Below are 262,945 nucleotides of genomic sequence, written 5' to 3' on the forward strand. Positions count from 1 at the left end.
TAGTAAGAAAAAAAGAGAGTCATAAGGAATTGATAGCGTATACGCTAAACTTTATAAGTTTATACATGTTTAATTAGTAAGTGATTTGCTTATATGCATGTTAATATATTGAAGATTTTTATTCTACATATGTATCACCTAAAAAACATTAGTCAGCATAACAAACCATTGACAATGATACAATGTTAACTAGCTCTATATCTTTTTATTTCTATCCCAAAAAATTATCTTTTTATTTCTATCCCAAAAAAATTAGATATCATTTATGATAAGTTGAGAAAATTTAAATTATTTTTTCAATTAAATTTTAGTACACCTGGTGAGCTAAGGAGTTAAATTTTTTCTTATTTTATTTTATTTGATAAAGGGCCCACTGTATTATTATATAGTTAAATTATTAAATGATTTATGAGGAAGAGATGGAAATTCGTGTAAAAGTGTGTAACTGTAACCCCCTGAGGCCCGGAAGAGAAGGGAGTTGAGACAAAGAGAGGGGCGGAGGGAGCAATATCTGGTTCTGGTTAGAAACGAAACTCTCTCGTGCTCTCAAGTCTCAAGTCTCATCATAGGGAATTGGGATTATCAAATCTCAATCCCCGGACCGGACAGATTCATGGTTTTATACCTCCTGAGATCTTTTGTCCCTCTCTCTATCTCTCTCTCTTGCTTCCTACGTCTCTTCACTGATTAGGATTTTGTATGCTTCTGAGAGTTCTGTGCTCTCTCTCATTCTTTCTCCCTCTTCGCTGACACTCACTTCTGAGTTCTCTCTTCTTCTGCTTTCTGACTCAATTCCATTTATTCTCAACTTAACTGTTGACGTTTTCTTGCGGTAGATAGTTTTTTTCTTCTACTTTGTTGCAGCAGAAATCCGGAATCCGTAGATTCGCACAGACAGCGATTGATTCCCATGTTAGGATTTTAACCGATTCTTTTGATCATTGAAGTATTTGCAAGCGATGGGGCAGTGCTACGGTAAGAACATTTCGGTGGTCGTCAAAGATGACCCCACCGTCGGCGACGGCGATCGTCCTCAGACGCCATCCACTTCAACTCCCGGTGATGGAGCCTCCCGTGTGCGCTCACTGAAAAACACACCAGCTCAGTCCTTGAACAGCCCTTGGCGCAGCCCCTGGCGCACCCCTTGGCGCCGCACTTCTGGTACTAGTCCTCTACCAACAGGAGCCTCTCCGTCGCCGGCGAGGTCCACTCCCCGTGGAGTCGTGCGCCGCCCGTTCCCTCCTCCGTCGCCGGCGAAGCACATCAAAGCTTCGTTATTCAAACGATTTGGTCCGCCAAAGCCCAAGGAAGGTCCGATCCCTGAGCATGGCACGGAGGTTGAGCGGGTGCTTGATAAGAACTTCGGATATTCTAAGAATTTCACTGCCAAATACGAATTGGGGAAGGAGATTGGCCGCGGGCACTTCGGTCATACGTGCTCCGCCAAAGGCAAGAAAGGAGAGCTTAAAGGCCAACTTGTTGCGGTCAAGATCATCTCCAAGGCTAAGGTGCAGTGTTATGCTTTTTCTTCTTTTGTATGCTTCTGACCTGCTGCAACTGATACATATTCGTCACGACTTCGTTATAACCTTCACTATAACGTAAGATGGCGATTTTCATGGCAATGCTTCATGGCTTTACCATTCGGTGTCCTGAAATAGTAAAATGACTAAAGTAGTCAGCTTTCTCGTCTTCCAAGCCTGTCTTCCTTTAAATTTTGGACTAGCAGGTGCTTGTATCCCCTAAGGTTTAAAACACTTCGCTAGGTGATTATCCCTTTCTTCTGTATTGAAGTTACAGAGCACTTGCTTCTGGGATTGTCTTTCCACTCATTGAAGACAAATGCAATTCAATTATTTTCATCTCATTGTCGGTGATCTTGGCAACTAATCTTTTCTTTTTTCATTGTTCGGGCATTGTTCATGCTATATTTGGAATGATGAGGACAATTGTTTCAGGTGGGAAATTCTCCATATATGTATTCTGTCACACTCTCATTCAAAAACGAGCTTCAAATTAGACTGAAAGAAATTGCTAGGTGTATGAGGAATATTATTAAGTTAATGGGTAGAAACAAGGGAACTGAGACTGTATTCAGTGACCATGGTGGGCGCATGTTTAGAGTGGAGACTTCTTTTGAACAATTAATGGAATGTGCTGATGATCCAGTGTGGCCTCAAACATAGCTAATTGGAAAGCAATAATCCAGGTAGCCGACCCCATTTAGTTGGAACGAGGCTTCTTGTTGTTGTTGCTGATGATGTTCGAACTGATAGTTTTTGCTTGAGGTTCAGTAGCATTCTGTTGGCTGCAGTTGGTTACATATTTGCCTAAGCTCAAAAGGTGGTCATGAATTTTCTGCATGATACTTAGGAAGTTAGGATAGCATTCCCTCGTTGGAAATTGTTGACTGGAGGTGGGACTATGGGAGGTAAACAAAGAAATTTCAAATATAGCTAGAAATTACTGGGTTCACAAAGTAGCAACATAATTGATAGGGAAAATGAGAGATAATTATCAACCTTGGGAACACTGAAACTCCTAATTGTCATGTCATTGCAGAAGAATATTTTTAATATTAATCTTGAGCCAATGAAAGCCAGGGAGAAACAGTATTGCTGTTTTAAGGATAGAGCCAGGTTTTAGAGCAAAGCAGATACCTGATTTTAAATAATTATGAGCAACCTGGAACTCCAGCCAAATGAACGCTACCGGTAGTAGTTTGCATCTCTAAAATATGTTGAGAATTTGAAGGACAGAATTCAGGCACTGGGAGAATCCTTCTAAGGTTTGGATTTTGAAATCCTGAAAAACTGGGAAATTTTATAATAATAAAGATATAAAAGAAAAATAGTAAAGACATGGTCCAGATTCAATGTGTGATCTGTGTGGCTGCCATCAGTGCCGTACCCAACCTTGAATCAACTAGTGTGGAGTACTGAATCACCACAGCAGGGAGCATGCTGATTCCTGAATCACTGCAGAACAAAGCAAAAAGAGAATTCATTCAATAAATCATGTATCATGTAGCCAGAAAAGTGAAAAAAAGAGTTCGCCTTGGTGAGACAGTGAGGTTGCTCACTTGCTTCATCGTGTCCAAGTGGTCGCCGGTTCAAGTATGGGAACAACCTTTTTGTAAAAGTAATGGTAAAGCTGTATATGTTATGACCCTCCTAGACCTCACAGGAGTGGGAGCCTTGTGCATTAAGGACACCCCTTTTATATTTCTGAAAAACGAAATGTTTGATGTGTGTACCAGAGATGGAAGAGGTTTAATAGGATGAAAACTAGAAATACTTTACTAACGAAGCATGGGCATCTTGGCATGATTGGGAGGTTGATTGATCTTCTTTCTCAAAAGAGAGATATTGTAGGAATTTTGGATACCTCCTCATTATCAGGTACTATAAAATAGATTGCTCATAGAGGTTAAATAGGATAAAAACTAGATACATTACTAATGAAGCATGGTCGTCTTGGCATGATCAGGAGGTTGCTTGATCTTCTTTCTCAAAAGAGAGGTATGAATTTTGGATACCTTTTTCATTATCAAGTACTATAACCGACTCGTCAACTCCCTACCATGTTTAGTTGCAACTTTTTCCATTCTCTACATGCACGATAACCTACTTTATAATGACTCAACAACACGTATCTTTGTGCTAATATTTAAGTACTACCAAATACATATGGCGTGGTCAGGTGCATGTAACAAATTCCTTAGACCTTAAAAAGAGGCCTTATCCTCAAGGTTAAGTTAGTAGTTGTTTCCCACTTGTTGCCTTGCTGTTGCATTGTGATCTTGCAACTTTTGCTTTCTCAATTCAGCCTGGTTAATCTACTCATGTTTATGATGCATGCATGGCCATGTCTTTCTTCATTGGGTTTTGGGCTGATGCCTTCCCGACTTCTATTGACTGTGCGTTTATTATATGTGGTGAACTTTGCTGATTCAATATTTAGATATTAAAAGTTTGGCGTTGATACCAGATGATATTTACAAGGGTGGCAAAGTGTTGAGAATAAAGGGGGAAAATTAGGAGGAGATAGGAGGGAATCAGAAAGAAAGATGCCGATTGGCATTATTGACGAAGCCATGGTGTTTTTGTTTATTAGGAGGTAGGCCACCCTTTCTTAAAATAGGATCTGGAGAAATGCATTAAGAATTTTCAAGTTTATATCATTGATGGAGTATGAAATCTATAAAGAGTGACAATGAGGTTATTATAACTATGTGCAACTCCCACCTTTAAATAACGAATCACATCTTCACATAAGTCACCACTATCAGATAACTTCTTAGCTTACTCATTAATTCCTTAAGTTGCGCCATACTTACATTGGTAGCTCCTCTACATGTCATGTGACTCCTTTTATCACCTGAATGGCATACATTCAAGGTAGTGGATACCCATGCATGTAACAACTCCTCCTTAAATTGTGGTATTGTTCATGAAGTGCTGGATCCTGATGTCATTTTTTAAAAGATCTTTTCAACTGACTTCGGCAGAGAAAGACCTTGCCAATGGGTAAGAATCTGCTTGTGCCGCTTACTTTGTATGGTTGGTACGTATTTTTGAATGTGTTCGTGAGTGCATTTCTTCTTGTTGAGATGATAGATGAGACATAAGATTGACGTGGGTATTGGATGGTAGGGCCTTAACTGGTGTTCTGTTGTAAATAATAGGTACAAGGGTGGGAAGTGGTAAAATAGGAAAAAAGAGTCTATAAAGGTAGTAGGAAACAGGTTAAACAGGATTAGGATAGATGTGGTGGCATAATTGGTAGGTCACCTAGTCCTCTCTCTCACAAGAGATAATATATATGAGTATCCCGATACATTCTTCATTGTTGATTTCTATTGAATAAGTCGGTTAAAGAGGCAATTATTACATAACTGACACCTCAGCTTCCCACTATGTTTGGTCACAACTTCCATTCACTGCATACAATACTACATGGATGGTATCTTACTCTGTGATTTCTCAACAGAAATATCTTTGTGCCAATATCTATCACTTAATGAGTTGCAAGTTTTACGTAACAAAGTTTATGCACACTAAAATACTTCATCAGCCTGCCTGTACAGGGCTTCTGGGCTGATTTAACTACTTGACAGAATACACCGAACTAGATAAGGAAACTTCTCTCGGTTGATGGCTACTAGTCTGGCTTAAATACTTGAGAAAATAAACATTAGAGCGAGAGATTTCTGTCTGATTTTTTAATGCTTGCGACCAGTGCAGGGGCCAATGATAGTGCTATCATCATATCTGTGATTTTTTATTTCATGAGGGGCGGGGTGGTACTTTTGTGCTTGTGTTTAGGTGCAGGAGCCACATGATCAGGTAGTGTTCTTTTCGCTAAACGTAAATTGATACCGGAACTTCTTACAATTGATGGCTGCTTTGGAGGAGTATCTAAATGACCAACCACTTGCATAAAAGACCCAACTGAAAAAAGGAAGCCTCTTCCCTTGTGTGAACCAAGATGGAGTTCCTCTCACTGACTACACTGACTAGGACACTGAATCTGAATCAGGTTTGGAATTAAATATTACTTTGCCGGCCTGTCTAAACAGCTATGTGGAATTTAATAAGGGTAATTAAACTTCTAAAACAATTTGGTTCGGGGATGATCCTTTTTCTGATTTCCGAAATTCTGGAAATGCAAGTCAGGAAAAAGTCTACGACAGCTTGGCATGACTTGATCGATTGACTGTTGTTGAACCAGAGTCGAATCAAACTGGAAAACAGGAAAAAAAAACTGGGTAGCTCTGGGAAATTTGAGTCTTTTGGCACTCGTTTATTGTGATCTGCTAGAGAATTTGTGGGACTAAAAAAAATCGAGCTCTTAGGGCATGGATCTTCCTCTCTCTTTGACAATGCATTTGTCTCCCCCAACTCCTTCTGCCTATAAGAATGAGCTGCAAGCATTTGGTTATTAAGTTATATCCCTCCATGAGAAGATCAAATTAGCAGCAATATAATAATTAGTACTACAGAAGAGGTGCTAGCTGTGTAGAACTGTTTCATTTGGCATCATTTCCTTTTCCTCATAAAGGGGGTTGGGGTGTTGGATTTGTCTTAACTTGTACCATTTCCAGCTAATTGCTTGATGATCTGTATCTTGATCTTTTTGTGTGTGAGGCAAGGGTTGCCCCTTATTCCCTTTGTTTATATGGAAGCTGTGACAAAATTGATGTTTACTTGAGTTTTTTTGGCTCCATTTGCTAACTGAATGAGTTTTATTTCACCCTTTGCAGATGACAACAGCAATATCAATTGAAGATGTTCGTCGAGAAGTCAAAATTTTAAAAGCTTTATCTGGACACCCGAATTTGGTAAAATTTTATGATGCGTGCGAGGATGCCTATAATGTCTACATTGTCATGGAGTATGTCTTTACCATTGTTTCTTTTTCTCATTCAGATCAAAGGGGGGCCTTTCATGATATATTTTTTTTTGAGGGAGGGGGGGGGGGGGTTGGCAGATATTCTTATTCCTATGGGTTCTATTTTTCGGCAGTTTAGTTTCATAAATGCTAAATGAACCTCAACAAACTCTTTATCATGATTACTTTGGGGTTGAAACAAATTCCACACCCACAATCACATATTTCACTACCTCATAAGCATACAAATATATACACACTATTTAAGTCCTGTTCTTTTCTCCCATCTTCTATTTCTTTTGGTGAATTTATAACTTATAAAGATGAACTCTGTTGGGACTCGACATTTTACTCCAACTCTAATGTCTGATCCATAAAATTTCTCTTTAGGATTCTACATCAAATAGAAACAATTGGTCCCCTTATGTTTTCAAATCCTCCTATATATGCATTTGCACAATTGAAATTTATTGGAACTTGATTTTTGTCATAGTCTTATGTAATCTGGATGCTCCTCTGAATTTTACTGCATCCATAAAGTGATGATTGATTGAATAATATATCCTACCCAGGATGTAACTAATAATGTTTTTTTGTTTAGTCAAACTTGTTTTCAGTCTCTGATTGGATCCACAGATTCAAAATTTGGTATTATGATGATCTTGTGATATCTTTCTGAATTTTTTTCCTTTCCTTTTTGCAAATCAGATTGTGTCAAGGTGGAGAACTGTTGGACAGAATTTTATCAAGGTAGGGGGAAGTTGCTTGTTTATCTTTATGACAACTGGTGAAGGTGTCAATTCTGTTCTGTTGTTGAAGCAGCAGTTCTTGTATCAAATATTTCTGTTAAAGAACTTTTTGGTAGTGTGTAATGTGTCAGTCATTTGTTTCAGAGGTGGAAGATACACAGAGGAAGATGCCAAAGCTATTGTTGTCCAAATTTTAAGTGTAGTTGCTTATTGTCATCTTCAAGGTGTTGTACACCGTGATTTGAAACCAGAGGTTCGTGTCGATAGCACATTCTGATTATGAGGGCAATTATATTTGTAAGAGCACTTTATTATTACCTTGTAGAATGGGATGTCCCCATGCTGGTTCACCTTGCTCCAACCTTCTACTGACTTTTCTTGTGCTTGCTATGGAACAGAATTTTCTTTTTACTACTCGAGATGAAGATGCTCAAATGAAGCTTATAGATTTCGGTCTTTCCGACTTTGTCAGACCAGGTAATGTAGGAATCTGCTATGATTTACATTTACTGAAGTTCATTGATGAACACTTCTTCAGTGTAGGGGCCTTGAAATGAGAAGTTGAAATGATTATGCATCAAAGCTCTTAGAGGAAGGGTGCTTTTATTACTACTTTATTATTATTATTATTATTATTATTTTTGCACTGGGGGGGGGGGTGGGTGTTATTTTACCCTTTTTCCACGAAAGGAGAAAGTTAAAATAGGTATTATGAAGAATTAGAATGTAGAAAGATTTTGGTTGCTTAGTTTTTAACGGTGGCAGACATTTTGAGCAGGTCTTAGATGCTTCATGGGTTTTGTTGCACTTCTGTTTCATATAGCTGTAAGCATGGAGAGTTGGTTTAATTTATTCAATATTGGTGGTTCTTTTTCATGGTTTGGTTGCACTGCTATTTCATATAGCCATAGGCAAGGAGTGTTGGTTTAACTTTGGTTCTCAGTTCCTCCATGTCAGCAGAGCCTGATTCAACCACATCAGTTAGCTTAATATGAGCCATAGCTCTGTACTTGGCATGATTTGATACATGGGCTGTGGTTGAACTACATCACAGGAGATTGTCTCCTATTCTCCAAGTAACAAGATTCCCAACAGCAAGGGCACAATAATCGGTTGTTGAAATCCTACACCTTCCAGTATCGGAGTATCCAAGAAGATCAACCTCCTATATTGGTCCTATACATGAGTCCTTTCCCTGAGCACCTTCATGATACTGCAAAATCTGACAAACTGCTTCCCAGTGTCATTTGGGCGTTTCCATAAATTAACTCGACTGTTATAGACAGATATGGCTTGAGTCACAGTTAGATAGGTGTTTACCAACCACCTTTCTGTACTTATGCTTATATATAAGTGCTAGTCATCAATAACCCAAACTTCTGGTTTGATTCAGTAGGTATATCAATAGGTGTGGATTCTGACATCCCAGATCAAGCACTTACTACTTTTAAGAGAGATAACCCTTTGCTTTTACTACTACTTACATTTTTATGCAGAAAGTACCTCGTGGTGCCCAGATTTTTCACCTGTAAACATTGTAGATAGGACCTTAGCCTCATCATATACTAGTGTTACTACTCGAAATAATATCATCCACGTATACATCCAACACTACCATCTTGGACACATGGCAGCAAACAAATACTGAATAATCTGAGTAATACTGGGTAAACCCATAGCAAGTAAAATTTGTGCTGAATTTATCGAAGTAGATTCGAGGAGATTGCTTTAGACAGTGAGTTCCTTTATGAAATTTGCATACTTTAGTTTCCTAGCACTATTAACGTACCTTTGAGGTTGCTTCATATACTTTCTTAAGTGAGTCCATAGAGAAAGGAATTTTTATTTTTGCTGATATAATGCTCAGTCGAGATTAACAACAGAAATAATTACTCGAACAAGTTTAGCAGAGTTGAGGAGATGGAGTCGTGGTAATTGATCCCATAAAATTGAGAAATCCTTTTGCCAGTGTTATTGAACAGATCACCATTTTTAGTCCATGGAAGAAGGAAAATCAAGCAACACCATTAAATATCCATCAGGGGAACAAAACCCACTCCTGTGGCAAGAAATCCTTAACCTGAATCTATTGTGTGATAAGGATTAGTTGTTGAAATCAAATCTTGGAGGATATGGAGCAACTGCACAATGTAGGCAGTCAACATCGGCAACATAAAAAACCCTAAACAGGACAGCATTAATTGTTGTAGACCACAAGAAGAAGGCATAAAAAAGAACTCTAGGATGAAGAGAAGAATGCAAGATGTATTTTTAGACCTTCTCTGGTATCATGACCATCAGAGAAGAACGAGAGCCAACCTTAAACAAGAACCAGTAGCACTGAGAGAGAGAGAGCAACTAGAGAATGGGGGAAAATAACTATAGATAGAGAAAATGGAATGAGGCTACTGTGTTAGCAATCCTCTCTGTCTACATATGGGCAATGTAAGGAATAGACTATATCAATTCAATCTGGTAGAAAGAATTGACCCGCATATGGGAAGAATTACACATGGGTATGTAAAGTAACTGACTGATCAGTTCGAATCTGGCAGAAAGAATGGTTGACATATAGAAAGAGATGCTGATATCTAATTGAATTGGTATGAACACGTTCAGAGTTCAGTCAAAGTCAATAATTGGAATTATCTGCAGATATTTGAGCATCTGATGACTTAGGGCTTGAAAGTGGTGAAAACATGTGCTGCTTGTGTATTTTACTTCAATTGTGGTCAGGACCATGTGACTTGGTGAGTAGGGGAAAGAAAGACCATGTGACTTGGTGAGTAGGATAAAGAAAGACCACATGACTTGGTGCCCATGTCTTATTCATTTTTATTTTAAGATTGTGATTGAATCCTTTCTAGGGTATTTTGATTTACCTCTAGGATGGCTATAGGCATTTAGTAGTCTTGTGCAGTTTCATATGAAAACTGATTTTGAGCTATTATATTGCAGCTGGTAAGCCCAATCTTTTGAATGAGATGCTTTGATATTACCAGTAACAAACTTATATCTAAAAACCAGAAGCTAATATGGCTAAAAATTTCTTAGACTGGATTGTTTCTCTGTGATAAAACCAATTCCTGTTGGCTCTGTTTTAAAACTCTTGAGTGATTGCTGATGCAGCCAGATCAAATGGCAAGGATTCAAAATAAACTAAAAAGTACAGGATAACAAGCGTCATAGAAGACCACTTAACTCAAGGGTTTGGGGGGCCACTTTGTGGGTCTATTGAGGACTCAACCAAGTGCAAGATATTTCTCACCACTAGAGGACCTCAAAACTCACAATGGGGCTAACCAATGCACACCCACAAGCTCCAATGACATAGGTCACAGGTCTATGGGTAGCCACAAGAACAGGGCCCAAAACCAGCCCAGCGCAGTTGTGGGAGCATATTATAAGGAACGAGCAGGAACTTGTCCAGGGTCATCCCCCCTGTATCCAGTATCAGAGTGGATTTACTTCTAGTAACTGATCAGTTAATTAACAAGATGTTTAATGTTATATCAGCTAGTTATTTCTAGCACATTATGAGATATCTATCGGTGTTAAAGGAGGAGATAATGACCGGGTTTGATGGGCCACATGACCGGCTAGAAAAGATTAACCCAAAGTCAATATTAATGTGCATGGAAGTGCTTTCTTTTCAAGTCGAAAGAGTTGTTAAGCTGATCTGGATGATGAGAAATTTTAGGATTCAGTAATACCTAGCATGAGATTTTATTAGACTAGGAAGTTTCTGTTCTGTAGGGTCATTTTATGTAAGCCCTAATGGTAAGTTCTATTTCGTAGGATTCTTTATCTGTTAGTATTAGATTTGTATTAGGATTTTATTTCATTTCTATAAGACTTCAATGTAATATGCGTGAAGTTTATAAACAAAGCAAAAGAAGGTTCGAAAACAGCCAAGTTTGAAGGAAAAAAAAAATTAAAATAAAAAACACTGAGCTTGTGAAAGCCATTAATAGTTATGAGAAATAAGTAAGGTGAAAGGCCATGGGAGGAAGACCTGTGAAAGGTCGAGAAACTCAATCTCATCCTATGCTTATCTTGTATTCCTTTCCCCCTCTATTTCAATCAGTTTCATTACCTGACCTGTTACAAGGTCTTCAATTGTTGCCTAGTATTTGGAATATCAAAGCAGCATTAAATTTTCAATAAGATTCCTCCTGGGATATGTCCCTAATGTTCTAGCTCTACATTTTGAATGTATAGCTGGAGATGTCTTGGAAAGCGTGCATTAGATGCTCATCATCATGACTCATGGAATCTCATTTTTCACTTTATTATTACTCATTTTGATTTTTGTATTCCTATTTAGGTGAATGATTGAAATAGCTCTTATATATTGCGGGAGGTTGGGTTTTATTTCTTGGTTCTTTGTGTTTCTCTGTGTGTGTGTTGGGGGGAGGGTTTGGAACCTTGTTGTCTATTAAAGTTGCTTTTTGTTAAAAACCTTTAGCTTTGTTTTGTGCAGATGAAAGACTTAATGATATTGTTGGTAGTGCATACTATGTTGCGCCTGAAGTCCTTCATAGATCATACTGTATGGAAGCAGATATTTGGAGTATTGGGGTCATAACATTTATCTTGTTATGTGGAAGTAGACCTTTCTGGGCACGTACAGAGTCTGGGATTTTCCGTGCTGTTTCAAAAGGTGATCCAAATTATGACGATCCACCTTGGCCTTCGGTATCACCTGAAGCCAAAAATTTTGTTAAAAGGCTTCTGAGCAAGGACCACAGGAAAAGAATGACTGCAGCACAAGCTCTCAGTAAGTTGCCAATTCCATCATCTTTTGCATTTTTGGTGGACAATTGCATCAATTTGACCAGATGGTGTAAGTTTGATGTGGGAGATTTTAGTATTTCTGGTTCAATCTCATCTATTTGTGATGTTAGCTATTGATGAATACCAACAAATGTTTATACTTTGGCAGCTCACCCTTGGCTGCAAAGTCACGCATGTTCTGTTCCTCTAGATATATTGACCTACAAGTTAGTCAAATCATACCTTCGTGCAACTCCTCTCAGACGGGCAGCATTAAAGGTAGTCTGCTGTTTCTTGTGGTTTGTGATTATATAGCTCTGTTTTATTTAGTTTAATGTCTTTTATATCTTTATATTTCCTAATTATGAGACACTACTCCTCCCCTTCCCCCTCCTCCCTGGTTTCAAGTATTGCAGTTGATTGCAGCTCAGCTGAGTTATCTTGGCTGGATTAGGATTGGCATTGTCCAAGCAGAAATTGGATCCTGAAATTTAACCTTCCCTTGCTCCTCACCGAAAAAAAAAGTTAATAATAATAAAATAAAAGTAAAATAAGAAGTGGCAGTTTGTGGATGAATGTTGTACCATTCCTTCCCTTAACTTTTTTGAGAGCAGGCAATTCCATTATCAGTCTCAATTGGCAATATATGTACTGTATCCTATAAAAATTCTATTACCATTCTCAACTGGTGATATGTCTACTGTATCCCATATCACAATGCATGAACTTTCTCATGACCTCATCCTCCTTAGAAAGAAGTTTAGCTCTGATTTTTTCTTGAGGCATGGTAGTGAGAGATGAAGATGTACAATTATGGGAATAATGGTCTTTCTTGCCATCAGATCCATACTTAGATGATTTCTTTATTGGATGCAAAGGCAGCTTGAAGCCTACGTCTTGAAAGAAATGGAATCCCTTGGGAGTGAGCTTAAATTTAATCCTGTTGGCCACTTGAATTATGCTGGCAGAATTTAAGGGAACCACAGTTCATGTATGGGTTTAGATTGTTGAGTCTTGCAAAAGTTAAAGAGTATTCTATGACTTGTTTGTCTATTATTGTTATGATTATGCTCTAGGCCCCTTCAATCAAAATATGATTTTTAGTAGATAAATGTTCTGCGGTCGGCCATAATTTCTCTTGCCTATTTCTTTGTGTATTGATGATGTCAGTATGAAGTGTCTGGGGTTAGCCGACTAGAATTAAGTTTTTTTTTGGTGGGTGGGTAAGACCGACCAGAATTATGTGAATCATGCATTTATTCACAGCATGGAAACACTTGTCCTTTTCTACTGTGTTTAATTTTTATTTTTAATTTTTAATTTTAATTTTTATATTTTGGTTATTCTGTATAGCATTTGTACTGAAAATTTGCCTTATCAATGTCCTTAGTTGGAAGTTGCATGTTACTCTTTTCCCATGCAGTGTTAACATTTTCTTGGATAAATGTCTTGCTGTCAACCTGTCATCTTCATCTGCTCCAAAGTGCCAAATTGTCATTTGTTTCTGCTCTAGACCTCACTACTCTTCTTATTAGTACTTTTCTTTCTAAGTGTAATTTTCTAATGGCTGCAGGCTCTGTCAAAGGCACTGACTGACGATGAGCTTGTGTACCTTAAGGCTCAGTATAGGCTGTTGGAATCACATAAAGATGGTCGTGTGTCTCTTGCAAACTTCAATATGGTCTGTCGTTTTCTTTCTATTTCTTTTTTTGGTTTTACTTCACTCTCCATGTAAAATTTAGTGATTCATTTCCTATGAATTTAAGTGTCATTTTGGGTTGCTTTTACTGCTTAATGCCGTGGCAGTGCGAAGTATGTTTTCTGGAATCTTATTTGTAGTGCATTTTTCTTTCTACCATTGTGCTGTGCAGGCTCTCATGAGAAATGCAACTGATGCCATGAAGGAGTCAAGGGTTCTTGACATTTTAAACAGTGTAAGACCTCTTGATACTTTTCGGTCCATTTTTAATGTGCATTTTATATTAGGTGGAATTAGAAGAATTTGTTGATTCAAACCTGTGGATCGAGGACGACTCAACGACTGGGATGAATACAGATGATTTTTTTTTGGTGCTGTTAGTACAGGCCTAGTAGTTCACCTCCTTTGAACATGGCCTATCTGAATTTCAGAACACACATTGACTGCTCATGTGATCTGCCAAATTCACATGAATACTGCATGTAAATAGTGAGTTTGGGTTTATGTTCATCAATTAATCACATTCATGTCAAGTTTTATGCCGTGCCTGCTTGATGGATGAATACTGTTCAGGCTGAGGGTGTCACTCTCAATTGACTCATTAAAATTTTCTAATAACTAAATATTAAAGAATGCTTGTTCCAATTTGCTTGAAAAAGCATGGGGTATGTAGCTTGTTAAAGTATTTCTTTCATTATCACCATTTCATTCATAGCACAACCTGAGCATGACCTCTTTATTGGGTCAACCAGGCATGTGGAGTTCCCTAACTGGGTCATTTTATCATGTTTCAACAAGTTCATTAAATGTGATAGGTTCATGTTGTGGGAGTACTTGCTTATATGTACTCTTGAGTCTTGAGACAAACGAAGCTGTGGTTGTCAGAAAGGGCACTTGCCACCCATAAATTTACTTTAGCAATCTAGAGAGTCATGGCAAGAGCTTAATTCTATTAATACTGTCAAAAAATAAAGATTTTTTTTGGGGAGTTTGACCTTGTTTAAATTGAAAATTATCATCAATGATTCCACAAATCATCATGAATCCAGTTTACTTTCACGCTAAAGTTTCGTTATCTAACCAACTGATATGACACAAAGTTTGAACTTCCAAGTGGATCCATCCATTTGTGTAGTGTTTGTCCATTGGAGGTTTGTGTTTTATCCTTTCCGAGTTGTTTGTCTTGTTTATCCCAAATGCTTATACAAAGTTCAATTGCTGAATTGTTCGTGTGTTCATATTTGACTGTTTAATATCTTCTATCTTGATATATTATAATTATGAAAGAATTCATATGTTTGCATGGTCTGCATTAAATACAGTGTGGGCGACCCGCATTAAATACAATGAGGTGGGCATCTAAAATTATCAAAAGTTAACGAGTTATGGACGTGCAAACTTACAACAGTTAATGAATTATGGGCGTGCAAACTTATAGGAGTTGCTTTATGGTGGCATCACAACTAATATGCTTATTTTTATTTCCTCAGATGGAACAATTTTCTCACGGAAAAATGGACTTTGAAGAGTTCTGCGCGGCAGCAATCAGTACATTTCAACTGGAGGCTCTTGAAAACTGGGAGCAGATTGCAAACAGGGCTTATGAATATTTTGAACAGGAAGGGAATAGAGTTATAACAGTGGCTGAATTGTCACAGGTATGTGTATCTATGGCCTCAAGCAAATAAATTATTGGGAAAAGAACGTTGCTTGGTTGTGGCTTGTGCTCCGTGACCTGGGCTGTTGAAATGACCACCCTGCCGCCATGTTGGATAATTGGGGTTGCATTTAGGAGCCACGTAATCAAACAGTGTTCTCTTCCGGATGAATTTCAGCCGCAGTAAAAAATTGTAAACCTTCCATGCAGGAAATGGGTCTTGGCAGCCAAGCAGATGTGATCCTTCTCCACTGGATCAGAGCCTCAGATATGAAGCTCAGTTTTCTCGGGTACACCAAATATTTGCATGGTGTGACAGCACGCATCTCAAATTCAAGACATAAGTAATTTGTGTAGCTTTGGGGGCGTATAATTGTTTCAAAGGTGATTTGCATGGAAAGGCTTATGGAAATTTCCCCCCTCCCCCTTCTTTTATGGGCTAGAAATGTGTGTATAAATGAAATTTATTGTAAAATTCAGAAGAGAGGTTCTTTAGGCAATTCAAAATTGGTTGGTCATGCGGCTGTAGCTGTTCTGCGTGGTGTGGTTCCTCTCTATGGTGATGACTGATGAGATGCGCCCTAAATGGGAATTCTATCCATGACCGGATGGGCGAGCTTACCATTGATCGAATCCGGTGGAGCGGATTTGAATGCCCAATTCATGAGCCTTTACAAAAATAAGATGAAACCACTCAGGTTCAAAGGAGAGGAGACCTTCTTGAAGTCAAGTTCAGCAGAGACTGTGGTGTTTTTGTTTCCCCGCAGAGACACTGGCCATAAGCCTGGGAGACCGAAATCATTGCTTTTAGATGGGCTTTCGACCTGCGTGGGCAGCGGAGTATGACGAGTAATTTTCTGGGTGGATGGCTGGCTTTACAGTTTACAGTAAGTGAAGGAAAACCTGGCTTGGTCCCTGTTAAATTTTCTTGTCTTTTGGGATTCCACTTGACCCAAAGAAATGGCGAAAAGTTTTCCTTTGGGAATAATGAAGGGCTGCTTCATAAGACGGTCATCTCCTTGCCGCCGCAAGTAAAGTTGATCGATTAATTGCAGGACAAATTTAGAAGAAATGAGGACTTGCTGGATTTGCAGGAAGAAAAAAAGAAAGGTTTGGCCAAAGCAGATATGTTCTAGTGTGAAACCAACACTTCTTAGTAAAGAGGTTGTAGCTTCTATATTTACTAAGGTATATTAATATTCTATTCTAGACTTAATAGATTCCTTTTGAAAAAAGAAAAAAGAAAGAAGAAGAAGAAAATGGCTATTTTATCATAGTGCAATATGTTAGACATGACAATCTCTCGTTATTCATTGGGTGCTTCTTTGAAGATTTCCTCCAAGGAGAAACCGAACCGAACCCATATTAAGGGCATACATCCTTCAACTACATTCTACCCAAAAAGAAAAAAAAAAAGGATCCACTACCTTATACTTTTAAGTCAAGAAAACACTTCAGTTAGAACCCCGTTAAACCCTTTTCTGGAAGCAAAAAGCCAAAAACCATACTTTTTCCTCAGTAATCCAACAAAAAGTAAACAGAAAGAGGTTGGTCAGCTACACAACTTGCAATTTGCAGTTAACTTTATTGACTCCCACCTCTCACCCCCACCACCAACCCAATAAGTGATACATAATGAAATTCCATGGTCTGTCTCGGCATCATGCTTAGGAAGGTGTCACGACAAGATTTGAAAATGTTTAGATACGAATTCTAGGATTCTCTCTCTCTATTCTATTGTTCTTCTTTTTTTATTTTCTACTTTTTAAAAAAAGCTTTAGGATCCTCTCTGAAATTTGAAGAGATACAATTACTCAACTTTAGCGAGTGAAGAAATGAGAAGAGAAGCTTAGTAATCAATCTGTTTTTGGGTACCTAAAACTTAGCAGCGGTGGAGGGAGCTGGAGCATTTGTAAACTAATAGAAATATTAAAGCAGATAGCTTCTCAAATTAAATCGAGAGATCTAGAGTCGATTCAACTATATTATATTATAAATTTTTTATAGAAACGAAAACTAATAGTTTCTCTTTGGTAGTTGGAAAGAAAATAGATTTGGTGTGGGCAGACTTTTTTAAATAGGCCAGTTTTCCGGTATAATTTTGTAGGGCACAGCTTGATCAATTTCCCCCCCATTTTTTTTTTTTTTTTTAAAAAAGGGGGGTCAAGCCCAAAACAAACAAATCAAACTAGAGCAAAAATCTTGGGACAAACCCCCCAAGGAGGGCCGCTTTTTCCTTGGGGGGGGGATTAAAAAAAAACAAACCCTCCCTCCCACCAGCCCCCCCCTCACAACAAAACAAAAGTTTTGGTTTTTTGGGCGCCTCCTCACAATATTTTAAAACGGCGCCGGGAGCAAGATGGGTGTTTTTATCAACCAACCCCCCCCCCCCCCCCCCCTCTCGGTTTCCTTTTTTTCTTTTGGTCCCCCCGGCCTCCGGGTTTTGCGGGTTTTTTGTGGGGCCTGCCCCCCCCCCCCTCCCCCTTCCTCTCTTCTTTTCCTCCCCTCCTTCCCCCCCTCCCCCTCCCTCCCTCCCCCCCCGTGCCTTCACCCCCTAATTTAAATTTAAATTAAATTTAAAAACAACCCACCAATAAATTTATTTTACCATTATTCTTTAATGAGGAAAAATAAATAGAAAAACATGGAAATAAATAAAAGAAACCTAAAAAATGTCTAAGCATGTGTAACAGCAATCCGTGTAACCCCATGCTTCAAACTGTTCGCTGAAACTCTGAATCCAATATTTATTACACACAAGACTACGGGGACTCCAGAGTGTAATTCGTGACTCTCAACTCAAGACGATGATGAGATCAAATTAAGACATGATTTAAAGTTTAAACATTTAACACGTCACAATACGCTATGAATGGGTAAAGCCATGCTGACACGTTTAAGCCCAGAATATCATTGGAGCTTTCCATTAAAAGGGACCAGAGGGCTCCGGGCCCAGGCCCACTAACTATAATATGTCAAACCCTGTAACATCACATCAGCACAATAGTTTTAAATGGTTGGTGGGCCCTCTCCCCTCGTTCCTTGGGGGCCCATAGCTTCGATTCCCTCTCACCTCCATTTACCTACCCAATATACGAAGACATGCAACTTGTCAACGGCCGGCCTCTCTCACTGCTCTGCTCTCTCTTCCTCCCAACCTCAATCATCACCACCCAGCGCACCATTTCATTTCGTGACGTCGTTTTCTCATCGGCGCACATAGCAAACCAAGCTCTCTTCTTTTCTTTTTCTTGGATGGAAATATTCTCTTTGGCCCCTTTTTTTGTTTTTCATTTTGATGAGAAACACAACTCGATCGCAACCAGAACAGTTATGGCGTGCTAAATTACATACAGAAATAAAGAAAATAACAAACTTAATGGAGAAGAAAGTAATACGTTTGTCTTCAACTGAAACAAAATATTATCGCCAAACTATTTTTCATTGTAAGGGGTGAAATCAACAACGATCAACCCTAGTGCAGGAGCATAAAAAACAGAGGATAAGGAAACCCAGAAGACAGAAAGAACCCAGTTAACCTTAATTCCCAATTTACATGAAGACCCAGATGAGTTCATGGATGAATCGGCACCTTCAAGCCCTGAAACACCCGACGACATGAAGAGGGAGATAATGATAGTGATTGTGATGATGGTGGTGTTGCTGAAGTGACTTCTGCTCTCTATCGATGATACCCAGCACGTACCTAAATTCCTCGACTTGGCAAGGGATGGTGATGGTGCCCTTCTGGTCGAATCCATATTCATCCTCGGCTTCCTTGAGCAATTGAATGAACAAAGGATGGTTGATGGAGGTGACAGGAATCACGAACCTCTCCTGCTCTTCTCCTCGACCCACCATGACCGCAAGGTACCCCTTTGGGATGGCCTTCTGATCCTTCTTCCCATGGTGATGGGATAACTGCATCTGAAAGTTCAACTAGGTGGTTCTCTCTCTCTCCGATTCGATCAAGATTTCAACGGAAAGCAAAAAAGACAAAAGAAAAACCTACTTCCTTTCTGGGGGTTTTCTTTCGTTGGATGTGTCTCTTGGATCATTTGATATTACAAGAAGTGAATAAGCATGGAGAAAGGCCATGGTTCAGAAACAGACAGAGATAGATAGGCTGACGAGGTTAAGACAGGAGAATTCCCGTTTGTCATAGTCTGTAAGCCTCAAAGATCAAACTATTTAAGCAAGAAAGGAAGAGAGAAACAGATATGAAAGGAGTTGCTGGCCGCAGAGCTCTATATATATATGCACACTTCCTTTTATCTTACCGTGGACCAAATAATTAGAATACCGCCTTAGGGAATTTCCTTGTAGGAGAGGAGAGGAGAGGAGAGGAGAGGAGAGGTTTAAAATTCATGGAAATAGGTGATGCAAATGGATACTAGAAATTTCAAGTCAAACAAAGAAGACGCAGTAGTACTTTAGTTTACATTTATTTTTTAAAAATTAATTAATTTTCATTCTTGTTTTCGGATTGTTTTTTATTTTTGTGTATGTTTGACATCTTTTCTTTTTTAAGATAAAAATAAAATTCAAAATTCATTAAGAAAAGGTCGACTCAGTAACGTTTTCCAATAGGGAGGTTAGGGTTCGGTCATTCTTAATGATGTATGTAATAGTTCTCCTTCCGTTTTCTGTTTGGTTACATGAATCCAGAGATTTGAAATCTCTGGATTCATGAATCTAAGAATTATACCGGTTTGGTTGTAAAAACTCAGATTCGAGAGACACCCCTCCTAACGGAATGAGAATTATGGGTAAGGGGTGAAACCGGAGATTTCAAAAAAGCGACATTCACATTTACAAAATCACGCGACAAATAATTTTTAGGATGCAACGATTCATCCACAACCAAACACCTAATTTTATAAATATAACTCATAGATTTGAAATCTATAGATTTCAAATCTTAGATATTGAACCGATCAGTACCACGGCCCTTAATAAATTAATATAAATTAAACGAGCTAAATGTTTGTTCTTATAATTCATCTTAAATTTTTGGAACCGGTAACTTTGTATTAGGGTGCAGACTATTATATATACTTCCAACGAACGTCTAACTTATGACATCTACTTTATTTGTGTGTGGATGTGCTCAGTGAGCACGTGGAAAACGTATACTTGTCAATTATATTTTGTGGCTTAATGTCCATGTAATACATTTGACTACGTCCACATAAGACATTGCATAACTTCCATTATTCCATGTTTGCTACTCAAGTAATCATTATTATTCTCAGTATATAAAACATCTTACTTCATGTTTTATAATCACCACAAAAACACAGACACAAATAGACAATATCAAGTGGATGTGTAATAAATACAAGTATAATTCTGATAGAACTCCTAAACTGATATGTGTATGATAACCCAAATGTGTACCAAGCGTATATACACACTATAGGTGATGCATGCTGCCTTTGTTATTGTCATCTTCCTTGAGATTAGAGGATGCATGAACACACTCATCTAAGGAGGAGGAGGAGGACAAAATTGCCGTGTCTAGGTTCAGGTTTGGATGGAATTTGATGTATAAACGGAACTCAAAGGAAGTTTCTAGAATTATCTAACTTATATTAGGAAAATAAAAATGAATATTATGTAAGTTGTTTACGGCATCATAGTAAATATAATGTATAAAAATGACTACAACAGAGTGAGTGGCTTTTGGAACAAAAGAAAGAAAAGCTACGACAGTGCACCCCATAGCCTAGTAGATGAACTGAACTTATCTGAACTACTCTTCTTCTTCTTCTTTTTTTCATTAAATATGTATGATAACAATGTTAATTTCTATAAACAAATGTTGAAGATACCAGTATAAGGAGGCAAAGTGTCTAATAAATTTATTTATTTTTGGTAAACATTAACCCCTCTCTTTTCTTCCATGGTACTAGATAGTTGGATATGATTTAGATAAGGGAAAAATATTACTTTGAACTGATATGAAGATTATTATAAGATGATATAATAACCTATAAAATAAGTAAATTGAAAAATAATAAAAATTATTAAAATTACCCAAAGCAGGGACCGGATGACGAAAGTTTAATTAAGGCTCACAATGCCGGCTTGCTCTTTGTCTTTATTCCTAAAGTCAGATTCAATCCCTTCCCCTTCCCCTACATTACAAGAAGAAATATTAAAATCTGTTAAAGAACCCATATTCTATCATTCTATGTCGACACTGCTGGGCCCACCTGTTTAATACCATCAGCAGCCAGCCAGGCAGGCAGGCATGCTTCAGGAAACGGTTTCCGATTTGGACTTAAAGGTGAGCCTCTAATTTGTTCAACTACTCCATTTTATTTTCTATACAAACCAGAAAATCTGTACAACGAAAATTCAGAGAAAATAGAAAATCCAGAGAGGAGTAAATGACCTCATGTTCATAATTAACACATGCCAAAATTAAAAGTAACTTGGCTTTTTTTCTGATACTGACTTTGATGCATTTTTCTTTTTTGGTCGAAGACTTGGATGCATTTGGATATAGAATATTTAAAAAAAACGAAAAAAGATTTAAAATAAAATTCATTTTTTGGATTCGTCCAAGTTTCTTGGATTTTTCCTTGAATCAAAGCAATTTGTTAGGGTCTATTTGGTTACATGAATCCAGAGATTTCAAATCTCGCATCTGAATTCATGAATACGAGATTTATACCTGTTTGATTGTGAAAATCCATGAATTCATGAAATTTAAAGATTTATCTTTTTACATTAAAAACGTGAATCTGTGGATTTATGGGCATTGGGGTGAATCTAGAGATTTCACTTTTCTACTATTCAGGTTAACCAAACAGCTAATTTTATGAATCAAAACTCCATAGGTTTGAAATCTCTTGACTCAAGCAACCAAACAGGCCCTTAAACAATTAACTGGGCTAAGCTGAAACTGTCCCTAAAAAATGTGGTCCGTTGTAGCCCACTTAACACAAAAGGGAATGGGCTCCGGGATATAAGTTTTAATCACATCAAGGGCTATCTATGAATGGGCTGATATGGGCTTTATCCCATTGCCTACTTCATCAGATACTCTGGGATGTAAGATTTAATACCAAAAAGGGCTCTTTGAACGGGCTGATATAGGCCCTGGCCCATATCCTACTTCATCATATATTCATATATCATACAAATATATAAGAGATGAGACCATCAATAATTCTACTCTCACAACAAAACCCTAGAGGTTGGCTAACTTGATAAAACCCACACCTGCCAATGATGGATTAGTAAATCGGTTAAAGATCCAACCTCCCTAGATAAATGATTCCTAAATATTTAAGACTCGAAATGTCATACCATTTCTTTTTTTACATATATTTCTTTAGTTGAAATTGAAATCTATTAAGAAAATGCTTATGACAAATTCCGTGAATTGAAAAAACAAAAAGGTTACAATGAAAGAGATGAAGTCAACCATCACGCCTGGCTTAACTTGAGAATTGAGATATCTCATTCTATGAGAGAAAAAATCAACCACTTTATTTTCAGTTCTCGAAATATACCTAAAAAGAAGATGAATCATTTGTATAATAAATATTATATAAAAAGAAAAGAAATAACAAAAATAAAGAGAGAATTCTAATGGTTAGTGAAAGTTGAAATTAAAATTGACTAGGAAAAAAAATTACAGATGGAAATTACAGATAGAAAATCTCTATCTTTCTCAACGGAGGACAATTTCTTTTAATGGACTTGTTGAAATGTTTAATCAAGTAGGGCCGGCCCAAATCCCGAAGGCCTGCCTATCTGGGTAGGATAAGAGGAAAAAGACCTCCGGAATCCTGCTAGAATTACCATAACACCCTCTGGAATCTGGGTTTGTGACATTCGAGTCCTCCTCGCCCTTTTCCGGCTTGGAAACCTTCCAATTTCATTTCATGCTGTCCTTGCTGGCGTTTAAAAAGTTACGACACCTGTACCTGTACCTGTACCTGTACCTGTTAGTCGGACACTATCGTTTTTTCGGCCACGTCAGCACCGGGAGTGGAATGGTCAGGGTCGTGGTCGTTGCGTCTGGCCCAGCCGGACGCCTCAACAGACGCGACCGCGAGCGCGTCAATGATGGGCCTGATGACAAGGATTCCAAGCCCCACCACGGCGCACGATAGCACGCAGAGGAACAGAAGAAGTGCGAGCCCCTGGGAAACTGTTTCATCTGGATTCCAAAGCACAGAGATTCCAAGGTACACAATCTGGACGGGCAGCGTGAGTAGAACCGCCAGCGCAAGCGCGTAGATCCGAACCCGAAGGCCCTTGTTGATGACGCAGGAGATAACCCTCCAACACGACAGCAGGAAGGTAAGCGCGTACACGATACCGAACGCGCCGAAGGAGATGGAACTAAACAAAGGGTAGGTGCAAAGGGCGACGCTGCCGCCGGCACCGTCGGAGACGAGGACGAAGCTGCGGCTGAAGGTTTCGGGTAGATTGGTGTGGTTGGAGGTGGTTGGGAAGAAGACGAAGAGGACCTGAAAGAAGAGTATGGGAATGCAGCAGGCGGAGACGATAGAAAATGCGGTGGCGAAGGTGTCGGTGGGGTTTCTCTTCCTGACGGAGATGTTGACGAGGAAGAGGAGGGTGGCATAGAATCCAGGCTCAAAGAGACCCAAGGAGAGGACGACGTAGATCTTGCAGAGCTCGGCTTGTTGCGTCACGGTGAGTGGAGGGAAAAAATGAACAAAGGTCGGATAGTGGCGGAGGAAGAGGAGAGGGAGGCGTAGGATCTCGGTGAGGGCCCAAAGCGTGATGAAGGAGACGAGGAGGGTGCGAATAGCCCAGAGAGAACTGAAGTCCCTGAGGTGGTTGGAGTTTCGGGTCTTGAGACGAAAGTAGAAGACGAAGACGAGGGAGAAGACGGAGAAGAGTAGGAAAGCAAAGATGAGAGCGAGGGTGGTGAGATCAAAGACAGGGTTGAATCTCGATAATGATGGCGGGACCATGGCCCGTCCTGATTGAAGTTGTGGACCTTCTGGTGGCGGTGAAGAAGAAGAAGAAGAAGAAGGTGGAAGTCCGACCACGATGTTGTTTTTCTATTTCTGTACCTGGAAAAAGGAGGGGACAACGATGACGACGACGAAGACAACGAGAAAGAAGACGAAGAAGAGAATGAAGATAATGATGATGATGATGATGATGATGAAATATAAATGGCTATGTCATGATTCATCAATCGTTGTTGCTGATACGTAGAGGTATGAAGTCGCATTGGAAAGGGCAGAAGAAGAAGAAGAAGATGGAGGAGGAGGAGGAGGAGGAGGAGGAGGAGGAAGGCAGAAAGAGGTATCGCCCCCTTTCCCAAGTTTCCCGACCGACGGGGTGGTTGGAAGGTGGGGTGGGAAAGGGGCAGGGCAGGGCAGGGCAGAAGGACGCACAGAGACTGCGGGGGGGGAGGGAGGCACAAGAGAGTAGCTTTGTTTGTTTGTTTGGCGTATGAACCCATCAATTTTTTATCCTATTTCCTCGCTTTTGGACGGTCTTCCCTTCTTCCATGCTACTATAATTTTGGACCCCCTCCTCCTCTCTCTCTCTCTCTTTGACTTTTTGACTTTCATTCTTCCTTCCATTTTTCTCCCAGCTATGGATTACCAACGGAAAGAGGAGAAAGGAGGAGTTCTTCAAAAGAATAATCCACCCCCTAATCAGGATTATGCTAATATACCAATGGCTTAGACATGGATTAAGGGTATTATCAGAAAAAGAAACACAAAATTGAGGATAAGGCTATGAAAAAAAAAACCCTAAAAAAACAGTGAAGTCACTTTTGATTAAAATCAAAGATAAGTTCAAGATACTATGTTTAAATGTGAAGGTTGTTACCATTATGTTAGAAGCACCTTCATCTAGCATGGTGGAATGAGCTTTATTATGCAGAACTATGAAAGGAATCTAGTTTTAGTGGCATCTCTGCTCCCATTGAGTGTTGTTCTCCTCTTCAAGGTGAAGCCTTGGCTACTTTATGCACTGGGACAAAATTTCTATCACATCTCAGTCATATTTGATAATAGGGAACAAATTTCCCTCATTTTGGAAAAAAGGGCTTAGATGCCCATGAGGTAGCCCTAATTGTCGAGGACATACTACGACTAAAAACTTAATTATTTTCATGTAATTTTGTCTACCTTTTCAGGGAGGAGAATGCAATTGTTGACTCGGGAGACTAGACTGGCAAGGAGGGCCGTGTATTTTATTGGCCCTCTGCCATACACAACTGCACATAGATGCCAAATAATTGGTTGAAGAAACAAAAAGATTACAAGACTATTTTGAACTTTTTAAATTTCAAATCAAACTTTAAATATCAGCCTATTATTTAGCATCTTTGTGTAGTGAATTTTTTTCCCTATGTATTCATGTTTGTTAATTGCTTTATTGCAATATGCATGGGAATTAAATCTATCCGAAACCCTATGGTTATGGACATACAGGATTAACTTCAGCAGAAAAGCCTACGAGATGGCAAACTTTCATGGCAACACTATCATGAACAAGGGACCAGACGCTAGGCCTGGTGTGAGTGCAGCGCCCAAATTGCAGGTGTTGCAGCTTTCTTATATTACGTACGAGAAAACTAAGAAAGAAAATGGGAAGAGCATTTCTTCAATTTATCTCCGCGATCCAGACTATAAACAGTGGGACGCACGTTGATTCTTTAATTTATTCTGATAACGTGGATCGTGCTTTAAATTTATTTGCAGATAATTGATCCTATCTATATATATATATACACACACACACACACGTTTGTGTGATACAATGAGTGAGAGGTGGTAGTCGCCGGCAGGAAAATGGGTGGTGGTTTTCGGAAGTGGTGAGATTTTTGGTGAGGTTTTGTAAAATAAAACAAACTTAGATTTCCCTTTACTCGTGGGCAAAATGATAATTTAAAGTCAAAGTTTACAGAAAACTAACATCAGATTTTTTATAAATTTTCAAGTTTTAAATTGGATAAGCTGAAATATTTTACCACTTTAAGTGGACAAATAAAAGTTTGGACTCAACTTAAATGAGCAAAATGAGAAAACTCTTTATTTTCTTTAAATCAACTTAATCTTACCCTTCGTTCATAACATATTACATGACAAAATCCACAAGGACAAGTCACACTTAGAGGATTAATTCGTCTAGTTTTAATACTAGTCAAACACCAAGGAACAAATTTTCACTGAATTTCGGCCATTTCGGTGAACACCGAATTGAATCAATAAATGATATGTGAGATTGTTCGGCAATATATATAAAAAAGATCTCGATTTTTTGTGATATTTCGTAGATTTCTCTCTATTTTTAGGCAATTTATTTGCGATTCTATAGCAGATTCTTTAAGGTCAGTGGACAATCTTACCAATTTTGTTTCAATGATTCAAGACTCAAATGGAATGTGCCAAATGTGGTTATGGAGGAGAATCTACATAGAATAATTTTTCAAAATAATTCAAATTAGGTAAACATTTTATAGCAAAATCTTCAAGATTAATGAACGTGTTAAATGTGATTAGGGAAGAGTATATATATATGAGAAAATTTATGTAAATAATTTAAATTATGAATGGATTCTGTAATAGAATCGTTAAGGTTAATGGGTCATCTTTCCAATTATGTCCGAATGATTTAGGCCTCAGAAGATAATATTGTTAAATGTAATTAAGAAACAATATTTATATGGAAAAATTTATAGGAAATAATTAAAATTTAATTAAGAGAGACACTAACTTTTAGCCCAAAATGACTAAAAATCCCCAAAAAATTTGGGGGGCTAAATATGCCGAATATTGGACAAATATTTGGGCGAGATTTCGCCATTTCCTAGCGAACCGGCAACGAGGAGTGAAATATCCCAGCACCTTGAGTAACACCAGGATTTTGCGTGTGATAAATACACAAGCGATTAAGTGCATGAAAACCTTGTCGAGGATAATTGCATTATCCAAATCCTTGCTTCTGACATTGGCCATTCCCTAACCGTATACGTACGAATTCATGGTTTGAAAGGGAGATATCATGGAAGAATTAATAGAATATATAAAACCTTAATCCCGTCTTCCTTTGGTTTGCATTAGCCATTAGCCATTAGCCATTAGCCATTAGCCAGAGATCAATGACAAGAGGAAGGATGCCATATATGATTGTTTTGTTAAATTCAGAGAATCGACGTTTACTGATCACTTCTCAGCTGGCAAGGATCTACAAGTTTATCTCTTCAGTTCATCTCTACCTCCTATATGGCTGGCTATATTCATAGTAATTGAGTTTGGGTAAATTAACTAGTACGTTTTCAATAAACTCCAACCACGTTTTAATACAATTGAAGAAGTGAACGTATGTGTAGCCCATCTTTTATTCTAACTTTGTTTTTATTTAGTAGATCTTCTTTTATTTTAATTATTTTTCTTAAAAATAAAATTAAATATTTTTGAAGATGCATTTTATTTATAAAAAAATAATAATAATAATAAAAGAAAGACTGTCATATTTTTCAAGTCTGATTTCTCATTGACATTGCCCAGTCCACTGTGTTTTGCTCTTCCATTGCAGTAGGAATGATTGTTTTCTAGATAAACATTAGCAAGTCAAAATGTATTTAGAAGATATAAAAGGTGTGATTATTCTATGTTATTTAGGGGTTAAATTGATCTCCAAGTCTGAATCTATTCTAATTTATCTTGATATTTTGAATTTTTTCTGTTAGAATGATTTGATGATTTTAACACTAAAACCGGCTGTGAATATTTTCTGTTAGAATGAGTTAATGATGATTAACACTAAAACCGGTTATGAATTTAAGAAGTACTAATAGTACATCATGAAAATCCAAGACACTATATAAATAATTTATGATAGAAGAAGTAAGTTACTTTACCGACAAGCGGTTATGAATTGATAATGAGCGCAAGTTGTGAGGTTTGCATGAGTGTATTATGAATATGTATAGAATTTAAGATTTTTCATAATCATTTTGGGTTTCATTCTTTTTGGGCCCGGTTTATAAACAACTCGAACGACTTGAATGAGGATTCCATGAATATATATATATATATAATCATTTTGGGTTTCTATTTTCTATTATTTATATTATATTTTAAAAGAAATAAAAAAATCCAATTAACACTAGTTAAAAAAGAAATCAATAAAGCTATCTTTAAAAGTTGGGTACAACATTAAATGCATGCTTAATGTATGCAAACACTTCGTTTTTTTAAAAGTATACGTTCGAATATGCATATTAGTATGACAATTAATACGTGTATCGTATATACTAACTATGCATATATCATATATACTTATGTAACTTATCCAAGAACAGAATAAATAAATACCTACCTGGTCATTAGATTGCCAAGGTAAAGGTCAGACTCAGAGCTGCCTTTAGATGTAAATGATATTACTCTTAGGAAATGCTAGAAAAGTTACACAGCTAAAAATATTATTATACCAAGAATATAAAATATAAAGATAAATATAACAATACTTCCAGTATTAATCTTCACAAACTGCAGTATCATGACGATGCCTTCCTGAAAGCAATTTACTTCGCTAAAGATAATGAACCTGCACTTCAATCTTTAGTCTTTCATAAATCAAATAGTGTGGAAAAGTTGCAGGAGTTGTTTAACCTTGATGGGATCTTACAATAATTTGGAACTGGGTGAGTTTACCAAAGCTTGCTTTTAACATTGGTGGTCTAGACTCTAGAGACTGCTAAACAAAAACAAATACAGAGAGATCCACTAGGAGGAATTTAGACTGGTCCCCCACCCCCACCCCCCACCCCCCACCACAACCATCAATAAAAGACACAATACTATTAGGACAGAAATGTTTTCCATCAATAGCCACAACTGTAGCTTGTTAACTGGAAGGGATTTGAAAGGAAAAGAAAAGAAACCATCCTTATTGCGTGGTCAAAGATGAGCGAATGAACTAAGAATCCTGTCATTCCAGCTCTTAGAATACTTCAAAAACGAAATAGGATAGGATGGAAGAGTTGCTGCACCTAAGCTTAGACCTTAGGGTTCAGATGGCTATTAAAGACATACAGGTAGATGACAGTGCTGCATCCTCAGATGTCCTCCGGCCATCACCATAGCCACGGCAGAACCACGCTTTTAACTTTCAAAAACCACTTTAATTTCCATGGAAGACTTCCTCACCTTTCCATCCCTCCCCCAAAATCTCCAGACTCTACACAAATCACAGGAGAGCCTCCAGGGTCTATCACCCCAAAAGCATCATTTGTTCGTGGAAAAGAGTAGTGGCCTTCAACTAAGAAAACATCAAATCAGACCAAATGAGTCCTAAACCAACTAAACCCACCAAACCAAGCAAGTGTTCCACTTTTTGTGTTCAAAGTTCAAAGTAAAGAAAACGTCCCAATTTTCTCAAAAGGCAGAAACAGTTTCTTTCTCCTATGCGACTGTACCACCCAATCCTAATAGGCTGGAGTCGACCTAGCAGCGATCAGCCCAAACTGTTCCAGTTTTGGTTCTAAAGTCCCTCCTGCAAAAGATCTGAAAATTATCGAAATGAAAACCCACATGATTCATAGATACATTCAATAATGAACTCCAAACTCCAATGATTCCAATTAGCACAGATGCCCACCTTACAAGACAATTTAAAGTTGCATGCAAGTGTATATGTGACATCTTTTAAACGAGTAATTATAACTAAGACAAAACAAAAAAGAAAAATCATGCAGTTGAGGAGGACTAGATAAGTCAAAACTTAACTTACTTTTGTTTCCTAGATTCCAAACCGATTTGAAATTTGAATTCTTGCTTTTGCTGGCACATCGTTTTGCAAAATGCATGTAAAGATCAGATCTCATTTATTAAGTAATAGGGGAAACAGATAGAGAGGAATCATCCATGGTATTTTCGCTGACGTTCTGTGCCCTGTGAAAAGACCATATACATAGTCTGGGGGTTTCACTATTCTGCTATGGAGTAATTGAAGGTCTTGGTTTTGCACCCGCGCCATTCCAATCCCACGAGTTGTCTTCATCTCTTGATTTGATTCCTTTCTGAACTGTCCCTGCCTCTGACTAAAAAGATGAAAGCTTGGATAGAAACATCAATATAGAAAGAAATAAACTTAACCGTTTTACTTTTACCTAATTCATCAATATTGCATCTTGTCATGGTGTAAGAACCAGAAACCCACCCAAGCTTCGGCTCAGTTCTTCAGCCAAATGCATTTTTTTAATATATGCACTAAAACAAAACAAGGTAGCAAGTAGCAACAGAAGCAGAAGGGGAAAGGAAGGAAGTCAATCCAAGTTCCAGAATCATAAAAACTTACGGTTTGAACGTGTAATGATCCTTCTAAAGATTATTCTATATATCCCCTTTCTTTCGCTATACAGAAACAACAAACTTTCAACATTTGCTTTACAAAAGCTTCACACAAATAAAGACAGATTACCATTGAATGAAAAAGCGAAGAGAAAGAGCTTTGAAATGAAAAGATCCCTAAAAAGAAAGAGAAAAGAAAAGGATGAAGAAAAGTCTTTGACCGGTGATCGGAGAAATAGAGATACCTGAAAAACCCATTATTCCATCGACTCTCTATCTGTAATCTATCCATGCATGTATGTAATAACCATTTCTTTGGAATCATGAGGATGCCTGATTGCAGTCTTGATATGAAAAGAAAAAGTTCACTGCAGATGAAGCAGAAAGTTGAGAAATAAAAAAGTGGTAAAAAGTTAAATAAGAAAATGGAAAGTAGACAGAGAGATATCACAGTTCTAGTTCCGTAAAAGAAAAAAAAAATTAAGAAACATCATGATAAAAGCATCAGATCAGGTGCAGCAAGGATAACGATAATCAAAATCATTTTTCAGGCGAGAAGAAAATAAAAAACGAAAGAAAACATAGACACAGAAAGGGGAAACATAGATCTATACCATGAAAACCTAAAACTGGGAGAGAGGATGTGTTTGAAAAAGAAAAATAAAAGAAGAAATCCGAAGTTACAAGGATGGATCTGAAAATAGCAGAAACAGGCAGATCGGATGGTCGAAGCCATGATGAAAATCCAGTTTCCCAATGATAGATAGATGAACCAGAAAAGGGCTGGGTGTTCTGTGACTGACAAAAATAAAAATAGAAAAGGGAGTAATGATGAAAACCTTTCTCGAACCAGTCAGAAACCCAGAAAACAAGAGTAGAGTAGCAGTCAATAAACTCATCATTACACCAATCTGCTCATCGTTATTATTAACTAACTCAAATTTGTCTATAAATACAGGAAACCACGACGGATAAATAAGCGCTCAAAATTCGACGAGAGGGCGTCAGAAGCTGAGAGTAACAAAGAACAAACCTTGGAAAACCAGATCCAAGCCATGATCAAGAAACCTGATGGAAGCAGTAATTGAGGGGAATGAAGCCTGGTCCGACGACACTTGCACAGAATATCAATTTTATAAATAAGATATACAGAGATCTATCCATCATCGATCTCAACCAATCTACTGTGATGGTGGCCTCGAGCCAGACAACATTCCCCTCAAACAGAAAGCTTCCCTTCCCTCTCCCTCTCTCTCACTCTCACTCTCTCTTTGAGTCTACCTATCTATCTATCTATCTATCTTGTGGATTGCTGCAACTTTCTCTCACCCTCTTCCCTATGAGTATAGGAAGAGATGAAGAGAAGGGGGGGAGGGTTTGAGAGAAGCAAATGTGTGTATGCGTTTGAGGACGATGAAGAGGTGGATTGTGTGTGTGGTGTTATAAGAGGGTGGAATGAGGAAGAGACCTAAAGAGAAAAAGATAGCAAGAAAGGGTTGGGTGAGGAAAGACGGGGTAAAAAGACAAAAAAGGACAGCATTTCCCCGTCCCTACCCACCTTACCATACCACCTGTTAGCAATTGGAGAGAAGTGGTTTCCAGAAATGACCACCCCCCATGCACTGACGCATCGTGTCCTCCTACAACCTCAATTCAAACCCATAATCCACCGTCAATTTTGTGATATTGAGATCAAATCCTGCATGGACCGCTGGGATTTCGTAGTTTGAAGGTCAACAATTTGATTGCAGTTTTTGGGACCATACGATTTTTGACCCCAAAAAAAGAAAGGCCGTACGATCTGATGACATCGGAAATCAAATGTTAATGTGACGAATCACAGAAAACATAACCCGTGAAAAACCTGGTCAGAAAGTAGTTGAGTTATTGAGCGGCCCCCGATAAGTAAGATTATAAAACAAAACAAGAAAGTTTAGCATTAATTAATTAATTAATCATCTTCGTCTTTATATCGCTAAATAATAATAATATATTTATTCTCTTATTTATTCTACTTTTTACTTACTTTGTTTGGCCTTTATTTGATTTTCCTTCTCTCTTTTAGTCTTACCCTCTCCAAAAGCCCTGAACCTCGCAGGTGGTGAGACCGTGAGAGAGAGGAGAGGAGAGGAGAGGATGGCAGAAGACTCTCGTTTTCAGCGCTGGTTTTTACGCCCGTCGAAGGTTTCGAGACGACGACCTACAGGCTACAGGGCTACAGAGCTACAAAGTTGGTTTAGGGCCGTCTTTCTCTCTCTCAGTTTTCTTCTTGCGGCCGTCGTACTTCCGGTGTTGATGGTTAGACACAAGGACAACAATGGCCCTGGAATCCTGGGTTCCATTTGCTCACATAAATATCCTTCACCGGTCATTGGTGGACCCACACCAACCCAATCACTTTTTTGCCCTGGTTGGACCGTTCAGATTCACCGGTAGAGTAAATTGTAACCGCACTTTAAAATGAAAGCCCTAAAACACTGATACTTCACTTTACATTTGAAAAATATAGACATTTTCATGACAAACATTAGTAGATTCACGGTTTTTGTAATTCCTTTCCCTACAATTCCCTTTTAGGATTGTGCCATGTGACAAGTAATTCAAACAATTCTTGAATTTTATTTATAATATAAATTACTATTTATTTTCTTTTAATTCTAAAAATTTTCTTTTTAAAATATAAAGTGAAAAAACAAATCCAACGTATATACCTTAGCGATGAAACATAAGTTCTCATGATTTCACTTGGACCTTCTTTTAAGGGGTGGGGTTTTAAAGTCATAAGCTGGGTTGGGTTGTTCTCAGAGGAAAGGCAAGGCAAAATCTCCCGTCAGATGTGCTGCCATCGTATCTAAATGTGAAGGAAACTCTATGAAATAGTTAGATTGGGGTCTGTCTCCCTGTTGGTTCTAAAAAAGGCAGGGAGGAAGGTGATCTATCAGATGCAGCAGTAAGTGTGAGAGTGACAAAAGGAGAAGACGATACATGCTGCACTTCTCAAAGAGATTTTTAAAATAAAAAAATAAAATAAAATCTCCCCAATAAAGAGACCTCGAAAATGGCGAAGGAAGAAAACACGTAAAATAACATTAACAATGTTGATCTCTCTCTCTCTCAGATCAGTGGATCACCTGCATGGAACTCTGCAGCCATTCTTCCTTTCCCTTCCCGGCCCAGATTAAATATCGAAATGCTTGACTTAGTCCAGATGAAAAGAAGTCAGATTTTCTTTCTTAATCCAAAGGGGTTTGTTTGTATACGTGCCCGGATTCCACGACAATGACTTACCTACTATCAACCCAGCCCCAGCTGGGTGTTTCCTCTCTTTGTCTTTGTGTTTGTGTTTGTCTTTCTTTCTTTCCTTTCTCTCTACACGCATTGCCACGCAGGACCGTCAGTCATTCTGATTTCTTTCTGTCCTCCATAAATAACCTCTATCAAGCACAGCAAAAGGTAAGGGGAGTGGTTGAAAAGTGAGAAAAAGATGAGAAGAAAAGACCTTCCTTCTGGTTCCTGACTAGCCTTTTCTTTTGCCCTGGTCATGTATTAATGAATTAATGAATTAGGTTAATAGTCTATGGAGTTAAGTCTTCTTGGAGACTCTTCTCTGCGTCATTTTGACCATAAACACTCCTAAGCAAAAAACCTAAATGATTGCTACCCTAGAGGATCAACTACTCTTAGAAACAACAACTGAAAGTTATCAAATCAAATGCCTCCCTCTACTCTCTAGATATATATATGTATGTACACATAGGTTATTAGGTTTTAACAAAAGTAAATGTGCATAGCTTCTTTAGGTCAGAAGATCCAGAACTACCTAAACCTAAAGAAACATGAACATTATTGATGGGTTTCACCTTTTAGTTCCAGACTTCTATCTCTAGACCGATAGATATATCTGTGTGTTCGCCTTTTGGACTTCCAGTGTGAACATAGGGGAACAACTACTTTTGGAAAAGAGGGTAGAAATTTCTTCTGGGTGCTCGGAAAACCATGTACATACAAGTCTTAAGGTAATTTTGTCTTTGAATATTTTTGGAGAGACCAACTGGATGCAAGGTCAAGGTCTCCTCATTTTCGCGAGGAAAGGTAAAGTTTGATTGATTATGCTTAATTTCTCCTTAGTGGTCAGTGTGGCCGGAAGACTGAAACGAATAAGTAAGATTAATTGCTTTGATGAAACTTTCCAACGTCACCATTTTCTCAGCAGATTTAACACTTTCTTCCCCTCTTTTCCAGATTCCCTCAAAGCCTCCAAAAGCCGTTCTAAAGCCATTTTCTTTTTCTCATCTAACGCCATCTCCGCTAACTAATATCATGCTGTCGACCGAAAGAACTCACTTGTGGGGCGGATTTTTTACCACAGGCTTTTCTTATTCTGGGGCCTCCACATCAATCTCACTGGTCCTGACTGAGCCCAAATTTTCCTCAATGAGCCTGGAACAGAAATGGGTTTAACTTAAGCCCACTATACAGGTTCAATGTGGAGACGATTTGGGCCTTTAACACAAGCAAAGCCCAAAGTATTTGGATTTTGCAAAGAGTTTTAACAATGGATCCTAAAATGACTCAATATTTTTCCAAGTATTCTCAGGGCCCCATACAGGAGTCCGGATGTGCTCCCCCAACGATTGATGACCACAAATTACAGGGGGATCCTAAAGGTTTAAGGTGATGGGGTTTTTTTTTTTTTTTTTGAATGTTTTGCTAATTTTTACTTGTGGGCCCCACATAATTTGTGGTTGTAACGTCGTCGTGGGAGCACAGAGTGCTCCCCTTAAGGGGAGATGATTCAGTTACAAAATCAATATTGAATTGGCCGATACCGGTTTCTATAACAGAATCGATATGGCCTGTCCAATACTTAACAAAGGGTTTAATCAATTGACAATGTGATATTAATTTCCAATACACATGTATTTAACATTTTAATCCAATTGTCTCTAAATTATTATTATTATTTTTTGGAACTAAGAAGTATGGGTCTTATTAGTCGACCAACCCTCCTGCATTGGCGTCTTCATGCTCTCCATACTTTTATTTGAAATGAGAATAAGCAAAGAGCAAAGCTAAAACCTTGGTGTCTCTCTGGAAACTAAAATCTTGTTGTCTAATGTTGACCCAGAAATCCTAAAGGTTCCATTATCCGGAAAGACAATTGGAGAGTTAACGTTTATCCACCTCTAGAAGCCCACTTGTTACGCAAACTAGCGTTTGATTAACGTAATGAAATGCTCATCTTGTGATCTGAACCGTGCAGAATTCGCTCACTCGTCAGCCCAATTCCCATTTGAAGACTTCAAAGATGGGGGGTTCCGTTCCCCTCAAGCAAGACCTATCTACAGAAAGGGAATTGTATAAATTTCATCGAAAGGGATTCCTCCTCGCTCATCAATTTCTTTCTTCTTTTTCAAATTTTCCTTTTTAACTTTTCTGAGGAATCCTAAGGAGGATAAGGTTAACAAATGGGTTACAATTTACAAATTAATTGGTAAGAATTTTTTCAGGCAAAAGTGGGGCTCAGACTCTCTCTCATCGTAGGTACCTTGTATACATGTTGTTTTACTTTCTAGACACGCATATACTGATATACACCAGCTAGCCTAGGATAGACGAGTTTCAAAGGATGGAGATTATACTGATACGAAATGGGCTTAAGGCAAAACACTGTGCTGTGGTCTGTGGAGATACATAAATTTGATTCATCTTCTCAGTTCTCAGACATATTGCTCCGTCTCTTATTGATGGTGTTTTACTTTCACGAATCCCTAGTTAAGCCGCATATATGGTGACAAAACTTTATACACCAGCTAGCCTGGGATCGACAATTTTCAAGGAGGGAGATGATACTGACACGAAATCACCTTCACCTTCACCTTCACCTTCACCTTCACCTTCACCTTCACCTTCACATTAACAACAAAACAAAATACCACCAACCCCTGTGATTTGGATTTTTTATTCGTGTTACGAAAACATTCATATAACGATCGTCTCCTTGGTCGTGCTCGTGCACCAGTGACGAGTGAGTCGGGCACGGACAATAATAATAAATGATCTATCGATGATGGGCTCCAGCCTCCAGGGCTCCTTTGATCCATCATCATGTGCCTGGCACCGGCACCGGCCATCTACATGTACATTGAACACGCCAATCAAAACCAAACACTTCACCATCTAGGGAAAGTGACAGCGCCTCCACACTTTCAAACTTTGAAAGCAGACGTCCCCACACTCGCTACGTTAAACCATGTACGCACTGACACGTTAATGGAACCAAATCCCTATGCCCTATCAATCGAAAAGGATTGATGTTGGGCACAAGAATTTAATCAGAGACAGATGGCCAACCTCTACTCGTGGCATTTCTGTATATATGAGTCTGACCTCACCCCTAGGCCCTAGGGCCCCCCTGCAGCACCACCTTTGTCGCGCAACAACCCCACTACTGTAATGGGATTGGAATCTCTTCTCTTCTCTCTTCGTTGTTCGCACCTATTAGACCATAGCTCGACTTTACCTATAAACAAAAACCCCATGAAACAAAATCGAGATCCTCTCCTCTCCTCCTCCTCTACTCTACTCGCCTCTTCTCTCCTTCCTCCTCTCTTCTTCTCGTCTTTAGGGAATCCTAGCTATATATATACATCGTAGGAGGTTCATTGAAAGCCCCACTTCCCACCAATCCTCACCCAAAGTAACATCACCCTCTTGCCAAATTAGAGCCAGCCAGCCAGCCAACCAACCACATGAGAGGCTCTAGATTCAGTGCAGGAGCTAGGCAATACTGAGAAGATATATATATATGTAACTAGTTGAAACATTAATTAAGATGTTGGGGGAAGGGAACTACTCTACACCACCAGGCCCAGGAGTTCAGCCTGGAAAGTTTGATCAGTCGTCCCAGAACACCACCACCACCACAACGGACCCTGAGCTGATCATCATGATGACTGAAAGGAGGAAGAAGAGAAAGGAAAACAACAAGAGGCGTTTCAGTGACCAGCAGATCAAATCCTTGGAAACCATTTTCGAAACGGAGTCCAAGCTTCAACCCCCGAAGAAGCTACAGCTGGCAGAAGAACTAGGATTACATCCGCGCCAGGTGGCTATTTGGTTCCAGAACAGAAGAGCTCGGTGGAAGTCAAAGCAGCTTGAGCACGACTACAGCATACTGCGAGCCAATTATCACGCTTTAGACTCACGGTTCCAGTCTCTAAAGAAAGAAAAGCAATCCTTAGTTGCGCAGGTAAAGGATCCTATTTCTACTACTTCTTCTTCTTCTTCTTCTTCTTCTTCTACTGATTGTTCCTCATCTGATAATTACAATTTATCTGGGCGTCCCCAGTTGCAGAAACTAAACGAACTTGTTCAGAAGCAACACGCGGAGAGCAGCTCGAGCAGGCTTGATTTGGCTGGAAACAGTGTGGAAGGAGACTCTGGTAATGGGGAGCACAGTTGTGAATTAGCGGAAGCAGACCATAGCATACACCTGGAAGAAGCAGATCGTGGAATGCAATCCAGCCCCAGTGAGGAGAACAGACGAATTCATGGGTGCTTCAGGCAACAAGAACCTGACCTCAACATGGTCGAACCCCCACACGAGGCGTTTACATCACCTGAGAATTGGTGTAGTTTTGATTCTAGAAATCCTCTGTGTCAGTCATCTACCGATTCACAATGGTGGGACTTCTGGACTTGAAACTGAATTAAACTCAATTTCATGGATCAACCACTGTTTGCTACTGCGATCACATGCGTGCTTATCGGTCTAGTCTAGCTTCCGGACCTTTTCTGGTGTGTCCAAAACATACATACTTAGAGATTTCCATCCGAAGCGGAAACCGTCACGGCCACTTACTGACAGCCACGACGGAAACAAATTATGAGGTCGAAGAACCCACCACAGAAGAGAGGGAAGGGAAGGTAACCTGGGAGATACAGGAAACGTACGCCTGGCACCAAAATAAATTTCAAGCATTCAGATTAATTGACATCGATCTACATTAGTTTTGATATGTATGCGTCTCAGAACACATTGCACATCGAACAACACCGCACTTGAAACTAGTCTTTGAAACTAGTCTCATCGGTCTAGCTTGCCACTCTTAAAAAATGAAATGACTGGTTTCATGGGTTTGACATACATGAAGTTGCACATTGTGATTCTTACAATTAATTATACGATGAATAAAAGACAAATGGAAAATACAAAGGCATGGATAAATCCAAATCATAAAATGATTGACACGCACTGAAACTCCTGTATCGAACGCTCACCTTCCACCCAGAATACTACCAACGGTTACAAAATAAGAAAGGCGCTAAGATAATACGTTTTCCATTGCTGACGCTTCTCAATGCTCTACAGAATTAATCTACATTTCGTTCAATCTTGCCTGGGAAGGCCACTGGAAACCAAACAAATGGTCTGTCTTCCGGGGAAATCACAGGGAACCTTACAAAAGACTAATACTGATTATATTGGTTCATAACTTGGACTCTACAATAACACCTTGACAGGAATTTGATGTTTCACCAACTGCTACAGAAGTTTAACATAACCTTGAACTACAACAAAAAGGTAAAATTAAAACGACCTTGGAAGTTGGAACCCATTGCAACACTCAAATTCAACGCGGAAAAAGAATCCACGAATATGCAAATTCTTACCAATCAGTGGTAAGAATCTCCTACCAAAAAATAAGTAAGAATCAGCAAATGGTATAACCTCTTTTGGAAAAATAATCCACGAGTAAGCAAATTCTTACCAATCAGTGGTAAGAATCTCCTACCAAAAATAAAATAAAAAAGTAATGGTATAGCCTCTTTTGGATACAATTTTGATTGAGATTCAGCAATTTGTATCTGAATCTAGGAATACCATAGGACCCTACGAGCACAACCACACAATCCAATTGCTAACTAACCTAATGACAAGTCAATTATGGCATGAAATACAATGCAAGCTTGTCATTTGAATTAAAGATTTGCTAGAACAGCTAGTCAGTACAGTCAAAGCACCAAACTGCCATCACAAAGTTCACACATCATCATTGTTTGAGGGTTATGGTAAAATTCCCTCCCCAAATATCATCCTTTAAAATAAACACAAAAAAATCCGGCTGCCAAAAATTCCACCATCCCTACTAAAACGATCACCATTACATCTACTTGATCTTCTTCTTTGGCCTCAACTGCAATTAAAATAATAATAATTAAAAGAGAATTAACTATTAATCATCAAATCACTGAAATACAAAAAGGAACAAGTATACGGTACACCATGAAAAGTACCTGGTTGCTATGCCCACATTTCTTTTTCCTGCAGTTAACAGCCCGGGGATGCAAGCGTGCATAACATCTAGCATAAGATATACAACATTGAATAAATCAAGTTATTAGTAACAGATGATAATAAATGCTTGACATAGTTGTCACTCTGTTCCCCACCCCTTCCCAACACCATGGATTAACCATGAAGTGTGCAGTTCAGTGGTTCATTAGCGACAGAAAAAATAATGCACCCAGATCTTTGATCAGGAGCATGGTTTAACTGTATGCATCAGCACTCAGCAACGGCAGATCTCGTCATTTCACATCCAAACCAAGGATCTGCCAGAACGTAGAGAATGCAAATCCAGATGGCATTCCAACCTTGGAGACTAACACATAAAGACTTGATATCATTTGATTTCTTCCTAAGAAATAATGCATAATGCCAGTGAAATAAATCTATGCATTGGCCTTGCTTGATTGTCCCCCTTCACTAAATTTCAGATTACATCATTCATTGTGCATATGATGGCAATACAACCATCTCAGGTTTTCAAATTGTATGCAAAGTGAGGACAGAAAGGCAGACAACAAAATTACATCCAGATCTTTAAGGAACCAGAGAAGAGAATAAGGAGAAAGAGTACAATCTGATAGATAGGCATGATGTCATTGCAAGAAATTTGCGAGGAATGGAGAGATTCCTTGGGGATAAGATCAGTTCAACTTCTATCATATAACCAATGGATACTGCTAAATTGATATAAATTTCACTTGGAATAATTCAAATGCCAGAATTCTCCAGTACTGAACCAGAGTGAGACTAAACCAAAATATTCCAAAACAGGAGTAATAGAATGAATTTCTGGTCAAGTATGAGCCTCAAGAAAATGGTCATGTCTTAAAGAGACCAGAACAAGAAACTAGCAAATGAAATCTGAGGTTGAACTAAACAGAATTGAGGGAATGACAGAACTAAAAAGCAATTAAAAATGCGAAAAATTAACAGGGGTAACGAGTTTTTCCCATTTCTAATCAACACCAGGAATTATTTGAAAGGCACAGAATTGCAACTTCTAGCCAATAACACAACCTTCAATCCATAGACCACGACTTTTACTTAATATCACCAAACTTAAGTGCAAATATCACATCATTATCACAGAAGACAGATTGGAAACAGGAAATTAAGATTCTTAGATACCCTTAAAAATTGTCCAGCAAAAATAGAAGCATTCCGCATAAATACTCAAAATGCCAAGAAATGCAAGTGGATAGAATACAATATATATAAAAAAATAACACTTTTGACTAAAGCCCAAATTTCCCGAATCAAGCACACTGGTAAATAAACATCCGAGCTATCTAGTGCTTAGGAACAATAATATTGGCAAAGCTTGTTTTCATTGAAATTTTATTACTGTCTCTTCTTCTTTTTAAATCCAAAAGTTGTTTCCATTTCTTCTATGATGAAGTGATTTGCCCTAAGCAGGTCATCTATTTCACGTGCCTTTGGATAGTCAGGAATCAGAGCCTTTCAGTGAACAGAGGGTCGAGAAAATTTCCATCAACATTAATTAATTGGCCTTCTAAACCAAAGCTAAAGTATTAATGAAGTCCTATTTGCATGATTTTAAATCGTTTGAGTTTGAATCACTACGTGAAATGCTAATAAGATGACCAGACACCGATTTGACTATTCGCAGAACAACAATTCATTAGGTGGGTGGAAGGAGTAAGGATTAACTTACTTGCGGCAAATCATCTTCTCCTGGTTATATTTTCTGGCCAATGCCATCAGGGATGGCTCAATAATCCCACCACGAAGCCTCAGAACAAGGTGCAGTGTTGATTCTAGGAAGATTCAGGTTAATCCAAATCAATGACGGAGAAAAACATAAAGAGAACACCGAATGAATATATAAAAATCATTTATGGAGATCAACTAATCTTAAATCTATGCAAACCTTTCTGAATATTGTAGTCGGCGAGAGTGCGGCCATCTTCGAGCTGCTTTCCAGCGAATATCAGTCTCTGTTGGTCAGGAGGAATCCCTACGAAAATTTGAATTCAGAACAATTAGGTGCTAAAAGCAGAATTTGATCAAATACATAGACATCGCTACAAAAATAAATTGACCATGAACAACACAACGGCGCTTGGTGATCACCTTCCTTGTCCTGGATCTTTGCTTTCACATTGTCAATAGTGTCGCTGGATTCGACCTCGAGGGTTATTGTCTTCCCTGTTAGAGTCTTAACGAAGATCTGCATTTTGTCTCTTCGCTCTACCTCAAACCGCCACTCTACTCTGATTAGTGCTCCGTCAAGAGCGCCAAAGTATGAGAATCCTCTTATAGGAGATAATCGGTAAGACTAGGGTTTTCATTTTCAGATTTACCCATGGCTAATGGCTCATGGAGGACCACCTTAAAATTGAGATCGGATTCCGATCCTGCGGGTATTGCTCTCTCGGCTGGGCATTTTCAGTAAGGAAAACCTAAACACATAATATACCATTTTCATGGCCGATCAAGGACATTTTTCTCATCAAACGGCATCGAGGAACTTAACAAATACCGGTCGGTTTTTTTTTTTTTTTTTTTGGGGGAGGGGAGGCGCCAAATCGATTATGTTTGTCTTAAAAAAAAAAAATTCCAACTACTTTATACTTTTTATTTTCTTTTAATAAAAATCTTATTACCGGGGCAAAAGGAACTCGAGACATTCCAATTACAAAGATCAAGAAACCTGACCTGAGTTAGCCGGAAAAAAATATCCATGCACTGAAAAGAGGTTAAAGTGTCTTATTTTCCATAGTTAGGACTTCTGGTCTACGCTGCAGGTCGACTAGGTCCATCAACTTCAATAAAAAAAACTCAATCGACTAGAGCCTTAAGATATCATAATGTAAAAACATGACGATCGGTCGGGAGTGCTCAAGTCCAACAATAAGAGAAGCTCCGGAAGATCAATGCTCGGAACCCTAGAGATGTAGTTGGAAGGGCTGCGAAGCATCCTATTTAAGCGGGATATTCAATATGAAATCAATGTAGTCAATGCATCCACTAACATCTTAGCTTGAGTCTCTTGCCTACTTTAACATGTCATGCTGAAGATAGAATTAGAGCTAAAACGAGAAACCTAACAAGTCATGCTGAAGATAGAATTAGAGCTAAAACATGTCATGCTACTTTAACATGTCATGCGGAAGATAGAATTAGAGCTAAAACGAAAAACCTAACAAGCATACATTGACAGTTTATTCTATATAAACCATATCCCATTCTTAATAAAAAATATACTGAATAAAAAAAAAATCTACCTATTGCATATGATACAAGCTTATTCCTTCGGCTTTCCAACATTTTAATTATGTCCCTTTTATGACCCACGACAAGGAGAGTGTTGCATATTAACTCGATCATTGAAGGCACTATCCAACCAATATGGTCAGCTCACTCTCATTAGTTGTCATGGTGTTTAGATGCTGAATCTAATTCTTGTAGGTTCAACCTCGTTTTACCTGAAGAGGTCATATTTGGATGCACCAGAATCTGATACAATACCGATTAAGCATTGTCCCAAAAAAATTACCGATTAAGTATATTACCCTCAAAAAATTAAAAATGTGATTATTTGAAAAATAAAAATGTTCCTCAATTGTTAATGTCATAAGCAAAATTCTGTAATTTTGCCCCAGAAAACGGAGGGGGAAAGAAGGCAAACCCAAAACATTGAATTCATACAGAACATAGTATTTGTTTATCGCTCGTCAAATTCCATCAGTTTTTCAACAAAAAAAATAATAATAATAATAAATAAAATAAAATTCCATCAGTTTGAAAGGGTTCTGAATATCGGCTTTAAAGGCTAATTTCGTAACAATTTATACTTTATATTTTATATTCCATTATTTTCCTCACTCAGGTTTGCAGAATGAGAAATTATTACATTTTGTTTTGTGTGGAGCAAAAGAAACTAGCGACGTTATGTCTTATGCTTCATCCCTTGCCAGGACGATGACCCACAAATGAAGATAGTCCCAGGCAGATGGTTCAATTGACCCTAACGAAGACTGCCTGAAAATTATATATGACTAATTACATCTAGAAGTAGCATATTCCATTTTTCTTACCCAAAAAAAAAACATATTCCATTTTTGGGATGCAAATGAATCAGGCTTGTTGGGTTTTGGTGTTGGGAGTGCTGGACATATGGGGAAAGTAAAAGTTGGAGAGAAGCAGCAGGGCCTTGCCTAATGTGGTAAATTGGTCTGATTATGAATCTCTGGAAGTATAAGAAAAACAGTTATGCTGTATATTTCAGTCAACATTACCAGATGAATCACATAAAAAGTATACTTAATTACATGTCACAATAATAAGATGACTGAATTAGTAGATCATCCACATAAAAAAGAATCTACATCTGTACATGCATAAATATTTCCTTGAACATACACTGGCAAATGAGGAAAGACTACAATACCATTAGAATAAGCGGGTCATCTGATTCTTGTTTGTGATTGATTTCCTCAAAGTCCTACATATTTCAGTTCTGTAAACCATCGCCACAGTAAAGTCGTTTCTGAAGTTTTTATTTTACATTTGTTCTTTTTTTTTTTTTTTGCCCCCCCCCCCCCTCCCAAGGGGAGCAGTCAATTACTTTTCCTGCGATGGATAACAATTCATTAGCACTACATGAATTTGTGAAGGCACAGGAACAACCAAGACATGGAACAATTTATGGAATGTACGATGGATTTACATGGATACCAACCTCAAAGATTAGAATTGAATGCAGTGGCTGAATCAATCTTTCTTCTTAAGCGTAACTGCATCATGTCTTCAATTATCATCTCAGTGACTGCTTCAAGTATCTCAGAGCGGACCGTAACATAGCTCTAGCTTTCCTATCTGGAGTACAGCCAGTTAAAATCATTTCTTCATAAACTGATGGAACCTGAAAATAAAATCCAATTGTTAGCCTCCCTTAGTATTGCTGATTGAGTTTTAAGTTTAAACATTTAAGAACACATCATCTATGATTCAATCCCAGAATCCAAGTATTGATTTACAATATCAGACATGAGCATGTACAACATTACTAGAATTTTTGACAGCTGATTAGTAGAAACAACGACCAATTAATATGGCTAATGTTTTAAACAAACTTCATAAGAAGTTCAAAATATCCACACAACCCCAAACCCCAAAAAGAGAAAAAACAATACCCATCTGGGTACCAACTTGCTTTCATTGTGGTCGGGCTATTTGTCAAATTAATTAAATATTTGCGATATCCATATCATTGCCTGTGCAGTCTTTATTAAGCATGACTTACAAAAACTCTGTTATGCACTTTCCCTGGCTATACAGAATACACTAAATCCAAATATTTTTTAAAAATAGCACCTTAAAGTTTTTCTTTTTTAAAATTTTTATGTTCTTATTTTAAGGTTGTGTGGTTTTCTTGCCCTTTTCCAAGTGGGATTATACCTCCAGCATTTTTTACTATATCTGCTCTTTTCCTTATTATTATTTTTTGTAGAAAAAGAATATGATTGTTTGGGGGTGGGGGGTTGTAACTTGTTTTTCTAAAAAATTAAGTTAGAACAGCTCTTTGGAGATTAGGCCACAGCTTCATGTTTGCTGCTTATGGTTGCAAGCTGCTGTTATAATATTTTTGTTTTCTAGCTTTTCTTTTTTCTAACCTCTAAACTTGCTTGCTCTCTGAATTCATAGAAAATGCAGGTCAAATCATGATATGTCATTCAGTATCTTGAATTGGAAAGTTATGGAGCTCAATTGACGATTTTGCTCTGTTTATTGTCCTACTTGAACTACTATAATTGATTTACAGCTACTGAATCCTTACATTGAGTTCTTGGTATACCATAGGGTTGTTATTGATTCTTTTTTGGATGAATGAATGATATATTAAAAGAAAACCACAAGCAAGGAGTTTTTAATAGGTTCAGGAGAACTTGAATTTTTACTATCAATCTAGAATATTTTCAGCAACTATTATTGGTATATAATGGCTTCTTGCTACCTGATTTCTTTAGTATATCACTAAACTGACTTCTCTTGCATTTTGAACGACTATACGAGTTGGTAAATCAGGAAAGACTAGAAACATGTATCACCCAAGTCCCATGACTTATTTGGACTTGGCGACATTTGTTTCAAGTCTCTCTTCAGACGTAATTCCATTTGATCAGTTACTCTAATTTTCTCCTCCAATCCCTTGCAAATCTTTGACCTTCTCAGCAATACTGATCCATCAGCTTTTCCTTCAACAAGAAACATATTTCTCTCTTTCTGTTCAATTTATTTCTATTTATGTAACCCTTATCCTCTTGTTTTCCCCCATTTAATCACTAACCTGCAGGATCACGATCTAGATTGTAAAACCTATCAAGCATCCCTTCCATTCGTATCTGAAGATATGATTTAGATGGGAAAACCTGAGTTTTAGATTTCACCCCCAAAATATCATCTTTTAATGTAAAACAAGCAAGGTAAGAGTTTCTACCTTTTCAAACTTCTCAACCCGGATTAGAGCTTTCATAAGGGTGGTATATGTGACTACGTCTGGCTTCAAGTCCTACATCCATAAGAAGGTAGCCGAGGTTTAGTTACATGTAGTCAATGACAAATGTGCATAAAAAAAAGTAATTAAGAAAATGATAGTTACCAAAAATCAATCACCCACTTACATTTTCCTTCATGTACTGCAATATGGAAAAAGCTTCAGCATCCCTTCTGTCTTCGCCAAATGCATTAATTAATGAATTGAGGACCAAAACACTGGGCTTGAGGCCATCTGCTCTCATTACCCTGAATGTATTTACTGCTTGGTCAGACAAACCCTGAAACACAGTCAAGGAACATCAACTTTCATACTTCTGAACTTCATTCTCTTTTTGGCAATGACAAGTAACAGAGCAAGAGTGTCCTAAACGTGGACCAAGAAAATTATCAGCTAAGTGTAACTTTGCATGATTAACTGCTGACTACTGGAACTTAAGGTGATTTGCCTGGGCTCCCTGTGTGCTTGAAGAGCCTTACACCTGGGATATCGGTACATAAGAAGCTCTATGCACGGCAAGTTGCTTTCAAATTTCACATTTTAAGTCTCTTCACCAAAGTTTCTTGCATAGCTATTGTAGGACCCTATTTCCAATTGCATTGAAACAAAAACCAAACCCAAACCTTAAAAATCCTAATTGAGTTGGAGCGTTACATTTACACATCAGATGTCTAATGACTCCCTTGGAGCAAAGCACCTAAAAGGACATTTATTTCTTTTATTCTCACTACAGAAACAATGATTTGATAACTCTATTATAACCCACCCACACACCCCAACCCCCCCTCCTCCCCCCCCCCCCCAAAAAAAAAAATAATAATAAATAAATATAGTTTGATATCTACTACTAAACTGCTTGGTGAACTCTCTCAAAGCATTGGTTCACCTTGTGATGACATGAGCAGTTCAAGTGCACCCACTTTGTGGCTACTGTCAGTAATCTACTCTAGTAAACCTTATTTGACCATTCTAACCATCAAATCAGAAAGTAATATATTTGGCAAATACTCTATTCACTTCTAAAATTAATCAAAGTTTTTGCTTTTGAAATTAAACATTTTCTACTGTAAAGATCATGATATCATTGCAAATTATAGATCCACCTTTCCTTCCAACAAATTCATTCTCCTACTCTCTATTGCCTTAGCCAATCCTAAAATCAGAATGTCCCAATTTGTCTTTGAATCTTTTATAAGATCTTTATTGAGGAATGCACTAGCTATAGAAAATAACCCTCTCCCTAAAGAGAAAGTAAGATTGGTATTATTCAATCACCTCTCCTCCTCTTAAAATTATCGTTTCATTTCAAGCTGATTTCTTTCTTCTCTTCTTTGTTTCCCCTGCTTTTCACACTGTACACATTCTATATTTCACTCTGCCTATCATATTGAAACTAATACTAAGTCAAGATTTGTCAACCAAAATGCAGCCACAATGCTTTCCAAAACTGGGGACAAAAGGATTCTGTAGCAACAGACAATTATACAACAACTCAGCTTTATCCCAGCTACATGGATCTATGCCTTCCAGTCAGCTCTGTTCAGGGTAATACTGGATACAAGGCCTAAGCCATGCATGTTGCATGTCTTTTCTAAACGAAACAAAATTACATTGGGCTTAAATCAAGGATGTGTTAATTGGCACGAATTAGATAAAGATGGGGTGACCATCTTGCAACTATACTGTATAGGATGTTCTTATTAAAGTTTCAAATATAAATAAGAGTAAGAAACGTACCCTTTGCGCATACGCATTGACCAAAGCATTGTACATTGTCGAGGATGGTTTCAACCCTGTGGACTTCAAGACCTCCAAGCACTCAACGGCCTCTGTAAACCTCCCAGACTTCCCATAAATGTCAACTAGCGTGGTATATGTGACAACATTAGGTAATAAACCTTGGCTTTGCATCTTTCCCAGCAAATCCTTGACCTCCTCCCACTTCTCCCGCTCCCCAAGAGAATTGATCATGATATTGTACGTCGTGGTACAAGGCGGGCATCCACTCTCCTGCATCTCTGCAAAGAGCTCATCAGCTCTGTCGTGGCGACCTGACTTGCGGTGGCAATCGATCAGTGTGTTCCAAGTAACAGTGTCAGGCTGAATTCCGTCTTCTTTCATCCGATCGAATGCAGCCATGGCATGCTCGAGACAGTTATACTTTCCAAAGGTGTCGATCATGACATTGTAAAAATGTCTATCTGGGCGGACGCCAGAATTCCTCATCTCCTTGAGAACCGAAAACGATTTCTGCCACTCTCCTCTGTCTCGATAACTCGCCAATATCCTACTGAACACATAAGAATTGGGCTGCACGTTGCTGGCTTCCATTTCTTTCAGGACAATTCTCGCGCTCTCCCATCGGCCAGCATTCGCATAAGCATCAATAAGAAGACTGTAGGTGTGTTCATCTGGCGATACCTCACTGCTCTCCATATCAGACACGATGGATTCGGCGTCTCTCAAGGAACCTGTCTTCACATATCCTTTAAGAAGAGCATTGTAAGCTCGAGTTCTAGGCTTCAAGCCCCCTTCTTTCATCTCTTCGAAGATGGCTTCAGCTTCCACGGTACGACCCAAATTCCCCAGAGCAGAGATTAACGCAACAAGAGTAGCAGTCTTGGGGCTCAAACCTTGGGCTTGAACGACGGCCAAGAAGAACATCGCACGGTCGGGATCCCCAGCCCTCGCAAATGCCATGATAAGGTCATTCAGTAACTGGCTATCAAGTTCGATCTTGTCGGACTCCATCTCCTGGTACAATTTCTGCAACAGTGGCGATTCCATCTTATTGGTACGGGTGAGGGATTGGATGATGAGACTGTAATTGACAAAATCGGTCTGGTAACCGTCGCGGCGCATCCGAGCCATTAAATGGAGAGCCTTATCGAGATCATTGTTGCGAGCACAGGCACCAATTAGAGCGTTGTAGGTTAAAGGGGTCAGTGTCTGCTGTTGAGAGAGTAAGAACGCCTCATATAGCTTGTCGGAGCGGCCAAGGGCGTGGATGAGAATGGAGTAGAGTAATTCGTAAGAGAAGCATAGATTGTGCTTTCGAAGCCAAGAAACGAGGGCGTAGGCTGTGTCGAGAGTGGAGGAAGAAGAACACAAGGATCTGAGAAGAGAACGCCAGAGTGGAGCAGGAACCGCTCGATACGACTCGGCAAGCCGGAGCTCGGTGGGGTCGAGGGAAGTGGGAGAGTAATAAGTATCCGAGATAGATTCGTTGTTCTCAGTTGTGGACTTAGAAGAGAGGAAGCTAAGGAGAGGAGTGAAATCGTAGCGTCGATTTTCGAGGGAAGTGAGGTCTTGGGAGGAGGAGGTTAATGTAGAAATATCGCCGGCGGTGGCAGGAGTGGGGAAGTTGAGGTTGACAGTGGTGTTAAGGGGCGGAGAGAGGGGGAAGCGATGACGGCGGAGAACTGGAGATGAAAGGTGAACGGACGAGAAACAACGAGACACTGGAGTTGGGGGCAGAAGGAGCATGTTCATGTTCCTCTGCTACTTTTCCCGCAAAAACTCACAGAGAAGCTACCAAAGCAGACGCAGACGAAGAAGATCAACCGATTTATTCTCAGTGGATTCTGGATAATCTTACCAAAGCAAGGGGGTGGTGGTGGTCTGGACTCTGGTGGATTCGAAAATCGGTGGATGTGAAACGAATCCAGAGCCGGAACCGGTCAGGGTCGGTTCCTAGTTTTATCGTTTTGGTCCGGAAGGTTCCCCCGGTTCAGCTTCCAACCGGATTATAGTGACGATTTATTGCGTTTCCTCACCTTCCTTTATGAAGATTGAAAAAAATGATGACAAATCCAACACTGGAAGCCCATTACAAATCCAGCCCATTATTATGGACGCTAAAAGAATTATCTTCGGTCGCGTGATAACTATTCACCTATCAAAAACTCATTCACGTTCTTTGGGTTGGGGGTGAATTAAAGGTATCTGTTAACATATTACAAAAACTACAATTCGCGTTCTATGAGGATCTATTTGGTTACATGCATCTACAAATTTGAAATGAAATGAGATTTTAAATCTACGGATTCATGGTATAAAAAAAAAATAATGTTTGATTAGCCTAAAATCTATTGAAATTCTTAGAGTTCCATGAATTCACAAATTTTATCCATTTTATACTTTGGGTGGTGTTGGTGGAATCCATGAATTTCATCCAATACTCAAGAATGACCTAAATTCATGTTTTTTAGACAAAAAAGATGAAACTATAAATGTTTTACAATCAAACAAGTGTAAATCTCCAATTTATGAATCTAAGAATTTGAAACCCGTGAATTTAAATAACCAATTGTCAAAATGGTCCAAAAGTCACTCTCCATTCTGAAGGTAAGTTTTGATGATTCAAATTTACTCTGATATTTATTTTTTTATCCATAAAAGTTAGTGTCACAGATATATGTATCAACCGGTATCTCATGCACAAATGTGACATCCAACAAAGAGGACCTTACGGTTACAGAACTTCTAACAACTACACATTTGCCCAGATAATTCTAAAGAGAATCGAAAGCTGAGACTAATTAGCACGAGAAAATTACATAAAGGAAAACCTCAACTCTGCAATTTTTTATTTTTATTTTTTCTTTTGTAGAACTTCAATCCTACCATTTACTCTCTTAGCTAGGCTAGGCTAGGAAATTAAAAAGTAAAGGGCTTAATTATGACACGTGGTCGCTAAATGCGTGCTATGAAAACCTTCTTTAGACACCATTTTATGAAAAGCTTGTATGTGGTCCAAAGTCCTCACAAATGATATTTCACACACTCCTAACCGACTGTGTTGCATTGGTTAAATATTTACATGAATATCATGTTTCATATTTTTTCATTCACCCCCATCGTCAACATCCCCCTCCCCCAACCAAAACCCAAACCTTAAATAAATAAATAAAAATTCCATGCCACTAGATTAATTAATGGGCTTTTGATGGTGAATAAGACAGATAGTCAAGCTAGACTTTGAAAACCAAGTGGCAATAACCAATTAGTGTTGATAATGGGAATTGAATGAATAACCTAACTAGAACAACAAGTGCTTATCTTATTATATAGATGCATGAACTAGAGAATTTTGAGAAACCTTAAAAACATGTAAACAAATATATGATTCGATAACAGGGAATCTATCTCATGCACTCAAGAGAGCAGAGCTTGGGGGGGGGGGTGTTGTAGGTAGATTCATGATCATTTATCAGGATTTTGATTTGCTGCAAGCCTGCAACGATCGATGATGTGCTTTACAAGTGTGATGTTAATAGTGGAGTGGAGTCGTGTTTAATTCCATTATTAATTAATGAAGTTTAAATAGGTAGGTAGCTAGGTAGCTAGCTTCTGAGTTGGCTTACTTGGTTTGGTTTTCTATAGGACCAATAAAGCACACTGAAAAGGTATTAATGTTGCAAAGTAGCAAGTGATGATCAAACTGATGAGGAGGCCGGATAATGCATGTGAAAGTCTGAGTGAGGGAACCACTGCTTTTTTCCCTTTCCTTTCCTTTCCGACGAGGCTTATAAATAAATAATTCATGATTAGAGAGCAATTGAGTCAATAATTAATTGAAGAAGAACCGATTCGATTCGTCTCAAATCAAATATATAGATTAAGCAATATATATATATATATATATAGTGCTCCTTTTAAGGACGCATGCATCCTCTTTCTTGGCCTCGATCGATCCTAGCTAGCATAATTCATAATTCATAATTCATAATTGTGTGTTGTGTGGTTAGTGTTAGCTTTAACCAATAATGTGCATTCTAATTAGAATTAGAATAGAATTAATTACATCCTCCTCATCTCTTTCGTTTTCTATTGCAGAGCGCAGCGCCGCCTTCATGCATGCATGCATGCGTGCATGCAGTCAGTCAGTAGATGATGATGCATGATGACGTCAAAACACATATAGGTAGCTTGGTCAGATTTAAGTTCACTTAATTAGGTCATCATATAATAAAATGACAGCCACTTGGAATCTTAATATGAGTGGTTATAAATCATGGTGGGTATATAATCACATGGCATAAAATCCATTTTAATAATTTCACCTTCAAATCAAAAGTAAGAAGCGCACTAGCTACCACCAGCATATAAATAAAAAATAAAAAATAAAAAATAAAAAATAAAAAATAAAAAAGAGCAACCATAACTAGCACCAACACCAACAAGAGGTATATATCAATTATCAACTGCGAATGTTGTCGACCTTGAAAATCTCTTCTTTCCTGTTACAATATTCTCACACTATTTTGCTTCGTATTTCGAATGTCCCTTTGTACGTAAATTATAGTTGAACTTAACCTCGGTTGAAATTTTGAAATATGAAACTATATTATATATGTTGAAAACCAAACATAGTAAACAGTATCAGGCATCTATACATGTCTCTTTCCACTCAATTTTATAGTCACTTTTGTGTGCCAACGTATCTAGCTAACATCGCCTGGGTTGTTTCAAATTTATTGTAGACTAGGTGAGACTATTCTAACATGCTGCTTTTCTAATATCGTAGTGTCTATTTTCTTCTTCCCTAATGTAGTACATGTAAGAAGCTTCAATGGTTGCATGATTCTTCTCACAACATGTTTGAATAACAAGAAGCTTTTGGTTACCAAAGGATAGGAAACTTTTCAACCTCTCGACCATCGCCCAATTTAATTTATAGTTTGAATTGGGTAACCGTTGGATTACTTAAATGCCACATGGCACAATCTTAGAAAATAATTATAGAGAATTGTAGTAAAAAGAATTATAGAAGATGTGAATCCTGAATCCCTAGTCTCCTCAAATTTTGGGAAATTAAAAATAATAATCCTAAATTATTTTTTCTTCTTCTTTACTTTAGAAAAGATTTATATATATATATATATTAAGAATGAAAATATTACGTAATATATCATCAAGCAAAATTAAACTCACAAGATCTTCATTAAGATCTATTGGTCTAACCAACCAAACAACATTTTAATGGTATCCTAATTACATTACTTTTAATTATTATTATTATTATTAAACTTTGACAATAATCTATCCATATCTCCTGTGGATTTGTTTTTTTAATTTTTTTAATTTTTGAAAGGACAGCTAGGCATATCTTTCAATGGCAAGATTATGGGTATAGTCCAATATCTGATGTGTTGATGGATAATGTGACAGTAGTGTGACACAAGTTATTGATGAGCTAGGCCACCAACCTGGGGAAGCTTCTTAATGGTAGATTCTCCTTCTTTATTTTATATAATAATTATCATTATTAATTTAAGGTCCAATACTCGATCAATACAGGAGAGCAAAGACTATACATATACATATACAGAGAGAAAGAGAGAGAGAATTTATTTTATATTATTAATAATGTGTATATATATATATATATATTTGACTCACTCAAGTCAGGTCTAAAGGTAGGTAGGTCGATCGATCACAATATACAGATCGACCCTCACACGCCTTACCAGCATAGCATAGCATGCATTTGTGCCAATTAATTTGGTGCTCCTACCTAGCTAGCTACCTAGCTCTCCCCATAAGGAGACCAACTGGGGGCATGAAAAAAGGTGGTTTATTTGATTCTCTTACTGTCTCCGTCTTCTCATAATTTATATTACAAGCCAAGGCAAGCCAATGTAACCCTAGCCCCAGATTTGATTTTGCTTTTCAGATTTATAATTATTATTCTCATTTTAATAATAATCACCAAAGATTCAAACCCATGGCCGATGTTTAAGGTTTCTTAATTCCCCCCCCTTAAACAGTCTAAAACAAATAAGAAAGAATATATCTATCTTCTCCATAAAAACCTGGAAGAAAAGAAGTACTCTTAGGTCATGGGACCATTAATTATAAGGTTCTCACACTTAGATTCTTACCTCATTGCTCTATATATATTTGATTGCATCAATACTAAACTAAAAATCTAACTTGAGGAAGAAGTCAATAATCTTGGGGAAAAAAAAAAAAAAAAAAAAACTCATGAGGGATTCTAAATATATGCCACATAACAACTTCAATGGAATTTATAATTTTTTAATTGATCCATCTCGATTTCTTTTGTTCATAGATAAAGTTTTATTTAAATCTTAATATGTCAGGTAACAAAGATATTTGAAAATCTAAGGGCATGAGAATGCACATCAATCATGGTCTTTGTTTTCTATAAGAATACATGTTGTCATAATGACGGATCAACTGATACATAATCAATATTATGATACTAATATAGAACAATGTCCAAGGTAATTAATAACTACTCCAATACAACGTCTTTATATAATCAAAATCTTTGATGCTAATACACTGGATTTGATTGAATAAGATTTTTTTGACGCTATTAAAAAAAAATTAGATAATTTGATGCTTGCTTCATTCTAAGACATTCTTTCAATTACCACTATATTTGACAAATGAAAGCATCTTCTAAGGGAGTCTTTTGCCTTGTAGACAAAAACAAGTAACTATTATCTATTTTATCTTAACAAGAAAACATGTTTAATACATTAGTAAGAACCTCAAGCATGAAACATGGTTCTTTTGTTCATCCATCACAGTGATTTACACAAATTTAGCTTTGTTCACTAAGACTTTTGTTTGTGCGATGGTTTTCTATTTCACCAATTAGGGTACCTACTCACCATGTATTTACTGGACACGATCAAGATCAAATCATCAAAATTCTATTGATTTAATGTTATTCGATTACTGAGATTGCCATTCAATTTAGTTTTACGGGAGATAAGTCTGATAATTCCTCCCAAAATTATGATATATGCATAAAAGGGTCAAGTTTTCTTTACATATGAAAAGAAAGAAACCCTGGGGCGATGGGCTCATTTGGAGCATGTTAATTATGACTACTAATATATGGTCTGTATAAAAAAAGATGAAAAAAATCATTTAAAAAAAAAAAAGACAAACCAAACAGAACTAAGGGACCAAAAGATCCAGCTTTAAAATGTCTTCTAGTTCTGCTGGGGGGTTATGAAAAATGGTCAGGATTTCTCCTCCAGGAAGATAACTCTTGTTAACCAATCTATAGCTTTGTTGTTGCTCTTTCCTGTGTGGAAAAACCGGACATGTCCTCTTGAAACAAACATCTTCTAGATCTCATCTATTAGCTTCCCATGCATTCCATCTTCTCAATCTGAACAAGCCACGCTCCTAAATTAAGAGTAAAGGTCAATCCTTCCTTCATGAATGGCAACTAGTTCTACTTCAAGAGACTCACAAAGGCGTGATCTGTTTGCCCAAAATGAAAAATCTTTACAATCTACTAAAGAAAAAGAAAACAAATCCTCCTTAAAAGTGTAAAACAATGAAGGTAATTTGCCCATAAGATAATCATTAAATAAATACTTTATCTTTTCTAATTATAAATAAGTGTGATAATCATACATGTTTTAATTTTAAAAGGAAAAGATGTAACTAAAAATAATATAAAAATCCATTATCTCCCCTACTCAAAAAAAAAAAATCCACTAATAAATAATACAACAATATTAATGAGAGACTTAAAAAAAAATGGCATGGAAGGAAAAACAATGTACAAAAAAATAGATTTCCATAGTTTTGCTGTATATGATCTTAGATTTTATTATTTTTACCTTCCATCATATTATTGGAGATCCTCTTCACTTAGCCTTTCCTTCTCTATTCATTATTTCATAGTTACATAAGTGGGGATGAGACTTATATTGCCTAATTTTGCATTGGCAGACCTTGTAAATGTGGGTCACTACCTCATATGGGTATGGAATGACAAATACAAGGGCAAGCTAGGTGGAGATAGATCTGGATTGCCTTTCTATATTGATAATTGAGGGTGTAAAATTTGAATAAAAAAAAATCACCGAAAAAGAATTTTAATAAAATAAAGGTATGATGAGCATCACATCAGCCATGTTATATGACCAAAGCAATGGGGCATGAAATTTGACCGGCACGTGGCGGTCAAGGAAGCAAATCATATGGCATGTCGATATTCGCCGTACACAAACGTAACACGGTATCGGACTGATTGATACTGTCCTTTTGTGCCTCAACCAGCCAACTTGGATCCGAAACTGGAAAACCGGTGCTGGAAGCTTGCAAATGCAAATGCATGTTCTGAATTCTGATCACTAATGGCCAATCATCTCATCTCAACCATTCCTCATTCCCCATTCTCCCCGACAGCTTCGTTTCCCCACTTCAACTGCCACGTGTCATCTTAAATTCCATCGTTTACCCTTCGATACCGTTATACACGTTTTGCGGCGCCCTACACCGTTAACGGTTATTTCTTATTTTTCCCTCCCGCAAATTTTTGGTTCCTCTCATCACTCCATTTACCGAAATCCCCTTCCGCGTATCTCTCTCACACACACCAACCCCTCTCTCTCTCTCTCTCTCTGTGTTGCTCAACCCCTATATATACGTAGCCCCAGAGACACCTCTCAATCCAAAAGAAACGAACTCTTCTTCTCTTCGCAAGAGTTGTTCCGATTTGAAACCATGAAAACAGAGACAGATGGTCTGTGGTTTTTCGCGCTTGCTGCTGAATGCAGAGCGTTTTCGCCTACTAGCTTCTTCTCATCTCTTTGCTTCTTGTTTTTAGTTTGGGTAGGGATGGTTTTCCTGTTCTGGGTTGTCCCAGGAGGCCCTGCTTGGGGAAGGTATTGGTGGAAAGCGGCAACTAAACCACTAAAGCCTATACCAGGTCCACGGGGTCTCCCTATATTGGGAAGCATGAACCTTATGGCCAACCTCGGTCACCGACGGCTAGCTGCCGCTGCAGAACGCTTCGGAGCGAAGCGGCTCATGGCTTTCAGTCTGGGCGAAACGCGTGTTATAGTGACTTGTAGCCCAGATGTAGCCAAGGAAATCCTCAACAGCTCAGTCTTTGCAGACCGTCCAGTGAAAGAATCTGCTTACAGCCTGATGTTCAACCGAGCAATTGGGTTCGCTCCTTACGGAGTTTATTGGAGAACTCTTCGCAGAATCGCGGCTACCCATCTCTTCTCCCCCAGACAAATCCACAGCTCCGCGGCCCAAAGATCCCAAATTGCTGCTCAGATGGTTTCTATATTTGGATGTTGTAAGGGAGAAATCCGTGTCCGAGACAGTCTGAAACGGGCTTCCCTGAGCAACATCATGTGCTCTGTTTTTGGAAGCAAATACAACGAAAGTAAGGAACTGAAAGAGCTGGTGGAAGAAGGGTACGAACTGCTAGGGATCCTCAACTGGTCCGACCACCTCCCTTGGCTTTCCTGGTTCGACCCTCAGAATATCCGGCTCAGATGCTCTAAACTCGTCCCCAAAGTAAACCAGTTCGTGAGCCGCATCCTCGCTGAGCATAGCAGAGCTCAAACGCAAACTCATACAGTAGGCGACAACACGAAAGAAGCCGCCATGGACTTCGTCGACGTTTTGCTCTCCCTCGAAGGACCTGATAAATTATCGGAAACCGACATGATCGCCGTTCTCTGGGTAAGCGGCAGCCTATGCAAACAAGCTTCGGAATTATTATTATTATTATTATTATTATTATTATTATTATTATTATTATTAAAATTAAGGTCTTTCTAAATCAATCTTGTTGTTCAATTCACAGGAAATGGTGTTCAGAGGAACCGATACGGTAGCGGTTTTGGTTGAGTGGATACTAGCAAGGATGGTACTCCACCCGGAAATCCAATTACAAGTCCAAGACGAGTTGGACAGAGTGGTGGGTAAATCACGAGCGGTGACGGAAGAAGACATTCAGGCAATGGTGTATCTACCGGCGGTCGTAAAGGAAGTTCTCAGGCTACACCCGCCGGGCCCGCTGCTATCATGGTCCCGGTTAGCCATCACAGACACCACCATCGATGGTCGACACGTGCCAGCAGGGACGACAGCGATGGTGAATATGTGGGCCATCACTCGAGATCCACAAGTGTGGCAGGACCCACTGGAGTTCAAGCCCGAAAGGTTCTTCGCCAAGGAAGCCCAATCGGAACTGTCCGTATTAGGATCAGATCTGAGGCTTGCTCCTTTTGGTGCGGGCAGGCGGGTCTGCCCTGGCAAAGCTCTTGGGTTGACCACGGTCAGCCTCTGGGTGGCGACGCTACTGCACGAGTTCGAATGGGTGGAATCGGACGGAAACCCGGTTGAGATGTCGGAGGTGCTGAGGCTATCCTGTGAAATGGCCCATCCTCTTACTGTGAAACTCCGGCGCCGTCGCCGGCTGTGAGGCGTCAAGTGTCGTCGATCGTGTTTCTTAATTTACTCTTCAACTTCAAACATGTAAATAAGTTGTGTGCAGTCGTTGATTCCTTCTGATTCCGATCCGACCAGATCCGGTCTGCGTCTTTCCCGGTTTCGGTTTGTACAAAAAGTTTCTCCAGGCTTCCAGGCTTAGTTGGTTGGTTGGTTGGTTGGTTCTTGATTGCTTTCGAGTTCTGATCTTCCTATAACCACTTAATTACGTACGTACAGTTGTGTAAGTATATATATATATATATATATGATGAATCCGTGAAAGGCTATATATATATGCAGAAATTATATATTTGTGTATAACTTTTGTGAGCTTTGGCCATGTTTCAAGCACTCCTACAGTGGGCTTAATTAGTATTGGCTATCAAATAATAACACAATTAATTTGCTTAATTTGATTCCCATTCCGTTTTGCTTCAACAGATTGCTTTAATTCTTGAAGATCCAACTCATGCAAAAAAAAAAATTCCCTAATCAAATAAAACTTCAAAACAAGTATAGTGTTTAATGTTATGGAATTGATCTGGGTAACAATAACATACTAATTAGCTGATTAAGTACAATAACAAGCTTTTCTTATATCAAACATTTAATTTTTTTTTAAACAAAGGCATCCTTTTATATATTAATAATAACTGTTGATTCTTAAAATATCATTTGCATGTTATCTCCAAAAGTTCGGTCCACGATCAATCTTGGCTTTTGAACTTGTGTAAGTAAGAAGTCGATGTTTGTTTCAACTCAGTTTCTCAATAAACTTGCTTTTTATCAAAAGAAAAAACTACAAGAAGTTTGACATTAGAAAATGTCTAATTTATTTCAAGGTTTTCACCAACACTCTTCCGATGTATATATTAACTACTCAGTTTCTCAATAAACTTACTTTTTATCAAAAGAAAAAACTATAAGAGGTTCGACATTAGAAAATGTTTAATTTATTCCATCTTATTTCAAGGTTTTTACATGACACTCTTCCAATGTATATAGTTGCAAGCATACAATGAAGTAGAACCTCTATCAAAATATATATAATTATAACACTTCTTTTGTAAGAATAATTGCATGAAGACGTGTATAAATAATTAAAATCATTACTTACAAATCATAATAAGTAATTAATTGTAAAATGAGTACAAAAATGCAGATAATTAAATTAAAATCTATTAAAAGTTAAAACTTCTTCAATACATATATATATTTCTTAATAAATTTCTTAGACCAATAATACAAGTATTTGATATGCAAGCTTCATTAAGTTCTATATAAGGTATTAGTTCTACTTGTGAGATTTTATAAGCATAAAGATAGCTTAGAACATGGAGGAGGGTAGGGGGCATGGTTCATGTATGCAACTTCAATGATCACTTTTTTTTCCGTTGAAACTCCAATAATCACGTTGGAGAACTTAAAAAAAAATGTCATTAATTCATAAGTTTAAATGGTTGAGTTAGGCAACAGTCAAAAAGACTTCGTTGGATGTGGACCAGATATGGTCCACACCAATCTTAGATTTACATAAACTAGTTTAGAACTTGAAGGAGGGTAGGGGCACGGTTCACCTATGCAACTTCAATGATCACATTTTTTTTCTTCTTCCCGAAACTTCAATAATCACTTCGAAAAACTTTTAAAAGAAATATTTAATTAATTGATAAGTTTAAATGGTCGAGTTAGGCAACAGTCAAGAAGACTTACATTGGATGTGGACCATGTGGTCTGGGTATGGTCCACACTAATGCTAGATTTATATCAAATGTACGGTTTACCTATTACAAATACTAAATATCATCTCAAGCACACACAAACAAGTTAAAAGAATAAAAAAAAAAAAAAAAAACACACCCAATTGTCATATAATTGATGCGTACAAAGTATAAATTTTCAAATTCAACAATGGATCAGTTCTCAGCTACTTTATATTATTATTATTATTATTATTATTATTATTATTATTATTATTATTATTATTATTTTAATATGGGGTTAATGGTGGTGTATGAGCCATCAGGGGTAACAGCCTAGGGTGATAAGATTGAAGAGATGAAGCAGTTACATAAACCCTTATACATTTTATTACACTTCCAACTAATATCATGATAAAGAAACATTTCCTAATGCTTTTTAAATTCAATTGAAATATCATCAAATTTTAATAATATGAACACATCTTTTTACTTAAAAGAAAATGAACACATCTTGGTTTATTTTCTTATTTGATCACCTCATATTCAATTGTTTATATTATTAACATGACTATCCTAAGACTTGAAATGTGGAAGACTAAACTTTTGAAATGGCCGCCCTAACTTTCCAAAGCTTGAAAAGCACCGCAAAACCATCATCAGCAGCTGCATCACTATATATAGAATGCTTACTATATTTTTACATCATCTACATCCACCACTCTTCCTTAAAGAAAAAAAATGTAAATATCTGAGATTTTCTTTTGATATTCATTCTTGATTGATAATTTGTTTCAAGATAATAAAAAAAAATTCATTTTTCCAGCTAAATTGCCGTCCAAATAGTAAACATCTACATCCAAAAGGACCAGTTTTGGTTCATTTATATAATAAAAGTAGAATGCATTGTAAGAAGACAAATCAAGGATACTTAGTTAATTGAACTATATATAAATGTCAATATATTGGGGAAAATTATTTATATAGCTCCTTTCTAAGCCGTTAGATTTAAATTCCTTTGGTTCCTATAAGCGACTATATCTATCCATGTCAATCATCACTAGTTAAAAAGAAACCTCCTTTGACAGATCAATTAGGCAGTGATGAGTCACCAATCAACTAAGAAAAGACAAAATAAAATTCTAAGTAAATTAATTAATTATTTAATACAATAAAACATTAATATTCATAGTATTAGATCTTTATTTTCATAGAAAGAGGGAGTGCCAAAGGCCCAAAGCATGCGTGTTAGCCAATGCAGAACTTTTCTAATGATGAAACCAACACCTCTTAGTGAAGAAGTCGTGTGTTCGACTCTTGTGGAGGCATATTAATATCCCCATCCCCGACTTAATAAAGCTCCATTGTACCAAAATAAAAATAAAAAATAAAAAAATTGCGTTACTAATTTGTGTCACCATAATTTATTTAGCTTTTTTATTATTATTATTAATTTCTTTAGCTCTTGTTTATTGTTATTTCCCATTTTCAATGTGGTCCACAATACTGCATTATATGAAATATTGATGTGACGATTAATTGCAATTATTTTTGTCATTATTTAATTCATTAAATGAGTCCCGTGTTCAATTGTAGAAATTAATTTTAATTAGATTGATTGTTAATCTTGGCTAACCGCAGTTGTCTCAATTGAGGTACACCTTTAGTATTGTAGGGTTGATCTTCAACACAGTTTTTACAAAAAAAAAATAAAAATTTTGAGATTTACTCTATGCAGAATTTTAAATATGAGAGAAGAAACTCACGGTTTATCAATCAATTCACTAAATCTGGGTTCTCATCAGTTTAACAAGTAACAAATATTTTAGGATTGGAAAAAAAAAATTTTAATTTTCTTTTGGTAAGGTAAGAATTAGGGTTGGTAATTTAATCTTGACAAGTTTTACTTTTTTATAAAATGAGAGAAATGAGGATACATAAAAATTTTTAGTTTTTTTTTTAATTCCTCCATGTTTGGGGATATAAGGATATTATTTTTGTAACGGGTCAAGTTGGGTTGTGTCACTAAAACCAATCTTATCTTAGGGATTTAGACCTTAATCAAGTACTATCCAACCCTAGCAGGGCTTAAGAACCCCCACTCTTAATCCAAATCCTATCTTATAAAGATTGGTGGCTCCAATAAGATTTGATTATCTTGATCGACCTTCTACCTATAGAGTGTTTATCTTTGTCAAAAGAGTTAATCCTTTGATGTGACTAATGAGGTATTTGGCTAAATAGTTGTCTAACCTTAATTTACATATAATTTTAATTTAACTAAATTAACAAAAGGTCGATAAGACTAGCTTGGATTGGTCCGAGGACTAACCTTATCCTACTTGATCCTAGCATGATTAATTATTTTGTAATCTAAATCCATTCTTTGAGTTGACAAGTCAAGCCAAAACTTAAGTCAAACTCCAAGTGGGTTTCGATCAATTGATTGGGCAAATAGAGTTTCTTGACACCCCAACGGATATAGAGATTTGATTAGATCATCGCTAGTCATCCAATTGTGAAAGAACTTTGTGATATTAATTGGGTGTTTTTGGTGATCACTAATTCTAAATGGTTATTTTTTCTCCAAATATGAAGTTCATTTGGACCAGCTTATGAACATGTTATGGCTACATTTTTAAAATATTATATATATAAATATTTGAAAGATTTTGAAAGATTTAGTTTGTCCCCTTATTTCCTACAAATGATGGCAATGATCGGTAGAGAGGTGATTGATTATTTGAAAGAAATAAGAAATAAATGCTTAAAACCTTAATACTATTATTTTAAAAATAATATATATATTTTGTCCTTTACGAAAAGGTGGTTGCTACAAAAGAAGCATATATTTTGTCTCTTTCCACAAAATTGTTAGAAATAAAGTTGAACATAATAAATTATACATAAGTATAGTTGGAGAAGCTAACTTAATTCTATTTTTTTGCCAAAAAAAATTCTAATACTACATTAATTAGCTATTAAGACGTAATCTATGACCTAACATAATTCTTCATCTAAGTATATTGAAGGAAAATTTATAATAATATAAAGCTTTTTTTTTTTTTTGTTTTTAATTTATTTAATGAAATGCAAAATAATTTAGAATTTATTGTCGACATTATATCTGTTGATGAGATCAAGGAGTACGTGGCTTGATCTTTTCCATTTGAATCATCAACGTTGATGATTACCCTTACTTAAAAGGCTAATTTTTAGCCGCAATAGTAACCCCTCAATGAAAGAAAAGGCATGATGATGATGACACTAACAATAATATCATTGAATGTATTTTATAACATTTAATTTATTCGTACTTGCTTCATTCATGGTTGCATATATCATTCATCATTCATCATTCATCATTCAGTAGCCCTAAATGTTATTAACCTTAATTTCAGGTAGGTTATTGGGTATAAGAAGAATGCAGAGAAAATGGAGTGTAAATAAGAGAGAGAAAGAAGATAATTGGAATTGTCAATCAAGAGAGGGTGGTTGTTATCCATTCATTGCCAAGCTCCATTAGGACCCAGCCCAGCCCAGCCCAGCCCAGCCCAGCCCAGCCCGTGTACATACCTTACCTTCATCATCGATTATATCCAGATTTCTTTCAACCAAGTAGATCTTTTCTAGTCCTATTCACTAGATCATGTGTATGACCATTTTAATGCGACAGCAGCCAGGTCTACATCGATCGTTTGCACCCATTGAAATCTCAATAAAATTAATTAATCTCTCTCGATCGTCTGTCTCTCATCTTAGCTACTAGTAGCTAGTTTAATTCTTCTATCAAAATTGACATTCAACCCGCTTGCTTAATTAATTGAATATTATACGGTATCCTAACACAGGATTAATTAATTTAATTAAACTAATTATCCTCAGATAGATCAAATTCTGCTGAGCTCTCCCATGTCTCTTTCTCACTGTGCAATTAAGCCTCAATCACGTTCATAATTAAGCTCCAATTGGGGGATATGTCATCGGATATTCTCTTCAAATTCGCCAACTCTCACCATCACCAGCTCCAAAACAAAAGAAAACAAAAGAAAAGATTAACAACAAACAACATCTTAATTTTCAGTCCCCTAAGTATAATTAAGATAGGGATTAAGTAAATATAAACCCAATCATCTCTGAGTTAAAGGACTTATTAGTTGTACGATCGATCATCAAAACAGGAGCACGCTAACTAACTAGTACATGATTTCAATCATTGAAAACAAAGGAATATCCACCTTAATCCTTAATTCCTTAGATTTTCTTCTTTTCTTTATATCCCGCACGTGTCAAATGTATGTGTCCCTTCTCACTAAGTATCTACCTGCACCATATCGTCCATACAAATTATTTTTCTTTTATTTTCTCCCTTTCCTCCCCAGGTATTCGTACGGAACCTTACAGTTAAAATACTATAAAAATAACAAAATTATAATACCACACACACTGGCGTTGGACACGGTGTGGTTGAGTGTGTAACATAAACTATATATGACTTCTCCTCATGTCATGTGAGGTCGCTATTTCTTAAGACAATCTAAGATACCACCAACGAATAATCACTTTGAAAATTCTGTTTAATGATGTGTTCTTTCTTCCAATCTACCACAGCTCTCATTGTGCTCTAATTGTCTCTAATTGTCTAATGGTGTTGGACACCAATTAGTGAGTTTCATGGCTTATTTATATAGTACAGGAATTCTATATGGGATTTCAAAAAATGCACCACTGAGAGATGTGCACTTCAAAGGATTCGTCCTATACCCAATCCCGCCAAAAAATAAAAAAAGAAACTAACTGTAGTTACACAATCCTGATTTAGTTAGGGATCCGACTAAGGAAGGCAAGAAAGTAATGAACAATAAAAATTCGAATAGTGATAGTTCTATTTAGCATACCTTTCTCTTGTATTCTCATACCTTTTTATAGCTTTTAAATGTATGAGTTTGAGTGGGACTTAAACCTTAGTCAGGTTGCAGTATGAATCTTAGTCATTGAGTCCTACTCAAATATGAGTAGTTGAGTTTTGACTAAATACCATTTCTTTATTTAAGAATATTATTTAGATTCACTTTGCTACTCAGCCTCTATACTTATTCGACCGACCTTGACTTGGTCAGTTTAATTTGATCCGAGCTGGTCAGACTAGACTCAAACCGAACTAGTTCAAGTTTATTTATTCTTTCCTCATCACTAGCATAGATAAAATGACAAGGTTTCTACCCGAGTCATCACAAACTGTACAAAGTAAAAACGAGTTTATCTAGTAGATGCAAAACAGTTCACATAAACAATAGTCGACAGAAACTTAAGCATCCATGAAGAAAGAAATTAAGTTCCCTAAACAAAAGTTCCAAATATTAACTGAGAAACACCATTATATAAGAGAGCTAGTTGTATGATGCATGTTTCTAACAGAAACTCTTGGTATTGAATAGCCCACCATCTTGGGTCCTAGCTAGAGCCTTCTCGAATTGGCTCCATCGCTGTTCCACACTCCCACTGTACCCGATGGACATCCTCACTAAGCCCGGGGAGATTCCGGCAAGCTTCTGCTCCTCGGCGGTCATCTCACTGCTAGTGCTGCTTCCAGAGCATGACATGAGGGTTTCATAATAACCCAGGCTCACTGCCATGAACCCAAACTGGGTGCAGTTCTGTAAGTGATGCATCAAGCGGTTGGCTCGCTCCTCAGTCTCCATGTCAACACATAGAATACCCCCATGACCATAATCCTTGTTGGCCATCGACTTCAAAAGTTCGTGTTGTGGGTGTTCTTCGAGGCCCGGATAGATGACCTTGAGGCCCAAATTTTTCATTCTTGTTGCATAAACAAGTGTTCTGTGACAGTGTTCCTTCATTCTCAAGCCCAAGTGAGGAATCCTCTCCGAGAGCTCAAATGCCACCTTGGGATTCATGGTTGGGCCCAGGAGCATGAGAGTTCCTTGATGCAGGTCCATCATGGAGTTAATTAGGCTCGCAGGCCCACAAACCGCACCTATCATTTTATATAACATATGTGATCAGTAAAGCCACACCATTCCACACAAAACACCAGCCCAGCCCATCAGCCCATCTGCCCGACTCAGGGTTACTACTGCCTAGGACCCATGGAAATTTAAATCTAAAAAGAAAAATAAAAATGAAAGGAAATTTCCAAGGGCATCAGTGTAATAACATCATCCAACTCCACTTTCAGTCATAAGTGTCCCCACGTATTTTTTTTTCTCCACAAAAAGTTGTATATTCTTAGATGGTTATTGACTTTAACGAAAGAATGGGTAATGCGACGAGAGTACTTTGTCATAATTGATTGGATGCAGCATTAGTCTCCACATGATGACATCGAACATTTTTTACCAAAAAAAACGCAGACATGAACCTGAACAGAGTGAGAAGGGTTGCCCTATATTTGGGGGGAAGAAGCACTGTATTGGCATATTATCCCCATGTTTTGGATGGATCATCATTGTGTCCATGATTGGTGGAATCTTTCAACCACTTCCTAATTGTGCAAGAGGTGTATTTTCATTATGGCATAAATATGGTTAAACAGTTTTGTAATAAATCATACCATTAAATATATGGAATTAAATTTGAAATAAATCTGAATTGTTAGATTTCTAAAATTGTTCACCTAAACAATTTATATGGTCGTTCAGCCACCCCATTTCCTTTTATTTTCTATAATAAATATATGAAACAGTTATTTTGCCTTATCGTACATGTCATTTTTGCCCAAATTTAGGTCTAAGGACCAAAATATCACTTGACAGTCATTGGCACCCATCTGCCCAAATTTTTGAAAAAAACAGTTGATGCCGTATCGTAAAAATAACATATATAATGTATGTGTACATATATTTGTTAAAATATGCTTAGCTGGCATAACAGTGTTATGCCAATATGGCACGTACGTGGCATATTTTTCAAGAGCTGGCACGCACTTGAGCGCTGCCCGACGCGACATGGTGAGACGCGACGCTTTTAGGACGCTTTCTCATCTCTTATCTCATATCACAGATGGCTCAGATTATATTCTGAGTAGTAGGGTCCACTCCTCTTAGGGTTTCTTATGTAACGGCTCTTACCAGAACCCCCATGCCACTTGTATGGAGGAAGATCTCCATTGAAAATTTTGACGATCCCGCTGAACAAGTGTCCGAAGCGAAACTCGTTGTAAGCCACAACTTACAACAACTTAAAAAAGAAAAAGACTACCGAGATAAAAGAGAGTTGTCCGGACTATCCATGGGTGAGATGAGATAGACATGGATCCGATTCCAGACTATTCCCTTCTTCCCTATTGGATAAAAGCCGCAACGGTTTTTCCCGTTGTCGCCGCGTTAACCGGAGGAAGCACAAAAAGGTGACATAAGCATGGATCGGATGAATGAAAAAAAAAAAAAAAAAAAAGAGTACGCATACATACATACAGACAGACATACATACCTGCAATTACATCGGCCCCACCGCTGATGTACTTGGAGATGCTATGGACCACGACATCAGCACCAAGACGAGCAGGAGAAAGGACCATGGGTGTAAATGTGTTATCCACCACTACCGTTACCCCCTTATCGTGCGCTATCCTACTCAGCTCCGGTATGTTACTGACCGTCAGAGTAGGGTTAGAGACAGCTTCCACGTAAAGTACCGTCGTCTTCCCCTCCACGATCGCGTCCTTCACCATGTCCAGATCCGTCACGTCCACGAATGTGGTGGTAATGTTGCAAGCCCTCGGCAAGAAGTGAGTCAGCAGTGCATGGGTCCCCCCGTACAGCTGTTGAGATGCCACAACGTTTCCGCCGCTGCTGCACAGCTGCATCAGGACCGACGAAATCGCCGACATGCCACTTGCGGTACAATACGCAGCCTCGGTTCCTTCCATGGCGGCCATCTGACGGCCGAGATTAAGAACCGTCGGGTTGAAATGACGACTGTAGATGAAAAAATCACGATCCGGTCCAAGCTCTCCGGAGAACATACGCCGCATCGTCTCAGGCTCCATTACCGTGAATGTCGCCGACGCCTCGATCGACATGTTAACGCCGCCGTGCTCGCCGAACTCGTGCCTCGCCATCGCCAGAGCCTCCACCGGATCGTCGTTCCACACCTTTCCCGCTGGAGCTTTCTTCGCAACGATGAAATCATCACCGCCATCCAAGTGATCGTCGCCTCCTCCGTTTCGCTTCATACCAGATAAAAGAAGATTGAGAGCTTGCGTTTCGGCCATTTTTTGTTGCCGTTTGGCAGAAGAGAGCGAAAGAAGCGAAGAAGCTGTGAATAAGGATAAGGGTAGAGAGAAGACACGGCGGTAACTGCCCTTCTTCAGCCTGCGCCAATATGGCTTTATATAGCGTGGCCGCTCTGTAATCCATCCAGGGAACGGAAGGGAGTTGTTGGTATAGTGAACCTAGTCACGTATTGGTCCAGATGGTTAAAATTTTAAAACCACACTCGGTTACGGCTTACCTTTTTTTGGTAAAGGTTACGGCTTTACCTACCTATTCTACGTTTTACCCTGAAAAAAAGGGAAGGTTCACGATTATAGAAAGGACGATCAAAAAACCGTAATTTTCGTGATATACGATTATATTTTATTTTATTTTATTTTGTAGGATTCACACGAGCTGATTCCCCTCGGCCCGGTCTGGTACTCTGGTGTGGATTAGTTCAAATGAATCTTTCTTTCAGCTGTCCCGATGAACCCCATAAAAAAAAAAAAAAAAAAAATGTTGAGGGCGTGGGAGTAGGGTAGGTAGGGACATAGATAGGTCAGCATTGGCGGGGCCAGCCAATCAGACGGATGCTTTTAACGAGTTGCCAGCAAAGTAAATGCATCCGTAGAAACACGCGTAACACATGAAATTAGAATCTGATCAGTGACATGTCAAATCATAAACCAGGTGGTGTGTGCATGTGCGCAACGTGCTGATAAGTCGTGTACTGTCACATCCAACGGCTGAGATGCAGACTTGCACCGAAGACAAAAACACGCGGCGACGAACTGCATGCATCAGGACCCAGAATGATAGGAAACCGGTCTCCGGTCTCCGGTCTCCGGTCTCCGGTCTCCGGTCTCCGGTCTCCGGTCCGGTTTGAATGGAGTGGAGCCATGGATTTTACAGAACGCAGCCCAAGTGTAATACTGTAGAAGCGGGTTGTAATATGTTTTGAACGTGTGGCTCACAATGGATGGGTTGGAGAATCATCAACGAATATTCTTTATTATCCAATGGTGTTCCAATATCGGCCTCCAGTCCAGTGTTGAATATTCCAATTTGTGATGGAAATGATACATACGCATGCATGTGTTGTGTTCGTTCCTAAATAAATAAATAAATAAATAAAGAGGGATTGAGAAGATATTCGTTGTCGCCTGTTTGGCGGATAAGGGATTGGATAGATCCGCGTCGTTATCCATTTAGACTCCAGGGCGCATGAGGGTTTTCGGATATGATAGGGCGGGCGGGTTTAGGTGGGTGAAATAGATATCTAGCTGATATCTAGCTCGTGTTCAATCAAGTGCATTGACACGAGCCAAATCACTGCTACCGGAAAAAAGAAAAAAAAAAAAAAAAAGAAAGGGGGAGGCTGCTTCTGCCATTATGGAAAGTAGAAGAAATATAAATTGCTCTGTTTCTTCTTCTTGGCTTTTGGGAAAGAATGTGGACCACTGCCACCAGCGGGGCCACTTATATTATCTTCCTGTTTTTCTTCAGTGTGTGAATCTTTTCATGTTGGGAAAGGGAAAGCTATTCCACTATCGAACTACTTTTATCGTTTTAGTACTGAAAACATCTTTTACTCTGTATGCGCTGAGAACTGCTTTACATACTTTTTTTAGCAAGGTGGGGGACTGATATGCCAGGAAGCGAGCGAAAGCTGGTCTACATCTATATTAAGTTATTAGCGATCGACGTAGAGAGAGAGAGATAGAGGATACTATTACTGCCCAGATCAGATCAGATCAGATCTCAGATCAGATCTTTCACATACCCATATGTTGGGAGGACAGTTCCATAGTTCCATCACTATCATTACTGCCTAACTAACTAAAACGAAATAGTCATCTTCAACTCTGAGATTTCACAAATCTGGTGTCGACGAAAATTGAGCAACCACCACCACCTATACAAGCTAGCCGTGCCCATGAGTATACCTGATTGTGGGATCGATCCAGTCCCCTCCACACATGATTCCACGATTGCATGATTTACATGAATACACGACCCTTTATGTGAAAGTGTCGAAAACACTTTTGGAGTTGTCCTCCGCTTTATCCAGTATTTTGTGTGTGTGGGTCTTGCCTGCTGCTGCTGCTGCTGAAATGTTCATGGATATATGCAGAGAGGCACTCACTCACGGTGACACTGTGGAACCTACCACCACCACCACCGCCCAGTACTCCACTAGTACTGCAGCACTGGCAGTGGTCCGTCCTCCTCCGTCTGCTAAGCTTTCTTCGTTTTAATAAACAACTTTCGATCACTTTAATGATTGATGCCCATGGGCCACCGCCACGGCCACACTATTATTAATTATTGACTTCTTTTTCGGAGCCAGAGTAATCAATCGATCGCAAAGTGCAGGAACTCGGTGAAAGCCAGAATAATCCCCCAAGACATTGGAAAAAGGACAAATAATCTATGATATGTTAATGGCTTGATTGGGGCTTTTTTTTTTTTTTTTCTTTCTTTCTATCTTTTTCAGGTCTATTCTGTTTGGCATGCTCCAATCAAGCCATTCACAAAAGAGCCCCTTGCTCAGTTGCACTTTAAAATTAATCTCAAAGTAGATATATTGGTTGAACATTAAAATACTATCCCTTACAGTGGAATCTGCATCTAAATGAAGTTTGGGCAATGGCACCATCTCTTTGTCATTATTCTCATCCCCCAAATTCCTTGGCGATTCTACTTTGTTTAACTCCACTTGTTATTTTGTCAAAAGTTACCATCTGCCCAGATGAAGATGCCTCTAATTTTGTTTCCTCCTTGACTAAAGAGGCATCTAATTAAGAATAGAAGGGGCAGACAGACCTTGACGTTTTGTTGTTGTCTAAAACAAAATGCTTAATGGAGTGGAGCTCAAATGCTTTGCTGCTAAGTGGGCCAAATAATCCGCCAATGCACATTTCTCTATAACGTGTAAAATTTTCCATTTAATTGAGTTTAAGAATGGTTTGTAGAGCATTCCATCTTTGCAATACAGATAATGGAATAAACAGATTTACAAACAAGAGCAGAGTAACTTTATTTACGAGACCTCTTGGCTGGCTCCGATCCACGAAATAATCTCTCACAAGATCTCCGCAGAGCCAAAATACAGGCAAGTAAATTTTCAGATGTCCCATAAAATCATCAATATCATGATCTTATACTAGGCTAGACGCTTCACCCATCATCGAACACTTGCATTCAAGACCCCAGGCCAAATACAGGCAAGTAAATCAGTGTCCCATAAAATCATCAATTCATGCTTTACTAGGCTGTAAAAGGCAGGGGGTGGAAGGTTTGCCCATCAATCGAACACTTTGCATTTCATACACATCAATACAACTTCAAGATAAAAGTGTTGTTACTCAGCTACTTACACTTTAAGCTCGTGCAAGCCATCAAGAGACTGTCGACGTTGTGCACCATCCAATTGCCTAATGGGTGCTTCAGTTTCACAAGAATCACGATTTACTCTCTCAAGTTGATCTAGAAATTCCATCACCAGACGATCAGTCCAAGGAGCCCCAGTTGGAGCTCCTTCCCCTGCTACCCACCCAAGATGGCCACCTTTTGGGGTAACAATCAACAAACAATTTGCATTTTCCTGGAAAACAGACAAGTTTGGTTCGTTTCAGCAGCAATGTATATATTTTTTTTATCAAGAAACAAGCATCTCTGCACGCTGAAGGGTCAGAATTGCAACCAATGGTATATGCAATAGGATTCCAAAAGACACGAACTATTGTTGCAGAAAGCTTTATGAACAGAATTCAATAATTAGAACATGGATTTTCCTAATAGTAACACCCTTTAGCTGTCAAATATTTGTAACTAATATTTTGCCCTTTTAGCATAAACATTTTTTTGTTTGCAATGAGGGTTTATCTTGTCTTTTCACATGAGAACCTCAAAAATATGTGCAAAAAAATGACAAATTTTGATTGTAACATAATGACAAGTCATTTTCATATTTATTTATGAAAATTCTTTCCCCCTTCAACTTAAAAAAACTACAGCAAGAAGATGAGGGACAACAAAAATATGTTTATCACCGCCGCCATAAAAAAGGGCATGGCGTTCGGTTCTAACACTGGTTTTGGTAAACCTTAGTGACAGATTCTAATGGAGCCTTACTTTGTAATTTCAAATCACCCACACTCAAAGACTGATTTATTAACATTGCTAGTAGCGCTGCCAGCAATACTAATGGCAGCATCAATATGACTTGAAGACTCGAAGACTCTGGCAACTGCAGTTAAGTGACGCATAGATATTTTCTTTTTCATCAACAACACAGTAAAAATAAAAATACAGGATGTTTTGTTGTAAAGACATCTATGAAGGTGTTATTTCCACATCCCATCAGAATGGATCATGTGAACTCTATTCGGAGATGTTTCCAGTGGTTCATAGGATTTTGTGCTTCAGTGCATAACAGATGAGTTTCTCAACCTGTCAGAGTGCTTCTGGAAACTTCAGGAAGGGTGTTGGATGTCTACATAATTTGGAAACTAGTACACAGTGATGGAAATTAGTAATCCAATGGTTAGTTTTATGAAAGTTGTTCAAGAGCACAATTTTGAAAATCCCAATTTAGATTCTCCAATAATTTATGGCGAAACAATATACACTTATGAAAGAGGTTAATTCATTCAATTTAACCACTTTTGAGCAGATAATAAAGCAGCAATAACAGAACTTCTCCTATAGGCCATTGTGCTAGTTTTTGAACTGTCAAGAAAAGGATCAGATTGTTAAAGTGGTTAAATTCAACAAGTTTCAACTGCTTTTTGGTCTACATGGAGGTCCACAACTTCAGTAGTAGGAACTGAAGTTAGAAATAGCAAGGATATGTACCATCTGTAAGGTAAATATTTTGATTCACAGGAAAATTCAGAAAATAAAGTGAAAAACAAGCACAAAGAAGAAGATAGGGTAGTCTTTCTTCTGGCTAGGATCTCACACCAATAACCCCACCTTATTTGGCCTCCCACCAATGACATCTCATCTTACTCTCTTGCAGAGCAAATCACAAACCTATGTTTCTTTTTCTGAATCTTGTCAATCAAAGTCATGTCCAAGTAGCCTCTTCCAAACTTAAATAGAAACCCGAAAACTGACTAAAACACTAAAAAGGAAAGGCCTGCTAAAATGTGAAAGCAATAGACTCAAAACAGGATTCGAACTAGAACAATAAAGTAAATCCTGTTTCCTACTTTCTATCCATACTTTACACGCATTAAGATGTGTATTACAAAAATAAAACCCACTGGATCGAAGGCCAAACATCCACAAAACCCAACCGTATGCATATTTCCAATAAAATAAGCCCTTTAGGAGACTTAGCTGCATCATTCAAAGACTTAAGACATGTTTAACAGTACTAACTGTTTCAAACAAAATTACTTTTCATACAATTGGAGTTAGTAAATTCCTGGTTTGGTTCAGCTGGATTTCATCATCTCATACCCCTAAAACAGGGACACAAAGACAACTATGAATTTCTATGATATAGATTGTAGGCTTTTAGTATGTTGTTTACATGTAATTTGTTCTCTAGTCAACAAAGTTAAATATTCATGCAAACTCCACTCCAAGCAACTAACCTTCACTCCCAACTCAAACCAAATTTGTATACTCAATTATAAATTCCTTTTATTTTCTTTTTGTTTTTCTGTAAAAAAATTTATGGTAAACAGTGCAACTTGACACTAAACTCTTGAAGCACTACCCTATTGGTTGGGGGACAAATTTTGACCAACGAAATGAGTGCAATATCCCATCACATGGAACCTCTCCAGTCCTCCCACATGGCTACATGAAAATTATCAAATTTCACCTGTATGATTTTCTAGGATAACTCTTAAGGCTAGGATTTACCAGTCAAAGCCAAGTGCTATCCATGATCAACAGTGCTGCACCTATTTCTTTTATAGTTCTATGTTTTGAAACTACTACGTTGTACTGGTCAAAGCTAAAAATATACATCAATTGTCAGCTCAAAATCCTATTATTATTGATCTAAAACTACATGTTCCCTGATAATCCTAGCCATGCCATTACGCACAGGCTTTCATTTTGGTCTAACCAGATGCCCATGCAAATATATATACCTCGTTGCTAAATGATATCATTGAGTAAAGGGAAAAAGGATGTAAATGCAATAAACAAATTAAATAAAAAGAATGATGCCCAAATTTTGAAGACCAAGTTATTCTTCACATGCTTGTCTAACTTGGTTGTCAACACCTCAGTAACAGTAATATAATGAAGTAAACCACCACAAAAGAAAGAGAAAATGGGTTGGAATAGCATGAAGAAAAGCTTCTAACATCAAATTACAGCAGCCGTAAATATCTATATGGCTTTGTGAACAATATACCTTGATCTCTTGACGAGGAATTCCCCGAGATGGTGCGATTGGATCATTAGCAGCCTGCAGATCAGGGGAACAAATATTGGCACTCATTTATCCAAAATAAAATTGTAAGAGGAAATGCATGGCAAAAGTCTAGCTTCATATTTGGACTTGACAAGCATACTTAGCATTTCTTCCAGCAAAGTTGGGAAGTATTTTGGTGAAATGGATTTGCAAACAATCAGTAGTATGAAAAAGGTCACAAGGAAAAAGAAATTATTCAATAAGGCCATTGACAAATAATCTCGATGATTCTTCTTCCTTTACAATCCCAAAGCTTGGATCTTGGCCAGGTTGCACAAAACCTTTGGGCAGCCCATTTATGTATGAAGAAGCCTTGGATGGTGGATTTGCATAATGCCTTCTGTAGCTAAACCAAGGTAGTTAGGCTAAGGAGCACCATGTTGCTTATCACACAAGACAGGACACTAGACTGTAATCCAACAACATTAATAGGATCCATATGCAGCAAGAATATTCACGAAAGATTTCACCTTCAAATAAATGCTGGCACATCTCATATTTTCAAATCTATTTACAGGTTCAGGAATTACCAGGCTTGAGTTAGATATAAGTGATACACAATGATTGATCGTTACCTGAATGCATAACAGAGGTTTCTGCACATTTTTAATGGTGTCTGAACTGCTGGAATTGGAATAGTAGTCATCCGCTGACTTGAAACCAAATGAGACTGCAAAAAGCTATAAAGGTAACATTAGCTATAGGCAACCCATTGGACACATATTTACTTCTCCATGTCATGCATACATACCTCGTGTTAATCCTTCATCAAACTCCCTGATAGATTTAGCACCAGCAGCCAATGGAATGTTATAGTCACCTCCAATATCTTCAAAAAGGAGAGCATGTCTGCACAGAGATTGATCCACATATTAAATTTAAAAATGTTTGGGGTAGATGATAGGAGATATATATGAAGTGAAGCTATGAGGAATTATATCATCAAATATTACTTCTTGAAAATTTTGCGAAGAGCTCTAGAAAGAGCTTTATCATAAATAATATTGAAGCCTTTGCGGAAATCCTCATCAGCAATGACCAAATTGAATGGATTACATAAGGAGACTGCCCCAGAGAGTGGGCAGTTATCAGATTCCTGCGAGAAGAGAAAACAATATTTACAACCATAAGGAGCTATAGTTGGTCTGTCAAAGAATATGCTACAAACGGAACAATTGAAGTCAAGGGAACTCTTGTTGATCAAACATAACAATTAAAACAGAGGTCCAACCTAATAAATATTCCCTATAAAAATAACACTTCAACAGAGCCCAGTCCCAGCTAAATGTAGTTCAATAAGAATTTGTATTTTATTTAAAAATAACCAAACATTTGCACAAGAAAATGAATAGCCAAGAGCTGACAGGGGGTAGAGGGAGACAACTGAGAAATTCACCTTAATTCTATAGTCAACACAAAATATGAAAATCTAAAACGGTGGGGGCCTAGACAAAGACATAAGTCGAAGGAGATCTTACCAGACCCATGTATCTAACAAGAATATTGGCTCCAAGAGACCAGCCAGCAGCATATAAATTGGCCATAGGGTAACGACCTGCAACATGTTTAACCACTCCACGGAGATCTTCAATAAATGAAGCAGAATAGAACTGCATCAGTAAATGGGTCATAATGGGAGTCAATAGATGGGCATATCAATAGAATGCATTAGTTTCAGAGCCATCTAATAGTTATCGAAATACTGCATCAATTTTTATAATTGAACTTTAATGGTCAAGTGACTCAAGTTTGCTAGGTTTGGTGGATTTTATTTAGACCACTTGATACTCGATATGTTAGTTTAGTGGTCTACTTTGAGATGTCCATTGAATGCCAGGTGAAGAGCCTTCAAATGAAAGAGCAGAATCTTCAACAAGAATGAGTCTTCCAAGTAAGTGGAAGTGACTGGTGGTTGAACCCTTAAAGCAAGGTGAAGGTTTCAAAGAGACATTCTGTTTGCAGGTGAATTCAAAGAGACACTTTAGACAAGATAAAGTAAAGAAGCACAGACATAGACAACAACAGAGAAGCTAAAACATGATTGATCGGTTATGGATGGACTTGAGCTTGAGCTCCCAGCCTCCCACTAAATGTAAGTTAAGTACTATAATTTGTCGATCCAAAAACAAAAACTAAGGATAACGAAAATCTTAACTTCTAAGAGAACATACCTGTGGCGTGGTAACAGGGCTATTTCCGCAGCCGCGGCTATTAAACACTACAACGCGCCACCCATTACTTCTTGCTCGAACAAGCACATGGCGAACGTAGGTATCACCGCTGCCCCCCGTTAAACCTGGCTGCAAGTACAAATGTCAGGCACCAAAAGGGGAGAAAATTCAAAACTAGTAAACAATATTTAAACCACAATTATGACTTCCCCATCAAGCATTAGTTGACGCTAAGTGTACCTAAATATTGCCGCAAATTCCTCAAGAAAAAGAAATGAGTACTAGCAGTGGGCATGAATAATACGAACCAGTAGAATTAGAACGGGAGATTCCGCGGGAAGGTGACGATCGTCCCCAGAGACCCAATCGAGAGCGACAACACCTCCGTCCTCCATTCTCAAACACTCCCTCCGGAATCTGACATTGGGGAGGGAACGGAAGAAGGCGGCGAAAATAGTCTCAAGATGACAATTCCAGCCGATCAGTGGGAATGGGTCGTAACGACGCTGCAGCGTCGTCTTGAGCTCCGATGCCCATGAATCGCCGGCACCGCCGACTATTTCGAGTGATGATGAAGCTTTACATGGACGAACAACTGCCATGGTTCTCCTCCACCTCCTTCTCGTGGTAATGCTATGGAAAGCGTGCTGAAGAAGAATGACCTCCCCTTCCGGGCCTCCGAAATTCTCCGCTGCAACTCTTATCCGGTGACGAGAAACGCTCGGACCGTGGAGCATGCCCGTCAAGGCTCTCGTCATTTTTTTAATTTTTTTTTAAATTCTCAAACTCTCACCAGCTACATCTTACGGCGTTTTCTTATCTCATTTCCTCACAAGTCACAACTCACAACCAAGTGTTTTTTGATCGGGGTCGAATCGGTCGTACTGCTCTGATCAAAACCGATGCAATAAATTATAAAAAAATCGGTTCTGCTACCCAAAACCCACTAAAGGCTTCAATATTGTAACATGAAAATGTTCTTATTCAAAACAAACAAACAAAAAAAAGTGTTACATGAAATTCCATTACGGAGAAAGTCTCAGGGCTACCCTTGAGTTAGTTTTTAAAATAAGTGTCACATAAAATTCTTTGTAGGATAACATTGAAAATGGATAAATAAAAACTAAATGACATCAACGGTTTGTTAGTAATAGGGAGTTTGACTGATAAATAGAATAATGAATAATTAAAAACGATGACATTCATTTGAAGGGATAAATCAAGTTGTGGTGCCGAAAATTTCTGAGGAAAATAAACTTAAAACAGACCATTTGTGAATCATGGATCATACCAAAAATTCCAAGAAAATAAGTGGGTAAGAGACCATTGATCATGGATCATCCCCTTATATAAAGAAATCAATCACATGAAATCAACCTTATACAACGTAGTACTTTTATTCTTGATAATTTCATTTTTCTATCGAAGTAACACAAATGGTCTCTCCCATATTGAATATATACTGATTAATGAATATAGAGATCGGTGTCCTCGTCCCTGATTCCTTCCAAGAAGACCGGAGGAAATTTTTGCTTGCTTGCTTGCTTTGTTTATTATGCTGCATGTTGTTGGGTCTGGATCTGAAGATACTGGTGCTTTTCTTCTGGGGTCATGAAGGCGGAGATAGGGAATGACTTACCAATCCCCATGGGTGTCTTGAAGTGTATCTTGTGGTTGCCGTTGGGCAGTTGTTCTCCTTCTTCTCCTCCTTGTTCTTGTTCTGTTTGGATGATGCACATCTCAGTAATGGGGACCCAAAGCAACATCTGCTTGCTCTTAATCCCAGTCATCTTCTTCATCTTCCCTTTCTCCACATACGCAGTCACCTCCGTGCCGTAGCTCACGCGAGTGTTGGCTTCGACGAAGAAATGCTCGTAGGGAGCCTTGGATTTCATCCACACGAACCCAGTTTCTCTCACCCTTCCACATTCTTCCAGGTCTTGCAGAGGAAGAACCCCTTTGGGGAACCCCAACTCTACTAGAAGCTCGATTGAGTGTTGGTGACAAGCTTCAGCACCCTTAGTGATTTCAGCCCCCGCTAGCTCGTCTTGATGGTCCCTGCTTCCTTGTCTTCCACTAGCCATGATCAGATATGATCGATGATACTGAAATTGTCGCGCGCTAGGGGGGGAGCCCTGGATCGAATTTGATGGGCTGGAATTAATGAATCTTCAGATGTTAATTAACATGAACGACGATATATATATATAGTGAAAGAAGGAGAATCGTATTGCCTGCGAATGGTCATCCGTAGTTGCGGTCGTTCAACTAACCATGTTGCTAGCCAGCATTGATTGAGGAGCCTGTCTCGGAGGTTCCTTACAAGAATTTTAAAACATTGCAACAGCAAGACATCACTAGATCTAAGAAATGTATATCCTCCTACATTGGCACGGTTTTTGCCCCCACGGCAACTCTTTTTGATGGCGTGAAGAAATCATTCTATATATACGGATTTTCATTTCATAGGGTATATATAGATACCCTATGAAATGAAAATTTATTTCTAGTACTGACGTTTTTCTGTACAATCTCATAATGATTTCTTATCTTTTATTATTATATATAAAAAATAATATAGATAATCCAACATATTTCCAAATACTCAGTAAGGAGTCTTCCTGATACAAGATAGATTCGAATCTCCTCTTTTTCCTGATTTTTATATTGTGCAGTTAGTTGACTCTTTGGCCTAGCCATGAGATTATTATTGAGTATTGGTTTATGTAGATTATACTAGGCATTCAGTGGGGCTACACTGACGGGTCTAGTGCTTACGCCTGTAGTTCACAAGGCTAATGTTTGCATAGGTCGAACTTGAAAATCCGAGAATATTACAAAGTAGAGGATGCAAGTTTACCATCCTCTCTCTTTATACCAAAATAAAATAACATAAAATAAGAAATTGATGTGTTTAAAGCGACTTACATATTATATAAGAAAGAGTGCGTACAAAATAAGACCAACATCTCATTTTGTCATACAAGGTGTGAAAAGTGATGACAAATATTGGCATAATAGGAGTCCTTTTCCCTTGGATTTATTGTTGCATGTTGCATGCAATGGAACCAGGTCAGATTAATTGAGCTTATTGTATTATTTATTCGTTTGGCAAGCCTAGGAATATTCTATCTATAATACTTGCTCCATGGGCCTGCATTCCAAATTTGAAATTGCATATTAAAGTAGTCAAGAACAATGCCCTAATTAGGTATCCTGAGTATCTCCATTTTTTTTTAAATAAGTTTCATCATATGAACAAAGGGAAAGGATTCTCTAAGATGCCAGTGTTGGTAGCCGGATCTACATTTCATACTAAAATAAGTTGTAGAAATCATAATATGTGCATCTATGATTTATTTCGTTTGCTTGAACACCTTACCAACAAGACTATTGATTAAGGATTTTAATGAAAAGATATTCATACATACGTAATCTACTTAATTTACTATATCATTGACAGATAAGTAAACAATAATAGTGAAAATATCATACCATACTCTTCTAGCTAGGGGACAAAGAATGTACATATAACTTCCAATTATTCCAAAAAAAAGACCGTATAAATTTTATTTATGTACAAACATACATGCATGCATGATGCAACTATATACATTACAAGCATAATTCTACTTACTAATACAATGGTGACAGCCTCAAGATAATAATTTCTTAACTCAAATTTAGTTTCGGATCCGGTTTGACCAGTCGATTCCAAATTCGATTCTTCGAACCACGAGTTCTGGATAATGGTTTGGTGATGATTTTGTCATCATTCAATGGGAGAGGAATCTCGTAATCTGCAATTATCCATTCCATTTACATAATTGTGGTTGGTGATTGGAAAGGAAAAGCTCGAGTGGATTTCACTCATTTGGTGGCCAAAGCAAAGACCAGAGGCAGAGACTTAGAGAGTAGATATGAGAGAGAATCTCTCTATTAATTTTCTTGTTTATCTTGAGTTTGGATCGTCTTTCTTGAAAGGACTCTGTGTTTTCCTGACGGCCATTAGATCATAAATTATACAGGGGCCCACACCACAGGATTAGGTGTTACTTTTTTTAAAAAATATTTTAAGATTCTTTATTTGTAGACCCTAAGTAATTTATGGTTGTAAAACAATCAAGGAACACTCTTGAGGGAGATGATCCACAGTCCTTTACCTTTGTCTTTATTCCCATCTTTTTCTTTCCCTCCTCTCTTCCACACAAGACAAGACCGGCACGGCACGGCACGGCACGGCACACATGTTGGAGACAAGCCAAGGAAAGGAGGTAATTGCGGACATCCATAACCCTAATTAATTTGATTTTATGATTAATGTCTCCAATCATATCATCTTTTTTCCCTCTCTCCGCTTTTCAATTATTATTATTATTATTGTCCACTTTGCTTTATTTTTACTCTTGGCTTAGCTCGGAGGCCAGAGAAACCAGTTCCAATTTCAACCGGTAGTGATTCTTCTGGGCATGATCGAAATCAATTCTCGTCGATTTGGAACTTAATGGATTTGATGCTTGGCTTCAAATTTAAAACTCCTTGGTGTTGATCAGCTGATTCGGTGACTTACTTTATAGATAAACTATATAATTAGGGCAGGTTTTGGAAGATTCTCATCAAACTTTTTCACCCATTCTGAGTTCTGACCAATTCCTTTCTAACGAGATCTAGATAATCTTCTGAGTAAATAAAAAACGAGATCTGGATCATGATTCTCACGTCCAAATGCAAAGAATACTCAATAATAATGCTCTGGTTTAGCTTCACCCATATGCTTCATGTGACCCCCTTCAACAACTTAAAAGCATGTGGCCCGGACACAAAAAGTGGGAGGGACTGGCGCTTTGTCCCTGTTCCCCTCCATACTACCAAGGTTAATTGCAATTCCTTATTCTATTTGACATATATAATCCATTGTTTTCGTTTCTTTTTTTCCAGACAATCCATTATTATCAACAATGTAATATAAAATGACATGTAGCTTCGAAGCTTTTGGTGTACTGGTCAAATACATAATATTGGTATCATAAATGTCATCACGTTAAGGGTTTGAATCCCAGAATATAAGGAATTTGACCTAGAGTGAGAGCCGTCGAGGACGATGGCTGCAGAAGCATGGTAGTATGTTATGTGTTTTAATGGGGCCCAATTTAGTATATAAACACTAGATTGAGTCAAATTAGTATAAAATATGTTGAAGGACTCCAAAACTAGAGTGATTTGTGTCTTTTATCTTTATTATTTAATCGTTTCTTCTTCTAAGTGCACATTAGTCCAATGAAATAATTGTCATTATGAGTGTAATAAGGACAGGCTATAATGGGTTTATTCAAACTTCTTCCCTTTTTTTTCAGCAGTTTCTTCAAGCTCAACCCTGGTCTTAAATGTTCATAATTAAGTTCATTCTCACGCCAACTCTAATTAAGGGCCTAAGATCCTTATTCCCGATTTTAGACCCTAATGGATCAAGCCAAGCCTAATCTCATCCTACTTGTCTTAGATCAAGCCGATGTGGGATAGGTTGTCTTTGTTCTTCATCGGTCATGTTTCTAACTCTAATCTTGATTGGCATTATCCTTATCCTAACCTTGGTTGGCCCTATACAGGGCATGGCCTCGATTTCCTTTTCCATTTGGTCAGTTCAATTCATCTTAAAGTTCCAGCTTTCATCCTTGTCAATATGTCTAGCACTTGTAAAGGAAAAGTAAGTTGGTGAGAGTGACATTCTTATTGGCTTTTCCAAATGCTACTTTGACTGCTGCAGGGAACAATAATTAAAGTGGTCACAGACTCACAGCTTTCTTATTAGCCTTGGAAGAAACTCATATCTGTAATGCAACTTTACTTCATATCAAAGCATACACTTGGGTCACTCATCAGTCACTGTTCGTTTTGTTTACTCCTTTTTGTTTTCTCTATTTGGGAAGTGCCCTGAGCTAAGGAGCGATGGAAATACAAGGAAAGGAGGAGGATTTACCTAGTGGCTAGTGCATCCGATTCAAACTCGGAGATTAGTAGATTATATTACAAAAACAAGCTGCCTGTTAGGTTTTTCTATTAAAAATTTATACTAAGTTTCAAAATTAGTTTTTTGCATTTTTTTTATTTAATTTTTTGTTAGTGTGTGGGACCCATGAGGTAAAGGTGGTAATGAGGCATCATGATTAAATGAGGCCCTTCATGATCTTAGTTATTAGGCTCTTCATGACATTGGTCATGGGTCTTAATGGTCTTGATCATGGTGGTGTGGTGGGGTTACTTGAAGGGTGGAATTTACTTCAATTCTAACTCTTGACCATAAATTCTCATTTCAACTTCATGACCATTCATGGCCATTACCATGAGCGGGGTTGAGGTTATTGAATGGATTAAATCAAATTCATTGCCTTAAGAATCCTAAGGGATGTAAGGTGAGACTTGGGCCTATATAAACCCAACCCTTCCTTGCATATTGGGTGCAATTGAGACACTCCTCACTCTCACATTATTTGTGTTACAAAGTTAATTTCTTTATTTGAATTTGTCTAAGCGTTGTGCTCTAGCTTTTGGCTTCTTGAAAGAGACTAGAAGAACTACCTTATCTTCTAGTTGGATGTTGCTTTATCTTGGAGGTGGTGGTGCGAAGAACCCTTGGTAGTAGGGTGCATCAATTAACTTAAAGATAGCACTTAAGGTGTGACTCAATCTCATCGATCGGTAGTTCGTTCGGTTGCGACTACATGCTCTTCGGATTTGCTAAAGATCTTCATCTCTCAATTGTATTGCAATTTCATTTTTGTATGTTTAAAGAATTTGTAATACAATTACCTCAACACTGCCACTCGGTCTAAACCAGAGTGAAAACCACAGTGATGTCTCAGAATGCTCTGGCAATCAGAATGCATTATCACTATGTTTTGACAATAAGAATTCAGCCCTACATTTAAGAAAAGGAACAATTATGGTGTTGCATCAGAGCTTTAGATTTAAATTTAGACATTACATTAACTATGCTCAAAAAGTTATGTGATGTTGGGTTGTCAAGAAATTGAAATAAAAATGTTAATTATTATAAATAAAAAAAACAAACTATAATCAAAACAATATCCGGTTTATACTTCTCTTTATTTATTTAATTTAAAGAAAAAAATACAATTTTTTTCTTCTCTTGGCAACCAAACATAACTTTAAGATAATATAGCTTGCCTTTTTTCTCCACATCCTTTGGGACCTAGTACCATTTCTTCCTTGAAAAGGATGAGTGGTCCAAAGAGACCGAACCAGCAAAAGTAAGATATTTCATGAGGTGAAATTACTATATGGACCAACACCATTGGGATAAGATGTATAGTTTGTTTTCTTACTTTTTAAACCCCACCCCTCTCTCAGAATTTTTATAAGAATAAAGATACAAGATGTTGCTTTTAGAATTGATTGAGATCCCTTTAGATAGGCTTTGACCAAGTCAGTGAGAATGCAAGCCTGATGATAATTTAGATTTACAATCTCACTTCACTTCATTCAATACTCTTCAACATCTTTTATGTCATCTAACATTCACCCTTAAAAAATCTCAATAAATTTTGATTACTAGCAAGTGCAAGAATATATGTATCTCATAAGAGAAAGTTATCTAGACTGAGACAAAGAATGACAAAATTTGTCACATTAAGAATGTTAGTTCAGAAATAGAGAGTTGGAGATCAAGGTAAAGTTGCTATGGAAATCGTAGAAAAAAATTGAAAAGAACACAAAGAGAATGATCGAAAGCAAACTAGTTTCAAGAACTAAAAGACCTAGTAAGCAGGAAATCAAGTCTTGGTTAGTCTCAATAGATATTCTACTTAAAATGTTATAATATAATACAAAACTATTTATGGATTACGTGAAATATAATCGCACTGGGAATGGGTTGAATCTCAACATCAGTGTTCACTATTATGGGAAGAAGCTCTGTACTGATGCATGAATCCAATTAAAATTTTAGGATAAATTAAAAAACAAAGAATAATATAATTTTAGTCAAAACTGTACATCAGTTTTGTTTTTTCTTTCCCTCTCTCATCATGTGGATTCATATATATATAAATAAAATAGACAAATAAAGGTGGAATATATTTCAATAATCGATACCAGATTTTTCTGTTTGGAAAAAAAAAAAAAAAAAAAAAACCAATACCAGATGGAGCGTGACTCCTCTCATACGCTGCAACAGATGGACCACTCTAATCCAGTTTTTCTGGAAAAAAAAAGAAAAAAGAAAAAACAAAGAAAACTTAATACAGTCAATGGTTCAGACATCTAGATAATCCACACCGTTAGATCCGTTTACAAAGATTTTCTATGAAGCTGTGAAAAATCAATTCCATTTACTGTTTTTTTGCCACATGATCTTCCAGACTTGATGCCCTTGAATTTAATTTTAAAGTTTATAATAATAAACTATCAAATTTTTTTCTACCTGTAGTTGATGTATTTAACTTTTGCTCTTCTGAAAACAGAATAGCGGTGGTGAGATCCATGGCTTCCGTGGATCGATAACGATGCAATGAACCGTATTATTAGATGACATGATCATCAAAAGGCATTTGTTTTCCTTTAGATTAAGATTTCTATCTTCAAATTTAATGGAAGTAATTGACCATCTAATCAATTGGGAGGATTAGGAATCGAGATGAATGATGGGGGCCCTCCCAGAAAGAAAAATTCGAGGTTGGTAGTTGCAGATTCATCTCAGAATCAAAGGGTTACCCACAAAGAGAAGCCACGCTCGAAAAGTGAAAATGTTTCAAGCAGAGAGAGTGTAGAATCCAGACCCACGCAAAAGGGTGTGGTGGGCTCGTCAAGTCTTCAGTTAAGTCAGTCTTCTTCTATTCATTCACCAAATCTTCTCTCTATCTATCTGGGTCTGCATCACAAAGAGAAAAAGTAAAGAGAAGGGAAAAAGAAGAGCAGAGATGAGGAAGACATGATTCACCAAGGCTAAGAGAGAGAGAGAGAGAAAGAGAGAAGGGGGGATTATTTATTTTATTTGTTATTAATATTGTAATAATGATGACGAAGGATTCCGATTGGTGATGTTGTTGGTGGTGGGAGTAGCTTGGAGATGTAGAGAGAAAGAGAGAGAGAGAAACAGAGAGAGTAAAGAAGTTGGGGGTTTCAGTTGGTGATGGTGGTGGAGGTATCATCGAAATCGCGCGTGGTGAAGAGAGTGACAGTTATAGTTGTGGTGCTATCCATGATATTGTGGAACTCAGGTGGTAATGGTCGAGGTGGATTGGCCTCAGTCGTCGAAGGTGGGAACATCATCAGCAGAGGAAGCGGCGGAAGCAGAGCAGGAGCCATCGTTACTGGTGGTGGTGGAGGAGGCTTTTGGAGGTTGGCGGCGACTTCGAATGTTGAATTAGCGATCGCAGTGACGGCCTTGGCTGGCCTCGCCTTGGCCACCACCATCGTCTACTCCCGTAGGTAATTCAGAAGAAAATTACATCACATCTTCAGCGAGACGATAACAACAACAACAGCAACAGCGAAACCCTAGAGAATTAGGAAGAGGAAATTATACGTAGAAATCACCCCCCAAGAAAAACTTCTAAGGGGAAATTTAAAAAGGAGAGGGAAAAAGATAAAGAAAAAAAGGATAACCTAAATGAGAGCCCTTCGCCGCACCCACACTTCGTCGTCATCGTCGGCCAACTCGAACATCACCTCCTCCTCCTCCTCCTCACCGTCAACGCCGTCTTCGTCGTCTTCGTCGTGGGTTCACTTACGCTCGGTTCTTTTCGTCGTTACTTCTTCCTCACCAGTTCCTTCCGATCGGTGAGTGCTTTTCTATTGTTTGATGTTTCTTTACTGTATCCTTAATCTTCACTTTTTCCTGGCATCTATTTCAGATCAGATCCCCAACTGCTCCAGATGTTTTCCCTTTCCTTCTCCATTGTCATCCTTTAATTACTGACTTTTCCTCCCCTCGATTTTCTAGCAGTTGGGTTCAGTTGGGTTCATTTTTTTCTTTTTTTCTTTTTTCGCTTGATTTGTTCTCGCCGGCTAGGATTTGCTTGTTTTGAACTGGGGTATGCAGTATGTTGACTTTAGAATACGAAAAATGAATAGATCAATGTATTGATGGATAAGGATTTATCTTAGTCGAATTTTATTTCTCTTCAAACCCTCTCTCCTCTCACTGGTTTTTGGCAACTTTAGAGTGTTAAGGCGTGCAAAGATCCTTTCTTTTCCGCACAGATATCTTATATAGAGCTATAGATTCTTGAGGTATTGGTGAAATTGATCACATATCAGGACACTAAGTATCTTCTATCTAATCCCAACCCCCAACACCCTAAAAAGAAAAAAGTTCCGAGTGCTATGGAGTTCTGAACTAATGGATCCTTGATTGTACGGCAGAATGGATTAGAAAGTGGGGGGGGGGGGGGCGTGTGGTGAGGAGATCTTGACAGAGGATTGCTGTAGTGAGAAATTTATTCCATCATTTTATTGATCCTCGGCCGGTTGTGGAATAGATGGTACAGAAGCCACATGGTTATGATAAAATCACCCCATATATATTGATGCTATAACTTGAAGGCCATTGAGCTTCTTTTCTTTTTTGGATTTAGCTTCTGCATAATTTTCTTTTGAAGTAATTGATGAAAGAGGGTTGGAGAAGGATATTTTTGTCTGGGATTTTGTTGCTGTTGGTAGAATCCTAATTGCATGCCTATTTAGTTCTACATCATGGCAATTTGCTTTTGTAGTTAATTGAATGCTTATGAATGTTAACCCTAGACCCTTCTTAGCTGTTAAACATTGTTGGCAACAAAATCTTCATCATGGATCTCAAACTAAAACTTAGAGATGCCTTAATACTTTGTCTGAGAAGGGAAATAGATTATACATGACAACAGAAGAATGAAGGTTCTTTTATACAATAGCCTGGGCCAGCCAACAATCTAGGATAGGTAATCGAATGGATGGAAATGCTCATCCTGAATTATGGGATGTTGCTACTGGTATTGGGTTAAAGGAACTATGACGAATAAATGTTAGAAATATGTCTCACTCCTGAAAGTGGGAATTCCATGCACCGACACGAGTGCTTGCATGTAGTGATGTACTAGGTATTCAAGCCTTTAGACATCTTGTTACTTTTGCGGTGCACTACCTCTTAAGCATGCCTATGCAAGTAGTGCATATGAAAATTATGAAGCCGTTATGATTGGCGGAGGACAATCTTCACATCATTTGATCACGTTAGTAGAGAAATATTAATACTGAATTCCTGTGATTTTGCCATTCTACTTCTCAATTTTTCGTCCTAGGTGTGATCCTTCTCCTCTGTGCATTGTCATGAAATTAAATGCTTACTGCTAGAATCTCTCCTTTGAGAATAAGAAAATTGATGAAGGGTTATGAGTTCTACGAGGAGAAGGGGCAAAAGATTTGACCTTTACATATCTACAAATAAGTGCTCATATTCTTTAATTTCCAAATGTAGTTCGAATATTGACCCTAAAAGATGTAGTTTGAATTTTCCGTTTGATCTCAGATAATATGTTTATCTGATCTTGATGGTTTCAAGTTGTCCACTTGGGGATATATATTGTGGCAAATTTGGAATAGTGCAGTCGTGAGAGATTCTTGCCTTCATTATTCTTTTCATGGAGATGGTATTTGATCTATTCTGGATATATAAATCAAGTGCTTTGGTTTCAGAGGGATGTTACCAATTCAATTTTTTTTCAAAAAGATACTTGAATTTTTGGGTTTGACCTTAATTTATTTATTTATATACTATAATTTATAATATTCATTGTTTGTTGTTGGTTTCATTTACCGACTATTCCAGTTACATATTGGATTTCCATGGTGGGAAGAACTAAATTTGTTGCTTTCTTCACCTCCTCATTGTCAGGGGTAGTCTTAAATCACCATGGTCCCGTAGGAGAAGAAAACATGCCCTTTCACCTCGATTTTGGAAAAGCCTTTTTACACCAGATGGGAGACTGCGTAATGGTGGAGTGAAGTTTTTAAAAAAAGTCCGCAGTGGAGTAAGTTATTCATCTTATGTTTTCTTGCAATTATTAGATTTTTCATACCTTTCTTTGTATCTCAGATATATTTGGTACTTTTGTTGAACTTATTCCTCATATTTCTAATGCAGGGTGTTCATCCAAGCATTAGGGCAGAGGTTTGGCCATTTCTTTTAGGAGTGTAAGTATCGTATTTTTTTTTTAGTTATTTCTTTCCACCCTTTTATGGGATATATCACCATGTTTCAAATATTTGAAAATTGCCAGCTGCTTTGCCAAATACATAAATGATAGGTTGTCCTCTCGGTTGTGGTCCTTTGTGAACCTAAGCCCATTCCCATGGTTTTGTGCTTCGGAAGAACTTAAGGTTTAATTGCGATATTAATGGAGGAGCATTTTTTCTTTTCTTTTTTTGTGTGCTTCTTTGGGAGGTAATATGGTGGTACTGTTGTCTGTTGGTGTGCTGTTGTGGGATCCTTTCCCTTAGTGTAGTTTATAATTTTGTATCTGTCCAGTTCTGACTCTCCATTTCTAGCCATTTCTCAATGGATGTATGACACATGTTCGAACAAGAATCTAATGGCTGTAATTAAGTACAATATAAAATCATTTTAGCCCTAGATTCTTTCGTTCTTCTACCGTCTTCTTCACTTCTCCTCTGCAAATAGAAAAATCCCACTGGGAACGGTCACCGAAAACATCTTTGCAGTTACTGAAGATCCCAACCCATGGTTGATCAAAAACCCTCGAGGAGATGGCTGATCAATCCTTCTATATATTTAGATTTTTGTTAGTTAAGGTTTACCTAAAACTTTATTTTTATATTTGGACTCAGATGGAGATCACGACTTGGTTGTGGAAATTCAGTATCACTGTGATTATTATCCAACCCATTCAGAAGAAAGACCTAAAAAGCTAATAGGACATCTAATCATTCCCATCTATTCTAATTTTTTCCCACTCCTTGGTTGGTTCATTTCCCTTTTGTGTGGGGGAGATTCCTGGTTTCATTTATTTTCTTAGCTTTGATTGGAAGAATAAAATTTATCTTCTGATTAGATTGAATGGTTGCAACATGAGAAGTGGCTCTCACAGAAGAGGGACGAACTGATTTCTCTTTTCGTTGCGCAAGTTACAAGGGTGAAAGAAATAAAAGAACAAATAAAATGAATCGAAGGAAAACATGGGTATGGACATTGAAGCAGGGGCATGAAGCAAGGAGAAGGAAGAGAAGGAAGAGAGTTGATTAGGGATGGGGGTGGTTAAATAAGAAGTTGCAACAGAAGGAGATTAGAGATGATCGTGGCGACAGGGGAGGGGAGGATGGGGCGTTGAAGCAGGGGCATGAGGCGAGGAAGGAACGGAAAGGTTGAGGTTTGCAGGAATGGTGAGCAGAGGCAATGAAAGAAGTAAACAGGAGGAAGTAAGGATCTGGTAAAAATGTTTTTAATATTATTTCTTTCTTTTTTCAGCCATAGGATTTATGTTTAGTCATGTGTCGTTCATCCCTAGAGAAATGGATGGAAGTGGACGTAGTTAGAATTGGACACGATCCTAAGGCTTCTTTAAATACTGATGACCCAATTCTATTAAAGTACCCGCTTTTTGTTCTCCTTAGTAATATTCATTTGATGTGTTGAATAACTTCTTCATCTTTATTTTATCTTCCTATCATTCATTTTAACCAGATCTCTTGAACTATATACTGGATGCATATATTATGTAATATGATCTCTTCTTTTTTTTTGTTTGGAGGGGATACCTAATATGATCTTGGTCTTTGGTTTTTGTAGTACTGTCATATGCCTTAATTTGACCTGGATCCTGGTCTTTTGCATTTCTTATAATATCATTTTAAATTTATCCAGATTTCTGGTCTTTTGCCATGATTTCTCACCAATGGATCTCTACCCTATTAAGTGAGATGTACTGGAATGAATTAGGAAGTATTGGATCAGTTTTCAAGTAGGCCCATACTAATCACCTTAAGAGTTCTATTATTGCATAGAGTTATCAGATAGATAGGGAAACTTTTTCCCCAGCTAATCATCCCTTCTCCTCTCATTTCTTACCTTTGTCTGTTATGGCGTACAAGTGTTTGGATCTACAATATGGTATCATAACACCAATTTATGGGTGGTACTGTTCCTCTCTTCTTCTTTCAGATGCTTCTGGATTAACATCTAATTTTCCTCTCTGTTGAACCAGAAGTTGAGATCTCTTCTTTTGTTACTTTCTTGTGGTGTGCTGGTTGTGCTTGTGGGTGGTCCTTGTGATGTGTCTATTTGTGGTGGTACATGTGATTGAAGATTCAGCTGTTAAAATGTTGTGATTGGTCTCTAAGAGTAGTCACCATAATTGAGTAACGATGAGTTGATTGTGGCGGGTTTCTGTAATGCAGTTTTAGTTCTAGACCTTGATTGATATCTGTACTTCATGTTGAGTGCAAGCTGATTTCTGCATTTTCTTCTTCTTGTCAGATTTGTAGGATAGCTAGTAATTGTGAGGAAAAATTTTATGGGGATGCCAGTACAGTCCAAATTGGATGCTTCAAACTTTTTACTATGGGAACAAGTTGCATATTGGTTCAAGGAGGGAAAGTTTGTATTTTGAAGTGAGAAACACTTTATCAGCCCCTACTTAGGGACCTAATTCTTTTCTTTTCTTTTTTCCAGATGGAACTTTTAACTGCTGCTATAAGAGATTTTCAACTGTTACTGCCCACCCATGGTGGTGGAGGGAGTTGGAGGAGGAGAAAAAGGAGGGAAGGGAGGATGAGGGAGAGAATGGTGCCTAATGGCACAAATGTGAAATAGTGGGGTTATATAATTGAAAATACACTGAAACAGTAGAGTTCTATAATTGTATAAATACTAAGGAACCAGATCAGTGAGGTTATTTTTTCTCTTTTAATTGATCGCCTAGCTTCATTCTTCTTTTTTTCTTCTGTTCTGCCCATTCAGTGTTCAGATCTGCTGTGCTGTGAAACAGAAGTCTTAAATTCCAGTGGCTGCATGAACTTTGAAATTCCAATACCAAGACTGTTTTTTCTTTGTTTGTTTGCTTGTTGTTCGTTTCCTTCTTAATTTTTAGTAGTCATTGGTGATCTTGTAATACAACTAGATGGATGGATGGCATAATCTTAGGGGTTGGAATAGTAGGACGACCTTTTTCGTTTATTAAGTTGGGATTCTAGTTTTACCACATGAAAATAAAAAGTGGGGTTTGTAGTTGGAGTAGGAGATTTTTAAGTCTTTTAATGGTCGATTATGCAGATAATATGATTACTAGTTGGTTTACAGTTGTTAAAAGTCTGCTGTTTACTTGTTTCTGTCTAATAGTTCTAGATAGTCTAGGTTTCTTTCTTTCTTTCTTTCCCCAGCATATTCTTAGGGGTTGGAATAGTAGGACGACCTTTTTTGTTTATTAAATTGGGATTCTAGTTTTACCACATGAAAATAAAAAGTGGGGTTTGTAGTTAGAGTAGGAGATTTTTAAGTCTTTTAATGGTCGATTATGCAGATAATATGGTTACTAGTTGGTTTACAGTTGTTAAAAGTCTGCTGTTTACTTGTTTCTGTCTAATTGTTCTAGATAGTCTAGGTTTCTTTCTTTCTTTCTCTCCCCCCCCCCCCTCCATTTTTGAGTCTGTTCTAGAATCCTTATTATGAGTTTTACTCTTTCTATGTTTATATGGTCCTATGATGAGTCCATAGATTCACTTTCTCTGTTTCTTCTCTTATGAAGAGCTTTATCTTCTTTTTCTCTCTTGTTTTTGTTACTGTTCTGTTAGTCTCCATATTGTTACAACAGTATTTCTAGTCATGTTCGGGATCTTGTGTACTTTTCCTATATATATCATCAACATGGCCAGCCATTTAGATACGTGAGTTATAGTGATAGTTCTTTCAGTTTCATTTGATTCAAAAGCCTTACTGTTCTGTGCACCTGTGCCCTACTCTTTTTCTGGCCACATTGGTTGTCTAAATGGGATGTCTATTTCTGCTGATTCTCTTACTTCTAGAATCACTGCATGCTGGTTCCTTACCCCTAGTTAGTTAAACTCTTGGAGTTTAGACCCAAATTTCCACTTTGTTGTAATTTACTAACTGAAATGCAGAACTTGTCTGGATCTTACTGCAGGAACGGTTTCAGACCGTTCCCTTTTTTGCTTCTTGTTCCTCCAACTTATTATTTGCTGCATGTGAGAGGTTTCATGTTATAGTTTCAATCCTCAGAATTTCAGGATTGAAAGACTTAAAAAGAAGAGATCTCTCATATAAGACCAGGCTGTTTTTCTGACATGTGTAGCAGATCGGGTAGTTGAAGACCAAGTCTCCTTCCTTGCCTTCCATATTTTCAGCCTATTATCTCGGGTTGCCCATTGTACCTCCCTCTTGCCTTCACCCATCTCTCTATCCTTCTGTTTGGTTTCATTCCGGGTGTATCCCTAGCCTTTGGTTTTAATTGTTTTTGTATCCCTTCTCCTATTTACAACCAGGGTTTTAAGAACTTATTATTCATAGCTTTGCCATTCCTTTTATGCAATTGAGATAAATTACAGAATCTACCACTACCGTTGCGCATTACTTACCCTTGGGTAGACCAAACAAGGTTGTTGATGGATCTGATTGGGTAGTTCGAATATCAACCATCCAAAGTCAAAGCCAAGCATTATATATATATGTTGATAACTGCCCTTTTCTCAATGTAGATGGGTGGTTTATGAATTGGTGCAGTGATATTGAGAAGTCATGAAACATAGTTTTGTTGGGCCGATGTTCTTTTTCAGTTTTGTGTTCACGGGTTTTAAACAGATATGATTTTGATTTTGGGTTCTATTTTGCCTTTTTTCCATATTCTTTTGAATCATGGAGCTCAGATTTGTTCTTTGAATTCCTCATTTGTTTTGAATGTTACAGTTGAAGTCAAAATTACAAAAATATACTTTGATCTTTGTTCATTCTTCTGATATCCTTGTGTGGCTCTCCATGTTCCTGATGATTCTTCTTGCCTGTGTTGGATCTGTCAGCACCCTGTCCTGTTCTCTAAGCTACCACAATGAATCGGTGCATGTTATTTTGTTGTCTTACTTCTGAATAAATCTTTCATCTCTTGGACAAGGCCATAATTGATTAAAAACTGGAAGAAACTTATGTTACTATACCTGTTGCATGATCAGCTTAGGTATGTAGGGTGGGGGAGTCGATCTTACTGTTTATAGTATATTTTAAATATTGTTTGCAGCTGTTCATATGAATTTTGTTTGCTAGTGCGATATTGTTGGCAGGTACAGAGATTGAAATTTAATCTTCTGCTTCATTTTCTTCTCCTGTAATGATTTTTCCTTGCTGTGGATCCATTCATCCGACGCATCCATATTTTTCTCTTGTATTTTCATTTATGTCTGTTTCCTGTTATTTGCATGTTTTTCTCTATTGCCTGTTAAAAGTATATTCTTTTGCATTGTTTTGACAGAAATCCTCAATGCATAGGCAAGAGTTGTGCCTAAATTTGTGTGTTCTGATTTTCTGTGTTTCTGTTTACAGCTATGACTTGAACAGTTCCAAGGAAGAAAGAGATTCCATAAAAGCTGAAAGAAGGTAACATTTCGTTTTGTTAGGCCTTCATTTAGGGTAGATATTTGTCAGCAAACTTGCTAAACACTTGTTGTCTGCATAAATTATATGGGGTTGAGAAGTTGTTTTCTCCTGGTAAATTTTCTACCCCATGTTGTATGTTTCATGCGTTGTATTTGTGACCCAGAAAGGAGTATGAGAACCTGCGGAGACGGTGCAGGCGACTGCGGAAGCTTTGTGATGGTGAGAACTCTAAGTCAAAAGAAACTGAGGGAACCAGCAGCAATGGGGACGGTAGGAGTATGGTCCAGGACCTGGACTCTCCTGGTTCAGAAGATGTGGTCAGTGCTAGGGATTCCCTTTCCTCTGAGGAAGGAAGTCAAGAGGATGAGGACTTGGACCAGCCTGTTCGTGATGGAGTCCTTAAAGTCTCTGGCTCATTGGTGGAAGGAGATGCCTGTAAAAGTGAAGTTACACAAGTAGATGCCTCTGTTAACACAGAGTCATCCGACTCAGACTCCTCTGTTGAGGAATCAGAAAGCATGCCGAACTGTGAAGAGATTGATCCTGACAATCCCTCTGATCCTTCTCCTTCCAGGGCATGTTCGTCAAAAACCTATACAGCTGAAGATTTTGCCACATGGCAAAGGATCATCCGCCTGGATGCAGTGCGGGCAAATGAAGACTGGGTTGTGTATTCTCCATCCCAGGCTGCAGTATCAGAAGGGAAGGCACGACGTTCAGCTGAAGCTGTTGGACTGAAGGATTATGAACACCTGGAGCCCTGCAGAATTTTCCATGCAGCCCGCTTGGTTGCTATCCTTGAAGCCTATGCAATGTATGATTCAGAGATTGGGTATTGCCAGGGAATGAGTGATCTACTTTCTCCAATAATTGCAGTCATTGAAGAGGATCATGAGGCCTTTTGGTGCTTTGTGGGGTTCATGAGAAAAGCTCGCCATAATTTCAGGCTTGATGAGGTAGGAATCAGGAGGCAGCTAAGTACTGTATCTAGGATCATCAAGTGCAAAGACTCCCATCTCTACAGGCACCTGGAGAAGCTTCAGGCCGAGGACTGCTTCTTTGTGTACAGGATGGTGGTGGTTCTCTTTAGGCGGGAGCTAACTTTCGAGCAAACTTTATGCCTGTGGGAGGTGATGTGGGCAGATCAAGCAGCAATAAGGGCTGGGATTGCCTATTCTGCATGGGGAAGGATAAGGCAGCGTGCCCCACCGACTGATGATCTGCTGCTATATGCCATTGCAGCCTGTGTACTTCAGAGGAGGAAGCTGATTATAGAGAAGTATAGCAGCATGGATGAGATCTTAAGGGAGTGCAATAGTATGGCCGGGCAACTGGATGTGTGGAAGCTTTTGGATGATGCCCATGATTTGGTGGTCACCCTTCATGAAAAAATATGAGGGATACTTCTGAAACTCCTCGATTTCTTCGCTTCCTCCCATTTGCTAACCCTTTTTTAAACATTTTTCTTTTGCCCTTTCCCCTTTTGGTTGCTGGTAGCCGAAAATATCTTAATGTGGAATTGGGAAAAACCTACATGAGGTGTGCCATTTTCATGAAGACAGGGGAGGTGGGTGAAGACGGAGATCCAAGGAGAAGCTCCACCCCCAAACTACGACCCTTTTGCTCCTTTCTCGGTTTATCATCTAACAAGCTCCCAATCCATCAGCCTAGTGCAAGAGACAGGAGTTAAAAAAATAATAATAAAAAAATGTGAGAATATGATATTTTTCTTCTGTTTTTTCAGTGAACAGCATAAGTCAAAAATAGTAAATGGTAGTTTAGGATTTAGATTCACTCTTTCTAAGTGACGTTACAACAGATGGTACAGTTTCTACCAGAAAAGATGGTAACAAAGTATAGTTTGGACTGGTGATTCTTAATTTTTTTTCATTGCTGGCTATGGCATTTCCACGATTGGAGGAGTGAATGGCTTGTCAAATTTCTGCTATTTTTTATCTTAGCCATCCAAAGTCCAATCTTTATTAGGAAAGCGAAACAAGGAAAATGCTATACTAGCAATTATTTCCTTCACGAAAAAAAGAATATAGAGTGCCCACTGGAGTAAATTAGGCCTCCACAAACTGAGGCATTTCATTCGTACTAGAACTTTACAGAAAATCACACATCCATGACGGCCAATCGTGCAAAATTTTCTGCATACGCTGGTCGTCTCACTCATCAGGGCAACGACTGTATTAAACCAAACAGAAAGCAGTTTCAGTTTCTCTTCACTGAGTACAAGATCTAGTCATGTAGAAGAAACCAATGAGTTTTTTCTGCGAGACTAAAGGAAGCAAGAATGATTCGGTTAGTCTCTCTTTGTGTAGTATCGGACGGCAAAAGCTAAGCCCAAGATCAGCAGAGGTACCAGGAACTGTAATATCTTGATCACAAATTCTGGTGTTTTATCACGATTGTAATAAGCTGCTTCCTGAGGTGGAAGATATCCAGATTTCTTAGGAACAGTTGATGAGTCTATCTCACCGATAATATATTGTTCCATCATCTCTCTGGCAGTGTCACTGTGGCCAACATCTTCGAAATCATTTGTAGCATCCTTCCCTGCAAGTATACGGGAATCCATGAGCACGTTTCAATATATCATTGAGAATTTGAGATGCTCATCAGCAGAGTAGCATTAAGATTGTAATCCTTACCTGTGGAAGATAGCAGGACCTCACTGCCTCCAGGATGATCATCCATAAATGAAGTAACATCATACACCTGCAATGATACGTCATTAAGAAATTTTCATTTCTACAAGAAAATGCAGGAGAAAAGAAAGCACAGGTTAAGACATCGGCAAATGTTCTCCCATGCGGTGGGGAGCCCGTTTTCATTAAGAAAAAAAATGGTAAGGCCATGCAACTCTCCACTTAAGGGATCCAAACTTTTCACAGTATCAGTTATCATTTACAAACTCTCTCAGTCTATGAGCAACTCCTAAAGCTGTAAAAAGACAAGTTCATAAAAGAAAGAAAAAAAGCGCAACCAACCAACAACAAACAACGACATCTCAACCTTATCCCCACTCAGTGAATTAACTAAACAAAGCCAATACTTGTTCCCAGTCTTGCATAAGGTCTCACCAGTAAATGAGGATCAGCCACAGAAATCATCTTATGCTTACACCTGGCTGTTTTAACTCATCGAATCTGAATCAACATCATTCTTCCGTACAAGTACATACAAAGGGATTCCACTGTACACAGCCAACCACCTCAAGTGACTTTCTATTATCAATAAACTAAGTGCAGCATATTGGACTTTATGCTCTTCAGTGACACAGCTAATGTACCACAACATGTAATGCACATACTATATAATACACTGATACACACAGTAAATATGCCATCTAGGACCCAATGTATGAAAATGTACCGGAACAAGGTTGGCTTAAAAATAGTGCATCTACAACCTCGACCTAAAAGAAAACTGACAGGCCAATCAGCCTGCACCAATAAATTGAAAACTCAAACAGCACATAAAAGTATGATGGCTGACGGCTGGGCTTGTACTAGCTTACTCCCATTACGCCTTTACTCAACGACAATGCACTAGTTGTTTGACAGATGATGCTCCTCTGGTTATTCTGGAAAAAAGAAACCATCTTACCAATGGTTCTGAAAACCATACCAAGTGTTGAACTTCCAAGGGCTATGGTATGACAATCTGATATAGGTTGCCTCTCCAAATTTGAGAAAGGGCCACAATAGATTTTTCACTAGTGTCATGGAACTGATTGGTTTTGACATGCTCCTAGGAGATTCAATCCAACTAACACTGCAGTTACATTCCAGTCGACTCTAATTCCCAAAACCAAGGATAGCTAAAACATGCAGGAAAAGAATTTCTAAGTATGTCTTGACTCAAGGAACAACACAATCCAAGAAACCACTGTTTCTGATAAATGATAACAGAAGCCAAATGCTCTAGAGAAAAAACCTTCAAGCAATTATGCAGCTACAGATCCTATATCTTTGGTGAGGAAGGGTGGAGGATGAATGGTGAATACAATGCCAATATTCACAGTAGTACAAGGCAGTCGGAGAAGCTTTATAGAGCATTAGCTTGATCATCAAATTAGGGAACTATGAAAGTAACTACATAGATGCAGTTTTAAGGAGGTCTAAACAATGAAGAGTGTCACAAGAATCTAAGGCAGAAAGAAAAGCACTGTAAATGCCTCAGAGTTCAATGGTTGAAATTTCTTGAATGCATGAATACCTTGCAAGTGATAAATTTCTTCATCCTAAGGATGAACAGCTTTGGACTCAAACAGTGGAGGGAAGAATCTTAGAAGTCAAACCACACAATCTGTCACACAGGATGTGCATACCTTCACATAAGAAGCAGCATGCTGGCACCAAGTTCAAAGGGAGCTTTTCGGGCAGGAAGACTTAAACATAAAAAATATTCCAGTGTTATTTATCCAAATTTGAAAATTTCTTGCTCTTATTATTAGTTAATATAATTGCCCCTCTGATAGAGTTCTCAGTTGTGTAAGCATGGTTGAATTTTAGCTTATTTCCAAGTGTCATATTCTCCATCCAGAAGCCATCCACCAAAATTGCAAATGTGATCCTAAAATACTTGGAAATCAACCACATAAATCTCTTCCCCCATTTGGTTCTATAACAATCAAAATTTGCAGTTAATTACAAATACACAAGGGCCAGGTTAAACAATATCTTGAACAATGTCTATAGTTGAAAAGTAAAAACCATCACAGCTTCAGCAGATTAAGTCTAATGGGCCTACCATGAAGGCAGTCCAATCAGAGCTCAAAACATCATTGGCAAAGAGTTTTTATTCAACTTTTGAGGCTGGCAACAGGACTACACGAGTCTTATTCTTCCACTTGACTACCCATAATTCCATATCTAGGGTATGGCATGATCTAGAATATGAGAGAAAGAAATAAAGAAAAGGACTTCTGTTGGATTTAGCTGAGCCTGTACTTATATAATCGGAAAAACTTTACCAAGTAATTTTTTAAGATAAGTGATCACCAATAAATTTCAAAGTTCGGCCACTGAAAAATGACATAATACAGATAAACCGAAGATTGAAAAAGGCTGATGCATTTGACGATTGGTTTACAAAAATAAAAAAATAAAAAAAGGAGAAGAAAAAGAAAAGGGAGGCATTTGCTTCAGACAATACAGAAAATACTGTAGGCTCTAACAACATGATGAAAATAGAAGTACTGACTGATGCTACGACTCTGTATGTGCAACTGCGCGGATGCTAGAGAGAAAGAAGAGTGCAACATTATGCATTATTGGTAATAACCTACTCTAATTTCCAATACTTTGGAAAACAAAAATATCAAAAATCAAATGGAGTTTTCATGTAGAGAAAAGTAACAAAATCACATACTAGCATACTGATCACCATTAGTGAGATGAAATTGAACATTTTTTAACTACTTGGTATACCTGATTTTATAGTGTAGAAGATATTTATTTATAATTGAGATCATCTATCACATAATAAATTGTGAGAATAAGACCCTAGCCAATTAAAAAGCAAATACAGTGCGCTATTGATAATATATACACGAAAAGATAATTTGAATGATACGGAAGAATGATATGAGCAAGAAAGGAAATTGGAAGCTGGAGCCTCACTGCTGATATTCTTTATCTGAAAAGCCAGAGGAAAACGAATCAAAACATACGAACCTTTCCAGAGATTATAAGCCAGCAATCCTTTATTTGACTGTGCTGGGCGACTTCCTCAAACAAATAAGCTTTACGATCTGAAGCCATGCTCGCTGTCGTTTCACACAAACATCAAAAAGACCCGAAATTTTAAGAGCAGATGAGAACCATCGATATCTTAATGCAGATTAACAACAGGAAAAAAGAAAAGAAAAGGGACGATGATAGAAAAACGAATTTGGGGTGGAAACATCCACTCTCGATCAAAAGTTGCAGGGTAAAAGGAAACAGTTTTAATGTTGAATCTGAGAACTTACCGCTTTCACCAACCCTTTCTTCACCTCTTGAGATTCTAAATATTTCGAAGTCAAGCAGAAGCATCACCAAAATCTACCTATAAATACGGCGGACACGAGGAGGAATCTGTTGAGCCAACTCTGGGCGAAGATCTCGTGGATCTCTCTGACTCCGACTTGCGTGGTATTCGTTTCTAGATCTCTCCCGTCCAGAAGTTGGCGATTTCCCGCAATTCCGTGTGGGCTTCGTTAGCCCACTATTATCAGAAGAAGCCCAATTCATCAGGTTTGGGCTTGGTCCAAAACATCTGCCTTTCACTGTAGGTCAGGCCCGCCCCAGTGTAACAATCCAAGTGGCCTATAATGGCCTTTCACGACATTCCCAATGCTCCAACTTTGGTTTGTTAATTTAGCTATAATAACATCTAAACATGCGACATTTTTTTTAATGAATTCTTCTTCTTTCATCATAAATAAAAAAATATATGTTATATTCCCATGCAACATCCTTTTCTACAATGTAGAGAGTACCTTATTGGCTTTTGCGTAACTTGAGAATCTCTCGAGATAAAGATTGTGTGAGAAAGAGAGTGACGGCCCTCGGCAGCATATTTTAGTTTAGGCCCAGCCGCGCCCAACCCATGTCAAAGCCTTCCAATGTTAAAATGGGCCTAGACTTAAAATGACAAATGTGATTAGGATTCTTGGGTCAGCATCGTTAGACCCTAATCTTCTCTCTACGAGTTCAATACTACCCTCCGTCTGGCGTCAGGACCTTACTTGGATGGTGAATTGACGTGGTGGTGACTCTAATACCCACAGTTGGATTTGGATGTACACCATGTGAATTTTATTTAATCTTAACCACTCAAAATATGGTTCGATTTATTTTAAATAAAAACTAGTTTTATTTCATTGAGGTTGTCTAAATTTGCACATGGTATTTTGAGCTGCTGAGTTCTAATGAAATTCACGTGATATACATCTAACGGTAAGCACCACAAACACCACCACATCAGACACACTGAAGCACGATCCTTTGTGAAGCACTTATCTCTTCTTGTGGGTGGATCTTACTAGGCTAGTGCCATTGAGGTGGTGGTGCCTTTAGTGTTTAAATCTCAGCCGCTGAAGACACCATATGTAACACACGCACAAAAAAAAGGGATTTTTACCAAACTATGCTTTGAGATACTGCGATTTAATGAAGGCTAGGAGCAGAACCGGACTAGAGAAGGCAAAATTCACAAGATGTGCCACTGACGCCCTGAATGGTGCATCACATCCTGTGGGTGCAACAGACTTGAGAAGGCCAAGATTCACCATATAGTGACGAACCAAATAATCGCTCATGAAGAACTAAATTTAAGAACCGAGTGCCAGACAAATTTACAAACATGACATAAATCAAGTTCAGGAACTGGTAATTGTTTACATCGTGAGACATCCTGTAGCCATCATACTGCTCGGGGAGAATGTCTGCTGTCTATTTATCTTATACTAGTGGTAGATAAGTCTGGTTTGGGTAGAGAACTGTTGTTCCAGAAGAAGAGGAAGATGAACCAGTTATCAGCAAACAAGCTTGATAAAACTCAAGGCCATTTTGTGAACTCAAACACTTTAAAGACGATATCAATTCCTGTTGGGATTTGCCAGATGAAGAGTAGAACATTCAAACCATTCAACGCAATATGGAGATTCCTTGCTGTCTCGCTTCCCTTCTGCATTTGAGGAACAAGAGCAGCTGCAAGTGCCCATAACACTGTGATTCCTGTACCAGAGCAGCCATGCAAACAATAGCAATGAGAATTTCGTCTGTGTCATCCCCTTCTAAAGAGAACTTGAATGAAATTGGAAAGCTCATCAAACAGAAGTGGCACCTTGTCTGTGTTATGTATTTATTCTTGGAATTCACACATTTTATGTCGAGATCAAACATGTATTCAGAGCCACAACAAGAAAGTGGCTTGTATGAACTCTTTTTAATGGATTTTAAAGATTCATTATGGAATTGCATTGGCTAGCCTGTTCTGCATATTAGCCTAGACAAGCGTAAGCAATTCTATATTCTGAGAATGCATTTCCAGCATTGCATTATTTGCATAGCAAACACATAGCAATAAGCTTTTCATATTATAAAATGAGTTTTCAATTCCAAGTTATGCAAGAGCAAATAACTATGGAATGGATGCATTGAGGTCCTTTCACTGTTTTTTTTTTATGGTTTCAGCCCCGGGTTATTTCACTCTTTAGGCCATCAGATTAAGGGGATTATTGATCTGACCATAGCCCCTTCAATGCACAAGACATTCAATTTTTCATACCAGTATCCATGTATGATGATCATTCTCGTATAATTAACATTTTACATGGTGAACTTGAATTGTTTGAGTTTTTAGTCATTACCTGCTCCTGCAAATAAATGGGGTCCTGGAAATAGCTTCCCTGTTCGAAACCAGGTATTGATGCATCCACCGACTGCTTCGAATACACCAAACCCCAGAAGTAGAGAACCTGCATTGAAGTGTCGATCCCTGTAGGAACCCTTCAACAACTCCTTCCTCTCCTGAATTTCGAAAAATTGTCATTAATCAACCTTAGTTATGCAGTTTCATGAATGTGTGATTACTGTAATCATGTAAAGCATCTTAAATTAACTAAACTAAACGCTGTATGTCCTTCGTTACAACACCTCGGTGAGTTCTTTGATTTTCGTCTCCACAGGCGAAGATGAAACCGACGCCATAGCTTCAGCCGATGAACCAGCCCCATCCGGTACGGTAACCGGCGGGGCAGGCTTAACCTGCTTTTTGAGCTCATTTATCTCATCCTGGATTGTCCTAACGCGACGCCATTGCCAACCAAGATACCCAGCCCACAGCGTGTACAAGAACAATCCTGCCATTACTACCGGGTGTATAAGCGCAAAGGTTCGACCCTCCAATATACCAAATTCCCCACCAACTGCAAGCGCATCCTGCTTGGTAGATGGATTAAACAAATAAAATAAGAAAAAACGAAAAAAGAAATCAGAATCATCAACAACTGAATTGCAGAATGTGGGATTGAGCAAAGCTCTCTAAAGTAGAGTTGCCTTTGAATCTGCCATGAAGGGCAATGCGAAAGCTGTGAGTGGCAGAGAAGTTGATTTCAGGCGGTGGACGAAATGTGAGAACTGCTGTTCGAAACATTCTGGTTTCTGCTGTGATTGTCCCCGTACATGCGATTCCGGAAGACGGGAGAGACATGGGAGTCTAAGCTGAGTTTGAATTATCGATTTGCGAGATAGACAAGGGAGGTTTAGAAGCCCCAGCGTGGTCGCCATGTTCGTTCTCTCTCGTAATGTCAGTGGAACACTCGAACAAAGAGGAATAACGAAGAGAAGAAGATAAGAAATCCAAAAAATCTCTCTCTAATTGATGTGGTTCCCTTTGCGTTTGCTTAGCTGGACAACTGCGGGCCCTATTCTTTGGAAACCTAGAAAGATAGACGATTCACAAAAGTCACGATTCCACCAGAAAATTCAGAATTTTAGAACTCGGAAATGAGTTTTTCACACTTCTCTGGTTCACCAACAAACATACTACGGTCAACCATAATTTATTCTACCAAAAAAAAAAAAAGTCAACCATAATTTATAAAATTGGTTTGCTTTTACTAGTCTTTTACCTTCCACGAAAAATAATCTCATGTATTAATTCATTTTCCAAGCCCAGAATGCCGCTGCTTCAAGCAAGTGCTTTAGTTGTCTGTTTGACACCAGGGAAACAGAGGAATGATTCAAATCAGATATCAGCTAGAATTTATTTTCATTGTGATCACAACGATACTGCAGATTAAGAAGCTTTAGAAAGAAAACCAAACTGGACTCCTAATTTCTCGTATACAGTAATACAAATGCACTCCCACTGTGTCCTAGATGTCAAAGCGTGACTGAAACCTATAATTTGATCTTCAACTTCTATCTCCACTCCTTTTATATACATTCTCACATAAAAACACAAATATAGCTACTAAATTAATGTGTTGTGCATACTCTTGAAGACAGCTGAAAATTCTGCTATTGTTGCAACATACCGCAACACCATCTCTCAGGACTTCATAAACCAACCTTTGCCTTCATGAACATGCCCAGAAAACTACTTGGAGAGTCAATATTTAAGTGGCCAAGTATGACTTGGCAAGAAACCTTCCTTCCTGCCCTATCTTAAAATTTTTACCACCAATTCCACTCTACTTAATTTATTTCATATCAGATATCTTGTGTCGTCAATAGTTCTTTAATCTTGTTATTGTTCCTCTATCTATTTATCTTCATTCACCTTCTCTTCTTTGAGTGGGGTTATGTCTCATACCTATGCAGAAACAAATTGCATGCAGATAGGAGGAGTAACCTTAAGCAATGCTAGGACGGATGAGGGCAGAAGCCACATCCCATCCCCACAGATTAAACCAGAAGCAACTGCAGGAACCATTAGAGCAGCCTTCCTGCTGTCAATCTTGTTCCAAATGAATACGACCAAGCTCCCGACGCACATATCAATGGCAAAGTAGGCACCAACGAGGAAGGGCACTGCCATGGCCATTGGTAGAGGAACCCATTTTCCGATGTACGGTGGGGAAAGATCCCTCAGCAAGTTAGCCCCAACCGCAAACGCGAAAAAGCCATAACAGAGCTGTAAGCAATGGTGAGGCAAAGCAGAAAAACCCTGGACACCGAGAATTGCCATATTTCGGTAGATTATAGCATACGGAGCCTTGAACTCACCATTTGGGTTGCCCACATCAAAGGCCTTGTAGAAGAGAAAGAAAGTTAGAGGAGCTACCACACAGCCCATGGCTGTTCCAATAGCCTGACTCAGAAGCATCGAGCGAGGGGATGTAAGAGTGAGATGACTAGTTTTGAAATCATGCATCAGATCAGAGGAAATGGAGACAATTGATTTGATTAGGCCACATCCAATAAGCCCAGCAACTACACCATTGTCTTTCCCAGCCAAGGCTGCAAGCACAAAAAGAGCTACTTTCCCATAGTTGTAAGCCATGTTCATATCAGTGAGACCAGCACCATAAGCATTGCAGAATCCCAAAGATGGAGCAAGAATATAGGCTACCACCACAAAGTACCACTTCATCTCAGGGAACATTAGTGGAATCACTATGATTGAAATGATGGAGAAGGCAGCATATCCTGTGCCTGCGAGCCACAATGGAATGCGCTCTCTCGTGAACAATTCATTTCTTTGAGAATCATCAAAGGTCTGATTATTGTGATCTGCATCAAATACATGTTTTTTAGTTACAGACATTGTAAATGATGCCTTGGGAATTTTAGGTGTAAATGTGAATTGAAACATCTAGGTCTATACAGTACTGTCCATACCTGTTTTAAGTTTCCTATTGTTCAATCCAGTAAAGATACTTCTGGTGGTGAAAAAGAAAATCTTGAGAAAATTGTAGAGCCCATCCCCTAGGATGAGAGCAATGGAAATGAAGACCTGGCCCAAACTTGAGCAATCAGAAGACAATTATTTCATTATTAAACCAACAATGACCATTAAATTAGAAGATGTAGATATTCTCACATTAGGAAAGAGCTCCAATTAACTGACCTTGTAACCATTCAAGCTCTTCATGCTGCTCTCTGGTATATTTCCAGGGAACCAATCTCCTTTAAGCCCACTTATCAGTGGCCACATAATTCCCCATGAGATGAGAGCACCTAGAAGCAAAGACAAGTTCACCAGATGGGAACAGATCATCCCTGCTCCAATGTAGGTCATGCTGAAATCAAAGAAGAACCTGCAAAAATGACAACAAACAAAACTGAACAACAATGTAAAGATAAAGCTCCCTAAAATCCAATGAGGTAGAAACTAAAGGATGACCAACGTTTGTTTCCAAGCTTTCAACCCAAAAGTAGGGAACTGTGAGAATCCACAGAGCTGTCCTCCAGAATAGAACCACTGGAAGAAACTCCAGACAAAGCTGATTGAAAAGAACTTTGCGAACCCATGAACCTGCTTCCTGTGCAAAGGAAGAACTATTCCTTAAACACCAAATGTGTATAGGAATTCAACTTTTAGAGAAGAGAAAAGCAGGAAAGTACTTTGCCATCTCATCTCCCTGAGGAGTATGGAACCCATTAATGAGAACAGCAGTAGCTGTGCCACTTGGATAAGTCAACTTGTAATCTATTATCATGATCTGTAAAAGTAAACATAAGTTTATTGGTCATCAATCAGTCAGCAGACTCAGCACTCACTGATCCTATGCAAACCTGATTGTAGAGAGCAAAATTAACAAGTATAGTTAAGCAAAGAAAACATCAGTTTTGTTGAAAGAACACAGAAGTAGGACTGGGAATTTATGCTTAATTATCTCCGAACATTCAAAAATAGTTGGTAAGGCTGCATAACAGCTCATAATAATCGAGAAAGGAGAGAAAGGGAAACAGGAAGCAGAGTAGAGAAAGATCTAACCTTTCTAAGTGGAACCAAAGCCAAGAGTCCCACAAAGCTTGTTACGAATAGAAAACCAGTCATCCAACCAATCCCCGGTTCCTTGTAGCTTCCCGGAGTATTTCCTTGTGTATCAACGCCAGCTTGTTCATATGTCTTCTTGTTCAAACCCAACAAGTACGACCCAAATCCACCTGAGCGCATTACAATCCAAAGTAGAATCGGAGAATAGATTAAAAAAACCGTGTTCAATCATGCCCGAAGAAAATTTCAGTAAAACGGAAATCAAGATAAATAATTTAATGTCTCCAACCTCCTACAGCAATGCTGTAACACGCTACGGCGCATGTTTGGATGACGGTGTTCTCCTGCCTTGTGAAAGGCGTGGAGACAATTCCAGTTTTCTGAAGCAGTTTCGTCCAGGTACGGATGAATATAAAGGCAAGAAGAGCAGCAGAGACATTGAGGTTAGGGACAAGGCCAGTCGTTAAGTTAAGCTTCATTACCATCACACTATAGAGGATACCGATAAAAAAGCTTGCTACAAGTCCGCGTAATGTAATCTGCTTATTCCATGGCGGAAGTCTCGTTTGAGTTAACTCCTCCACCTCGAGCACCTGCAGATCTTCAAAACCCTCTCTCTCCATCTCTTTTTTTCTCTCTTGAGTCGTCAATGTTGAGGTTAAAAATTCAAAACTGAATTATCCGCCTTGATCTACGACCCTGTTTCTTCATTTATCAGAGAACAACATCGAAACCTCCGTCATTGTTCTGACTTTTGTTTTTGGGTTGCATTGGAAAGAGGAAAACGAAACAGGTGTCTCAAACGAATAATGGAGATATATGAGGCTGAATCAGTTAATTACTCACCTGATTCTTCTTCTATGTCGTCGTCCCCTGCTAGTTTCGTGGCTTTCAACAGGGCAATCACCGTAACGAAGCAAGCCCGATCGAAATCTTCGGAAGGATATCGAATCTCCTGGTAAATGGCTCCTTCGTCTCTCATCGATCAGTTCTCAGCACCAACCAACAACTCCGATTTGCTCAATCACTTCACCACACGAAAATCTTTGTGTTTTTGAACGGTTTTTATATCGAGATTCGAAAGAGCAAACACCCATAATAAACAGGTACAAAATTGGAGTGGAAGAAGAACAACAATACTTTTGACTTTTGGAATGTACTGTCAGAACGTACAATTAAAGTGTAGTACACAAATGGCGCTGCTATCATAATTATAGTTGGCTTGGAAAGATTATTATTGTTCATTGAACCGCTGGATCTTGGAGGTCGGCGATGAAATCGAACAGAACCATCCATCAATGCTTTGCTTTTACGGGTAATCTGAATATATAATCTGAGATGGAGATGCTATGCTAGTACAAGGTCGGAACGAGTACAAATCCTCTCCACTTAGCGCCACTAATTATCAGTTTATCACTGATGGGACTCCAGGGAAGACTTCCGTCACCAATTCTCCCCTCTTCTCTATTTTTGTTTCCTCTAATATTTTACCTCATCTGTTAATAGTTTCTTATACTCCTTATGGATAATGCTTTCTTGACGCTCCTTCCAGAAATTTTTCAAGAGAATGGTTTGATCGGTGTCAGGAAATCTTATTTGTGTCAATGACGGAGAAAATTTCCTCTTTGGCGTCTCCGTTAGAAAGAGTTAAAAAGGACATTTCCGTTGCAAAGGAACGAAAGAAGGACGTCTCCTCTGATAAACGAACACGTGACAACTTCTCAGTATCCCTAAGGGGCGGGGCCATGGCCCCGGATTTTTAATTGTTTGTAAATTTTTATATTAATTTTTTTAGGTTTTACTTCCTAGAATTTAAATATTTGACCTTATAACAAATTTTAAAGATAAAATAATAGGTATAAATATTATCCATAATTAAAATCTAATTCATCAATCCTTATTTATTCTCCCCTCTCTTCTCTTTTATATATTTTTATTTATTTATTTTCGTATTTCTATAAACTGGGTTTGAATAAAAATAAAAATATAACTTATTAGATATTCAAAATATAATTTCTAAAACTAACTCTTTAATTCTTATTATTCTTCTATTTCTTTAGTCCCTGTTTATTCTCTTCTCTCTCCTCTTTTCTTCTTATTTATTCTCTTCAATTTATTTCTTCTTATTTATTCTTCTTATTCTCAAAATGTTATTTTTAATTATAAGCTAACTCCTCAATCCCTATTTATTCTCGCCATCTTTCATAATCTCTATCCTCTTTTCTTCCTATTTATTCTTCTCCACAGTTACTTTTTATATTTCTTAATTTATTTATTGTTTCTCTTTTTATTTTTTTCATTTTATTTTATTCTTTATTTTATTTTATATTCTTTGTTTTTTTAGTTTTTTTCTGTAATTTTTGTTATTTGATTTTATACTATAAATAAAATGCCTACAGTTAGTAAATTAACTAATTACCATTGATTTGCATCTCTTACATAACAAATTTTTTGATTTGCATTAGACTTTCTAGGGTTGAAGTCATGTGTATTTTTTTTTTACTCATGCTTTAATTTACTTATATCTTGTTGGAAAAAAAATCATTATCAATAATTTATATATTTTTGTCAAATATGTGTGGCCCCACAAAATGTATGTAGGTCTATTATTTAATATAATCAAATAATTCATAGGTGGGACCTCCAATTGGTTTTATAAGCACCCACACAATATGTATGGCGAAAAATTATTGGTGCTTCTTTAATATAGATTTTCATTCTTCGATGTCATATTGAATCTTAAGTCCGCCCCTGGTTCTCTACATGTTTGTGTTGGTTTTGTGCCTGGAGCAAGTCATGGAAATAAACAACAAATTCTTTGGTTACTTATCTAACTTTCGAATAAATGACCCCTTACTTTTTATATATGATGCCTGATCTGGTGATTCAATTGATACCACCGATTGATTTATTGCACATTAAATGCCTATACTTTTCCTATAATAAGTATTAAAGAGATGTTTCTCTCATGTACGTGACTTCATAAATGCATAGCTAATTAAAAAAGAAAAAAATTGTTTCAATTTTGAGAGCAAAAAGGAAGTCTCGGTTAGTCTGGATTGTTACATAAGATAGGCTTACATCAATGATGAGAGACAAAGAGACGTTGTGGTTACACATTTGAAAAAAAGAGTAATTGAGAGTTTGGATTTCTTCAAATTTGGATATCCTGGCTTTATGTTTGTGAATCTTTTTGAGTTAAAAATGTTGTCATTTTTGTTAGAGCCATTCTATACTAAGAAAAAGTAAAATCAGATATTAAAATGAGGTATATCATTGATTAGAAAAGTATACACTCTAGATTAATTATCAAATTTCACCGTGCAAATCAATCAATATTATAAGTATTGATGTGCATCTTGCTACTATATTATATTATATATATATATATATATTATTTTGTCATAGTATATATTTTAAATTGAAATAATGATAAAAGTGAAAGGTTCAAATATAGTTTAGAATCTAAAATTTATGAAGGAGAACTCACTAGTAAGACATATTTGGGTTTTTATTCATAATAATAATAAAAAAAAAACATAATTATATTTTAGCATTTTTCTTCTTTTGGTTTGAAGCTCTAATTCATTTTATTATTCAAAAGATTGGTTTGAAGTTATAATTCATTTTATTAGTTATTACTCAAAAGAAAAAGATTGCAATCTTCTACCCTTAGAAATAGTAAGGTTAGACGTATAAATGGGTGGCTACACCCACCAACCACTGAAAAGCCTAAAGCAGGATCAATCCAATACAAGATTTGAAAAACTTGAACAAAAGAAGAGACATTATCTAAAATCCTCGATGTCCCCGTAGACTCGGAACCAAATTTTGTTGTTATTATTATTATATTAGTATTAGTATTATTATTTGTTGAAAAAATATTTGACAGGGAACACCCGCGAATTACTAAAAAACCGCCAAACGGCCCCCCAAAAGGGAAGAGCGAAGGAATATGTAATGTCCACTGCCTCATTAAAATAAGAAACAAAGCGAACACCAATAAAACCAGATTAAATGCAAACCCTAACCATATTAATAAAAAAAGGCCACCACAAACATAGAATAAAGAAAGGCAAAAAAGAGGCCACCCCCAGCACGGGGAAGGAAACCACAATTTGGGGGAAAAAACGAACACCTCCCGGGGAGGACAACCGCACAACCCACCAGCGAAACCACAAAACGCCGGAAGGAAACAAGAGGTGAAGCAAATTGAGTAATATCTTCCCCCCGGTTTTAATTTTATTCAATTATACTTATTTGGGTTTTTAAAAAAACAGTTAGAATTTCTCACAATAATTAAGGACGAACTGCAAGGGCAATAAGAAGAGATAAGTAAAAGGGTATTTGGGTTTTCAAAAATGGAGGCCCTCACGAACAACGGCTACGTGGGGGCATTAGTAATTATGCAAGTTAAAGGTTGGTTAGTAATTTTTCAAAATCGGGTCTTAGTATAATCAGTCAGGGGCAATAGTAATTATCCCTTGACAATATCATTATTTTTTGAAAACTAAACAACTCATGAGGCATGAACGGCACCCAATCGGAAGAAAGCGTTGAGAAAGAATAGCTAGAAAAAAGGTGGGGCCAGTCGACCGATGCGATGCGCTACACGTTCGGCACTGCAACGTACAACGGTACAAGCTTCCTCCCGCCAAGCCCATACTCAGCATTGCCCTCGAAGAGACGATGGCGAGAGCGATGGCCCATTCATGATTCCATTATTTTGCGCGCGCGCTTTCTCGTTCTCTCGCTCTCTCAACAAGTTGAATATTTTTTATGGCGGTCAACGTAAGGCTAAGTCATTGAAATACAGAAGCTACGGACACCGAGATCTCCGCAGCGGCGAAATGGTAATTCGGCACAATATAAACGGAAACCAAAATTCTCACACACGAAAGCTAAAACCAGTCCTATCACGGGTTGGTTTCTTCTTCCTTTGCATCAGAAGATGTGCAGTGATCGGAAGGTATTCTCCGTCAATGTTAACGATTACCGGCTTCTCGAGGAGATCGGCAATGGTGGCAGCGCTACCGTTTACAAGGCGATCTATATCCCTACCAACGAACTCGTCGCCGTCAAGCGTTTAGATCTCGATCGCTGCAACAGCAATCTTGTTCGTTTCTCGACTTCTCTAATTCCATGTCTTCTCTTTTTAATCTAAGTCAGTAGTTACCCGATTTATAACATCTCACCTTCCATGTTTATTGCTGAGAATTTTGGGAGGAGCTAGGAAGTTCATTGTGCTGTTGATTTCTGATTTAATGTTGAAACTGGTATTTGAATGGTACTTGTGGCTCATTGCTGGAGTTGGATAATACGCTTAAATCTTCCATTTAGGGTGCTTTATGGTTATAGTTTGTTATCGTCTGAAGTAAGAAGGAGGACTTAAGGATTCGGGACAGCAGGGCTGATTAAACTGATGGTTTTATTCTAAAATATTCAGTCCTTTTTCTCCAATCTTCAATTGAATGTGCTCTGCCGTCGTTGGGCAGGGCAAGTCGCGGAGCATTTAGTGGCTGAGTAGATTTCACTCTGAGCTCTGAAGTCTTTGAGGACTAGGTTGTTTTAAACAACCATAACCCATAACAATAAGAAATTACATTCACAAAGAACTAAGAGTCAATGCAGCCATTTCATATTCGTGTCTAAGAAATTACATTCACAAAGAACTAAGAGTCAATGCAGCCATTTCATATTCGTGTCTAAGAAATTACATTCACAAATAAGTAAGAGTCAATGCAGCCATTTCATATTGGTGTCTCATCTGTGCTTATATAATTTGCACATTTTTTTGAATTGACATACACTAATCTGACTCTCACTCCTTGCGACCAACCAATGCCATGTAATGTAGTTATAGACTAGAAGGGATGCAACTGCAAGCCAGTATCCAGGATCTGCTACAAGCTGGAAAATTTGGTTAAGTCAGGATAGGGTTATAGCTTAAGACTACGGTTAGGATTTGATAGTAGGGTTATGCCAAATGAGCGTTGGGGAATCTAATAATGAATGTTTTATAATGCTTTGATGGTGGGATATTGCTGGAATCTAAGTAACAACAGATTAGGTTTGATTTTCGAGTTCTGGGAAAGAAGAAGATGAACAAATCTAGGTTTCTAATGGTCAGAATGGGTTGCATCCTGGATCGAGTTTTTCTTGGACTGTGTGGGTGATCCAATACAAATTGGTGTATTTTGATGGTTAGATTATTCCTATAAGGTGTTAGGGTTTGTGATGGTTTCTAGAGATGGAGGAAAAGCCAGGTTTTATTGTTCAAAAGTTCAGAGGAAGAAGAACTCAACTTACTGCTTTTGAAGACTTCTTGAACAACAGCTTGAATGTTTGAAGTTGGTCTTTGGAGGAAGAAAAGAGAAGAAATTAGGTTTGGGATGTCATACATACAATACCAACAGCACTACAAATCCTGGAAAAGAAATTTCTATTATTTACTCAAATCATTTATAATTGAAGGTGGACATGTTAAAATCCTTAGACCTCTCTAAATTTCTTAGACTCCTAATAACTCCAAAAGACTCAATAAATCAAATAAATTCGAACATAATTCTATCTAGCTATTAATTAAATAATCTAACTAAAAACTTAATAACACTACTAATGCCTTGCAGTGACATTACCACACTTTATGGGTTAATATGTTAGGTTATTACATCAGTAAGACAATACAACAACTACAAGCCTTTTCCCAACTAAATGGGGACACCAATAAGACAATGAACCCAAAATTAGAAGTTAAATCCTAATGGGCCAAATAAAAGTCTTTTCATGAAAAATTGCAATTTGACCATCTCAATTGCATCACTTGATCACCATCTCTCTGTGGAAAATGCTTGTTTACTCCTTTGTATTTACTGCATGCTTAGCGTTTGCTCCCGCAGTGTTTCCCATTTCATATTAAGATTAGAAATATCTGGTCACTTGTTGGTTGAATGAAGTACAGATTCCTTCTAGATTTCCAATTGTATAATAACAGATGCTTCTAGTAGGCTTTTGTTAACCATTTGGATCTACAAATGTCCCAAAGTTGATGCTGTGTGCAACTGAAGCATCTCTTGCTAGTACGAGGGATTTTATTGTTATCTGTGTCCCTTATCATGTGTTACTATTTTATGGGGAGGTTATCTGACATGCTGTTACATATTTATTTTTATCACTGTTTAATCCAAAATACACCTTTGCAATCAGTAAACTTTAGCTTATAAAGTAAATTTAGCGAACAGGTTTGAGTGGGAGAAGCTTAAAAAATCTCTATGTTTTAGTGATCAGTGACAAGAATAGAAATTTCGCAACATCATTTTTCTGTGCATGATCTTTGGAAAATGCCCTGGTCTTATTGATCAATGATAGGAATAGAAATTTCACCATCATCATGGATTTTTTGCGTGCTGGAGTTATTATAGCTGAAGGAAAATCACCCATGGTTATGGTGGCAGTAGACAATTTATATATTCACTTCCAATGGCCAACTTATAGATGTACTCTACAAGAGGTTGTTTTTCATAGACTATAGAATGGATGAAGCATTTTTGTTTAGAATGGTTGCTCCTCTTGATAAGTGCAATGTTGAAATTTTCTTTGCAGAGAAGGTGTCACTAACCCTGAAGGCATTAGGAAATTGGATTATTGATTTTCATCATATTTATTGGGAATTTCTAGTAGCTTGGGAGTACTGGTCCTCTTGGAGTAATAACAATGGTTTATCAAGTTATCTAACAAGATTAATATCACAAGAAAAATGCCAGATGATTGGAGGAGAAGCATTTATTTATTATTTACAAAAATAAGGGTGGTGATATACAGAGTTGCAATAAGTACTGAAGCATAAAATTATTCATATGATGGAAGTCCAGAAGAAGGTTATTAGAGTCCATTTTAGATTCATACCTTGAAGAATCAATTTGGTTTTATGCTAGGTAGATCCATGACTAAAGCTATCAACCTACTTAGGAGCCTCATGGAAAGATGCAGAGCTAGCAAGAAGGATCTACATATGACGTTTTTATTGACTTGAAGATTACCTATGATTGAGTCACAGAGATTTAATCTGGCATGCTCTTGCAAAGAGAGGGCTTTGAGCATTTACATGGGCGGCAAGAAATTTCCAATTATTGTTGAGTTACATAAGGATTAGCACTATTGATATCCAATATGAGGTTCCGTGCTATATGCTCTTCAATATTGATATCATCTTGGTGGATAAGAGTAACTCATAGACTAGCACTAAGTTTGAGATATGGAGATTGACCTTGGAAATGAGTGTCTTTTAGATTAGGAGATCAAAGACAATGTATATAACTTTATTCACACCATGCTTAATAATTGTGAGATGGTGAAAATCAAGGGGAGAGAGATACTTGCTTGGTGAATATTTCAGATATTTTTTGATTTATTGTAGACAAAGAAGGTGAATAAATGGTGTTATTTCAAAAAGAATTAAAGAGGGATGCATGAAATGGAGATGTGCGATAAAAGTTCTGTGACCGACACATTGCTTCAAAGCTTAAAGAAAAGTTGTGGACTGTTGTTTGACTTGCTAAGATTGATGGGGAGGAATGCTGAATGGTTAAGAAGTGTCATATGGTGAAGTTATGTGTTGCACATCTAGGGATTTTAAGATGGATATGTGGCAAACAAGCAAGGACAAATTGAGGAACAGATTTATTGGCGCTGATGTGAGAGTTGCCCCGATCAGTGACAAGTTCTAAGAGTGCCATCTGGGCTGGTTGGCCAAGTGCAACAGAGAGCTGTGGAGCGCTAGTAAGGAGTTATTTAGTGAATTATGTGCAGGTCTTAAGGATAGTATGAGTTTGGTGCCTGACATGAGATAGAGCCTATTGGAGGTCAAGGGTTTACATTGTTGACATTATGTAGCTGAGATTTTCCTGATTCCTGGGCTATCTTCTTTCCTGACACTTATATTTTTGTTTTTCATTTCTCATTTTTCTTAGTTCTTTCTTGTTCCCGTTACTTTCATTTTCCCCTGTGTCAATTTTTGGTACAACAAAGGATCCATGTAGCGAACCCCATACGGTTGGAATATGTCTGATATGATGTTGTATTGGAACGATTATCATCCCTATCACCTATATTATTCGTTTCATCACCATTACAGGTATTTAATTTAGATCCAGATAATATTATCTACTAGAATTGGTCTTGACATGAGAGTCTCGCTACACCAAATGCCTTGATTGCATAGGAGGACGTAACACAATATTTGAACATGTGATGTAATAAGAAGTAGATTACCGGTATTGAAACTCAACCAAAACATGATTCAAAATTATAAACTGTGAAGACATGTCAAATAATCCAAAAGAAAGGTGACAGTCGGACCATTGAGTGCTACCCACAAAAAAGGGGTGGTTCATTGGACCATAACAGAGACATTAATGAGTCCACTTGATTGTTGAGCAAGGAGCAGAAATTTTGGTATATAACTTATATCATGAACTGGATTTCACTGATGAGATGTCAGCAGGTCTTTTTTAAGTGATATGAGTAGCTTGAGTGGTTATGGCCATTTCTTGATTAGTCTTATACTCTGATTTACACTCTTTCTTTTGGTGACTTCTAACTTTATATTAAGGATGCTGTTTCTTTGACTTTATAGGATGACATAAGAAAGGAGGCGCAGACTATGTGTTTAATAGATCATCCAAATATAATAAAGGCATACTGTTCATTTGTTGTTGAACAATATCTTTGGGTGGTTATGGCATTCATGGCAGAGGGTTCTTGCCTGCACCTTATGAAGGTAGCATACCCAGATGGATTTGAAGAATCTGTAATTGGTACTGTCCTCAAAGAAACACTCAAGGCTTTGGGGTACCTCCATCGACATGGACATATCCACCGTGACATCAAGGTTAGCTAAAATTGAAGGGATGCATATTTGTTATCTGAATGTGTTTAGAGGATGATATATCTAAAAAATATGATAAGGCTGTATAGTTTTGTAACGATTTTCTTTGCAGGCTGGAAATATCCTTCTTGACAGTAATGGTATGGTTAAACTTGGTGATTTTGGAGTTTCAGCTTGCATGTTTGACCACGGTGACAGACAACGTTTGAGAAATACTTTTGTTGGGACACCATGCTGGTGAGGCCTTTTCCCCTCCAAAGAGTATTTACTTTCTAATAAATCCTTTTTTTTTTTAATACTGTTCCAGGACTTCGTCTTCTTGTCTAAATTTTTTTGGATTCTAACTTATCATTTATTCTGCAGGATGGCTCCAGAGGTTTTGCAGCCTGGAAGTGGTGGGTATGATTTCAAGTGAGTACTCTTTCCTGTTTGCATAGCCATATGATAACATTGGATATTTAGTTGTGGCTTTAGCCTTGGTTTCCTACACTGGGGGGAAAAATGTGCCTCGGAAGTGGATGCCCGAAGCTCTTGACATCTTTTTAAACATTTTGATACTTTCTCTAGAATCAGAAGTCTTATAGAGTCTTTTTTGAATCTTCTATTTTGGTTACACTTTTACAAAACATTTTAAAAGTCTTTTGAAAACCTACCATTTTGGTTGCATTTTCTTAAAAGCCAGAAATTCAAATATGTCCAGAGGTTCTTAATTAGGGTTTCCTTGATTTTTTTTGGGTAAAATTGGGTTATTTGACAACCAAAATGACCAACTGAAATATGTCTAGAAATGATCCAAAATATTTTTGTTTTGATCCGGGTGGAAAGCCAAGCCCAAATTCTGAACCTTTCTTGATCTTGATTCCTGCAACTTGTTCACTCCTATCTCATCAAATTTAAATACTTCGTGAGCACCATAAACTTTGGCCTGATATTCTAGGATTAACTGGATTTTGGTATGATGCTTGTCACATCTTGACATAGCATTTGGTTATGTAATTCTTGGGGACATAGTTTTGTTGATAACATCATTTTTAGAATGATGATCTATATAATATCGTGAAAACTGTCTGGTTACCTTGAATCTGTTAGGTGATTATTCCTGAATTGTTAACCTTTAATGTATATGATTAAAAAATATAGTTTAAAAAAATGAGTGCATCTTGAGCAGTCAAGTAGGAGTGTCCTTATAATTTACCAATTACCTCTGAATCTTGCTATTTATATGAAGAGCAAGAACTTAATTCTGTTGTCATCAGGAAAGAATCACTTTGCAAGAAAACACTACAAAAAAGAATCACAAATGTTCACTCAGGAGTCACTTTCTTTGGCAACCAAATGGTTTTTAAATTCAAGAATTGTAGTTCTCGAGAATTACCTAACCAAACAGTCTAAAGCTTCTAAAAACAGGAGAAGGAACTCTATTTGATGACATTTTAATTATAATTTGTGGTTGAACATCAGTTTTGTAGATGAACAAGATTTTTTGTACCACAACCTGAGGCTTCAAAATTATGTTATTATTATTATTTTTTTTGGGGTGTGGGGGTGTGGGAATGAGGAGGCCTAGTTAACTTTTGTGTTTTCTACTTTCAGAGCTGACATTTGGTCATTTGGAATAACTGCACTGGAGTTAGCTCATGGTCATGCTCCCTTTTCAAAATACCCTCCAATGAAGGTATTTACCAAATTATGAAATTGTTCCTTCCTATCTGATAGGGGTGGGCCTTGGCGCAATGGTCAGTGGGCCATAGTTGTAGCCTGAGGTCAAGGTACCAAAACAACCTGTCAGCAAAATTTGTTGGGGGTAAGGTTGCACAGGAAAAATGTCCCCTAGACTCTGCTTGTGCAAAAGCATTTAGCACCGGGTTCGCCCTTTTTTGTTTTTCTTATCTGATCCATGCAAGATTTAATATATACTATTGTACTTCTCTCTCTCTCTCTCTCTCTCTCTGTTATCCTCTAGGTTCTCTTGATGACCATCCAGAATGCTCCTCCTGGGCTTGATTATGATCGTGACAAAAAATTTTCCAAGGTAAAGTGATCATTTTGGCTGGTTGAAGATCAGTTGGTGACTATGCCCATGTCCTAGATAAATATTTTAATTCATGCTTCAATTCAGATTCTATTTATGGTAATATGACATCTTTTAGGATTTTGAACATCAAAACTTGGACATTTACTGGTGTGTACCTCCCCCAAGCTATTGAACATTGTCCTAATTAAATGATCTCCTATTATGATCAGTCCTTCAAAGAAATGGTTTCCATGTGCTTGGTGAAAGATCAGACAAAGAGGCCAACAGCAGAAAAGTTATTAAAACACCCTTTTTTCAAAAATGCAAAGCCTCCGGAGCATTCTATTAAAAGTCTATTGATTGGCTTGCCACCATTTGCTGAACGTGTAAAAACCCTCAATGTAAGGCATGCTGCTTGATGCGTTGAAGAGATCTTTCTATATTTTTTTTTGGAAATTTTGTCTGAGAAATTCATGACCTTGCAGCTGAAGGATGCCGCACAATTAGCTCTTAAGAAAATGCCTTCATCTGAACAAGAAGCACTATCACAGGTCAAAAAGCATTCTGTAATGTCATGCAATTGTTTTTGAATTTATATTCCCTTATTTTAATGGAATTTTTCCCAGTTTGATTATCACTTAGTTTTCCCGAATGCAGTTCTTGGAAACTGTTCTGGACTTTGACATGTTAATTAGAAACTGAAGCACCGGAAAAAGACTGATTGTGCAACAATGTTGCAGTGACTGTTATTTATGTTGTTAACTTTATTTTTAATATTGCTATGTGGCAGATTATTACTAATTTTTTTATATAAGAAAGACTTGTATCCAAGCAACAAGGTCAATATATTCATGAAATTGGTTTAGAGGGGTAATTACTGTCATAACCATTCTCCGAAATAGCATTTTAAAACTCTTTTGATGCTTGGAAGGTTCTTTATGCACTGTGAAGCCCCTATCCCAGATATACTGATTGTGTCTCATCTTGCTGATTGTTCTGCCCATCTTTCAACTTATTGAATCTCATTTCTAACATTTAAAATGTCTGGAAAGTACTCACTAATGTTAACTTTGCTATTTACTTCAGATATTGTTAGAACCATCCTGGTAGCCTTGTTTATGCACGAGGAATTTCTTTGTAGGGTTAAAGATTTTTACTTCTTTTCATAGTAACAATAATTCATGCCAAAAGGCAAGAGAGATGAGAGTACAACAGGTGGATTTTAACGTGAACTGCCAAAAAAGAAGTCTTTTTTTTAACCCGTGATCACATGGTCATAATGGAGCAGCCTTACTGTTAAACCAAGACCTCACCCTCTAATGAACTGCCAGGGAAAAAAGTACTATAACTGGAAGTTTTCCTTGGTCTTTTTGACCACCTTAGAAATTTTTGGGTTCCCTTGTCTTGGTTCAGAATCTTGTAGGATTTACTCTTGTTTCCGCCATAATTTTTGTTACTTCTTGCTTCATCTACCAGTTTAGGAATTATTCCATTGCATTATTAACCAATTGTTTAATGCCTTTTCTTTTAGGAGTGGGGAGAGGTATTCTGTGTGTTCTTGTATGTCCATTTGGTTCTGTGCACTCTTAGTATTTAGTAGTTTTCTCCCTAAGAAATATAATACTGTTCCCACCCAAGAAAAGAGGGAGGGGATTGCTTATTACTAAAAGTACGTAATGATTACAGATAATAGTTGTATAATTCTCAGGGTTTTAATTGTATATATTGTATCATACTATACAACAACAACAACAAGAAGCCTTTTCCCAACTAAGGCTGGTTATAATTGTATACATTGTATCATACTATGTTGCCTGATAATGAAAAGATCATTAATGGGCAGTACATATTTGCCCCCCCTTTATTTTTGTGAGGTGCCTGAGCTGCCTGGTTTTATTCTTTTATTCTTTACGTAACATTGTCATAAGCTTGCAATTTTATTTTTTTTTGGGGGGGGGGGAGATGGGGTTAAGATGCCTGGTCTTATTCTTTTGCTGTTCTATGTTTTCCTTTTACCAGAGTGAGTACAAACGAGGTGTTAGTGCATGGAAATTTGATATTGAAGATTTGAAAGCCCAAGCATCACTGGTATATTGCATTTATTTTTGTGTCAAGAGCTATTACATTCTTTTTTAATGCAGAACTGATCTTCAACCAGGGAAGAACCAGTGGGAGATCAATTGCAACATGATTGCATATAGGGACGAACAAATATTGACAACAGAATTTGATTACACTTTTTTTTTTAAACAAAAATCTCGGAAAAGACCAAAGAAATAAAAAATGAAGGGAAGAAAGGTGGAAAAATGTCATAAAACCTGGCCTGACTGCCTCGGCTTCACTGCTGAATAACCACAGTAACATGCATCTTACAAAGATAACTCAATAACTGATTAAACCAAAACTGATGGAACTTGGAACTGACTCCAAATCTGTTGTATTTATCATTACATTAGCAGTAAGTTTTGGCTACTATCTTACAGAATAGTTACTCTGGATAAAAACGAAACAACTTTCTAGGAAGAGTCCAATTGCTAAAACACAAAAAAGAAAGAAACAGAAAATAATAATTACGAAGTGTATATTGACTGAGAAGTGACAACTAAGACCGAATATGAAAAAATGGAAACTAAAGTTTTAGCAGATGTAGATCTAACTGAATATTCTAGATCTTCTTGATGATCTCATCTCCACATAAATCACGTGGGGCCCATGGACACCTTCATTCAATATTCTAGATTATCCTCCTCGCAAATCTTCTAAAAAAACAAACAATATAGGGGGTACCCAGTGCACATAACCATTGGTGCTCAAATTAAACCTAACTTAAATATAAGTTTAGTTGGACGCAATAAATCAAACCAAACAACCCAAACCAAATCCAAAACAACTGGCCATCTTCTCTTCTTTCTGGGACTCTTAGGGAAAATCACTAAAATGCCCTCCTATATTGGAGAAATTGCTGTCACTCCTGTGCTTTACTGAATTACTTAAATAGGTCCTCCAGTTTGCGAGTTGTTTCTGTTTCACCTCTGCCATTAACAAACACTCCGTTTGTTAATGGCTGACATGGCATGGAGGCTTTTTCATAGTAACCCTGGCCATTTAAAAAGACCCTTTTACCCTTCTTCTTTCTCTTGGTTATTTTTCTTCTTACCATTGCAACTCACTGCCTGCAATTCTGCCTCTATCCTACTGCTTTTTCTGAGCCAATGATCGGCTCCTTAGATTCCTTCTTCGAGATGGTCTACTTCTGACCAGACAGTATTTATGTTCTGGTGGTCAAAGCTGAAGATGAGGCTGGAATGAAGAAGACCTGCATTTTCTGGAGGTCTTTCGACTCCTGCTCTTGGGGTCAATGAGATGAATGTGCTTCCATTGGGAGAGATGTGTGAGTCATGGTTTTGGATGAATGTATAAAGGAGAAAAATGATATAGATTTTGCAGGTGGACTGAAAGTTAAATATGCAGCTTTAAGAGAAAGAGTGAGTGTGCCAAGAGACACCCCAGTTCCCACCGTTTGCTTTTGTCCAAAGTCAGGATTCAAGAGACAGCTGTCTTTACAGTTTGGTTGTCAATTCAATAGAATCCAAGGAGAGTGAATGATCTGTGAAGCAATAATTCCACAACTCAATGATTCCTTGAGAAAAGGTTTAATATAACCATGGGATTCTGGAAGAGTGTGGGGATGGGTTCTCTAAAGAAGACATGAGAGGCTTCCTTTTGTTGGAGTTTTGTGAGAGAGTCTGCCAACCTGACCATACATGTTTCAAGAAACTCGGGGTGGATGAACCCACTAGCGGTGTGGGTTCCACTAGACCTAAGGGCACACAGACTCACAGAGGCTCCATGGGCAAATGCTTGTGAAAGTGAGGTCTGTTGGGAGCTTGGGTTTGCTCTCACTATCCCTAAGTTGGTTAGGCAATAATGGGGTTACCTGTGAGCTTAATTTGAGTGTGGGTTCTCATACAACTTATTTACAGGTAAGAGAAAAGTCATGTAAACTGAAAGTGTAGTCACTTTAATGTTCAGGAGAACAGTATAAAAATTGATAGAACAAGCATAGGATTGACTAGTATGTCATGATAGACCTTTAGAGTTAAACTGATGTGTAAGTGAACAGCTATGAGCTTCCTCATGTCTGTCAATTAAATTGTAGAAGTGAATAGTGGAGATTTAAGGAGATTTTTGTAATGAAATACTGATCTGCCACAGTTAGGAATCAATTGGAAGACAGCAGGTGAAGCCATTGTTGACTACTAATCTATTGAGCAGCAGGTTCATCCTGTGGGTGATAAATAAGCTGCAAACCGACCTAGAAAAGACTTACTTGGCCCTGGTGCAAGCTGAGAAGATTTCAAAGATCCATAAGGCAATCAGTTTATTTCTGCTCCTCAATCTCTGGTTTTTCCAGAGTGTGAAGATGAAGCAGCTTTTGCATTTTTTTTGTCACTGGGAGGACAATTAATTTAGTCAAAACCTTGGGGTTTAAATTGTAGTGGTGGTGCTGATTGTGGAGGTGGCAGTGGCAGCAGCAGCGGCAGTCGTGGCGATGCTGACGGTGGAGACAAAGGCAACGGCTACGCAATGGTGATGGAAATGGCAATCGCAGTAAGTGGTGGTGGAAGAAAGACGATGCTTTAGGTTGAAGATGAAGAAATGGGTGTTTGCAATTTTAGTGTTGATAATTTAGTTAAAAGAATAAGACAGTCTTTGCAAAACTAAGCTAACTGAAACTGAAGACTAACAGTATTAGACTGCAGATGTGTTAGTAATTCAGTAAAGTGCAGGGGTGTAACAGTAATTTGCGAAAGTAAAAAGGGGGTGTTAATAATTTATACTTATCATTAATAACCTTTTGTGTTTTTAATTTGGAAAACAATCTGAATTGTCTGACACTAATGGAATTGATATACTGATGTCTCCATTAATTTGGAATGAAGGAAGAAGATGATGAAAGCATGAGATCATGTGTCAATAACAAGGTTAGCCAAATTCATTAACCTCCTCACATCTTTGAACTTTGAAGTGCTATTACTATATATTTGATTTTTTTTTGTCTGTGACTTTATGGCACATAAATATGTTCTAATATTGACAGGATGCATCTACCTTCAATTTTAATATGGGAAAATCAATTTCTATGACTGATATTGATGACCGGTATTTCCCTTTGACTTGAATTGCTCAACTTCTCCAAATGTAGATGCTTAGTATTTTTTTTGAAGTGTCTACTTTGCGTATTTCACATTCAAAGTTAACTGCCTGCATATCTAATTCCTTACTCCATATGCTACATTTTATGACTGAGTCATAGCACTGGGGGTTCCCCCGTGTTTGATGTGCATTGTCAGTCACATATTTTAGTTTCTGGTGTACTTTTCCTCTTTTTTTTTTTTTTTTTTTTTGGGGGGGGGGGGGGGAAGGGTTGGGGTGTGTGTGGGAAGTGTTAAAGTTATTATATGCAGTTAATTGGCTGATTCACTGAAATATGACACTTTTGCCTTGTGGATAGGAAACTCATCCATTTGGATGCCTGACTGAATTGATGCAGTGTGGTTTAGTGTAGTGGGTGAAATCACCAAAACCATAGTTTCCAAAGTGTTTGTTAGGCGGATACCTTGGGTGACTTGCTCACTTTATTGGTGTCACCTTGATTTTTGCCCCTCTCCAATACTTTTGATCTCATAAGCACCTTGACAATTATGATTAAAAGGAGCCAAGCAAACCAGCAATTATTTGGATAGGGAAAAGGAATGCCATGCGCTTTGGCATGCGTCTGCACCCTAAGACAGCCGTACGAAATAACTGTTCATTCTGCACATGACTGTATCTGGGTGCAGATGCATGCTGAAGTGCAATACCTTTTACCGTTCATTTTCCCATAAACGCAAGATAATTATTGAAGATTCTGAAAATCCAAAATGCATGGGGGAGAAAAATAAGAAGAAATTCTCTATAACGCTAATAACAATTAGCAAATTAATCCATGTTTTTAGCATTTAGAATGCTTATATAAGACAGACCCTAATAAGACCTTGGTTTGACCTTTTTTTCTAATATTACCATTAGGTTAATAAGATCCCCACTAAAAAAAGTATAATACTAAAATAAAGTTATCAATGCTCTGAAACTAGCTAAGCATTCAAAACTAAAACCCTCATCATGGACTGACATCTCTTGAATAAACTTGTCTTGACTTTCAAAATAAAACTCAGGAGGGTAAAATCCTAACCTCTTTGGATATGTAATTCACTAATGTTCCAAATTACACCAAAATTGCACAAAAGCAAAAGGTGTAGATAATCAATGGTGACCCTTAAGAAAATCAGTACTGCTCTCTACTGCCCTTAGACTTCCTGCTATCAGTCTGTATTCCTTTGGACTTTAATTTTCAATCAACTTTGCAAAAGTATTTTGAAGATTTTCTCCTACTACTGGACTCCTAGATTTATGAGAATTTTCTGATTTCTGCCCCACGTCAGATTTTAATAAACTTCTATCCCTCTGCTTGAAACCACTGAAAGAATATAAGTGTTTTGATGTAATCTTGTTCATATCAGATACCAAATTGGATATCAATTGCACAAGAATCCATGTTCCTGTAATGATTTATAGATAATTTGTGATTCATTTAGTGATTCAAATGGAATAAGCTACCTTTCTTATTCACTTGGTACCAGTAAATAGGCACGTTGTAAAATAGTTATTGTGGTGCATGGTGGAGATGTTTGAAACAACACAATGCTTTATGATGAAGTTTAGAACTGTGTACTAGTGTGAACTATAATAGTGGTGGTCACTTTTTTGCCAACCATTTTACGAGGTGGCCCATGACCAATGGTTCTACATGTTTAGAAAATTTGCTAGAAGTATTGTCAGTTCTGGTGGAGCATTGCAAATGAACTATTTCAGTGATTCCAACCATATTTACTGAATTAATGTGAAAACTACATTAATTTTTAGTCCGTACATATCTCTCTTTTTCTCCCCATGGTGCTGTGCATATCAGTCTCCCCTCCCTCCCCCCCCCCTCAATTATTCACCAATCAAGGCTGTGAATACAAAATGCCAATTTAGGAAATTATTTTTGCTATGTGATTATTTAAATGTGTTAAATAGCCTAGAATTGGGTTTCCATGAAGTTTAAGTTTTCAATGGCTAAAACCAACTGACATCACCCATTGCAACATGGTAGAACAATACCATATTTCGTTAAAATCCCCAATTTTTTTGTATTTTGGCCTATCTCTGTAGGACCAATATACCAAAACAAAAACAAAAATTTGAGTCTTGTTGCCATATGGCATGGAAGAGGAAGAGAAGATGAAGAAGAAGAGAAGAGAAGAATATTTCCCACAGTTTGAGTTGTGATCTGTGAATGCTCTACTCAAATCAAAGTGGAGAGGGATATTTATGTAGTGACAATTACAACTTAGTCCACTGACATTTTGTACTCCTTTAATACCTAAAACACTAATAGTAAGACACGCAAATTGAGATTAACCTTAACATAACTGAAGGTACACCATTTACTCAAGTCTTAAACATAGTCTTATACATACTTATTGTAGAATTTTTGGTTCCAAGGTTGATCAGCAACTTGGTATTAAGTTAAGTACCACTTTTGTCTCATCTAGAATAGTATCATCACCAGATAATGTATAATACCCAAGAACCTCATCTTGAATGTCTCTGGTTAAACCATCTGCATTAAGTGTAAATGAATATGGGATTAAAGCTGATCCTTAATGTAAATCAATTGACATTGGGATCACTACCTTGATACCCCTCTAATTCTCACCCTAGTCACCACATTATTATACATTTCTTTAATTATGTCCACATATATTCTTGACAGACTCCTTTAATACTTGCCAAATTAACTCTCTTTGTCTATACTATGTGTTAAGAAAACAGAGCAAAAACTCAAGCACACAAGACAAGGAATTTACGTGGTTCACCTGAAGGCTACGGCCACAGCCTAGCAGATTTGGCGTTTCACTACGAGAAAAAAGAAGAAAATATTATTGCCTAGCCAATTTTTTTCTACCCACTCACTACATCTCTCAACCCAAATTAAGAGACTATTAATAGTTATAAGAAAAATGGACAATGACATATTTACCCTTGTACCCAAAAGGAATGCCCAAAAATAAATACAAGAATTTCCATATTCTCCAAGACCCATTGTAACAACTTCCTTGTGTGCACTGTCTATACATAGAATCCAAATTCAACACGAGCTTTCCAATTGTGTCCAGTCCTTCAAAACGGGTCTAGGTTCATTTCATCACATGCATTTTTAACCTTGGCAATACTAGACTTTCCAAAATTATACTTTCTTTAATTCGTTGAGATACCTCAATGCTTCCATTTTTTTACGAGCAATTCAAATTTGAACCAATTTTTACATGTGACAAAAAATTAGTCTTCACCACAACAATCTCCCACTTGAAGACAAATTTTAACTCTTACCTCAAAGATCAACACCGTTTAGGCAATCAAACTGACCATCAATGAAGATTGATCAATGTTGAGCAAAAGCTCAACTTCTCCCTATTAACCACTTTTGTTAACATATCTGCAGGGTTCTTGCTACCCTCAATTTTATCAAGTTTCAATAGGCCATCCTCAATAACTGACCGTATGAAATGATATATTAGCTGAGTATGTTTTGTCCTTGAATGAAATGCTGAGTTTTTTGCAAGATGAATTGCACTCTGGCTGTCACTCCAGAATTTACTCTTCTCTTGCCCTCTTTTCAACTCTTCTATAAACCTCTGAAGCCAAATCATCTCTTTACTTTCCTCAGTGACTACTATATGTTTTGCCTTTATGGTTGGAAGTGCAAACCACCTTCTGTAGGTTTGAAAGCCAACTAACTGCAGTTCCTTCTTCCACTGTCTCTGTCACTTGAAATGATCTGAATCAACATAAACAGTAATGAGAAGTACCTCTAAGAAATCTCAAGATCCATTGGATAGCTCTCCAATGTTCCTTTCTTGGGTTGTGCATAAATCTGCTGACAACTCCCATTGCATGTGTTATGTTCGGTCTTGTACTTACCATTGCATACATCAAACTTCCAACTGCTGAGGCACCTTTGCTATAAACTTTTTTTCATCATTTGTTGAAGGACATTGATCCTTTGAAAGCTTGAAGTGACTTGCCAATGGAGTAGAAACTGGTTTTGCTTTGTCCATGTTGAACCTTTTCAAGACCTTCTTCACATAATTTTCTTGAGAAAGCCTTACCTTTTTTTCCTTTCTGTCCCTTCTTATTTACATGCCAAAAATCTGCTTTGCTTCTCCCAAATCCTTCATATCAAAGGCTTTGGAAAGACTCTTCTTGAGATTATTATTTCTCTCCATGCTTGATCCTGTAATAAGCATATCATCTACATATAATGCAAGCATTATGAAATCTCCATTTCCAAAATTTTGAAAATAAACATAGTGGTTAGATTGACATCTAACAAATTTTGTTCCTTGCATGAATTTATTAAATTTTAAATACCACTGCCTTGGAGCTTGTTTGAGACCATACAATTTTCAGTTTGCACATCAAATTTTCTTTTCCCTTCAGTTCAAAACCTTCAGGTTGATGCATGTAGATCTCTTCATCCAAATCACCATGGAGGAATGTTGTCTTAACATCCAATTGCTCAAGATGTAGATCTTTTGCCGCTACTATGCTCAAAACGAATTGAAGTCATTTTAACAACAGGAGAAAAAGAATTTGATAGTCAATAGACTCAATGCCTTTCTTTTGTGCAAATCCCTTCACCACAAGTAAGGCCTTATGCCTTTTTGTCCCTCCAGCTTCATTCTTTATTCTGTAAACCCATTTGTTATACATAGCCTTTTTCTCCGCTGGTAACTTTATAAAATCTCAGGTTTTATTTTGCTTCAGTGAGCTCATCTCATCTTTCATGCTTGCTCCCACTTCATTCTGGATCTATCTTGCAAAGCCTCATGAAAACATTCTGGCTCACCAGCATTAATATATAAAACATAGTTTAAAGATGGGGAATATTCATTTGGGGATCTGATTGTTTCTCCTAGATCTCCAAGTGTAATCCCCCTTGCAACTTCTTCAAGTTCAAAAAACTCAATTTTCATCATCCTTCTTATGTTGTTGCTTATCCTTATACATGCAATTCTCATTAAAAACATCTCTGCTTCTAATGATTTTATTTTTCTCAAAATCCCATTAGAGATGAGCAAATTGATCCTCAGTTCCCCACCATATCCAAGAAATGCACACTTCAACAGATTTTGGATCTAATTTCTTCCTATTTTCTTTGTCAACATGAGTGTAAGCAATACAACCAAAAGTTCTCAGAAAAGAATAATTTACCTCCTTCCCTGTCCAGGCCTCTTCTGGAATCCCTGCATCCAAAACACTTGATGGACTCCAATTTAACAAGAAAACTGCAGTATTAACTGCTGCTGCCCAGAAATGAAGTGGTAACCCAGCGTGAATCCTCATGCTCCTTGCATGCTCCAGGATTGTTTTGTTCATCCTTTTTGCTGCCCCATTTTCTTGAGATGTCCTTGGTGGTGTTTCTATTCTTCTGATTCCGTTCAAGACACAATATTCGTTAAAGCCTCCATCTCTATATTCTCTACCATTATCAGTTTTGAGACATTTCACCTTGTTTCCTATCTCAGATTCTACAAGTGCTTTCCTCTTCATAAAAATATCAAAAGCTTTAGATTTTTCTCTAATTGCAAAAACCCATGTTTTTCTAGTAGCATCATCAATAAATGAAACAAAATAAGATTTTCCACCAAAGGATTTTATCTGAGCTGCTCCCTATACGTCTGAGTGAATAAGCTCTAATTTTTTTATTTTTCTTTCTCTTCCTCCTTTGTGAAAACTCACCCTTTTTTGTTTCCCATACAACCAATTTTCACAGAACTCAAAATCAACTGCCTTTAGATTAGGTAGTAAGTTCCTTGAGTGTAATTTCTTCATTCCTATTTCACTTAAATGTCCAAGTTTGTTGTGCCAGAGGGTGGTGTTCCCTTCTGCAGATACTACTGAAACAACATCATTAGTACTAGTAAACATATAAAAAGTACCAACCAAATTTCCCTTGGCCATGACTATAGATCCCTTTGTAATTTTCCATTGGCCATTTCCAAAATTTATGAAGTAACAACCTTCTTTGTCCAATTTACTTGTGGAAATTATATTCTTTTTCAAATCAGGGACATGGCGTGTATCCTTTAATTAAAAAAAACCACCATCAGACAATTTTAATAAAATTGTTTCCTTCCCTACACTCTTGCATTCTTTCCATTTCCAACAGTAACATAATCACCATGTTCATAATCATTAAAATAATTTCTATATAAAATGTAGTGAAAGGAAGCACCAAAAAATAAACCAAACATCAGATTTAATATCTACAGATGCAGATAGACATAAATCATTGTATAACTCATCATCTGTAGTCACCATATTCACATCTTCCTTATCTACTTGCTTCCCTTTTTTCTTCTTTCTTTCTCCCACTCCAACAGTCCTCTCCGGTGATTTTGCCGTCAGATTTTTCCTTTCCTCTAAACTGCGATTTGCCTCTCGACTTTGACTTCCTTCCAGTTGAACTTTTGCCCTTTTCTTGTTGTCTCCCCCTTGTTTCAGTTGATAATACAATTCCAAATGAAGTTTCAGAATTCTTTCTTCACATCTCATCGTTGAGTATACAACTGACAACATCTTTAGAGATCAACTTTCCTGTGATTGTGTTACTAACAGCCATAACCAAATTATTCCAAATTTTAGGCAGAGAACACAAAAATAATAGGGCTCTAAGTTCATCATCAAAAGTCACATCTACAGATTGCGATTGACTAGAAACCATATGAAATTCATTTAGATGATCAGCAATAGATCCAGAATTAGACATGATCATATTATATAGTTTTTTCATAAGAAAAACTTTATTTGAGGCAGAGGGCTTTTCGTATAACTTAGCTAGTTGTTCCACCACTCCTGCCGTTGTGGTCTCTTTTGAGAGTGTTGAAGGCAACTTGCAACATAAGCAACAACCACATCGTAGCCAACGCCTTTCGATCAAGAATCTTCCATTCATCTTCCTTCATATTATCTGGTTTTTTTCCAGGTAACGGGAGATAGAGTTCCTTTTGGTACAGAAGATTCTCCATCTACAATTCCCACCACGTAAAATTCTGTCAATTGAACTTCTTGATTTTGTCTTTCCGTTTTCTGCCATTGCTCCCACTCATTCTAAAATCTCTTTTTAGATTTACTCTCCAAACCAAAGCTCTAATGCCAAACTGTTAAGAAAACAGAGCAAAATCACAAGCGCACAAGACAAGGAATTTACATGGTTCACCCGAAGGCTATGTCCATGGCAGAGTAGATTTGGTGTTTCACTACGAGGAAAAAGAAGAAAATATTACAGCTTAGCCAATTTTTCTCTACCCACATACTACATCTCTCAACCCAAATTAAGAGACTATAAATAGTTACAAGAAAAATGGACAATGACAAGTTTAACCTTGTACGCAAAAGGAATGCCCAAAAATAAATACAAGAATTTCCATATTCTCCAGGACCCATTGTAACAACTTCCTTGTGTGCACTGTCTATACATGGAATCCAAAGTTAACACAAGCTTTCCAATTGTGTCCAGGCCTTCAAAATGAGTCTAGGTTCATTTCATCACATGCATTTTTAACCTTGGCAATAATAGACTTTCCAAATTTTATATTGCCAAAATTAGACTTTCTTTAATTTGTTGAGATTCTTCTACGCTTCCATTTTTTTATGAGCAATTCAAATTTGAACCAATTTTCACATGTGATGAAAAATTAGTCTTCACCACAACACCATGCTTCTTAATTCAAAAATTAGTACACTCTTATTATGGCAATGCTACTTGGTGTAGAAATTCTTCCTTTTCATATTGGTTATCAAATGATGCATAGGTTCACGCCTGAATCAACTTGATGCACTGTTTGTGTTTGTTTTTCACAGAAATATTTAATGTTGATGTACTTGAATGATTGTCTGCTTGTATATAAACTAGCATCGGGCATTTAACTAGTCAATCCTCAAAAATCAATTGGGATCTCATTGGCAAAAGGTTTTGTTACTCTGTCCATTACATGCTTTGATATTGAGATGTATCTTATGTCATTTGCTCAATATTGTTATTAGGCTTGAGAAGGAGAATCAATCAGCACATGCAAAAAGCAAACATGATATAAGGAAGGCTCCTAGTTTCAGTGGTCCATTGATGCTACCAAGTCGAGCTTCTGCAAATAGCTTCTCAGCTCCCATAAGATCTTCGGTTGGTATGTGAATGTGTATGGTTTTACATTGAAGGATGAACTTTGTCTACTTCCATCATTATGACCTTTTGGTTACTGTTACACAGAGCGCATACTAATCCTGCTTTAACTACAAGGAAGTTTCAGGCTAAGGGATCCTTATGGTACTTAGCTTTTTATTCTTTTTTCTTTCTTGTACAGGATTGAGAGATTCTGTGGATGAGAAGTCAAAGGCCAATGTGGTACAAATAAAAGGCCGATTCTCAGTAACATCTGAAACTGTGGACCTTGAGAAGGTACTTTTCCTCTCTAATGACAGCTTTCTCCATATTATGTTTTGGGCCACTAAGTTGATATACCTATGTAGGATATTCCATTAGGTTCAGTTTCACGAAGATGTACACAGGTTAGTAATCAAACTTTTTTTCTGATATTTTTTTTCCGCACAAAGTTTCTTTTATTATGTTATTGTTTCTCATGTTGATTTGTTTGGTCCAGGAATCACTTTTAAGGAAGTCTGCTAGTGTTGGCGACTGGCAAGTTGATTCTAAACATATGGTTAGTATGTCTCCTCGCTCTATATCTGTGTTTATGTATTGGTTTGTTGTTAAATAACCAATGTTTGTTAAAATAAGCAAAGCAACTGGTAAAAACTTGATTGAGAAACTGTTTATGCATATTATATGTGGAGGGAGTAGCAGATGATTGGATGTAAAAGAGGCAACTGCAAGAGGTATACAGATCAGTATTGGAGCTCAGTTATCTATAAAGATACCAATTAGAATTCTCCTACGGAAAATGCCAATTCTGGCAGTGTAGTATGCTTGCTTGATAAACACAAAAGTTGGGAAAAGAAATTTTTTTTTTGCTTAATAGGCAAATTCTTTGGTAATAAAATTTCTTCTCTTTTCTCATTAAAAAGGGTAAGATTCTATTAAAAGATATAGGTACCAGGCGGTGGGATAAAAAGGATATCCTATAAAAATTAGCTTATACAATGTTGTTCTAGTCAATGGTCAACCATGGACGCCCAGAGTATGCAGATTCATCACCGAAGCAGACTTCTTTTGTTAGAAATAAATCTAGCGTCGGGACATTTATTGGCTTTTGATTCCATGGGTTCACTTTTTAATAGGCCACTCTTATTGGCCAAAATAAGCTTCTACACAAAAGTTTGTTTTAGGACCTATTTTGTTGGATTTGTTGAACCAACGGTTCAATTGGTTCAACTAAAGTTACATGTGAATAGCAGTCTAGCACATGACTTATTACTAGATTGTAATTAGGACTTTATTTGAGTAGATTTTAGTTTTCTAGTCAATTTAAGTTATGTTACTATTCTTCCACTACTGATTGTATTTCTTTCCATCTCAGAAGAAAAGTATTTTCATTATTTATCTTATCCCAATTTCTTAGAATCCTCGCTTTTTGTATTTAAACTGAAATTTCCACTTATATTTCACCTTTCTCAGCCTAGCAATCAACTACCTAAGGAAGTAAGCAATAGAGCTGTAACTGCATCAATTCTCAAGCCTCAACTCCATAACCTTTTTCAGCAGACCACGTTCCAACAAGTAAACATTCATTTGATTCTCCTTAAGAGAGTTTGTCACACTTGATCTCCTATGATCTCTTGAACATTTTAGTGCTGCTTATCAGGCTCTGATTGTGAATTTGTTGAATGAATTGGAACAAACTGAGGCAGTGGATGGTGAGTAAAACCTGTAATTTTTATGTGGTACATTAATTAATCATCCTAAATACAAGTTTGATTGAAGTATTTCAATTATGCTTCAGCTGTTCAAACTGAAAAGTTATCAATGGGACCTTGCAACTTGGAGATTGATGCGGGTGTAAGTATGAACTGGACTCTATCTTTGGAATTTTAACTTAAACAATAAAATGTGCATATATGCAGGAGTATACATGCCACTGTCAGTGAGAAAATTGGGGTTCCTTAGTAGAAGGTTTGTGAGTTATCTTCCATTAGTAAAAGTGGCAGCAAATGAACGAGTCAGAAAATGATGGATAAAGACGCTTGGTGAAATAAATGTAACCCAAACATAATCCAAATAAATGCCAGCCTATGGGTCCATTTCCTAGACAAAGGATTGTACCATCTTTTCTCCATTTTCGGTTTTGTCACTTCTCATCTCTTTTCTCTGTCCCATCATCCTTCTTCTTTATAGCCATTACCCTTTTTCAAGGCAAATGTGGCCGAAATAATGCTGGAGCTTTATCTGTATGACAATGATTAACAATCTATTTAGCTAGAATAATGAAGAGGTTTAATACTCTTCTTTTGGTAAGCTAGGTTGATGATAACAATATTTTAGGCCGGAGGCCATGTGTAATAGATTCCTTGACAGTATGTGACACTTTAGAGAAACCAAGGAGGGTAGACAGCCTCAGATGCTATCCTTGGGACCCTCCAACTTCCTCTAATTTGGTGGACTCCCTATGCAAGAACCATTTTTGAAAATCTTTTTGTTTTTCCTATGACAAATACTGCTGTTATCAGCCTGTTTTATCCTCTTTAATATTTTTCCTGTTACTTTAAAGCAACAGCTAATCACTTGTTTACTCAGTTTTCTTGTTCTTATGGGAAGAATTGTATGCCATATGTTTGCCTATTCTATTAGGTCTCAATAGCAGCTTTATGTGAAATGTCATTTTCCAATCCTCTCTATAAGCTCTGAAGCATGATGGAACTGTTCAATTCCACTTTTTTTTTTTTTTTGATTTTGAATATTAATTCTGTATTATAGTTAACTTCATGAATGTCTCATTGAAGGGCAAGTTAAGTGCAAATGGTCTATATTTTTTTCAATTGACAGGTTGAAGCAGCTGTGTCTGCAAGGGAACAATTATTGCTTATGAAAATCTCAGAGCTTGAAGCCAGGTAGGTCATATTGTGAATCAAGTAAACAAGTTGAACCCCACATCTGCACATTCTCTCTTTCTGTGGGACTTCGCTTTTGCTTGGCCAAATGCGCCAAGAATCTGAAACAAAACATGTATTTGATTCTGACATCCTTTTATGAAAGAAAAAGGAATCTCTATTTCCTTGTTATACTTACTTTCCTTTTCCTTTGTTGTAGCACAACCAATCTAACTAATGAACTAGCTGAAGCAAGGTCGAAAAATCTGCTGGTAAGAAGCCAAGGAAGGTTCACTCTGAGCTCTTCTGTATTGAAAGCTAACACTTTTTGTGGTAGAAACAGAGTTTTCCAGATAAAGTGTGTTTTAAGTTAAACTAATTTCATGAGTACCTATTTTTGTATTTTGGTTCGGTCATAAACAAATGACTTTTGGTAAAAAGACAAAAAAATAACATCACTGAGGGAGGGGCCAACCACTGACTTCCGCAGATTTAGGTATTGCTGGACTTTGTACCCATTGTTCTGTGCTGGCTCATCGGTCATAACTCATGAACGACCTGAAATAGAGACAGAGAGATGATGTTTTCTATTGGAATTAGAACGAGGAACTTTGGGAGTGTTATTTGATGGTTGTGTCCTATTAAAGCTTAAGGTGAATTTTTATTGATTTAAGGCCAACGCTGCTCTTCGTTGCTCAATGTCAGGATCTTCCCCCCCTTTTATTTGGGGGGGAGTGGCTTAGATAATCCATGCATGATATTGAGTGTGGCTCATACTTGGGCTGGTTCAATGTATTACGTTTGAAGTTTCCTGCCAATCTTTTCATTGGCAATGTGAATTAGATTATTCTCAATTCAGGTTGCTGCAAACGTTTTATTCCTGTTCCCAGCTCAATGTAGTTGTTTTCCTGCTTGTTGGCCTTATTAAATGGTGTGACCTACCTTTCAACGTGCTTTAGCGTGGATACTATTAGGGTTGCAAACTTTCATAAGTTCAGAGGACCTAATTTTGGTTTTGCTTCATGGATTGATTTGCGTATACTTTCAGTTGCAACAGCAGCTACATGCTGCATGTAGCCGGGAAGAAGAGAGGATCGCAGAGGAAGGGACAACTTAAAAGCGGAAAAATAAGATTTGTAAAAAGAGGAAGTTTCATGCGTTCAGGTAACATAATACATTACTGCCAAACTATTTCTGACAGAAATACTTCATTCTATTGACTTGTGGCTGTTGTTCATCAGCAGCACCAGTTTCAAGCAGTAGAGGCTGTGACGGTTGTTTCAAGCAGCAGAGGCTGAGAAGGTTGTTTCAGGATCATGCTTTGTCAACAATAAAAATAAGGTCTTCCAGTATTTCCGCACTGCGTTTTTGGTTCATCCTGATAGAGTTTAAGTGCCCGTGTGTGATTGATTTTATAGGTGAGATTGTTTTTCAAGAAGTTGGTTGATGAGAGAGTGTAGTGCTGTGGCCTTGGTGGTAATGGTTCTGTGATTATAATATTTCAACATAGGAGACATAACTAGTATATATCTGTAACATAATGGCTGCTTGTGCTATTTTAAGGTAAAGCCCATTGTTGGATTCATTTTGTTATTTTTTTTTGGAGAATCATATTATAAACGAGAAATTCATTCAATACCTTTAGAGAGTTTTACTGGTGTTGTTATCAATAATTCATATTGTGAATTTTATTTAATGCACATTTAAAATGATGGGCGTTATTGATTTTTATTTTGGAAATTAATTTTTGGGCAGTGGTAGCTTTAGGGAGTGGGGACTCTTACATATACCATCCAAGTCATAATTTTTTTGAAATATTAGCCATTACAAACTGAGCAACTCTTTTGATGGTTTACTGATTGCTTTCTACTTACCAGTCCTACGATATCTGCGTTTGCAATAAGTGATTTACCACATAAGCGACGTAGGAGGCAGCTCCCCAGGAATCTGATATCAATGCAGATCCTCCTCATCTGGGCATCCGGCCCTGCCCGATCCTGGAACCAACCCTGGTATCACAAGTAGGAAAATTAATTTTATACTTTAGAGAAATGGACGGTTAAGATCGAACGATTGCGCAACAAGCACCGAAGTCGAACTCCACAACCACAAGTAGGGCATCGAGCTACCGAACGTACTGCAATTCCGGATGCAGGGTAGCTGGACTCATCTGCTACGGGCGTTGAACCCGACCCAACAAGTCTCGATTCTCGAAGAATCGGCTGCTTCATTTTTAGCCCTCCCATATCCGAATACGACAAAACCCGTGCGTTAACTTCCACCTGAAAAATACAAAGCATGCTAACGGCAAAAAGAATGGTCACGGCCTGGGCCTCCTTCCAACGCTTGTCGAGACTTTCCTCTTGTCTCTCAAGCTCGCTCTGCTCTACGGTGCCAGCGAAAGGGTCCAATATGTGAGAATCGCTTGAGTTTTAGTGAGTTATGATACTTCACAGCGTCGCCTCTCCTCCTGTGCAGCTGACAGTAAAGCCCTATCTCCTTCGAACTCCTTACTTCCTGCCTCCATTCTCCAATGTCAGAACGTTATATTTGAAGAAAACGAAGAACCTGGTAATTTCATCTGCTCTCTCTCAAGTTCTTTTCGGCTTATCAACGCTAAGAAGCCTTATCTGTTTCGCAGCGAAGGATCAGGGATTTGAAATGCAGATCAGAATTTTCTCAAGATGCCCCTTTTGCGGCTGCAATCGGAGCTTGTGTTCTTAATTCGCTGATTTTCCCAGTCTCTACCGTCCCGCAAGATGATGAGAGCTCTGTTGTTAATGCTACTGACGCGCGGTTCGCCGTGATGGGGATCATTAGCTTCATACCCTACTTTAATTGGCTGGTTAGATGCTAGTACTCCACTTTAACTCTTTCTCCGTGTGAAATTTGTCATTAATCTTTTACGTGATTGTTGACCACCACATTCTCAACCTAATTACGATATTCGCGACAGAGTTGGGTTTTCGCTTGGCTTGACACTGGTCGACGGCGTTATTTGGTTTACTCCATCGTATACTTGCTCCCTTATTTCAGGTTGAACTTTTACTTCTTGTATGTTTTTGGTGTTTGAAATCATTTCTGCTCCATTTTTTTTATCATCTATCTGCAAATACTATAAATCTGAAACTAAAGTATCCGTAAAAATATTATAGACAGTATCTTTAATAACAACAATTTGGATAGTGCAGTATCCATGAAACTTCCAACTGAACCCTGATTAAGCACTTCTAAACGTGTTAGAACCGTTGGGTTGCACAAACCAACACAAGAAAATGCTAGCTTGGTATGTCGTGATGCCATCAGTAAGAGGCCATTAGTGAGACGCAAGTCTGAGAGTGGGGTTTATCTTCAATTTCTTGTATTTATTTTGTAGTACTGAAATTTCCTGCAAATCTTAAAGCAGTTAAAACTATTTACTGTTGCTGACTTCCCGTTGGACTCCTTATCCTGTGATTGGTCTGCATTTAAGTGTCAAGTACAACTGTACTAGTATTACAAGTAGTCAAATACAAGATTATATTAAAGCACATCTACATCCAGCTCTATATCAATTCTATATGGAGTTTTTGGAAAGGTTCATACCTCTGGGGTGAAGAGTGTACCTTTAAGTTTGAATCTTGCTCAAATGCTACAATTGATCATTATAGATGCACTTCACTTTCTTCCCTATCACTTCGTTCCACCAAGAAAATGTTAGTGATTTGGCCCAAATTACCAGTTCTTGGATTTTTTGAAGTTTTCACCCTTCTTAGCCAGCTGAAACCACTGAAAAGTGACGAATGGGTTGAATCTAGACCCATTTCAACGCAAAAGACTGATTTTACACACGGTTTGTGCTAAAACCAACTTAAAACTAAAATTTCAGTCGAGACCCTACATTCCTACTGAATAGCACCCTCAAATACATTGCAAAATCTTGCTGGTTTCGACCAAGATGTCAAACTATGACTTTAAGTGGCAATCAATTAGACCATGTTCTAGTCCTGGTCCAATTGATTACCCTTGGTTTGCAAAGCTTCCTCTTTTGTACTTTTGAACTGCGTCAGCTTTCATGCTTTTGAGATGTTTCAAAATGTTGCTAACCAAAGATAGAAAGCTAGCTTTTGGCACTGCTGTATTCCCAGCCTAAGCCCTACTTATGCTTTTCAATGATAAAGGAGCTGTGCCTATTTCTCTAGACTACCATAGGACACAGCGGTTTGTTTGCCATCTGGCATGCTTCATCTTAAATAGAGGGAAACATCCCTCAGATTTTCTCAAACCAGATCCTGTTGAAGCATTGGCCCTGGTTTGTGACATATTTCACCTTCAAATAATGAGGTCAAAGCTACATTTAACTTTCCCCCTGGTTCAGAAATTTTCTCTGGTTCTATCTGGATGGACCAATCTACATCACCTTGCAAAAAGGTTTCTTTGAGTCTCTCAAATAAAACCTTCATATGATCTTGGGTGTAATTTAAGCACTATAGGTTGTAGTGTAACTGGTACTGAATTTGGAGAAAGGTGATTGACTTTCAAACCTTTGGAAGACCCAACTATAAATGCATAAAAACATGTAGATGTTAAATGGAAGAGACTAGCTGGTAGTAGCATGTCCTTCTATACCCTATGAAATTTTTTTAAGTCTTCTCTCTTCTTTTATGTCATTTTTAAAAAACTAAGTAGTGTCCATTTACATTGTACTTTTTTAAGTTTCTCCAAGATTTTATTGGATAGATGATATTTAATGGATTCTTTCATATAGAAACTGCCTCATCGTAACAAAAAGTTATGAAAGGTAAATCTCTTCCATGGTTTGAGAGAGGGGGGATGGGGGCTGAAATCATTTCACAGTATCGTGCTGGAAGTTTCATTTTTCTTTTCAAAATTCTGAAATTCCTAATTTTATGTTCTGTGCATCTGAGTCCTTGAATTTATAATACATCTGTAACTCATGAAACGTTATGTTTGCTGTTCCCTAGAGTTTTCCTGATTCATACCTTATAGCTAGTGTATTTTATTTGGGAAATTTATCTGGTTTCTGCTTACATTATTTTATCTCAATAGAACGAACTTGTCACTTTCCCCTGAAGAGAGCTGGCTGCCGGTTGCTAGCATCGTCTTCTGCATTATTCACATTCAGGTATTTGAGATATTCATTCCCCCCCACCCCCCAACCAAAAATAAATAAATAAATATTGATTTGAATGGGTCTACCATGCCTTGACCAAGAAGCTCTGTTACAAGTGCTGGTCTAGCTATGTTATCTTCCATAGAATGTTCTTTACATTCCCTCTTTGTGTACACAATAAACTGGTAATGATAACTACTTGTCAACCAGAAAAGTTCAGCATAAATTATGTTCCACTCTGTAAAGAGCCACTTTGACAATGGCCTCTGTAATATCTGATTGCTGATGACTTTGCAAACATTAGATTTACAACCCCTCTCCACCCGTTGACAGCTTGAGGCAAGCATCAGTAATGGAGACCTCCAGGGCTTTCAACAATTTGGTGCAGCTCTAATGTCTCTCTCATCAATGACCGGGAAAAAAGATGTTTTTCCGGAGGGTCATGGAGGATCTCCAGAAAAGGTATTGCACTGCCTTGAACCCTATTTTACCTTTTGTTGGGTGCGACTAATAAAAAAATTTGTTTATTCAGGAAGCGGAAAAAGGAAAAATCCATCTACCCTCTGCTGGAGAAGAATCAAGAGAAGAATATCGGGGACAGAGAGTTCACAGAAAGCCACCAGATGAACAAGACCAGAAAGAAAATGGTGACTCGAACGATAGAGATTCATGGTCCTAAGGGCTGGAATTTAACTTACAAATTTCCTTTTCTGACAGATGGCGTAGAGGTTTAAGTTTCTGTTATGGGAGTTTTGAGAATGATTATAATGGTTGAACTAGGTCGATGTGAAATTTATGGCATACTAAGGTTCCCAATAGCAGGATCATTAAGTGAGAGAGTTTAATCCCCTTTTCAACAAAGGGGAGCCAGAATTGATGATGTGGTGGAGAGGAGAAATTCTCTTATAAATGAAAGTTAGATTATCATTTCCTAGGGATGTTGTGGATGTTATAGACACCATAACTTTAACTTCTGATTTAGACAGTTGGCAGTCTCTGATCTCTCCTGATGAATCTTTTTCAACTAAACTAGCTCTTAAGGAAGGATAGGAAATAACTAAGAGTAGAATTAATTGTTTGCAACCTCAGTTCTCTGCTTGTGGATTTTCTTTTGGAAATTGAATGTTCATCTAAAATTTAAGATGTGTTTTTCTGGCGTGCAATTAATGCATGTATCTCAGTCGAGGGGACTCTCTCGAAGAACACCAGTTCAACCTAATTGTGCTCTTTGTGATAGATTGGCATTTTTTTTTGTTGATTACGAATTGACAAAATATGCATCTTGGACTGCTGGATATCCATTCATAGAACAAACAATGGGTTTAGAATGCATTCTGAAACTTGTGCTTATTTATTTGCATTATTTTTTAGGCCCAAAATTTTCATGGAAGTTTAACTACCTTTAAGACAACGGAAGATGCCTACCCAAATTTTAGAAGGCAAAAGAAATTTTAATGGCAAGTCTGTTGAGATGGCACCAGCCCAAGGCAGATCTTGTTAGGCTATTTTTTTTGGAAGCAGTGAGTTTTCTTGTCAGGCTGGTGCATTTGATAGCCACGTGAATTTCATTAAATATTAGAGGCCTGTGGTGCCTCAAAATCACTAGCCAGTATGTTTTTCTCCCAAGGTTTTCTTCATGGTTTGAATATTCTGGTGTCCTAGGCATTGAGGAATCACATCAATCCATCCTAAATTTGATGGTTAAACTCTACTATGAAAAAGAGTTTGCAACTTAAGAGAGTATGTATAGATTATATCAAGTTAAGTAATTTTTCTCGATTCAAATCTAACCTATTTGTTCAACCAAAAAACAATAGATTTGATGGAGTCTATGTGACGTAACAAGAATCCGGATCCTCACCCCGTCTGGTAGCATCCTTCTAACAACATCCTTCTAAGATTCCACTTCCTGAGATTTGGGTACTTTTGTCTTTACATGATAATATTAATAAATAATTATCTTTCTAAGAAAAAAATAAAAAATACAGAAAGAAAAAAAAAAACAAAATTGCCCTAGGGCTCCAGGAGTTAAAAGACGTGAGTGGGCCCAAGACTACAAATATACAGCAAAAGCAAAAGCAAAAGCAAGGGCAATTACCGAAACTTTCAAAACACGAGAGCAAAAAATATAACCCGCTTGCTTAATCGGGTAGGGAAGTGGAAGAGGAAGGAAAGAGAGGGGACGAGAGGAAAACAGAGAGATATCGTTTCTTCGTTGTCAGTTTAATCGTTATTATTCCTGTCATCTCCTGTGACTCAAATCTGGGTGGCTTATCTGAAGAGCACTATTCGGTGTGTTCAATTGTTAATTTTTTGCAAGAACTTGAAGAAGCTTAAAGCTGTAAAAGGGGCGGAGACATGAGACGGAAAGAGACGACTTTCTTACAAGAAATGGTCTTGTATGCTGCAAGCGCCGCTCTGAGCTGCTTGGTTTTATTCGTTGGACTTCGACAACTCGACCCAAATCGCGCCGCCACCAAAAAGGCTCTTGAACAGAAGAAAGAAATTGCCAAACGATTAGGTCGCCCTCTCGTTCAGACCAATCCTTACGAGGTAATGGTATCTCATGATTTTCGAATTTAAACTCGGTTACAATTACTTCTTATTAGCTGTAACAAATTTACGTCTTTTAGTACTGTCCTTCTTGGTACTTGTTTCCTCGTTTTGTTAACATTCTTCAGAATTGGGAATAAGTAACTTGCTACTTCTGTTTTAAAATTAGAAATGAAAGAGTAAAAGATTGTCGAAGAGAATTGTATGTGAGACAGCGTGTGTATTACATGAAATTATGAAAAATAATACTACAAAAAACACAACACAAAATTTACACCGTTTTGCTTTGCCTACATCCACATATGTAATGGAATTTCTTCACTACAAGAATGGAAATACACAACTTGTAAGGTGCTCGGGTTTAGAACCAATCCCAACTCTATATCCAAAACAGGATATCTGTGTACACCCTCTCTCAATTCATACTCTCAACCCATTACAATCTTAACCCACTACTCCAACTCTGAACAGTTCGCTCAACACTCAGAATACCCTCACTTCCTTAGATGATCTTACACCTCTTGTGTTGAGTTACAAGCACCCCCCCCCCCACACACCCTGTTTATAGATGGGGAAGGGATGGTGGTTGAGAGATAGAGAAACATCTCTCACGTTTTTTGTTCTTCCCATTTTCTTTTATTTTTTACACCTGATCGGCAACCCATGAATTACGTGTGAAAAATCACATGCAATTCAATTTGCATGGTTTGTCAAGGAAATGGGGTTGCTGATAACTCTCCCCTCTTTAATGACGAGAACCCACAATCTCTCCCTTTGACTCATAAGGAGGGACAGTCATGCCTACCATCATTTTGTAGTAGTCATGTTTGACCAGTTCCTCCTTATGAGTCGAAGGGGGAGTTTGTAGGGTTCTCTTCATTACAGAGAAGGGTTGTCGGCAACTTCATTTCTTTGATAGATCCATGCAACTTGAATTGTATTAGATTTTTCACATGCAATTCATGGGCTATTGACCAAGTGTAAGAAATAAAAAAAACATAAAAAAGGGTGGCAAGAAAAAAAGGTGAAAGAGATTTTTCTCAATCTCTCAAACAAGGAAGAAATTTCGACCTTGACCCAAAAGGCCGAAATTTCGATCGATCAAACTGGACACTTTTTCTGAAAATGAGAACTTCAATTTCGGGCCTCATATGGACTCAAAATGATTTGGATTCTTGTATACTACCTATTTCAAGCATAATAAACACAATGGAACTAGTATTTTGTAAAAAACAAAACTATTGAAAATTTATCATTCAAGTATACTAACAAATGACTGGTTCCGACAAGTGCAAACTGTATTGCATACATGCATAGAATCAACAACATACATGAATTGTTTGGTAGAATGGTTACATATACAACAAGTCAACAAAATAAAATGACCGACTAGATCAAGTGATGGTGTCTCAAATATATAAAGCTAAAGCCTATATATCATATATACATAAAATAAAAATACATAATTTTAGAAAATAATTATTAAAATGAAAAAATGGTAGCAAATAAAAAATAGATAAGTTTAACAAAACACAATTATAGATCATAGTCTTAGGCTAAACATATATTAATTTCAAGGCAATACAAGATCATTTAAGGCATGAACAAAACAAAAATAAAAAAAAGGGGAAGTTTGGAACTGTTGGGTGTGGCTCATGCTTCACATTCTATTGTTGCTGGAGTTTCCTTTGTAGCTATTGTGGCTTAGGAGGTGTTTGGAGGCAAAAAATGAGCTAAAGTGGTTTTTGAAGGCAAAGGAGTAGTGAAAATTAGGTGAAAATGGGATAGAAATCAACAAAAACTAAGGAAAAACAAGTTGGAATGCTGATATGTCGAAATTTTGGTCGAAATGGTCGAAATTTCGGTTGAAATGGTTGAAATTTGATACTTTTCCGAAATAATTGAAATTTCGTTTCGTTTTTTAAAAATGCAGACATTTCGACCGAAATTTCTTCTATGCTCTCAAATACCCCCTCCTCTATCTGTAAATAGGTTGGGAGGGGGGATGTTTGCTTCTAATAACACTAACATGTGAGAGAGAGAGAATACCTAGAGAGAGGTGATCTCACGAAGAAAAATGTATTGTGAATAGTGCCTATGTGAGACTCATCTATGTATTAAGGAAAATAATACCATAAAAGATATAGACACAAAATTTTCGTGATTCAACTTTGCCGACATCTACGAGGGTAATGAAACTTCTCACTATGAGAATGGAAATAAATAACTTGTATAGTGCTCGGATTTAGAACCAAGTACAACCTTGTATCCAAAACAGAATACCCATGTTCAACCTCTCTCAACCTGTGAAGAGATTACAATCTTAACCCACTACTCCAACTCTGAACAATTCATTCCGCATTTAGAATACCCTCACTTCTCTAGATGATCTTACACCTCTTGTGTTTTGTTTCAAGCAAACACCCCTCCAACCCTATTTATAGATGGGGATGGAGTGGTGGTTAAGAGATAGAGAAAAATCTCATTAAGCCTATGGATGTAGGCAACGCCGAACCACATAAATTGTTGTGTTTGTGTTCTTTGTTGTAATTACTTTTCCGTAATTTTGTATAATGCACACGTGGGTTCCACATAGACACTATTCACATACCACAACTCAGGAGTACATTCTTGTACTTTTCTTCATCGATCTTACGCAGGTGAGAAAGGTGAACCGGGTATTGGTATTTTTTTCTCAACAAAATAATGACTTAATCACTGGTTCCATGACTTTCTGTGCCTGCAAAATTTTCCCTTGTTTGATGATTTCATGTGTCTGACCCTCATCAATTGGTAGAATTTCATGTGAAATTACGTAACAGTTTGCTTTTGCAAATCTAGTTTAAGGCCTGGCTCAGTGCCTAGGCGTTTAGGCTTGGGTCAGGAGTTGCTGAATTTGCTTCTGTTTCAGTAACCTGGACGGGGCTTCTGTGTGAATAATGATTTTATGAATGTGGTTTTGCCTTGGCTGTGAGAGCCAATACGTAGACTTCCCATTTCCCTGGTTAATGTTTCCTTGAGGAAGTTGTTCACTTCTCTTTTGTTGCGCTGATTAAGAGGGTTGTGTACAATATTATAATTGTGGTTGGAAAACTTGTTTGGATATATGCTTTCATAATTTGCTATTCATGTTATTAACTATCCTTAGGTGATTGCTTGGTAAGAAAATAGAATAAAAAGTGGGGCCTATTTATGAACAACCACTAAAAATTGAGGCAACAATCTAGTATCACATTACTTTTGCAGATTCCTAGGCCAAAGGGGTGGTCTGTGTGAATATATTTGGTTGATGGGGACCCTATGCTGACCCAAATATAATAAACACAAAAGGTTGCATTCCATGTTTTAGCCCAAAATTATCAAAGCCCAATCTACCAGTGAAGAAATTGATGCAAAACAACTTAGTATGTGATCACAAGTTCATACAAAAGTCCTAAAAGTGTTTTCTAGGTAAGTTTTACTTATGTTAGGAAATTAAGAATTAGGAGGTCTTACTTACTGGATATTTTTGGTTCTTTGTATATTATAAGACCCCCTAATTGATAATTATTGGAGAAGTTTTTCGTAAGAACTGAGAGTTATGGATCTACCCTACTTTGTTCTTGGTTATGCATTGCTGCTTGGTCTGAAGACATTCCTTTATTACGAAGATAGTTCGGATGGGGATTATGGACCAACCAATCTGACATTTGATAGGAAATCTGGAATATTTGTTGGTTAGATGAATCACTCTATTCTCCTTTACAAATCAAAATTCTAAGTAGAAGACTGAAATTATCTGAAGATGGGGAACTTTATTGCACTTTGGATAGTTGGGTGTTGGGTGAATAGATTTGGGTTGGTCGCCTAGGTAGGCTATTTTAGTTAAGTCTGTCTGGGATATATATGCATTTTCTTTTTTAATTAATTAACCTTAAGGTATGGACTATCTGATGAACATAAAGTATGGATTCAAACTAGACTTCTTATGAGTGCTTGTTACCTGAAATGTAAACTTATTGTGCTTTGAGATGGTTTATGGATATCATATATGATCTTGATCATGTGATAGATTTGTGTCAAAGCTTACATGGGGAAATGCAAATTGTGAATATGTCATTGCTTAGCCAATATTGAGTTTAAATCCTAGTTGAGGCTTCTTAATTTGATTTGTGTAATATGAGGTGTGCTGTGTTACAGTGTTAGTGGATCAAGTAATTGTTTTCACTTGCAAATATGGCAAAATATCGCATTCCATATTATTTATAGAATGGATATTCCATTCCACATAAAGACCATGTTGAAACTTGTCCTTTCTGTTATATTTTTTAGTTGAAATATTTCAAGAATATACTTTATGATGGTCTGCAATAGTGAAGAAAGTTGTCTTGTTGAAGAAGAGTACTGAGTACCAATATTTTGAAAAAGAGAAAATACTCTTGCTTATTAAAATAAGTGAAAATATCATACTATGGATGGTTTCTCTGTGTTCTTTTTGACCCTGTCTTCTTTATATGTTGGTGATCTCACAGGATGTAATAGCCTGTGATGTTATAAACCCCGACCATATTGATGTGGAGTTTGATTCTATTGGAGGCTTGGAAAATGTCAAGCAAGCATTATTTGAATTGGTTATCCTTCCATTATTGAGACCTGAATTGTTCGCACATGGGAAGCTTCTCAGTCCACAGAAAGGTGTATTGCTCTATGGCCCTCCAGGAACTGGAAAGACAATGCTCGCCAAGGCCATTGCGAAGGAGTCGGGCGCTGTCTTTATTAATGTTAGGATAGCTAATTTAATGAGCAAATGGTTTGGTGATGCACAAAAACTTGGTTAGTTTCTGTTTTCTCACTGTTTATGGATATTGTTTCCATTTACTTTGTGTTATATCTGTAACTGGGCTATATATTATAAGGGATGCAATATCTATAACCTGATAGTGTATGAAAAGAGGGGTTACAGAATGTTATGTTACCACGCATTGTTAAATGGTCAGTTGCTAGATTATCTTTAACTTTAGATTTATTGTGGTAATGCCTTAACCAGTTGATCCTTAAAGCTCAGACGAACAATAACATGATATGTATTTGGTTAAGAAATTTTGGGTTATATTAATAAGCTCCTTAGCCAATGGAATCAATAATGGCTGGGTAAACAGGGGTGTTTTGTATGTTGATCTTTACCCTTTTAAGTAGTCCCTATTAGGTTTGTTTGCGTTTCATGCCTCCCTCCCCCAACCCCTCCTCATTCTATAAACAGCAATATTTTGCTTCAACTACCTTAAGCCATATCTTTTGAATTCTCTATCCTTTTGGCGCACACAATTTGCCCAATATCACTTCTTGTCACTGGTGCATCCATTGGTCTTCATTTACTTGGCCAAGCCATCTCAGTTGACTCTCCTGCATCTTGTTACCTATTCTCGTTTTATGCAATTGGCACTTACAATAAATATATACATATACATATATACATATACATATCCTTTCAATTGCATATATATAGATGTCTTTTTTTTTTTTTTTTTTTTTGGGGGGGGGGGGGGCGAGGATGAATGGAAATGGAAATAGAAGCCTAGTTAATGCTGTTCAACGATGAGAGGAGGAAGCATTCAACCAAATTTATATTCCAGCTATATCACTTTCTTAAAAGAACATCACTAGCTTTTCTACGTCTATAGTAATTTCATTTTAATTGATAGTGATGTTTAAAGGATCACTTTCATGCACAGCATATAGTTTAAGTGTGATTTTCTCCCAGCCGTAATTTTACTAAATTCTTGCAGTGGCGGCTGTGTTTAGCTTGGCATATAAGCTCCAGCCTGCTATCATATTCATCGATGAGGTTGACAGCTTTTTGGGGCAGCGGCGTAATTCAGATCATGAAGCATTGACAAACATGAAAACCGAGTTCATGGCATTATGGGATGGTTTTACCACCGACCGTGAGTAGGCTTGCTTTCAACTCAACAGTTACCGATTCTTTCTTTTCTTTTAGTACTACTACATTGATTGCTGCTGGAAATTGAACTGTTGCATTTCTTCATATATTTGTGTTACTCTGAGATGGTACTGTTTGGGAATCTGCAATACCTGAAGCTCCAAATTTGTTGAGACATTGTCAATGGTTTATTGTGTACGCTTGCTGCACTGTAATGGAACTTGTCCCAGGGTGAATCAGATGTGAATTCAAACTGTTTAAATGGATCTTAGAACATCTATATTTAATTGTAGTGCATTAAACTCTTTTCAAAGGTTCTTTTGTTCTTGGATTGAATTTGGATACCTTGATTGTTTACTATATTCATACTATCTCAATCAATTACCAGTATAAACAATTCCTTTACTGACCTTTGGGTCGATGAGCTAATACAAAATAGACCTAAATAAACAAGTCATTTTCATGTTGGACTGGCTGAAGCTGAGACTGAGTGGCCTAACTTTTTATTGTGCTTCTTTTTCTGTTTTATCATTCTTGTGTCTTGCCTTGATATGAAACCTGATCACAAATACACAATTTTATTTATTTATTTATTTATTATTATTTTTTGGTGTGTGTGTGTGTGTGTTTGTGTTTTTTTTTTTTTTTTTTTTTTTTTTTTGTGTGTGGGGGGGGGGGGGGGGGGGGGGTTGGCAGAGTTCGTTATATATGTCTTGCCTGGTTGGTATTTAGGATTTCTTTAAAGCTTTAGCGTTAGATTCAGACATCTGTCATACTTTTGTACAAGTGAAACATGACATTTTACCACCAAGGGTGTGTATGAAATTTAAAGACCTTCTAATCTTCTATGTGGCAAAAAATATGGACACTTAGTGTCACTCACAAGATGGAGCTAAGGAAATTGAGATTGGGTTGCAGAGGAACCAATGTGTATGAAATTTAAAGACCTTCTAATCTTCTATGTGGCAAAAAATATGGACACTTGAGTCACTCACAAGATGGAGCTAAGGAAATAGAGATTGGGTTGCAGAGGAACCAACCTTGTGCTTGTCAAATTAAATGTAGCATCTTTCTGTAGGACCTATAAGCGCCTCTGCTAGCTCTGCCCACTGTTTGTTGGAAGTGGTGCATGTTTAAACATTGGACATTTAAATTCTTAAAAATAGACAATATCAAAATTAACAGCTTTGGTTTCCTTTTCCTATGGGGAAACTGAACTCTGAAGGGCCTGCAGCTGTGCTTACAATTACTGTTAAGCTTCTTGTGTAATTCCTTTATTTCTGCTGGAGCCATTTTTTCATCCAAAGTCATCATTATTATTTTTTGTGTTTTGACCAAGTAATTTGGATAAATTTATAGAGTTGATCACAATTAACTCTAATAAATCTCTAGCTTCACTCAAAATCTATTCATTTTCCTGCCTTTAAAAAAAGAAAAGAAAAGAACAGTAACCTGTGTTTTTATGGCTGAGATAGTTAATTTGAGAATTTTGGCAATTTATTTATTCTGCTATTGAAACAGAGAATGCTCAGGTGATGGTTCTGGCTGCAACCAATCGCCCTTCAGAACTTGACGAGGCAATACTCCGTCGCTTTCCTCAATCCTTTGAGATAGGGCTACCTGATTGCTGTGAGCGAGCAAAGATAATGAAGGTGATTTTGAAGGGAGAAAATGTGGAAGATGGCATTGATTTTGACCGGATAGCCAGCCTGTGTGATGGATACACTGGCTCTGATCTTCTTGAACTTTGCAAGCAAGCAGCTTACTTCCCTGTTAGGGATCTATTACATGATGAGAAGGAAGGCAAACCCTCTCATGTAAGTAACTCTCTCATGGTTTTTCCTATTTATTTTTGGGTACGTATATTTTTCAACCATACCTAGACAAAGGATGCTCCTTTTCCAATTTATTTCTTTAATGGGTAGAAAGTCTTGGGACGAAGTCTCATAGAGACCATGGTGGTTTTTGTGTGTGTGTGTGTGTGTGTGTGTGTCTCTCTCTCTCTCTCTCTCTATATATATATATATATATATAGAGAGAGATATATAGAGCAAGAGAGAGAGAGAGATGCTTTCAGGTATACCTGGATTACTAATTTGTGTTTTTGCAAGCTGAGGTTCTGTGGAATGCAAAGTATCTAGATTCAGAAGGGAAGAATTTTTGTAGACATCTAAAGGTCGAGGGAGTGTTCTCTTTACTGAAACAATTATTTTGACCAAGAGTTCTGTTTTTGCTGCTTGCTCCAGACGCCGAGGCCATTGTCGCAATCCGACCTGTTACAAGTTCTGGCTACGACAAGAAAGGCAGGGGTTGCTGCAAGCGAATACAATGGTTTAAGATCAACGCGAGAGCAGGATGATTTCCAGGTCCAGATTGCAATCAGCGAGCTTTCTAAGCTTGTGGCATCACAATTTACCAATTTTCAGACAGATGCAAGAGATCCTTAATATATATTCATCTGCAATCTGAAGATGGGACATTGTGACGGCCAAGTATTTTTCAAGAAATTGACGTTTTGATATTTTATTCTCAGGAAACTTGAAGTAGCCTGCTTGCACCATCAACCCTTGCAGGCACTCAACATCCTTGTTTGATGTGGACTAATTTCTCTTGGTGAGGCTGTGCTGGTTTTGAAGCATTGCCTCTTTGTTGGATTTGGTGCTCTACAAATTTCTTTCTTCTTTTGAGATTGTCCGAGCTCTAAGAAAATTGATAGATGTTGCTTCATAATTTTTGAGTTCCTGTGTATCATACTGTTCTAAGAAAAGTCCAGCAATGATTATGGCATGCTTGCTTCTTGTTCCTTTCCTATCACGCCCATGACCATAAAAAACATATCACTTTAGATTTGTCATATAACATTCTTACCCTAAAAAAAAAAAAAAAAAAACCTCACATGAATCTAGTAGTGTCAGGAAGGTCTAGAATATTGTTGAAATGTATATAAAAAAAATGTATTCAGTAGAAAACATTGAAAACTTAAAATCAGTAGCTTACCCACGACAGGTTATATGATGGAGTGGAACATTTAAATAATGCAATTGTCTTAATAAGATGACATAGCAAATCGCCTATTAGAAATTGATGGGCATGATGAAAGGAGATATTACAATACTGTCTGTGGTCAAGTATTCTTCGATAACAATGATGGCATCTTTTTAAAATTCTAATAATAAGGTAATCCAAATGTGTTCTCATCTAACCCTTCTACATCATTGTCGACATAAACTATCAACCCTCAAAATCAAGTTAAAATTCTCAGAAGCTTCCAATCAGTTAATGGTCGGAAGTTTTCCCTCAATATGGCCATGTGATTGAACCATTGGGTGGAAGAATGGGCCCAGTGAGGTAGGGGGGCCTTCCATTCTTCGAGTTCAGGATTCCATTAATAGAATCCAGAATCCCAGCTCTTTTGGCTTCCAGATGTTAACCTTTTTGATTAATTGAAGCTTTAGGGACATCATTGTTAGTATCAATGAAGAGTTAAGAGCAGCTGAACCACTACATTTCCATTTGATGTTACTAGAAACTCGGTGCTTTCACCAATGGTTATAATGAACTCGGTTTAGTAGCAGAACGTATGTCTCTCGATCACCTCCCTCAATGAAATGACATATTTACCTTTTCAATTTGTTGCACACTCACACCCTTTACTGGAAAGGGAGTGGAGCATCCTATATTGGTTATAATTGATAAGTTGTTACAGAGCAATGAAGGCTGTGGCATGGCATGTCTGTCTGGTCATACCCATACGCATGCATTGCGAGACAACAGGGCAAGGAAGGGAAAAGGAAAGAAAAAAAGCAGATCAGCAATGGTCCCTCCCGGCCAAGACCTGAACTCAACTTTGAATTTCTGAAAAATGATGAACCAACTGTCCACAGCATATAAATTAGAATAATGGAGTTCATCCGCTTCATAAAGAAAGTTAGAAAGCTGCTGTGCCCTGCTGTGCCCATTATTGCCTCTTGTATATTTGACTAAAAGCATGGGCGCCGCTGCAGTTCTCTTCCCCAGCCTCCAGCCATGGCAAGTCTAATCCTATAATTAATATCTCTGCAAGCATTCAAAACAGTGTCAGCTGATTGTGCTCTGGGTTAGAATAAGAATATTTTGTTTTCCAGGTTCCTTTCACAAATCACAACTCCCTTATTAAACAAAAAGATCAAATCCGGATTCCATGTTAAAATGATCACCCAACAGCTCTCTGTTTTTGTTAGACAACTCTCTGTGTCTCGAGTCCTTTTTATGAATGGAGTTTTTCAGTTTGGCAAGAAAAAAAAATCACCATACGATCGCATCTATTTTCAAATAACCCATGTGATATTATATGATATTATCTGAGGCATTTTTGTGTGATGATTATTATCAATATAATTCATAAATCATGAATCAAACTGAAGACCATGGATACTTTTTTGTGGTGGACTAGTCACTAGCATATTCAAAAGGGAATAAGTTGAATTGATCCTCTGGATCTTTAGAGCCTTTTGTTCTGAAATTAATCTGAATCAGAAGAAGAGCAGCATGACGCAGACACATAATTATTACTTTGTCTTGTTTCATCCATTTATGTCAAACTGCAAATTGATCAAGACCATGTATTTAGTTATATCTTTTGAACTTTGACATTTCATTTACAATTGTATGGTGATGATGCATGTGTCAGTCAATGCTTTTAAGTTTCTGTATTATACTGGTCAGTACCTACGAATGTCACCATTGATTTATTTTAGCATCAATAAATGGACTTTGAATCTATGTTTTTATATATAATGACTTCTAGAATGATATTCTTTGGAGACCAAGTTCCAGTTTGAAACAAAACTTTTTTTGAATGAAAATTAAATAGAAAGTTGATAAGGGTTGAATGGAAGCCAAATTAAAGTTCAAGAAGTATAGCCTTGATCCTTTGACTCTGTAATAATACCTAATGCTAGAATGGAAGAAGTGGAGAAATATATGTTTCATATATAGAAGGAAGGTATGTTGTATGCATACATGGCTCATGCTTTTTTTCTTTTTTGGGTGAATTTTTTTTTGAGCTGTCTAGTGAGGGAGTGGTGGGGGACGGTGGGACTGAGATAGTGAGATGAAATTAGGACAGAAAGAGGATAAAAATACCACAGAATCAGAATATTATAGACCTTCTCTTATGCTGACCACATCAAAAAAAGAAAATGGAAAACCAGACGACAAAGTCAAAATTATGAATAGATAGATTGACAAGACAGGCAATAACCCTCACAAGCATTTTTCTCCATAGCTGGTTAGCTATGTGTTCGAAGTGTTCTAGCACAGTACCTTGTTTCTGTCCTGCGCATTAAACCATCGTGCAAGACAAGTCAAATCATCGTATCGAAATCTTGATCGAGATCAAAACTTTGATCAAAATTTTAGATATAACGATCCAAATCTACTTGATGATCAAATACGCATGAGTGAAGTAATTTTCTTCTCCCACAAGCCACACAATCAAAAACTATTGTAAACTCCCTTTGATGGGTTATAAAGGGACTCATTCCCAGTCATATCACTTTAGATTTTAAATTAGTACAGTGGTTCCCACTACCATAGAACACACGGGTTCTACACGGTTCATCAAAAGTTTATCCTAAAGGCTATTCAACGAAAAGATTACTTTCCATTAAATCCTAAGTAGCTTACTGGTAAGATTTTCTCATAAAAAGGTAATTATAATAAATGATAGCAATAGCTTATCTTCTTCTCTCTCAAAAATGGAAGGAAATTTTGAAAAGGTTGGCAAAGGTTGGGTCAATGTCACCCACTAATATGACTTATCTTTGAAGTTTGATGAGAATTCAAATTGAAGCTGGAACAATTAGGTGGCCAGTTGTCACCACCTTGCTTATATTCCAATCAAACAATCAAACCTTGCTGCTTGATTGGTCAATCAGAAACTAACCTCTTTTCACATAAATACCTCTCTCTCTCTTTCATATGCTTCAGAGGATAATTGGGTTTATGGGGGTTTCTGAATTGCTTGTGTAGTTGCACATCTTTGTCATTTGGGGAGTGAAATCAAAAGGTTAATTTAGTTTTTTTAAGCATTCAAAGTCTTTCCATCCTAAAGGTGATATGTTAAAGCGGTTAAAGGCCCAACTTTCCTAGGAGAGATCTTGGATTCGCACCCACTCGGTAGCATTAATATACTAAATCGTGGTGCGTGCAAGCTGGCCCAGATGAACCTCAGTTCCAAAAAAAAAAAAGTCTTTCCATCCCTCTCTTTTCTCTTTCTATATTAAGAATAAATGTTGACATAGAAAAGTGGGAGGGAAAAACAAATACTGCAGTCTTCGTACTCGAAAGAATGCATTATTAATGTATTAAGTACAATTTCCCCACCAACCATGATAGTTAGCATTAATTAAAAAAAAAAAGCTTTTGCTTTTTCTAAATGCATATAAAAAAATAGTTGCAGAGTTTAGCTACTTCTTTTTGTAATGGTGCTCATTTTGTTTAGTCTTTAAACACAGATCACAACAATCTCTTAATAATACATGTGGATGATTAATAAATGGGACAAATCTTCGGAAATATTATCAAAAGTATATGTTAAACAATGCAGTTACATACCATATCCTTCAACTTGTTGTCAGGAAATACCATTTAGCCTCTCAGCCTTCCCCATCTGCTTCAGCCCGTCATCAGGCAGGCATTATATTCTAATTCTCCAGGGATTGACACCATTTCTCATGCTAACTACCAGTTGGCAAAGAGGAAATCTCTCCTTTCTCTCTCTCTCTCTCTAAGATTTATACATGCTGGAGGAGCTTTTTCACTTTCAGAACTGCTTTGTGGCTTCAGCTTCCAAAGAACTCAAACTTATGCATCATTCCACCTTATAAAATGCAAAAGGAGAAGAAAAATCATTTTGTTTTATCAAAAGAGTTCTGCTGGCATCATAACATTCTTAATGGAGGACCATTATGCTCTAATGCCAACACATTTTGGGTGTTTAATTGCAATTATTATATAAAGAAAAGTTTGAAAACTATATATTTTTAGACAGTTGATTAGGTGTCATAATTCTAATAATACTAGAAAAACTATGAAAAAGAGCTTTGTAGTTGAAAAAATATATAATCATCATATGACTTTGTTGTGTTTTTGGAAGATTTTTTTTTTAACCCTATGACTTTTTCATTAAAAAAAAAAATTTGTGACAACTCAAGAAGTTGAATTTTTTAACCATTAAAATGTGCTCTCCTCACGTTTTTTTATTATATAATAATTCACCTTTGAATATTGATAAAATGAATTAGAGGTAAGATCTTAAAGAGTCACCCATGGCTCTACTATTATTATATAATAAAAAAAGCGTGAAGAAAACACATACCTCCGAAAAAGCTTTAATCATGCATAATAATTGTCAAGCCAAATTTTGGATCGTTCGATTTGAAATTTCTGTCGAGATTTTGATCTATTGGTCAGAAATATGTCGGTTGACGATCATGCACACTTACTGAACCCCAAGGGTCCCACGTACCTCTCCCTATGAAAAGGATCATGAGTTAAATTATTAAAACATAATGATAAAATGTAAACAATTTTATCACATTTTTTAAGCAGAAAATTAAGGTAGTTATGTATGATCATCATCGCAAAAAGTTTATTGCATATATTTAATTTCCTTGTGTTTTTATCTAATTTAATTTAGGGTAATTTTCATCCGGACCCCTTGAGGTTTGGTCCAGGTCACTTTTAGTCCAATTTAAGTTTCATTTTGCATATGGCTCCCCTGTGGTTTCAAGAAATGATTAAATAAGGACAAACTTAACAGAACCGTTAGTTTAGTAATTTTTGTGACGAAAATACCCTTTTTTTTCTTTTCGATTTATTTGTTTTAATTTTTTTTTTCTTTTAAAGAGTTTTCTTTCTTTTATTCAATCTACAAAAACAAGAACAATTAAAAAAAAAACTTTGTCAAATAACTCCCTCCCAAAAACGAAACTTCTCAACGAAAGTGAATATGCAGGTTGAAGCTTCTAAGCCTCATTGTTAGAAGTTAGAACATCTCAAAATGAAGGTGAAACGCCAACAATCTACTTCATTTAGCTTTTAATTTTTGGGAGGCTTCCTGTAAATGGAAAGCTGGAATGTGAAAGAAGAGAGACTAGGTTACTGCCCAGGACATTATAGGTACCAGTAAAGCTTTTCATTTAGCTAAAGTCAGTTTCAGTTTTAAACGAAAAACAGAGAAGCAGAGTATAAGAAAGAACTCAAAGAAGAGAGACTCGGTTACTATCAAAAACCCAGAAAGAAACAAAGAGTACGGAAGATGGAAATTGATGGATTGATACACCAACCCATTACCCATCTACATTGCACGAAAAAAATCTCTTTAAAACTGCAAATTCATCTCCATTAAGCTTCCAGTGAAGTAATCTTTGTCTTCCAGTTGAATCCCGCAAAACTAGGTTTTCGCCCATACCCACCACCTCCTTCAACGCTTCTTGAGGAGGAGTTAGCTTCCGGGACGAATGTGAAATCTACGATAACGCTCCTCCTCCTCTTCCTCCTTCGAGGAAGAATCATTTCAATCCTTGACATTAATATAAAAAAGAAAATAAAAAGAGAAGGTCCGAGCCTGAAAACGCCCATTCAGAAAACGAGCCAAGCATATAGATTTTCACACTGTTTAGCTTGATTATAAAAACAAGAAATTCCCATATGGATTCAACTCCTGACCCATCAACCTCACCAACCACAAACTTATAGTCGCCTGCGTTGGCTTACTACTGGGACCAGTGCCTGCTTGATTTCCAACATTGTTTACCAACTTTTGGATGGTTTTTACAATCCTTGACTGAATGATCCAGAAGAAAACCCCCTAAAACCCCATCCACCCTGGGTAATTGTTTCCGTTAGAGATCTAATACTCCTTGATTCGTTAAACCCTTCCTGATTCGCTTGATAAGAGATTCTCGGCGAGGAGGACGAAGGTGGAGATATTCTTCTAAATAATATGTGATTTTGAAATTGTTCCTTTCTATTAGACTGCTCTTCTCTTCGTTCATGCTCCTCTCTTATCCAGCTCGTCTTTGTTCCTCTCTCGTAGGTCTAGCGCGACTCTCGGCATCTCATGAGTGGATTTGCCTAGACCTTGTATTCGTTAGACGAAGATAGGGTTTTAAGTTCAACCAAATCTACTTCCAAAGTTTTTTTTTAATTGTTTTTATTTTTGTAGATTGAATAAAAGAAATAAATTTCTTTAAAATAAAAAAATTAAACAAATAAAAAAAATTATTCCACAAAATTACTAAACAATGTAAGTTTGTCCTTATTTAGTCATTTTTGAAACCAAAGGAGCATATGCAAAAGAAAACTAAACTGACATGACCAAACTTGAGGGGGTCCAGATGAAAATTACCCTTTAATTTACTTTCCTTTGATGTTTCCTTCGTCCATTTTACCTGGTCTGGTCAGCTTACGCTGGTCCTGACTCCTGAGTCTCCTGACCCAATAGAATACAATTCTGGCGCTCCATGGTTTTCTTCGTAGTCCTTTTACCTTTTATCTCTGAGTTCTCCGCCATTGACCAATTAAACTCGCCTCCAAGCTAGAGTTGTCTCCCGAACGAAGTACGAACGCCATTAAAATGGATTCGAGCGTTCCTTCGTGGAGGTTTATTCTTACTTTTTCGTCGAATTGACCAATTTCGTAGAGTTTTTGTTAGTTAACAAGAATTCTGAATTCTGGGGCTCCTCGCATCGAGTTTATGTGTTGTCTCACTATGCAATAAAGCTTCTCCTTCTCCTTCTCCGACGACGATTCTGATTTCTGAAGACAGCAATTCAGAATCTGTTATTGGAATGATGCTGCTTACCAATCCAATTTCCCTTCTTTTCTTGGCAACTGGTTTGTTTGTGGTCCTTCGAGTATTCTTAAGGGGCACGACTCTCTTGTTTCTACTGAAGAAATGGTGGAGATCGATTGACGATCAGTTTCATGTGTATCAGTTTTACAAAGTTCCAGAATACAACCAGAGTTTTCAAGAGAACCAGCTGTACAGAAAAGTTTCAACCTACCTCAGCTCTCTGGCTTCGATTGAAGACTCAGATTTCGCAAACCTCTTCGCCGGCAAGAAATCCAACGACATCGTCTTACACATCTCGATCCTAACCAGACAGTCCATGACACATTCCTTGGTGCGAGAGTGTCTTGGAAAAATGAAACGAGAGATTATGGAACAGACATTTATAGGACGTTCGTCTTGAAGATCAAGAAGAGAGACAAGCGTCGAATCCTCCGTCCTTACCTTCAACACATCCATTCCGTCACCGACGAGATCGAATTGAGGAAGAAAGATGTCAAGCTCTATACCAACGCCGAAACAGAGTATCGGTATGCCGGCGGCCGCTGGAAATCCGTCCCGTTCACGCATCCAGCCACGCTTGACACCGTCGCCATGGATTCCGACCTCAAGAACAAGGCAAAGTCTGATCTTGAGTCGTTTCTCAAATCTAAGCAATACTACCATCGACTGGGTCGGGTTTGGAAGAGGAGCTACCTGCTGTATGGTCCGTCAGGCACCGGGAAATCAACCTTCGTAGCTGCCATGGCCAAGTTCCTCTGTTATGATGTGTACGACGTTGATCTTTCCAAAGTCTCAGACGATTCGGATCTGAAAATGCTCTTATTACAAACTACAAGCAGATCGGTTATCGTCATCGAGGATCTCGATCGTTTCCTCGACGATAAATCAACGAATGTTAGCTTGTCTGGGGTTCTCAACTTCATGGATGGGATATTCTCCTGTTGTGGAGAAGAGAGAGTAATGGTGTTCACAATGACCAGTAAAGAGCACATCGATCCCACTATATTGAGACCTGGAAGAATCGATGTCCACTTACACTTCCCTCTCTGCGATTTCTCTGCTTTCAAAACTCTGGCCAACAGTTACTTGGGGCTTAAAGATCACAAGCTCTTCCCTCAAGTGGAGGAGATTTTCCAGGGTGGAGCGACTCTGAGTCAGGCGGAGATCGGAGAGATAATGATCGTCAACAGGAGTTCGCCCAGTCGAGCACTGAAGTCTGTGATCAACGCGCTCCAAACGACCGGTGATGGAAGGAGAGGTCCGGGGAAGCACGGGCGGCGATTGAGCGAGAGTATCTCAGGAAGCGGGCGATTGGGTGACGAGTCAAGAGATTCAGTTTCCGGTAGCGGCGGCGGTGATGTTATTTGCAGAGAGAGCGTTCACACTGTGAGAGAGTTCAGAAAACTCTACGGTCTATTTAGGATGAGAAGCAGCAAAAGATCGATGCCCTTCGACCTGACTTCGGTGGACAAGGACAAGAAGAATGAAGGGTTAACCACTTGACGGCATCGCCTGCTTGGACATCTCCGATGAGCCGGTACGGGCACGAACTCCTTAGAAGATATTGCTTGAAAACTGGGGGAATCCCTTTTTCCCCTCTCAATGGAGAATTTACAGTATTTTTTTAATGCGTTTAACTCTTTAATTTTGCTTTAAGATGATGATGATAAAATAGTTTAATACCGGCCTTTGTCATTTTGTAAATAGCCATTCTTATTTGGAGAAAAATTTAGCATTATATGATACGAAGTTTCAACAAAGACAAATTACCATTGTTGATTGTAGAGGGAAGCAGTGAGAGAGAGTTGGTGGAGCATTGCTCAAAATTGACGCAAATGTTTAAGATTTTCAATGGATATTCTTTTCCAAATTGGAGTGAAGGAGCTCTTGGGATCCCTTCTCCGGGATCTCCTTACAATTTGTAGGGGAACAGGTTGTTCGTCCACTGTGATTCTGGGTAGTGGGATGCTGTCATCCAACTCATATATTCTTTCTAAATGATTCCAGAGAAGAAAAAAAAATGAAGTATTGGTATTGGTTTCTTTCTTTCAGTCTGTTGATTGAATAAGTGCACATGATAGTTGTTGAACCCGATGATTCTGATCATCTCTGAATCATTAAATGGTTAGAACGTTTTTCATGGTCTGCCAGTGATTTTCACGAACAGCTAAGGGCTTCTCTGTGTTTGTTTGTCCACCAGCCTGTGCTGGAATAGTGTTGATCATGGAATATGCCAACCCCAAATCGTCAAACCGCCTCTCAAGAAGTAAGGCTGGACATTTTCAGCTGCATCGTCTACTGTGTATATTGTTTTTCAAGGGCCTACCAGTGTGTATTGTTAATTAATTAGTGTGTTGAGCAGAAACTGTTACATCTACTCCTTCAGAAAGAAAATGATTTTGCTGCTCTCAAGGAAACTTCGAGTATTCTCAGGGCTTGTGTTTTTCTCCACAGGCATCCCTGTCAGTACTGCTCTCAAGAGAGTTTGAATTCCCAATTGGTAAAATCAAGTTCAAATAAACTCTTGGCTGCTTCATGATCCATCATCAGTAAGTTCTCCATGAAGTAGTTCGAAATCGAGATTCTCAGGTGTAATTCCACACTCTTTTATTACCCTATAGTTTAGCATGTCACATGTCTTGGATTGTTGGATGAACTAAATTACTGCTTTATGCGTAGGATCCAGTTGCAATCCACCTGGACCATTCTGAACATCATCAGAAGAGTTTTGATGAAGTTTTGGGAGAAGGCTTTGCTATCAAGCTCAGTATTGCACAAAGATTTGGGCAAGTAAGCCATCCCAACCCTAGTCATATTGGGTAAAATTTTAAAAAACTTACTTTTTGTTCCTGTTGTGTTTCTGTTTTACTTGATTGCTGGAAGTGCATAATCCAAAACCAACCCAATCTAACTGAGTATTCAATGCAATAACTTTCATTAGATACGTTGGTGTTGGGCTCTCCAGTTCAATTAATCATCGAAAACCCAATTCTAATTGTGCTTTAATTTTGATATCAAGGTGCCTATATTCATTTTATATGGGTAGAACTTCTAAGTCACCAGGTAAGTATAACGGCTAGTAGTGCAGTGAGTATAATGCATCTAGCCGTGAGATGATTGAATCACAATCTTTAAAAAGCTCTTTAGATATGGAAGTAAAACAAAGTGCACTTTGCAGATCTGCTATTCCACTGGAAACAGAAATTGTCTCGTAAATTAGTATCTGAAAATTCTTTGGGGATACTATATAAGTACATATTAGTTATCTAAAATACTACAGTATTTGATGAATAACCATCCCAGAAATAGGTTTGTGTGAAAATCAAACATAAAAGTCAAAATGAGAGGATGTAAATCATCTTGACTGTTGGCCTCAAATAAGATTTTGGGATGGACTGTTTCCCCTGATAAGTTTGGAACTGTAAGTTTGGAGTTCTAATCTAATGACTCACACCGTATTGAGCGGCTGGGTTTCAGGAACTGGCCCCAAAAGACATATGTTCTCCCCCCCCCCCAAAATAAAATGAAAATAAAATAAAAATAATAATATATTATTATTATTATCATCAATACTGCTTACAGAAGCAGCTTCAGCAATTTCTGGATATGGAAAATAAAAAAGTTCTTGAGTGTACCTGCTTTGCTTTCAGGACTATGATTAACTTTAGGTTTCCATTATTAGGATACCGTGTTGTCTTCATTTCTAAACACCCAAAACTCTTCCATCCTGTCCACCGAAGGCTAACTGTACTTTTGGCCATACAGTAAGAGACTTCCATTGTGGTTTCATTCCTCTGGAAATCATAATATTCAGATAAATGCCCAAAAATACTTAGACTGAGAAGAATATATTTCTACTAACTTCCTTTATGGTTATTTTCTAAATAATTATGTTCTACACAACAGTGAGGAGACAATTCCTGTTGCTAGCTCAAACTAGGACTATACACGCACACCAGTTCCAACAAACATTCACAAAGATGGAAAAGAACCTGTAACCAAAAAACTTGTTTGATGATGAATGGTTGATCATAAACAAGAAAGGGAATTCTTGAGAAAAAAAAAATCTGTATGCATATACCAGATGTGGATTCCTAAGAGTAAAACTAGTATAGAAATAACGTATCTGCAGCTTACTTTCTATAAACTAATGGTGTTCTTCTGTACTAGCAAAGATGCCAGAAAGGCAAATGCAGCATGCCTAGCAATATCCCAGGCTGGGCAATCCTTTATGAGTCTGGTCTGCACATTGATGGCTCTAGGTGGATGAACTGAACTACATGTTAAGAGGAATCATTGGTCAATAGGTAATTCAACGTAGAAGAAGAAAAGCTTAATATCCTTAACTGTTTATTGAAATATCAATTGGTAGTGACATTAGAAAAAGCATTCTGTAAGATGTATCATTTTTCTGTAACCTGATCAAAAGTCTCTCAAACACATAACCTATAATGTTGACTGCATGGATTTTCCAAAGATCTATGAGAAGTCAAGTATTAGGTCTAATTTGACTGTAGCACGGAGGACTGGAGTTACCTTTAAATTCATCCTCAGGTTGTCAAGGATAACAAAAAAAATGTTGTTACCATTCTGAAGGTGCAAGGCTTCTATGACATCCATGCAGCACATCTGTGGCTGTGTAGCTTATCAATATGAATTATGAAGCGTAACATGTCCTGTAAATACCAACAATTATCCTACTTAGAGAAGAGTAATATTTATTACTTCTCACTGGTTTGTCTCTGGAGAAATTTCTGAGGAATTAAGAAGATGGTGTCTGTTATAGAAGTGATACTGGAACGAGCCGCCCAGATTTTTCTCATGCACTTGATGGAATTTTGTTGATGAATTACAGTACTTCAACTAAAAGATATGAAACATTGGTTCTGACTATAGCAACGTGAGAGTATTAATTTTGGAGCTTTGAGATCATCTAGAGTTGGGGATGGCATATCGTTGAATCTAAATCTGGAATTTGTTTTGGTATATGATGACCATTTTCTGGATAACATTATAGTTCAGGCTGCCATGTTGCCCTTCCTTGTGGTCAAACTTAGTGCCTATCTAGAGATACAGTCATCTTGTCATACCAGAAATTCTTTTACCAGTTCGAGTATCAATCTTTATGTGACAGTAATCTTACTTGTTCTAGTTGTGAAGCATATGCCTGATATCCAAAATAAGAGTAATCATAAATTGCAATGGAGTTCACTATCCTTTTTCCTGAGTAGCTATATATGTTTGATTTTCAACTCTTCATCTGCAACCACAAACTAGATAAGTTGTGTTTTGTTTTTTCCTTCACTTTTTCTTCTTTTCTTCAAAGGGAAATATAAAGATCAGAGGTTCTCAGTGATTGAAAAGATCAGCGGAGCAACCTTGCAGGTTTGAAATTCCAACTGAATCAAGGACCAAAATCTTTCTCTAGGAAGGTGGCAGTTCTCTGTTTTGTCAAGTTCGAAGGCGGACCAAAGACACAATCTTTTTCATTTTTGGTCAAAACCAAAGAAACAATCTCATGCTGGAAAAAGAAAGAACCAAATTTAGGGGTTAAAAGGATTGAGAATTAGGTGTGAAGAAGAGGGAGAGGAGTTTCCAGGAATGTAGATTCAGGGAAGTCGGTGGGACATTTCCAGGCTTACTATGTTTGTAGAAACAAAACTGAATTGGTTAATTGATCTAGATTTCGAATCAGCATTATTGCCTCCTTAGCCTGACCCAACAGTCAGTATTTTGTATTTTGTTCTTTTACACTCTTCACCGTTTTAGGGAAGAAAACTCGATGGTCCACTTGTCTCTCAGAGTCTTCTTTAATTGGAACTGGCCTAAAAGGGATGCATTATGTAATATCCGTTTTTTCCTAAATGTTTTGGGGTTTCTTTTTAGAAGTGTAGCTGGTCCCACGTAGACTAAAAATTTGCTAACCTAAGTCAGTTTAGCCAAACCTTAGATTTTTACAGTAAAATGTTCCCTTTTTTTTTTAGTGACCAAGGACCCGTTTGATAAATCATTGAAAAGTAGTTTTTGGTATTTCTTGTTTTGAAAAGCAGAAAAATTGACTGAGAACCATTTGATAAAACCGTGTTTTGTTTCGTATGATAACATTATTGATAACATTATTTGTGCAACATAAGTTGAAATTTATGAAAATCTTGACTTCTTGAAACACTTTTAGGGCTACATCTATCTTTTTCTCGAAGCGTATGAGTTGGGTTGGGTTTAAGTGAGATAGTTATTTTGTCGTAGCACAGTTAGGTACGAATTAGAGGTTTAAGTGAGATAGTTTTAAAATGAGTATTTATGAAATTTGATACTTTAAACGTAAAAAATGACAAATTTCATAAATTTTATACTACCAAAAACATTATTATGGTGTTCCTCAGTATTTTTTATAACCTCAAACCAGAAACACTTGCTAAGTTAAAGGTCCTAATACTCCCGAGCATTGTATCACATCAGTCAATGTATTTTAGTGCATTTCAATGGAGATACGATGTCGAAATGTCTCTCCATGAAATTCCTAGATCGAGAGTGTCCAATACTGGATACAGACGATCGCATTAAAATCACCTCTGATCGTATCATAGGATATTTTAAACCTCGATCCCAATAGTATTAATCTCAGTCGATACCAATCCAATCGATTCTGTTAACAGATTTGCCAATGATTTTGATTTGCCCTTTCTTCTTCTTTTTCCATATTTTCCCCCTCTATTTTGCTTTAATTCTAGTGGTATTACATTACATGTAATTGCCCCCAGAAACTAGGATCTACCCTCGGTAACATCGAATAGCTAATCCTACGGAACCGTTGATTTAGGATTAAGGACCGATTAAAACTGATTATTTGTTATTTAGTAGCTAGAAAAAACATAAAATGGCCTAATCAAGGAGTTTCTGACCAAGTGGTCCAAGTCCTAATTGGCAATTCGAACACTTGCTTCCATGCGCGGCTGCGCCAGAGAGAACGGGGACAGCAGAGTGCTGATATCAGCGAGAGCTTATTTCTTTGGTTTTGGAGTGACAGAGAGAGACTGCTAAATCAAGCATGGCAATCGGCTCCTGCAAATTTTCTACTCTCTTTGCTCCCCATGGAGCCTTCCCTACTTCTCGAACTTTGGATCCTGCGAAAACCCTAACAAAGCTCCTCTCATTCAACGGAAGAGCTTTCCCCGCAGCTGCAATACCACGTTCTCAACTGTTCCTTCATTCGTCACCATCAATCCCACTCCAACCTACAAACCCTAAATCGAACCTTAAACTGCTCGGTCGCAGGCCATTTGCCACAACCTCCGATCTCTCCTCCACAGGAATTCTCAGCACTGCACCCAAAACTCTCAAATCCCGACTCGCCGATGGCGATACCCTCTATGGTCTATTCCTTCTCAGCTTCTCCCCAACCATCGCCGAGATAGCGGGGTTTGCAGGGTACGACTTCGTGGTGGTGGACATGGAGCACGGCCCCGGTGGAATCTCCGATGCTCTCCCTTGCCTCCACGCTCTGGCTTCCACAGGCACTCCGGCGATCCTCCGGCTGCCAGAATCGTCGGCAATGTGGGCCAAGAAGGCCCTGGATCTGGGACCCCAAGGAATCATGTTCCCCATGATCGAGGGAGCAAAATCGGCGAAGAAAGCGGTTTCGTACTGTCGATTTCCGCCGGCTGGGGAAAGAGGATCGGCGCACACGGTTGTGAGAGCGTCCAAGTACGGCATCGATCCGAGCTATCTGAGCAACTACGAAGAGGAGCTTCTAATAATGTGCCAGGTAGAATCGGAGGGAGGCGTGAAGAATATCGAGGAAATCGCTGCCGTGGACGGAGTGGATTGTATCCAAATGGGTCCATTGGATCTGAGTGCGAGCTTAGGGTACCTGTGGGATCCAGGGAACAAGAAAGTGAGGGAAGTGATGGGTAAGGTGGAGAAGGCGGTGTTGGGACTGGGGTCGCGGGCGGCAAAGAAAGAGAAAGGAGGAGGTGCGTTCTTGGCCGGGTTCGCTATGCCGCATGATAGCCCCGACGATATGAGGCGGCGTGGGTATCACATGATATCAGGTGCGGTGGATGTGGGGATTTTCCGGAGCGCCGCCGTGGAGGATGTCAGTAGATTTAGGCTGGGTTCCATGAAGGGCTCTGATAACGACGATGATGGTGATGGCCGGCAGAAGAAGGTGGATGGTGATGGTAAGGAGTACTGGAGTGAGTGAGTGAGTGAGTAAGTAAGTAATTTAAATCCCAGTATCAAAATGGATAGATTGTGTGTGTTTTTGGTTAACCATTTGGCACTTTTTCTTCAGCTTTATAAAATGCTTTCTTTCATGGCTCTGTGATTCATTCTCATTCCATTCATTTGGTCGATTTAAGGAGTTGTTTCATCAGGGGAGGACCAGAAACAGGAACAGAGAGCGCGCGCGAGGCGAAATAGAAATCGTCTGTAGAAACTTTCTTGAAATTTCTACTAGTATTAGTTTCAATTTTTCGAACAATTAGGGTGCAAAAATCATACCTAACATCCTCAAGAGTGAGCTGGAAACGCAGAAGCTCTGATTTGTTTTTATCATGCACTGTAGCCTCTATTATATGCATATTAGTTGGGAATTAGACCTCTTTCATTTGCATCTGGTTACAATTGGATTCCTTAATCCTCATGCTAATATCTCCCAAACAAAAATTAGTTGGCTAGCATCATTTAAGATAATTTTTTCTGTTTCTCTTGAATTACGTCCAAATTAGTATGGATGGATCTACCCTTGACGCTCAGTGTTATCCCATGTGGCTGGCTCATCATCCAGATTTGTATGTTATCTTTGAAGCCAGTTGTTTGTTGATGTTTGAAATCTTTCACAAGTTTACAGTGAACAGTCGAGATGATGAATGGTTGCTATCACTGCTAACTGGTTCTCACGGGTTCTTCAGTTCTCGAGGTCTCGTTTCAGCATATTTCCTCTTTTTTGCCCCCAAAACCCAAAGAGAAAAGGACTTAAAAATGACATAGGGACCATAGAATGAATGATGCTATACACTCCAATATTCTTATTTCTTCCTTGCTTTATGTCAACATTTCCTCTCTTACACCATAGCTTGAAGGTATTTGGGAAGTGCTGTTACTTGGTGGTTTCTCTCACGATTCCTGGTTTTCACCGCCTCATCGTATCTTTTTCTTATTAAATTTTCTTTTTTTTTAAAATAAAATTTACTGTTTAAATGATTGGATTTAGGCAAATCTTTATCTTAAAAATAAACCCTATGAGAAGTTGGTGGTCTTGGATTAAAAAGACTTCATTTCGATTTTTTTTTTTTAATACTTAAAAAGTAGTTTTTAAGTTGTTAATAAAAAAACATTTTTAATTTAAAATTAAGAAGAATAAGACAAGGAATAATTATATTAGAGTTGGTTTGGGAGTGCTGCGTCCAAAATCTGCTTAGTCCTTAGATTACTAGACAATGACTTGCAAAACAATCGTCAGATGTGGCCCAACTATGGGGTCGGGAGTCCACTTTCGATGGCTAAGTTAATTAATGAACTGATCACAAAGGCTCTGGCTAATTGCAGAGCTAAAGTATGAATACGATTATTGGGAATACGATTCAGTTACCTTCTCCATACGTAGGTTTTGATTTATATAGAGTTTACCTTCTAATTCCGTCCGTTGAATCGGTTCGAGCCTTCTTCTGGTGGCCGTCAGATCTTGACGGTTAGACCGTTAGTGGGGCGATGGATAACTTCCCTTGATCACACGATTTGGACACTAAAGGTGTGGTGGTTATCCAAGTTGGCACGATCGATTTGCTCTTTTGAGTGCTGATAACCGTCTCTTTGACAAGTTATCCATCCCGATAATCTCGGACCGGCGCTTACCTGTTGATTGTGTTAGGTTTCTTCCTTAGCACGCTATCTTCAAACCCAGTTTATATGAACTTAGGTCGGTTGGTTCGTCCTCGACTGGGGTTGAGGGTTGAACCAAGGACGGACCCGGTTCAACGATATTTTTCCCGTATCAGGGAGTAATTTGATAAACGTTATGAAAAAAGTCAATTAAGATGGCACAGTCATGTCAATGAGAACTTTAAATGTATTTATATGGAGAAGTGATTTAATCTAAATTGAACGAATTGAAAGAAGTAAAGAACTAAGGCAGATTTAATATAGTCATAGAAAAAATGGTGAGATAGGTTATTTAGATTTTATTAAAATAAGAAAGCAAGCAAGAAAAAAAAAAAAAAAAAAAAACCGCATCGCATATGTTATATTCCGATTCCAATTTTCTTATATATGAAAAATGCCTTTGAACCAAAAAAAAAATGTTATTTTTGCTATATTTTGACAATGGCTTGTGGTCATCATCATGGTAAAAACATCAATATATACCAACTTAAATGAAGTTTGTTATTTTTTCACTAAGGTCTCCCTCTTCATGTGACTTCCATCAATGGTTGGACAAAAAACATAATCTGTCCTTCCTCACATCGTCTTTGTAATAATCATGTTCTTTTAACTTCTTCAACTAAAATCATAGCACTTTTTTTAATGGGTTGTTCTTACATTTCTCTTTAATGTGAATATATCCCCTAAAACAACCATGTCGTCGATTTTGTTAATTTGTTATTGATTTGACAACTTCAAACTTACTCAAGCAAATTTCATTATTTTCTTCATCCTTAGTTGTTCTACACTTCCATCGTAGCTGCAACAAATGGCTTCTTAATATGATATTCTTTTAATTGTCAGATATTTTACTTTATACATTAATATATAATAGTACAATAATCTTATCGAAATTTTCTCATGAACTTTTAAGTATTTTAGTCATCCAACATCTTCCCACTAGGAAGACAGAGCATGCATCGGATTCATCCTGAGGAACTCAAGTGGAACTTGTATCTGGGCGGCATCAATTGCTTGTTCGAGTTCTAGTATCTTCACAGGGGAAGCGGTGGCTCTAAGGGAGGCGATGCTCTGGGTGAAGGAGAAAGCTATTTCTTCGATCTTCTTTGAATGTGACTCATAAGTTCTGGTGCATGGTATCATGGATCATAGTCTCCCCTGCCAAACGGAAGCTATGTGTGTGGTAGAGGATATTCGAGCTTTTCTTTCTTTAGAAACAAATTGGGTAGTAAATCACATTTCTAGATGGGCCAACACTGTGGCTGACAATCTAGCTAGGAAGACCCAGTCCATGGCAAGTAGGACTGTGTGGGCTAATTCCACTCCTTGGCTTATTGAAGCTTGTAATCAAGATGTTTTGGGCTTTTATTGCCCCTCTTTCAATTAAATCGGTGTTTACCAAAATAAAAAATAAAAATTTAAAAAAAATCCTCCCACTACTTTTTGATGAAATATAATTCTCTGTCATCATCAATTTCAATGTTTGGTTGTATATATGTTAACGAGAATGTGACTGAACCAACCGGCAAAAAAAGAAAGAAAGAGAGGCATGAGTTAATTTGCTAGTATTAAATCAGTTGATGATCATCCCAGAACCAGACTATACCATAATATATTTCAACTATGACATTCAAGACCTACCTATGAACTAGCTCATGTTTGACTCGCTAGGTAGACGAGTTCGACTTCAATGTTGTGTAATAGTCAAAGCAAACAAATTCGACTTCAGTGTTATGCAATTAATGTGCACCATTATATTGCAAACAGTCGAGATCGAGACCGTTCGTTTCTCATTAGTGTGAAAATATACTTTTTAGAAATGGACGGTTCCGAGATTTCGACTTCAATCGTTGCACAACACCCTAGCAATTTCCTAGGCAGACAAAAGACTTGCATTTTTTTCTATATTTTTTATTAAAGTATTTCATGTTTTCCATGAAATTTATGAAGATTTGACCCGCAATTTGTTCTTAGAATTTGGCTACTTATTAATTAATCATCTTACCTCTATAGAACATGATGTTAGTCTTAATAACTATGGTTGGAATTATGGTTATTATTTATAGTAACAATTATATATATTATGATCAAAGATATTTCGAAGATTTTTTTTACTTTTATCACTTTTTTCAATGCTTCTAATTCTGGGATTAGTTAATGGTTGAAATTTGATCCAATGGGGTGAATATATTTGAATCGTATTTGAACCGGGAGGTCCGGTACGCTGACATTGACTTGAGTAATTTATCGTTTTGCGGAGATTCCTGAAAGCGCGTTTGGTAACGGGCCCGAGAAACCTTCTAGTGGGGTCAGGTCAGTTAAATCTAAATCTGGTTTTTTCTTCTCACCGTCAAACACTAATTGCATTATTTTAACGTCAATCGGCTTTCCGACGTGCGACCCTGAAAGGATGAGAACCGATGAAGAGATGAACCATCCATGAAGTCCACCGCCACCAACACCACCACCACCGTACTAAGGAGTGGGTCCCAATTCTCATAGATAAAATTGATCATCCAAAACGATCACATCACGGGATTCAATTCAACAACCCATATCTGACTGCGTTCCTTCGTTTTGATCCGAAGAATAATAAGGAGAGTGGTTATTTCTCCTACACCGACAGACAGAGATACACACACTAGACTCTCTCTCTCTCTCTTCACCCAGCTCCTCCTCCCTTCCAATTCCCAATATATTATATTATATAATATAATGTCGTAGTTCCATTTCCACAGAGGAGTAGTAGAACCAGACTTGCATAAGTATTACTAATTACTTGTTCGCTGTTCTCAGAGTTCATTTGGTTTTCCTCTTTCTGGGACTTTCTCGCGAGCGGAGCAGATCCGGGTCTCTGGAGAAATGGAGATGTTTTACTATCTTGTTTTCGGTGCCCTTGCGATGGTTGTTGGCTCCCTCGAGTTCAGCAAGAACAACAAAGATCGCATCAATACCTCATCTGCTTTTAATTCATTCAAGAACAATTACCTCGTCGTCTACTCCTTGATGATGGGTAAGCCAGATCTTTTTTGCCCATTACAGTTTCTTATTATCAACTCTATTTAAATTTCAGAAAAACAACTTGGAGGAGTCATTATTACCATTGTTATCATAAGGTTGGATCCAGTATCTCTTTGACACTGTGTACTCAAAGTGATACTCGGATTTTAATTTGCTCCTTGAAATTGGCCGCTCTCTAGTTAGTTATTAATGAAGATCTACTATCCGAGGAGTTTTGTCCATTGGTTTTCCTTCTACTGACTCTTCATGGTTCCTGCGGCAAATAGCTGGGGATTGGTTGCAGGGTCCATATGTCTACTACCTCTACAGTACGTATGGGTTTGGGAAGGGGGAAATCGGTCGGCTCTTCATTGCTGGTTTTGGATCCTCGATGTTGTTTGGCACTATTGTTGGGTCTTTGGCGGATAAACAGTAAGATTTCTTTCTCCGAACTAACTACTCGATCAAATTGATTTGCTGGGTCCTCATACCTTCTTGTAACATGTACAGGGGTCGGAAGAGAGCATGTGTTACCTACTGCATAACTTACATTCTGAGTTGCATCACCAAGCATTCTCCTGATTACAGAGTTCTCATGGTGGGCCGTGTATTAGGTGGAATTGCCACTTCCCTTCTGTTTTCAGCTTTTGAATCATGGCTCGTTGCAGAGCACAATAAGGTGAGGCATTTGTGATTTCTTCCTCCAATTTTGTAAATATGCAATAAAATTTTCGTCTATTAGATGCTTGATAATTGAAGGATTCCATGAATCAGTCAAGGTGCACAACATATGGTCAGTCTGTGCACTTAGTTTTCGTGGTGCGGTCAGTTTGTTCATTTTCTTTAGGTGTTCTATACTGTTTTCTTCAGATGCTTACCATGTTCTTCTTCTTCTTTTTTTCAATCCAGAGGGGCTTTGAGCAACAGTGGCTGTCCCTTACATTCTCTAAGGCAATATTTCTTGGCAATGGTCTCATTGCTATTGTGGCTGGGTTGCTTGGCAATGTCCTTGCTGACACTCTTGGCTTTGGGCCAGTTGCTCCTTTTGATGCTGCAGCCTGCTTTCTTGCAATTGGCATGGCCATTATATTGTCAACTTGGAGTGAGAATTTTGGGGATCCTTCAGAGAGCAAGGATTTGCTTACCCAGTTCAAGGGTGCTGCTGCAGCCATTGCTTCTGGTAAGTCCTCTCTCTTTGAAGCTTGTGTATCCCTTGTTCTTCTTTGAAAAAAGACATAGCATTTGGATACTTAATAGGACTGTCTTAAGGATGGACTATATACTTCAATAGATTAATTTCTGTTTGATGGGTTGTACTTGGGAGTTTTTGGGGCTGACGAGAGGCAAGTCATACTCCGTAGGTTTGCTATGGCAAAAAAAAATCCCATGGAGTGGTCATCAATCAAGTTATTTTTTAAGTTTACTTAGAATTGGTAAGGGGTTGAGTGGGGTCGAAGGGAGATTTAGTAACTTGGTTTATATTCTTCTCTTGAGAGATCTCTTTTTCAACATGTATTTAATTTGGTTCATTGTAATTTTCGTGTCATGTGGAATTAGATGAGAAGATCGCATTACTTGGTGCAATACAGTCACTGTTTGAAGGTTCCATGTATACCTTTGTGTTTCTATGGACTCCTGCTTTGAGCCCAAATGATGAGGAGATACCTCATGGTTTCATTTTTGCAACATTCATGTTGGCTTCAATGTTGGGAAGCTCCGTCGCATCTCGGCTCATGGCTCGACCATCCCTCAAAGTTGAGAGCTACATGCAGATTGTTTTTATGATTTCAGCCTTCACCTTCCTGATTCCTGTTCTTGCAAATGTACGTATGACCTGATTTCTTCATCTAAAACTTGTGACACTTTATGTTGTTTCAGTATGATCTGATGTCACTCTCACCTGCCTACAGTTCTTTGTACCACCCTCCACAATCAAAGGTGGCAGCATATCGTTTGCAGGTTGCATTCTTGTCTTTGGCTTCTGTACCTTTGAGTCCTGCGTTGGGATATTCTGGCCATCAATCATGAAAATGAGGTCCCAATATATTCCGGAAGAGGCTCGAAGCACCATCATGAACTTCTTTCGTATTCCTCTCAACATTTTTGTGTGTGTTGTGTTGTACAATGTGAGTAGCTTAATGGCTTTACTGCTTTTGCTGTTTTTGACTTGCTATGAATTCTTCAATCTAAAATTAATTAGTGGGGAAGGGGGAGATAAAAGTTTCAGAGAGAAAAGGAGCTGTATTCCCCCATATGGATTTAGAAGCCTTTCAAGGATCTTCGGGGATGCTCATCTTGCTTACACCACACCTGGTTGCCATGGCAAACCAAGTTCTTCTTTCTATATTTTGGTATAAAGGGTCGATCCTGTGAGATGCTGCCCTATTGTATGCAGCCTTGTTTGCTACCATGGCAATCATCTGTCTCCCTTTCCCCTCTTGTACACACACAGACCCACACACACAACATATTGGGAGAAGGGAGATGTCTGCATCATAGAACTGTCACTTTCATCAATTGCTGAATCAAATTTTGCTTTGTGTGAAGGTTAATGCATTTCCTATCACCGTCATGTTTGGCATGTGCTCGATATTCCTTTTCATGGCAGCAGTTCTACAGAGAAGGCTCATGGTAGTTGCAGAGAGCCACAAGTCTAGTAAGTTTCCTCTTCAGAAGTTTGACAGGGTCAAATCAAATGGATAAATGTATTCATTAGTTTGTTTTTCTTCTTCTTCTCCCCCCCCCCCCCCAACCTTCTACAGAGATACAAGATTGGGATGCAAAGGAGGACATGGAGTCAGAGCCATTAAAAATATGATTGTGAGTAAGATGACAAAAGTGTCACAATATGGGGGAGAGGTTAAGGGAAAAGCCTTCTTATCCAGCTACAATGCTCTTGTTTTTGTGGCAAATTATACATATAAGACAGTGAGAAGTTATAAGATGTCGCTGTATTAAATGAGGATGGATGGATAGATTCTCTTCGCCCCCCCCCCCCTCCTTCTTTTCAAGCCAGAGATAATCTGCTGAAGAAGATCTAAACTAAAAAGAAGTATGGTGATTCTTGCAAGGCAGATGGAGCACACGATTAGATTTGTTTCGGAATTCTTCTTTCTGCAGTTACAGTGGTAGTTTTAGTATATCTCAGTGTTTTTTCCCCTCCCTTTTTTGAGTATATCTCAGTTGTAGAAGCTAGGTATTTCATTTTGTAATGTTGTCTTATCTGTTTGGACTAGCGGTTGGTAGATCAATGCAAAGATCTCTATCCATTTTATTTTTTTCCCTCCTTCAGGGGAGGGGTGTGGCTTCCTTTATTTGTTTTCCTGAAGATGCTGAAACGAGGGCTTTTGCCCTTTCTTACCAAAAAAAAAAAAAACTAGTAGAGCCCTTTAAATGCTGTGAGGTTGTGCTCAGCTTACTATAAAAGTTTTCTGGTAGTATCACTTCCAAAATTTAACATAAAATCAGGAACACTAGTAATAACATGCAACCCATTCATATATATGACTTAAGGAGAATCATCACAACAGAGACTCAACTAATTCCAAGAGAGTCTTGATTAATTCCTAGAACACCTTCACTTATCAAAAGAAAGAAAATTGATTGGATTAAGAGAGACTTGATATAGGAGAAACCTTACACTTGATCCTGTAATCTAGAGAAGGCATAATGTTATTCAATATATAGAAGAAGAAACAATTAAGGAAGTGGAATGGAGAGAAGGGATTAATTGAATTAAGAGTTTCATAAAAGTGAAGTGACTTGAGGAATTGAATGGTAAACTCTATCCCAAAAAAAGAAAAAAGATTACAAGAACTGAATGATAGATGAAACTGAATCTTAAATAGTTACTAAAAACCCATTTAAAACTAATATAAGATTTATGCTCTGGTCACACTCAGACTTGCTAACCTTCCACGAGCGGCGAGCCATGCTGATATTTGTCAGGCAGACACAACTGCGTATCCAGCTAGCCCATGTGCCTCCCTCACGGAAAATAATTGAGTTCTCAACTACAAATCCATCCATCCCCTGATCAACAGAATCGTCGAACTTCCTACCTGGCTGTAAACCAAGTTCTAACATCATCTTCTTCTATGAGGTGAAGAAATTCTAAACCAATCAAATTTGGCAACTTAAGCATAAGCCCATAATCCTCATAGACCAGAAACTTATACACTATGCCTTAATTTTACTCCTAAATTTCAAATCAGAAGAATGGGAGATAATGTATTTTCTACTAAAGAATAGGGGTATTTTGGTAACTACCGCAACTATCCTCCATCTTTTTCCCAGTTATCCCTGTCTTAAAGACTCAAACCTCATCCCTGAGAGATTTTCTGTGTTTGCTCAAACTCTGAGACTGTATGTGTGAGAGATGGCTAATTTTGGGTTTCCAAAATGCCAATTTCTCCATACAGTTCAGTTTCTTTTGCTGTTGCAAAGCAACGTTTTATGCTATCAATTCAAGGTAGGTGATTTACATGCCTGGGGGTTACCCAGTTCAGTCAATCCACAGATTTACAGCTACTGGTCCAAATACCACCTGCTTAAGGTTGGAGATTCTCTGTGTAAGTTTTCCCCTTGAGATTTTCCTCATTCTCCATTTCGATACCAGATCTGCATTGTCTCATTTCTGGTAACTGGGAATTTACATTTCTTCATATTTTGATTTGCTCTGTTTTCTACATGAGTTTTGAAAAATTCTTGATCCATTTCGGCTGCAGTGTTCCTCTACCCACCAAGTCAAGATTCGGTGATTCAGGTCACGGAGCAAGCTTTTAATTCCTGCAATCTCAAGGACCCAATCTTACACATGAAAGATGGCAATTCGTTGTTTAACATCACTTCACCGGGCAGATTCTACTTCACCAGTGGGGTACCTGGGCACTGCGAGAAATCACAGAAGCTCCAACTTTCAGTAATTTTTGCAAATGGGTCTGCACTTCCTCCTTCGTACGCTCCCTCAGCACTACCAGACACTTCACCTTCCTACCCAACCGTATTTGGGTCTATCCCCACTGCATCTTCTTCTTTACCCCTGTTGAGCATTTCGGCAACCATATTGGCTGCAATGTTCGGATCGACCATCTTTATGATTATCAGTAGCAGTATTTGAATTTGGTACTCTGATCTGGATCATCTGTTTGATCTGCTCTAGTGTCACTTTGGGATCTTCAAGACCTGGGAACAAAGAGAAGATACCAATTTGTTTTCAGGTGAAACTTATTTACCCAGATAATGATTGAAGTCATTGTTGGTATTGTTTGTAAGATGTAAAGATAATAAAGATGCATTCTTCCCAGTTACCTTACTTTCGGTAGCAGCCACCGACAACAATCCACCAATCCAAGTACCCTTGATGCCTTTAAAACCCAGTTGGATCCATTGACAACTATCGATTTCGTTGTAGGGGACTAGTAAAGAATAATGTTTCAACGATTTATAAATCTTAAAGCTATACGAATCCTTTCAACTTTTGCTGATATAGGTTAAAGCAAGAAATTAAAGGAATGTTTTTCTCTTTTAATTTTTTATTTAAAAGGTGATACAGGCACAGCTCAACAGTTTTAATAGTTTTCTTGTTTGTCACCGACACTGAATTGGAGCGGAAAAAAGGGGGGAAATCTCAATTTGCGACACTGGTCGCGTGAATAACATGTGATCCTAATAATTGGGATACCATTCTCTCTTTCCAGTTGGATATGATAGTTGTTACTTGTTTCCTTTTTTACTTTTCTTTGGGGGTGGGAAGAGTATTTTCTGCAGTTTAATTTGAATCAGAATTGGGTAATGACCAAAAGTAATTTCTTTGATCAATTCCTGCAAATGGGCTCCTTGATTGACTGGAGGGAATGCTGATTGCACCTTAAATGTCTGGGTAAGCAGCCCTAGATCTTGCTCCGAGCCCTTCATCAACCAATCGAACTCCATTCGATTGAGTTCGATTACCAAGAGATATCCACCTTTTCAATCGGGATTTTAATTTACGATTTGATGAAATCATATGCCAGTTCTACTCATTCTGGTAAATCCTAAACATTGAGAAACCTGAAATTCTTTTTTCTTTTTACGCCCAAAACATCAAAGAATCCTGAAAGGCTGAAACTATTAACAGACCCTGCATTTGTTGTTGTGCATTCATGTGAACAATTCCAGCTTTCTGCTTCTTGGGCTTATCCTCTCAAGAAGACGGTAAATCTGCATTTATTTTTAGCCTTTATGTTGCATGACTTGCATCAAATGGGTCAACCAACTTCGTTACCAAGGACAACCATCACCAGATAACAATGATAACTAGGTAAATAGGGATTGGCTTTGACACTTGCTTTAGCAGCTGTAGAAAAACGAGTCGAGAACCACTTGCAACCTCAAAGATAGGCGGAGATTTAAATGTTGTATATTAAATGCATAGCATATACTCTCACTGTGCTCCCCCATGGATTCCCGACCACAAAAATCAGTAGGTCCCACTGGTGAAAAAGTTATTTTATTTTATTTTTTCCAAAAAGTGTTTTTTACTGTGGGCTCCATAGGTTTTTGTGGTCAGGAAGGTCGAGGTCGTAGATCCGGATTCCTATTACAGTCTCTCAAGTGGTTGAAAGTGAGATGAACAATCAAGATTTTGTTGTAGCACTGAAGTCGAGTTGCATAAATAGCATGGTAAACTTGTCATTGAAACAAAAAGTATCTTGATTGGGTATTGCCGTTGGCGTGGTGCAGCCTATGCAGTTGGATGCACATCATGTAGGATCCGATGAAATCCTGACCGTAGAATAAAACCATGTGCAAATGAAGTCACATTATGCGGTCAAAATTTAATTGGATCCTACATAGCACCCATCCAACCATGGGTAGCACAGATTGCACTATGTTAGTGGTAGCAATGGAGCATGTCTTATAATTATTGTTTATATCGGTGAAGTGAATTTAACAAACATATTGACTTACATCAAATAGTGTATTGCATTAATATGTATTCAAAATATGAATACCTATTGGTTAGTATCATTTTGAACCATTAACAAAAATGTATTGATTAGTACCATATAATGTATTGATTAGTACCATATAAGATACTTTAAACCTTGCAATCTTTGTTGATATTATATTTACAACTTTATTTCTAAAGTTTTATTGGCATTGACTCATATGTTAATTTGAGTGACTTGCCTCTGGCACGTATGATAATTGTGATAAAATTCATCTATTTGGTTGGATGTTTTTGTTCAAATCTTTTGTTTTCATGCATATATGTTTTTTATATATTTTTTATATATTTAAAATTTGAATTAATGAATTTTTTTTTCAAAAAAAAAAACCGTGCGTGTTAGTCCCGGTACAGCCGCACACTTGGTACATTGCAGGCGACCACTCGTTGCCTCGTTGGCCATTGCTGACCAACGACGACTTCTTCGTCTTTCAGTCTGTGTTAGTTTAGGGAAAACGACAAAGTAGAAAGCTTCTTCCGTCTTCGACTGCTCGTCTTTGTTCTACGTTTTCCCCCTTCCGGGGATCTTTGCTCCGGCGGCGATCATCTGATTGGCGGATTATGATATTTTCCTTCCGAGAATTCTGGGGTTAACTTGTTTGTCTTTTCCCTTTCTCTGTTACTCCTCCAGAATTTCACTAAGATTTGCAGCTTTTTGGGCGAAGGGCTCTGCGCTGATAGGTTGGTTCCTCATCTCTTTTCCAGTTTCCCCTGACTACTTTGCTTGATTTACAACCATGCTAAATACTGCGGGAAAATGTTTGCTGGTTTTACTGCTAAGGTGTTTTTTGTTCCATACTATTCGTTTCCTTAAATTTAAAGAATTCTTCAGATTTTTAACTATATCACTGACCTCACACCCTTTAGCTCTGTTTTACTTCCCATGTTTACAGATTTTTCCCTTTTTCTTTTCTGGGTATGGTTTCTGCACGACATTTTCGATGATTTATACTACTGTTTTAGATTCATGAATAGTTCTTTCTTCACTATACACTGTTTCTCCTATGTCTTCTGTAGCATTTGTCTGGGTTTCTCAATTTATCTGAAATAGTCCAGTTTTCATATCTCTGAAAATGTCGAACTGAAAATATCTTCGACAACCCTGTTCCTTGACTGAAATTTCTGGTGGCATGGTACTGATGTAGGTCACTATAACTGCATAGGATTTGAATTATGGCTTTCATCATGGTGTCACTTTCAAGCATATAATTTAGTCACTGCTGTTGCCAGATTATCAATATGTGTTCGTAGTTTCTGCTGTTGGGCAACGGGATGACGGACATGGTTCTAGATGTTGCTCTTGTTCCAGCGTCGGAGTTACTTTCCCGGATTGTAGAGGCTGTAGTTGAGACCATAGATGCCGCCAGGGATGTTCTCATTGAAAAGGAAAATTTTGCTGAAGTTTCAACTTATTTGAAGAGGATCGTTCCTGTTTTGACAGAGTTATCCAAAAAAAACATCAATGCCTCGGATAGCTTCAAGAATGCTGTCGACATTCTAAACCGAGAGATTAATGTTGCCAAGAAACTTGTCTTGGATTGTAGCAAGAGAAACAAGGTCTATCTTCTAGTAAATTGTCGTAAAATTGTTAAGACCTTGGAGCACACCATGAGAGAGATCAGTCGGGCACTGGGCCTCATCCCTTTGGCCTCGCTGAATCTCTCTATTGGCATTACTGAAGAGATAAGCAAGCTGCAAGAGAGCATGCTGAGAGCAGAATTTAGGGTTTCTGTAGCAGAGGAAGACATAATTGAGAAAATTGAGTCCGGATTACGGGAGAGGACTGTTGACCGTTCTTATGCAAATAAACTTCTGGTTCTCATTGCAGAGGCTGTTGGGATTCCGCCTGAACAATCAACATTGAAGAAGGAATTCGAAGAGTTCAAGAATGACATAGAAGAAACAAAGCTGAGGAAGGACAAGGCTGAGGCTGTACAAATGGATCAGATCATTGCACTGCTTGGAAGAGCTGATGCTGCCTCGTCCCCTAAAGAGAAGGAGAGGAAATACTTCATGAAGCGAAACTCTCTAGGTAGCCAACCGCTGGAACCTTTACAATCATTTTACTGCCCAATCTCTGGAGAAGTTATGGTGGACCCTGTGGAAACTTCCTCTGGACAGACATTTGAGAGAAGTGCAATACAGAAGTGGTTCGCAGAGGGGAACACCAGCTGTCCCTTAACTATGACTCCACTAGACACATCAATTTTACGGCCTAACAAGACTCTGCGGCAATCAATTGAAGAATGGAAAGATAGGAATACAATGATTACAATTGCCTCCATGAAAACCAAGCTTCTTTCAGGTGATGAGGAAGTGGTGCTTAATTCCCTCATTCAGCTGAAGGAAATTTGTGAAGAAAGAGATTTGCATAGGGAATGGGTAGTATTAGAGGACCACATTCCAATTCTCATCAAACTTCTTGCTAAAAGAAATCGTGATATGAGGAACCATGTTTTGGTCATTCTTTGCATTCTAGCAAAGGACAGTTGTGATAGCAAGGTACCTTACTACCTTCCATGTGGCTCTCTTTTTCAGTTGATTTACAGAACAGAGAAGAGGACTTCTCTAAGAACTAGCATGATCTATATAGTTTTCCTTCTCTTTTTTCTGATAAAATGAAGCTGTGATTTGTAGCTTATTTTGCCTAGAAATCCTCTTAATATGACATGCTACTTTAGCCTAACGTTAATCTCTGATTGAGGTTAGATATTATCAGAAAGATTGTTTTTCTTTGTTTATGTATGGACAACTTGTGCACTTTGCAGGAAAAAATTGGTGATACTGAAAATGCCATCGAGTCTATTGTTAAGTCCCTTGCACGTAATGTTGAGGAAAGTAAGTTAGCAGTAGCACTACTTTTGGAGCTGTCAAAAAGTGAAAAGGTACTTCAATATATTGGGAAGGTTCAGGGCTGCATATTCCTCTTGGTGACCATGACAAACCAAGATGACACTCAAGCTGTCCAATATGCAAAGGAGCTTTTGGAGAATCTCTCATTTCTTGATGAGAATGTTGTCCAGATGGCAAAGGCAAATTATTTTGGGCCTCTGTTATTGCGGCTTTCTTCAGGTACTTCCTTGTCCTTCTTAAAGGAATAATCACTAGTTCATTGATAAAATATTAACCCTGAGGAGGATAAAGGTTATTCAAAATACAAACTTGAAGCACCACTGCAATTTTATCACTATAGTTTGACAATTGATATGTGATAATTGAGGATACAGACATATGCAATGAGAAACCCTTATGATTCCATACTGCAGTGCTGGTTTACAATGGCCCTTATTTTTCTAGTAGTTGGTTACAGGTGTCTGTATGAAGTTCTTTTGTCTGCAATGGACCAATTATAATCTTAAATTTAAGTCCATAGGGGTTCATGGAAATGGTGCCTCCGATGTTTGGGTTAAGATAGGATGCTTATAGCTTGTTAGAGTTCTGTTTTGGGTGCAATTGATTTTAATCTAATCAATGTTTAGTGTTTATTTATTTTCATTAGATATTCAAACACAGCTTCTGAGGGTTAAATATAATCTGCATATGATTGGAGTTATTGAATTTTATTTCTGAACTCATGAGAATTTTGAGCTCTTCTCTCCTTCTTTCTCTTTCTCCACGTTGCTGTTGTCCCAGAACAACCCTTGTATCTCTTATCGTTACACTCGCTTTCTAACCCAAACATGGGATACCAAGAATAACAAACACAGAAAACCTTTTTCAACCCTGTCAAATATGCCACCAAATAGCGCAATGAATATGCCAATTACACTCAAGTCATTACTCAATTTTCACAGGTTTCAGTTACTATTTATGTAGCTAAGAATTAGATTGCAACCCAGGATAGTTTTAACTTTAGTTTGTAACAGTTACGAACAAGAGAAACCAAGGAACACAGAAAAGAGATGAAGTAGAGTGAGGAGGAGGGAGATTGGTGCAGAATGCTCTGCTAGCCCTCTCACATGGGCCTTTATTACTTGAGAAACAATATTAAGTTTAGGAATCATTTCCTAAACTGTTTACATGACAAAAAGAAAGAAATACATATAAACTGGGAAGGAAATATGCCTATGTTTTGTTGTGTTGTCTGTATGCTTGGAAGATCATCATTTGGAACTGTAAAAGGCTTTATGTGCTTCAATTGGGGATACATATATTTGTAGCACTCATACTTTGGTAGAACTTACACGCGTAATTCTGCAGGGCCTGAAAATGTCAAAATGATCATGGCAATGACTTTGGCAGAAATGGAACTAAGTGATCACGGTAAATTGACTTTGTTTGAAAAGGGGGTACTGGGACCACTTCTTCACTTGGTAACAAATAACACTGTGGGTACACAGACAGTGGCTGTTAAAGCACTTCGAAACCTTTCAACTTTGCCACATTGTGGCTTGTTGATGATTAGAGAAGGTGCAGTGGCCCCACTGCTTGATCTCCTCTACCATCATAGTACATCTTCCCCAAGCTTGAAAGAGTATGCAGCAGCAACAATTATGAACCTTGCCATGTCAATTGTAGCAGAAGAAGCCAGTCAGACAGAGTTATCATTGTTGGAAACTGAAGGAGACATTTTCAGACTATTCTCTTTAATTAGTTTGACAGGACCTGATATACAGCAAAGTATTTTGTGTACTTTCCATGCCATGTGCCAACCCCAGTCTGCAAAAGATTTAAGGTCTAAGCTTAGACAGGTACACATTTTGTTGATTTTTGCTTCCATCCATTCTACAAACTTGTGCAACCTTTGGATGGTTGAAGCTTAATTATCTTTATGATCATGTACTATGGAACCAAGTTGGTTGCTTGAAAATTTATTGATAGTTGAATTTTGTTACAGTCCAACTTGTGGTTGAATGATGCCTTAAATTCCTTCACTTGTTTTTGTCGTTTAATTCCAAAGAGCCATAGACCTGGGTGAATCAACCCCCTTTGCATGCAATCTTTATTACTAGGGCCTCGGTGAACTGGCAGACCATGGACAGGGGTTCAAAGATGGCAGCCCCTAAGGAAAATCTTTTAGGGCTATATGAGTACATGGGCCGACCCCATTTAATTAGGAAAAGGCTTGTTGTTGTTGTTGTTGTTGTTGTATATGGGTATATGTAAAATTGATTTATTATTTCATTGTAGCATTGTAGCTAAAATGAGATTCTCGGTAATATGGGAGAGATGTTAGGACAAGGGACTGTAAATCTATTATTCATTGAGTGAAGCGGGTCTCCTCTCAAAGGGATGAGTGGCAATCTTGCCAAACTATGTAAATCCTTGCCTTGTAAGATTTTTTGTTTGCAATTTACGTTCGTCTCCTACATCATATAGGTTTTTGTTTCTACACTTCACAGCTATAATTTGATTTAAAATACTTTAGGCACCATTTGAATCTTGATCCAAATACCTCAATTTGTTCATCTGTCTATAAAAACAAGGCTCATTCCCTAATACCAGCTTACAGAGTGATATATAGTTGAAATATTATATTAGCAAAACAGAGAGGTTCTTTTCTGTTACAGATTCCTGATCATTTGCTCGTAGAAAATGCATTTCTGGAATTTAGTTAAACATCATACTTGACAACTTTAATCTTTTTTAAAAAGTTAGATCCGTTTCTGCCACCTAGTTATGCTGGTTACCCTTTTTTTATTTTTATTTTTTATTTTTTTTTATTTATCATTTCTTACTCTTGGTTTTATAATTTCCCCTTTTTGGTAAAATATAATAATTGATTGATTGGAAATTTTGATTTCTTTGTTATGCATATTTTACAGTGTTCAGCTGTTCAAGTATTGCTTCAATTATGTGAGCTTGGTACTGCAACTGTAAGAGCAAATGCTGTGAAGCTGTTATGTTGCTTGACTGTGGATGGTGATGATGGTTTGCTCTCAGAACATGTTGATCAGAGGTGTGTTGAAACTTTACTTGAGATCATCAGAACTTCTAATGATAATGAAGAGATTGCCGCTGCAATGGGTGTGATTGCTAACATTCCTGTGGGCCAAACACAAATCACTCAGTGGCTTTTAGATGGAGGTGCACTTCCGGTCATTTTCAGATTTCTTGGTGGAAACTATACTGGTTCAGGTAGAAACCATCTGACTGAGAATACAGCAGGAGCATTATGCCGTTTCATTGTTACAATGAATCAAGAGTGGCAGAAGAGAGCAGCAGAAGCTGGGATTATCCCTGCATTGGTACAGTTGCTGGACACTGGAACTGCTTTGACAAAACAGTATGCAGCCACTTCACTAACTCATTTTTCAGTGAGCTCAGTTATGTTGAGCAAACCAATTAAAAGACACAGGGGTTTGTGGTGCTGGTCAGCCCCAGCTGAAATTTGTTGCCCAGTGCACATGGGCATATGTAATACAGAGTCTTCGTTTTGTCTTTTGGAGGCTGGTGCAGTGCAACCCCTTGTGAGGGTGCTTGGGGAGCCAGATATTGGAGCCTGTGAGGCAGCTTTACAGGCTTTGTTGACTCTGATTGATGATGAAAGATTACAGAATGGTAGTAGGGTGCTTGCTGAGGCAAATGCCATCACTGCTATCATTAAGTTATTGGGATCACCATCTACCCAATTACAAGAGAAATCTTTGAATGCTTTAGAGAGGATTTTCCGGCTGTTGGAGTTCAAGCAACAGTATGGGGCGTCAGCTCACATGCTTTTAGTGGATATAACTCAGAGGGGAAATGGTCCTATGAAATCTTTGGCAGCCAGAATACTTAGTCATTTGAATGTGCTTCATAACCAGTCATCTTATTTTTAAGTTGAACATTTAAGGTCATAATCCCCGTTTAATTGAAAGAGAAAAAAACTGTTGAAACAGAATCATGTCTGGAAAAAGTGGAACATCAGGCACAATTTCATACTGAGGCATTGAATGTATATAATTATTGGCAAAGAAACATGGACATTATGCCGCTAATTCTGTGAAGATTGAATTGAGTTCTACGTAGAAAGAAGACCAGCCAGCCGAAGATGTGGAGTTCCTCAAGAGTATTTGTATTGAGGCCTCAATGCAGGATTTAAGATAAACATTGTATATAACTCCAGTCCAGTCCTCCCAATACAAGGTTATCATTAGAGTAATAGTAACTTTGATTCTTTTTGTGTATTTATTGACTAGAATATGTTCATATATTATACAACGGGCAATAACAGGGTACAATTCTTTGCTATCAGGTGAGTCTATTGATACTAGAATTTTAATTTGGAACCAAGAGAATTTTTTTTTCTTCTTGTTTCTTCAGTCAGAAAACAGGGCAACCATCAACAATCACCCCTTTAGCAGTTGGGCAAGAAGCCAAAGGGCAGCCATCTAGGTTGGCTCCCCACCAATTTATGCTGATTCCCGGCAGGCCCAAGCATAGAAACAAGAGCACACCCATGAAGGCAAGACCAGCATCTAGAGCCCCAGAGAGAACATAATTGTGGCGTTGCCACCAGTTCTGTCGGTATCTATAGAGGAGAAAGCCAGAGAGGAACCCAAGAATTAGCCAGGTGCTAAAGTTGATAGCACTGGCAGGAGGCATCAATCCTATGGTACCAAATATAATTGGCATGTTGATGAGTCGGATCCATTTTTGTTGAGGGAAGGCTTTGTGTGCAAGCCAAACAAGAAGTGGCGCAATGGCTCCACCTAAAAAGAACCAATTGACAGCTGAATATGGACCTAGGTTCCCAAAGAATCTGCGAGGGCCAATCAGCCCCCAGATAACTGATGCATCGTAAAATACACGATCCATTGGACAAGTCCAAGGACTATTGGCGGGCAGTAGGGAAGTGTCACAGATGTTGGGAATGGTATTCATTAGCCACCATGCAGTTCCTAGGTAGACCATGCAAGAAAGCAAGGTTCCGACAACCTGATACATCAGGTTAAGAAGAATAATTTAGAAGGGTGCGTGTGACTAAAAGTCCCCAAATTCCTAATAGACAATGAAGAGAATGAATTAAAGCTAACCTGGGCCATGAACATTGTTCTGGGAGGAATCTTCATGTAGTGACCGAGCTTGAGATCTTGCAGAAAGGTGAGGGCTTGATACATGCTGATATATCCATACACCTTAAAGCACATGTTAGCGACTGGGTGACCTGGGTACATGTAACCTATGATATATTCAGTGATGATGTTCAGCCCTGGTACCTGGTTCAGTGGATCCGATATGATGGACAAATCATGAAGATGAAAGGGAATCTTGATCAAATGTAAACAAGAGTAAAAAGAAATTAACTCACCTGGTTTGTGGTGGCACATATGATGCCAATTGGGAGAGTGAAGATTAAGGCAATGACGCAGGCTAGTAAAACTCCCCACCATGGTAACTGAAGTTGGTCATTGTAGTACTGACAAGCAAAGACAGTTGCAGCAATGTTGAGGAGGAGGATGCTGATAAACCACCATTCAGGTACTTGCTTATACTTGCTCATAAGCCTTGTGTGTATGTCCATCTTCTTTAACTCCTTCAACGCAGATTTGCTTAGCTGAAATATATCCCTATCATGTAATTTTTAACATTGGAGTTGTTATTAATTAGTGTTAATTGTTGATAATCTTCTTTTTTGGTTTGTGACGATTTAGAACGAGGAAATTAAACTATGATCATTACCCTCCATGGAAGAGGAGAACGTGAACAAGAGTGGCGGTGAGGGCAGCGAAGCCAAGACCATAGCCAATGGCAAAGAAAATGCTTATGTAAAGAGGGCCATTCTTCTGGTAGGCATTGAGGTCAATTTGGAAGTTGGAGTTGATGATGGAAAAGATGTTGTAGGGTTGGCCAGAAGAAGTAAAGAGTTGGCTGGAGAAGATGGGGAAGGTCTTGGCATGGTAGATGTTGAGCCAGTAGCAAGCAGGGACAATGACGTACATGAGGAGTATGAAACCAACGCCAATGTTGGCTGTAGCAAACCATGGGCTGGCGAGTGGACTTCCAAGGTAAGAGGTGGCTGCAGACCAGTCGAAGGACATGGCACCAATGCCCAAGCCACTAAGGCCAGAGCCCAGTTGGTGGGCGAGAACGGAGTTAGGCAAAGCCCAGCATACCCAAGACATGGATGTCAACATGGGAAATAGATAACCAGGAAGGACATAATAGGCAAAACTACACAAGAACACAATTAGGAAGAACTGGTTACGTGTCAATTGCCCCTTGGACCTCTTTTCTTTATCATGTAGCGCTCTGCATAACATACGACGACAGTGATCAATAAAATAAATCCTTAGAATATTTTTGGTAAGATATCATTCGGTCATTCTTCAGGGAATTACTGCCGTTACGTTATTAGTTACTAGTTACTGCTACGTTTATGGTTTGCTTGAACATTAGAATCAAGTATTTGTATAAAAAACAAGTGATTTAATAGAATCGTCCGTTTATCACAGGCATCAGATAGGAAGATTTTATAAGACTTGTTTGTTTGAATGAATTTTGGGCAAAAAAGATAAAGAATCAGAACTGCTCAAGTGCTGAACTTTGTCTGGTTATTATTCACATGGATATTTATTTATTTATTATTTTCTACTCTGTGGAAGGTATTTATTTATGTTAGCACTAGCCAAGTTGCTAACGTGATAGACATACAATTATTGGCCAGACCTACCTGGTGAGGGTCAATTCTGGTGATCGAATATAGACCATTTTTTTTTTTGAACTATACCATTAAAAAAAAAAAAAACGGATGATCGACATTCGGCAAGATCAAATCTCGATCATCACTTTCTATCTTGATCGTAAGCAACTTAGTGTTACGCATTAATTGCACAGCATTTAAGCAAAATCCCTAAGTTGCATAAGTGTAGCAAGATCATGCCCCTTCTCTTCTCTCTTGTTGAGTTTGGATTACCTCTGACGATTCTTCATCACCAAATAATTGTAGAGTCATATCTAAATACAAAGAATAATTTAGAGCCCGGAGTATCAGTGAATCCAGTAGACTTTGCCATTATTGTGTGGTGGAGAAAAAAATCACAGAACAACATGTGCTATCCTCGATGGGAAGGTGATCGAGACTCTAGCTCAATCCCTGTCTCTCTCTCAATGGAGAGAAGCCAAAGTCGAAGCCCAGTACAAAGAATAGAAAGAGATGAAGGATTAGGTGTTGAGATGCAATTAACCTGAACAATGAAACCTGAACGAGATTGGACGGCCACCACATCTCTGCAGGCTCCACCAGATACCTCCGGAATATTCCTGCCCACCCAAACCCCAACACCTGCAGCAGCAGTACACACCAGTAATCTTCATCAGCAACATCACCACTACAAAACTTGATCCATAAGAATAAAAGAGAAAGAGAGGATTGAGAAACCAAACAAACCAATTATTAACCTGGGTCGTGATAAGGAGGAGGAAGGAAACGAAGAATGTGAGCTCTCTTTTGTAATAAAGCTTAATGGCACTAAGGATATGAGTGGCATAGACGGTGCCAGCTCCAGAGTTAGCAAAGATGGTGATCAACACATGCTCCTTCACGTTAAATGGTCCCGGATTCAGAGTGAACTCCCACCTGCTACCCTTGAAGAATATGCGATCGGGGAGGAATTTTGCCATGAAATGCCCCAGAGGCACCACTGCAATCTGGGCAGATATGGCGGTGATTGTTAAAGGCTCTGTTCTGTACCAGAAGAACTGGTTCAGGAACGACAACAACACGCACGACACCACACCCAGAAACCACATTCGGAAGGTCAGCACAGGAAGGCTCGTATCATCTGTCGTCGGCACCGTCAAAGCCACCTGCTTCACCGGTGAATTTTCCTTCTGATCATCTTCCATTGAACTCATCTCAATCTCACTGGAACCCATTTCGGAGGAGCTAGTGGGGGAGTCAAAGGTGAAGAGTATGGGAAACCAGATAGGACTTAAATAGATACTGCCAAATAAGAGCTGCACAGTATGGTAGGGGGACCATATGAAGAGATTCTTAAATTTAAAAAGAAGAAAAACAAAGTAGCTGTTATAATAAACACCACAAAATAACAAATCCGAAAAAAAACAAAAACGAACACGTGATTCACAACCCCAATATAGTATGCTACATCCACGGGCAAAGAAGAATTTTCTATTACGTAGAAAAAGAATACAAAAAAATCTCACAACCAATTGCCAATTGCCAAGAATGAAAAACAGAGGAAGAAAACATAAATAAAACACATGCAGGAAAACCATCTCCCAAAGAAGTTTGTTTTGACTAATGAGTTTTGATGATTCGAAATGGATCATTGTTGTCGATATTCAATGGATTATGTATATGTGAATCTCTGATTAATTAAGAAAGTAACTAGTTTGGGGATGCAAGTCGTCTAAGTTTCGACTTGTTGCTTGCTTATATACAGCAAGATGGAATTTCAACTCAGTTGAACACATCAACATGTCATGTATGGTCAGCAGCTATGAATGTGTTGGCCATCCTTCAGCTGAGGATGACGCACCAAGTGTTGGTCAAGTAACTTTACACTATTAGATGATTTGATTTTCAAATTTAAATTTAAACCTTGGGTTATTTCCACACCCTAATGTGAAACATTGACAGAGTAGGTCAAAGTCTAGAAAAAACATAATCCTAATTCTAGAAGATTTGATCAAACTAAGGTTATACTTATACCTAACATTATTCTAGCATTCAAATCCTCTACCCCCACTACTCCCATGCTCCCCCTCCCCAACATTTCTTTTTCACAGCTCACCTGACATAGGTGGGTTAGGTTGGTTTATGTCAGGTGGACTGTGAGAAAAATTTTTGCAGGCATGGACGTAGTGGGGGTGCAAGATCTGTATCCCCTTTTCCATGGTCATCTTGGCTCAAGCCTAACTAGTCTTCAAGGTTAGAATATTTTTTATTTATTTATTATTATTTTCTTTTTGGATTGTTCACTATTACTTATGCCCCTAAATAACATTTTCTTAAAGATTTCTCTCCCAATGAAATATTTTTTCATCCCCAAGACCTTTTTTTGGAAGTCAAGGCATCCAATAAATTTACATCCTTAAAATATTTACTTTTCAAGGTTCGAGCACAAAGGAAATTTGGTTGGATTAATAATCTATATCCTTGTTTTGCTAATAAAACTTTGTTAAAAAAAAACAAAAATCTTTAAACCCAATACTCCTTGAATCCCATTTTATCTAGCGCATTCTTTTTTGGCCAAATGATTCTAAAGCTATATAACTTGTTACATTCCACTTTATCATATGTTTTGCGTAAGTGAAGGATAATCTCAAAGTTCTTTTCACATCATCGACGGTCTTGTGATGATAGCAATAATCGATATAATAGAAGACCCATAGATTAAATAATTAATTTAAACACTTAATAAATATATTAATTTGGAACCTCTCAAAGTGCACTCTAAGGGAAAACAGGGATCAATTGTGAGTTTATCCTCAACCTCTCAGTAGTCAACGGTATATGCAAATCATAGCTCCATTAGTAGATTGTAATTTTAATAATTCGTAAAGTTACGTACAAGAATTAAAACGTATAATGCGTGAAAATGGAGGTATTTACATTGGATTATTAATTAAACATTCAACTATTCCAGTGTGAATCATCTCCCTGACCGAACAGAGATTGCTCCCTCGACAACATTATAACAACAAATTATGTGGGGCCCACAAGTAAAAAATATAAATCATTAAAACAAAAATCTCATCACCCTAACCCTGTCAGTCCCCTATAATTCATGATTAATAGTCGTTGGGGGAGCACAGAGTGCTCTTCGTCAAGAAATCCAAACTCCAACTATTCATGATATTTGACTTTGTCTGGAAAAGTCCAAAAATTCGTATATTTTTGTGGTAACTTGACACTTTGATTGAATTGGTTCTTGCTTTATTTTCAAATTTTTTTCTTTTTCTTTCTAAAACAATATAAAGATCTAGAAGAATTTAAAAGATAAATCAAATGTGATATACTATTATGGCATTGTAATGCATAGCTTTTAAGCGTGTGATTATGTATGAAATGACACTATAAATCTCATATAAAAAAAAAAATTATAATCCCACAATATTTTATTATCAAAATCGTTTTCCAAACTTTTATATTAGATACATGCATGATCAACAATCTCTTCTTCAATTTAAAAATATAGTCTTACAATAATGTCTGGAAGATTTTTTCACGTGTGGGTCCCTTTAGTCAGTCGGGTTCCCTTAATGCAATATATTACGTGCGGGTCTTAAACAAACTAACTCCGTTAGTCACCGTTAAGTATATTCAAATCTCAAACGTGAAAGAACCAAAATGCCCTCAGGTTATTTAATACATTGTGTTATTACAATCTTAGAACAATTGTGGATTAAATGTACACATGATCCTTGTGACTGTGGACCACACCTAGGCGTATTCAAGTGTGTTTGATACCAACTGGGTGAGGTGTGACATTGTGTGCCTGATGGCCCCGACATCAAGTTTAATCTGCTTTAAGTTTCCTAATTTTGCCTTGATAACAATGTCTATTTTACATTTGGTGCTGCTTCTGTGTTTGTTAAGGATGCTCACACCCATCGGATTATAGCCCATGGCTTGAGTAAAAATGGCCTCTACTAGAATTTGATTTTGGAACCAAGAGAATTTTGTTCTTCTTGTTTTTTCACTCAGAAAACAGGGCAACCATCAACAATCACCCCTTTGGCAGTTGGGCAAGAAGCCAAAGGGCAGTTATCTAGGTTGGCTCCCCACCAATTTATGCTGATTTGCATCAGGCCCAAACACAGAAACAGGAGCACACCCATGAAGGCAAGGCCGGCATCTAGAGCCCCAGAGAGAACATAATTGTGGCGTTGCCACCAGCTTTGCCTGTATCTATAGAGGACAAAGCCAGAGAGGAACCCAAGAAGCAGCCAGGTGCTAAAGTTGATAGCACTTGCAGGGGGCATCAATCCTATAGTACCTAAAAGGATTGGCATGTTGATGAGGCGGATCCATTTTTGCTGAGGGAAGGCTTTGTGTGCAAGCCAAACAAGAAGTGGAGCAATGGCTCCACCTAAGAAGAACCAATTGATAGCTGAATATGGACCTAGGTTCCCAAAAAATCTACGAGGGCCAATCAGCCCCCAGATAACTGAAGCATCGTAAAATACACGATCTATTGGACAAGTCCATGGACTATTGGGGGGCAGCAGAGAAGTGTCACAGAGGTTGGGGATGGAAGTCATTAGCCACCATGCAGTTCCTAGGTAGACCAGACAAGATATCAAGGTTCCCACAACCTGATTCATAAGATAAAGAAGAAATAATTTTAGAAGCGTCTCACATAAATCCCTCATAGAGAATGAAAAGGAAGCTAGAATTAAAGCTAACCTGGGCCATGAACATTTTTCTGGGAGGAATCTTCATGTAGTGACCGAGCTTGAAATCTTGCAGAAGGTTGATGGCTTGAGTCATGCTGATATATCCATACACCTTAAAGCACATGTTCGCAACAGGGTGACCTGGGTATATGTATCCTATGATATATTCAGTGATGATGTTCAGCCCTGGTACCTGGTTCAGTGGATCCGATACGATGGACAAATCATGATGATGAAAGGGAATCTTGATCAAATGCAAGCAAGAGTAAAAAGAAATTAACTCACCTGGTTTGTGGTGGCATATATGATGCCAATTGGGAGAGTGAAGATCAAGGCGATGACGCAGGCTAGTAAAACTCCCCACCATGGTAACTGAAGTTGGTCGTTGTAGTACTGACAAGCAAAGATAGTTGCAGCAATGTTGAGGAGGAGGATGCAGATAAACCACAATTCGGGTACTTGCTTATACTTGCTCATGAGCCTCGTGTGTATGTCCATCTTCTTTTCCCCCTTAAACGCGGATTTGCTTAGTTGAAATATATCCCTATCACGTAATTTTTAACATTGGAGTTGTAATTAATTAGTGTTAGTTGTTGATAATCTTCTTTTTTGGTTTGTGACGATTTAGAACGAGGAAATTAAGCTATGATCATTACCTTCCATGGAAGAGGAGAACGTGAACAAGAGTGGCCGGGAGGGCAGCGAAGCCAAGACCATAGCCAATGGCAAAGAAAATGCTTATGTAAAGAGGGCCATTCTGCTGGTAGGCATTGAGGTCAATTTGGAAGTTAGAGTTGATGATGGAAAAGATGTTATAAGTTTGGCCAGAAGAAGTAAAGAGTTGGCTGGAGAAGAGGGGGAAGGTCTTGGCTTGGTATACGTTGAGCCAGTAGCAAGCAGGGACGATGACGTACATGAGGAGTAGGAAACCAACGCCGATGTTGGCTGTAGCAAACCAAGGGCTGGCGAGTGGGCTTCCAAGGTAAGAGGTGGCCGCAGACCAATCAAAGGACAATGCACCAATGCCCATGCCCTTCAGGCCGGAGCCCAGCTGGTGGGCGAGAACGGAGGTAGGGAACGCCCAGCAAACCCAAGACATGGATGTCAACATGGGAAATAGATAACCTGGAAGGACGTAATAAGCAAAGCTACACATGAACACAATTAAGAAGAACTGGTTACGTGTCAGCTGCCCCTTGACCCTCTTTTCTTTATCGTGTAGCGCTCTGCACATATGCAGCCGTGATCAATCAGTAAATGGTTATATATCATATCATAGGACACAAAACCAAAGCCCAAGCCCCCGTACATGGAAAGCAAGAGATAATAGACCTGAACAATGACACCTGAACAAGATTATATGGCCACCACATCTCTGCCGGCTCCACAAGATACCTCCGGAATATTCCTGCCCACCCAAACCCCAACACCTGCAGCAGCAATACACACCAGACCAGCAATTTTCATCAGCAATATTACCACTACCAGCAAGACAGGATTGAGAAACCAAACAAACAGACAAAACCAATTAACCTGGGTTGTGATAATGAGGAGGAAGGACACGAAGAAGGTTAGCTCCCTTTTGTAGAAAAGCTTGATGGAACTGAGGATGTGAGTGGCGTAGACAGTCCCAGCTCCAGTGTTAGCAAAGATGGTGATGAGTACATGCTCCTTCACATTGAATGGTCCCGGATTGAGAGTGAATTCCCATCTGCTGCCCTTGAAGAAGATGCGATTGGGGAGCACTGTTGCCATGAGATGCCCCAGTGGCACCACTGCTATCTGGGCAGATATGGAGGAGATGACTAAGGGCTCTGTTCTGTACCAGAAGAACTGGTTCAAGAACGATAGCAACGTACACGAAACCACCCCCAGAATCCACGTTCGGAAGGTCATTACAGGGAGGCTCGTGTCGTCCGTCGTCGGCACCGTCAAAGCCACCTGCTTTACAGGTGAATTTTCATTCTCATGTTCCCCTGAACTCATCTCAACCTCCATCGAATCCATCTCTCTCTCTTTCTTTCTTTGAAGAGCTAGTGGGGGAGTTCGAAGGTGAAGAGTATGGGAAACCGGATAGGATTTAAATAGATATTCACAAAGGTAAGACCTGCACATTGTGGTATGACACCATGAGAAGAGATTCTTAAATTTAAAAAACAGTATCCTTACCATGGAGACCTTCAGAAACAGAGAGAGAGAGAGGAAGAAAACATGATTCAGACCCCTCCACCTCCCAAAGAAGGTTGTTTTGACTTTTGAGTTTTGATGATTCGAAATGGAATATTGATGTCGATATATATTCAATGGATTCTGTCTATGGGAATGTCTATCCAATCGAGAAAAGAAAAAGAAGAAAAAAAAAGAGTTTGGCCTCTGGGGATGCAAGTCCTCTAATTAAGTTTCAACTTCTTGTTTGCACATATACAGCAAGATGGAATTTGAACCCAGTTGAAAATATCAACATGTCATATATATCATCATCAGCTCATCAGCAGCTATGAATGTGTCGGCCATTTTTCAGTTAAGATAACGTAGCAAGTGTTGGTCAAGCAATCTCACTTCCTTGGATGATTTAAATCTTTAATTTTAAACTTAAATCTTGCTTTAATTCCACATTCTCTTACAGCAGCAAAAACAATGTGGAACATGATCGGGTTAGGTCAAAATCTTCTAAAATCTTAATACTAATCTTACAAGATTGGATCAGACCCAACTACACTTAATCTTGACCTTTAACCTTAACCCTAAATCTACTTACAAAACATTAAGATAATATGCAATTTTATTTTACTATCAAAATAACCTATAAAGTGATAGGGTAAGACTTGAATCATGCAAACTTGACTCACCCTAACTCTATTCCATGATCATCGTAACTCAACTCTAACCAGTCCTCAAGACTAGAATTTTGAGTCTATAGATATTCAAAAAGTTGAAGAATTAACACATATTTGGACTATCAGGGTTTAAATTTACGCTCCTATGTCTTAGTTATGTGGTTACAATATATGTTCTTCTCGAAGTTGCAAGCATGAATATTGCCAAATGCTACATTGTAGAATTAATGATTTTTTTTTTCTTTTTCTTTTTTATAACCCAAATCCCAATGCATCTTATTTTTGTGGGTTCAAAAATCAAAACAACTTGGAGAAATTATAAATACATATATTATACTGGATATGGCTTTTTATCTTTTTTTTTATAAGCTATTGAAATCTATTGTTTATTTCCTTCTACAATAATTAAAAATTAGATATCAGAATATCACATAATGGCAAGAGAAGGTGCAAATGTCATCTTGCTTTCGAGTTACCACTTGTTGGTTTAAATGAGGGCTTTGATCTTAGTAATCTTTTTTCTTATAAAAATTGTATATTCTTTCGATCTCTGTCCTTTCACACTGTTTATGGGGGTGTTATATTCTTTAATTTAGTAGTTCTTCCACTCCAGTCGACAGCCTTGTGATGATAGCAATGATCGATACAACAGTAGTTTTAAAAATGACAAAATATCTTATAGCAAAACGTTTAACTAATCCAATCTAACACCCATACACGAAATAATTAATTTAAAAACTTAAAATCAATAATGTCTAATGACATAATATATATAATACTAATTTGGAGCCTCTGAATATGCACTCAAGGGAAGATGGGACTAATTGAAGGTAATTTTCAACGGTATATCATATATGCAAATCATGGGTCCATTCATTAATAGATTGTAATCATAATAATTCGCAGGCTTACGTATGTTGGAAAATACACACAAGATTTAAAACGCAAGATGCGTGAAACTGGAGGTTAATTTTCACATTAAACTACTAATTGAAGGTTTAACTTTCCAAGTAACGAAATCTTTTGATGTACAAGGCCCTCTGATTCTCCAAGTGCCACGAACAAGAGTTGAGTTTGAAGATCACAATGATTTAGGTGAGTCAAATTTTAAAAATTTTAAATAATGTGAAAAGTGTACAGGTGAGTCGTTGTCCACTGAGGATCAAGGGAGTCAAAGTTTGTCCTCTCCAAAAACTTTGATTCTCTTATGATCTCTGATAATTCACAGAAAGAGATGGATGATCAAGTGAACTTCAAAATCTCAAATTTCGAAATCACCTTAACCGCTGCCGAAAACCACCCACCCAATAATTTCTTCTCTTTATTGTTAGTACATACTTGATGTATTAATGTAGGACTATTAATCAAAGGTTAATCAACCATCCTAAATTGAGTTAATACATCAAATAAGAGTAATTAAATACCCATATTTTTAGTGGTTACTTTTTTTTGGGAAAAAGTAACTTAATTTTTTTTGGTGAAAATGTGTTTTATATTAAACTCGGAGAAGAAAAAAATTACAAGCGTTGGTAGTGTTTCCTCCAGCATCCTATTTGAGAACTCCTTGGGAAAACTCCCTTGTGTCCGGCGATGTTCCCCAGGATCTGGTTCAACTTGTGGAAAGAAATAAGAAAGAAATAGGATTTTCCTCCGGCGTCGTCCCTACAAGAAAATCTGCTCCGGCGTTCCAACTCGAGCACCACATGATAGAACCCGGCCAGACTAATGGAACGTCTTCACTATGCCACGGATGTTGCAGACGAGCTCCACAACATACCAAGGAACATTATATCTACCCAAAATCATGGTAATTGCACCCGACGAGTTGGATCTAATCTGAACCCTAGAAATGGAGTGTGTGAATGGCTACAAGCTCCATGCAAAGCATGTTTGATTCCATGCATGCTCCCACTGGCAGCAGCAAAAACAACTTCGCCCATATCATTTTTAGCTAGCTAGAATCTAGTACCCACATCCATTGCCGTTAATAGAACCATCACAATTCAAGGATGCCCATCTCGCCGGTGGCTTGTTCCACCTTAGAGCTCGAGGAGAGGATAACTGAAATGAAACTTTGGTCTTCTCATCTTTCACCAATTAGCATCATGGACGTACCACACTTGACTCTTCTAAAAAATATATATAATAATAATAATAATAAAATATTTCAAATATATAAAAATTTAGAAGAAATCAAAACATAAATCAAATGTGATATACTATCATCGCATTGTAATGCATAGCTTTTTAGGTGACTGCTTATCAGGTTATTTATATGGAATAACATAATAAATCTCATCTGAAAGAAATAAAAAATAAAAAATGATTTAAAAACTTGAAGTGCTGTAAATTTTAAGCCTTTTTTGTTAGGCCTCCAGACTCCAGTGAAGATATTATAATAAAAAAAAATCGTTAGAATTTTGGATAAAGAGGCACTGTTCAAGACCCCTTTTGTGGGAAAATTGCAACTAGATGAGAACAAGTGTTGCCAAACCATAATCCCATGAACACTATTACGAAAGATAAATCAAATGAACAAGTGAATAAGGTCACCTAGATTTATGCTATATAATTCCTATGAGAAAACCTGAAAAACTACATATTTACATTGAAATGAGTGCTCAGTCCTATGCAAATTCAAGTCAGAAAACAGGGCAACCATCAACTATCACTCCCTTGGCAGTGGGGCAAGAAGCCAAAGGACAGTCATCAAGGTTGGATCCCCACCAGTTTAAGGAAACCTCATTCATGCCCAAGCAGACAAACACGAGCACACCCATGAAAGCAAGGCCAGCATCTAGAGCCCCTGATAGAACATAATTGTGTCGTTGCCACCAATCTGGGCGGTACCTATAGAGAACAAAACCAAAGAGGAACCCAAGAACTAGCCAAGTGGTGAAGTTGATAACGCTGGCAGGGGGCATCATTCCTGTAGCTCCAAATATGAGTGGCATGTTAATGAGACGAATCCATTTTTGCTGAGGAAAGGCTTTGTGTGCAACCCAAACAAGAAGAGGGGCAATGACTCCAACCAGGAAGGACCAATTCACAGCTGAGTATAGTCCAAGATCCCCGAAAAATCGACGAGGGCCAACCAATCCCCAGATAACAGATGCATCATAAAAAACTCGATCCAACGGGCAAGTCCATGGACTGTTGGGGGGCAGCAGGGAAGTGTCACATATGTTGGGAATGGAATTCATTAGCCACCATGCAGTACACAGGTAGACCAGACAAGAAAGCAAGGTTCCCACAACCTGTAAATAGAGGATGTATCATTTGTTCCTTACAGAGCAAATAGAAAGAAATTGATGAAGAAAAGAAATAAAGTTAACCTGAGCCATGAACATGGATCTAGGAGGAATCTTCATGTAGTGACCGAGCTTGAAATCTGCCAGAAAGGTGAGGGCTTGACTCATGCTGATATAACCATACACCTTGAAACACATGTTCGCAACAGGGCGGCCTGGGTACAAGTACCCTATGATATACTCAGTCATGACGTTTAACCCTGGTTGCTGTTAACATTGGAAATTCTTCAATGCTCATCCTACTACGAATGAAATAAGAAGAATGGAATTTTGATGGACAACATTAGCAAGACATGTACCTGGTTTGTGGTGGCAAGGATAACGCCAATTGGGAGAGTGAAGATAAAGGCAAGGAAGCAAGCTAATAAGACACCCCACCATGGTAGCTGAAGTTGGTCGATGAAGTATTGACAAGCGAACAGAGTTGCAGCAATGTTGATGACAAGGATACAAATGAACCACCATTCAGGAACCTGCTTATAGTTGTTCATAAGCTTCGTGTGTATGTCCTTCTTCTCCTTCAAAGCAGATTTGCTTAGCTTCAAAATTTCCCTGAAATATGATTTTGACATCAGATTAGTCAATTGTGTTGTTAAGAAATTTTGGTTCTAATGAAGAAAGTGGAAACTAAACTGCCATTAATTAATTACCTTCCATTGAAGAGAAGAACATGAACAATAGTGGCAGTGAGTGCAGCAAAACCAGCACCATAGCTAATGGCAAAAAAAGTGCTAAGGTAGAGAGGTCCATTCTTCTTGTAGGCGTCGAGATCAATCTGGAAATTGGAGCCAATTATGGAAGAGATGTCGTATTTTTTACCAGAAGAGGTGAAGAGATGGCTGGAGAAGATGGGGAAAGTCTTGGCATTGTAGATGTTGAACCAGTAGGAAACAGGGACTATGAAGTAAGTAAGGATGGCGAAGCCAACAGCGATGTTGGCTGTAGCAAACCAAGGACTGGCAAGTGGACTGCCGAGATATGATGAAGCTGTAGACCAATCGAAGGCCATGGCACCAATGCCCAAACCTTCAAGGCCGGAGCCAAGTTGATGTGCGAGAACGGACTTGGGGAATACCCAACAGACCCAAGACAATGAGGTTAACATTTCAAATAGGTAACTAGGAAATACATAATAAGCAAAGCTACACATGAAAGTAATCAGGAAGAATTGGTTACGCGTTATCTCCCCCTTGCGCCTTGGTTCTTTCTCATGTAAAGCTCTGCAATAGAAATCAAGCCAACAATCAATTATCATGTATCTTAGTACCCCAAACAGATTAATAACTAATTCATAACAGTGCAGTATCAATTTGTCAAAAATACTCAAATTTTAATTTCAGATTTGGAATGTTTACCTGAACAAGGAAACCTGTACAAGATTGCCTGGCCACCACATCCCTGAAGGCTCCACTAGATACCTTCGGAAAATTCCTGCCCAGCCGAACCCCAACACCTAACAGTACATATATACTAGCAATTAGTAACAGTCACCACTGCAGATTGAATCCATCTAACAGAAGGGGAGAGGGGGAGAAAGAAAGAAACAGTCCAGCGAGGTGTTAGGAATCAAACAAACCTGGGTTGTGATAAGGAGAAGGAAGGAAACGAAGAAGGTGAGCTTTCTCTTGTAGAAAAGCTTAATAGCGCTAAGAATGTGAGTGGCATAAACACTACCAGCTCCTGAATTGGCAAAGATTGTGATGAGGACATGCTCCTTCACATTGAATGGTCCTGGATTTAGGGTGAACTCCCACGAGCTGCCCTTGAAGAAGATGCGATCGGGGAGGACTTCCGCCATGAGATGCCCCAAAGGCACAACCGCTATCTGGGCAGATATGGAGGTGATTGTTAAAGGCTCAGTTCTGTACCAGAAGAACTGGTTCAAGAACGATAGCAACACGCATGAAATCACACCCAGAAACCACATTCGGAAGGTAAGCACAGGAAGGCTGGGATCATCTGTCGTAGGCACCGTCAAAGCCACCTGCTTTACCGGAGAGTTCTCCTTCTTATCATCTTCCTGCTTGTCCATGCTCATCTTCATCTCTATCTTGTCCATGCTCATCTTCATCTCTATCTCCATCTCTATCTCCATCTCTTTTTCTTAGTCTTAGTCTCTCAGAGTAGAGTAACTGTAGAAACCTCCCGGAACTTGTCTGAGTCTTTCGAAGCTTTTAGTATGTAAACTCCAAAATGGTTAGTAGCAGATGCAGAAAGATCGCTGTTACTGAACGGATTCCTATTTCATGGGGAGGAATCTGTCAACTTTTGTGTTAAATTGAGAATGAGAATATATTATTACTAAGATGAGAAGGCATATAATGCATTTTGCCGATTTTCCTCCAATAGGAAACAAAGAGGTTTTCTACGAAATCCATTAAAATAAAAAGAAAATTTGTATTATCTTGTCGGGATAATTATAGGGTGTAAACGCATCCGATTCGGATCGCACAGTGGCAATACAATATTTGCATCCTATTATATTTGGATAATATTCTATTTTCGAACCGATTTATTTGGATGGATAATTATTTTTTTTAGTAGATTCTTCTAAATGGATTTAAATACAAGTTTTCAACTACTTATTGACATTCTTACTACTTTACTTGTAAGTGTTATTTTGAAATGTAAGAATTTAACAACTTTGGTAATTATTTTAGTACAAAATCTAGAAAAAATAGTTACATATTTCGCTAAAAGATCTATAAAATAAGAAAAACAATCCAAATAAGTAACTTAATCAAATAATTTTATCAGACGGATAATAACTGAAAATAAAGGGGTACACCATATCTACATCCTATTAATAATTGGACGGATTAGAATACTCCTAAACAGATGCAGAAGCAAATTTCGATCATTCATTTACACCCTTAATAATTACTGATGCCCCATGTACTATAGTTTGATTATTATTTTATCATTTATATATTTTAAAATTACTAATCTAAGGACTTTATCTATATTATTGTTGCCCCATTACTGCTAAACTCCATTAGTTAAGTGATAATGTTGCAGGGTTTTTTTTAATTCCAACTTATTTATATTTTATTTTAAATTACATTAATATCTTGTTGTAATTAAGAAAAAAATTCAAAATTAAACCATCTTCTTCTCCAATCAAAATAGAGGGGAAAAGGAAAAATAAAACATATCTTCTTCTCTTACCATACCCAATAAATAAATAAAATAAAAAAAGTTTTTTCTTCTTCTTCCTCTCTATGACCGTCAACCCAACTCCTTCTCTTCAAACAAAATTCAAGAAAGAAAAAGGTTTTTTGTCAATGCATGGTTGCTCGATTGATAATTAGGCAAACACCTTCTAGTGAAAAGGAGGTTGTGGGTTTGATTCTTGCGTATGGCATGTGTAATGTCTCAATCCCTTGTATCATATTGTCACACTACTATATCATACTATTATATAAAAACACATACTTTTGTTTGTAGCAAATATTTCATTAGACAAAATGAGCTTATTTTCTATCTATAAAGACTATCCACAAAACTATTATAAATAAAAAATTTTAATTTTTTTATAAGGTCAAACTTGTTAATTTACTTTTATTTGTGACAAATATTTGATTAGACAAAAATGGTCCTATTTTTTATTTGCAAAAACTACCTACAAAGTTATTATTAGATAAAGAGTTTAATCTGTTTTTATGGTCAACATTAGTCCATTAAATTTTTTTTGTATTTAATCATTTATCATTATACTAACGCGTAATTTGAAATTAAAAATATTAATTATCACAGATAATTATCTCATTCTGTTGATTCTCTTACTCATATCTTGTTTATGGAGAAACATGAATGCCCACTGGACCCTAAATTCCTTTATTCTCTCTCATTCCATTTTGAACAAAAACAATACCTTGAAACATTATTTGTAAAGCAAAATAAAAATAAAAATCTCCAAATTCCTTTATTCCAATGTCCTAGAAATTCAACTCTTTGAATCATTCTCCTAAAAATCAAACCGATCTCTTTTGTTTTTATTACATAAAACCTAACCGTTTCTAAAATATCAAATACACAATAATTATTTTATGGAAAGAAACTACCAAGCCTCGCAAACCATATTTTTTTATTTTTGGGAAATCGCGAATACTTACTAATTGATTTTTGCAGCGAGACAACAGAGCAATAATTTTTCTCTTTTGACCATTCCTTTACAAATAGGGTCTCTTTTTTCCTTCTTCTACTCTTCTTCTGTTTTTTGGTCAGCATATCGCTATTTTTCGTATTTTTTGTTGACACTAATAAATAAGGAGTATGTTTCATAGTCTGAGAATTCCATCCTTTCTTTTAATATGGTTAATTTAAAATGATAGAATCATAGAAGAGATGTAGAAGGAACTTTTTGTGTTTGTAAGCTTTTCTATTTGGTTTGATAAAAGAATAACCAAATTATTATTCCTGCAAATCTTTTTTTCTACTAATGTTATCAAGTGAGTAAAGTTGTTGCACTAAATTGAAACTTTTTATTCCCTTCTTAAGTCACAATTTTTAGTTTTTGAACTACTTAAATTTTGATTTTTTATCATTCTTATTTATAATTGAGTTACTCATCTTGTTGAATAAACTACTTTGAAAATTATCAGAGTCTGAACAAACAAGATAGGAGATGGGGGGATTACATATACCATCCGCAAGGGTCAAACTCTCAACTTCTTCACTAAGAAGTATGAGTCTTTTGTGACTCTACCAACCCTATATTGGCAAAAGAAGTGAAGATAATCAGCTTAATAGTGTTAGTTTCTCTTGTGACGCAAACCTAATTTTAGATAAAAGTTGAGGGAAATTAGATGAGGTAGTCATTAGAAATTTCGAGCTATTTCAGGCCCTTATTTTTTACCTAAACAAGAAACAAATACAAACACACTTCCACCCCTCCTTACCATGCAAAATAGGAAACAAATACAAAATGTCATATATAGTTTTTCTTTTTCTTTTTTTTCCTTTTTTTCCTTTTTTCCCTTTTTTTTCCTGGGGGAGGGGGTTTTTAGAATATCATATATAGCTAATTACAGTCAAATGAGTGCTTGTCATCTATAAATTCAAGTCAGTAAGTAGGACAACCATCAACAATCACTCCTTTGGCAGTTGGGCAAGTAGCTAAAGTGCAGCCATCTAGGTTGGTTCCCCACCAATCAATGCTTACTCCCTTCAAGCCTAAGCAAAGAAAGAGAAGCACACCCATGAAGGCAAGGCCAGCATCTAGGGCCCCTGAGAGAACATAATTGTGGCGGTGCCACCAGTTTTGCCGGTATCTATAAAGGATGAAACCAGAGAAGAACCCAAGAAGTAACCAGGTACTGAAGTTTATGGCACTTGCAGGGGGCATCATTCCTGTAGCACCTAATAGGATTGGCATGTTAATGAGCCGGATCCATTTCTGATGAGGGAAAGCTTTGTGTGCAATCCAAACAAGAACTGGGGCAATGGCTCCCCCAAGGAAGAACCAATTGACCGCCGAATATGGGCCAAGGTCCCCGAAAATTCTACGAGGGCCAACCAACCCCCAGATGACCGATGCATCGTAAAATACACGATCCATTGGGCAGGTCCATGGGCTGTCCGAGGGAAGCAGTGATGTGTCACACAAGTTGGGGATGGAAGTCATTAGCCACCATGCAGTTCCCAAGTAGACCAAACAAGATAGCAAGGTTCCCACAACCTGAACTCATAATGCAAACAAGAATAAAGAGAGAATCATTTGATTTGTAATTAAATATATGACATAAATAAATTACCATGTTTATGACTAAGAGAAAATAGAAAGGAATTGATGAAGAGTTAAGGATAATTAACCTGGGCCATGAACATTGATCTTGGAGGAATCTTCATGTAGTGACCAAGCTTGAAATCTTGTAGAAAGGTGAGGGCTTGAGTCATACTGATATATCCATAAACCTTGAAGCACATATTGGCAACAGGGCGCCCTGGGTACATGTACCCTAGGATATACTCAGTAATGATGTTTAACCCTGGTTGCTGTTACATTGGAAATTAAGTGATCCCCGCTCATTTTGCTGTGAATGAAATAAGAAAATGGGATTTTGATGAACAACATTAATATGACATGTACCTGGTTTGTGGTGGCATTGATGATACCAATTGGGAGAGTGAAGATCAAGGCAAGGAAACAAGCTAATAAGACTCCCCACCATGGTAGCTGAAGTTGGTCATTGTAGTACTGACAAGCAAAGATAGTTGCTGCAATGTTGAGGAGGAGGATGCAGATAAACCAACACTGGGGTACTTGCTTATATTTGCTCATGAGTCTTGTGTGTATGTCCATCGTCCTTCTCTCCTTAATGGCCGATTTGCTTAACTCCAATATTTCCCTATCATGTGATTTTAATATTGAATTTCTTAGCAGCGTTGTTGAGAAAATTTTCTTTTTTCGGTTTGTGAGAATTTAAGCTACCATTACCTTCCATGGAAGACAAGAACATGAACAAGAGTGGCAGTGAGGGCGGCGAAGCCAGCACCATAACTAATGGCAAAGAAAGTGCTTATGTAGAGAGGGCCATTCTCCTGATAGGCATTGAGGTCAATATGGAAATTAGAGTTGATGATGGAAGAGATATTGTAGGGTTGGCCGGAAGAAGTAAAGAGATTGTTGGAGTATATGGGAAAGGTCTTGGCTTGGTAGATGTTGAGCCAGTAAGAAGTAGGGACGATGAGGTACATGAGAAGTAGGAAGCCAGCGCCAATGTTTGCAGTAGCAAACCAAGGACTGGCGAGTGGACTTCCAAGGTAAGAGGTGGCTGCAGACCAATCGAAGGACAAGGCACCAATGCCCAGGCCCTTAAGGCCGGAGCCTAGTTGGTGGGCGAGAACGGATGTAGGGAAAGCCCAACAAACCCAAGACATGGATGTCAACATGGGAAATAGATAACCAGGAAAGACGTAACAAGCAAAGCTACACATGAACACAATTAGGAAGAACTGGTTACGTGTTAACTGCCCTTTGAGCCTCTTTTCTTTATCATGTAATGCTCTGCAAACAAACAGTAATAATGAATCAAATTACACCCAGAAAGAAAAAGAAAAAAAAAAACACTACTCACTCAGGAAATCAAGGCCGTACAATTGAAGAAAGAATGCAATATTTATGAAGGTGGAGCCTAATGCCAAGTCTAAAGGCAGAGGGATGACTTTAGGATCCTTGTTATAGTCACGTCGACAATCATGAGTCATCAATGGAGGGATGACTTTAGGATCCTTAATTGTTATAGTCATGACAATCATGAATCATCAATAGATTACTTTTATTCAGAGATTCCGCAGTTTCAGTATCTGAGAGAAAAAGCATTATTAGGTAAATTATTGAGGGACCCAGTTTGCTTAAACTTTTTCAGAAAACTGCTACCAACTTGTACGAAAAAGAAAGAAAACTTTTTATGGCTGAGAATTTTTGGTTCAACAACTGCCCGTGCTTTTGCGTTTATGATTGTTGTGGTCAAAAGCTTGGATCATCTCCTTGAAGAGCTGGGGTTTTTCAGTGAATATTCTAATTCGATTGATTAAATTGAAGTCCTTGAATTTGAATCATCTTATAGCACTGTCTGTATAATTTGTTGGGCAGGAAAGGAACTACAGGAGTAAGAAGAACAAGAAATGGAGCAATGGTAATACATACAAGAGGTAAAAAAAATGCAACTAACCTGAATAACGAGACCTGTACAAGATTGGAAGGCCACCACATCTCTGCAGGCTCCACCAGGTATCTCCGGAATAGACCTGCCCAACCAAACCCCAACACCTACAATAACACGTACCCACCAAGCCGGCGATCTCAACATATAATCACCAAAAGCTTAAAACAAGGAACAGACAGATCAAATGAAGGAAAAGATAATAAATAAATAAAACACAGACCTGTGTTGTAATAATGAGGAGGAAGGAAACAAAGAAGGTGAGCTTCTTTTTGTATATTAGCTTAATAGCACTGAGTATATGAGTGGCGTAGACAGTGCCAGCTCCAGAGTTTGCAAAGATGGTGATCAACACATGCTCCTTCACATTGAATGGTCCTGGATTGAGAGTAAATTCCCAGCGAGTACCTTTGTAGAAGATACGATCCGTGAGAGTGGCTGCCATAAGACGCCCCAGAGGAACTACTGCTATCTGGGCAGATATGGAGGTGACTGTTAGGGGCTCTGTTCTGTACCAGAAGAACTGGTTCAAGAACGACAACAACACGCATGAAACCACACCCAGAACCCACATTCGGAAGGTCAGAACAGGGAGGCTAGTGTCATCTGTCGTCGGCACCGTCAGAGCCACCTGCTTTACCGGTGAGTTATCCTTCACGTTCTCGTTTTCTAGTGAACCCATCTCCATCTCCATCTCCATCCCCATCCCCTGAACTAGTGTGTCTTACTCTGCAGCAGCAGCAGCTCTTCAGGGCTGTAGTGTGTGGTTCTTCTAGACCAGTAGAACCATTATAGGTTTTGTGGATAAACAGCAACTACGAAATCTGCTTTACTCCAAAAGAAAATCTGCCGTACTGATATATAGATTACGTTCTGGAACAGAATTTGTGGGTCTTTTGCAAGCTTTAAGTTTAGCGGTTAGAATTTTCAACCAAAAGAAATAGCAATTGAATAATTACTAATTGGATTTGATTAGCGATTCAATTTGGTTCTCACTTTGATAATTTTGAATCATTCTGTCAGATAAGGATAATGCAACGCAAAGAGGGACCACCTCTCATCCTTTTAGAAGACCGAATACGATTGACAAACGAAGCCGCTTTGATGAATTTGATCTTCAGTGAGCACTAATTAGGTGTACCAACCACAAAGCGATGATGTTGAAGTGACTGAAAGGGATTCTGATCGACCCAGAGAGAAAGAAGAAACAGAAGAAGAAAAAAAAATACAAGTTGAGGAGACGAGTAAATGCTTATAATCTGTGTTCACCGCAGAAGGGATCCAAATCTCCTCATAGGCAAGTGGAGATGCGTGATCTTTTTGTCGGACAAGTGGATAAAAGCGAATTGGACAATTCAGATCGAAATCTGAGATTTAGATAGCAAACTAAATGTGCAGAAATCGCTCTTTATTGGCTGCTAGTGACCGGATCTAAGAATTTTTGTTCACTTGTGTAGAAAGATGAGCAACGAATTTCTAGTCTTTTTTTGTTTTTTCTTGGGTGAACGGTCTTACTTTGACTTTTTTTTGGGTAAAAATCTTAGTCGACTTAAAAGGATTCACATCCTTTACAATTCTCATATTTTGCAATTTCCTGGAATTCTTGTATAAGATTCGGACACATTGCAGTTAATTATCCAAGGGATATTCAACACCGTCTAACAACTATGTGTGTTTTAAGTGAGTTCACATCCTCTAATTATGAATCCAGGTAACCGTTTAAAGAGATAATATAATATGTTGTAACTAGAATGTCTTTTAATTTTTTACAAAATATATTTTTTTCAAACTATATATTAATTAACATTGAATTACCAAAATACCCCCATTTACAGATATTATTTTCTTTATAATTCCAATGTTTCTAAATAACATGGAAAGTAATACTGCACGACCCTAAAAAGCATTTCATTCATTGCTCGTCACAGGAAGATTCTTTGCATGATTGAATAATTGTAGAACGAACAACTCTCGTTTATAAGCTTCAAAGTTTCTCGTTTTCTGTCATGATATAGGTTCATGAAATGCAAGGCGTTAAAGCATTAGTTGTGCTAGAGTTCAGAATTTCTAGTCCCTATAGACTTACAACATGGAGGTGTGGATGCTATAATCCACTGTTGTTATCAATATTGATAATTATGTGAAAACCGAATCAAATACTAGATCAGAAGTTGATTTTTTATTAAAAAACATTCGAATTGTCATTTGTGTATGCTAATCCGTATTGTTTTTGTGTCTTCGTCAAGCTATAACAATTCAGTTCTGATACATAGAACATCCAAGTAGAGGATCTCAGTGTGAAATGGAGGTAAATATCTTTTACTTAATGTTGCGAAGTGTAGAACTAGTAGTTGTTGTGAACCTCTTTTTCATCATTATTTCACTATAAATTATACAGAAACCTCATAGTGGGGTTGGGGAGTGAGAAATGAATGAATGTTTACATGGAAACAAGATCAGAAAACAGGGCAGCCTTCAACTCTAACCCCTTTTGCAGTGGGGCAAGTTGCCAATGGGCAGCCATCCAAGTCGTTTCCCCACCAACTAAGGCTAATGTCCTCAAGGCCCAAGCACAGATACAGCAACACACCCATGAAGGCAAGCCCTGCATCAAGTGCCCCTGAAAGCACATAGTTGTGGCGTTGCCACCAGTCCCTTCGGTACCTGTATACTACAAACCCAGAGAGGAACCCAATGATGATCCAACTAGTGTAGTTCACTGCAGTCGCCGGCGGCATATTCCCCGTTGCACCAATCAAGACTGGCAAGTTGATGAGCCGAATCCACTCTTGTTTAGGGAATGCCCTGTGCGACAACCACACCAGCACAGGTAAAACAGCTCCTGCTAGGAAAAACCAATTGATGGCTTCATAGGTGCCCAGCGCCCCAAATATTCTAAGTGGCCCAATTAAGCCCCAAATCACCGAAGCATCGTAGAAGACATGGTCCCCCGGGCATGTCCATATGCTGTCCGATGAAGTGTCGCAGAGGTCACTGATAGTCTCAATGAGCCACCAAGCTGTCCCTAGGTACACAAACCCAGCAATGAGGGTGCCCACCACCTGTGCCATGAACATAGTCCTGGGAGGGATTTTCATGTAGTGGCCAAGCTTGAAGTCTTGCAGGAAGGTAACTGCCTGTGACATACTTATGTACCCATACACCTTGAAGCATATGTTAGCTACGGGGCGGCCTGGATACAGGTACCCTATTATATACTCTGTGATGATGTTCAACCCTGGTGTCTGTTTTCCAGTTTTACAAATAGCGTAAATTAAAACCAAAATGTTACCGAGTGTAAAATTAAATTTTGCCACTGAGATATAGCAAAGAAGAAACCTGGTTTGTGGTAGCAGTGATGATCCCTATTGGGAGGGTGAAGAAGAATGCAAGGCCGCAAGCTAACAGAACACCCCACCATGGCAACTGGAGTTGGTCATTGTAATACTCACAAGCAAAGATAGTGACCCCAATGTTGGCAATTAAGATGATCACAAACCACCACTCTGGGACTTGCTTGTACCTGCTCATTAACCTAGTGTGTATATCCATATTCTTCTCCCCAAAGGCTGATTTGGTCTGTTCCCAAATTTCTCTGCATTTTTCCACCCAAAAAAGAACTATGGTTCAGTAAGATTCAAGAACTCAAAACACTGCTGAATACCATCCACCCAAAAAGAAAAAAAGTTAAAAATACCTTCCATGGAAGAGAGCAACATGGGAGACTGTAGCAGTGAGTGCAGCAAAACCAACACCATAGGTCATGGCAAAGAAGGTGCTTATGTAAAGAGGGCCATTCTTTTCATAAGCTTCAAGGTTGAGATGGAAATTAGAATCGATGATGCTGGAGATGTTGTAGATCTGACCAGTTGAGGTGAAGAGCTCATCAGAGAAGATGGGGAATGTCTTGGCTTTGTAGACGTTGAGCCAGTAGGTGATTGGGGTAAGCACATACATGACAACGAAGAAGCCCACAGCCACATTGGCGGTGGCAAACCATGGGCTGGCAAGTGGGCTTCCAAGATAGGAAGAGATGGTGGCCCAATCAATACCAAGTGCACCAATTCCAAGTCCATAGAGACCTGAGCCCAATTGTTGAGCCAGAACGGAGTGGGGGAATATCCAACAGATCCAAGATAAGGAAGTCACCATAGAGAAGAGGTAGCCAGGAACAACGTAGTAGGCGAAGCTGCAAATAAAAGCGATCAAGAAGAACTGAGTACGCGTTAGCCCACCCTTGGGTCTCTTTTCTTTCTCATGTAAGGCCCTGTAATTATGCACTTCATCAGAAAACACTTGGAAAGTATTGTCTCGTCAATGCAGAAGATGAGTACTCCCTTCCCACGAAAGGAATTGGTAGAAATTTTTCACGTTCTCCAATTCTAAATTATGCCAATTTTAAAGTTTATCACATCAACATGCATGATAAACAATACAATGCGAAACGAAATTTTGAGAGTAGAAATCTTTGCTTCGCTTGTATCTCTTCACCACACGATAAGCGTAGAACCCACATAAAGCCCCTTTTATTTTATCAACACTTCAAGACAGACCTCACCCTTACTGTGTGGTGAAAAGTGTGAACAAAGCACAAATCTCTTCCCTAGTGAGGAATAAAGCCTTACTCTACTACCTCATATAGGATTCTAGGTGTTCTCATTCTTCCATCAAATTTAAAATTTCAAGCAAATATTTATAAAATTATTGGGTAATAGTCAGTTGTTCCAGATTCTTAAGCAAAGGTGTTTGACTTAAGCCCATAAGCCCATACTTGTGGAGTTCGGATCACTTCTCCATTGAAGGAGCATATATTGCGAGTCCCCTTTTTTTTCACAGCACATATTATACGGGATCCAAAAAAAAAACATCTAAGTATTAAATAAATAATTCAAAGATGAAACCCCAGTAAATCCCACATAATATGTGTAGTCACAAAATCAGTGGTTGGGACTTTCCTGCCTCACCTTGTGTATCCAGTATCCAATATATATATATATATATATATATATCCCTATATTCCAGGAAAATATAATTCACGATTTTGATGAAATTTAGCTCCGATTTTTTTGGGAGGTGAAAGATGGTATCTGTCATTAATGGTAGCTTGTCATGAATGGTAGATTGAATGGGTGGGTCGCCGCTAAGCCAGCTACCAAATCAGGAGTTCTTGAAAACGGACCCCCTTCTCCAATTCGAAGGCCACCATCTGGTTTTTGTTGCTTAATTAAATGATTTTCAACCGCTGCCACAGTAGACAATCAGGAGAACAAACAAACTTACCTGAATAAGGAGACCTGGACCAGATTCGCCGGCCACCACATCGCTGCCGGTTCCACCAGGTATCGACGGAATAACCCCGCCCAACCAAAACCCAACACCTATATATCAAAATCCACTATTACGCTACCAAAATTTCAAATTTTCAAAGCTTCTTTTATCCTAGTTGGGAGGGGAGGACACAAAAATTTACCTGCGTGGTTATGACGACGATTATAGAAACAAGGAAGGTGAACTTTTCCTTGTAGAATACCTTAACAGCAGTAACGATGTGAATGGCATAAACGGTCCCTGCACCTGAATTGGCAAAGATGGTAATAAGAACATGTTCTTTGACATTGAAAGGCCCCGGATTGAGAGTGAACTCCCAGCGAGTGTCCTTGAAGAAAACCCTGTTAGTAATCGTGGATGCCATGAGATGCCCCAAAGGAACCACTGCAATCTGAGCCGATATGGCAGTGATGGTGAGCGGCTCTGTTCTGTACCAGAAAAACTGATTCAGGAACGACAGCAGCACACAGGACAAACTTCCCAGCACCCACATTCGGAAAGTCAGCACCGGCAGAGTTGGGTCGTCGGTCGTTGGTACTGTCAGTGCCACCTGCGGAACAGGTGAGTTCTCCGACTCCGGTAACTCGACCGCCGGCGAGGAAGAACTCGCTTCTTCGGCAAATGAAGAGGACTTAGGACGGTTGTAAGCTTCTTTGTCATCGCCACTCACTGCACAAACTCAGATATTTCAGTATTTTTAGACAAAATCCATAAAGACGGACAACTGCGAAAGAAGGAGAGAAGGTGGAGGAAAACCCACCAAGTGGGGTGGTGATGTCGTCCGGAGATTCCATTGAAGACGATTAGATTCTGATGAGATTCTGCAAGCAAAGGCAGCTTGAAAAGATTAAACAGAGATGCAGCATATATGGTATCAGCCTATTTGTCCCTTTGCACAGAACTATTAAAGAAAGTACTAAACAACGAGAGAAAGAGTTTGGTGTGACGAAGATGTAACGCTGGGGCCACACAGAATCCATTGCCTTCCGATCCTACACCATGCACAAGACTTTTACGGCCCATCCATCTACCTCTCTACCTTCCCGTCCCGTATCAACTCACTTTCCACACTTAAAATGGGAGCGAGTTCTAACTTCTAATCCCCATAAAAAAAAACATTTTGACTAGGTGTTGGCTATTTTTTTTTTTTTTTTTTCCCTTTCTTTTCTCTATTTCAGGTCGAGAACGAAATTATTGAAGAGGCTGGATTAGGGCCTATCCAGTGTCAGTCAAACGAAGAAACTAGGATAAATCTAATCTTACCCAAAAAAAAAAAAATTAGGATAATAAAACATTAAGAACCAGGAGTCAACCTAATCAATTTGGGAACCTACGAACTAAACGACTAGATGTGAAAAACAAAAAATAAAGTTTATTCTATTATCCTATTGAGAACAGTAATATAAGAAACAATTTTACTATATCATTATTTGTAAATAATCCTCCAATTGGATCATATACAATCGTAAATTTATTTTTTTTGGTAGAAATATATAATTGTAGTTGCCTACTGCAAAAACAATGCTACATAAAAATTCTTTCTTTACTCTTTTTTTTGTTTTGGTAATACTAATAACGAGTATTTGCATGTTCTGTACACAATATGCACGCCATACATGTATCGATCATACTCAGATTGTGTTTTAAGGCATGATACAATAGTGTCACATTATTAGAATAATTCTATGCTATAAATGTGTGATTGTGCTTGAAAAATAAAATCCATACGGTTGAATGGGACGACCCTTCAGAAGACAACTGACGTAGATGTAGTTAGGAATTGAATTGCTTGTAAGGCCAGTAGAGCGAGCAAGGAGGACTCTCAATTATGAGGCACCTCATACCTGACAACTGACGTGGTTGAAGACGACCAAAGGGCCCACTTACCGACCATTTAAATGGAGATTTTTTTAATTCGTAGCGTGCATGCATCCACGTACGTTACCCTGATTTTGTCGCTCACTCCATAAATGATTCTATATCACTCACTTGAATAAGCAACATCTTATACAACAGTTTCTGGCCCGCGAAGATTCCAGGGAATCCAGAATCTTTAATGTCAGCTTGCAGAAAAAATACAAAATTATTCAGTAACCATTAGCGAGTCAAGTCACATCTCCAATTTCCATCTTTCATTATCACTTTGAATTCCCTTAAAACGTATAGAAAACTCATACCAACGGAGATGCCATTCCAATTTTTTTATTTTCTAATGTTCATTTACAATACTAGTTGCATCCTCATACATAAACAAACAAAAAATAATTATCAGCCAATAAAATGCTCATCTTGTCTTATATTATTTTCATTTGGCCAACTTGAGGCTTAAACAAAGTTATTTTCAATAAATTTTAAAAAATAAATAAATAAATAAGAACTATAAGGTTACTTCCTCCGTGGTATCTAAAAAAGACCAAGGGCACGTTATCATTCTATTCTCTTACCAAAATATCCCTTCCCTTCTAGTAAGAAAGCGCATACAACTGACACCTAATTTCATCAACAAAAGGCACGAACCACTCAAGCACGGAGATCATTTCATGCACCCATAAGCTGGTGGCCGATTCAGCACCACCACACAAATTGACAAATTATCTCTTTCTTCTTCTTATTCTTCTTCTTTTTTTTTTTTTTTTTAGGTATGAAACTGAAAATCTCCATTCATGAACTTGAAAAGAAATACAGACACACATCAAGAGAAGAAAAAAAGAAAAAAAATACAAAAGATAAATGCATGATAACACAAAGTTCGATCCGAACCAACGAATGAAAATTGACCAAATGTCATATGTGCAATAAACAAGGTCATCCTAGCTAAGGAATGGGTCGAGCCCCATAAACCCTTAGAATAAGAGTAGTAACAACCACGCAACAATTATCTCTTCTAGCTTAATTAAAATATAACTTCCTCAGCAGGGTATCATTCGACACCAATCAAAGGTTAGCATTTCCCATTAATAACACTACCATTTGTTGCGCCGAGTTTGGAACTCCCCTAAGTACGGTCACGATTTAGCCCTCGTGCTTGGTGACACGTAAACCCACTGCCTTTTAGGACCCTCTCTCCCGTCCAAACGATGATGGAGAGAAGATGGAGAAGATCAGGTTCCAAGACTAGCAGAGTCGGAAACGCCATAACCATTGAAGTAACAGAAAGGGGCCACAGCTGGTAGTAACAAAGGACTAGGAATCGAAACACTATTCCACCAAGAGGGGCAGAATTTAGGACTTTAAGATATTTATGAGCACCCAATAACAATTTTTTGCATCTGTGGTTCGGGGCTGTAGCTGTCTATGCAATTCTACACAATTCTTGGTAAATTTCACTCCATAGAAATTCAAACAAGGGTTAAAAAACCACCTTAGGAAATCCATGGCAGATGGATGCAGGTTCATTGCATTCAAGAAAACTGGATATCAAATTTAATTTGATCACAAGAAATTCCTATAAAAGCGACAAAGCTGCCCATTCGGGTAACGTTGAGAAAAACAATATTTCTACCAGATAAAAGAATAATTTATATGAAAAGTGGTGCGTATGCAGCACAAGAAGAAAATAACCTCCATTAAAACAAGCAGGACACATTGATCACCAGGGCTATGATTGTATATAAATAAATGAGCCCCAAAAAAGCGAAATAAAATACCTTGAAGGGAGAGAGAGAAAGAGAACAATCATTAATTCAGTACATCATCATGATTTTCTCATTTTTCCTTTTTCTTCACATCCAAACATCTAACAGAGAAGAAGCAACAATAGAGACAGAGACCAATATATGGTGAATTTTCCGACCTACCCTCACCAATGTACAGCAAGATAACCAAAGATAACCCTTCAAATATTAATTCTGATAAAACTAGACGCAAGAATTAAAAAAATACTCCTACCAAAAAAAAAAGAATTAAAAAAATACGAGAAAAGCAAAATAAAGTTTCTATTATATATATCAGTAAAAAAGGACATGTTAAAACCAGGCGGAAACTTCTTAGTGGTGAGCACGATACCGAAGTTGAGCAATACATCCATAACATGTTACTCATTCATACCAATTTTGCTGAAAGAAAAAATGTATACTTTTCCAATTAATAATTCTAATACTTAAAATTATAATCTCATAACATGAAAAGAAAAAAAGCAGAGAATCATTCACTGTCAATCTCTAAAATACTCATAAACATAGTAGCACAAGTAAAACAGTACTAGTAGTGCAGGGATCGATATGTTTGCAAAGTCCTAGCCCAAGCGGAAACCACAAGCAAAACCCTACCAATCGTCCCTCACAGTTAGAAACCTCCTGACCCAAGTGGTTCCTACAGCGAAGCACACGTTCAACGATTTCCGAATAAACTTTATCCGTAACGCAGTCGTAACGTCGTCACAATCGAAACATCCCAGATTCAAGCGGGCCCTACAGAGAATTTCCGAATTAATGATTTTAGTGCGAATGCATTCCGTAGCGCAGCGGTTCAGTAGATCCTACGTCGACGAATAACAGAAGGGTCTGAACGCATATAAGGTAACGTTTTATCACCTGTAATATGGCACTACTCAACGCCTGCTACGAGGCCCACCACCTGACCTTGGACCAGGATAACGAGCGAATTGTAGCCTTAAATTGGCTGAATCCCGGTCATGCTCATCGAATTTATAACCTGCAAAATCGAATTGTACAGTTTTACCCAGCGCAAGAGACTCTTTGAATGGAATAGAAGGCGCATCAAAATGCAAGATGATGCGACACTCGTTATTATCGAATTATCTTTTCACAATAAATCACCCAAGTAGCCAGCGCGCCGCTAGGTTCCAAGACACCGAACAGCAAGTGCTGGCTCCACAATCTGTTTTCTCATCAAGTCCTAACACTTAGGCTTATCACCTCTATCATAACTTAAGCATTCCAGCAAAATGGTGATGACAATGTAAAGCAAGCTCACCACACCTCTTAGTAAACTCCAAATACCAAGTTTAGGGTCTTTGGTTACCTCACTACAGTAATGACCCCCCCCCCCCTTCTCCTCTCTTCTCTCCCTCTCTTTTTCTTCCTCTCACTGTTTTGGATCATTTCCAGCAGTTGGCTGTTGATGCTGTGGTAACAAGGATAGTTGAAGGGAGGTTACGCAGATCTAATTGATGGATCTGCTTGCGGTAGGTAGGAGGAAGAGAATCAAACACAATTATGTAAGACAAACAAGAAGAAAAAAGAGAGGTGAAAAAGAAACACAAATCTTTCCTTCTTTTAACCTTTTTTTTGGGGGGTAGGGGCTTGTGGAAGATAACAATCTCTACACAAACAAAAAAAACCAAATCATGGGTCCTAAATCCATGTTTCAAAAAGGAATTTCCTCTGGAGTTCCTGATCTATCTAGCAAGCATACAACAAGGAAAAACTAAACAGAATCAAGTCTAGACAACACATGCCAAGAACAAAAAAACAACAGCCTAACACTATTTCTGCACTCGGTTGAAGACAAACTAAGATTTTGGAATCCTATAAATCTAATAAAATCCAGCTAGAAATTGGGATAATAACCCAACCTTTCTTAACAAATAGAATAACTAAAATAGGAAACTAAGATGTAACATGAATCTAGCAAAATACAACAGCAGAATAGGTATAATATCCCAAACTTTCTTAATAAGTAGGATAATTACTAATATTAGAAACTACCGCCATGGTGATTATATAAATGGTCAATATCAATCAATGTAACCCATCCAATGACCCAATCAAATCACTACCAAAAAAGGTACTTGAGATATATCTTTAATCCATGTGGGAGGTAGAAAGATTAAAAACCTGTAATCAAGATCCACATTGGTCCTAAATCACTTCCTGCCAGTGATGTATCAAACCAATGAACCTTAAACATGATCTCCATCGAGGGATCAAAAAATTTTGAATGGTCAGATTCAATTTCTACCTAAGACAATCGGACCTTAATTTTTAGAACACTGGATAACATTGCAGAAAAACACCGGATGTTTCATGTCGATTGACTAAAGAATTTGATCAGCCGAACCGATCGTGACGAATAATTAGTTTCATTCCATTCTGGTAAGTTCAAGAGGCCAACTACTACTATTATATTTGATTTCTTTTTTTACCCCGTCCATTTGCTCGGACATGTTTCTGAACATGTAACTCGGAAGAATGTAGAAACCCAGGCCGGAGCAATCAATACTTGAGGACTAGTAAATCCCTACCAACATTCACCATAAAATTCAACTCAACCCACAACCTGACGTTATTTGACCTGAAAGTTTCCCACAAACTCCTCCACACCTCAAGATCTCTAAAATAACATCAAGACCTAGTGTACAACCTTGATATTACTAGCAACAACAAAACTAGTCCTTAGTGCAACCCGGGTTTGCAGATGTAGAAGAAACATCATCTGAAGAAGTGTGATCCTAAAGTGCAGAAATGGAAACTGAAGCAGCATAAGAGTTCTCCAACAACACAGCCAGCTCCACATCAGTCACTCCAACCTCCTTGAGGTTCAACCAGGAGGGAAATCGAGAATAAATACACAAGCAATCCAAACTCGACATTTAAGTTTCTGACAATCAGATCAGGAAGAAAATCATAGATAACGGTGAGGAAAGAGTGAGTTTATTCAGGACAAGCAGCACAAGAAACTTCTATGATGGCGGACCTCAGTTCCAGTTCTGCTGAGTAATAGTGGAAAGCAGTTGCTCATTAGGTATTTATTGAAGGGCAGGTAAAGGTCTGGATAGAAGAGCATAGGGTAGGGCTAGACAGCAAAAGAATGAGATCAGAGCAACAAGAAAGCAGGGCCGGCTGGGGGGGAGATTTTTTTTTAATCCCTTTGAATTTGAATAGTATTTATTAACACATACACGTCTAGGTTTATACCTATGCTTCTGAGTATTGAACACATAATGCCAGGTTCATCACAGAAGAATACAAAAATGAACTGACAATACCTAACATGTTTTCTGTTCTAATGTTGTTCCAAGTGAATAAAAAAGCAGCACAGAAATAAACCAAAAGCAAATTGAAGCACATAAACCCCCGATCCTGCGTTTAGTGAAACAGATCAAATGTTGGGTAGAAAGGGCTGTAAACACATGTAGTGCTCAGAATGTCATAGTAAAAGGGGAAAGGGACTGGAAGATGGCAATAACAGAAGAACAGACTGTCAGAAGAAGCAAGCAACAAGCTCTTCACAAGAAACTGTATCCTAAGAGTAGACCTACCATATGATACACTCAAGGTGTGATTTTTCGTTCCAGTTCGCCGGTTCACTACCGGGTGGACTGGCAAAATTTCGGCGAGATTTCACACAAAAATAGGCAGATTTCGACCCCCATTTCGGAGGGTATTTTTGGTCATTTTGGGCCAAATTTGGTGTCTACCCTAATTTGATGTCAATATTTAGTAAATTTAAATTATTTCTTATAATTTTTTCCATTTAAATTCTCCTTCTTAGCCACATTTAACATGTTACCTTCTAAGGCCTAAATCATTCGGACAATAATTGGAAAGATTACCCATTGACCTTGAAGATTTCATTACAGAATTCCTTCATAATTTAAGTTGTTTCCATAAATTCTTTCATGTATATACTCTTCCCTAACCACATTTGGCACGTTGACTTTTAAGGCTTAAATCACTTGAACATAATTGGTAAGATTGCTCATTAATCTTGAAAATTTTGCCATAAAATATCTTCCTAATTTGATATATGTTCAAGAATTATTCTACATAGATTCTCCTCCCTAACCACATTTGGCACATTGCCTTTTGAGGCTTGAATCATTGGGACAGAATTAGTAAGATTGTCCATTAACCTCGAAGATTCCGCTATAGAATCGCGAGAGAAATTGCGAGAGATCTCCAAAATATCAATTTTGAAGATATATTGCGAATTCCGGCGATATATTGATTATTTCGCAGAAATTCACCAAAATATTGGCGAATTTTGGACCATCTCAATTTCGCCCCCAATATCGTATCGCCCACCACCGAGATGGCCGAAATTCGCCAAAATTTAGGCAAATTTCGCAGAAATGTCATACCATGGATACACTCCACCCTATGCATATTCTTGTGTTGCCCTCAAACACCTTAAACACGATATATAATGGACATACTAGACAACCTCTTGATGTGCAAAAGTGTATTGGCCGTACACTAGGACTCAAAAAACTCCAAAGTTACCCACATTTCTCAAAAAACGGGATTGCTCTCAATGCTACCATGTATTCATGTATTTAGATTTAGTCATCGTAGTTTCACCATTATACCCGACTAATGTTGCAATCCCTCCTTCCATCACATCATATTGAACTTAAAGTAGAAACAGACATCAAATAACAAAGAGTATATAGCAAGAAGTGTCATACCATAGGCTTCAGAACCAGGAAATTTGGAAAAGTAAAGCTTACTAATAAAACTAGACTTTCTCATGCCAAAAAATTGTACCAAAACTGGCAATCACATCATATATAATTAGAATATATACAGTCTTGCTGCTAGTTTCAATACAAGAGACACGAGAAATAAACAGAAAAGATGTAGTTGACCAAATAAGGAACCAAAATTTTCAAAACTTAAGTAGGAATAGCATGTCATGTTATTCAACCTAGATGTCTATGTTAAAAAGCCAAGAACAAATCAAGGTTCAAGAAGGAAATCTCAGAGGAAGCAAGCCAACCCAAAAAAAAAAAAAAAAAAAAGGAAAAGAAGAAGCACATACTAAGGGTCAAACTAGAGTCAGATGTCCACCCTATTTTTAATTCATATGTTTAATTCAAAAACCGTCAATTAAAAAAAAATTCATTTACATCCCAGATGATACCTTGATGAGAAGAATTTATTGACTGCAGACTAGTACTATAGAAAAGAAACTCAAAACCAACCCACTTATCATAAGAAACAGCGCTACCGTGTATTCAGATTTGTCGTCAGTAGGAATCCCTACTTCAATCACATCATTTTAATTTAGAAGTACAAAGAAATATCAAGTAGTAAAGGGTAAATAATATGAAGTATCATACCATGGAGTCAAAAAATTTCACTTACTAATAAGCTAATGACAACATCATAACAGGCAATCGCGTCAGAATTTACAAGAATATATCAACGTTAATGCTAGATCAAACAGAGACGAGAGGGGTAACACAAAAAGAAAGGGCATGATTACATAAGGAGCAAATATCTGAGAACTAAAAGAAGTAAGAATAGCAAAACATGTTACCTTGTAAGGCATCTAATGCAGTAGCTGCCTGAGCTGGAGTTGCAAAATCAACAAAGCAAAGGACAAGGGGATCTCCTCCAGGCTGGAAAATTACAAGCATGTGAGTGCAATATAAAAAGAACTACTGCTGGATGCAGAATGGCTCAATCCAGAAAAATAATAGACTTACATGTCTAGATTCCTTACTGACAAGTCTGACCTCTCTAAATCCTACAAATGGACGAAAAATATCTGCACATCCAAGTGAAGGAACAATACCAGGAAAAAGAAACAAGAGGAATAGTGCAAAAACAAGAGAGAGATTAGATCGCCAGTAGAAGGATACGGGACACCTCCCTGCGAGTACAGTTTGCAGGTAACCCCTCCACAAAGAGTGTGTTTGAAGCATCGGGGGGGAGAGGTATTTCAGGTCTTCCACTACCAAACCCCATGTTCCGACTTTTTCCACCCAATCCTGATTCCATGCCCCCAACTGGGGGGAGAGGCATTTCAGGCCTTCCACCACTGAAACCCATATTCCGGCCTTTTCCAGCCATACCTGACTCAATGCCCCCAACTGACATCATGCGTGGATCATCCACAGCATGTCCGGTCATTCCTGCACTCATTGGTCGACCAGATTCTGCACCACCATAAGATGAAATTTGCTGGGGAAAATAATCATTGAAACTGTTAGCCGCTCTCACATATAAAATGACAGATCAAAGTACAAAATGTAGAATATTCATGAGTATCACAAACCGTTTGGCGCAGATAACGATCATAAGATGCTCCAATGGATTCAGAATCTCTATTCACGCGGGGTGCACCTCTTTCATCATCACGAGGAAAATAATTGGAATATTCATGACCACCAGGGACATCTGCAATTTCCAAAGGATACAATTCAGCAAACTCGTGCACAAATGAATGGGTATATAAATACATACATACGTAGAGGGGAAAGGGAAAATGGGGAAGAGAGAGAATGATGGCAAGCATCAATAGAAATATGCATCTATAAAAAAATTTAAGATGCTAACCCCTAAGTGGAACATAAAAGGGAACAATTTCTTGAGTCTACTAGATAAGTGATAAGAACAACAATTACAAAATAAGGAATTTCAAATCTGCTTTCCATTTTGGCAGACACCCCAAATTCGTTAGTGGCCATGCCATGCAAGAATGAAAGAACAATGAACTTCAAAATTGCCCCAAAAAAGTTGTTTGCAACCACAATGCATATATAGGAAAAAAATGGGCAAGCAACATGCTCCATTTGCTTGGTAGTTTATTTTATTGTATCTCTACTCTGAGTTTTAAGTTTCAAGACAAAAAGGTACTCACCGTATATTCATCAGATTAATAAAATACAATAGCCATCGACCACTGCCTGCCTTTCTCAATTTTGGCAGCCATGGTCCTTATTCTTGAATTGGTATCAGCCTATTCGGATCAGATTAGGATCAGCCAAGATCGATTTAATATAACTGCACGGACAAGTCTAAAAGGTAAAAATACAATTTTTTACAGTCCCCCCCCTTTCCTTTGCGCAGGGGGACGAACATGTCATATTTGGCCAATTATAGGTGAGATTCCAATAATGCTGATCCAATCTTGAGATTACAAACAATGTTGATGCTTGAGCGTTCCTTTTAAGAGGGGGGGGGGGGACGAAGGCAAAGGCAAGCTGAAATTCCGTCCAATGGTGAATGGATCCCACCAGCAGAACTGAGAGTGCCGGTGTAGGTATCAAGAGGGTATTTTGGAACAAACTTATCCTATGATTGTAGGTGAAACCATCCTGAGGAAAATTGGTCCTCTTTTTATTTTCTACCCTTTTCTTATAGTTTCTATTCAAACAATTTGTCCCTTCGCACTCTGACAATAGAGACCTCTTACCATTTTTGTTGGATGGGGTACATTAAGGTGCACTTTCAACAGATATCTGATTTATTCTTCCATGGCATGAGTACTAACCATATAATAATGCACAGTTGCACAGTGAACAAAAAATAAATACAAATGCAAATTTCATCAGCACACACATGCCTTTTTCAGTTTTTCTTTTCAATAAGGGATCTTGCGAGAAATCAAGACAGAAGTAAAAAGCTTAACATAGAAATATAGGGCTTTATTGCAAGACGAACAATGCACTGTACCAAGTACACGTAATAGGCATTTTCAAATCCTTTCAATATCCATAAACCTAATATATTATTAGGAACCACGGGAAACTGGACCTAACTCCAAAGAAAGTTAACAAAAACTTCAAAAATGCCAGAAAGCAATACGGGGAATGAAATCGACAATGATGCAGACCATGCCTAACAAGAGACAAATTTGGCAGGACCACCAAAAGAAGGTATTAGAAGAAACCCTCTCCCGCAACCATGAAAACCACTAAGTGCGCCAAACAACTTAGATGCCAAGTACCAAAGCTTTAACTTTCAATTCGAGCAAAACCCTAACAACCTTCAGAAAGGAAAAACGAACGAGATTTGAAAGGGCAAAAGAAAAAGGGAAACAAGTAGACACAACAAAGGGAAACTTCAGGGAAAAAGAGAACACTTCAAAAGTTTCTAGTTTTAAAACCCTATGGCACCCAATGAGGGAGATCACAAATTATACAGCTTCTGTCGGAAGCGCGTCTCCGAGGTAGAAGAGAGTCATAACTAAAATATAAAAGATAAGTGCAGAGAAGGTTACCATAATCAGAACGAGAACGTTTTCCGGAAAGGGTAGGCATCGGAGCCTGCCTTGCGTCACCATACCTCCAATATCCGTCCGCCATTGCCACAAACGAACGGTGAAAACACGGCGGACGATGATGCAAGATGGAAAATAAGGCAAAACCTAGGTAACCGGAAGCGGAAAAAAAAATCGAAGAAGCACTCACAGCCGGAGCAACCAGAGAAACAAGCACAACGCACAACTCGCAGGAGAATAGAGTAGCGAATTGTAAGCGATGACTACCATTGCAGTGTGCGTTACTATTGAGAAAACTTATACGGTTTTTGTTCTACTTCGTAAGAAACTATAACCTAGGGCCACGTGTGTCATGCTGACAAATGTTCGCTCCGGTCTGGTTTGGTTCGACTGAACCGACTGTAGTCTTATGATGCTAACTCTAAATTTTCTTCTTTTTTTTTTGGTAAACTAAATCAAAAGGTACACAAAAAAAATATTCACCATCAAACTAATCATTGCGACAAGGGCCCCACCCCTATTTGTGTGATCAAACCCTCACCCTGTGGGAAAGTGACCCATATTCCAGGGAGGGGGAAAGGTGTGGTGGGACGGATGTTCGAACCCATGATTACTTTAGACTTACTGTTTCTTTATAAGAGATTGTCACTGCCACTATTGTGCTACAAGCACGTCAAGAAGTAATAGATGACTTGGTAATTAATTGGTTCTCAAATTATGTTAAAAAAAACTAATAGATATCATTAAACTCAGGTTATTTATGCATTGGACTTATAGGGCTGTGTTTGTTTGCAGGGTTAAAGTGGGGTGGGATTAAAGGGGTGGGAAAGTTGTACTGGATTACCACAAAATTCCAAAAATTTACCTATTTGGTTGCCTGGGTGGGAAACTCAGGCGACAACTTTGGCCACCATGAAATCCCTGTCGGGACACATTTTTCTCACCCCAGGCCCTCTCAAAATCCCACTATTTTGATGGGGTTTTGAGGGAAAAATGAGGGAGAGTTGTGCAGACTGGCGGGAGATCTGCAACTTTGGCAGGAGCTTTGGTGGAGATAGAAGATGGCGGAAGTGGCCGGCGCCAGAGAGAGAGAGGGAGCGCAAAGCATAGAGAAAGAGAGCGCAGAGGAGAGAGAGGAAGAGAGAAAGCGTAGAGAATAGAGAGGAAGAGAGCGCATAGCATAGAGAGGAAGAGAGAAAGCGCAGAGGAGAGAGAGAAACAGAGAGCGCACAAAGGAGAGAGAGAAAGAGAGAGAGCAGAGAGAAAAAGAGAGAAAGCGCAGAGGAGAGAGAGAGAAAGAGAGAGCGCAGAGCGCAGAGCAGAGAGAGAAATCGCAGAGGAGAGAGAGAGAGAGAGAGCGCACAAAGGAGAAAGAGAGACCTTCACCTCTGGATATTCCGGTAGTCGCCGCCCCTTCCTCTTCCTTGAAACGTACCACAGTGACCTTCACCTTGATGCTCCGCCATCCTTCCTCCCAACTCCAGGGCTTCGCGGTCGTCGGGCACACCGAAGAACATGTTTATTGGAAGAAAAAAAATATAAATAATGATAAATTACTTTTACAATCCCACCCCATCCAACCAAACAAGTATTTAAATTGGAAAAGTGTATTTATCCATTATTTTTCCACATTTTACTATCCTGTTTCCACCCCCCCCCCCAACTAACATATGGGACCCACAAGTACAACTTTCCCACCTCTTTTTTTTTCCAGCAAACAAATGCAGCCATAGTCTAAGCACTGACTTTGAGGTATTATCCTAATTCTTGCTAAAGAATTTCAAACATGTCCAACATAGGTTGGGTTAAGTCTCAACTAAATAAATTTATACCAAGTCAAACTTTAGGTAATCATTGGTTATAAGATTGTTGGATATATCATAAAAACGAATAATATTTTGAATTATAATATTAAGAATGCTAACCACACGAGGCATTTCGAGAGTGCTTCATATCTTGATTGTTTTTCTTGATGAATTATAACTATTATGTTCATTAATACATTATGCATGATAGAGTATAATAAATTATCATACAAAAGCTGCATGGATAATTGGGAATTGTTTGTGACTATTATCATTTTCCCTAATTATTCAATGTAGTTGATTATTTTTAAATACAAAAACAAGGCCAAAGGCCTAAACCAAATAGTTAAGGAACACTAACTACTACGGAGCACTAGTTCAACATAAAGGATCTCCTTCAATTCAAGAGGGGATTCATAAAGAATGCCAACAATTGATCACCAATTTTCACATTTGACACCCAATAAATCAATTTATTCTCCTCTCTTCCAATATTAGTGAAGAGAATGCGCCACCTAAACCCGCAGCACTACGGATTTCATCAACCAAATTTACCAGAGAGCCTTGCACTTGAGCACTTGGCTCTCTCTGATGTCGTGAGCACCTTGAAGGCATTAGATTCTACTGCACTATAGCCCAAATCCACCACCAACTTCACACCCTCAAGCATAGCTAACAACTCTGCATACAACACCAAAGACACGTTTTTTTGCAAGGCTAGCAATATAAGTACCTTCTATATCCCTCACCACAACACATAATTTGCTACTTGCATCATGTTCTTCCCAAAAGAAGCATCCACATTACAAGAATAAATTTGATGTACTAAGGCAATTGAAATATCATTAACCTATAAAAAAAAGTTAAGAGGTAGTCTTTTTTTTCCTATCCTCATAACAATATGAACTGAAATATAATATTTATTTTTCACCAGTTAATTTTATATATTTTAATATAAACATTAGGTGATTTCTAACATGTTCATTTTCTGTAAATTACAAATCTAAAGTATTCTTATATCAAAATTAACCGAAAACTAGAGTCACCAAAATTTTCAATTGTTGTGGAATAAACTTGCATTTGAATTATCGTGGAATTAAATTATCTTGATAAGAGGACTTTAATAATTTTAGATATTTTTTAGTGTGTATTGGTAATTATAATTTGGGTGGAAAATATTTTTTATTTTTTATTTTTTTCATTTTTTATTTTTCATTGTAGTATGCAAGTAAGTTATCCAATCTCAATGGCAAGTCTCTAAGAAGGAAATTGCGAGAACTGAAGGGCTAGTCACTAGTGGCATTTATATGTTAGGCTTTGTGACAAGCACGTAGTGAATTGATTTTAAAAAAAAGCATGTTGAACCTTCCAACACAGACAGGAGAGCTAAAGAATTTATGGAGTGCTAGCATCTGGAATTGAGGAGACAAGAAGAGCAACCTCAGGACACTCCTACCACAAATGAGGGGTATACTCATCTTGGCAGACCGGAAAGATGGTCTGGGTCTAATCCTTCGAGATGTAGCAGGATTGCCCCTCTCTGCGGTCTCAATATTGTTGTTGTTTTCCTCAATGCTACAGCACACAGCATTGGCCATGCAATAAGGTTTGATTGAGGCATTCAAGCAAGGTGGATTACCTCCAAGTTCCTCCAAGTTGAGTGTTACGAACCCTAAATTTAGATGCTGAGAACAGAGGAAAATAGGGTGAGGAATACGAGCAGAGAAGAGAGAAAGTGAGACAGAAACAGAGATAGGAGTTAGGAAATTCATTCTTCTTTACTCAGGGGTAGGGGTCTCTCACGGTTTATTCCCCATGACCTAGAAAAAAAATATCCGTATTCCCTTTATTTTTCTCTTGATTTTCTCTTCCCATATGTGAAATATATTATTTAGCCCGCTCCAGTGCTGGTGCTTCTCAGGTTTTCACTGAATCTCCACAGTCACACTCCCTTCATAACCGAAAACATAACAGATAGCAATTTTTTAGCTTCTCCTCCCCTAATGTTTTTGGGTTTTCTATTGAAGAGTTTAATGTCAGCAAGAAATTCATAAGACAAGTCTTTGACGAGGAGTTGCTATTCCTTCTTAAGCTTAAACAAAATGCATAAATGTCAATAGCAATATATCATATTAGATACCGATAACAGCAAGCACCAATTCAAGATATCATCACTCTATTAAGCATATTGCCTGAAGGTTCATATCTCGGTATACGAACAAAGCTTAAGCAGTCGGATCATAAAAATGTGTAAGAAGCATTTACCACATTAATCCTACAAGAGTAAAGCAAACTGCTGCAGACTCACCAGATTGATACCAAAGGCAGAAGCCGCATAACATTTAATGTGACACTATATCCTTGGACTTTGATCCAAAGGCAAGTGAAAACTAAATACAACAAAGTGAAGAATATTCTTACTGCTTTCTCTACTCATTAATCAAAGAAAAAGGCCATGAATCACTTGTCTTCACTGCTCAACCACAATTTTGAACTGACAGAAATAGAGACCTATTTTCCTTGTTGATTATTTAGTAGGAGGGAAACTAGCTAAAGTTTTATTTTGCTGGAAAATAATTAAGAACAATCCAAATAGACTTCAGAGTTTGCACAATTGGGTAAGGTCAAATATGAATGGACGTTGCCTATCACTACAATATCACCTTGATAACTAGAAAAAGAAAGCCATCTAAATATCAATAGATCTCATTCTTCAGCATTACCACAGATACTTTGGACTGGCTAAACCTTACCTTGACTGACCCAAACTGATTTCTAGTTGTTTTTGGTTGCGAATCTACATATTTGTTCAGTTAATGTCACGATAGTGGCAGGAGAATGGTGTTGATGACTTGGGCAAATGAACACAACCTGAAGTACAAAGATTAATGGTTACCACAAAGCGACCACTAAGATTGCTGGGGTCTAAAAGCCATCGGTAAATACTGAGTGCCTTATTAGTTAACAGAAATGGACTGCTGTATAGCCAAAATAAACACCAAACACACACTAACACCCCTACAATGAAAAATCAGAGGGCTCTCTCCTCTAATAAACATGATTGTCAGGAATGTCAAAAGAAAGCAAAAATTCAAATACAAGCAAATAAATAAACAAATAAAATGAACTCAGAAGTTCAAGTGCACAAATTTTTAGACCCTATCACATTCTGCACTTTCATTGAAATGAATCTTTAATGAAAAGTGTGATGTTAAAACAGTAGCAGAGCCCGTTTGTAATGCGCAACATGAAGGAGAACAAGCAGATAACATGAAAAGGAAAAGCAGATACTTGCAAGGTCACTACAATCTGAAAGTAAAACAAAAAGAAACAAACAAGAGAAAAGAGATATTCTCCTACAGTCATACCTGGTTCATGCTTTCCAAGCCCAAACATTCCTACCATTGCCAACTGAAAACTCTGGGAGAGACAAGCTCATGGCCAAGAGGTGCTGGGCTTCAGAAGAAACAAATTCTCTGATTGAATGTCGACTTTATCGATAATTAGTTAGAATTCTTCTTTTGAAATTTTGAACCAGGTAAAGGTTGGTTGAGCCTCTGAAGAACACTCTATAAGTGCACTGCCAAACTGAATCTGTTTTGCTCAGAGCAAGGCATCATTGACAACGTGCTACCAGTATGCTTCCCACCACCCCCTCTATTACACAGGAGACATGGTGATGCAAATACTCATAACACAGCAACAAAAGATGCACATAACTGTATCATTCTGGTCCAATTGCTGCTCTTCCCCAATCCTTTTTTTTGGCTTTGCTCACCCATCCCACCTCCCACCCAACAACAAAAGGGTGTTTGGCCACTTATAACTTTCTAAATGGCAGTGTATGTTGTTACCCAAACTTTTCAAAATATAGCTTGTTTAAGCATGGATTAGGTATGGTCTAAACAGACAATGCCAAGTATTAGAAGAACGGTCACAAATTATTTGAAATAACCAATTTTGACTGGTGGAGACAAAACATTAAAATACAAGGAATGATAAATTCACATGCATAGAGAGCCATAAGGTTGAGGGATCTGTCTAAGGAGAACCCATCTGACCCAGAATTAGAATGAACGAATGATAAGGTCACACAGCACAACGAAGGAAAGACAGCAGGAACAGCTCCCAGTCAAGCAGGTTGCCTTCCAATTAAATTCCATAAAGAATAATTAATTCAATATTTCGATCTACTTGTTTCATCTTCACTACATTACACTCTTTCAGTTGAGCAAAAGCAAAGATCTACACATGATGACCTTTGGAAACAAAAGTAAATGAATTATCCTATAGGCCATTCATATTTTTCCTGCTAGTTTTCATGAACAAACATAATCACTATGACCATTTCTCCTTGAAATTTGTCATGAACATTTTTCTTAACATGCATCACTATCTTCCTCTCATTTAACAACTCTTGAACTCTGGCGCTCATTGGCATTATAAAATCAACCCACCCCCAAAACCGTGCTACTCTTTCTTGTCCTTGTATGTCCTCTTTCTTCGATATCTTCCAATGAACTTGAGAACCTCATCAATGAGCACAACAGGGGACGACAGTAAGAGGACCAATAACCATTCGTTCAGGCTCAGTGGAACAATACCAAAAACATTTGTCAGAAAAGGAAAATACAGTATGACCAAATGGAGCCCAAATGAAACAGACATGGCAACCAGTAGCCAAATGTTCCTCCAAGGTGGCATTCGGACTAAGCTGTTGTCTTCGGACAAGGCATTGAGGGAATTAAACATCTCAATTGCTACTAGAACAGACAGTGATAGAGTTGATGCCTTCACTTTGCCAACAGAAAAGTAGTCACAAGGGTTTGAGAAAGTGATAACATTGTCACCACCAACCTTGAGTGGGGCTGCAGTGAAATTTGACCACGTAGGGCACTCCCCCCAAGTGCGTAGCTGATGTAGGGAGACCACAGTGTGCCCATCCATTGCAAGGTTAATACCCAGAAAGGAAGGCTGGGTATACCACAAGACGAAAATGCCAACAGTTGCAACACCAACATATGAACCAATCACCTGCCAAATGATATGGTGCAACAACTATGAGAATTCAATTACACGCAAGACAGAGATGGGCTATTAAGTCAATGGACATGAGCAGCAGATGCAATCCAACTACCAGAAAAATACAGCATCCACAAGCAAAGCAGCACATAGCATCAAAATTGAAAGAAAAGATGAAATAAAAAATAAAAACTGTTCTTCAAATGATTAAAATTACACAGATGAGCTAGGTTAAAGAACACCAGGTTAAAAGTGAAATCCCCATGGAACCTAGAAGCCCCTCATATTGCGGGTGACGAGAAAGAGCTGTTTGATAAGCATATGGGAGATCTCTCCCGCTTCCTCTCTCTCACTCATACACACACACAGAGACATGAGTGTGTGTGTGTGTGCGCATGCGTGTGTGGCCATGCATGTATGGGTGTTTCTATGTTTAAAATTAAGTCTAAGTCTACTGAACAGAAAGCATCAACTAAAAATGTTATGCTATTATATGTGTACAGATGAATGCCATTGCTTCATGGTACCCATTCCAATAAATGTGCAGCACAGGTAGGCAACCAAGTCCATGATCCTTTAGTGAACAAATTATAACCCGGAAACTTATCATTTTAAGAAACTGCTAAATACAAACCATATAGCGGAACAGAACCCAAGAGTTAATAAGTGCATCATTGCTTTTGTGGGGTGGTTTCTGCATGATGTCAACATCCGCAGGGTTAAAACCTAGAGCAGTAGCAGGCGGACCATCTGTAACCAAGTTGACCCAAAGAAGCTGCACTGGAATCAAGCATTCTGGTATGCCCAGTGCAGCTGTTAGAAAGATGGATATCACCTCGCCAACATTAGATGATATCATATACCTGCACAGCAAAAATTTATTACTAACTCCATATTAGATGATATCATATTATCTGCTACTAAAAATGCACTGATAACTGCATATTGATGTCATCATATACCTGCATTGTATTGCTAACTGAAAGGAACAAATAAAACCACAGCTCATAGACATACCTAATAAAAGCTTTCATGTTATTATAGATTGAACGTCCTTCAGCAATAGCAGAAACAATGGTACTGAAATTATCATCCGCCAGAATCATGTCTGATGCCTCCTTCGCAACCTGAAACACTAATGGAGAGTAAGCAAGTGCAATTGTATCATCAACACTAGCATCCTGAAGAATCATTTCACAACACAGGCAATGTAAAATGATCCAAGCCCTTATATCCAATTATAAGATATCTGAAGTTATTGAGTAGTAATAACAATCTAGCAACTACCCATCGATACTAACAAACAAAAAGTGAAACACAATCTAGCAAAAGTCTGACAGTTGATTTGGTAGATATCATATGAGTATGGAATAGGAATGAGATCCCACCTCGGAAAATAGTTGTTAGTTCAAACCATTGAGTTCTTCATTTGTTATCTAAGGAGAACAGTCCGTCATACATCCTAAGATGGGGCCATTAAGGCCACCAAATTAATTTGAACTTTTAAATATTCCTCTATGGGTGGTCTACACTAATTTGCAACCCTATCTTCCTTCGTAATCATTTGGCCCCATCATCGATAATATTTGTTCAACACACAATCATATGTTACAACAAAGGAATCACATAAATGAATGATGTAAGAAACAACACATATGCAATTGACAAAATTGGATGGCTAGAATACCTCAGTTCCAGTAATTCCCATTGCAATTCCAATATCAGCAAGTTTTAATGCAGGAGCATCATTCACACCGTCTCCAGTCATAGCAACAACTTCACCCATTTCCTTCAGCATCCTTACAATTTCTTGTTTGTGTTTGGGTTCAGAACGAGAGAAAACCATTCCCCCAGGCCTTGACAAGAACACTCTCTGTTCAGTTGGGGAGAGAGCCAGGAATTCTTTACCTGTAAAACTTCTTCCTCTGAGTTCCTGACTATCAGAAAACAATCGAACCTCCTGACAAATAGCCTCCGCAGTGGACTTATTGTCTCCAGTGATCACAATAACTTTAATCCCAGCTTCTTTACAATCTACAATTGCTTTATGAACTTCAACACGAGGCGGATCCTGAATCAATAACTATTACAGGTCAACATTCAAAGGGAAGGTACCAACAATTAATGGATATTGACTAAGAAGGCACTCACCCTCAGACCCACGACCCCTACAAAGACTAGGTTGCTTTCAATGGAAGAGTAGTTGGCAGGATCAAGTAGCTTCTTGTGGGCCGGGTGATTCTCCTCATAATAGTCCGAGAACTCACCTAAGTCGTCCTTATATGCCAAACCCAAACAACGCAGACCCTTTGAACTCATCTCCAAGTTTCTTAACAGTAACAGTTGTCTACACAGCTCATCCATTGGAACAATAGCTCCATCTGCAAGTTGCACACTTGAACTGCGCTCTAACACACTCTCCACAGCACCCTGGAAAAGCTATATTTTTTATCTCATGTGCAGAAAGTATTCTAGAATAATAGGTTAACATTGATGATAATGCAGCTCAATAATGATGTAGAGAGGAATTATCTCAGGGAAACAAATAAACAGTAGCATAGCAAAAAGGGAATATTTGCACTTCCAAACGCAAGCAAATTTTTTAACACCCTAACAACAATCATAGTTTTCAAGGGGTCTAGGTTCATTTTACTGGTGTCACCCTGCATTTGGGCTCTCTACAATGCCAAGGTTTTGCTCAAACGCCATGACATCTTCGACAATAAGACTCAAATGAGTTTACATCAATAGAAAACATTTTTTACCCATCTTTGAACCAATTCAAGGCTATACAGGTGATGCTCATCAATATTTTGAAATCTGTAATTAATTATTGTTCACCAAACATTTAATCCATCCCAAATATCCAAAACCCTAATGTTCACAATGGCACCGAAGTAGCGCCCTCAAATTTCAGTATAAACCAATGAAGTAGCGAAAATCTCCAACACTGAAAATCTTCGTGCTTTATAAGAGAGGATTGTTGTGAGTACAAGACCAACATAGGCACAAACATACATAAGGAATCAGCTGAAAAAAAGAATCAAGTCAAAGAGCATAACATATTCAATTATGGTAAAGGAGACCACAAGCAGTCATGTGTGACAGAGAAGTACCCATAATGGATTTCCTCTCATGAGAGCTGTAGCAGTAGATGATAGATTTAAATGTTTGTTTTTAATCAAATTAGGTGTATTTTTACAGGTTTGGTATCAGCCAATGAGTTCTATTTTTCTTAATTGGCCCATTTTAGAGCCTTAATATATTATCCAAACACAATTCTAAGTGGTCATGGGGTACCTTTGGGTATTCAAATGTTAACTCAAAATCCAGAGTTTGAGCAAAAGCTGAAACTTTGTGCCTTGTATAAAAGCTAGATCATTCAACACTTTCAAGAATAACAAATGCTGTTAAGTTGTGAATTCCTCTGCACGTTTAATCAATTTCAGTTTTCTCACCCTGAGATTACATTAGGTTGTCTAGAATGCAGAATTTACCATGCAAAACACCTTCTGCACCTTCACCCTCCCCTCACCTCAAACCCCCAAAAAGAAAAAAGGAATTGAATCTTTCAATAAACTACTGATTATGAGGTTGTTTTTCCATCAGAACAATTTACAACTTTGCAACCAATAGTTCCTCTACTGAAATTCCCATCCAATAATGTTCAACAGAATTCCAAAGTGATTTTAAGCGTCTACAACTCCAGCACCTGTCATTAGGTTCTACATTGAATGCGTAAATAAGGTTCACCAGTTCAGTCCAAATTGTCCTCCCAGACTAATATTGTTATTTTGTGTCTGATCTCATTGTGGTCTCTCATGTAAATAAACAACTTAGAAAACAGTAAATTGTGAATGCTGTCCCAATTACAGCAAGTAAATTATGGTTCAATGTTTCACAAATAGCAGATGGTTAAATTGATACCATCACATTTAAAAGCATCCAACACAAATAAAGACGTGAGAAACAAATTCACGATGTTTAGTTAATAAGCTATGCTAATACAGTGTTGGCAAATGCAACAGCTTAGTTTCCTGGTGTGGACCAGACTGAACTAAATCCTGATTCTTATGGTATCAAAATCATTGTGCATAAGAAAATAGAATGCTGCAATTTCATTAGATGTTTATGCGTAATCATATAAAAGGCACGAATCTATGGATCTATGTTCCTCTCATTGAGCAAATGAACAGAAATTTCTCCAATGTAACAGAACAAAAAGTGATCCCATTCAAAAACTATTTTTTAATAGAGAATCATCAACAATTACTCAGCCATATTCCAACTAAATAGGGTCAGCTAATTATAAATAATAATAAAATATTATAATAAGAATCACCTTAACAAGAAGACGATTATTCCCTGTTGGTTCACGAATGATAACACTCATGGATTTACGAATTCGATCAAACTCCAATGTGGCAACCCTTCTTGATCTTTTTGCCCACCAATCGCAACAGCCTATACCATGGAAAACCAAACATGAGCCTAAGGACTACAAAAATTGTTAGCACATGACAAGTTTCTTCTAGAGTGGCATTTGACCAACCTAATTTAACAGTATCACAGTCAATTAAATTGTCAGCAGCAAGCTGTGTGCTGCGAATTTGGTTGCTTGCATTTGTATCCAGAACCCCCATCTTTTCAACCAAAACCTTGAGAGCCGCTTCAGTAGGCAAACCTGTAGCTCGGAAAAGGCGCCCCCGACAGAATATCCCAGCATCATTGCAGACAGCACATATTTCTGCCATTGCCTGCAAGCTTGGATCCCAGTTGTAGCAGTCCCAGTCCACAATACCACCATCCTTGGGATCATAAGTTGTTCCTTCAACACGAAAAATTCGAGAGCTTGTTGTCTTTCCTCCCAACGTGAAGAATTCACACACAGACATTTGATTCGTTGTAAGGGTTCCAGTCTTATCTGAACAAATCACAGTTGTGCATCCCAACGTTTCCACACTTGGGAGCTTCCTCACAATTGCATTTTTTTGTGCCATTTTCCTGGTACCCAAGGCCAAACAAGTGGTGATTACAGCAGGAAGACCCTCTGGAATAGCAGCGACCGCAAGGGCAACGGCTATCTTGAAATAGTATGTACATTTCTCAAAAGAAAACCTGAAATTAGTGGGTCTTCCATCTACCACTTCCCAAGTGAGGAAGTTTTTGTAGTTGATTAACCACACAACAAAACAAACAAGCCCAATTGCAGTGGTTAACCTCCCACCAAATTCATCTAGCTTCCTCTTTAGAGGGGTATCATCGCTTTCTAAGGAGGCTTCGTGTATTTGTGTCTGAATCTTCCCAATCTCAGTTCTCATCCCAGTACTTACAACAATACAAAGACAGCTCCCATTCACAACTGTGGTTCCTGCAAAAACCATACATTCTTTGGCTTGCAATTCACAGTCGTCCATCATCACGGGATTGGTACCTTTTAGCACAGGCATTGCCTCTCCAGTCAAAGAGCTCTGCTCAACCCTCAAGGTTGAAGTCTTCAGTGCAGCAACCCTCATGTCAGCAGGGACCTTGTCTCCAACACGTAGTTCCACAACATCCCCTGGGACAAGCTCCCGGGCAGGTAATTCCGGCATATAATGTCCATCTCGAAGAACCTTTGCACACTCAGACTGCATTTCTTTAAGTGCTTCGAGTGCCTTCTCAGCATTGGTTTCCTGCCAAACCCCAACAATGCCGTTGAGCACAAGAATCATAACAATCACGAACGGTTCCACATAGGCTTGAAACCCACTCTCTCCTGACTCATGCCTATGAAAGTAAGCCAGAACAAAAGAGATGAAAGCTGCAACTAACAGGATCTTGACGAGCGCATCATCAAACTGTTCCAGGACAAGACGCCAGAGAGGCTTCCCCTTCTCTTTCTGAAGCTCATTCCAGCCATAGTTTTGTCTCCGCTTCTCAACCTCAGGGGAACTCAGACCCTTGTCAAGTTTCACAGAATATTCCTTCAGGCACTCCTCCACAGACCAGGACCAGGCAAAGAATGGTCTTTCTTTCATTTTAATGTCCTGATTCTGATAGAGTTCACTTCTTACTCCAGACAGTATCCCCAAACATATAATTTCAGCCTGGATTCAGACAAACCCTTCAAAAATTCAAGACTACACAAAATGTAGAATACAGGTATATAAACAGAGAGGTTATGTGCACAATTAACGGTTCTAGAAAGTTGTGGAAACAAATAGAACTACCACCAATAACGCAAATATAACTACCGCCCAAAAACCAGAAGCGTAAAGAAGAATAAGAAAAAAAATACACAAACAGGCAATCCGAAAATTAAAACAAAAAATACATAACAGAGATCAATAAAAATTAGAAGACAAGTAACTCAGAAGAGAACCAACCTTTTGATACTATTTTCCCCTTCTGTTTCTCTTGATGGTAAGACGCAACTCAACTATAACTAATTAAAACAAAACTAGCAGAGGCTGGTTGAGTTGTAAGTTAGGGGAGGGAACGATCCTGTTAAATATAATAGTAAAAAGGAAGACTAAGAAAGAGGCCTACCTACTTAAGCATTCCACAAAGATCACTATTATGCATAGTGCATAACATCAGAAGCAGAAAGCGAAATTGGAAATGAGAGTAGAAATATTGGAAAAATCTAAAAGAATGCAATGAGCAGAGAAGAAGCGCAACGTAAAGAAAGAAGCAGAACGAACCTAAAACTGTCAAACATCAATCGAAAGAGTGAAAGAGAAGATGGCTTGGAGACAAAGCAAAAGAAGAAATTCTACTGGACTGGTTGTACTACTGGGAATCCACTTTTGTGAAATTTGGAAGAAATACCCTGTATTTTGCTTTCCTCCGCTTGAAATATTCGTTTTCAAATGGTCGAAACGCATTTCCTGTTTCGCAGTTTTACTTCCCTTCGTCGCCGTCGCCGTCGTCTTCGTCGGTTCCTTTTCTATGTTCTTCTCTACAAAAGTTTCAACGACAAAGACCGTTATTAAATTTGAAAAGAACTTAAGAAACACCACCTTAGTTCAGTTGACGGTAATATCCTTAACTCTCATGTTGTAATTACAGATGTAGTACTCTATAACTACTCTTGTCGTACCCAAAAAACAGAAAAAAACTGCTGTTGAGTGTTGTTGACTTGTGAAGTTTGGTGGGTCCCGCCACGGTAAGATGGATCAACTTGGTAATTTTCTTTTTTCCATGGTAAATTGGTAATTTGATTGCTGAGATCCAAGTCGAACGCCTCAACGGTTCAACCTTCGGGTTACGTCAACGCGGCTTGCAAGAAAGACGCGTTCTTGGTCTTAATGATGCGCACGTACTTTCTTACTTTGCTACCACCCACATGATATATTTTACTCTGCATTAATTGCGTAAAATATCCCACGATACTATACGATACTTGTCAATACGTATCTATATTTGACCCAATCAATACGATACATCTTGATACGTCTCATTATTGAATTACACTAAAATGCATTAGTTAGAGCGATACAATACTCGATACAGGACGATACGTCTGTTAAAATCATCTGACCGATATGATACTCGATGCCGATACTTTAAACCTTGCCTACAAGAGGATCCAAATTAAAATTTTAAAATCTTGACCGCAGATGCTGCAGCATTCAAGTCAGTCTATATCCTTAGGTGGACATTATAATATAATTACGTAAATGCACATGACATGGGCCATATGAAATTGGATATGTCTAAAATTTCAAATTGAAGTTGGCCATAAACCGCTGTTAACTCAAACTCAATTCTCATGACTACCTTAATGGTGGTACACCTGGTGGTCCCGTTCATGGTGATTGCATGGTGGGGTGTAAGCGTAAGTGAATGCCTCGGTTGATCATCATCATTTTGGTTGGATTGAACTTTTGTTTAAGAGAAGATTTTTTTTAATGGCTCAATGAATATGGTTGGATCGATTAAAGTTCTAGGGCAGGATTAGGTTGGGTTTTTGCAATTTTAATTCTAGTCCTATATATTATAATGTAAGTACTTTCCCACCCTGGCCTTACTTTAGGATTAATTTATTGTCTCTTACCCTAAATCTACATAGCTAAGCCAAGCCCATTCATACCCTGATTGGCCCTAGTTGATCGTGTCCTTAGCCCTACTTGGCTTATCCCTAACCCTTGGCTCTATATTTTGTCTTGACCCTAATTGGTTCTATCATTGTCTTTGTTACTAATTCATTGAGATCAAGCATTAGAGACAAAATTAGGACCAAGATTACGGCTAGAATCAGGGACAAGGTCAAAGTAAAAAATCAGGGAAATGTTTGGAGAGGCTCGACGGGCTAAAGGACGAACTAAAGAGTAATCTCAGGCCTGCCCTTAGGGTCAAATCTTGAGCCCAAACTCTATTCAGGCTTAGGATGGACTTAGGGCGGGTTATGGCCGTTAGGACCAAACTTATACCCCAAGGTTAAACTAGTTGATGAAAATGATAATTGATTTTATTCAATACCCATCAACCCGAGCCGCTGATTGCTATTACTCAACCGGTCAAAGTGTCAAACCATGACAAAAGTGGAATTTTATTTTTTGGTAGGTGATAAAAGTGGAAGTCAAACCATTATAAAACAAGGCTCCTACTAGAAATAGGGAAAAGAAACTTAAGAAAGTGTTGTCTTCACGCTAAAACACAAGGGGCTTTTCTGTCATTATAGTAAATAGGTAGCCTAATGTCCTAGTGCCATGTACCCCTTCAGAGGCTATGTGTCTATGTGATTTGCTTTTTGACCGTTCAGACACAACTTTTGACGTTTGTTTTGTAAGACCAATAAGCTTTTCCAAGCCTTTCAAGGAATATTCGTCAAGTTGGGCAAAAAGAAAAGGAATATTAGTCACTACCCAAAGCATATGGGAGAAAAAGGACTTGGCTACCCTGAACCCACCATCTCATCAGCTAACGATTGAATATCTTTTTCCCTTTTTCGTATGGAGGCCCAACCCATCTAATACCCAAAGCCCAATTGTTTAACCAATCCAGTAGCCCAGTTAGTAAACCCAAGTATCATTTATTTATGTGGTTAAACGCATCAATTCCTCAAAAACCCGGCCCACTTCCCTTTTATATTCCAAATGCCTGGGATTAAGTGATTAACAAAGGAAGTTCCTCTATGCTGCATTTGTTTGCAAATGTGAAGTGAGAAAGAAAAAGAGATGTGGGTCCCATGTATAATGGAGTCAAGGAAAAGGAAAAAAAAAGAATTTTGTGAACAAGTATTAAATGTGGATCTCATTTTTTGATTTCCATACTTTTCCACAAAATTTTGCATATTTATTTTAGGATTTTAAAAAGGCATAGGATGAGAAGGTTATAAGCCACCTCACGGATAAATTTATTTAATTTAAGAAAATTTATTTCCAATTTTTCCATTCCAAACAACCAAACAAACTATACTTTTATAATTAAATTTTAATAAAAAATTTGCAATCATTTTCTCACCTCTAGCAAATAAAAAGGCAGTCTTAAGATTTAATGAAAATTTTTATTTTTTCAAAATTTTTCCCACCCCACCTTTATTCCAACAAACAAACACAATTCTATTGTTGTATTAATATTTTCAAACGAGGTAAAGGGAAAAAGAAACAAGTAATGGAAGAAGAAGTAAAATGAGAAATAGAATGAAAAAAACCAATCAAGTCTGCAAAGAAGATATCCTGAGTAATGGTAAGTGTTGCTCATCAGTCCATCCATTAATTTTGTCGCAAATTGATCTAAGGAACTCCCTAGATTACCATCGTGTTTGAAAAATTCCACAATTAGCCTTTTTTTTAAACCAAAGAGAATATATAAATATATATAAAATGAATAATACAATGATATTACAAAGCAAATTATAGTCTCATAAAAACTCTCCCACCAGCCTCCCCACAATGGCTTTGAGTTGTGGAACCTTCCTGATCAAAATCACCTCCTTATTATCATTTATCAGACTTGCCAAGAAGTTAGCACTTCTATTTGTCTCTCTAACTTGATGAACCACCTTACATTGTTGCGCTTCCCTATGGAATCCTAGATCTCTTTAGTAAAAAAAAATTATTTGATCGAGTGATTTTTGTGAATGAAAAGATGTGTAGATTTTGCTTAGCAAAATCTTTAGATTTCACCCCACCCATAAATTTATAAATCCACGATATTAATGTAAAAATGTGAATCTCCAAGATGAAACGTGAATCGAAGAGATATTTCCAAAAAAGCGTGAGAAGATTCTCCACCAAACGAGAACGGTGATTTATGAATCGAGAGAAGGTTTGCAAATCTCTAGATTCATCTTAACTAAGAATTAAAACTAAAGAACGAACAACACTCCTTAGAGAAATACCCCTCGTGTTTGGAGATTTGAAAAACCCAGCAATTTTAGCTTCTTCTATATATGATATTTCAATTTCAAAATCGATCATATCTGATCACCATAGTTTAGTCGAATCTCACCGTAAAAAGAAACATTTCGATAATACTGAAATGCAGTCGTTGAAATACATTAGATATGAAACAAATCAAGCAACAACAGTAAACAGCTGGGGCCTAATCTCAAGGAAGATTATGTCCATGATTACGGTGAAGACTTGATCGTAACTGAAACTTCTTATTCAATAATATCAGTGACTATATTTCATATGCACGTTTGTGCTCATCTGATTATCCCACATGAACGCATGGATAGTCTTGTCCTTCAATATTTGTCATTTCAAACTTTAAGTATAAGCTTAGCTATTAAAGCTCTCATTGAAGACGAAGAGTTGATAATCAAAAAAGATTCCCTGGATTTTTAGTTCACTTTATTTGAATTTCCCTTCGAAACAAAACTCTCAATAAATGAGGACTCTCCAGAACCCCTAATGCCCAAGTACATGACATTCAAGGGAAAGCAACACTAGTCTCATCCACAAGAAAATGTGAAAGATTAAATTAAATTTTGAATAAATCATCCGTAGACCTTCTGTTTTAGTTCTTCTTCCAATTCTTAACACTTCGTTGTCAAACCAAATTCCTTTGTTAATACATGACAAGCAGGTGTTTTATCCGGAATCTGCTCTGTATTCGCCATGTAAACGATTCTCTGTTTCTCTGCAACTTTTCGTTCCGTGATCCGATGGAAGATCGACAGAAAGGTAAACAAGAGAGCTTAAAATGCAATAAACAAAAAAGCAGCTAACAATAGGACAAATAGAAAGATTATTTACAAATGGCTTTCCAACCTGAGGAAGAAGTTGGGCAAAGGAGCAAAAGAAAAAAGGAAATTTTTTTCCAGAAAAATTAAAATCGATATCAAAACAAAAACAATGAAACTAAGCAGATCGTTGCAGCTCCCGATGGAGGGCCTTCTCAAGCCAAGACTCGGCTTCTTCCATCATCCCTGGGCTGAGCCTGACCATCAAGATGCAGAACTCTGTTTCATTAAGAGCTCCATCGCCGTCCAGATCTCCTTCCCTTACCATCGCTTCTGAATCTTCCTTGCTCATCCCTTCCATACCCAGAAGAGCTGAATTCCTCTTTAGGCTCTCCGGCGTTATCAACCCTCTTCCGGGTTCTGCTAAGAGTTGAAATCCACCACAAAGCTCAGAAATAAAACTTTCCACGTCAAGCTTCTCCGCCATCACCGGTAACAAATCCTCGTATTCATTCGTCGAACCTTCAATCGATGAATTCGACATCCTCCTGCTCTCCATTTCTCAGATTCTCAGAGAAGACACGAAGATAAGGCAAGCAACTGTCTTTTTATTCATTAATAATTGAGGACTTGAGTTGCATTCCTTCCCATCCATTATCTATTTATACAGGAAGCAAGAAAGTGGAGAAACAGAAACAGACAGAACAAAAATGTTGACAATTTCTTTTTTGCTACGCAATTTATCAAATAGCTTATGGGCAGTTTCGGTGGTTTATCGTCCAAAGCACCAGATGAAGAGTTGTTGATCAGCGATTTGTTGAGCCGACATGAATACAATGGTTGCAGGTGATACTTATCGCCATCAATAATTGGGCTTTCTTCCAGAAAGGTTGTCGTTATTTACCGGTTTCCAGGAAAGTGGTGAGTATCAGGGAGCTACTTTGTGGCCAAAGCTCTCTTGCTGGTTACATCATTGATAATGAAGGGTTTGGCGTTTGGCTTAGCTTGTCCTGAGTGAGGCTTCTCAGAAGCTTCCTTGGGTCTTCCTGTTTCAATTCCAATCGTCCTTTTCGCATTCTTCATGTTGTTTTGGTCGTGTGAAGTTGTGAACACTAAAAAGCAACCACAGCAAAAGACGGCTCTATCAAGATTATGCTGAGTAATCAAGTAAAGGGATCCCAGATCCCATGGGTGGACTTACCGAAATTGCTTCAGTGCGGCCAAGCAACCTACGGTTCAGATTGAAATTTGTGATTGGGAGTTGGGACAGAATTTCGATTACTTGTTCTGTATAAGTAATTTTTCTGATAAAGCTTTACTACGAAAAGAATGGTTGAGATTTAGTCTCAACCACAAGGTCTAGGTTGCATTTTTTTTTTTTGTTTGCCAACCCCGGTATGCTTTGCCCTAACTAATCTTTGGCATACCTAACTGTGGTAGGTGAGTCTCTCATCGGAGATTTTTTACATCCATAATGTTTTGATATCAGAATCTTGCTTAAGCGGACTAAACTTTAAACTTACAACATGTAAATTGATATAACTTTTTCAAATTTGGCCTTAAATGTCATGGTTCATACCCTTAGAACCAACAAAAGGTGCCCCGTTTAATTATGCATGCCCTTATGATGCATCGAATCCCTTAAACCATGGAACACATCTTCTTCCATTGCCAAATGCTGGACTAAAATGGTTTAGTTCATCACTTAGCCCCAAAGATTCTCGGCCATAATCCACATCCTCTACAGTTATAAGGGGTTGACACATGGATATTGACAGATCCAATAGTGGAGCATGTTTCCTAAAAAGATTCATACTTCTTAATGGAGAGGTCATGGATTTGACTGTTGGAAATGACATTTCATTTATAAAATAATAAAAACACCAATAAAAAAAAAAAGAAAAAGAAAAAGTTAGCAATAAGGAGAAAGTATAATAAATTAGACAAATATCCCAAGTACGCAATGTCTCCGATATATCATATATCATCATGTCGATAGGTACCAACACGACACACCGATCAAAACAAGATTGACCAAATATCGGTGATATACTGCCGAGAAATTGGCAATATATTGCAAAAACTAGAAGTTCAAATCTTGCGAGACCCATAGACCCCACCCAACTATTCAATTAGGTCAACAATCCTCACTGCTCTCTAATTGAACCTCCTACTCTTTCAATTAAAGTTGTCCAAGCTAACCCATACATTTCTCATGTAATTGAAACCATCGGTTTTGGTGGTTTCACCAGCCACTGACACCCTTTGTGTCGGTGAAATTTTGTATGCTTGGAATATCATTACCTTGTTTTTAAGAAACATGCTCCATCGTTGGATTCGTCAGTATCCATTTGGCAAAATTTCCTTAAACAGCAGATGGATGACTAATGCCTTTATGGTTATAAGTTCCAAATTACCTAAATTGCTTAACTACATTGTGCATTTGATTTGATTAGTTTTTAATTTTTTATTTTATAAATGTATATTTTTGGCAAAAAGACAAAGCTGGCGCACTTGGTTAGGAATCGAAAAAAGGATTTGAAATTTCGGTCAATATTCAAATATCGGTTGTTGAATTTCGACGTTTGAGATAAAAATTTTAGTCGAAAAATTCTGATCCCACCGCCTAAAGTGCATGGCTTGATGGTCCTGCGCATTTATTGGGCAGCACCAACGCAAGGTCGAGGTGAATTGGTCTTCTGACACTGCAATTGAACCTGATGACGTGTAGTTTAGAAGGCTTGAATGGCTTTTAAAGAATCCTGGACCTCTACGTTAAGGCCTTTAGGCCAGCCTAACCCACCTGTACAGCCCCAATAACGTATAAGCAGGAGCCCAACACTACAAGGTTTTGTCAATATCAGCGTCAGCAGGGCTGTGACTTTATTCATCGACGGCTAGAAATAAAAGTAAATTTCTTAAAAAAAAAAAAGTAAATTTATAATTAAGATATTTTTATATTAAAAACGCTTTATATTTGCAAAATCCATCCCTAATAAAAATCAAATTCACTGTATAAAGTCTAAAAACCCCCCAACGAGAGCAAAAACAAGATTTGTGAATACACGTGTGGTTTTGCAGACAGTTTACTTGTCCATTTCATCAACTTTTCTTCCTCCTCTTCTGAACAACGATTACCTGATAATTTACAGTTCAATATTCAAAATATTTATTGATCTTCGATCGGCAAAAGCCTAATCTTGCTCCCCTAATCTTGCTCCTCTTGAATCATGACTTCTCTTTCTGCTTTGTATTATTAGTTTTTTTTGCTGCTACTTATGTATTTAATCATAAATTCGTTTTTTTTTTCCTTCTTAAAACATCATTTCATTACTTTTCTTTTTTTGACTAAAATTATTGGACTTAGCTATAGACACCTACCTATCTTTTGCGATCCATTATTTTTTTTTTCAATTCATTAATTTATTTTGGTGTTTTGTATCTTATTTGAATGCTACACTCAAGCTTTTATCTGATTTTTTTCTTCATCCTTTTCATTATAATTTTCCCTAATCATCTCGTTCACGCTACCCGCTATTATATTCCTTGAAAAAGAACGCGCAACTTTCCCACGTAGTATCAAGGGTTTCTAGGGGCGAGGTTGGTTCGTTCTTATTTTTCCGATTTGCACTGTTTAAAGTTGAAATCCGAACTGGTTAATTGAGCTTCTCACCTGGAATTTTTTGGTACTGGAGAGTGATAATTTCCTGGCTGATTCCACTTTTATTAAACTTCTGATCTTTACCCAAGATTTCGATTTCGGCAGCCGTAAGGGGTTAGTTTTGATCTTTTCCTTCGATGGCGGAATTAATTGGGCCTCGTTTGTACAGTTGCTGTAATTGCCGGAACCATGTTTCCTTTCACGACGATGTTATTTCCAAAGCTTTTCAGGTGAAAGTCCTGCACTTGTGTTCTTAATTCATAGATAGATGTTAGTTGTTTTACTGGTTTTGAAATGGGTAGCGCCTCTTTTGCTCACTTCCCATCTGGTAATAATCATGAAACAGAGAAGGAGACAGTGGAACTCATTCAACACCTATAATTGGTTCCATCTGAGATTAAGATCAACCATTTCAAGGTCTCAGGATTTCAGATATAAATGCTTTATTCTCCTTCTTACTTCTGTATTTGTGTGAGAGAGGCACAGGAATCCAAGATGCAATCTATAATTTTCTGTTAAAAATATTGCTTTTTTCCTTTTTTAGAATAAAATTGTCTATTATATCAAATATTATTTCTAACTCTCTGTTTTTCTTGGGTGTCTTGAGTTTTTTCCTAAATTTTTTGCGTGTTCTTGTACCATTATTCTTCTAAAACAATTTTAGGGGAGAAACGGGCGAGCCTTTCTGTTCTCTCATGCAATGAACATAATTGTGGGTCCAAAGGAAGACAGGCATCTCCTAACTGGCCTTCATACTGTTGCTGATGTCTACTGCTGTGAATGCCGCGAGGTTTTGGGTTGGAAATATGAGCGAGCTTATGAAGTTTCACAAAAGTACAAGGAAGGGAAGTTCATTCTTGAGAAATCAAAGATTGTCAAGGAGAACTGGTAACATCTTCTGCTACCTGTTTCATCAATCGAAGTGCAGTTGTAAGTTTGTCAGATATCAATTCTTCTGATGTTCAGCTTGTACAGGAAATCTTCACCAATTGAAATATCTGGTCTGCTATTCTTCCATGTGCATTGTTATTTCTCTGTCTATTCTAGAAGTTGTGTATTGAAGACTTGATTAATTCCTTTGAGTAAATCTTCAACTGCCACCTCCGAATGTGATAAAAGTTCTAAGCACAATACTCTACCGAAGTGTCTCTGGTATGATTTTACACTGCAAATATCATTGATGACTCTAATATTGAGAACGCAAGTATGATTAACAACTCTCTAACTTTACTTGGTCTCCCTTCCCAATTTTGCCTTTGAGGTTGTGTGGACTTATGCTGGACTTATACCATTAAATTACAGACTCATGCTAGGTTGCTTCTCGGATTTAAGGTTTTGTACTTCTCTAAAACTTGCACGTATCTCCCACTATATACACTTCTTGTGTTAGTTTTATTTATGGAAAATTTTTGGATCAGCCCTCAATATGTTTGGCTTGAGAGTTTAGTTCTACTTATGGTATTGTGCACATATCTTGAGGCTAGAGTTTAGAAGTTGGATGCATGGTCCTTGGTAGTATTGGCAAAATCAGTAGTGGGCATTTTTCTTCCTCTCATTCTATAATAATATGGCATCCATACTTGTCTTAATGTGAGGTAAGCCAGTTTTGCTTCAGAAATAATTTTTTTATGTTCGAGTTTCCTTAGTCATCTGTTCTTGTAACGAGTGATCTGTGTCTACTTTCGCTTAGATTAGAAGCCTCATATTTGATGTAAGAAACTTTTGGCATGTAGACTTAAGAAGTTGCTGTAGAACTTTCTTTCTTGGAGCACCAAATTAACCCAATTCATGTTTCTGGTTTTTAGTTATTCTACAGGGAGGAAAAAAATAAAACCCGGGGGGGTGGAACAATATGGAACCTCTTCCTGGGGTTACCTGACCACTTCAGATTAAAAGAGAATAGTTAACATAGCATAAGGTGCATTGGAAATATTAAGTAGATAGTAACATGTCGATTATGCTCTATTTGACTTACTTCTCTGTTGGGCTGTCATAGTTATTCTGGAATTTTGGTTTGGATTTCCTCTTGGTTTAAGTCTGCATTGGCTGTTTCCCGTTTTTGTTATTGTTTAGGCTTAAAGTTATTTGGGCAGTCTTTGGTAAGTGTTTCTTTCTGTTTTTCAGTGTAAGTATGGAGGATGTTGCTGCCATTATGTCTTCTTTGTCATGAGTACTACTAATTTGGTAGAATCTGTAATTCAATACAAATTCCTTTTATTCTCTTCATATTTTTACTGCAAGCGAATCTGGATTGCTGTTTTTTATTGGACTATGCTTATGCTTATACATTGCTTGATTGATTGCTGTTAATTCTTTCTTCTTCGTTTTTCTAGGTTTTTTTTTTTTTTTTTTTGTGTGTGTGTGGGGGGGGGGGGGGGGTTGTGTTGTTACTCTGTTCTATTTGATGGAAAAGTTCCCTGGGCTGGCTGATTACTCTGGCACATTTGTGTTGGTCTTCCTTTTCTATCAAATGAATTTGCTACATGATGCTGTTTGGCACACCTCATTTTCAAGCTCCTCTATGCTGCTTGCTCAGTGAGCCCTCTCCGTCTACTTTTCAAACTCTAAACCCAAGGTTTTCCTTAACAAATCTTGGACGCAGACGAAATAACAGACTCATTTGTTTGTTCAAGTTTATATAACTTGCCATCCAACCTAGTTGCATTCTACATTTTGGCTTTTACCGCCCTAGATTAGTTGATAAATACCACTGCAGATTCTAGATTTCAACTTTTAAAGCCCAAGTCTTTTCCATGCAGTGAAGTTGTAGGTGGGGGTGGGGAAGATGACGACAGCCAGGAGTTTCTTAAAACTGCACTAATGACCATTAGCTTTATAAAATTCAATGGAATCCAACCATTTAGAAATAATAATTTAAAGTAATTATGAAGCCATATATATCTTGTCTGAGTGTCCACTGAATGCTTGACGTTTGCTGCCACTGCATTTGTTGTTATTCCACTGATTGCATCAAGCTCCTACCTCAAGGATACAACAGTTTTTCAATTTCTTTTGAGGAACCCTTTACAAATCTTTACTTGTTAATGGAATTCAAGCATATAAATACTTGGCACTTGCATACTGATTATGTTTAAGATCAGGCATTATACGTGTACACCACTGGGTTGTAAACTCTGGCTCACAGGCCCAGAACCCAAAAGATGAGAATTTTTGGTAGAACGATTTAAAGGATGATTTGATCCTTTGGATGCCAAATAGGGAAGGTTTTTTGGATTTTTGGATTTTTGGTAGGAGACATTTTGTGTGAATTGTCTTTTCCGTTTTGGGTAAACCTGGCCCCCTGGGTGCTTCTATCTTAACTCATAACTGGGGTTTATTTTCCTGCTAATTCTTATTAACTAACTCGACACCCGAAGCGATGATGATTACTCTGAACGAGTCATTTTGTTTCACTTGGGTGGGGATACACTCTGTTCATTCTCTGATAGTTGTCGGTAGATGGAAGCCCAGGTGGGGTCCCTGGAACAGTGAAACGTCATCACGTACGTTTCAACTCTCAAGGAATTTCTCGTTAAGAGAGCAATAAATGGTGAGGGTTGTTACTAACTTTTGATACTTTCATCATGACTTCAAGTTATTAAATAAAAGAGGAAAAGGAAGAACGATTCCAAGCAGATTTTTTTGATGGGTACTCAATCTGGAAGTTAAAACAATGTGAAACTATTACTCATTATTTGTTTGACTAAAACGTTTATGTGCCATTCTGCTATGTCAAGAAAGAGAAAGATTGTTAAAAAATAAAAAATAAAAAATAAAAAATAAAAAAAGAAAAGCAAATTACACAATATCTGCTATATTTGGGGGCAAAAGTGTTGATTATCTACTAATTCTCTGATAAATTACATGGCACATATATGTAAATTACAAGTTATTTACCTTCATTTTAATGCTCTCACAGCCAATCTTTAGGTGAGTGAAGGGATTTATCTTCACCTATTTTTTATCTACAAAAAACTTCTTTACCTATTCTGTTGTATAATAGTTTTATTAAAATGATTAAAGCCAATAGCCCAATATAGAATAAAGAATACATGTGATAAGAATGAGATTCATCGGAAACCTTTTGTTGCCAGGGAAATTATAGGGGAGAGTGGTGAAAACATTGATGAATAAGATGAATTATTGATCTTGTGGGGTATTCTTGATCACGATGAAATCCTTACCAAATTTGAAAAATTCACAACCTTTCTCTTATAATGCTTTGTGCAAATTGAGCATTAGTAACTTCCTAGTACTGTGGCCAATTGTATTAGGGAGAGTGCATTTCCATGTCATCCAAATTCCTAAAAACATGTTATCAAAAAAAAAAAAAAAAAAATGCTAAAACCATGGTATGTTTTTTCAAAAGTTTTTATTTTATTTTATTAACATAGGGATAAAGATATTACATATGCTCGGAGAGAGCTGAACCTACAACCTCTTCACTAAGAGCTGTGGGTTTTACCACTAGAACAATTCTGCATTAGTTAAAAGAATAATATGTTAATTTGCCAAGTAAAGACTATCGAATAGAAAGAGGCACAACTTCTTAACGTCCTAAAATACTCGCTGGATATCACATTTTGTTAAGGTGGCCTTCATAACACTTCAAATACACATATGTTTTTCCTGAGGTAATATGCATGTCTTATTAACCATCTTCAAAGTAAAACTGGAGGTTATAATCTTTTTTCTTTTATATAGTTAACTAAAACTAGAAGAAAATTAAAGACAATCTCCATCTCTGATCAAGATTTCTTTGGGTGAATCATCCTTAATCAAATAATTGAATAGATAAACTCTTTTCCTTCTTCTCCCCCTCCCCTCTCTCTCATGCAATTTCTAACCCAGCGAGCCATCTCACAACAGACACACGGGTATGAAAAGATGAATATTGAATCAACTCACCAAGACAAATTCGATTTCAATAGTCAAATTTCAAATAAATCTTCCCTCTTTGTCAGGTTTATTGAAAAAGCTAAGACCAAAAAGCAGTGTAGATAAAAGCTTGGTATGATGAATGATAACTGAAATGATACAAAATTTGGCCATGCGGATTAACTGGACCAGTTTCAGGATAGTGAGATTTATAATAGGGAAGGAAAAAAAAGGTGGAATGCATCTCTTAATGGTTAGAGGTTTATAATTTTAGCTTAGAGATAGGGACAAAGTCACAAGTGTGGTCTCTTTCCTTCAATTTGTATATCTATTAGGTACTTGATCCATGTTCTAAAAATTCCGATGCTGATGGAACAAATTGAAATCAAGCCTTTGGACCAGTGCCAATAATCAAATTGAGCCCCATTAGACACGTAAGATCTAGCTCATGAGTGTTTGCATTTGTTTTCTAAACAAGTGAAAACAAAAGAAAATTTTGTTAGATTTGGGATAGTTGAAGTCTAAACCAGTTCTGTATTGTTGTGGGCCAGCAGTGAACAATGGGTTCAGCCTTTGGACCATTTTTCTCATGTTAGTTCTAGATATTATTATTCCCGAGGCTCAGAAAGTGAAACAAGATAGCTTGCTTTTCCTTTTATCATATGTCATGAACTCATGACCAACAGAATACAATATAATGGGATTCCATGAACCGTCCCATGTGTGCCCAGTACTGCCATGGCATATCTAGTTACTATCAAACATATAATAATTGTGGTGACGTCTTTCTTTTCTCCCATGTTGGTCCCTAGCTCATGCACCCTTCAACTTCATTTGTCTCTCTGATCAGACAGAATGTTCAGAAGTTCTTCTTCCTCTTCACAATTCACAAAGTTCTTCTTCAACAAATAATTAGTATTTCGCTTGGGAGGAACTTTCATGGATTTTGATCTCCTTTTGGAGAACTAAAAAGAAGATAGATTCTGATCGAGCGATATCTTTCTTTTTCTTTGCCATAATATTTCTTTAATCAATCCACCTTCCCTATTATATATGAAATTTGAATCCATGAAACAATAGCTTTCCATGCTGTTGACTTTGTTATCAAATGAAGGAGCCCCTGTGTAATGTCAAGGAAACAGAATCATAAACTTTGCTAACCAGAAATGAAGTGCTTTGATGCTAAAAAATAATATATGGTAACACCTTTGCGTCTGCACTGAGTGCATGGTGTGGGTCATCTCTCTCTTTCTCCATAGCTTTGCAGGTTTTGCAATCTTGCATAGATTGCAGGCTTTACCTACCCACTAAACTGGTAGGGCAGTGATGGAAAAAGTTTCAACTAAAGCTGCAACCCATCAACTTGTTATTAAGATTTATTAACGAACAAAGAGACAAATAAACAAACACCTAATAGACACTGTCAAAATCTGTTTTTATCATTGGCTGGAGTGAGACTCATCAATCATATTATTTCAGGTACTCATAATTTTGATAGGCAAGAGATTAAGGATAAGAAATTTGGCATGACTGTGTCAGCGGTGGAAGATTTAGGCAATCTAATATCCATTAAGAAAAGGGTTAGTAGTGGAAAGAGAAGATTATTATGAGGTTATTACTTGCTTAGGACAAAGACAATAAGTCAAGATTCTCATTCTAGTGAAATTCGTATCAGGGACCCATCTCTCCTGCATGGGTTAATAGGGTTATTCACAGTAACCATATCCATTCTTGAAACCCATTATGAAGAATGATGGGTGCTCCCTATGCTTTTAGTGTTTCAACTTTGGATACCCTCAAATGAGAGAGATGCTTGATACCCACAAATGAATTCAAGATTGTGTGTGTGACATGCTTGATATATAAAACATCTTCTGATAAATTTAGACTAAGACAGTTGCAGGTGTGATATCCCCTCATATAACGTTTACATCAAGAGAGAGATTCAGTGTTTTACACGCTTGACATATATAAGCTTAGAATTTTGTAATATGTAAGAAGAGAAGAAAAGAACAGCCAGAGTAGTATTAACTCGACATATTGCATGCAGGCATGCATGATGTGAAGTTGCAAGACGGTAAGTTCCATGGTGTTTGTTCTAATATTAAATGTTAGATACTTGATTAATGCACAAAATGTTCCAAAGCTGATGGAGCATGTTGAATCAGACCCTCTAATTTATTTTCATAAAACATATAATAGAATCCTTAATTCAATCCACGTAAAGTTCCATAGTGTGTTTGTGTAATCGTGCTTCAGTGCTGCGTGCTCGATCCGAATGGTGAAAATCAAAAGTGGTGGTTGAGAGATTCGATATCAACCGTTCATTTTGTATTTTCTTTTAATTTGTGAACTACACCGACTGAAACCCAAAAAAAATATATAAAACTAGTGGTTAAGATCAAATCTCGACCACCACTTTGAATCTTGACCTTAGGCAGTTCAGTTGAGCCCGTATTTGTGAGACACAAAAAGAGAGAGAGAGAGGTGTTGGGCCATTGGGGGTTAGGATTCCATTCTCATTCTTTTCCTTCATCTCGGTTCCCGGGATATTCCTCCTAACCAATATCTCGACTTCCGGCGATATTATGATTACTTAATTCTCAACTTTTCCCCTTAAAGCTTAATTAAATGGTTAAACTATTGATTGAGTGGAGTACAATAGAAGGCAAGCAAGGGATTATATATATATATTAAATTATTCATGGTCGGCTATTTTAGGCAATAGGGTTGGTACTAGTGTACTAGGGTTTGCCATTATAACTATGAAAAGTTGGTTCGACCGGGACCGAACCGGTTACTATAGACCTTCAGCATCTACGTGTAACGGTGTAAGAAGGAAGGGCAAAACCATTTATTATTGTTAGGTTTTATTTTTATTTTTCTCTCTTTCTACTTTTTGCTTTTCTTTGATTTGATTTGAAATAAAAAGGAGACACGTTAGGGGTGGAATGGTCATTTGACATGGACTTTTCAAATTCCACCTTCTGGCCTCCTCCCTTCTTCATAAGTATCAGTATACATTAGCAGTCTGCTGATCACATCTCAAAGTCTCAACGGCCACCTTTGCCGCCATCAAACAACAAAAACAACTTGTTTTAAGCCTCAGACGTCACTCTACTCTGCACTTATAAAAGACCGCTTTGCCTTTTGTGCTTTTCCATTTTGGAGTTTCGTCTGCTTCTCCCTAGCTTCTTCACCTCCACTTTGTTGAGTTCAGACTTCACAGACGCTAGGTTTCAGAGAGCTCATGGAGAGTTCGCTGTGATGCTTCTTCTGTTCGCTTAAACTGCTTCGCTTCGTTAACCAAAAGGGAAAAATCTGCCTTCAAATTAAGTGTGGAAGCTCTCTGCACTCTGCTTCAGTCTTTATTACTCGCGATCCATTTGTCTTTCTAAAGGCGCCGTGAGAGTCACGAACAAATCGCTTTCTTTCAGTCTCCTTCGATCGTTAGGTATTTCAAGTGCGCCGAAACCTGTGCTTTCAGCTCTGTGAACCTTTATTGGCGTGGTTGAAGTTCATTACCATTTCTAGATTCAGACCTTAGCTTAAAACAGTGTTTACTGTTTTTCGATTCATATGCTGAAGAAATAATAGTTGCATTGTTCATCAAACTTACCAGGTACTTTCCGTTCATGGAGGTAGATAATCTATTGGTTCAGGTTCTGGAGCAAGCAATGAGACGAAATAGAGATCTAAGAAAGAAGCGTGCAGGGAGGGGATCCTGTCGCGGAAGCTAGAAATAACAGTAGAAGCTTTAAAAATTCGTCTCTGATTTGTCAGATTTCAAAGCAAAGATGAGTTTCCGGCTTAAATTTGAGCTCAAGAGGCTATGCTGTAACAATGGATGGTCGTATGGGGTCTTCTGGCGCTTCCATTGCCGCAATGCCCTGTAAGTGATCCTGCATTTCTGTATGCACTTCTTCTTTCTAAATTTGTGCGTGATTTATGTTGCTCTGTTATTCATCTCCTTCTAGTCCTTCCTAAATACTTCCATAACCTGTTTGTTTCAAGATTTGGCTTCTATCTTTTATCTCTATTCCTCCGTTTCATATATTTTCATTTGATCTATTGTTTTCTTCTGTTCATCAGCTGTTAGATATCCTCCTCCTCCTTTCTCTTTCTTTCGTCTTCCCCCCCCCCCCCCCTTTTTAAATAAGTTTTTACATATTTCTTCCCTGATGAGCTTTATTTACCTGGTCTCACAATAGAGTACACCTAGCTTGGTTTGCATGCAAACATTGTAAGCTTTGAAGTTTCTGTTTGAGATTATCCTCCTGCAGTAGTAGTTTGAAAGTTCGTCCATTAGCATTATAGAGAATGTACAGCTCCTTTTGTATATTGAAGAAAATCTGGATCGTGGTTTTATGGGAATGCATCTCAGTCAGGTTATCCTGAGGTGTTCTTACTGATACTCTTATGCTTTCCAGGCTCTTGACCTTGGAAGATGCCTATTATGGAGAACAAATGGTCTTGGTGATTGACAAAATGCTTCCTCGGGTCCATGTGCTGGGAGAAGGGTACACACATGTTGCTTCAAACCGTCTTAGTTTTCTCATCTGCACTATTTGATCTTCCATTTCTCTTTTTACAATCATGGAAATAAGAGATCGCCTATCCATCAGATTCATATTTTGTCCATTGTCTTGATTGTTTCAAATGTCTCATACAAACTGAAAATATGGAGAAGCAAATTAGCAAGACTAATTCTACGTTTCATGGTTAGAATTGTAGGACAAGCTGCTTTTACTGGGAAGCACCATTGGCTCCTTTCAGATGCTTTCTTTGGAGAAAGGAGGTCTAAGGGACATGTTGCTGGTCAAAATATCTACCAGGTATCCCTGTATGTTTGATTCAGAGCATCATGATTACTCTACTTTCTGCAATTGAAGTCAGCTAGACCTTTGTTTCAACGCCTTTAAAATGTTTCAGATTTAATATTGTTATGCTGGATTCTGGAGTGCTCTTATTTGCTTCTTTTCTTTTATTATATTTTTTTATTCTCGAGTGCTCTTACTTGGTTGAAGACTTGGATTTTGGCATTTATTACAATCTTGTTACTGTACCGTGCCTCCAACTTTTTCCCGAGTCTAGCATTATGATCCGTTTGAAGTGCTTCATCCTAACTATAAATGACTTAAGAGTGCAAGGACACTTGTTTCGTGTTATGTGTTCCTACCACTTACTTGACAAGAATCCTGCAGGTTCAAGATAATTCGGAGTTTCATGATCAGTTTACTTCTGGGATAAAGGTGAAAACTTTTTTCTTTGATACTTAAGCTTTTACATCTAACATTAAAGGCCCTTAAACCTTCTGATATCTTTCAATCTGTTTGCAGCCCTTGGTCTCTGTGTAGTATTTCTTACCAAGTTATTTTTAGAATTGAAAGTTGCAAAAGATGTTACTGATCATTTCAATCCATATTGCAGACAATCGCAGTAATTCCTGTGGCACCACAGGGCGTGGTACTGTTTGGATCTACAGAGAAGGTTAGTACGAAAGGACTTAAGGGGGTGAAGGTTACTTCTCTAACATGCAACCCTGCTACATTTAGATTCACATATTCTAGCCCTTATGTTGAGGTATCCTTTTAGAAATTCGAAGGGTTAATTTCTTTGATGCATATAATGATTTTTAAGGGTGAATAAACATTTGTTGCTCTACAATAGATATATATCTTGTTTGCAAGGTTTCATTCTTCAGCATCCACAGAAGGTTTTTCCTGTTCACAAATAAATCAAACCTGTGATCCTATTCTTGTGAACTCTTTGAAAGTACACCATCCCAAGCAAAAGGGGTATTCATATCTGGTTCCAATTTGGTTTTCTAATAGTAATCAACAAACACAATGTTAGTTGCCCTGTATGAAACTTGTTCTCTCTTGTTATTTTAATTGGTGTGTTATCTATAATGTCCTTACATGGAACATTTCGTTCATCATAAAAAAATATTTGGGGGGCATGTGGGTGGGTTAAACGGGAAGGGGGAAGGACACAAAGGGATTATGCTGGACAAATCTTAGGGTGGGGACAAAGTCATTTTAGGTTCAACACTTGAAACTCTATGCAGAATGAGATGACTACCAAAAAATTGCTTCACTTTGGGGAGCTTAACCCATGATCTTGTAAATCCTATACATTAGGTAATTAGGACCAGTTAAAGCCCTTTTATCTTGTTTGCAACATATGTTAGGTTTTTGTTCCACAACTGAAGATTACTTGGGTAAGTATCTCGTTGTGAACCTGATGACATTCCAGTATGCTATCTCATGACTGACCTTGTGCATCCTCCCAGTTCCTCTTTTGTTACTTTCGTTGTTTAGTGGAGAGAAAGCTGATGGTGGTTGGCTTTCATTCACTAAAAAATCCCAGGCACATCGACTGGTGATTGTTATGTATAGGTGCATGTGCTGGCATTATGAAAATATGGAATTCAAAAACCTTGCTGCTTTAGTTACTTCAGAAGGGATACTCATTTTTGCAGATTCAATAGTTTTTCTTTTCATGTTTTATGCTGCATTTGGATAGATGTTGATCTCTACAATCTACTAAAGCTGTATAAATCATGTTTTTCTAATAATTTTTCTTTCTCTGTCACAGATTCTGGAGAGGCCAGAGTTTGTGAATCACATAAGAAGCTTGTTCCGGCAGATTGATAGGTCTGATGGGCTCATTCAATCAGGCAATGCACTAGCAGATTCAAGTGGTGAATTCTATGATTCATATTCCAATTATGGAAACATTGAACCCTTGCATGATGACAGTTGCAAAGAGTGGATGGGAAACTCCTATTCTTCATCAACTATTCACGAGCCTGCCTCTTTTATACCACAGAGGTACCATGGTAACATGTCCACCTTGATTGATGATCAATATCACCTCCAACGCCAACATAACATGGCAGGTGTGGGGGCTCAAGTGATATTATCAAAACCTAGCTTGCAGTTACCAAAGGTCATAGCAGAGTCTTGTTCCAGTTGTACTGACAAAACTTTTGGAAGACACCAACCCAAGAGTTCAGTAAGTGGCGAAAGCTCAGCTATCACTTCATTTGAGAGGCCATCACTGTGTGCATCAGGAATGTATGCGACTCCAAGTACATCTTCTGCCACCCTGAACTCTCCTGCCTCATCCAAGAATACATCTGTGGATTCTCAAAGGGAGTCAAACTTTCTTCCATTAGGTAGCATGAGTAGATCACAAGATCTAGCGTCTAACAACAAAATTAGTGGATGTGGCTTACAGGAATTGGTAGACATCCAGTCACTGACCCACTTAACCCATTCAACAGTAGATGAACTTCCGGAGGTGCTATCTAGCTTTCCTGCTTTCACTGGGGTGTCTAGGTCATGCAACACCACAGAAGCTATCTGTGAACCCAACCTAGCAAATAATCTTTCTCAGTTGGATGTTTCACCACTGGGGCAAAAGAACGATGGATTGGCTCTTCCGTCACTGGACAATAGTTTTCAACAATCAGTAGTACTGCCAGGTGATATTTTGAACCAGGCGGTTATGCCTGCCACAAACACAAATTCTTGTGGTGCCATTAAAGGGAACTCTTCAAATGTTCCTATGCATCCTCCTGAAAATGAGCTTTTTGATAGTTTGGGATTGAATTTTGGCAACTTCCAGAACAGAGGGAGTTGGGATGATGTTATATTGCCCCTACAGACTGGTGGTTGTCCGACTTTTAGTACTGGTATTTCAGAGCCTATCTCAGATGTTGTTCTCCAAAAAAATTTCTTTTCCGAGTGTGCACTTGAAAATATGTTGAATGATGTTGTTTGTAAAGTTAATTCAGTTACTAAACCTAGCCGTGAAGATTCCATAACTACCACAGTGAGGACAGGAAGCACATCAGGAAACTGGAATCAAATTCAGTTGGCTGGTCTTTCCTGCTTGGGTGGAAACGATGTGATGCTGCCTGAATATGATGACAACCTTCTTAGAACTCAGGAAGAAATTGTTGCAAAATCTCAGGTGGCATCATGGATAGATGATAGCTATAGCATCAATACAGATAATGCTACTGTTACTCAGCCTAAAAGAACTGAAGAACCAAGCAAAGTTACCAAGAAAAGAGCTCGGCCAGGAGAAACTACTCGCCCAAGGCCCAGAGACCGTCAGCAAATCCAAGACCGTATCAAAGAGCTGCGAGAGATTGTGCCTAATGGTGCAAAGGTGAGTTTAGATCTTAGTCTTGGCCTAATTTATAATTCCATGATGTACTGATTTTATTTGGTTGATTTTGTTTAACAGTGTAGCATTGATGCTTTGTTGGATCAAACCATCAAACATATGCTCTTCTTGCAAAGTGTCACTAAATACGCTGGCCAACTTAAAAAAGCTGACGAGCCTCAGGTAATCCAATCCATCCATCGATTTGTGTCTGTTTGTTTGGCTAATAAACTATGTAGAGAAGCCAAGATAATTGCATCTCTTCCATATGTTACACTGAACTTTCATGGCTGTGCAGATGATTGGTGATGAGAACTGTGTGATTATGAAAGACAATTTGAGTGGTGGTGGCAGTGGTGCCACGTGGGCTTTTGAAGTGGGGGGTCAAACCTCAATCTGCCCAATTATAGTTGAGGACCTCAGCCCCCCTGGGCAGATGCTAATAGAGGTGAGGAAGAAGTCAAAAGCCAGAAACTTGATTATGTAGGTTGTGTTTTGCAATGAAGTTCTGTATATTGGTTACCTACATCATCAGGAATGAACTGATTCAATTTTCTATTACAGATGCTTTGTGAAGAGCGAGGTTTCTTTCTTGAGATAGCAGACATGATTCGTAATTTAGGCTTGACCATCTTGAAGGGAGTGATTGAAGCTCGGGAAGATAAGTTATGGGCACGTTTTATAACTGAGGTAAAATTTTGAAGGGGAAAAAGAGACACTCCACCCCTCTCCCCCCAAACCCGACAAAAAAAGAAAAAGAAGCAAAATAAATAAACTTCCTTCTCCTTTTCTGCATTTTAGTCCATAAGAAACTTGTCTTGATCTTGGTGCAGGCAAACAAGGAAATAACTAGAATGGATATTTTTCTGTCACTCGTTTGGCTTCTACAGCAAACAGTGGGTAGCAGGGCTGGTTCAGGTAGTCAGTTGACTTAGAGCTGTTTGTAGCAGGGTTCCACTAACAATTACTATCAATCAACAGCTACTTCCAACCAGCCTGGCTGCTGGAATGCAATCACCAGAATTATAAAATCATGGTCCAGAATTGTACTGAGCATGTCTTGCCATGAAGCAAAATTGTCTTCAATGAGTGACAAAAAGCTACACATTAATTGAAGTACCTCCGTGATGGAGGAGGAGATGCAAAATGGAATCATATTTTCTCCTCTGCATTAAAAGGAGCTGAGGCAGGTAGTAATTGGCTAATTGCTATTGCAATTGAACATTAATGCCAAGAATGGCTGCTTGAACTGGGATGGACATTGGAATTGAAGGAGTGAGACTTTTCCAATGGATTTGTGAAGGTGATAAGATGGGGTCCATATTGGCCAGTTACTGAGCCAAGTCGCCAAGGACAAATATAAGAGAGCAAAAGTGGCATATTTGAGGGGTTTTGCCTTGGTTTTTCTCATTGGGTTATTTCCCTTGCCTTTATATTGTATAACCAAGAGCTAGAATCAGAAACAGTTAATAGGCTAAGATTTGTTTACTGGTCTGTTCTTGGGTTTCTATTTTTGATTGGTACTGGGAAGGGAGCGCTCTCTCTCTCTCTCTCTCTTCTCAGACTGCAGAAGGGTTACCACTGTACTGAGTTGAACTGTTGATCTGGTGCAAAAGGGTTACCACTCTATTGAGTTAAATTGTTGACATGGTGGGAAGGGTTACCATTGCATTCAGTTAGATTGTTGACCTGGTGGGTTTTCCTATTGAATCATAATTATTCTTCTTTTGGGTGATGAATGAAACCTAAAATTTTCCTCCTTTTTCTCATACACAAAGTAATCGATGGCACTCCTGCACTCTATTTAAGTCAAGTCCCTAAACAGGTCAAGTTTGAAACTAAATCATGTCAGTTCCTACAGCATCGAACAATAGGAAGACTTGCTGTCGTTATTACTTCAAGCTGTAAGTATGAAATATGGATCAGTAAATTCAGCTCTCATCCTAGGCTTTAAAGATGAATGTCATCAAATGTTCAGTAGGACATTTACAGAATGCAAGACATTAGCACAGCTTCTGATAGATGTAAAAAGAGCTTACTATAATTCATCACAGAAGATGCTTTATTTCAAATGTCCTCAGCAATCAATCTTTGTTTGGTCAATACTCAGCAATCAATCTGGGTAATTCAACCATCACTAGATCTGTCCCTAATATATGGCTCATCCATGAGTGCCAACTCATTGATTGTCGATTGGTACAGTATAATTCTATCCCATTTATTGATGACTTGGATCAATTGCCATATCCATAGTTTTAAGACACAAATCCATAAACCCTCATGGGGTTATTCAAATAGAATAATATTTCTTCTCCACGAATCAACCTTGAAAAATACTAATATCTGACACATGAAACGTTCACCGATAATCCAACACCATGGGACAAGAAATAGATGGAAATTAAAACACAGTTGGTATAGAAAAGATTAATACACACATCAGGGACATAAATTCCAGTTAATAGCCGTTTTCCAACCTGATGAATACATACAATACTCCATCTACACGTTTAATATAAAAACCAAGTGTAATTCAGGACTAAAACAAAAGATAGAATGTTCATCCTTTTGTTAGTCTAACTGAAATTTGAATAAAAAATGTGGAACACAACAAAAAATTCTAGATTCTTAAATCAATCTAACTCCTTCTGAACCTTGATGCCCATGGTATTAGCAGTTCCAATGATAGATTTGCAGATTGCCTCCAATGACATGTATTGGCAATAAGGATCAGACTGTTTTATCTTAGCAATTTCATATATATGCTTGAGATTCAAAACCGATGCAACAACATGGCCAGGATGCCTGCTCCCAAGCTCAATTCCAGCTGCCTTCTTGAGGTACCAAGTGACAGAAGGAGACTTAACTGTGAATTCAAAGGTGTTATCTTTGAAAGCAGTGATGTTAACAGCCATCGGGGTGTCGGGTTTGTACTTCTGGGTTCGAGCATTGAAATCTTTGCAGAAGGCCATTAAGTTAAGACGATACTGACCTAAGGCAGGTCCAACAGGTGGGGCTGGACGGGCACCACCAGCAGGAACAGTTAACCGGATTGTAGCAGCCACTGGCTTGCGCCTTAGGATCTCTTTTATAGATGACATAGCAAAGATTTTATTATTCTTGTTCCTTCTAGAGATAGTCGGATGAGAGATTTAGCGGTGGTTCAGGGTACAAATTTACACCTACAAAATACAGAAAAATAATGTAAGTCAAATGTATTCAATATCATATCATATCATCAATACAGTCCTCAGATTATTCAACAGAGCAACTGAAAGCAATCACAAAGGGTGTGTAAGATTGAAATAATAAATTACAGAATCACATCAGAACAAAAAATACTGCAGAGCAAATGAATGATACTTGGCAAAGTAAACAACATAACACCCACCAGCCCAATTAAGGTTTCAAGTTTGTTTATCACATTCTATTGGATGTTGGGTTACTTCAAATTGATACAAGCAATGCAAACAGATTGGAAATGGGAAGAAAGCAGTGAACCCCATAAGGCAAAGTCTTAGTAGTGTAAGGAGGACAAACCAAATTGCTCAGAATCGGCAATATACATTGATCCAAAACAGTTAACTAAAATACCTTTAGTGGCTAGATGGAGCTAGAAGCGCCAGTAGTTGTGGCCAGTAGTTGTGCCGCAGGTCTTGGATGGTATCAGAGACAGAGATAGAGTTTTGAGCTTCTGTGCGAGAGAAGAAAAGAACGAAACTGCTTTTATTCCAGGTGCTCTTTCTTTGCGTCCCAACCGGGAAGAGCGTGTCTCAAGAGGAAAGTTCCCGAGATTGAAGGAGGTAGTTATAAGTTATAACGATACTTTCAAATGAAATTACCGATAGAGATGACAAGGTCCATTCTAGATGTTTCTGTGGAGTCAGGATCACCTTCCGACAGAGATGACAAGGTCCAAAATCTCAGTCTCCACTACTGACAAGTGACAATTTGAAAACCATTAATTTTACCACATAATGGGGTTCATGCAAAATTCATCCGAGGGTCTTTAATAAGGGTCTTATTTCTGAATTCTTTTATGAGTACTCAGGTCAGGTAAGGGCTTCCACACCCTATTGTGTGGTGAAAGCGTTTGGATAGCCTATGTGTCTTAGTAGCACTATGTGATCTCGTAAGCTTGTTACCATATATATTGTAGAGGATTCATGTTTAAATATAATAAAATAATTTAAAGGTGATTCCACATTCGTGGTGAAAATGCGTCTGAGCAATTTATTTCATGTCAATCTGAA

General features: G+C 38.0%; 30 protein-coding genes and 2 pseudogenes across 48 annotated transcripts; 13 read left to right on the top strand and 19 right to left on the bottom strand.

Annotated features, from left to right (window-relative positions):
- Nucleotides 1-451: 451 nt before the first annotated feature.
- On the top strand, nucleotides 452-16,497 carry LOC149014017 (CDPK-related kinase 3-like). The gene is made up of 11 exons (XM_089158016.1): nucleotides 452-1,508; nucleotides 6,266-6,396; nucleotides 7,102-7,143; nucleotides 7,287-7,395; nucleotides 7,541-7,619; nucleotides 11,626-11,922; nucleotides 12,088-12,197; nucleotides 13,492-13,599; nucleotides 13,790-13,852; nucleotides 15,108-15,275; nucleotides 15,485-16,497. The coding sequence occupies exons 1-11, from the start codon at nucleotides 960-962 to the stop codon at nucleotides 15,620-15,622; spliced, it is 1,794 nt and encodes a 597-aa protein (XP_089014142.1). The 5' UTR covers nucleotides 452-959; the 3' UTR covers nucleotides 15,623-16,497.
- A 1,914-nt stretch (nucleotides 16,498-18,411) lies between these two features.
- On the bottom strand, nucleotides 18,412-19,609 carry LOC149014018 (auxin-responsive protein SAUR32 pseudogene; annotated as a pseudogene).
- A 3,629-nt stretch (nucleotides 19,610-23,238) lies between these two features.
- LOC149014019 (uncharacterized) lies at nucleotides 23,239-24,237 on the bottom strand. The gene has a single exon (XM_089157768.1). The coding sequence runs from the start codon at nucleotides 24,235-24,237 to the stop codon at nucleotides 23,239-23,241; it is 999 nt and encodes a 332-aa protein (XP_089013894.1).
- A 12,902-nt stretch (nucleotides 24,238-37,139) lies between these two features.
- On the top strand, nucleotides 37,140-39,104 carry HB-12 (homeobox 12). Its single transcript, XM_089159249.1, has 2 exons — nucleotides 37,140-37,840; nucleotides 37,940-39,104. Exons 1-2 carry the CDS (start codon nucleotides 37,424-37,426, stop codon nucleotides 38,291-38,293), a joined length of 771 nt encoding a protein of 256 aa, XP_089015375.1. The 5' UTR covers nucleotides 37,140-37,423; the 3' UTR covers nucleotides 38,294-39,104.
- A 296-nt stretch (nucleotides 39,105-39,400) lies between these two features.
- On the bottom strand, nucleotides 39,401-42,233 carry LOC149014021 (ubiquitin-ribosomal protein eL40 fusion protein). Its single transcript, XM_089159250.1, has 5 exons — nucleotides 42,038-42,233; nucleotides 41,835-41,921; nucleotides 41,619-41,721; nucleotides 39,889-39,955; nucleotides 39,401-39,788 (listed from the first exon to the last, which is right to left on the bottom strand). Exons 1-5 carry the CDS (start codon nucleotides 42,138-42,140, stop codon nucleotides 39,762-39,764), a joined length of 387 nt encoding a protein of 128 aa, XP_089015376.1. The 5' UTR covers nucleotides 42,141-42,233; the 3' UTR covers nucleotides 39,401-39,761.
- A 1,968-nt stretch (nucleotides 42,234-44,201) lies between these two features.
- On the bottom strand, nucleotides 44,202-50,085 carry LOC149014022 (Pentatricopeptide repeat (PPR-like) superfamily protein). 2 transcript variants are annotated; one of them, XR_016174064.1, is made up of 5 exons: nucleotides 48,201-50,085; nucleotides 46,591-46,743; nucleotides 46,407-46,478; nucleotides 44,649-44,831; nucleotides 44,202-44,539 (listed from the first exon to the last, which is right to left on the bottom strand). XR_016174064.1 is itself a non-coding variant. In XM_089159545.1 (4 exons), exons 1-4 carry the CDS (start codon nucleotides 49,953-49,955, stop codon nucleotides 44,724-44,726), a joined length of 2,088 nt encoding a protein of 695 aa, XP_089015671.1. In that variant the 5' UTR covers nucleotides 49,956-50,085; the 3' UTR covers nucleotides 44,480-44,723. The 2 variants fall into 2 exon arrangements, 1 of the variants encoding a protein (XP_089015671.1); XM_089159545.1 differs by having other exon boundaries at nucleotides 44,480-44,831.
- Nucleotides 50,086-56,936: 6,851 nt separating this feature from the next.
- On the top strand, nucleotides 56,937-58,953 carry LOC149014023 (cytochrome P450 78A6-like). The gene is made up of 2 exons (XM_089159140.1): nucleotides 56,937-57,944; nucleotides 58,069-58,953. Exons 1-2 carry the CDS (start codon nucleotides 56,970-56,972, stop codon nucleotides 58,687-58,689), a joined length of 1,596 nt encoding a protein of 531 aa, XP_089015266.1. The 5' UTR covers nucleotides 56,937-56,969; the 3' UTR covers nucleotides 58,690-58,953.
- A 6,538-nt stretch (nucleotides 58,954-65,491) lies between these two features.
- LOC149014024 (methionine gamma-lyase-like) lies at nucleotides 65,492-68,738 on the bottom strand. Its single transcript, XM_089159259.1, has 2 exons — nucleotides 67,850-68,738; nucleotides 65,492-66,395 (listed from the first exon to the last, which is right to left on the bottom strand). The coding sequence occupies exons 1-2, from the start codon at nucleotides 68,631-68,633 to the stop codon at nucleotides 65,809-65,811; spliced, it is 1,371 nt and encodes a 456-aa protein (XP_089015385.1). The 5' UTR covers nucleotides 68,634-68,738; the 3' UTR covers nucleotides 65,492-65,808.
- A 3,179-nt stretch (nucleotides 68,739-71,917) lies between these two features.
- LOC149014025 (esterase/lipase/thioesterase family protein) lies at nucleotides 71,918-78,037 on the bottom strand. Of its 5 annotated transcripts, none has more exons than XM_089159492.1 (9): nucleotides 77,541-78,037; nucleotides 77,233-77,361; nucleotides 76,875-77,013; nucleotides 76,540-76,646; nucleotides 76,015-76,157; nucleotides 75,813-75,910; nucleotides 75,637-75,731; nucleotides 75,002-75,055; nucleotides 71,918-72,223 (listed from the first exon to the last, which is right to left on the bottom strand). In XM_089159492.1, exons 1-9 carry the CDS (start codon nucleotides 77,988-77,990, stop codon nucleotides 71,993-71,995), a joined length of 1,446 nt encoding a protein of 481 aa, XP_089015618.1. In that variant the 5' UTR covers nucleotides 77,991-78,037; the 3' UTR covers nucleotides 71,918-71,992. The 5 variants fall into 5 exon arrangements, 4 of the variants coding, with proteins under 4 accessions (XP_089015618.1, XP_089015620.1, XP_089015621.1 ...); XM_089159495.1 differs by lacking the exon at nucleotides 71,918-72,223 and adding an exon at nucleotides 72,230-73,130; XM_089159494.1 differs by lacking the exon at nucleotides 76,875-77,013 and having other exon boundaries at nucleotides 76,540-76,671; nucleotides 77,541-78,036.
- A 748-nt stretch (nucleotides 78,038-78,785) lies between these two features.
- LOC149014026 (uncharacterized) lies at nucleotides 78,786-79,316 on the bottom strand. Its single transcript, XM_089157769.1, has one exon. It carries the CDS (start codon nucleotides 79,314-79,316, stop codon nucleotides 78,786-78,788), a length of 531 nt encoding a protein of 176 aa, XP_089013895.1.
- Nucleotides 79,317-85,703: 6,387 nt separating this feature from the next.
- LOC149014027 (rab GTPase-activating protein 22-like) lies at nucleotides 85,704-96,443 on the top strand. 3 transcript variants are annotated; one of them, XM_089157834.1, is made up of 5 exons: nucleotides 85,704-86,064; nucleotides 89,123-89,258; nucleotides 89,372-89,421; nucleotides 94,790-94,843; nucleotides 95,007-96,443. In XM_089157834.1, the coding sequence occupies exons 1-5, from the start codon at nucleotides 85,886-85,888 to the stop codon at nucleotides 96,238-96,240; spliced, it is 1,653 nt and encodes a 550-aa protein (XP_089013960.1). In that variant the 5' UTR covers nucleotides 85,704-85,885; the 3' UTR covers nucleotides 96,241-96,443. The 3 variants fall into 3 exon arrangements, with proteins under 3 accessions (XP_089013960.1, XP_089013959.1, XP_089013961.1); XM_089157833.1 differs by having other exon boundaries at nucleotides 85,972-86,679; XM_089157835.1 differs by lacking the exon at nucleotides 85,704-86,064 and adding an exon at nucleotides 86,685-87,030.
- Nucleotides 96,444-97,147: 704 nt separating this feature from the next.
- LOC149014028 (cytochrome b5-like) lies at nucleotides 97,148-100,976 on the bottom strand. Its single transcript, XM_089157837.1, has 4 exons — nucleotides 100,827-100,976; nucleotides 100,531-100,622; nucleotides 97,501-97,567; nucleotides 97,148-97,405 (listed from the first exon to the last, which is right to left on the bottom strand). Exons 1-4 carry the CDS (start codon nucleotides 100,888-100,890, stop codon nucleotides 97,152-97,154), a joined length of 477 nt encoding a protein of 158 aa, XP_089013963.1. The 5' UTR covers nucleotides 100,891-100,976; the 3' UTR covers nucleotides 97,148-97,151.
- A 1,076-nt stretch (nucleotides 100,977-102,052) lies between these two features.
- Nucleotides 102,053-104,145, bottom strand: LOC149014029 (plant/protein). The gene is made up of 4 exons (XM_089157836.1): nucleotides 103,900-104,145; nucleotides 103,498-103,782; nucleotides 103,212-103,371; nucleotides 102,053-102,576 (listed from the first exon to the last, which is right to left on the bottom strand). Exons 1-4 carry the CDS (start codon nucleotides 104,128-104,130, stop codon nucleotides 102,398-102,400), a joined length of 855 nt encoding a protein of 284 aa, XP_089013962.1. The 5' UTR covers nucleotides 104,131-104,145; the 3' UTR covers nucleotides 102,053-102,397.
- Nucleotides 104,146-104,193: 48 nt separating this feature from the next.
- Nucleotides 104,194-108,915, bottom strand: YSL3 (YELLOW STRIPE like 3). Of its 3 annotated transcripts, XR_016173879.1 has the most exons (10): nucleotides 108,137-108,915; nucleotides 107,580-107,995; nucleotides 107,288-107,460; nucleotides 106,915-107,012; nucleotides 106,698-106,832; nucleotides 106,418-106,607; nucleotides 106,189-106,303; nucleotides 105,200-106,080; nucleotides 104,475-104,554; nucleotides 104,194-104,282 (listed from the first exon to the last, which is right to left on the bottom strand). XR_016173879.1 is itself a non-coding variant. In XM_089157827.1 (8 exons), exons 2-8 carry the CDS (start codon nucleotides 107,911-107,913, stop codon nucleotides 105,161-105,163), a joined length of 1,965 nt encoding a protein of 654 aa, XP_089013953.1. In that variant the 5' UTR covers nucleotides 107,914-107,989; nucleotides 108,137-108,913; the 3' UTR covers nucleotides 104,562-105,160. The 3 variants fall into 3 exon arrangements, 2 of the variants coding, with proteins under 2 accessions (XP_089013953.1, XP_089013952.1); XM_089157827.1 differs by lacking the exons at nucleotides 104,194-104,282; nucleotides 104,475-104,554 and having other exon boundaries at nucleotides 104,562-106,080; nucleotides 107,580-107,989; nucleotides 108,137-108,913; XM_089157826.1 differs by lacking the exons at nucleotides 104,194-104,282; nucleotides 104,475-104,554 and having other exon boundaries at nucleotides 104,562-106,080; nucleotides 108,137-108,913.
- Nucleotides 108,916-111,954: 3,039 nt separating this feature from the next.
- On the top strand, nucleotides 111,955-137,425 carry LOC149014031 (serine/threonine-protein kinase BLUS1-like). Of its 5 annotated transcripts, none has more exons than XM_089157829.1 (22): nucleotides 111,955-112,406; nucleotides 116,925-117,179; nucleotides 117,289-117,413; nucleotides 117,540-117,587; nucleotides 118,770-118,851; nucleotides 119,140-119,208; nucleotides 119,421-119,591; nucleotides 119,676-119,741; nucleotides 121,210-121,278; nucleotides 124,134-124,175; nucleotides 124,292-124,353; nucleotides 132,388-132,524; nucleotides 132,702-132,796; nucleotides 132,868-132,906; nucleotides 132,999-133,058; nucleotides 133,973-134,074; nucleotides 134,160-134,211; nucleotides 134,298-134,353; nucleotides 135,338-135,402; nucleotides 135,602-135,653; nucleotides 136,430-136,545; nucleotides 136,623-137,425. In XM_089157829.1, exons 1-21 carry the CDS (start codon nucleotides 112,242-112,244, stop codon nucleotides 136,496-136,498), a joined length of 1,881 nt encoding a protein of 626 aa, XP_089013955.1. In that variant the 5' UTR covers nucleotides 111,955-112,241; the 3' UTR covers nucleotides 136,499-136,545; nucleotides 136,623-137,425. The 5 variants fall into 5 exon arrangements, with proteins under 5 accessions (XP_089013955.1, XP_089013954.1, XP_089013956.1 ...); XM_089157828.1 differs by having other exon boundaries at nucleotides 136,626-137,425; XM_089157830.1 differs by lacking the exon at nucleotides 132,868-132,906 and having other exon boundaries at nucleotides 136,626-137,425.
- Nucleotides 137,426-137,668: 243 nt separating this feature from the next.
- LOC149014032 (zinc finger matrin-type protein) lies at nucleotides 137,669-141,913 on the top strand. The gene is made up of 6 exons (XM_089160099.1): nucleotides 137,669-137,952; nucleotides 138,023-138,226; nucleotides 138,338-138,417; nucleotides 140,431-140,506; nucleotides 140,828-140,956; nucleotides 141,027-141,913. The coding sequence occupies exons 1-6, from the start codon at nucleotides 137,824-137,826 to the stop codon at nucleotides 141,171-141,173; spliced, it is 765 nt and encodes a 254-aa protein (XP_089016225.1). The 5' UTR covers nucleotides 137,669-137,823; the 3' UTR covers nucleotides 141,174-141,913.
- A 684-nt stretch (nucleotides 141,914-142,597) lies between these two features.
- On the top strand, nucleotides 142,598-151,804 carry LOC149014033 (uncharacterized). Of its 2 annotated transcripts, XM_089158854.1 has the most exons (6): nucleotides 142,598-143,047; nucleotides 147,559-147,859; nucleotides 148,813-148,971; nucleotides 150,489-150,784; nucleotides 151,214-151,333; nucleotides 151,501-151,803. In XM_089158854.1, exons 1-6 carry the CDS (start codon nucleotides 142,853-142,855, stop codon nucleotides 151,507-151,509), a joined length of 1,080 nt encoding a protein of 359 aa, XP_089014980.1. In that variant the 5' UTR covers nucleotides 142,598-142,852; the 3' UTR covers nucleotides 151,510-151,803. The 2 variants fall into 2 exon arrangements, with proteins under 2 accessions (XP_089014980.1, XP_089014979.1); XM_089158853.1 differs by having other exon boundaries at nucleotides 151,214-151,804.
- Nucleotides 151,805-158,407: 6,603 nt separating this feature from the next.
- Nucleotides 158,408-161,443, top strand: LOC149014034 (AAA-ATPase At2g46620 pseudogene; annotated as a pseudogene). The gene is made up of 2 exons (XR_016173930.1): nucleotides 158,408-160,345; nucleotides 161,263-161,443. The product of XR_016173930.1 is annotated as an AAA-ATPase At2g46620 pseudogene (transcript).
- Nucleotides 161,444-171,124: 9,681 nt separating this feature from the next.
- Nucleotides 171,125-174,986, top strand: LOC149014035 (uncharacterized). The gene is made up of 8 exons (XM_089159793.1): nucleotides 171,125-171,703; nucleotides 171,978-172,122; nucleotides 172,201-172,369; nucleotides 172,600-172,870; nucleotides 173,248-173,513; nucleotides 173,601-173,816; nucleotides 174,238-174,346; nucleotides 174,453-174,986. The coding sequence occupies exons 1-8, from the start codon at nucleotides 171,553-171,555 to the stop codon at nucleotides 174,506-174,508; spliced, it is 1,383 nt and encodes a 460-aa protein (XP_089015919.1). The 5' UTR covers nucleotides 171,125-171,552; the 3' UTR covers nucleotides 174,509-174,986.
- A 1,040-nt stretch (nucleotides 174,987-176,026) lies between these two features.
- LOC149014036 (early nodulin-like protein 8) lies at nucleotides 176,027-177,203 on the top strand. Its single transcript, XM_089159348.1, has 2 exons — nucleotides 176,027-176,261; nucleotides 176,418-177,203. Exons 1-2 carry the CDS (start codon nucleotides 176,069-176,071, stop codon nucleotides 176,807-176,809), a joined length of 585 nt encoding a protein of 194 aa, XP_089015474.1. The 5' UTR covers nucleotides 176,027-176,068; the 3' UTR covers nucleotides 176,810-177,203.
- A 1,897-nt stretch (nucleotides 177,204-179,100) lies between these two features.
- Nucleotides 179,101-185,982, top strand: LOC149014037 (U-box domain-containing protein 24-like). Its single transcript, XM_089158217.1, has 5 exons — nucleotides 179,101-179,362; nucleotides 179,912-181,183; nucleotides 181,450-181,753; nucleotides 182,882-183,372; nucleotides 184,447-185,982. The coding sequence occupies exons 2-5, from the start codon at nucleotides 179,954-179,956 to the stop codon at nucleotides 185,440-185,442; spliced, it is 3,021 nt and encodes a 1,006-aa protein (XP_089014343.1). The 5' UTR covers nucleotides 179,101-179,362; nucleotides 179,912-179,953; the 3' UTR covers nucleotides 185,443-185,982.
- Nucleotides 185,853-189,509, bottom strand: LOC149014038 (oligopeptide transporter 7-like). Its single transcript, XM_089158220.1, has 6 exons — nucleotides 189,005-189,509; nucleotides 188,791-188,888; nucleotides 187,286-187,855; nucleotides 186,915-187,173; nucleotides 186,640-186,822; nucleotides 185,853-186,541 (listed from the first exon to the last, which is right to left on the bottom strand). The coding sequence occupies exons 1-6, from the start codon at nucleotides 189,479-189,481 to the stop codon at nucleotides 185,927-185,929; spliced, it is 2,202 nt and encodes a 733-aa protein (XP_089014346.1). The 5' UTR covers nucleotides 189,482-189,509; the 3' UTR covers nucleotides 185,853-185,926.
- A 2,765-nt stretch (nucleotides 189,510-192,274) lies between these two features.
- On the bottom strand, nucleotides 192,275-194,968 carry LOC149014039 (oligopeptide transporter 7-like). The gene is made up of 6 exons (XM_089158219.1): nucleotides 194,504-194,968; nucleotides 194,303-194,400; nucleotides 193,627-194,196; nucleotides 193,256-193,514; nucleotides 192,981-193,163; nucleotides 192,275-192,889 (listed from the first exon to the last, which is right to left on the bottom strand). The coding sequence occupies exons 1-6, from the start codon at nucleotides 194,966-194,968 to the stop codon at nucleotides 192,275-192,277; spliced, it is 2,190 nt and encodes a 729-aa protein (XP_089014345.1).
- A 3,380-nt stretch (nucleotides 194,969-198,348) lies between these two features.
- On the bottom strand, nucleotides 198,349-201,177 carry LOC149014040 (oligopeptide transporter 7-like). Its single transcript, XM_089158919.1, has 6 exons — nucleotides 200,695-201,177; nucleotides 200,474-200,571; nucleotides 199,769-200,338; nucleotides 199,418-199,670; nucleotides 199,143-199,325; nucleotides 198,349-199,064 (listed from the first exon to the last, which is right to left on the bottom strand). Exons 1-6 carry the CDS (start codon nucleotides 201,175-201,177, stop codon nucleotides 198,450-198,452), a joined length of 2,202 nt encoding a protein of 733 aa, XP_089015045.1. The 3' UTR covers nucleotides 198,349-198,449.
- Nucleotides 201,178-203,894: 2,717 nt separating this feature from the next.
- LOC149014041 (oligopeptide transporter 7-like) lies at nucleotides 203,895-207,814 on the bottom strand. The gene is made up of 6 exons (XM_089159770.1): nucleotides 207,009-207,814; nucleotides 206,795-206,892; nucleotides 205,558-206,127; nucleotides 205,210-205,468; nucleotides 204,933-205,115; nucleotides 203,895-204,798 (listed from the first exon to the last, which is right to left on the bottom strand). The coding sequence occupies exons 1-6, from the start codon at nucleotides 207,489-207,491 to the stop codon at nucleotides 204,184-204,186; spliced, it is 2,208 nt and encodes a 735-aa protein (XP_089015896.1). The 5' UTR covers nucleotides 207,492-207,814; the 3' UTR covers nucleotides 203,895-204,183.
- Nucleotides 207,815-209,060: 1,246 nt separating this feature from the next.
- On the bottom strand, nucleotides 209,061-221,417 carry LOC149014042 (oligopeptide transporter 7-like). The gene is made up of 7 exons (XM_089157849.1): nucleotides 221,339-221,417; nucleotides 212,874-212,934; nucleotides 212,256-212,782; nucleotides 212,066-212,163; nucleotides 210,483-211,052; nucleotides 210,125-210,380; nucleotides 209,061-210,030 (listed from the first exon to the last, which is right to left on the bottom strand). Exons 2-7 carry the CDS (start codon nucleotides 212,905-212,907, stop codon nucleotides 209,242-209,244), a joined length of 2,274 nt encoding a protein of 757 aa, XP_089013975.1. The 5' UTR covers nucleotides 212,908-212,934; nucleotides 221,339-221,417; the 3' UTR covers nucleotides 209,061-209,241.
- LOC149014043 (RNA-binding protein 2-like) lies at nucleotides 214,802-224,317 on the bottom strand. The gene is made up of 7 exons (XM_089157850.1): nucleotides 224,027-224,317; nucleotides 222,080-222,201; nucleotides 221,664-221,985; nucleotides 221,508-221,569; nucleotides 221,339-221,420; nucleotides 216,646-216,766; nucleotides 214,802-216,522 (listed from the first exon to the last, which is right to left on the bottom strand). The coding sequence occupies exons 1-6, from the start codon at nucleotides 224,109-224,111 to the stop codon at nucleotides 216,663-216,665; spliced, it is 777 nt and encodes a 258-aa protein (XP_089013976.1). The 5' UTR covers nucleotides 224,112-224,317; the 3' UTR covers nucleotides 214,802-216,522; nucleotides 216,646-216,662.
- Nucleotides 224,318-229,641: 5,324 nt separating this feature from the next.
- ECA2 (ER-type Ca2+-ATPase 2) lies at nucleotides 229,642-237,762 on the bottom strand. Of its 4 annotated transcripts, none has more exons than XM_089158912.1 (8): nucleotides 237,667-237,762; nucleotides 235,406-236,942; nucleotides 235,196-235,317; nucleotides 233,005-233,283; nucleotides 232,541-232,924; nucleotides 231,871-231,980; nucleotides 231,488-231,716; nucleotides 229,642-230,865 (listed from the first exon to the last, which is right to left on the bottom strand). In XM_089158912.1, exons 2-8 carry the CDS (start codon nucleotides 236,871-236,873, stop codon nucleotides 230,302-230,304), a joined length of 3,156 nt encoding a protein of 1,051 aa, XP_089015038.1. In that variant the 5' UTR covers nucleotides 236,874-236,942; nucleotides 237,667-237,762; the 3' UTR covers nucleotides 229,642-230,301. The 4 variants fall into 4 exon arrangements, with proteins under 4 accessions (XP_089015038.1, XP_089015037.1, XP_089015036.1 ...); XM_089158911.1 differs by having other exon boundaries at nucleotides 237,540-237,762; XM_089158910.1 differs by having other exon boundaries at nucleotides 237,385-237,762.
- A 4,212-nt stretch (nucleotides 237,763-241,974) lies between these two features.
- On the bottom strand, nucleotides 241,975-242,800 carry LOC149014045 (calcium-binding protein KIC-like). The gene has a single exon (XM_089159101.1). The coding sequence runs from the start codon at nucleotides 242,529-242,531 to the stop codon at nucleotides 242,151-242,153; it is 381 nt and encodes a 126-aa protein (XP_089015227.1). The 5' UTR covers nucleotides 242,532-242,800; the 3' UTR covers nucleotides 241,975-242,150.
- Nucleotides 242,801-245,143: 2,343 nt separating this feature from the next.
- LOC149014046 (protein yippee-like At4g27745) lies at nucleotides 245,144-247,906 on the top strand. The gene is made up of 2 exons (XM_089160191.1): nucleotides 245,144-245,863; nucleotides 246,298-247,906. Exons 1-2 carry the CDS (start codon nucleotides 245,771-245,773, stop codon nucleotides 246,523-246,525), a joined length of 321 nt encoding a protein of 106 aa, XP_089016317.1. The 5' UTR covers nucleotides 245,144-245,770; the 3' UTR covers nucleotides 246,526-247,906.
- Nucleotides 247,907-253,575: 5,669 nt separating this feature from the next.
- LOC149014047 (transcription factor LHW-like) lies at nucleotides 253,576-260,633 on the top strand. The gene is given in 12 exon segments (XM_089159678.1): nucleotides 253,576-253,965; nucleotides 254,134-254,403; nucleotides 254,942-255,031; nucleotides 255,238-255,346; nucleotides 255,716-255,763; nucleotides 255,942-256,001; nucleotides 257,112-258,695; nucleotides 258,774-258,875; nucleotides 258,991-259,140; nucleotides 259,257-259,382; nucleotides 259,526-259,624; nucleotides 259,626-260,633. Coding segments are annotated over 11 exon segments (2,559 nt in total). The 5' UTR covers nucleotides 253,576-253,965; nucleotides 254,134-254,308; the 3' UTR covers nucleotides 259,722-260,633.
- Nucleotides 260,634-261,223: 590 nt separating this feature from the next.
- On the bottom strand, nucleotides 261,224-261,793 carry LOC149014048 (large ribosomal subunit protein uL11m-like). Its single transcript, XM_089160220.1, has one exon. It carries the CDS (start codon nucleotides 261,791-261,793, stop codon nucleotides 261,326-261,328), a length of 468 nt encoding a protein of 155 aa, XP_089016346.1. The 3' UTR covers nucleotides 261,224-261,325.
- Between the last annotated feature and the right edge of the window lie 1,152 nt (nucleotides 261,794-262,945).

This window comes from Hakea prostrata, chromosome 6, assembly GCF_041222555.1.
Source record: "Hakea prostrata isolate BN-2017 chromosome 6, UWA_Hpros_2, whole genome shotgun sequence".
Classification (NCBI taxonomy): domain Eukaryota; kingdom Viridiplantae; phylum Streptophyta; class Magnoliopsida; order Proteales; family Proteaceae; genus Hakea; species Hakea prostrata.

Coding starts and splice junctions, on each gene's coding strand:
- LOC149014037 (XM_089158217.1), top strand. CDS start 179,954: ATGACGGACATGGTTCTAGATGTTGCTCTTGTTCCAGCGTCGGAGTTA. Junction 181,184..181,449: donor AGGACAGTTGTGATAGCAAG/GTACCTTACTAC, acceptor TGCACTTTGCAG/GAAAAAATTGGTGATACTGA. Junction 183,373..184,446: donor TAAGGTCTAAGCTTAGACAG/GTACACATTTTG, acceptor CATATTTTACAG/TGTTCAGCTGTTCAAGTATT.
- LOC149014040 (XM_089158919.1), bottom strand. CDS start 201,177: ATGGACAAGATAGAGATGAAGATGAGCATGGACAAGCAGGAAGATGAT. Junction 200,572..200,694: donor TTCTCCTTATCACAACCCAG/GTTTGTTTGATT, acceptor ATGTACTGTTAG/GTGTTGGGGTTCGGCTGGGC. Junction 199,065..199,142: donor GATCCATGTTCATGGCTCAG/GTTAACTTTATT, acceptor CTCTATTTACAG/GTTGTGGGAACCTTGCTTTC.
- HB-12 (XM_089159249.1), top strand. CDS start 37,424: ATGTTGGGGGAAGGGAACTACTCTACACCACCAGGCCCAGGAGTTCAG. Junction 37,841..37,939: donor AGCAATCCTTAGTTGCGCAG/GTAAAGGATCCT, acceptor GGGCGTCCCCAG/TTGCAGAAACTAAACGAACT.
- LOC149014025 (XM_089159492.1), bottom strand. CDS start 77,990: ATGACGAGAGCCTTGACGGGCATGCTCCACGGTCCGAGCGTTTCTCGT. Junction 75,732..75,812: donor TGATGAAGGATTAACACGAG/GTATGTATGCAT, acceptor AGCTTTTTGCAG/TCTCATTTGGTTTCAAGTCA. Junction 72,224..75,001: donor TTCCTCGTCAAGAGATCAAG/GTATATTGTTCA, acceptor TCTGTTTTCCAG/GAAAATGCAAATTGTTTGTT.
- LOC149014042 (XM_089157849.1), bottom strand. CDS start 212,907: ATGGAATCTCCGGACGACATCACCACCCCACTTG. Junction 212,783..212,873: donor CGACATCACCACCCCACTTG/GTGGGTTTTCCT, acceptor GAGTTTGTGCAG/TGAGTGGCGATGACAAAGAA. Junction 210,381..210,482: donor GTTGCTCTCTTCCATGGAAG/GTATTTTTAACT, acceptor GGAAAAATGCAG/AGAAATTTGGGAACAGACCA.
- LOC149014027 (XM_089157833.1), top strand. CDS start 86,381: ATGGTGGTGGAGGTATCATCGAAATCGCGCGTGGTGAAGAGAGTGACA. Junction 86,680..89,122: donor ACCATCGTCTACTCCCGTAG/GTAATTCAGAAG, acceptor CCTCATTGTCAG/GGGTAGTCTTAAATCACCAT. Junction 89,422..94,789: donor TGGCCATTTCTTTTAGGAGT/GTAAGTATCGTA, acceptor TTCTGTTTACAG/CTATGACTTGAACAGTTCCA.
- LOC149014019 (XM_089157768.1), bottom strand. CDS start 24,237: ATGGTCCCGCCATCATTATCGAGATTCAACCCTGTCTTTGATCTCACC.
- LOC149014017 (XM_089158016.1), top strand. CDS start 960: ATGGGGCAGTGCTACGGTAAGAACATTTCGGTGGTCGTCAAAGATGAC. Junction 7,396..7,540: donor ACCGTGATTTGAAACCAGAG/GTTCGTGTCGAT, acceptor GCTATGGAACAG/AATTTTCTTTTTACTACTCG. Junction 7,620..11,625: donor TTCCGACTTTGTCAGACCAG/GTAATGTAGGAA, acceptor TGTTTTGTGCAG/ATGAAAGACTTAATGATATT.
- LOC149014039 (XM_089158219.1), bottom strand. CDS start 194,968: ATGGAGGTTGAGATGAGTTCAGGGGAACATGAGAATGAAAATTCACCT. Junction 194,401..194,503: donor TCCTCATTATCACAACCCAG/GTTAATTGGTTT, acceptor TTGCTGCTGCAG/GTGTTGGGGTTTGGGTGGGC. Junction 194,197..194,302: donor GTTCAGGTGTCATTGTTCAG/GTCTATTATCTC, acceptor GCATATGTGCAG/AGCGCTACACGATAAAGAAA.
- LOC149014033 (XM_089158853.1), top strand. CDS start 142,853: ATGAGACGGAAAGAGACGACTTTCTTACAAGAAATGGTCTTGTATGCT. Junction 143,048..147,558: donor TTCAGACCAATCCTTACGAG/GTAATGGTATCT, acceptor GTGATCTCACAG/GATGTAATAGCCTGTGATGT. Junction 150,785..151,213: donor AGGAAGGCAAACCCTCTCAT/GTAAGTAACTCT, acceptor TGCTTGCTCCAG/ACGCCGAGGCCATTGTCGCA.
- LOC149014043 (XM_089157850.1), bottom strand. CDS start 224,111: ATGGCGGACGGATATTGGAGGTATGGTGACGCAAGGCAGGCTCCGATG. Junction 221,570..221,663: donor TACTCGCAGGGAGGTGTCCC/GTATCCTTCTAC, acceptor TTGGATGTGCAG/ATATTTTTCGTCCATTTGTA. Junction 216,767..221,338: donor TGCATTAGATGCCTTACAAG/GTAACATGTTTT, acceptor TCGATTTTGCAG/GTTATAAATTCGATGAGCAT.
- LOC149014032 (XM_089160099.1), top strand. CDS start 137,824: ATGATACTTCACAGCGTCGCCTCTCCTCCTGTGCAGCTGACAGTAAAG. Junction 138,227..138,337: donor TACCCTACTTTAATTGGCTG/GTTAGATGCTAG, acceptor TATTCGCGACAG/AGTTGGGTTTTCGCTTGGCT. Junction 138,418..140,430: donor TACTTGCTCCCTTATTTCAG/GTTGAACTTTTA, acceptor TTATCTCAATAG/AACGAACTTGTCACTTTCCC.
- LOC149014029 (XM_089157836.1), bottom strand. CDS start 104,130: ATGGCGACCACGCTGGGGCTTCTAAACCTCCCTTGTCTATCTCGCAAA. Junction 103,783..103,899: donor CCTTCATGGCAGATTCAAAG/GCAACTCTACTT, acceptor TCTACCAAGCAG/GATGCGCTTGCAGTTGGTGG. Junction 102,577..103,211: donor CCATTTATTTGCAGGAGCAG/GTAATGACTAAA, acceptor GCTCTGGTACAG/GAATCACAGTGTTATGGGCA.
- LOC149014031 (XM_089157829.1), top strand. CDS start 112,242: ATGTGCAGTGATCGGAAGGTATTCTCCGTCAATGTTAACGATTACCGG. Junction 132,907..132,998: donor TTTCACGAAGATGTACACAG/GTTAGTAATCAA, acceptor TGTTTGGTCCAG/GAATCACTTTTAAGGAAGTC. Junction 135,403..135,601: donor ATCTCAGAGCTTGAAGCCAG/GTAGGTCATATT, acceptor CCTTTGTTGTAG/CACAACCAATCTAACTAATG.
- YSL3 (XM_089157827.1), bottom strand. CDS start 107,913: ATGGAGAGAGAGGGTTTTGAAGATCTGCAGGTGCTCGAGGTGGAGGAG. Junction 107,461..107,579: donor TTACAGCATTGCTGTAGGAG/GTTGGAGACATT, acceptor TAATGCGCTCAG/GTGGATTTGGGTCGTACTTG. Junction 107,013..107,287: donor CTTTGGTTCCACTTAGAAAG/GTTAGATCTTTC, acceptor TTACTTTTACAG/ATCATGATAATAGATTACAA.
- LOC149014036 (XM_089159348.1), top strand. CDS start 176,069: ATGGCTAATTTTGGGTTTCCAAAATGCCAATTTCTCCATACAGTTCAG. Junction 176,262..176,417: donor TAAGGTTGGAGATTCTCTGT/GTAAGTTTTCCC, acceptor TTTCGGCTGCAG/TGTTCCTCTACCCACCAAGT.
- LOC149014048 (XM_089160220.1), bottom strand. CDS start 261,793: ATGTCATCTATAAAAGAGATCCTAAGGCGCAAGCCAGTGGCTGCTACA.
- LOC149014022 (XM_089159545.1), bottom strand. CDS start 49,955: ATGAACATGCTCCTTCTGCCCCCAACTCCAGTGTCTCGTTGTTTCTCG. Junction 46,479..46,590: donor TGCAGTACATGAAGGAAAAT/GTAAGTGGGTGA, acceptor TTATGGATGTAG/GACTTGAAGCCAGACGTAGT. Junction 44,832..46,406: donor GGGTTGAGAAGTTTGAAAAG/GTAGAAACTCTT, acceptor TTTTATTTTCAG/GTTCCATCAGTTTATGAAGA.
- LOC149014026 (XM_089157769.1), bottom strand. CDS start 79,316: ATGGCTAGTGGAAGACAAGGAAGCAGGGACCATCAAGACGAGCTAGCG.
- LOC149014045 (XM_089159101.1), bottom strand. CDS start 242,531: ATGGAGAGCAGGAGGATGTCGAATTCATCGATTGAAGGTTCGACGAAT.
- ECA2 (XM_089158912.1), bottom strand. CDS start 236,873: ATGAAAGAAAGACCATTCTTTGCCTGGTCCTGGTCTGTGGAGGAGTGC. Junction 235,318..235,405: donor CTGTGATACTGTTAAATTAG/GTTGGTCAAATG, acceptor TCCATGGTATAG/GCTGTTGCGATTGGTGGGCA. Junction 230,866..231,487: donor GGGTTCTGTTCCGCTATATG/GTTTGTATTTAG, acceptor ATCATTTGGCAG/GTGATTGGTTCATATGTTGG.
- LOC149014041 (XM_089159770.1), bottom strand. CDS start 207,491: ATGGGGATGGAGATGGAGATGGAGATGGGTTCACTAGAAAACGAGAAC. Junction 206,893..207,008: donor TCCTCATTATTACAACACAG/GTCTGTGTTTTA, acceptor GTGTTATTGTAG/GTGTTGGGGTTTGGTTGGGC. Junction 206,128..206,794: donor GTACAGGTCTCGTTATTCAG/GTTAGTTGCATT, acceptor GTTTGTTTGCAG/AGCATTACATGATAAAGAAA.
- LOC149014046 (XM_089160191.1), top strand. CDS start 245,771: ATGGCGGAATTAATTGGGCCTCGTTTGTACAGTTGCTGTAATTGCCGG. Junction 245,864..246,297: donor TTATTTCCAAAGCTTTTCAG/GTGAAAGTCCTG, acceptor AAACAATTTTAG/GGGAGAAACGGGCGAGCCTT.
- LOC149014023 (XM_089159140.1), top strand. CDS start 56,970: ATGAAAACAGAGACAGATGGTCTGTGGTTTTTCGCGCTTGCTGCTGAA. Junction 57,945..58,068: donor ACATGATCGCCGTTCTCTGG/GTAAGCGGCAGC, acceptor TTCAATTCACAG/GAAATGGTGTTCAGAGGAAC.
- LOC149014024 (XM_089159259.1), bottom strand. CDS start 68,633: ATGGCCGAAACGCAAGCTCTCAATCTTCTTTTATCTGGTATGAAGCGA. Junction 66,396..67,849: donor TGGGGCCGATGTAATTGCAG/GTATGTATGTCT, acceptor ATAAAATGATAG/GTGCGGTTTGTGGGCCTGCG.
- LOC149014028 (XM_089157837.1), bottom strand. CDS start 100,890: ATGCTTCTGCTTGACTTCGAAATATTTAGAATCTCAAGAGGTGAAGAA. Junction 100,623..100,826: donor AGAAAGGGTTGGTGAAAGCG/GTAAGTTCTCAG, acceptor GTGAAACGACAG/CGAGCATGGCTTCAGATCGT. Junction 97,568..100,530: donor GGCTTATAATCTCTGGAAAG/GTTCGTATGTTT, acceptor GTATCATTGCAG/GTGTATGATGTTACTTCATT.
- LOC149014021 (XM_089159250.1), bottom strand. CDS start 42,140: ATGCAGATCTTCGTTAAGACTCTAACAGGGAAGACAATAACCCTCGAG. Junction 41,922..42,037: donor AAAGATCCAGGACAAGGAAG/GTGATCACCAAG, acceptor AAATTTTCGTAG/GGATTCCTCCTGACCAACAG. Junction 39,956..41,618: donor GAGAAGATGATTTGCCGCAA/GTAAGTTAATCC, acceptor ATCTTATGCTAG/ATGTTATGCACGCTTGCATC.
- LOC149014035 (XM_089159793.1), top strand. CDS start 171,553: ATGGAGATGTTTTACTATCTTGTTTTCGGTGCCCTTGCGATGGTTGTT. Junction 172,871..173,247: donor TGCTGCAGCCATTGCTTCTG/GTAAGTCCTCTC, acceptor ATGTGGAATTAG/ATGAGAAGATCGCATTACTT. Junction 173,817..174,237: donor TGTGTGTTGTGTTGTACAAT/GTGAGTAGCTTA, acceptor CTTTGTGTGAAG/GTTAATGCATTTCCTATCAC.
- LOC149014038 (XM_089158220.1), bottom strand. CDS start 189,481: ATGGGTTCCAGTGAGATTGAGATGAGTTCAATGGAAGATGATCAGAAG. Junction 187,174..187,285: donor GTTCTCCTCTTCCATGGAGG/GTAATGATCATA, acceptor ATTACATGATAG/GGATATATTTCAGCTAAGCA. Junction 186,823..186,914: donor TATGTGCCACCACAAACCAG/GTGAGTTAATTT, acceptor CCACTGAACCAG/GTACCAGGGCTGAACATCAT.